Source organism: Eublepharis macularius, chromosome 4 (assembly GCF_028583425.1).
Source record: "Eublepharis macularius isolate TG4126 chromosome 4, MPM_Emac_v1.0, whole genome shotgun sequence".
NCBI lineage: Eukaryota > Metazoa > Chordata > Lepidosauria > Squamata > Eublepharidae > Eublepharis > Eublepharis macularius.
The window spans coordinates 141603343-141891700 of NC_072793.1; the positions used below are offsets into that span (position 1 = coordinate 141603343).

Here is a 288358-nt window from a genome sequence, read left to right on the forward strand (position 1 = left end):
AAAAGGAACAGGGGAAGTAAATTTGGTGACCAATGAACAAATAAATCCTGTGAGCTTCCTGGCTCTTCTTTGACCCCCAATCTGCTTATTTGTGTTATGTAGGCTGATTTAGTGTGGTTGCTGGATATTAAAGAGCTTTGTGTGTGAGAAGCTTGCTCATTTTCCTTGCTCTCTCTCCAAATCTCCATAACAGCTACAGTTGCTAACAGTCACTCCCCCGCCATGAATCAGTCTTTGCTCATGTTCCTGTCTGCTATCACTTTCTGCCATTGCTAATGCTCCTTCTCATTCACTCCTCATTTTAACACAAAGTTACACCAAAAATCACTATTTAAAAATTATGTATGTGCTGATGCTGGCCCTAGGTATGAGTAACCACCTCAGACAGCTGCCGTTTCACATATCCTATGATCCTGTGCTTCTTCATTCAAAAGTTACAGTGACTTCAGTAGGACTTTTTCCCAAGTAAATATAGGTACAGTTGCAACCATTTTTTCTAGATTACAGATTATTTATTTAGAACATCTTGATGATATCATAGAAACAGCATAAAATCACCAAAACTAACAAACCAAAGAAAGCCAAGCCATTAAAAAATGGGCATCTTGCCTGGGTGAAAATTTCATCAGATATTTTCAGTGCAATCCTAAAAGGAGTTACTTGAGTCTAAATCCATTGAAATCAATGAGATTAGACTGGAGTAATTCCTTTTAGGATTGCTCTGTTAGTTAAGTTGATTTGTGACCCAAATCTTTTGAAAAGCAAGCTGAGAGATATGGCTATGAATCAGCACTCTATGTGAGCAATTGGAAGAGAAATTAAGGGACACACTGCTACAAAGAGAAACTACTGCAGCCAGGAAGAGAAATTCCTTGCTGGAGATAATAAACTTGGTAGACTTCAATCATTCCAGCAGGTTAGCTGTGTTAGTCTATTTCAGCAACAGAATAAAACAGAAATCCAGTGGCACCTTAGAGACTGACGACATTTGTTCCAGCATGAAATTTCAAGAAGTGAGCACTTGACTCACAAAAGCTCAGGCTAGAATAAATGTTGTTAGTCTTCAAGGCGCCAACAGATTTGTTTTATTTTGGTAGACAGGCCGTCATAGATAGGAAGTGAGCAGAAATGTAATTCAGTGTTTGAGGGTTTTTTAAAAAAGCATCCCAGGAATGCAGCGTACAATGCATTTGTACGTCGAGTAAAGATTCTGTTTTGTTTTACAAATATTCTTGGAATAAAAGTTTTAGATGTTAAATAGAAAGTTTATAGAAAGTAAACAGAAAATTAAATAGAAAGAATATGTATTTCTCATTATGTTGGCATTTCAAGGTCTTCTGTTTCCTCTTTCTTGCGCTTTCTGATGGACTCCAAGAGCTAAGCAAGAACAAGTAATGCCCTCTATCTTGCCAGAAACAAAGAGCATTGAGTTGTTCCAGTCTAACCCTGCTTTAGGACACAGCACTTTTGAAAATGTCTTTCCTTCTGATCCCTTTTGAAAAACTGGATCACTTACCCTTTTGCACACACACTGTATCACATAAAACAGTCAAACATCAACAGCTGCATTCTCCTTTAAAAATTTCATTTTCATGTTTTAGCCTCCATCCCGGTCCTGTCTTTAATCTTCACACTGCATGTACTTTGCTTGCCTCTGGATATTTTTATTCACAGTCAGTTACACAGAATGAGCACTAGAGAGCAACAGCAATTCAATTAATTTCACACTCTCTGCAGGGAGCCAAAGGATTTTAAACCTTGCACGTTGCAGGTGATCTGTAACAGTCTTTTCTCAGCGTCTTTGCCAAAAACATTACATCGATATGTATATATTTATTTCCTGTCAACCTCATGGTGAGGTGACAAAAGAAGTCAAAAAGCTTATGACTGCAGAACTGGGAAAAAGCAGCATTACTACAAATAGAACCTACTGTTTGGCCTGCAGTGAGATTTACACACACCAATAACAAACTATGCTGGTAAAAACTGGAATTGGATGCTCAGATCATGGGGCCTTTTCCATCTGTGCCAAGATTATTGATGTTCTCAGACTGAATATGTGAACTATTGTATTAACAGTTGACTATTAACCCAGATAACTGGCAACCCTGTAAAAAGCCGTGAGGTTTTGCTATTGTATAAGAAGCTAATTGCTACAATGCTGTTATAATTTTTTTAACTGCAAGAGTGGACCAACAAAATAGAATTTGCTAATGAAATCATTTTTCGTATAACAATATAGCAAAGGTAAATTCCAAAGACATAAAAGGCAAACCATGTTGCAGACGACTCACTTCTTATCCCTGCGCGTGCGCAAAATGCAGGGATAAGAAGTGAATGGGGACAAAACAGTTTTCCTTCCCACCATGCTGGCTGCAGGAAAGCCCGGGGCCATGGTGCCAGGCCTTCCCGCTACTTCAGGGTTTCTCAGCTGGGCAGGGAGAAGGTGGACGAACCACCACTTTCTCCCTGACCAGCTGATCTGCAGGCAAGGGGAGCTGGCGGAGCCCACCCACCTGCCCACCATTCAGCTGAGCAGTTGATCTGCGGGCAAGGGAGGTGGCAGTGGAGCCTGTCTGCCTGTCTGCCGCTGAGCTGGGCAGGGAGATGGCATGTTCAGCTCAGCTGGGCAGGGAGAAGATGTGTTCTTTCCCCGCACAACCTTCCCACCACCTCCACTGGCTGAAGGGCTGCGCCATGCCTCCCTGCAAGCTCCATGGCCCTCAGAGGCCTGCCTGCGGAGACAGCAGGCAGACACAACATGGGGGGCTCCCTCCCTGTGCGGCCTTCCTGCTGCCTCCACTGGCTGTGGGACCGGCTGGCACGGCCCTCCCAAAGTCCCACAGCTAGAGCATCACAGTGGACCACAGTCCTTTCCCATTAAAAATATGCCCTCATATTCCAATAGTAAAGCAATATCTAAAATGTATAAGTTGTTATTGAAGTGGTTTACAGAAGATGAAACAGTCAAGGTGCAAATGGTAAAGTGGGCCATAAATTGTAATAAGGAAATAGCGATGGAAGCATTGGAACAACTACGGAAAAATACCTTAAAAATATCAACTTGTACCAGTATTAAAGAGAACGGTTATAAAATGTTGTATAGATGGTACTTAACACCGAAAAAATTAGCCATCGCTAACAAACAGTTATCGAATAAATGTTGGAAATGTAAGGAGCATAAAGGTTCTCTATTTCATATGTGGTGGACTTGCCAAAACGCTAGAGACTTCTGGTCTAGAATATGTGCTGAAATGTCTTTGATATTACAATACAATGTCCCTAAAAATCCAGAAATGTTATTACTATCTTTACATTTAGAAGATGTTAATAGAAATGATAAGATATTGTTATATTATATGATAGTAGCAGCAAGAATTTTATATGCTCAATATTGGAAAAAAGAAGTACCGAATATTGAAGAATGGACAAGGAAGCTGTTGTACATGGCCGAAATGGACAAATTAACTAGAAATCTGAAAGAGCAAGATCCAGGAATTTTTCTGGAAGACTGGAAGAAGTTCAAGAAATATTTGGAAAAGAAATGCGATGTTAAAGGACAATTGTGGTCTTTGGAGGGATTTTAAATTTTATTAAGTGGGAATATATATAAGATCTCTACCATGGGTAATATAATAGTGAAATAATAATCTCTATGAATAAACGGGGGGTTCGAGTGTTGTTGGAAGTCAAAAGAGAAAAGGGGGAGGGGAGGGGTGGGGTTATATATTTAGAAAGGTTTAATTTGGATAAGTTGTATGTATTAACCAACTATTTTATATCCAATAAAATCTATTTTTTAAAAAAATATGCCCTCATATTCCATTCTATTACACTTCTAATCCCTTCATAAAAATGTCCTCATGAAAATTTCTGTTTTTTGCGTTCCGTGGAATGATGGCAGCATGGGAGCATTGCTGACTTCTTCAGGCAGGGACACGTTCACAATTTACTGGCCTCACAGATGCCCATCATGGACAGGATAAAATTTTATACACGCTGCATAGTCATCTACATCTGTTGGCGGCACTCATTCTGTTAATGTATGCTGTAAATTTACTGGATTGAACTACAGTTCCCAGGTGAGAACGAGTGAAGTATTTGCAAGCCGGTTTAGAACACTTGATTAATTTAAACATGCTCAACTTTGGGAGCAGGCAGGCAAAATGAACAAGGCTGGATAAAAGGAGGCAAGCATTTCAGCTTCATCCATTCCAGCCCAGTAAGTTCCAGTTAACCAAGGAAAGCTGCCTATTGTGAGGTGATTGTTGTTCTCTGTGACAGGTTTGCAATACAATTTAGAATACTTTTGTCAAGCCTGGCCGCACCTGCCTCACTGCCCTGTCGTTTCTCTGTGCTGCCTTCCACCCCCAGGGGGGAGTTGGTCTTCCTCCCTCGGCCTCAGAGTTGTGGTGGGGAGGGAGTTACTTCAGCCTCTTCCTCCTACTACCAGGTTGTATGTGCTCTCTTTCCCTCTCTCTTGCTCTCTAGCAACGCCAACCAACCTCTCATCTCCGGCCTCATGGGGAGGAAACCCTTTTATCCCCTTCCCAGTTCTCTCCCCCCTTTCCCTTTCCCAATCACCCTCCGTCTCTAGCTTGTCTGTCTCCCTTCCCCCTGCTGCCCCCTGCATGATGGGCTTTCTGGCCTGTCCCTCCCCTCTGGTTGGCCTTTCTCTCTGGAATGAGCCCACCTCCTGAGTTGGGCTCGGTGTGCCGAGATTACACCGCCACCCTTCACTCTTGTTCCTGCTGCCAGACGCTGGCTGGGTCTCGCTCTGCCCATCCTTGCCGCTGCTGTGTGCTGGGTGTTCCTTCTCTCAGCCTCTTCCCAGCTCCTGTTGCTGCCAAGGAAGGCTCTTCCTGTGTGTCGGCGTCTTCCTCCCACTCCTCCTCCGCGGCTTCTGCTGAGCTCCGACCTCTGCTTGCTGCCTCTACTTGAGTAAACGGTTCAGCTGCATTGGGGAGGGGTGGGCCTGGGCTGAGTCCGGCGGAGAGGGCAGCGCTGGACAACTTTCTTTTCAAATTTTCAAAAAACTGAACATCTTGGAGTGCTCATATATGCTGTTTGTAAATTGGAATCAAATTGTGGTGCAAATAGAGGAGTTTGTTCTGTTACTATTTACTATATACTATTTACTGTTCCAAAACATCTATACAATATTGAATTTCAAACAGCTGCACCTATGAAGAAAGCTTTCAGACTTTCACATTTCTTGGTTCCTGGGGCAGGATAATGGTGGCAGAAGGGGTAGGAATCAGGATATTATTTTGGGTTTGCTCTTAAAGTAATTATTCCTTAGACAGCTACATAATTTAAGAGATTTATTGTCACTGCTGTCCTTTGAACAATGTACCCCTGCAACTCATTGGCTGAGCACTTTGTTCTATTGATATATTACTCAAAGGATGGCAACATCTGGGATGCACAAGCATAGCAATTTAGAGTAATAACTTTACACAGGAGCAAAGGTGTTGTTTGTTGAAATAATCTGAAGTGGGCCAGTATTCACTCCTGACAGTTCATCCTATATAAATACTCAGATTCTATATTAAAAAGAGACATTTCTAGCCCACCTTTCATTAATTTAAAATCTTTTCTACCAACAAAATTAAGCAAAGAAGACCTAGAGGCCATCCATGCTGTGTGAAGAAAAAGCAATGAATCACTCATAAATCAAGAGCCTGACTGTATCAATTTTCCAAGACCTCATAACGTGTGCTAATATAACACTATCTCTCTCTCTCTCACACACACACACACTCACACACACACATATTAATATACACATGTAAATTAAGTATATTTCCAGTCTGTGGACTTGGATACCTATTGTGTTTTATCACAGTGTGGAAGTACCACAGTTAGGAAATGCCACCATTATCAAAAGAGAAGTGCCTTATTTCTTGTAAAGGGATTACAAGCTTTCCTCTCAGTGTGTATTAATGCAAACACAGAAATCAATGGAAAAAGAAAACATGCACCTGGAGAAAAAAAACATCTTTTCATGTACTAAAAGTATGGATTCTGCTCTACATACTGTATGAGCCTGAGTTGGATAGCCCAGATGAGCCTGATCTCATTAGATCTCAGAAGCTAAGCAGGGTTGGCCTTGGTTAGTAATTGGATGGGAGACCTCCAGTGAAGACCGGGGTTGCAAAGGTAGGGAATGGCAAACCACCTCTTGCCATGAAAACTCTGCCAGGGGTTACCATATGTTAGCTATGACTTGAGGGCACTCTCTACCACCACTACATATTGTATAGTTTTCCCAGAGAAAAGGCAAGTTAGTCAGTTCCAGTCCATTCAAGACCAGCACATTTACAGTGCAATCCTGAATAGAGTTAGACCACTTACTTCAATTGACCTAGAAAGGTATAACTTTTCTTAGGATTATGCTGTTATTTTCCTATCAGCACTAAATGGATATATGGATTCCAGAAAAACAGATACTCTCCTACTGCTATTTGCAAGCATGGGGGGAGCTATGAACTACATACAATTATGAAATCAGTAGAAATTATTTGTGTGTAAAGGTTACAGTTAGCTTCGCTAGGCCTTTCCAATTGTGAAGCTGACATCCTTGAAATAGATTGCTAACTTGACAGGGGAAATGTATGTTGTCCTTTTTAATAAAGTCTTTGTGTGTGGAAATAAGCAGTTGAAACTTTTCATGGCATGAAGGTTAATAACATCACTTGATTTCTGCAGATGAAACTGATACTAAAGGGACAGCTAAAGGAACCACTTTAAAAGTTGGAAACCCTACCTTTAAGGACTGGTGTGACAGTTGCTAAGGAAGCAAACTCCCGACAATTCTGTATCCAAGTTGAGCCCCTTGTATCGTGCCAAAATGTAGTGTTTAGTCGAACATTACTAGCTGAAGCAACGCTGCTCACAAAAATTATTTCTGTAGTTTCAAGGGATGCACACCTTTTGCAATGTAGAATTATCAACTTTTGATAAAGATAAGTTGTTTTTTTCTAGGAGACATGCTACATTTGGCACAAGGAATGCTTAGCTATTCAAAGAAGCAAGCCCCCTCCCCATGATAAACACTGAACCCCAGGAGGCTTAGGAATGCATACCTCCAGGCCACTATTTGAAATACACATCATCTATTTTTGCTCTGTTCCTCACACAATCTTCTGTAATACTAGAAAGAATTCATAACCCATGACAGATACGCTCAGCTACTTCAAGACTGGAAGAGCAGGCCATTCATAGTCACCTCTTTGTTGCCCCTCAACAGTGCTTCAACAACTTTAATAAGATAATGTGTCGCTATTATCATCCAACTGGTATAAGTCAAACAACTTTCAGCAATTACTTCAGCAGCCAAACTAACACTCAGTTTCCCCATAACTCTCCAAGTGGAACAGTTTACACATCGTTAATTCCTAAGAAAAGAACTGACTTACTTTTCCCCCCACAAAGCAGAAGAACATATGCTGATAAATGGGAACTATTTAGCAACCAAGGTATTACTGCTATAGCTGAGAGAGGAATAATGGGAGTACCAGTCAGGCTACTGAATTAATGATACCTAAAATTAGCTTAATTAATTAGTTTAGTTACTAGAGTAATTTAGTTAGCAGATTAATTAATGTTCATAAAGAAAGTGATTTGAAGACTACAGCTTTAGTTTGCCTAAAGGACTTCCATTACTGGATCAAATCCAAAACTACTATCTACGCATTTTATTAACCTTTTATTTAGAGAAAATACAGGTCTATGCTGCTTCTTTGTGTATAGGGTTACCAACAGGGCTGGAGAAAAATGTCTAGTACCTTTAATAGAAGCTTAATATGTGGAAATGGGCAGCTGAAGCTCTTCATGGCATAGAAGTAGATAACATTATCTGAAAAATAAGATCCCGTTAAGCCTCTATCCAAGGGACAGGGCATCTTTTCTCCAGACACTTGTGTGCCTGACAGATGTCATATATTGGGTTTGATCCAATCAGCTTTTTTGTTGGTGAAAAAGAAAGAATGTTTCTCTTTGACCATCCAAAAAAACCTATGCTGGTGATTATGAGACAGGGACATATGATGGAGGCTGAAGTTAGGAGCGTTAAGTGAGATTCAGTTTAAAAGCTGGCTGGGTCCAACCTACATATTTGTTTGCATCATTATAGTATAGATTTTTTTTAAAAAACTGTCATCTTAGTTTTTCTAAAATTATAGGATCACTGTTTATTAAATGAATAGCTTCTCTTCCTCCAGCAGTGCATGGCAGCTGTTTTAACCTTCTACAGTGACACTTATTTAAGTAAATCCCTAACCGGATGAATCCATACCTGCTTTCACAGCTGATCCTGATCCTATCCATCCATCACAAGGGTCCGCAGTCAATCAAAGCCTGAGCCAAAGAGATGCCTCATTCATTCATATAGTTATAACCAGAGATGGACATGAACCAGGAAAATTCTGAACTGTGTGGTTTGTGGTTCATCGCATTTCACAAACCACGAACCCTCACGAACTTGCCCCAGTTTGTGAACTCATTTGTTTGGTTCATGAAAACATCACTTCCAGGCCATCAGAAGTTCTGCAGAGAGCCGGTCCCCCTCCCCCCGCCATTGCCTAGGAAACTGATTGATTGGCACCAGGCCATCTGCAATGAGAAACCAAAATACAAACCAAACAAACCAAGCTAAAATTCATCATGATTCATGGGAAATGAGCTCCCACCAACTGCTGGTTCACAAACCACCAACTGTCCCAGTTCATGACGAACTTTGGTTCGTATTTCAATTCATGCCTGCCTCTAGTTATAACAAATCTAAATGGAACAAGCAATGTTGATAATAGTCACATATTTTAAAATTTGTCTGGTAAGCTGGCACCTGGCAGTCTTAGAATTTAAGAAGATCAGGCTGAAGAGGCAGAATGAAGAGAGAATGACTCAGCAGATATGTAAGTGACAGGAATACTTTCCAGTCATCAGAGTCACACACAGATAATGCTTTGCCTTCTATGAACATTGCACTGATAGATCTGACTTTCCAAAATGTCACATATACCAGTGCACCACCAGCTTGAGGAGGGCAGGGATATGATTCTTTCAAAGCAGTGGCTCTTTGCTGCTATTCCATTCTCTCTAGTGCTGTGCCTGTTAGGCATGGAAACAAAGAAAGACAAGGGGATTATGTAGAGTGTCTTTTGCGTTCTGTCTGTTAGAAATTCAAGCCTGTAAGCTGCATTGAGTGATGGGAAAGATGGGGTGAAAATATTTTAATAAATATACCATGAAATAGACCACACCTTAGACTTAATATTTTGCACTGAGCCTTTAAAAGAAAACCTTGTTTCAACATTGGAGGTTTGGCCTGAACCATGGTCAGACCATCATCTGCTGAAGGCAAAAGTGAATATAGCCCCAATCACCCACAAAACTGAGAGTCCGGTTAAAATGATTCGCCCACAAAGGCTCATGGACCCCCCCTAGATTCCAAAATGCCTTGGGGGATTTTAGAATGCCAGACACATGCCCATGGTAGCTGCTGTAGAAGTGTGGAACACAAAGCTCCTTGAAGCTATTGACACCATTGCTCCTTATTAACCGCTCCAGCCCTTGGGACGGATGCCAGCCCCATGGTTTACCACAGAGCTGGCTGACTTAAAGTGGGTTGGAAGGCGTCTAGAAAGGTGCTGGTGAAAAACTCAGATGGAAGCAGATAGAACATACTACAGAACCCACTGGAGGACCTATGAAGCAGAAATAAAAGCGGCAAAGAAACGTTATTTTTCAGCAACTATTGCATCGGCTAGTTCACGACCATCCCAATTGTTTAAGATATCTAGAGGCCTCCTAATCCCTAAAGCTGAACAGATAATTAGCTGCAAGGCCTTTGCTAAGTTTTTCGCTGATAAAATAGCTGATCTAGATGCTAGCTGCAATGCAAACGATATTGAAGAAATACTTAATACACCATCCAGTTTACATTTGGACTGCTTTGAACCAATCACAATGACAGATCTTAACAGAATCTTGATGTCTATGAAAGCCACTACTTGTGTGCTCTATCCTTGCCCATCCTGGCTGTTAACATCAAGTAAGGACCACATAAGTTAACCACTGAGGTCTATTGCAAATCAATCACTAACTCAGGGCAGCTTTCCCCGGCAGCTCAAACAGGCAGTTATCCATCCGCTACTTTAAAAACCATCCCTAGACAAAAATGATGTGGCCAATTATTGCCCAGTCTCTAATCTGCCCTTTCTGGGCAAAGTGATTGAGACAGCAGTAGCTGACCAACTCCAGACCTTCTTGGATAACTCTAGCACTCTGGACCCTTTCCAGTCAGGTTTCAGACCAGGGCATGGGACAGAGACAGCACTAGTAGCACTAGTGGATGATCGTCTGAATACAGACAAATGCCATGCCTCCTTATTGCTTCTATTGGATCTATCTGCAGCCTTTGATACAGTAGACCATGCCATCCTGTTGAAGCATTTAGAAATAGGGCATCCAAGAACTGGTTTAAATCATTTCTCTTGGAGCGGACTCAAAGGGTTGCTGTTGGAGATCAGCTATCTCCAGAATAGGAACTATGTTGCGGGGTTTTGCAGGGCGCAATTTTATCTCCCATGTTATACAACCTCTATGTAAAGCCTTTAGGAGATCTCATTCACAGCTATGGAGTTGGATGTCATCATTATGCAGATGACACCCAACTTTATATCTCGCTATCCAGGTCCCCACAGGATGCAGTAGAAATCTTAGATTGCTGCCTGACAGCCGTGGTGAAATGGTTGAAAAACAACAAATTGAAATTGAACCCAGACAAGACTAAAGTGATGCTTGTTGGGAAGCCAGAGATCTTGAAGGACATTGTACTCCCCACTTTTGATGGAGTTTGTCTGACCCTTACAGACTCAGCTAAGAGCCTAGGGGTTATACTGGATCCAGCATTATTACTAGAAAAACAAGTTAAGGCAGTGACAAAAAATGCTTTCTACAACCTCACTCTAGCCTGGATGATGGTTTCTTATTTTGACATGGCTGACCTGGTCACTTGGATCCATGCTATGGTAACATCAAGCCTTGACTAATGTAATGGTCTATACATAGGTCTTCCATCTAAGTTAACTAGGAGGCTCCAATTAGTGCAAAATGCTGCAGCTCGACTGTTATCAGGAACGAACAGGAGCATGAACATCACTCCCATCCTACAGTTGCTCCATTGGCTACCCATCAGTTACCGTGCTCAGTTCAAGGTATTAGTTATTACATAGAAAGTTCTTCACGGCTTTAGTCTGGCATACCTACAGGACCGCCTCCCTCCCTATGTTCCTCCACAGCAGCTTTGCTCATCTGAACAGGGTCTCCTGTAGGTGCCAGGTTGTGCATGGGTGAAGTCAGCAGCAGACCGTACATGGGCTTTCTCTGTGGTGGCCCCTATTCTGTTGAATGACCTGCCTGAGGAAGTCTGAAGAACCCCCACTCTCCTGCCTTTCCGCAAACTATGCAAAACTGCATTATTCAAAAAGGCTTTTTATTCCAATGGGAGGGCTGTATTGTAGGGATGGGGTCTCAGGTGCTTTGTTAATGAGTTAGGGACCACAGACTTCATCCCTATATTGCCTAACATATTATCTGTTGCTTTAAATATGTACTCCTATATACCACCTGTTCTCCATGTTGTCTAATGTTAGTCCTAGAATTTATGTTCTGCTTCAGATCTATCTGTCCCCTTCTGTTGCCATTTTCCACCAGTGTGTGAAGACTTTTTTTTTAATTTGGTGTTTCCTCAATGATCCCTCACTTGTGGCCAATGATTTAAATGTTTTAATTGTTGTTTTTATGTCTTTGAATGTTTTTAGCTCTGGTTTAATTATTTTAATAATGTTTTGTTATTTTGTTGGGTTTAATTGTTTAAAAATGTGGTTTATTATGTTAGCTGCTTCAGTGGCCTTTATGAGGGCAGAGAGGCAGATATAAGTTTTGTTGAATAAATAAATAGATAAATAAATAAATAAAATTTCTTTGTGCCATTCCCCCCCCCCAATTACATTTACAAAATATTCAGTGTTATTTTTGGCAATTGTGTATAACTGGTGACAATATCAAACTGCTGGCTCTGTGGCACGATCAGCCTAAACGGAGAAAAGCATGGCTGGGCCAGAGTTGATGTGGTATTACCATTTATTATACTATTGATCAGGCAACATCCACTCCTACCCTAGAAGGATAAAAGGCAGCTGAGAGTGTCTGACAGCGCCTCAGCAGAGTCTATGGAAATGGTTGCTATAGAGCTCTGATAAGCTTTCCAACCAACTAAGGTTGGGAATCAGGACCAATCGTGTAGATAGAGATTCCAAGCCAGAAAAGCCTGGTCCTCCTTCATTGTATCCCAGAACAGAGGTTTAAACAACTTATTTCAGAATACATGATGGATGAAGGGCTCTTCCAGTATGACCTGTGAGGTTTTTTTGACACATTACTCATGAGTATAGGATCAGTGATTTACAGTTACTTACCTGACAGACATGGCTGGTAATGATTGCAAATCCATGCTGACTTCAAATCAGCAATAGAGGGAGATCAGAGAAGCAGCCCTATTCCATTCTAAAGTGCCAGATAAACCCTCTTCTTTAAAGTGCTAGTGTGAAGGTATCCTTTAAAATGGACACAGGTTGCAGTATGATTCTTATGAGTCAAACCTCATTTGAGCCATTACGGCAGGAGGTGAAAGCACCTTTATTGTAGCCTAGTATGATTAAATTAAGAACATATACAGGAGAACACTTAAATTGCTAGGTGATGTTGAGGTCACTGTGTCCTACAAAGGTAAAGTAAAACTCTTACCACTGGTAGTAGTTTCAGGCAGTGCCCCCAAATTACTAGGGAAGTGATGGTTAGCTGATTTAGGTTTAAACTTTGATAAACATTTTCAGGTTTTCAACCTGGAGAAGGGATTTTTCTTGGAAGATGTTGTATCTATGCACTAAGAGGTTTTCCAGGAAGAATTAGGTTCTATGAAAGGTATGGTGGCAAGAATATATATAAAACCAAACAGTATGCCTCATTATCTTAAACCTGTATCAGTTTCTTTTACAATGAGACAAAAACTAGAAATGGAATTGGAAAGATTATTAAAAGCATATATTATAGAGTCTGTAAACTTTTCAGAATGGGCAGTTCCAATTGGATTTGTTTAAAACCGGATGGCTCAGTGCATATGTGGGGAGATTACAAACGGACTGTTAACAGGGTAGAACATCTGGAACAATACCCTATTCCCAAAACAGAGATCTTTTTACAGCATTTATAGGAGATCAGTTGTTTAAAAAAATAGATATGAGTTGTGCCTATCAACAACTTCTAGATGAAGACTCGAAGGAATATGCACAAAAGTCTCTTCAGGTATCATCGCTTACCTTTCGGAGTCTCTTCTGCCTCGGTGATCTTTCTTTCCTTTTTTTTTTAATAAAATTTTTATTGGATTAGAATCATTTAATTTCACATTACAATCAATTCCCCCATTTCTCAATTTCTAACCCCCTCCCTTTCCCCCCTTTTTATAGACTTCCAACAGTTTTCCAACCCTTTGTCCCTTTTCCCTTACTCATTTTAAATTCATCTAACAAACATATACTTTCCCTTTATTCTAAGCAATAATTCTTTAACTATTTTTGATACTCTATATACTATCTTTTAGTCCCTTCTTCCATATTAGACAAACAATTTGTCCCATTTTTCATAATTTCAAATATTTCTATAAACCTTAAACCATATAGACCATACATTCATATAAGTCAACCAATTTAACTTATACTCTATATGTTACTTTTTCTGCATATCTTATCTTCATTCTATTTTAGTTATATTTAATTATGTTATTATCTTTATTCTATTTTGATTATACATCTATATAACTATCATCAAAAATTATCAATTATCAATCCATTTGACCCATATATATCTTCAGATATACTTATTCATTTTAGTACATTATACAATTTTTACCAAAAGTGATATTAATTAATCAGTCCTTATAGTTAATTATTTTCTATCAATATTCTATATATTATTCTATATATAATAATCTAACAAAGTAGCTGCTTAGAAATTCTCATTTGCCTCTCCACCCCCCGGTAAAGTCACCCTCCTCTACATTTTGTTATGTTTCAATAGTTCTCAAACTGCCACAGTTCTCCTCCCACCTCCCATTTCTTCACAAAATGTTGTTTCAGCTTCTCCCAGTCTGTGTTGAAATGTCCTGGGTCAAGGTTTCTCAATTTTCTTGTCATTTTGTCCATTTCCGCCATATACAGCAATTTGTAAATCCAATCCTCAATAGTTGGCACTTCTTGTACTTTCCATTTTTGCGCATACAAAAGTCTAGCCGCTGCTGTCATGTAAAATAACAATGTCCTGTGTTGAGCTGGAATGTCCTCCATTCCCAAGTTCAGTAGCAGGAGTTCTGGGTTCTTATTAATTTGAAATTGTAAAATCTCACTTATTACTCTTATTATTTCTCCCCAGTACTGCCTCGCTACCTCACAGGTCCACCACATATGATACAGGGAGCCCTCATGTTTTTTACATTTCCAGCATTTGTTAGAAGTGTTCAAATTCCCTAGCACAATCTTCTTTGGTGTCATGTACCAACGATAGATCATTTTGTAAATGTTCTCTTTAATATTAGTACACGTCGTAATCTTCATTGTGTTCTTCCACAAGTATTCCCATGCCTCCATTGTTATTTCTTTGTTGAAATTTATGGCCCACTTCACCATTTGTACTTTAACTATTTCATCTTCAGTATACCATTTCAACAGTACTTGATATACCTTAGAAATTTCCTTCTTGTCCTCTTTTAGAAGTATCTGCTCTAGTTCCGAATTCTCTATTTTTATGCCTCCCTTTGCACAATCCGAATTGTAGAGATCTCTGATCTGTCTATACTGAAACCAGTCATAGTTTGGTGAAACCTCGTCCTGTGTCTTTATTTTAAGTTTAGAAGATTCTATTCGGGTTATCTCCTTATACGTTAAACACTGTTGCTCAGTATCGACAGCTCTCGGATCTATTACCTCATATGGAACCACCCACAGGGGGGTTCCTTCTTGTAAATAATCTCTGTACTTCTTCCAAGTTACATATAGGCTTTTCCGTATGTAATGATGCAAGAACATAGAGTCCGCTTTTACTTTATCATACCATAGGTATGCATGCCATCCAAATATTTTTTTATATCCCTCTAGGGCCAATAATTTCTTGTTCTTCAGCATCATCCAGTCTTTCAACCACACTAGGCAGATTGCCTCATAGTAAAGTCTTAGATTGGGCAGTTGCATTCCACCTCTTTCTTTTGCATCTTGTAAAACTTTCATTTTCACTCGAGGCTTCTTGCCTGCCCAAACAAAATCCGATATTCTCCTCTGCCATTTTTCGAACTGCTTAGAGTCTCGAATAATTGGTATTGTCTGTAGCAAAAACGTTACTCTTGGTAACACATTCATCTTAACTGCTGCAATCCTTCCCAACCACGACAAATTCAGTCTATTCCATTTAATCAAATCTTGCTCTATCTGAGTCCATAATTTTTCATAATTATTTTTGAATAGATCTATGTTCTTTGCAGTCAGTTCAATTCCCAGATATTTCACCTTACTTGTTACTTCACAGTCTGTTATTTCCATTAACAATTGTTGTTTTTGCTTAGTCATATTTTTACATAATATCTTTGACTTCTTTTTATTAATATAAAACCCTGCCAAATCTCCAAACTCCTTAATCTTCTCTATCACTTTTGGCATGTTCTCCATTGGGTCTTCTACAATTAACATTATATCGTCCGCAAATGCTCTGACTTTATAAGAAAAGTCCTTTATTTTTATTCCACGAATTTCTTCATCTTGTCGTATTTGTATCATCAGAATCTCCAATACCAGAATAAATAATAGCGGGGACAACGGGCAACCTTGTCTTGTTCCTTTACTTATAATCAGTTTTTTAGTAGCCTCGTCATTCACCACAATTGCTGCATTCTGGTCTCTATAGATTTCTTTAATTGCTCTTATGAATCTTTCTCCCATTTGTAGCTTTTCCATAGTGGCAAACATAAAGTCCCAGTTCAAATTGTCAAACGCTTTTTCAGCATCAACAAAGAAGAAACCAACCTCTTTATCACAACGCTTATCATAATATTCAATAGCATTGATCACTGTCCTTAGGTTATCTCTGATTTGTCTATCTGGCAAAAAGCCTGCTTGTTCCTCCTCAATAACTTCCGAAAGCCATCCCTTCACTCTCTCCGCCAGTATCTTCGCAAAGATTTTATAGTCATTATTAAGTAACGATATAGGTCTATAGTTTTTCACATTAGTCAAATCTTGGCCCTCTTTGGGGATCAATGATATGTTAGCTTCATTCCAGGTATCTGGAATCCGTTGATCCTTTAAGACTTCATTGATCACCTCTTTTAGGAATGGTGCCAGTTCATTGGCCATTACCTTGTAAAGTTTAGCAGTAAGTCCATCTGGCCCTGGCGCCTTTCCCAGATTTGTTGACTGTATTGCCTTTCTTATTTCCTCATCCGTTACTTCATTATTCAATCTGTCTCTCCAAGCTTCCGAGATTACTGGGAGCTTCATTTTCTCCAAGTATGTCGCTATTGATTCTTTGTTAACCTCTTTCTTATTATACAATTTAGCATAAAATTTATAGAAGGCTCTACTAATGGCTGTCTGTTCCAAATACGTTTTATTATCTTCACAAATTTTATTTATTGTTTTCTTTTCCTTTCTCTTTTTCAGTTGCCATGCCAAATATTTCCCAGGTTTGTTTGCACCTTCAAACGCTTTTTGATTCAATCTTTTAAGATTCCACTCCAGTTCTTTGTTATTCATTGCTGTCAGCTGTTCTTGAAGTATTTTAATGTCCTGATAAATTTTCTTTTTCCCTGGTCTCTTCTTTAACTGTATTTCTTTGGCTTTTATTTTCTCCATAATCTCCTGTCTCTTCTCCTCTTTCTTTTTTCTAGCTCTTCCATTTAAGTCCATTAGTATACCCCTAATTACCACCTTGTAGGTGTCCCAAACCTTGTTGGTTGGTACTTCTTTATTCATGTTGTATTGTATGAAGAACTTTGTCTCTCTTCTCAGCATCTCCATGTTCTCTCCCTCTTGTAACAAGTCCTCATTTATTCTCCATCCTTTCCTTTTGCTCCTTCTCCCCAATTTCCACATAATTGGATTGTGGTCCGAGCCTACCATCGGCATTATTTCCACCTCCTTAGTCCATAATGCTAAGTCTCTTGAGGCCCAGATCATGTCAATTCTCGATAATGTAGAATGTCATGCGGAGAAGAACATGAATTGTCTACTTTTAGGGTTTTGTCTTCTCCATACATCTTCTAAGGTTTGCCTCGGTGATCTTTCAAAGGACCATAGAAGGATAACTTCAAGGGATTCCTCATGTAGCTGTCTACTTGCATGACATATTAATCATGGTGATCACAACATGTGAACATTTACAAAATTTGGCAGAAGTTTTAAACATGCAAAGGGGGCAGGATTGCACCTTATGAGAAGCAAGTGTTTTTGAAGCTGAAGGTAATACATTTAGGATATAAAGTGGATGCTCAAGGACTATACTCTGTGATGGACAAAATCCAAACAATTTGGAATGCTCCTAGATCAAATAATGTTTCTGAGCTAAAAGCTTACTTAGGATTGCTTAATTATTACCCTCTGACAATTACCCTCTGCCAGACCTTCTGCTGCAACCCTGACTCTGGGGTGAGTTCCGCATCCTTTCCGCCCGCTGGTCTCCGAGGAGCACCCAAAAAATACCTTGAGGGTTAAAAGTCTTCAAAATAATAGAAACAGCACCTATACCTTTAAGAAATGAATTCCCTCTTCAATTTACATTGAGTAGATTGCAAGGCAACCCCAGCAATATTGCCAGCCTTCAAGCCCTGGTTTATGTCAGTAAAACACAAGGGGGAGGGCCATTTTCAAGGGTATTTTGACCTTGTAGGGAGGACTCATCAGGGCCTGGCCTGGCAGCAACCACTTGAAAATTTGCATGCCTCACAACTTGTATGCCTCACCTAAGACTGGCTGCTTGCTACTGTTCAACAGCAGCCACCCCACAAAAGCCAGTTTGGAGTACCGGTTAGAGTTTCAGACCAGGATCTGGGAGGCCTAGGTTTGAATCAACACCTTTACCACAGAAGCTCAGTTGGTGACCTTGGGTCCATTACACATTTTCAGCCTAAACTACCTCACAGGGTTGTTGTGAGGATAAAATAGAAGAGAGTAGAATGATGTAAGCTGTTTTGGGTCCTAATTGTGGAGAAAGGCAAGACAAAAGAAAATAAATAATTTATATTACTAAAGGTGGGGGACAGATAAAAGATATGTCAGTTGGTGGGAAAGAAGGACAGAAGGAAACAGGGAAAGGCTGCCAGGAGGGAAAGAGGAAATAGTGTGGGGAAAAGATACATGGGGAAAGTGAGGTGCCCCTGCAACCTTTGCAGGATTCCCACCATGCATCTGGGCCAGTTCCTGCAGCCAATATTGCATAACTGTGCCATAATCTTCCCTGGTAGAGGCTGCCAGGGAGTGAGAGGAACTGAAGACAGGATGGTAGATCAAAGTTGGCTGGTGGGAAAGAGAGAAGGGAGCAGGAAAAGAAGAGAGGCTGTGGAAGCTTTCAGGGAAAAGAAAGAGGAAATAATAGAGAGGGGAATTTGAGATGCCCCCCTGTAAGTCCTTGTGAATCCCCTGCTTCTAAAATATAGTCAAGGAAAATGAAGTGTGGAACAAAATGAGTAGATCTAATGAACATCTATAGCATCTATAAAGAGTGATGTGATGATAAGTGTTAACAAGTTGGTGAGCCCTGACTTACATGAGCTTATGCTGGAATACATTTTGTTAATCTTTAAAGATGCAACTGGACTCCTGTTTCATTTTATTTCAACTACTTTAATTCACAGTAAAGTCTTGCTTCAACATACAATCACATTGTATTGTACACCTACCTTGTGAGGACATCTTTCTATAAATTGGTATCCAATTAAAATGCAGGATAATGGAGGGATAAAATTCTCCTTACTAGAGACACATTTTTGCAAAATAAATATTTCAGAATGACATGATGTGAATTTGACTGTCTGGGATGGATTACAGAGTCCACCATTGTGCAAATTTGGTTGACAAAGGAAGGTTTAATTTCATATAAGAAAACTGAATGATCTTGATGCTCAATGACTGATATGGAATGTATTTCACTGTGTTTCAGTATGAGTTGGATCTAGCCAGGGATCATTTCATAGAAAAAGAGCTGCAGGAACACATTAGCATAACTCAGCATAACTCATTTGCATATGCCATGCCCCTTGACATCACCAAAAGTGTGTCATTAGCATAACTGATTTGCATATGCCCCACCCATAACATCACCTATCCTGGCTATTTTGGACCCAATCCTGGCCAGGGCCAAAATTGTGCCCAAAATGGCAAAAAGGGCCTGAAAATGGCCGAAAAGGGGCCCCAAATGGTCAGTACTGGGCTGCTGCTGAGCAGCAGAGTGATCCACCACCCATCAGAGGCCCGATCCTGGCTGTTTCGGGGCCAATCCTGGCTGTTTTGGGTATGATCCTGGCCATTTTGGGCCTGAATTGGGCCATTTCGGCCCCAATCCAGGCTGAAATGGGCCCAAAATGGCCAAAAATCAGGTGGGCGGGGCCACCTGTCATGTGACCTCAAAATGAGCCCTGGATCTAGCCCAGAAAGAAGAGAATGTAAGAGAATCTCTTCCATTATATTTTTTCACCACAAGTTATCATACCTTCCTAGTTGCAAAGGACAGCTATCATACAATGGCTAGAAACATCCAAGAGACCAATTCTTCACAGAAATAGAATATAATCATGCAATTAAAATGAGCAATTCATCTATCTGACAACACACATACGGTTGGAATTGAATATGTAACATTCATGCTCCAAAGCAATGAAGTCTTCTGCATGTTCTATCAGCAATGGCATGTGTTTTACTGCAAATCTTCTTAGGCAATAATATTTTATCAGTGATCTATTTTTCTGTCCCTAAAGCCCTATTTTCCCAATATTAATTATTTCTTGCAAAACATACAGCGTTATTTGCTTCTAAGAACAATTGTAATTTGAAATAAGAACTTAAAATAGGGTCACTAACCTCCAAGGGGGGGGGGGGTCTGAAGAGCTCCCAGAATTACAACTGATATCCAGATTACAGAGATCAGTTCCCCTGGAGAAAAATGGCTGCTTTGGAGGTGGACTCTATGGCTTTATAACCCACTGAGGCCCTTTCCCTCCCCGAAACTTCCTTTCCCCATGATCCATCCCTAAATCCAGGAATTCCTCAACCTGGAGTCAGCAACACTAATTTAAAAGCAAAATAAATCTTGTATTATTCAGGTATATGAATAACCAAGTCATATCTTTAAAGGTTCTGAAGTAACAGAGAGAACATTTTGTATTGCAATGTAGAAAAGCCAAAATCCAAGTAACACTGAAAATTCTGTTGCCTCCCCACTCCCCAGTTGGTGCTATTTTACATGCAACCACTTTAGTGCAACTCGGAGTCCAGGAAAAGGGAGTGAGAGGTGCCCTGATAATTTTTTTCCCTCTCAAAATGTATTCCCTCGAGTTGGTATTCTTCTGGCAATTGAAAAGATAAGGGGGAATTGAGAGCACTCGAGCACAGACAGGAATCCCAGGGAAGATTCAGGGATCAAAGTCTTCCCTGACAAAGAAAGATGTGAAAAATAATGATCATGCACCTGAGACTCTCATCTCAGTCTCACCAGAGAAGAAGCAGGTGGGGACTAGCTGGAAGGCTTTTCCATTGTGGAGCCATGCATGGGGAATGTTCTCCTGAAAGAGGTCTACTAGGCCCCTTTGCAATTGGTATTTTTAGGTACCAAATCAAAGTGTTTTGGTTTTCTTCTGCATCTGGCCGATGTTGAATTATTCTAGCTGTTTTGTAGGTCTGTGATTGAACTTGTAGTGATTATTTGATTGCTTTATATTTGACCATTAGCTCCTTTAGACCTCTTTTAATTCTGAAGAGAAAGGAACAGATATTTTAACAAATAAAACATATTTTAGGGGGATAATATAGAGTGAACATCCCTCTGTTCAAATTAATTTCCAGTTGCAAGCAACACTTCCAGCCACACCAAGCATTCTGGAGAAGTGGCAGATGAAGGTCCTAAATTCTAAACAAACAGTGGCCAAGGCTTGTCAAATCTTGGGGGTGGGGGGAGAGAGAACCTTATGATAACCAGATGTCTGGTGGAATCAAGGAATAATAAGCCTAGCTACTTTTATCTGGTAAACTAGCCCTTGATGAGAGCCACAAGGAATCTCTCTATGCTTGTGTCCTATTTTTAATTCAGATTTATTTACCAGTTATGGCTCTCAAACAACACTCTTGTCAGATGCCTTTTCTCCTGGAACTTTGCCCAGAGTCATGGAATTGCTCTCTTCAGAGAAGTTCCAGTGGGACTGCAGCCTTTGTTTCTAACTTGTACCGACAATGCTCTTGGGTAAGCAAAAAGAATGAGAGAAATCTTAACACTTGAGCAATATTGCAGGATAATACACTCGCATGCCTGCCACAGAATTTATAGTGATATGCTTATCATTTTAATTGGGATTCTTTTTAATTACCACATCTTAATAAATTCAGACAAATTATTGTATGACCACCAGAATTATTATACAACTTTCCAAATGTAATTGAATAGGAAACATTAAGTAATTGCTTTAAAGGCGATCCAAGGCTCGTTGCAAAGTTAAGTAGTTATCAAAAGCATTGTAGTAGCATATATAATTCTCATTCCAAGACCAGATTAAGTTTACAATCTATGCACACTTACTTGGGTATAATTCCCCCCCCCCCGCCCCCGCAACAGTTTTCTCATGCAAAAACTGCAAAGGGAATTATTTTGCCAACTTTCCTGCTTCTCATGGAGTATATGTGCACCTTCCAAGGCAGCCATTTTTTCCCAGGAGAACTGATCTCTACTGCCTAAAGATTTAATTCCGGGAGTTCTCCAATCACCACTTGGAGTAACCCTACTCTGGTACAAGCCCTTTCCTATAGTTCTTACTTAAACCAAGCAGGAAATGACACCCCTTCCATTTAAAAAGTACAGCAGTCCTAGGATGTGCTTAAATCCTCTGATACGGTTTAGGCCATTCAGTGCTAAATGTTCAGCTGCCATCTATCTTGAGCAGAGACTGCCGGTGATGAAAATTACATGCTACATCCAGACAAAGGTACTTACAAATTGGAGTATTAAATCACAATCCACATTAGAGGAACATGAATTTCCTTGGTCTTCATTGGATTAGAACAGATCATATGGAACTAATCTAATGTGGTGTGTGGATATCACATTAGTTCTGCATTTGTCATAGAGTTTATGCAAAGCTTTAAATTGTAATAGAAATAACAAACCTGGCATTCCTGTCCAAATCCATAAAAACACATTTACCTTTAAAGCCTTATGAAGGAATGCTGCAAATTTCACCATGAATGTGGTCAACCGTCAGACTTGACATGTCAGATGGAGTCATTCAGGTGTGAGCCGATCAATCAACCTGATCATTTCATGCCAAACAACTATAAATCCTGCCAAACAGGTTTGCGCTAGGTGTTGCAAAACTGTGCATGTGCAAAGTTGCCTTTTAGTCAAACCAATCGACAGACTTTACAGTCACAATTTAGACAAACACTGAAGGGGAGGACTTTATTAAAACAAAGCGTTTATTCATTGATAATATTTGCAACTGATTTAATTGTCTATTTAAATAATTGCCTGCTGAACAGAGCAGATATGCAGCAAGAGCAATATGTGTGGATGTGGGGGGGGCGGGGTAAATGTGGCTGACTTTGAGGACAGCTTGTTCCCTTGCTGTGATCATCTCGCCATTTCCAGAGGAGGTGCATATTGCTCCCTGCATCTTGTAATTCCAGAGAACGTAGGCTGCTCTTTTTTCCAAATGGAATTCAGTTAAAACATGTTGATAAAGCAATTTGATGTTCTTGTTGACTGTTTTCTGGTTCATTTTAGTGTCGTTTTTCATCTGTTACTTTAATTTGAATGCTGGTCTACTGTAAGTTACTGGAACTATGTATAACTTGGGCGACACACATTTGGAAAGAAAACCAGAAGTGTGTCCAAAATAAGCACCATTCTGCCACTAAAGTAAGTTACAGAGCTTGTGTGATTGGAAAGGCTGTATTTCTGACTCATAACCTGGAGCCAGAGAATTCACTAGTTTGTTCAAACCAATACTTGAAAGATGGTTGAATTTCCTGAGGTGAAATCATACTTAGGACGCCAGCTGCGAGCCTCTGCATCTCCCACCATGATTTCTAGGAGACTGTATATGAAGAAATGCCATTTAGAGAGCAATCCTAAACAGGCCCACTGAGAAACCTAAATAAATCTATTCCACAGGATTTAAGATTGCACTGTGTTGTTAGGTAGGATGTTAAAACTAGGCATGATGAGAAATCTAACATGGGCATCATCACCAGTGAGATTCTGGTCAGATCACCTCCATGATTGCTGTCAAATTTTGTCTTGAACAATTAGATGCCTGTGCAGCCGCTGCTTTTGCTAGAGGCCCAGGTCATTGCGGCTCACAGCTGCTTTTACCCAGACTACGAGCCAAAACACACGAGAAGAAATACCTAGGTTCAGCATGTGTTCTCTTACCTCTTCTTGATTGCGGGATGATGGCCAGGTCATTAAAGTGACCAACTTGTAAAACATGAAGATAAGTTTTAGGTGGATAGCTGTGCTGGTCTGCAGTAGAACAGCAAGATTTGATGGCTGTTGTGGATTTTCCGGGCTGTATAGCCGTGGTCTTGGCCAAGACCACGGCTATACAGCCCGGAAAATCCACAACAACCATCGTTCTCCAGCCATGAAAGCCTTCGACAATATAGCAAGATTTGAGTTCAGTGGCACCTTGGAGACCAACAAGATTTTCAGAGTGTAAAATTTTGAAAGTCTGAGCTCCCTGAAGGTGAGTCCAGGTGCCACTAGACTCAAAACCTGTTGTAAAACGTGAACATGTATAGACAGCTGCATCTGTTTCAGCAAAATTCATTTCATAACCAATCTAAATTAAGTGGCTGCAGTTTTAATCCAGGCCCACCAGGTGGCATTAAATGAACCTATGTGAAAGAAATATACATCTCAAGCACGAAAGTCTTGAGTGTCTCGAAAAGCTTAATACCATTTTCTGTGCATCGTGTGATATTGCAGAGCAATACCTTTTTAGAAGTGCAATGCAATCTGATTGATGTAGTTGTCTCAGTGCACCTGAGCAGTGCTTTTGGCAGCTTGTTGATGAGAGAGTTTCAAGGGCAATATTGGAGCCAAGTAGCATCTTAAGGACTAACAAGATTTCCACAGTAATAGCTTTCAAGAGTCAAGGGAGCTTTGACTCTTAAAAGCTTATACTGTTGAAATCTTGTTGGCCTCTACCGTGCTACAGGACTTGAATCTTGCATAAAGGGACTCGGATAGTTAGCGCAGAGTTTAGAATAAATAAATTTCTTAATGGAAGTATAGTACATGTCTCAAGGAGAGCTGTTCTTAAGGCTTTTAAATACATGGTCAGCAACTTGAGAGAAGAAAAAAGCAAGCAGTCTAATGAGTCTAATTAGCCTGTCTAATGCAACATTTGTGATAGAAGCAGCAGTAGCAGGAAAAACACAGCAAGCTAAAAAGGCAGTTGCAGCATGTTAAGGTTTAACTTAACATGCTAAAACCCCTCCTTCCTGCACTGACAGTGCAGTCCTAAGCAGAATTACACTCACTGACTTCAACAATTCAACTCTGCTGAAGCTTGCATTGTAAATTTGATGAAACGGATATTTGTCATAGCAAGGTAGTTAGAAAAATGTGTTTATTTAGAAGCTAAGTATTGTTCTTAAATAATTAGCCTGTATGGACTTGTAATAGATAATGAGGTTTTTTAGGTTCATCTGAACAAATATTTAGTTTTCTTACATTGGTCATTGTATGCTCTTGTTTTCATTATGCTCCCTCCGTTAGGCTTGGCAGTCCCCTGGTGGGGAATCTCCCGCTCCCAGCCTCCTCTCACCTGGTTGGTGGGAGGAAGAAAGGTGCAGGAATGCGGGGGTGAAGCGCACTCCCACGTGCTCCAGAGCGCCCCCACATGTTCCTGTGTTGCGCCAGGAATTACGTCATTCCTGGTGTGATGCAAAATAATGGGTTGTGTAGGGGGGGGCTGAGTGAAAATTGGACCCCAATTCAGTGTCAGTACCCCCCTCCACGTGACTCAGCCCCACCATCCACTGGTTTTGACTCCCAGGGACCTGGAAACCCTATATACTTGCTATACTGCAAGCATGTAGGATGGTGCTTGGTAGTCAGGCCAAGTCAATGGGTCAGCATTGAAAGGACATTCTCTCTCCCACCTGTTCTGGTGCTGAAGACACTTAGATGTGTATGAGGTGCAGTTTCTCAGAACTCTCTGGACAATGTACTCAGAAATGTACTAAGAAAATCAAACACTTTGGGGATTACATTTCCCAGAGTATCTTGGGACATCTGATGTTTCAGGAAAAGAGATTCTCTTCCTGTTTTTTGCCTGACCAGGCCAATAGCAGTGATCCCAGACTAAGTGGAAAAATAGCAAATAAGGGGGAGGAAGAAAAGTTTGGCTCAGTCTTACCTTTCCTCCTTCCCTCTAGTCGAACTCTGCTTTAGGTTTGCAACACTGATCATTAATGATGAAAGGGCCCACAAGGACGCGCAGGGGGAAAGAATGTGAAAAACCTACACGATCTTCCTCTCCACGATTCTCTCAACTCTCAGGACTGGAGCAAATTCAGTTCGCCTTTTTAAAATGTAGATGATTCTCAACTACTTCCAATATTCTCTTCCTCTTGAAACATGTTCAGTCCTTAGAAGAATAGTTGGGGGGGGGGGGGGTTGGCGGTTGTTGTTGATAATTTACCCAATCACATTTTTTTGCATACCTGGGGAATATGTAGACACCAAAGCTTTGTATGTAGGTAGCAGAATCTTGCTGTTATCATTATAAGTACAGGGGCCAGCTAGTTTAGTATTAAATACATCAATTAACAAATATTGTTTTCACAATCAGGACAATCTGTATGAACTGAAAGTTTTAAAAGAGTGATGCTTTCTAACATGTTCTTTGTGTTAATTTGATATTAACTGAAAGGTTTTAGAAAAGAAGGCTATGCATCACACATTGGGTTCGATCCAATGGACCATTTCCACTGATTGGAGGGAATTCCATCACTGGAATATGACCTCCTCACCTCCCTCTGAAATGCTAACCCGAGGGACACAGAACCGCACCCCCCCCCCAGGAAATTGGTGAAAATTGTTCCCCTTCCATCAGCAGAAATTTTCCTTTATATCCAATCAAAGAAATTAAATGGGCACAAAAGTGACAAAGATTTTAGTACTGAAAAGATTAAGCAGAAACAACATACATTCCTTCTTGTTCAAACGAATTTGTCATTTAAGCTCACAAGATGAAAGTTTAACACATTGCTAGTGTTGAAGACAGTGCAGCAAAAGAGTTCCTTTCATTTCTACCACATATAAATAAAGCAGTCATTATATGAAAAAACAAAAGCTTTAATCCATCTATTAGGAACAGTTGAAATTGTTTAATCGGTTTACATTAATATTGATCCATCATTTACAGTGCTATAGACCAGACACAAATTATTGCTGTGGCCAACAGCAAGTGAAAAGATCAACAACAGCATGGTACTAAGCATCCAGAACAGGAGGCAGTAACTCATTCATTTTTTCAAGATACAGAGGCCTCTTACACCATCAATTTCCTTTTTCACCAGTGCATTTCATGTCCAAAAATATGGTAAGTGCATTACTTTGTGCTTTGCATTTTTTTCCTCATATACTTTCCTAAAGGCTTTATAGGCATCAGAGTTAATATTGCTTTATATATCTATCTATTTCAAAGTAGTAAGGAAGAAGTTTATGGCACTAATGTATCTTGAATGGTTTTGGCAAAAGTGAAAATTGCTGGGTACTCCATGTACCTGGTCAGCTGTCTCTTGACTCTCCCCAAAATTTTTAGCATTTTGGGTATTGTGCACTCTTCGTAGTCTGAAGACGTGTTGGAGCAACCATATTTCTTGGCTCCCTGATGCCTCCCCCACGTAAATGTGCTATCCGTGGCCCTTTGGTTCCAAATACAAATAATAAATAAACATCATCATCCAAGCCCTGCAGTTTCCCCTTCTTATATAGGACTAGAAGAATTTTGTGTAGAAGATATGCAAACTCCACAATTAAAATGGCTCTGGTACAAAAGGAACCCAAACCAAAAACAGCACCCCCCACAACAAAGTGCAGTGGATGGTGGCATGGTGTGTCAAGGAAGTTTAATTTATACTAAACCATACAACAGGAAAAGCATATGATACGAGTTGATAGAAACCGTACATATCTTCAAAAAGAAATCCAAATCCACAGTGCAGTCTTGAGCAGAGGCACACCATTCTAAGTCCACGGACTATAATGGACTTTGAAAGTCAAACTGCTTAAGTTTGAACTGTAAGTGGATCATCTAGGCATGTGTGTTGGGTAGTGCTCCATGCTGTAGCAGAAGTATATTTTCAGTGAGGGATCAGTTTTATGGTGCCCAAATTAGTATGACAAAATGCTGCAGGACTGAACACCACCGAGCAGATTTTCCTAGCCAAACTGCCTCGTGGGATTCAGTTTTGTCTCATAATTTGAGCTGTGTCTATGCTGAAATTCTGAAAACAAAGAGAAACCAGCAGCTAATTGTTTAGGAGTTCCTGCCCTGAGGGAGGGGCTGCAGCTCAGTGGTAGAGTATCAGGTGCCAAGTACAATCCCCAGCATCTTCAGTTAAAAAGGATCAGGTCGTCTGTGATGTGAAAGATCTCGGACTGAGATCCAGGAGAGCCGCTGCCAGTCAAGAGTAGACAATACTGACTTAGATAGACCCAAAGTCTAATCCCCTTGAAGGCAGCTTCATCTGCTCTTGTGATTTCCCCTCTTCAGTTTTCTGCAGAGATCCTGGGAGGGGGAGGGGGGTGCTCCCACAATTAGCGGTGTGCACTGAGAGAAAGGAGTGTAATGAGACTTTTAGTGGTTTCAAGGATATTTCACAAAATGAAACTGTACATCTTTAAGACTTGACTGTTTTGTCCCATTCTGCTCATCGTTCTGATGACTGTCAGCTGCCCAGGTGTCCTCAAATCAGCATAGTTAGCACAAAAAGAGAGTCAAAGACTTCACTTCAAGAACACTACAGGGGTAGAATGGCCATTCAGAGGCTCTTCTTTTATGACACAAACACTACAGTACCTAACTGCTACAATAATCTCCTCCGCTCCCCTACTCTTATACTTCAGTCAGTGCTAGTTCATGAAGACTGCAGCTATATTTAAGGCACTTCATTCCGAACAAGACATGCTTCCCTGTCCTTTGCAAGTCAATTGGTGGCAGCTATGAAGGAAGCCAATCATTTCCTGAACTGGCAAGACCATACAGCCACTGTATAAAATATTTAGGCATAAGAATAATAATACACATATCACTATTGTTATTGCATAGGACTATGCCGGAGAAGATAATGTATACAACATGCTCTTACGACAACACTGTTGCAAGTTAAAGCCTTAACAATGTTAGGATCAAGTAACAGTTACCTGCAAATACAGTCAATTTTCTTTCAATCTTGATGCTGAAAACAATCTTACAAGAGCACTAAGGAGGAGATTGTAACCATTTCCCCAAGCATATTACTATTTGTCCTGTACTGCTAAAAATAAATACGTTCAACCCAGGGATTCTTCTTTTCCTGCTGAGTTTTATACAAAGCTTCATTTGTTAACTAGACTAACGTTACACTATTGCTTTAAAGATCCATGTCAAAACATTTCCTCCACATGAGGGAGTAATTTACAAAATCGTCACAATGCCACTCTTGAAAAGACAAGAATCTACACAAAATCTTACTCTGAAGTGTGTACAAATTAATGCAACTCCTCAGAAAAAAAAATCAACCACTCACAAGTGGGACTCAAAATGTCAAAAAAAAAGTTATAAGTACAGTGTCTTCTTACAAATAAAATACAAACGCATTCTTAATGAAAAATAAAACAACTGAAAAATTCATGCAAATCAGGTAACTGTACAATACAATTAAAAAAATTAAAAAACTCAATTGTTTATGCTCAATTGATGGAAAATACTGAATTTTTAAGAGTCTTGAATTAGTGACACATAAATAAAAGATTTCTTGTCATAATCATGTGATTTAAAAAAATGAACAATTTAGAAGGAAGCCTTTTCACTGGATGGCCCTTCCCTTCCTTTAAATTTCACCATAACATATTTTCTGGGTTTCTCCTTCATTTCCACTCTGTACCTTAATTAAGGTCATCATGAATTAATTAGCTATATAAGTGAAGATTTTCATAACATGAATATATATATATATTCCATATATATTCTATTTAATGCTTTGGGATAGATTTAAGTGGGTTAACAGGTATTCTATATTTGAAAGGAGGCACTATTAAAGAAACACAAAAATAGTTTACAAAGCTTATTCTTTCTCTCTCTCTTTTTGGTTTCTTTACATTCTTTTACAATTCATTTCCAAGTCAATGGGCTTCATTACAGATGTACCGAAGTGTCATCTTTAGTGGGTCATGGACATGTGGATTTGTATCTCACTATTGCTTTCAAGTAGACATGACTCACTTGGAATTCTTGATGAGTCTGGATCATAAATGCAGTACACTATTTTGGAAGCATTGGTAGTTTTGAAATAGAACAATATACAAGTCTCTCTCAAACATTAAAAAAGTCACATACACTGGGCTATCTGAAATTTATATTAAAAGAAAGTTATTAAGAAAACAGATCAAATTACTTAATCTACCAATCAAGCAATGGAATTCACAAAAAGCCTTTCTAATGATACCCACTAACAAGCGTGGTCAGTGTCTTCCATGCTCACGCTGCTCCGTCGGCTACTTGCTTTCGAAGCCCCAGGAGATACTGATGAAAGAAGCGGATCAGTGACTCCAACAGGAGAGAGAGTATCATCCATCAAGATGTCTTCCAGTTTGGATCCGAGTTTTGTAGGAACAGTGTAAGTGCCAGCAGCAGCCTCAGCTGTATTTGCTAGGCTATCATTGAAAGTGATGGTGCCATCAGTTAAGTCAAGAGTGGTTGTGCAAGACAGGTCTGGATGATTCCTAAGAATCTCTTGGCTGCAGTTATCAAGGACAGGCTCTTGTTTGATAATCCTGTTTACCATCTCTGGTGAGCAAAGGCCTGTAGATGGGACAATGGAAAGTCCATGTGCTCGAGCTTGCATCTCAAGTTCCTATTATAAAGAAACAAATGAGAAATGCATGAAAAAGAGTGACAATTCTGGAAATTCAACAACTCCTCACTTTCTGGCAGCCTCTCACATTTCATCACCCTAAATGAATGTAACTTTCAATCCACTGCTTTACTGGGATAGGTGAAGCATTTTGTACTGGTCAATGCTATTTGCCAGAGTTATATGCTATATTCTGTGTGAATCACCTGAGAGTGTCTTAACTACTAATACTAATTGCAGAAGAGCCAGTGGGCCTCTCCGTTATCTATTGAAAATATGTACTTTCACTTTTCCAGCAAGTGTCCTTGCAGGAGAGCTGCTAGCAGCACATATTGTATCTTTTCCCAGAGACTGGGATATTTTGCTTTGTACTTCATGTAGTCTAAACTAATCTGTTCCCATGCAACCTCTTTGAGGGTTTCGCGCCAGAATGTCAATGGACCCCAAAGGGCGGGAAGTTTCCCTATAACTAGTTATGCCTTTGTTTGAATTGTCACTTCTGCCAATTGCCACCTTTGGGTGAACACCTGTATTGTATGGATCTCAATAAAGCTACTTCAACTGGAACACCTGCATGTTAACTGTGGAGAGCTTGAGCGACCTAACTACCAGGGACTGACACAAGTATAAAATTAAGTGTTTTAGGGAGTTGCCACCTGACTTCCCCAAATGTAAAAATCCAGGTAAAGTTGAAGGTTCCTGTTTAAGCAAAGATTTCAGGAATGTTGTGGGAAGTTCAACAAATTCCCATAAAACATCCACACATATGAAAAACTAGGCCTACTCTTATTGATGGTTGAAATTTTCTTCTTTATGTTACTTTAAAATAATGTTGTTTTTTATTGAAATCTTGAAATGTAACAAAATGGGATTATTCCATTTGGTAATACTACATATTACTTTGCTGATCTCTTCTTCCAGAACTATTTGATAGATGTATTCTGGCTCCCCAAGCACACAAGATGTCCCCCTGTTCTAGAAAACTCTGCAGTGAAGAGAGGTCTCTGAGAACTATTTTCTGGGAGTGTGTAATGAACAAGGAATAGGTAACCTTTGGACTTAAGGCTATTTTGATCTCTTTGTAAGTCTTTAAAATTTCTTGCTTCAGTTATCTGATGTACAATCTGTAGGAGGAACGGTAGAAAGCCACAAAAGTTTGCAGGAACATATATGACCAAAGCTCTGGCTGAGTGCAAGTGTTACTTACTTTCTAGGGGTGTGCAAAGGCACCCTGGTTCGTGTTTTCCGAATCTGGCAAACCCGAATCGAGAAGCCGATTCGGATATAGCAGAAACCCGAATCGCCCAGCCGATTCGGGTATGCCGATTCGGGTTGATTCGGGTTAGCTTTTTCAATGGGAAAAAGCCTCCCCCAGGCTTCTCTGAAGCCTGGGGGAGGCATTTTCCCACCGAATCAACCCAAAATTGGTGGGGTCCTTCCTCTAACTCCCCTCTAACAACCCCCCAAGTTTCAGACCGATTGGACTTTGGGGGGCCATGTTATGGCCGCCCAAACCAGGTCCCCCTATCCTTGCTTAAAAAAGGGCATAGCTTTAGGTTGCTGCTGCTGATCTTCATTCATTTTTTCCTATGGGGAAAAAATGAAGAGGCAGGCTTCCTTTGCCAGGGGTGGCATTTCGCATACAAAATGCCCCCCAACCCTCAGGGGCCCTTCTCCCACCTTTCCTGTCAAGTGTTTTTGACAGGAATTGTGCTTTTGTGATTCTCTGATGTTAAGTGAGAGTTGTGTTATTTTTCTGTGTGGGGGACTGCTGGTGTAATGTGTCATAATGCTTTGCCTACTTGTACTTTGAAAGGGAGAAAATAATTTTTAAAAAACTTTATTTTGTGTTGTTCGTGTTTTATTCTTTGTTGTGCAGTTGGTTCCCATCATAGGGAACAATGGGGCTGGCCGGCCAGCCATCTCTGTAGGTGGTGGGAGAATTTGAGGGAGGGTGTCTGTGGTTCAGGTGCTCTTTCACAGGGACCAGCTGGCACTCAGAAGTGTGCCCACCATTGTGGCACCCCTGGGCTGTGCAGAATTGCCCAGAGAAAGAGAGTTTAGAAGTTCCCAGCATAGGGAACAAAGGGAGAGGGCTGGACTTTGCCAGCCTGTTCCTGGGGTTATGGGTGTGGGGCTGCTGGGGGTGGATTTGGGTCTGTGAGGGGCTAATGTGGGGATTTGGGTCTGTGTGTGGCAGCTGGGGGGGAATTGGGTTTGTGTGGGGCTGTAGGGGGCTGAGAGCACCTACTTGGGGAGGCCATGAAATGCCCCCCCAAGTGGGAGCTGTCTGAGCCTTGGTGGGGGGTGGGAGTAGAGGTGGGAGAAGGGCCCCTGAGGGTTGGGGGGCATTTTGCATGCAAAATGCCACCCCTGGCAAGAGAAGCCTCCCCCAGCTGTAAGTAGTAGAGAAAAGAGCACCTACTTGGGGAGGCCATGAAATGCCCCCCCAAGTGGGAGCAGGCTGAGCCTTGGTGGGGGGTGGGAGTAGAGGTGGAAGAAGGGCCCCTGAGGGTTGGGGGGCATTTTGCATGCGAAATGCCACCCCTGGCAAAGGAAGCCTGCCTCTTCATTTTTTCCCCATAGGAAATAATAAAGAAGATTAGCAGCAGCAAGCTAAAAAGACGCTCACTTTTCCCTTTCTTAGGCGAGGATGGGGGGGACCTGGTTTGGGGGGCCATAACATGGCCCCCCCAAAGTCCAAATGGTCCGAAACTTGGGGGGTTGTTAGAGAGGAGTTAGAGGAAGGTCCCCACCAATTTTGGCTTGATTCGGTGGGAAAATGCCTCCCCTAGGCGTCCGGGAAGACGGAGGCATGAAAAACCCGAATCAACCCAAATCAACCCGAATCGATTCGGGTTATGGCGATTTGGAAAACCCGAATCGATTCGGGTTTCCCCGAATCAACCCGAATCGGGGTGATTCAGGTTTTTTTCAGGTTTTCAAAACCCGAACTGCACACCCCTATTACTTTATTAAAGTTTTGCTTATTTTACTTTGTGAATTAGGTACAACTATGGTTTGTTGGTATTGTATTAACCTGGTCCCAGCTTAAACCAATGTGCATGTGTAAGTACTCCTTCCTGTCCAACAGAGGAAAAAAACCTGAAACATTACCTGATATTCTCCTGCCACCCCTCTAAGGAGCACTGGAGTGACATTTGCTACAGAAAATTGTACCTAACACTGGCCCATAAGAACAGAAACGAATCCTTCACTTAAGCTATGGTCCTCCCATAAGCCACAGTTCTATGCATGGAAAAATGGTTTAATGACACTTTCTGGGAATATAAAATCTTCATCTCTTCATTTATGCAATCACAGATGAGGCAGAAAAGAAATTCTATCAATTATTAACACAAAGATAGCATTATTTCCTTTCCATAAACAAGGCACCTGCTTCAAAACTTGTCTGATTTATTAAATTCTTGTAAGACAATCAAAAAGAGTCCAGTAGCACTCTTTTTGATTTTGCTACTACAGACTAACACGGCTAACTCCTCTGGATCTATGACCATTGTAAGACAATGTGTTTTGTTGGGGACACTCATTTCCATCTCATATTGAAGAAGTCTATTACTAGATTTAGACCATTACATTCCATGGCTTTGATTTGCAACAACTTTATAAAGAAACTGGATTGAGATCTTCTATTTTATGAAATCTGTGGAATGTAATTGCTAACAAACAAAAACCCAACAGCATTTGGAGTTTGCTGGAATTTTGTTTCAACCTCCATATCATCTACAGAATTTTGTCATACTATCCAATTATAGAGGTTTCTGGAAAATAATCTAATACACACAAGACTTTGTTCCTATGAGTTTAATAATTGCCCTGACTTAACTAAAAGCTGAATCTAGAAAATACTCAATATCCTCCTTCATCTAGATACCATATAAGAGGACTATCACTTAAGTTTGGCCTCCATTGTAGATCTTCACATTAAGGACTTTCAGAAGAGCCAAAGAAATGCCCTATCCTTTTGGAAACCACTTTTTGGATAATGTTTCAGATCACTGATGCTGGTGCAATCAATAGCTATCAAGTTCAGAATACGAATTTCTAAAGCTCATGGTACTCAGATATATAGTGAACTAGATCCTGCCAGCCCATTTAAATTACCAAAAAAGGAAACATTTGGGCTTGTAGGACCCATGGAACAAAAGTCATATGGGATGAGAACTATGGTGAGGAGAGAAATTGGGATAAAAGAAAAGCTAGGAAGATTGAACCCTATTAATTGAACATTATTTCCTTGAAGGTTCTTGTAGGGTGTGGAGTGCAAAATGCACTGTATTGAAATCTGAAATCCTGAGAATAAAGCATTGTTCAGACAGAACTAAGCAAATATGACCAAAGGATTAACATCTAGTTAACAGAGACTTTGACAGTATTTTTTCTACTTAATATAAGCAGAAGGTGTCAAGAAAATAATGGTGGGAAGAGAAAAACACAGTAGCAAACCTTACAGAATCCTGGAACTGGGTCTGACAAGTTCCAGGACTACACAGCTTCTTTGGCCCTTAAGATTCTGGAGTGCTCCTAGTTTATGCACCATTCTATAGACCTTTACAGGGTAACTCTTTCCGGACATATATCTGAACTATTCTTTCAGTCCTGGTTATAGACTACACATTGATTTGAACTTAACATACACCTTCTGTATCTGCAGAAACTTTTTTATATTCAAGTCAGCTGAGAACTCTTGAGGCAGAAGAAAACTAACCTGTATTCTGAGCAAAAGGTGCCTGTTGGCATGTTCTAGTTTCTTTTGTCTGTTTTCTAGTTCTTTTGTACGCTGCTGTTCTCTTTGGAGCTTACGGATATAGTCCACAGAGGCTTTTAATATAGTTCCCTTATTCCAGCGCATGTCCCTGCAAGATTAATACAAATCATTCCATGGGTTTAAAAAAAAATATTTGGTAGGATCCATTTGTAATACCATGACTAAATTTAAATACCTCTTTTTGTTTTTTAATGAAACACAACACTAGGGGGAGCAGCTGGTTAACTTATTTCTTGGTAGCTTACAAAAGAAACTGAGAATCTTCTCAGTCTCTCACGTGGCACCATTTCTAAATACTGAAAACAGCCAGATTCTTGAGTTCTGCTTAGTAGTGTTCAGTTTCTTCTATCCTGTTGATGAAACTAGCCTCTGTAAAGTCCCAATAACTTCCAAAGCAATCTACTCACTGATTTTAAAAAGGGAGGGATCTCCCTCAAATGCCAGCCTTCTGTCTCTTGCTGTTCCCTACTCACCTGTCCAGGATTAGAAGACTCTCTGGCCCCCAGCCTTATTTTTTCCCCCAAGGGAAGCTCAGGCAAGAGGACAGACAGCAGGAGCAGCCTCCACCGGGAACCAAGGTTCTTCCCCGGTTGCAGGACAGGCAGCGTCAGCATCAGGAGAAGAACTACCCAGTGGTGAGGGCCCAGCAAAGAGCAGGCAGCTGAGGGCAGCAACAGGCAGCCCTGCAGACTCATGCACCAGGATGGCTGCAGCACCAGGGGAGGGGCCAGCTGGCACAGAAAGTCAGGCAGAGGATGGGCAGGGTGCAATGGTGGATGGCCTGCCTAGACTCCATGCTGTAGGAATCAGGGCTGTAAACCCCCCTCCTCCCAATTTCTGAGACTACGGGGGAGATCCTTCAAGGAAGGAGACACCCTGGGGGGCAAGGCCACCCCAGGCACCGCCCCTCTGAGGTGAAGCCTGACATTACTCCATAGTGAATATCTCATTTCATGACATTATGCACTCCACTCCCTTGCTCAGCCATTGACATAAACTGGGTGCAAAGATTTACTCAGCATCATACTGACATGATGCAGGGCAACTGATATTAAATGTGAGAGTGAAGAACTCAACCTGAGGATATGATTTTTGATGATTTTATCGTATCTCCCATATCGCACCCTCTGTGTTCCAGTGATATGCATTGTCCACCTCCGACCACATGCTACTCTTTTTAAAATAAATAAATAAATGGAAACAATATTATGGACCCTTACTTCACTCTTTCCTTGCATCCATGAGGAATGCAAATCTCAGTCTTGGATCCTACAGAACAGTTCTGCTGATGGAATGGATTTTCATCAGCAGTAAAGACCTTTGTTGCATGCTCTGAAGTGCGACTCCTGAATGACAGGGGAACCCTAGGAATAGCACTGAAGGAATCAGCAAAAACTGTATCTTTACCTTTGCAAAAGGACCTCCATTGGATCCAAGACTATTTACTTATTTAGAAAACGCATATATCATCTCTCCAGAGACCTAGCAGGAATCATGCAGTATGTTGTAGAATGAGGCCAAATTTTTTATTATTGGAGGGGGGGGGGAAGTATAGTTGAAGATTTCACAATGTAATAGGCTTATCCTACATCTTATACTGCATGAATATTCCAAAGCCAAAAAGGAATATTGACTCATTTCATGAAGAAATTTACCCACATGTAATAATTTACTGTTGATGTGACAGTACTTACGGGTCATTTGATTTGGGTATCAACGTGCCCAGTTCTTTTATACGATCATTAATATTGAATCGTCTTCTTCGTTCAACTTTTAAGAAATCAATACAAATTAATAATCAGAAAACATAAATGTCACAAAACTCTGGCAAATTCAAAACATCCTGCTATGACTATTTAACTTTTTTCATAGCTGATGTGTATTAGTTTGTTTACAAACACCCCTCCCCCGCAATGTTTGGCACAGCCACAGAAAAAACAAACAAACATGGGCATCGGGTAGAGGAGACTCTTTTCTGTGTTGTCTCTTTGAATTGTCACATTTCATTACAAAACAAGAACAATCAAAAAACAGAACCGCACCATTCATTTGCAAGTAATACTCCCCCTGGAAGCCAGTAGGAAGTTCTGCCTATTACTTACATAATTCTAACCCCTCCCTCCAATAATATGAAGAATACTAAAAGATATCCATTAGACCTTACAGATAAATTAACACAAATTTGCTTGTTTGTCATGACTTGTTTTTTAATCCATAACACTAAATAGACAAGACAGATCTTGTTGTGTTTTGACAAGATACCTATGTGTGTCCCCTACACAGCCGCCTTTTAATGATCTGAATTATTAAATATAGTCTATTCAAAAATAGCCACACCGAATTCTGGTTTGGCATATCTCTCAGTGAGTGGGAGAAATGTCCTAATTTTACTGACATGAATTGAGTGTGACCTAGGTTTATTTTGTGTAAGGCTAATCTTATGTAAGGTCACTAATCTTTTGGAGTCCTATGATAACACAAAAGGAACAAAATTTCAGTCAAGTAACAGTAGTCATAAATTAACAAAAAACAGCATGATCTAAGAGAATAAACGGGTTACCCATTCCTTCAAAAAGTACTGTACATTTGTTTTTATTTAACGGGAACAGTAGTATCCAGTTTTTGAGACTTGCTTTTGAAAATCTTTCCCCCCAAAAAGCCTTAAAGAAGGTGTGCTTTTTTTGTGACACCGTTTTCAAAAGTTGTTGAGAATACAAACCATTAGATATTCACCTGATCAAGCATTACTTGCTTGCAGCATTACTGCAAGAGACTGCAGCTATTCCTTCAGGCACAAGTTCATCAGATTTGAAGGAGGATTGTGAAGTAAAACTCTGTCTACAGAATCAAATCTCTGGCTGCTGTCAAGTCTCAGGGCCAAGCTACAAGTGACAAATGACACTTGAACAGCAAGTGGATTGATTGGAGGGCAAGTGAACAGGGAGAAATACACTTGCTGTTCAAGTGTCATTTGTCACTTGTAGCTTGGCCCTCAGTTAAACACAGAAGTAGAAAAAAGAAACTTACTCAAATTGTGGTTATCTTTCTTTTGTCTCTCTTTGGCCAATGCTCTTGCCTCAGACTCTGTGGGAAATACACATGCTGTGCATGTTAATGAAGTAATTAGAATTAAGGAAATGTAAGAAAGGTAATAAATATCAGCCAACTTAAAACACCTACAATCTCTGGGTCATGGTATTTCACAGCACACTTAATGAACAGCAGCTCCTAAATATCTGCTGTGAAGAACCTTTGGGGTGGGGGTGGGGGTGGGGAGGCAGATGTTTCAAGGTAGCATGTAAGTGCTATTCCAGGCTGCATGATTATCAAAGTTGAAGCCTAAACTTTTAAGAGTTAAAGATAGGTAATTTATGGTTCTAGTGTCATCCCCGTTATCTGGAATAGTTTTCTTTAAGGATCAATTCAAACATTCAGGAAAAAAAAGTGCTTAATACTGTACCATTCCTGAATGCATGTTTGAACAGAAGGCTAGTATGTCAGAAAGAATTCTAGCATGACTTCCCAAATGATACAAGGAACAACAGCCTATTAACTCAACTATATAAGGGCTTAAAACGAGCCATCTGACACCCAGAAGCTGGTTTCTATATAATCTGTGAAATCTACTTCTTAACAAGTTTTAAGGTGTTTGCAGATATCGCCTTCCCCAGAAATGGAAACCTGCAAATTCCAAAATAAAAATCGCAAGTATCTTTTTGAAACTGTAAGTTTATGAGGGGCAAACTGAGAAACCATTGATGGGACCTCCAGGCTAGCCATAATCATCACCATGTTTGACTGAAAACAGTGTGTTGCTATATTGATGACCCACAGAGAACAACTCTTAAGACAGCTATCCTAAGAACACTTTCCCACTTTCTTGGGAGCAAGCCCTGTTGAATAAATGATTACTTTTTTCTGAGTATACCTATTGAGGTTTGCTCATGAAAACTACATAGGGATTATAACTAATAAATAAGTACACCCAAGTGGGTAACCATTTTAAATTAAAATCTATACTCTCAGCATCAGTTAATCTAGTATATTTTTATCCGACCTTTCTTCCAAAGACTGTTCCAAGGTCAGCTAACAAGGTCTGAGCAGAGATTTGAACCAGGGCTTCCCAGCCCTAGTCTGAAACCATGCTGACCCTCTACTTAAATTCTATGACCAGATGCCATGAAAAAGCCACACTTTATGCATGAGATGAATGCATATTTCCACCATATTTAATTATGCTTACACCTAGGAAAGAGGATTGCAGTCAATTCTACTTTGGGGCATTGTGTCTGACCCATTCTCTTGGTTTATGCGATACATTCTTTGTTTTATTTGCACCTTGGACATGGAGGGAACAGGTCAATAGTTTTCATCTGCAAGCTTGTAGAGACTGGGCTGTTTGCCATGCTTACAAACTAATCCCAAGGTCAGCTCACCAGTTTCGCTAACTTCAGTTAAGGTAAATGCACTTGGTGAACTCATTGGTGGTAGAAATTGCAGCATCCCTAAAACAATTCAGTGCATCTGATGAAGTGAGCTCTGGCTCATGAAAGCTTATGCAGAATACATTTTGTTAGTCTTTAATGACTGCTAGATTCCTGGAATCTGGAATTATACAGAATTTATATACCTGTTAGTGTAATCCTATACAGAATTACTGCAGCTTCACTCTTTGCTAGGCCTGCCAACCTCCAGTAGGAGCCTGGGGCTCTCCAGACTGCGCGGGTCAGGAGGAAATTACAGCTTTGGAGGGTAGACTGTACAGCATCACATCACATCTCTGCTGAGCGATACAAATTCCACCCTACATCTAGGCACGTCCCCAAATCTCTAGAAATCTGCCAAGGTGGGTTTGTCATGTGCATACTACACACGCCATGTGCGCACACAGAGTAAACACCTCATGGCTGAAGCAGTGGCATGCATGCATTGTAGCAGCACATACTGTAACTGTGCAAGGCATAATTAAGCACAAATATCAGGCGAATATATGGTGGGGGGAAAATGCGTGTGGCTTTTTTTCAAGCACGACCTAGCTCCTAAAAATAGTATTCCTTAAAATACTGTTCTTGTTTACCTGTAAGTTCCCTTTTTATATTCGGAAGGTTAGCAGGACAAGAATTGCTAATGTTGAGTCCTGGAGGAGGCATACCTTGATTGCCATAGAGGTCTACCAGATTCCCAGAGACAGGTAGCTGCGAAAGGATGAAAAAGAAGATGGACCATTTCCTACATTCCAACCAGAATCACTTGATGCATCAAGCACCATTATGTTGATATCACTTCACACTTGCAAATGCAGTTCCATGAAAAAAAGCACACATTATTCATGGATATAAATTACAGGTAGATGTGTTGAAAGTAGTATAACTGAGAAAGAATTCAGGAGTGCAATACTTTTTAAAAAATAAAGACCAAGTAAATTGTCATAAAGTAGTAAGTAAATGTATTATTTCCCTAGATACTTTCATTAACATACTGCAAAAATCACACAAGGCAGAAAAGAGCATTTCAGGGCATGGTGGGAAAATCCCATTTGGAACAGAGGATGTCAGACGAAGACAAACAGGGTGCAGAGGTCAGGATCTCTCTCTTAAGTTGCCTTCTAATACTGGTGGTATTCAGAGTTTACTACCTGAGCACGAGGAGGTTTCTTTTAGTAACCTGACTATTAGCCAATGATGGACCTTTCCTCCATGAATCTTAGCCTCTTTTATACCCATCCAGTTTGAAGACGTTGATGTGTATTTGTTTATTTTTAAAAAGTGATCATTCCTCTTACATACTCTCAGATTCTTTCCATTCACTTTCCGTGGGTTGTAATCACTGTTTCAATATTCGTTTCCCTCCACTCCTCTTTCCCCTATTGAAGCTTGGGTACGTAGGTCTTATGCCAACCGCATTGGCCCCGAAACTGCCGCAGAGATCTTTGCCGACCTGTCACAGGGTGGGACCTCAAGGGTCGTGAGGGGGCCCGTCGCGTAGAGCCCCCCCTCGCCCGAGATCAACGCGCCCTGAGGTCTTGAGCGTTCTTTGCCTGCTCTCCGCCTGAGAGCAGTCGGCCGCGGGCTATTTTGCCCCCGCCGGCCGGTTAAAACGGCAGTCCGGTCAGCTCCGCAGTTGGAGCTGCGTCAGACCTCCATGAATCCCAAACCGGATCACTATCTTCTGATACGGGACAGATTGTTAAAAGTAAAGAAGATTAAAAGTAGATTTTAAAACTGCAACAGGCTAATTATAACGAGGAGAAGACTCGGCAAGAGTCGAAACAGAAAAAAGACTAAGTTTAAAGAAGTTATTAAAGAATTTGGACTATTGTTTTGAATACTTGCGGTTATGGAGCTGTGAGAAAATCCTGCCATCGCGAGAGCTACTGCGGGAAGTCGGGAGACAGGAAGTACGTAATAACAATAGAGTTGCTGGAGAGAAGCGGCCCCTGCCGGAGGGCAGGAAGAAGGGAATCGCCATCTTTGAAAGGGGAAAAGCCGCGGCTTCAGCGGAAGAGGAAGTAAGCCATTTTGGATTACAAAAACCATAGAAGAACCATAGAGAAAAGACGCCCGACATTTTGGATTTTCTAAAAGTTTTTTCTTTGCAAAAAGACTGGGACATTTAAATTAAAAATTAAAAAGACGCTTAATTTCACGCCACGGAGTTAAGGAAGAGGGCGGACTCGTGGGAGCGAGCCAAGGCAAGCCCCACGATGTCGAAAAAAGAGTGGCAATCGGCAATAGAGAACTTAGACAAAAAACTCTTAGAAGTGATTAAAGAACTTAAGGACATGAAACCAGAGCTGATCAAAGAGGTCAAACAGACAGTGAAAAGTGAGCTGTCAGAAGTAAAGAAAGGTATGGAAATAATGCAAAATGAATTGCAAGGAACACAGCAGAGAGTTAAAGTAGTAGAAGGCGCGGTGGAGAATTTAGCTGACACGCAACAAACAGAGATGAGGCTGATGAGGGGGAGAATGGCGGTTGCAGAAAGCAAACACATGGAGAAGCAGCTAAGATTTCGCGGTTTGCCGGAAGTGGAAGGAAAAACAGCGCAAGAACAGATGACGGAGGTGTTAGCTGAATACCTGGGGAAGGAGGAGGAGGAAGTTGTGGCTATCCTGGACGTGGTATATCGTGTAAATTCAAGAATTGCGACCCAGAGGAAACTACCAAGAGATGTGATTGTGCAATTTACGACCCGAAATATGAAAGAGAAGATTGTGACTAAACAGTTTCAAGATCCATTGGAGATTGACGGCAAGACGATTATCATTATGAAGGAAATACCCAGATCGGTGTTATTGGACCGGAAAAAATATAAGGCGCTAATTCAGATTTTGAAGGACATGAAAATCAGGTACAGATGGGAACTACCAGAAGGAGTGTCCTTTGAATTTGGAGGGGCCAAAAGACGCATCAGATTGGAACGAGAGATGGAGCGATTTATAAGAGACAATGAAAAGGACTTACCAGCAACAAGATTATGAGTATGGAGTGTAAAGTTATATCTTGGAATGTAAATGGACTTAACTCACCGAATAAGAGAAAAAGCATCTTTCACTGGCTATTAAAACAAAAATGTGATATTGTTTGTTTGCAAGAGACCCATATTCGAAAACAAGATGTAAAGTATTTAAAATCAAAAAAATTGGGCAATGATTTTGCAGCGGCCTCCAATAAGAAAAAAAGAGGAGTAGTGCTTTATATTAAAGAGGAGCTGCAGCCAAAGTTTGTAATGAAAGATATGGAAGCCAGATTTATAGCAGTGGAATGTGTATGGAATTTAAAGAGAGTGCTGGTAGTTGGAATTTATGCACCTAATGGAGCAAAAGAAAGCTTCTTTGAGGACTTAAGGAAGCAACTAGATGAACTTTCATATGATCAGATAATACTTGCTGGAGACTTCAATGGAGTGACAAATCTGGATTTAGACAAAAAATCATCAACTGCACAAAAGAAAAGAGGATTGCTACCAAAGTTGTTTTTTGAACTGATACAACAGGAAACCTTAGAAGATGTATGGAGAAGACTAAACCCGAAAAGCAGACAATTTACGTTCTACTCCGCAAGACACTTTACACTATCGAGAACTGATATGATCTGGGCCTCAAAAGACTTAGCGTTATGGACTAAGGAAGTGGAAATAATGCCGATGGTAGGCTCGGATCATAATCCAATTATGTGGAAATTGGGGAGAAGGAGCAAAAGGAAAGGATGGAGAATAAATGAGGACTTACTTCAAGAGGGAGAGAATATGGAGATGCTGAAAAGAGAGACAAAATTCTTCATACAATACAACATGAATAAAGAAGTACCAACCAACAAGGTTTGGGACACCTACAAGGCGGTAATTAGGGGCATACTAATGGATTTAAATGGAAGAGCCAGAAAAAAGAAAGAGGAGAAGAGACAGGAGATTATGGAAAAAATAAAAGCCAAAGAAATACAGTTAAAGAAGAGACCAGGGAAAAAGAAAATTTACCAGGACATTAAAATATTACAAGAACAGCTGACAGCAATGAATAATAAAGAATTGGAGTGGAATCTCAAAAGACTGAATCAAAAAGGGTTTGAAGGTGCAAACAAACCTGGGAAATATTTGGCATGGCAATTGAAAAAGAGAAAGGAAAAGAAAATAATAAACAAAATATGTGAAGATAACAAATCGTATTTGGAACAGACATCCATTAGTAGAGCCTTCTATAAATTTTATGCTAAATTGTATAATAAGAAAGAGGTGAATAAAGAATCAATAGCGACATATTTGGAGAAAATGAAGCTCCCAGTAATCTCGGAAGCGTGGAGAGATAGACTGAACAATGAAGTAACGGATGAGGAAATAAAAATGGCAATACAATCAACAAATTTGGGAAAGGCACCAGGGCCAGATGGACTTACAGCTAAATTTTATAAGACAATGGCCAACGAACTGGTACCATTCCTAAAAGAAGTGATCAATGGAGTATTAAAGGATCAACGGATTCCAGATACCTGGAAGGAAGCCAACATTTCACTGATCCCCAAAGAGGGCCAAGATCTAACTAATGTGAAAAACTACAGGCCTATATCCTTACTTAACAATGATTATAAAATCTTTGCGAAGATACTGGCAGAGAGAGTGAAGGGGTGGCTTTCGGAAATTATTGAGGAGGAACAAGCAGGTTTTTTACCTGGTAGACAAATCAGAGACAATTTAAGGACAGTGATCAATGCTATTGAGTATTATGATAAGCGTTGTGACAAAGAGGTTGGTTTCTTCTTTGTTGATGCAGAAAAAGCGTTTGACAATTTGAACTGGGACTTTATGTTTGCCACTATGGAAAAGCTACAAATGGGAGAAAAATTCATAAGAGCAGTTAAAGAAATCTACAGAGACCAGAATGCAGCAATTGTGGTGAACGATGAGACTACCAAGAAACTGACTATAAGTAAAGGAACAAGACAAGGTTGCCCGTTGTCTCCGCTGTTATTCATTTTGGTACTGGAGATACTGATGATACAAATACGACAAGATGAAGAAATCCGCGGAATAAAAATAAAGGACTTTTCTTATAAAGTTAGAGCATTTGCGGACGACATAATGTTAATTGTGGAAGATCCAATGGAGAATATGCCAAAAGTGATAGAGAAGATCAAAGAGTTCGGAGATTTGGCAGGGTTTTATATTAACAAAAAGAAGTCAAAGATATTATGTAAAAATATGACTAAGCAAAAACAACAACTGTTAATGGAAATAACGGACTGTGAAGTAACAACCAAGGTGAAATATTTGGGAATTGAACTGACTGCAAAGAATATAGATCTATTCAAAAACAACTATGAAAAATTATGGACTCAGATTGAGCAAGATCTGATCAAATGGAATAGATTGAATTTGTCATGGTTGGGAAGGATTGCAGCAGTTAAGATGAATGTGTTACCAAGAGTAATGTTTTTGTTACAGACAATACCAATTATCCGAGACTCTAAGCAGTTTGAAAAATGGCAGAGGAAAATATCAGACTTTGTTTGGGCAGGCAAGAAGCCTCGAGTGAAAATGAAAGTTTTACAAGATGCAAAGCAAAGAGGCGGAATGCAACTGCCCAATCTAAGACTTTACTATGACGCAATTTGCCTAGTGTGGCTGAAAGATTGGATGACGTTGAAGAATAAGAAATTATTGGCCCTAGAGGGATATAAAAAAATATTCGGATGGCATGCATACCTATGGTACGACAAAGTAAAAGTGAACTCTATGTTCCTACATCATTACATACGGAAAAGCCTATATGCAACCTGGAAGAAGTATAGAGACTTCCTACAAGAAGGAACCCCCATGTGGGTAGTTCCGTATGAAGTAATAGATCCGAGAGCTGTCTATACTGAGCAACAGTGTTTAACATATAAGGAGATAACCCAAATAGAATCTTCCAAACTTAAAATAAAGACACAGGACGAGTTATCACCCAACTATGATTGGTTCCAGTATAGGCAGATCAGAGATCTCTACAATTCGGATTGTGCAAAGGGAGGCATAAGAACAGAGAATTCGGAACTAGAGCAGACACTTTTAAAAGAGGATAAGAAGGAAATTTCCAAGGTATACCAAGTACTGTTGAAATGGTATACTGAAGATGAAATAGTTAAAGTACAAATGGTGAAGTGGGCCATAAACTTTAATAAAGAAATAACAATGGAGGCATGGGAACACTTGTGGAAAAACACAATGAAGATTACAACGTGTACTAATATTAAAGAGAACATTTACAAAATGATCTATCGTTGGTACATGACACCAAAGAAGATTGCGCTAGGGAATCTGAACACTTCTAATAAATGCTGGAAATGTAAAAAACATGAGGGCTCTTTGTACCATATGTGGTGGACGTGTGAGGTAGCCAGGCAGTACTGGGGAGAAATAATAAAAGTAATAAGTGAGATTCTACAATTTCAAATTAATAAGAACCCAGAACTCCTGCTACTGAACCTGGGAATGGAGAACATTCCAGCCCAATATAGAACACTGTTATTTTACATGACAGCAGCGGCCAGACTTCTGTATGCGCAAAAATGGAAAGTACAAGAAGTGCCAACTATTGAGGATTGGACTTACAAATTGCTGTATATGGCCGAAATGGACAAAATGACAAGAAAACTGAGAAATCTGGACCCAGGACAGTTCAACACAGACTGGGAGAAGCTGAGGCAATATGTGCTGAAGAAATGGGAGGTGGGAAGAGAACTGTGGCAGTTTGAGAACTACTGAAGTATGACAAAATGTAGAGGGGGGTGACTTTACCGGAGGGTAGAGAGAGAAATGAAAATGTCTAAGCAGCTATTTTGTTAGAGTGTTATATATAGAAAAATATATAGAAAATGGATAGAAAATAATTAACTATAAGGACCGACTAATTAACATTGTTTCTGGTATAAACGTGTAACATGTTAAACTGAATGAGCCTACCTGAAGAAATATATGGATCAAATTGATTGATAACTTTTGAGGATAGTTATACAAGGCAATATACGGAATATAAGTTAAATTGGTTGACTTATACAAATGCATGGGTTATATGGTTTATATGGTATATGGTTTATAGAAATATTTGAAACCAGGAAACTGAAATTATGTTAAAAAGGGACAAATTGTTTGTCTAATATGGAAGAAGGGACTCAAAGATAAGGTATAGAGTATTAAAAATTAGTTAAAGAATTATTGCTTAGATCAAAGGGAAAGTATATGTTTGTTAGATAGATGAATTTAAAATGAGTAAGAGAAAAGGGACAAAGGGTTGGAAAACTGTTGGAAGTCAAAAGAAAAGGGGGGAAAGGGAGGGGGTTAGAAATTGGGAAACAGGAATTGATTGTAATGTGAAATTATATTATTCTAATTCCAATAAAAAATTTTATTAGAAAAAAAAAACATACTCTCAGATTCTGAAAGCAAGAAATTAGTATTTGGCAATGTGTATTTGTCATTGTGTAGCTAAACTAGATCAAACATCTTTCACTTGTGAGTTGTGAGTGACCCTTTCCCGGAAGGGAAAGATCCACTGCAAAAATTTACAGCATCATATTTAATGCTTCTCATGGAAACAGCCTGAAGATACTTGAATATTAATTGAGCAATGCTACTAGTGTAATGAACAAGGCCTAAACCTTTGCAATCGGACAAGATAATTGTTGTTTGCTCTGAAGAACTCTTTATAGGTTCCAGGCTGGGTTTTTTAAAAAAATATATACCTTTGTTAAAAATCTCATCACTTCAAATTTTAAGAATGAGAATGAAAAAAGTATTTTATAGCAAGAGAGGCATTGCTCTTCCAAAATAAGTTAGTGCAGCATGAAATTAAATCAGGATATTTTTTAAAAAGGAGATCACAGTTGGCTGCTTGTCTCAAGTGGATAAACTTTCTGAGTCTTAACATTACTTTACAGTACGGTAAAGTACTGTAACAGAACCTTTCTAACAGAACCTTTCTAACAGAACCAGTTTGGTGCAGTGGTTAAGAGAAGTTGGACTCTAATCTGGAGAACTGGGTTTGATTCCACACTCCTCCGTTTGAAGCTAGTTGGGTGACTTTGGGTCAGTCACAGCTCTCTCAGAGCTCTCTCAGCTCCACTCACCTCACAGGGTTATTGTTGTGGGGATAATAATAACAAACCGCTTCTGAGTGGGTGTTAAGTTGTCTTGAAGGGAGGTATATAAATCGATTGTTATTTTTACTGATGCGACCAGTCTCCTCAGCACGATACCACAGCAAGCATAATGTTGTTAAGAGAAATTCTCTTAAATCCTCTTTATCTAATTTATCTCTGAAATCCCACAAACCATTTCTTTTCCTCTTTTAGGGAATTTGGAGTCTGTTTTGAAGCAAAAGAAATCTGAAGAGAGGAAGGACAAGGTTCTGCAACATTTCAGAAATGTAGTCTGTAGATGCTTAGAGGCAAGCAATGTCTTCCCAAACCTTCCTATACTCCTGTTAGAGCACCAGCTTGTGGGATGTAACATCAAAAAACCTGCAAGAGGTGAAGTTACAAAAGGGCTCATAGAGGACCACTATGTGGTGTACCAGAAAACTACAAAGAGAAATTAAATATAAATTCATCTTTTAAAAGAGAAAAAAGACAATAAGAGGAATCAATTGCCATGTCTAAAAAGGTGAATTTTGAAAAAAAGAAATTCTACTCCCCACAAAATTCTAAGCAAGGAAGCTAGACTTACATTTTGTCAGAATAGGGAAAGTGGAGGAAACTTGTAGCCAGGGGTACAGGGCTGCAGGCTTGCCCATGGGCCTGTCTCAGCACTGGCCAGCTCCACCCACTGCCTCACTACAGCAACCCATGACTGGGCACCTGGCTAGAACATGGGAACCAGCCAGAAGCCCCTTGATGCGTGGTGGTGTTGTAATAGGCGGGATATCCTGCTCCCAAGGCTTTCCACACACTGCCGGGTGGTAGGAATGGCAGCAACAGGGGGGAAAGGAAGTCCACCTACCCCTCTCTCACCCTGCCCTGCACTGCAAACTGGCCCCTGGGTAAGTCTGGGAGCCCTACTTGTCAGAGGTGGAAAAGTGGAGAAAACTCAGTGTTACCCAGCCATTATGAGACGTACTCAACCTGTTCAGCAGCCCAATTGTATTTCCTCCCATATCTCTCAAAACCAGGCTACCAAAATAACAGGTCAAGAAAAGCACACAGATTGTCAGAACAGCCAAGGGTGTAGACTGTCAGAAGGATGTGAGCTCAGAGGGAGGGAGAGAAATGGACCTCATGAGTACACAGAGACTAATGGCAAGAAATCATATTTCATTGGACCAGAAACATGCAACAATCATATACAATCATTTGCTTCTCTTAAGCTGGGTGAAATTAATATTGATGCTAAAGTAAGAATATATGTCAGAGACTCAAACAGTAAAAGAAATTCTACTGCCAAGCATAGGGTATTCTGAAAAACAGATTCTAATTTTTAAAAAACCTTCCCACCCCTAAAATCTCAACAGAAATCTAAGTACCGTGTTTGCCATTTGTAGAGCAGGATCCATTAAACCAAAGATTTCTTCATTATAACTGGATTCCAAACTGATTATGTCATCAATTACATCATCCATCTGTAAATGAAAGTAAAGCATGAAAGAAATAAGTCAGGTCAAACCATTCTAGTAGCCTTTTTCAATTATTACATTTGGGGGTATCCAACTGTGTACCAGGAGTATTCTTGATATAGTCTAAGTATGGCACCACATGTATTCAGAGCTGACTATTAGTACAGTGCCCTATTAAATCTGAATAGTATTTTCAGAGCTGAAAATACACAGAGTGCCCTATTCAGACAAAATGTTGACTGTACGTATCAGGAGGAGCACAGGTAGCAGGCAATCTTGGTACATACGGTTGGTTACCCTCAAACATAATGCATGCAAATGAACACATATATAGAAAGGACAATATGCCCAGACCTTCAGCCATTCCTACAGCAACCTAGTGAAATTAAGCATTACATAATTTAAGGGGGGCAGATTCAGTAAGAGCAGCGGCACTGTCAAATATGGCGGTTTCAAGAACACACGTACTGTTTTGTACTGTGATTTGGTGGATTGCCCCTGTACTAGGAATTACATCCCATGTCTTCATCTCTGCTATACCAATCCCCATTCCTACGCCTTCAGGTCTGTTTGTGCCCACTCCTCTCATACCCAGTTCTTCACAGCAGTAATAGAAGTGTGGGAAGAATCTCTCACCTCATGGGAAAGATGTAGAATGAAAGCAAGCAGATGAGCAGGGCACTAGAATCCGGCACTACAATTACCAGTGATTGGTGTGATAAAACAATGCATATCACCACAATTGCCCCAGCATGTTTCCGCTATAGATTTATACCAGTTTCAAGCTAATTTAGTTGCCAATCAAGGAACTCTGATGAGCAGATCTGCGAATAGGTTGGGCATTGCTAACCTAGAATTATCAAGGCTCTCTCAAAACTACAATTTCCATAATTTGGGGGAAATCGGAATCGTGAAAATTGGAATGTAGATAAGTCCTCACTGAAGCCTCAGAGGCTACTAGTTTGTATTGAATATGCCACGAACAAGACAGGGGGAAGAAGTGCTTTCCCACAGATGGAATTTTATCAGAGGAAAACAGAGCTTTACATTTTTGAGACCTAGCACTTCAGGTTGGTGAATGGCACTGACTTTGCTGACATATGAAAAACTGTTATTCTCAGCCTATTACACTGAAGAACAAAAACCTATTCAGGTAAGTTTCAGTCAAGTTAGTCATAACTCAGAGCCAAACTACAAGTGACGTCTTACACAGGTTGGACACTAGTCGGCTTCCCTCAAGTTTTGATGGGAAATGTAGGCATCCTGGTCTTGCAGCTGTAATGGAGAGCCAAGCTGTAAAACCAGGGCGCCTACATTTCCCATCAAAACTTGAGGGAAGCCAACTAGTGTCCAACCTGTGTAAGACGTCACTTGTAGTTTGGCTCTCAGTTACCTGAATCCAGAAGCTTCACCTTCATATGAGAATTCCATTGTACATGTGGAGTGCCATGTGTTTAGTGCATATTCCAAACATACCATGGAAGTCTCCACTAACAAATAACCAATCATATGTGGAACTGTTAGCAAGGTACTCTTCAGGATTTGTGTATTTAAGCCCTAGTCTTTAAACATCTGACACCTCCAGCCTTCCTCAGACATCTCCATAGTTTTTTTTTACCCCACTGCTTGTCTTTTCATCCATTGCTTGTCTTTTCACACCTATTTCCCCTGCACATCTGTAGAAAAGATGCTAGATTTTAAGTCTACACTTAGTTAACATGTAGTTTTCAGGTATACGTTTAAACACATTATGCATGAAACAGCCTGGAGAATATTCCAGAAATAAAGCATGATATCTGTGTTCACCGTAGTATATCTTGCTAAAATTAATATCAAGAACGTTTACTTCTGTGCGAGCCAGTACCTGCATGCATGAGGCTCGAGAATGTGTATTCATATTCAGTGCCTGGCATTCAGTCTCCACCCTGCTGGTTTGCTCTTCAAATTTATAAAAGCCCTGTAAATATATAAAAAATATGAAATTGGATCAGCAAAAAAGTAGTTAAGAGTCCTTGTTCGCAGTTAGACTTCTTCTCACACTGAGAGGGCAGTGTATAGATGAAATATCACAAACCCTCCTTGCATGAATTCTACAAGCACACGGCACTGCTTTACCCAAGACAGAATGGATGCCAACTGGACAAGAACCTGGAAAATTAACAGGTGGTGGGTCATAGTGGCCTGCTGACCCATGGCCCCCTCCTCACCCCGGAGATGCATAACTTAAAACAGTGAGGCTCCCAGGAAGCTCCTGATTCATCCTGTCAATACCTCACTTTGCTTCCCCCACTTATCCACTCTAATCAAGCAACAACTAATTTATTCAGCAAACCTGGTTGCTTTTCCCATCTGGTGCTAAAAGGGTAATCAAGCTCCTTTCACACCTATAGTCCACCTTAGGAAGCCTCTCCCAACTCTATTGTTTACCTCCGGAGACAGCCATCAAGTCATTGCTTTGGGGGCAAAAATGTCAGCTTGCCCAAGGGAACATTTTGCCCTATAACTGGGGTTCCTGGCCATGTGCTTTGTGTGTTTTGGGACCCATCTACACACACCCAAATTCGTTTGGGCCTTCTTTTCCCTCTTCTCTCCATGAAACGCTGATCATTTTGCTGCCTCTGCAGACCTCTGCTCTTCGAAACTAGTAACTATCATCCTCTCTGAAACGGCTTTCTCCCTTTTTTCTCCCTGATTTTCTTAGTTAACCTTGTATGTGTGCTGTATTTGAGTTATTCCCCTTTTCATTTCTCTTTAATAAAATAAACAAACACCTTTCCAGTTGAACATCTGCCTAATTTAGCTGAGAGTTGTCTAAGGGAATAATCCCCGCAAACACTGGTGGAGATTCCTCAAGCAGTTAAGGAGACCTCCTATTTGGGTAACAGCCTTAGACTGAACCTTTGTCATACATGTATTGATTAATGACAAAGCTAGCAACACTTTTAACTTTCTAGCTAAGGAATTTGTGTCAGACTAAAAACATTTACCAACTTTTGAGGGAGATGAAGGGATTATTTTTCCTTCATTTTTGAAACAGGCTATGCAGATATATTCTAGTTGGACAGGAATACACAAATGCTCCATTGAGTATGAAAAGCACACTTTTTGGTGCTATTCTCCTTTAAAATTTATGTAAGCAGAGACTCAGTTTAGACCTGATCACTGACTGTACTTGTTTCAAAATGGTCTGCATTACAACATACACACACACACACGCAACCCCCCCCCCCAAATCTTCAGAGCCAGTGAGGTATTTTTTAAAAAAACCTGACATATATGTTCTTAAGTACAACATACTTGACTGAAAAGCAGTTCAAAGAATGCCAGTTTCAAGATTGACATTACTGCTTCTTCAAGCAGTGGGTTCATGAATGACCATCTTCTACACAGCAACAGCTTTGCAAACCAAGTGCAACACAGCGCTAAATAGTTATAAATTGACTGATTTGCACAGTCACCAAAGGTTACTAGTAAAGCCATTAATGTTGATTTCATGTTCTGTATTCACTTTAAATTTACTTTTCCCCAGTTTCTCCTTATGGTGGTCACTGATTTCTTATTTAACATAACAAGTGTATATATGGCTTTAATAACAACCAAAAAAATCTCTTTACCTAACAGTTGCTCAGTCTCACAATGCCCACCACCCTATATATATATCTATAGATATGGATATATGGGCCATGTCTGAAATGAAGTAACTCTTCCATCGCCATCTGAGGAGAAGTTTTTATTGTATGTAGTGTTTTAAATTTTATTGTAATGTTTTATCTGCCTTTATGTGTTTTTATGTAAATTAAAATGTTGTGCTCTGCCCTGAGCCCGCTCGGTGGGGAGGGCGGACTAAATAAATAAATAAATAAATAAATGAGAGTTTTACTTATATACCCAGGGGAGCTGAATTAGCTCTCAGTTTCCAGGAAAGAGATATTGAGGTTCTGTGGGAAAAGGCCAAGAAAGAGCCAAATCCCATGCGGAGGATTTTCGGAAATGAACTGAGAATAAAATATCAGCTATGCAACAACATCTGGAATACTGTGAATAGTTCTGATCTCCCTATCTCAGAAAGGATAGCCTAGAACCAGAAAAAGTGCTGAAAGAGGCCAAGAGACTGAAGTATTTTTTCTATGAAGAAATGGCAAAGTATTTGGAGCTTCTTCAAAAGGGACAACTAAGGATGGGTTTATAAGATTACGCATAGTCCAGAGAGAGATGGTATTCTTTTTTCCATTTCTCATAATTTTAAAACTCAGGATTATCCATTGAAGCTGACTGGCAGTACATCAAAGACAACAAAAGTACTTCTTCACGCCATGCATAATTATCTGACGGATTTGCGGCCACAAAAAATGGTGATAGCCTCTGGCTTACATGGCTTTGAAAGACGATTAGACAAATTCCTGTAGGATAAGTCTATTAGAAGCTCTATCAGCCAGGAGAGCGAAATGAAACCTCTATGTTCAGAGGCAGTATACCTCTGAATGGTATTTGCTAAAGGCCAACAAGAGAAGACCTGTTGCTTTCATGCCTTTCTTGTGGTCTTCCCCAAGGCATCTGTCTGGACACTGTGAGAAAGTGGATGCTGGCATTGCTCAAGTAGATCATGCAACTGGGGTCTGACTACTCTTGGGAGTCCATGTTCTTTACGCTTTTCAAAATGGCAATGGCAAAATGTCATGGTGTGGTGAGATAACCAATGCCTCACAACTCCACACTAAATCAGGGTAATAATATTACCCTGGAAAAGTTAGAGCAAAAAACAAAACAAAAGGGGTTTTGTACTCTAAAAGGTCAGCTGTATACTCCTCCAGAGTATATAAGAACAGAGCACTAAAAAAAAGAGAGAGAACTAAATAATTTCACTAAAAGAGTATACAGATTTTTTGAAAAACAATGCATATTTCTAATATTAAAATGGATGGCTGCAGTCATCCCCCCCTGCCCCCCGCATGAGCTATATAAGCTGTTAAGTTTGTAAGCGCAAAAGTCTATGCCATAAGTGAATGGATAACTGGACAATGGACAATAAAATGATACTACATAAAACACAGAAGGTGACACAGAATGTCACCTTTGGTCTTACCTCCTTTTCACAGTTGGAGTTCAGAGTAAGCATGGCCATTGGGCTATTCGGTGCACTGCTTCCTGTGCCTGGTGGCATAACATGATCACCTGGCTGATTTGGGCATGGTAAACTCAGAGCTTGGTTTGTGTGCTTGTTGGCTAATGTGGTGGAAAGGTACTGCTTGACTTGCTGGCGTTGCGCTTGTTGGATGTGGTACTTGGTAGGATTTTCCAGGTGAGTCTGAACCTGCAAATGCATAATGAAAAAGTAGTAGCAAGCTATTAGTTTTCCTGCATCCAACACTTCTATGTACTCAGATTTCTCTATAGTTTTAACAATTTATGTCAGAATTGAATTTTTTTTAGTTGATAAATCTCTGTCAATCACACAACATACACATGAATGCGTCAAATTGACTATTTGGAAGTTCTGACAAAAGGTAACACATAAATCAGTCCTGATTTTAAAAAGCAGCACCATTTATCATAAAAGTCAGAGTGAATGCTACAAATGATAAAAAGAGAGCTTAAGTTATTAAAAATCATAGCCAAAACTAAGTGAAGAAACATTTCCCCATAAAATCTTTGAACATTGGATGATATCTGCATAATTGATATGAAAGTCTGCTTAAAGAATGACACGGCAAAAGGTGGACAAAAAATGCAAGAAATACTTAAAATTATCAACTGATCACATTACAATCTAAAACCCAAAATGCAATGTAAGAAAGCTTAAAATTTAAATGATCACATCCAGCAAGAATATATTTATGCTCAGCAGCTCAATTTGATTCAACCAATTAGCTTGGCTTTTATAACAAAGCGAAGCTGTACCTTACAAACAGAATTCTTGTTCCTTTAATAACTAAGCTGCATTTAAGTAGCTCCTCTTTTTAATGGTACAAAGGAAGAGAGACTATGTAATATCATGGGACTGTAATACTACACACAGTTACACAGGCATAGCCCTGCTAAAGTCAATGGGTTTAGGGATTTGTAATGAAACACAGTATCATAGCCATACAATAAAAAAAAATTTTTTTAAAGACATACTGCAATACGTGGCAAGTGAGGGCAAGAAAACTCACCTGGTAATGATTATATTCAAGCATTTCCAGCATGGCATTTATATATTCCAAGCAATGCCTGAGAATCAGTTTGGCAGCTGTTATTTTCTGCTATTCCAGTTCAAAGGCTCATGCATAGAAGCACTATAAACAAGTTATCCTCAAAATGGCACAAGAAACTTGGATATAATGGCTCTGGTTTCTAATAAGCTAAACTAATTAGTTATGCATGTAGAAACAAACAGAAGGCACTTTTTTGGGAAGCTATGCAAGTTTAGCCTGAAAATTTGGGTATTAATTTTTTTCATGGTTTTGACGTCATGCTTTTTCATAAACATAAAAGGGCTTTTGAAAGTGATGGGTTATCAAAGTCAGATTGATGGTTTGCTTAAGGCCAATTCACTATTCAGCTTTCGTTCCAGTCATACTAGAAGACAATGGGATTTTTCTTCAGCAGTACGATTACTTGTTTTATGTCCACTGCTCAGATAACGTTGCAGAAACAAAAATGCGACACAAGTTTGTTCACCATGCACACTCCTACTGGTGAATGCTGCAACCTCTTGATAAAATGGCCCTGGTCTTCGCCGGACTTCAAGATTCTCACAATGGCTTGTTATGTTCAAAGCATGGCTTTGCATTGTTTTCTGAACAGAAGAGTAATTGTTTGCTATGTAAACAGTTTCACCTTACTACAACCAAGGATGACTGGACCATTGCCATAACTATAGTTTGTCATTGACCTCATATGGATTTTGGGCTACCCAAATAAAAGAGGCCCTGCATGTATGTTGCAGTGTAGCCTTATTCTTAAAAGGCTTGGAAACCAGTCCATCAACTATCTTTCCTTTGGACAAACCTCAACCAGGTCTTCAGTAAGAGCTAAGCCAATTTATAGATCCTCATTGTCATATTTTATCACTGCTGTTGTGTAGCTGTGTAGTTCCAGGCAACATTAACTAAAAACTCTTGATCACTTGGGTCTAACAGAAAACAGTCATTGGATTTCAATACTAAATCTACATTCTGTATATATAGCAACATTGATATCCTTGGGTCAAATAAGCAACCCCTAAGATAATCAAGTACATAGAGAATATTTGTAATGTTGGATAACTTAACCCTTTGTCAAAGTATTTTTGTCATAAGATAAAGGAAACATCATGCACAATGACTGGGAAAGCTAGTGTGTTTGTACTTTTGGTGGGGAAAACATTAGCACTAAGACAGTCATCTTTCATTTTCTGGTCTGGCCAACCTTCATGAGATCTTTGTGCTGCACCAACACATATTACAAGAAGTTCTTTAGTACAATTAGTTGCATAGTATTCAGCTATTTATCTGAAATATTTATATTCCACTCTTCCAATAGAGATAGGTTGGTTGACAACAAAGTATAAAATCAAGACAAAGGCATTACAAAAAATATTAAACTAAAAACAAACTCAGCATTTTAAGTATAATATACAAATTGCGCAAAATTCATCAGTATATATAAGCCGCTATTAGTATTCCATTTGCTGAACCATTTTGTTTCCATTTTGTTTAATGGGTTTTCTTTTTAAATAAGCCATTAATCTCATCATACAGAGCATATCGTAAAATGAAAATTCCTGTATTTTTTTAAAAAAAGGTTAGGATCAAATCCAGATGTAATTTTTTTTATTTCTAATCACAGAAGACAATAGAGAAATAGTGGCTGTTAATTTATAGTATCACCAACTCTGCATCAATGAGATAATTGTCCCTGCTATATTTGTCTCTAATTTTTCTTTAATAATATCCATACATGGAATGTTGACATAACTTTCCTCTATATAATTAGTGAACAATCCTCTCTTAAGGATATGAATTTAACTAAGACAATCTAAGTGCATGATAATAAACCCATATATTGGGAAGGCCTAAACTGCCATCATTCACTGGTTTTGTACAGTAGTTAATCTTATTCTTGGATTCGTTTTATTCCAAATAAAGCTATTTAATAAAGTTTGTAATTCTTGCAATATCTTAACTTGGATTCATATTGGAACACTAGTGAACAAGTAAATAGTCTTTGGGAGTATAGATAGTTTTATAACATTAATTCTGATGAGAAATGAGATATCTAATTTTTACCAAACTGCTATGTTTGCTTTCATCTCAGAAATCAACAAGATAGAATTATATTTAAGATCACTGTAGATATATAGATTCCTACATATTTGATGGGAGAGGAGGAATCTTAATTTGGCTACACAGGGAGCACAAATTTATATCTTCTTTCCCAATTTTAAAGAGTAATCTGTAGCCATAAACTAATCCCTATTCTTCTTTTGTTTATTTTAATCTCATATCAGAATCTAAAGGGATTTTTTTTTAAAAAACCCTAATCTTTGCACAGATTCACTTTATAATGATAATGCTTTTATTTTTTGCCACCACTTGAATCTGTTCTAATTGTTTAACATTCAAGCAAATAATTCATTTGCTAATGCAAATAGCAGGGCTGGCATAGGACAACCCTTGTGAAGAAAAGGGCCAATATAAAATAGCTCCATCAAGCAGGTAAAATAATCAGCAAAGCTGTAGTTTTGCACATTCCAACAAATATTTGTTCTCCATCTTTTAAAAGGCTTTTTCAGCATTCAGAAAGACAAAGGGAACCTGTATGTCTTCTGTTTTAATATACTCCACTAAATTCAATGCTTTCCTAATATTATCTGTTAATTGACAATTTTGAAAAAAACTCCTGTTTGATCTTGCAAGTTAAATCAAGATGACAAAATAGTTGTTAAAATTTTGTAGCAATACTTTAACAGATGAATACATCTATAGCTAGTTAAATTGTGGATCCTTTCCAGGTTTAGGGATGACAATACATCTACTTTCTGTCCAGTATCGTGAGCATTGTTTTGCCCTATAAACATAATTTATTACTCTTAGCAAATTCAGTTCTAACAGTTAACATTTCATTTCATCAGTCCAAACATATCCCCAAAGGACGAGGACCTGCACGAGGTTGAGATGCTTGGGGAAAAGGAAGGTGTATAAATATTCTAATTAAACAAAACTTTCCAGAGTCTCCATATTTTATAAGCTTTCAGGGTAACTAGATGGGAAAGGATTTTGAGGAGGTCATTGAAAAGTAATGGAACAGTCACTAAAACAGCCCAGTTTTTGCTCAAGGCCAGTAAGTATGGTTGCCACCTACAGGTTGGGAAATTCCCGGAGATTTGGGGAGAGCAACTTTTGGGGAGGTGGGAGACTTCAGCAGGGTATAATGCTATAAAGTCCACCCTCCAAAATGACCATCTTCAGGGGAACTGATCTCTGTAGTCTGGGTCAGTTGTAATTCTGAAAGATCTCCAGGCCTTATCTGGAGGTTGGAAACACTACTGGCAGGACTGCCTATGAGGAGGGGATGCTTAGATTCTATTTTGATTTATTTATTTAACATAATTGATATCCCTCCCTTATGTCCTCACAATATGGCTACAAAATTAAAACACACACTAGAATCACATTATAATCATATTATAAAACCATTAAAATAAAAAAAACACTTCATTAAAATAGTTAAAACCAGAGTTTTAAAAACATTCAGAGACCTAAAAACAACAATTTAAACATTTTAAACAATTAAAACCTTGGGTATGGGGGGGTTTCCTTAGGGTTTACCAAAAGAAACAATAAATGTTTAGTAAAGGACCTTGAATTGAAATAAATTGCGAGCCAGCGTAGACGGGCCAAGACTGTAGTGATGAAGTCCCCATGACCCACTCCAGTCAACACCTTGGCTGCAACATTCTGCACCAACTGAAGTTCATAAACACTTTTCAACAACAACCCCGTATACACTGCATTGCAGTGATGTAATCTAGATGGAACAGGGCATGCAAAACGGTGGCCAGATATTTTCTACCCAGGAAAGGCCATAGCGGGCTAACCAGTCAAAGCTGGTAAGACATTCCTGGCTATAGCTGCCACCTGCTTATCTAACAGTATTATCTGCTTATCTATCCATCCATCCATCCATCCATCCATCCATCCATCCATCCATCCATCCATCCATCCATCCAATTTGTAGCCCGTTCTCCCCGCAAGCAGACTCAGAGTATGTCACATTAATTTAAAATACAGAAATAAACAATTAAAATTGGTAGCATAAAAAGAGCAGTTGCAGTAGTAGGCCTGGGTCCAAGAGTATCCCCAAACTACAGACCTGTTCCTTCAAGGAGAGTGCAACCCAATCCAGAACAGGTGGCACCTTAAATCCCAAGCCAGACCTTCAATGGTACTTCCATCTTGTCAAGGTTAAACTTCAGTTTATTAGCCTGCATTTACTCCAAAACTGCCTCTAGGCACCAACTTAGTGCATCTACAGCCTCTTTGGGATCAGCTGGAAACATTAGATAGAACCATCATCTGTATATTGCTGAAAAACCCACCCAAATCTCCTGATGACCTCACCCATCACTGACTCACACTGTGTAATCCACCTGGAGTCTCAGAAAGACAGATTATAAATAATCTAAATACCCTGACCTGGATAATCCAGGCAAGCCTGATCTCATCAGAAGCTAAACAGGGTCACCCTTGGTTAGGAGACCTCCAACGAAGACCAGGGTTGCAGAGGCAGGCAATGGCAAACCACCTCTGTTAGTTTCTTGCCATGAAAACCCCACCAGGGGTCGCCATAAATCAACTCTGACTAGAGAGCACTCTCCACCACACAAATAATGTAAATAAATATAAATAGCATAGGGTATAAGATGGAAATTTGCTGGAGCCTACAGATCAACGGCCAAGAGGCTGAGCAGCAGTCCCCTAGCATCAACTTTTGAAAACTACCCTCCTGGTAGGACCAGAACCACCATATAATGGTGCCTCCTAATTCCAACTTGGAAAGGCATTCAGAAGGATGCGGAACAGTCGCAGGTTTTCCTGAAGGATTCTTCTATCCTGGACCCATTCCAGTCCAGTTTCCATGAAGGCCACAGGATGGCAACGGTATTGGTCACCTCACAGATGATATTCCTAGACACCTGGATCAAGGCAGGTCGGCACTACTGGTATTGTTAGATCTCTCAGCACCATTTGACACGGTTGACTATGAATTGTTGACCCACTGCCTTGCCAATGTGGGGGTTCGAGGGACAGCCTTAAAGTGGCGTCTCCTTTTTCCACGGTCGGGGACAGAGGGTGGCGCTTGGGGAGAAGTTATAGACACACCATTTATTGGTATGCGGCATCTCACAAGGGGCAATACTCTCCCCTCCGCTGTTCAATCTTTGTCAACAGTATGTAGATAACTCCCAGTTGTATCTGTTGATGGACAGCTGACCTGACTCTGCCCCATATGTCCTAATTAGAGCTTTGGAGGCCTCCTTTGGATGGGTGAAGCAGAGTCAACTGAAGTTGAATCCCACAGAGACAGAGGTCCTGTACTTAAGTCGTGGGTTATTGAGGTCGGGAATCCAGCTTCCGGCCTTTGACGGGGCACCACTTGTGCCCATAACATCAGTCAGGAGTCTGGAGGTGACATAGGATATCTCCTTACAAATGGTGGCCCAGGTCATGGCAGTTGCTCAGTCTGCTTTTTTCCATCTTTGGTAGGCCAGGCAGTTTGCTCTCTACCTTTCGACCCATGACTTAATGACAGTGATCCATGCAACGTTCACCTCCAGGTTAGACTACTGTAACTCGCTCTATGTTGGGCTTCCCTTGGGTCTGACGTGGAAATTACAGAGGGTCCAGAACACTGGTGCACATGTCCTCATGGGTACACCGTACCGGGCACATATTGTAGCAGTTACACTGGCTCCCTGTGAAGTTCTGGATCAGGTTCAAGGTTTTGGTTTTGACCTATAAAGCCCTTAATGGACTAGGACCAGCATACCTGTGGGACCACCTGTCTCCATACGTACCCTGTAGAGCACTTAGATGAGCAGATAAAAATCTATTGGTGGTCTCTCGCCCCAAAGAGACTCGACTGGCCTCAACCAGGGCCAGGGCCTTTTTGGTCCTGGCCCCAACCTGGTGGAACACTTTGTCTGTCAATACTTGGGCCTGCCGAGATCTTTTATCCTTTTGGTGGGCCTGCAAGATAAAGATGTTCCACCAGGCATATGGTTGAAGCCAGCCTGGTATCCATCTGATAAGCCTCCCCACTGGTATCCTGTTAAGGGGAGGGGGGGTTGCATAGTTACTTCACACACACATCCTCTCATGAGAAGATCTAACCAGAACAGCTGAAACTCCCTCCTCGGCATGGTTTTTGGCAAGGATGAACATAATGAGCTGCAATTTGGGGGACACTGTAATTTGATGTGGTTTTATTGATTTTATTGCTGAAAATTTATATTTATAATTACTGTTTTATCCTTCTTGTGACCCACCCTGAGCCTCCTTGCGGGGGAGGGCTGGCTACAAGCCGAATAAATAAATAAGATTCTGAGCCACTTCTGCTGGGAGCAGGGGGATGCAAAAAAGTGCATTGTATTTACCAAATGCTTTCCTCTGTCTTGGTGGGTAGTTTGATCAAAATTAGACCAGGTAATTTCATTGCTCTAAAATATTGAATAAAGTGCTCAACTAAAAATAGCACGAAATAATGCAAACAAAGCCAGAATACACAAAGATATTATCAGCACATGTTAGATACTTCAGCAAGCACAGCACATATTTAGTAGAATGCTGCTAATGTATTCACAAACTTACAAACATCCACTGATGAAGAGAGGCTCTCTCTCGCAAGCTCTCCAGGGTCCTTACTGAAAATGCACAGCTCCTGAAGTTGTCAAAACTGTATGTTGTTAAGGGTAGCTCTTAGAGGGAAACAGAAGCTCTTAGAGGGAAACAGAATCATGAGGAGAAGAGCCTCTTGTATGAAAGGGGAGGCCCTTTGCACAGAAGAAGTGCCACTGCTAGTGGCGCAGATCCACAAGATCCCACCCTGTTCTTCATATTCAAATGTACACAGGCTGAGTTCATGAGTTTTAGTCAATGAAATGATTACAAGTTAAGAAATCAAGTGATTGAAAGACAATGAGAAGACATATTTGGCTGCCCATCAGTTACCAAGTTCAATTTAAGGTTCTGGCTGTGACAATACAAAGCCCTTCATGGTCCTTACAGGGCCCAACGGCGTCAACTGCGCTATGGCCATTTCCACACACGTTGAATAATGCACTTTCAATACACTTTAGCAATCCTTTGGAAGTGGATTTTTTGTTCTACACATGGAAAAGCTGTTCCAAATGTTCACTAAAGAGTATTGAAAGTGGATTATCCAACGTGTGTGGAAGCAGCCTATCTCTGGCTCTTACAGCTGCTCATCCTCCAACGTGATATATGCCCTCACGTGCCAACAATGTCCATCTGCTCTGTACATTGGACAAACCAGCCAACCTCTGCACAAAAGAATAAATGGACACAAATCTGACATTAAAAATGGCAACATCCAGAAACCAGTGGGAGAACACTTCATTCTACCAGGACATTCCATCAAGGACTTAAATGTAACTGTAGTTCAACAGAAACCTTTCAAAACCAGAATCCAACGGGAAGCTGCTGAATTGGAATTCATATGTAAATTTGACTCAGTCAGGCTTGGATTGAATAAGGACTATGAATGGTTATCTCATTATCAGAAGTAACTGATTTCATTATCAGAAGCAAACTGATCCCATTATCAGAAGCTACTGATTGCGTCTACTCCCCCTCCCCTCTCCACCTATATATCTGACCAGTTTCTTCTTATCCTCCATGCATCTGACGAAGAGAATTGTGATTCTCGAAAGCTTATGCTACAGTAAAGTTGGTTAGTCTTAAAGGTGCTACTGGGCTCTTTTCTATTTTGCTACTACAGGCTAACACGGTTAACTCCTCTGGATCTATCTTCATGGTCTTGGACTCTCATATCTGCAAGACTGCCTCTCCTCCTATGCTCCGCCATAGCACTTTTGCTTGTCTGACCAGAGCTTTTTGCAGATGCCACAGAATCAAGAATAGGCAAAATCAACTACCTGTAAATAAGCATTCTCTGTTTTGACCCCACCCTGTGTAATGGTTTGCCTGAGGAAGTAAGGAAGGCTCCCGCACATCTGTTATTCACAAACTATGTTAAACAGAATTGTTCAAGAGTATAGTTTTGTAAAGGTAATAGGGCTATATTATGATGGAATGGTTCAGGAAGGTGGGGTAATATAGGGAACAGGACTGTTGACTAATGTATATAGTACGTATTATTTGTTTTCTATATGCATTATCATCATTTTCTATTCATGTGATACCATTTTCTCCATTGTTCAATGTACCATGTCTAATTAGGTTTGCCAGTTCCAGGTTGGGAAATCCTGGAGATCTGCAGATGAAGCCTAGAGAGGTTAGGGTATAACTCCAGAGCCCAGCCTCCAAAGCAGTCTGTAGTCTGGAGATCAGTTATAATTCTGGGAGCTGTTCAGGCCCCACTTGGAGGCTGGTAATCCTATGTCTAATATTTATGCTTTGTTTTCAGACTTCTATAACCCTGGCTTATTACATCACCTATTAGATGTCTCATGCTTTAAACTGTATTGTTACACTTTGTAATCTACCTTGGAGCTCAGTAAGAAAGAAGAAGAACATGCCATCAAGTCACAACCGAGAGCAGTCAGTTTTGTGTATAGCTCTGCTTGTTACTGGGGCAGAGTGGTTTAACTGTACCTCTGGGAAAGGACAGAGTTCTGATGACTGCCTCTGTTGATGAGCTGCTCTTGTACCCTTTAGTAGGACTCTTGGGAAAGGGCAGGCTAGTGTGGGTAGAATCCTTTGTTTCTGAGAGGATCTAACCTGGTGGTTAGTCAGTAAAAGCCTGTTTGTACTTGAAAATATTAAAGAAATTAAGCCATAACTAGCTTAAATTTATAAGCCTCAGCCAGGTTTCTCCTCTGAATGTTGGATGACCTGTTATTTAAAAAAAAACAACCTGTACATAAATAAATCTTCTTTGCTATTTTTATAAAGCTTCTGCTTCAGTGATCTCTGAGTTCTTCCTACTCATCACAAAACCTACCTTACGGCAGTGAACCCAAAGCCTTTATATTTACTCCCATAAGAACATGTAGCAACTGAGGGGAAGATTTACATTTCAAAGCAAACCTAGTTCCCAAAATTATAGGTGGCTGTGTGGGTTCTCTCAGTTGGAAGAAAAGGTCTTTCACAGTTTGCCATCGCTTTCCTCTGCATAGCAACCCAAGTCTTCCTTGGCGGTCTCCCATCCAAGTATTAACCATGGCCAACCCTGCTTAATTTCTAAGTCCTGACAAGCTTGGACAAAGCTGGACTATTCAGGCCGCTTCTATAAATACTATAAATAGAATGCATGCAGGCAGGCATGCAAACATAAATAAGTAAGCAAGCTAGCAAAAGAAACAACCAACCAAACTAAAGCAAATATCCAAATAAACAGAAACTTTTAAAACTTGGACCGTTTCCAGATGGCTTACCTTCACCCGGGACATCGCGCCTCGTTGCGGGGAAAATGCGAAATATCGCGTTTCCTCGCGCAAAACTCGTGCGAGGAAACGCGATATTTCGCATTTTCCCCGCAACGAGGCGTGACGTCCCGGGTGAAGGTAAGCCATCTGGAAACGGCCCTGGTAGCTAAAAGTAAAAAAGCTAAGTGCCTGGTGAAGAGATATAGGGATGGGGTCACACACACAAGAACTTTGAAGGAAGGGCTCTATTTTAGGTGACCACTCACTGCACCTGTGAAAGTGGCTCCATGCAGAAAAGGCTCTCTGCTGAAGATCTGAGCTGGCGGAGGGAAGTTCTTATGTGAGTAAAGCTGACCTTTAAGTATCAGCACACTTTGAACTGGGCTCATAATAGCCAGCACTTTGAAGTGGGCTCCGAAGTGAATAGGTTTGTACATTGTCGCCAGATTTATATAGAATAACAAGTGCTGGACTATTTTGTATTAGTTAAAGTTTCTTAACTGCACATCCCCACATAAACCTCATTATAATTGTTCAATCTGGATGTGATCAAAGCATGATACAGAAGAGATCTGCACCTTCACCTGTAATCATGGATTTAATAGTACCCCAAGCAACAAACTTGTTCATTCATGGGAAGTACAATCCTCTCCTGAACAGGATGTCACTTTAATTCACAGTATTATCATCCAGCAGCATTTCAAGTATCTGGCTCTCATCCAACTCATTACCACATATAGACACTGGAATTGGAGCATCCACCAACTTTTAATGATTCAGCTGAAAAGGTGAAATAAGAGTTGGGTTTCATCAGTGTATTAATGACACCGCCCTCCAGAATCCTTGGAAACCTCTCCCAGTATAAACATTATCAGCACAAGGGACAAGACGGAGACTTGCAGGATTCTGCAATAATTATTATCATTCTACAAAGCAATCACTTATATTTAGTTTTGTGCAGGTTCTGTCATTTTTTTTCCCAGGGGGAACACAGTTCCAGCAGTTCCCCAAAGAGGTCACATGTCAGGTGGCCCCGCCTACCTCTCAGCCATTTTGGGCCTGTTTTAGCCTGGATTGGGGCTGAAATGGCCCAGATCGGGCCTCTGATGGGTGGTGGATCACTCTCCCACTCAGCAGCGGCCCGATCCTGACCATTTCGGGCCCTTTTCTGGCCATTTTCAGCCCCTTTTTGCCATTTTGGGCCCAATTTCAGCCCTGAATGGCCAGGATTGGGTCCAAAACATCCAGGATAGGTGATGTCAGGGGCTGTGGCATATGCAAGTCAGTTATGCTAATGACACACTTCCGGTGATGGCAAGGGGTGTGACATATGCTAATGCTAATGAGTTCCTCCAGCTCTTTTTCTACGAAATGACCCCTGAAAACAAGTAACCAGGAGGATGTAATACAAAACTTGCAGTAAAATTATACCTGGTGTCTTTGGGAAATACTTCAATAAAAGTATGTTAAAAATAATTGGAAGCAGCTCCTTTTTAAGAACACAAATGATTAAGTGTGCTTGCATGCCATTTATTCAGAGCCTAGAGCTTGAATGGTGTTAGTGAGGAAATTAGTTTTTAAACAATTCTTTAAATTTATTTTTTTAAAGTTTTCTAGTGCTGGATACACAGCCTTATTTATAACTAATCCCTATATCTTCAAATTAGCATGTGATGCGCTGCCTCTACTTTGTATCCCCTCCCAAAATAGATGACCCCATTAAAAAAATTAAGATAAATGTTATATACACTAACACAGAAAAATCTTGTTATTAAGGCCTAATCAAGTCTCTTATAAGTCAGTCAGTGAGCAGCAGCATGCATCTGCAGAAGAACATACCAGACATCAAGTGAGACAGATGTTCTTCAAAGGGGAGGACGTTTATAAAAATGAACTTTTGTTCCTAGATTATTGCCCTAGGAACTTGGGATTTATAATTATAATAAAATCAAATACTTTTTTAGCCTTTCCTTTCGTTTCAATGGAACGTTTGTTTTTAAATGTCATGGGATATTTAAAAAAAGGTTAAAAACTATCATTTTAACAATGAATGATGCCAAACAACAAGCCACCCCAACAGGAAAGTACTACATGAGCTATGCGGGGCCTTTAAGGTTATTTCTACTGAAAACCAGTTCAGTTGAAGGGGGGGAAAGTTGTCCAGAAACAGGAAGCCAGGTTTGAACCACATTAAAGCGAATCCTATGCATGTTTAATGGATTTAAGTCCCATTTTTCCCACGGAAATTATTTCTAAATAAACTCATCAAATCTCTGAAGCTAATAGGGTTGGCCTTCGTTAGTAATTGGATGGGAAACCTCCAATGAAGACCAGGGTTACAAAAGTAGGCAATGGCAAACCACCTCTGTTAGACTCTTGACTTGAAAACCCTGTAGAGGGAGGGGGTCTCCCATTAGACAGCTATGATTTGATGGCACTTTCCACCAACACCAAGCATGTATAAGGACTGCAGCCTTTTGCAAAACTTAATAAAAAAGTGATCATGTGAGGAATGGGTCCCTATGGTGATAGGGTCCCTAGAATTTTATCCTCTTAGTGCACACTTAGGGCTGCGAGACCTGAAGACATACAACATTAGTAATTTTTCTTTCATCAACATCTCAGTGGGGCAGAATAGGGCTTGTTTAAAACTGCCAAATGGAAAAGAGAGAAAATTATATGAAGGCATTGCTTCTGCAGCAGCTGGAATAAATTATCTGACTTCTGTTCTGCCTTTTAAAAGTAGTCAAAGTAACTCACCCAAAATATAACAAAAGCAAACTTGAAAACAATTCCTGAGTATCATGAAAAGGACCTCAGCAAACCCTGTGTAGTGTAGCGGTTAAAGCATCAGGCTAGAATCTGGGAGGCCCAGATTCGAATCCCCACTCTGTCATCAAGCTCACTGGGTGACCTTGGGCCAGTCACACACTCTCAGCCTAACCTACCTCATAGGGTTGTTGTGAGGATAAACTGGAGGAGAATGACTTAAGCCACTTTAGGTCCCCACTGAGGAGAAAGATGGGTAAAATAATGAGATAAATAAATAAATGGCATCTCATTAGTTATCTATTCAAATGCCCTTTGGAATTTTAAAAAAAGTTTTCAGAGTTCTCCAATGGGCTATTCCTACCCGCTGAAGCTATGTATAACAAACGAGCCTGCAAAAGTAAGTGTACAGTAGCTGAATTTCCAAAGCAGCATGGAAGTCAAAAACACAAGCAAGAAATAAGCAAATTTGAAACAATATCTATGGTTTGCCAAGATCTTTGCCCTGTTCAGAATTGCCTTGTATATACACTTCAAGAAAATATTGCACAGGCTAAGTGTAAATTAGAAGAATTTAGATAGCTACAGGATGGTCCATTATCCCGGCCACTGAACAGACAGGCTTCAAGAATCAAGTGGGTTTACCATATACCATATATCTGGAATATATCCCTATACCAGAAAGCTCTTTGATTGCTTTTAGCACCACACATCTAATTGAAAATGCTTCCTTCTAAACTTTGGACTATTATTTCTTTATTCTGTTAACCAATCACCACCTGTTTTTATCCCTATCAGGTTTCAGAAATGTATTTCTGCATTTAACATACAACCCCAGTGCTGTGGTACATTTTTTTTCAGTCAGTCAATACCTTTTATTGAATGTCAATAAAAGGTATTGACTGACTAGCTGTGGTACATATAAACCACTGAGACGCAACTCTGAGTGGAAAAACAGCCAGAAAGAAATTAGGTGCTCCTGATTTCTCCATTCTAACCTCCTCCCCCAACCTGCTTTCCTCTTCAAAAAAAATGGTATGAAGAGCCCAGATAAACATGTTAGGGATTAAAATGTTAAAGTTTATTTTCATTTCATACAGCATCAAACCCATTTCAGTTTGGCTTCAGGCTGCAATTTGAAACAGAGACTGCACTAGGCACCTTGGTTGGCGACCTTTAACGAGAACTAAACAGGGGGAGTGCTAGTCCTGCTGGATCTCTAGTGGCCTTTGATACCATCAACCACGGTATCCTTCTGAGTCACCCCTATCCTGGGAATAAGGGACACCATGTTGCAATGGTTAAAGTCCTACTTGGATGATCAGAAGGTGGTCCTGAGGGACTCCTGCTCTACCCTATGGAGTGCCACAGGACTCAAATTTATCCCCCAAGTTATTTAAAATTTACATGAAGCCACTGGGAGAGATCATCAGGAGGTTTGGGCTCCTGATGTAACCAATATATAGATGATACTCTGCTCTACATTTCTTTTCCATCTAATTCCAAGGACGCTGTTGATGTTCTGAACTGGTGCTTGGAGTCAGTAGTGGGCTGGATGAGGGTGAATCAGCTGAAACTTAATTCTGACAAGACACAGGTTCTTTGGTGAGAAGAAGGGCTGACCAGGAAAGTGATATTTCCCCTGTCTTGGTCAGGGTTACACTCTCCCTGAAAATTTTTTGTAGTTAAGGAGTGCTTGCTTAACAGAGTGCCCTCACCCACTCTCCATTATTTCTTATTGGGAAACTATTTAGGGGCGATCCAAGGGGCTGGGGGAGTTTGTCTTTGTATTTTTCCCCATAGGAAACAATGGAGTGGCTGGGGGCACCTTCTTTGGGGGGCCACAGAATTGGCCCCCAGGGTTCAAGCTTCCTGAAACGTTGGGGTATTTAGAGGACATTCAGGAGTAGGTTCCCTTTAAGTTTGGTAACGTTTATTGAAAAAATGACTTCCCTGAGCGAATCAAATCAATTTGGTAAAAAATGATTTGGTATTCAGGATTTTGATTCAGAATAGCCAAATTCCACCGAATCAGCCCAAATTTGGTATTGCAAACTGAGTTCTAAACCTAACTGCACATCCCTGCTCCTGTCTGTCCCATCAGTCAAAGAAGTTCAGTTAGTGGGTACGCAGGAGAGGGCCTTTTCAGTGGCAGTCCCATAATTGCGGACCATTCTCCCCAGGGAGGTGTGCCTGGCCCCCTCGCTCTTTAGGAGTCTGACAAAGAGAACTGTGGTTCTCGAAAGCTTATGCTACAGTAAAGTTGGTTAGTCTTGAAGGTGCTACTGGACTCGTTTCTGTTTTGCTACTGCAGATTAACACGGCTAACTCCTCTGGATCTACTCTCTAGGAGGCAGCTGAAAACTGATTTATTTAGGGCAGCTTTATAATGTATTTAGCTGCGTTTTAACTTTTTAATTACTGTTTTTTGATATTTTACATTGTAGGCCAGCTTTAGCACCTTTGGAGGAAAGGCAGCTAATAAATGTTTTTAAATAAATAAATATTCAACAAGTGAAAGTATCCGTTCTGGTTAGAAAACCTGTCAATACTTGGCAGCAGCAGCAGGTTGTGGCATTTATATTTAAGTTGTAACTAGGGGTGTGTGCTTCGGGTTTCCGATTCGGGTAAGTTACCTGAATCGGACCTGATCCGTAAAGATTAGGGATATTCGAATCGGGGCCAGCCTTCCCCACCATCCTGCAGGCTCAGGCGGCAGTGCCACGGCGCAGCGGCAGAGGAGCTGAATGCTTCGGAAAGCTTTGATTAGGGATTTCCGAATTGGGGCCAGCATGCTAGCCCCGGCTTGCCACTTAGGAATTAAGGTATTTCCGGATTTTCCCCCCGGGAAACCCGAAGCAACCTGGCCCTGCACACCCCTAGTTGTAACCCAGGTCTATAGCAAGTATTCTCTTGCTATAACATGCCAGGGAAGTGGTTCAGTTGTGGAGCACTTGTCCTGCATACAGGTTCAGTCCCTAGCATCTCCAGTTAAAAGGATGAAGTAGTAGCAGATGTGGAAGGCAGTTACCTAAGACTGTAGAGAGTCACTGCCAGTCAAAATGGACAATATGTACCTTGACAGACCAATGTTCTCACTCAGTATAATGCAGCTTCATGTGTAACTAACTGTAATCCCTTGAAACACCTAATTTTAGTGTTAAATCTCTCTGCCACTTTGAAAAAGGGTATTTCAACATTGCCTTCCTCCTAGCTGCTATCCCTTTTCATTCTAGTTTCCTAAATCAATGTTATTATAAGAAAACCAAGGACAAAGCTTATTTTTCTACATCAAAACCAAAATCCAAAGAATCTCTAGAACTAGTGTGATGCTCTGAAAGGATCTGCCAGAACTGTAAAAGAGCAAACAAACAAAGGTATTTGTATTTTGTATAGTTCAATCAGGACAGCCAGCATAAATGCTACTTGGGGATGGAATAAAGTTAAAAACTGTTTAGGATCAGGTGGATGATTGTAGCTGAAACATTTCATGTGAATTTGAATAATTAAGAAAAACATGTTCAAAAGTCACCATTATTGCTTTTTTTTTGCCAGTAGTGATCATAATACAAAGGAACACTTGTTTTATAAGTATGTCCATGTTTTCATGCTACATGCTTTTGCAGTGAATGTTAAGTGCCACAGGAACAATCTGACAAAGAATGGGAGATTTTGTTAATTCAGAACAGTTTTGTGCCACTTAAATGCCTTTAGCTATTAGACGTCAAAGTGGATAATAAAAATAAAGCAAGACGAAATCTATACTTTGTCGCCCACAGCCTGTAATAGCTTTTATGTCAACATCAATATGGAGAAGGTTGAATAAGCAGTAACACACACAAAAAAAAACAATTTATAGGATTTCTTTTTATCGCACTATTAACATAATCATTAAAGACTGCTTTTTAAAAAATCACTGTGTGTCATAGTGAAGATGTAGGCTGCTTTCCTACTGAATTGCTTGAGATTTTTTTGTTTTGTTTCCTGCTCAAATGATCTGTGATATTATTTATGTGCATATTGAACTCACTGAATTATAATACAAGTTTTGAATACATCACTGAACTTGATGATAAAGCATTAAGTACAGGATTATCCCAGTCACCTTCATGGAAACTGAGCTGATCTGTTTTGATTGCGACATTTATAACAGCCTCAGATAAAAATCTGTATTATGGAGATACAGTAAACAAATAAAAAACATTACTTCGTGCATAAATTAAAAATAGAATCTGTCCTTTGAGAATACCACCATTTTGTTGTTAAAACATCTAAAACGTTTCTTTTTTTTAAAAAAAAACTGCAAACACACAGACTCTGTGCAAAAGCAGTTTACACATAATTCTTGACTGTATATTCGATGGCAAGAGTGCATGTAACCTTTTTTCTAGGTTCAGAACAACACTTTTTTATAGTTAAATCAAAAAGAGTCCAGTAGCACCTTTAAGACTAAGTTGGTTAGTCTTAAAGGTGCTACTGGACTCTTTTTGATTTTGCTACTACAGACTAACACGGCTAACTCCTCCGCATTTTATAGTTAAAACACTCAACTCTGTGAATCAAGCATATTGTCTTTATTAGTATAGATGAAATGACACTTTATCAGTACTGTTAGTTAATTAATGGTACCAAGATGCTAGGAAGAAAACATAAGTCTACCAAAGAGGATTAGAACGTGCAAAACAAAAAGCAGAAAAACACAAGAGTAAAACAAAAACAAAAACTCACCCTGGATAAAAATAAGTAGAAATATCTGAAACAGTACAAAAATGCAACTCATAACTAATGTCACAACCTTACCATTGCCCAGATTTTATATATGATTCAGCAGCACAGGAGTTTAATGTGGGTACAATATATTTAAAATAAATCTAACATGGAAAATGAACCAACCTCATTTGGGAATTTCTAGTTTGCTTGGTAACTCTGGTAAATGTTGGGGCACCTTTTGTCAAGTAATAGAACAAATAATCCACAGACCTATTTCATTTATACCTCACCTTTCTCCCCAAGGGCAACCCAAAGCAACTTACGCACTTCTCCTCTCCTCCGCTTTTTGGCCCAAGAGAGATTCGAACCTAGGTCTCCAAGATCCTAGTCCAACTACAGCAGCATACCTGCTCTTCACAGAAGACTGAATATCATTTAATAGTTAACACCTTTCTATACTTGTCTGTTTTACTTCTATTGCTCCTTAGAAATCAACCCCCCTCAAAAGCTATTTGAATCCCCATGAGATCTTGACGTTCATTGTAGCATCTTAATTCAAGGTTAAGTAACCTCTTGTGTCCTACAAAACAGAGCTGGCTCTTTATTTCAGAGCCTGCTCAATTGAGCAGGGTAATTTTCTACCACTGACAGACTAACTTTTCGGCGCTGCACATATCATGAGCCAATATTTAAGAATAATATGTGCACTAGTGATGTAGCAACACTTTTACTACAATGAAGGCTCAGTGAAAAACATATCCTTAGCATCCTAATGAACTAAAAAAATACTCATGAAAGGGTTTGAAAAAGAGTTAAATGGGAGGACCTATATGTTATAATACAGACCTAATTGGGACTCTTATTCTTGCACTTCCAAGTAGTTCGGTCAAATCTACCTTGCAGGGTTATGAGAATATAATGGAGGAGAAATGAAGCATGCACTTAAAGAGGGAGCTTCGAGAAAGGAAGAGATAAAATACAGAGAGGTTCTGGTTTGACAGTAGCCCAACAGAAAAGAATCCTGACTGTTCTGCAATGGCAGACCAATGAATTATTAGGCTTTAAACCAGATTTTTTTCTTCCACATAGGCAAATGAGACAGTCTAGCATGGATCCCAGGTTGCCATGCTGTCAGCACAAGAAACACTTAAGTGGGAGGAAATCCTCATTACACGCTTGCTTGTGTGACTCTGAATATAAACCAAGTTAAATACCAACATTAAACTCCAGAATGACACATTTGGGCATATTTCTCATGGTGAGTTCCATTGGTTTGAATTTTAAGTCAAGCAGTTTATACTAACACAAAGGAAGTACTGATACATGCATAAATGGTTGAAATTTCATTTAAAATAGTGCCTTATTTTAGCCAGGAGTAACAAACTCAAACTAGAACAAACACAGCATGAGGAACTAGAATCCACAATCACATCCAAGGGGCTAAATCAGCGGAATCAATACGTTCCAGGGTATTGTGAACATGCAATCAAAATGCAGTATCTTCTGCTGTCACCTAAATGTTGCACCAAAAGAAAACTACATGTGTTGACCAAGGTGGACTATAAATAACATAAACAATAAAAAGTGTGTGCTCAATTACTAAAAGTAAAAATTAATTTAATTTAAATTAAGCAAATTAGATGGCAAATATTGGTTATTTAAAGCAAAAGATGGTAACGTTTGACATTTAGATATTACTTCCTAATAACTAAAGGTTTAAATAAATACAGGCACCGTTAATGCTAATCACAGTTATTTATCTGTCCAGTCAAAGATTGGTTTTAGATATTTCCCATATAATGCTAACAACATAAAAATGCCTACATTTATCTGATGCGTTTTGGTCAATTACTCTGAGCGAAGTCACCACGTCCACCCTCCGTGGCAGCAGACAACCCATCCTTAGCCTGTCTGTATGCCCATACCACTCAAGGAATTCACCTCAGGCTTGAGCTCCTGATAATACATGATTGTGGTATAAAAATAATGGCTCCAAAATGTGAATCTTAATTATGTCATAAATTAGAATAAGTATGTTTTTCCTAACTGAGACAGACTAACATGGCTAACTCCACTGGATCTAGGAGAAGGAAAAAATGTTTCAGATGGGAAATTAGTTTATTCTAAGAAAAATTAAAAATCCAGTCTATGAAGCACTTCCCTCATGGCTGCTAGGGACCTTAATGAATGGCTAGGCTATTCTAGAATGCCAAGAAATTCTTCTAAAAGGTTGACCAGCCCACCATTAAATCTACAACGAACATCTCATGTAAAACATTCCATATCTAATCAATTTAAGGAGACACCTCATAAGTTTACTGCACAAGTACCATCTAAAGATTTTCTACTCTTTGGGAGTTGGGGCATCTGGGACCATCTTTTTCTGGAATTGTCTTTTTTTTTTAAGATATCAGGGGATCACTGCTTTAAGACTGTAGAATCCACTGATGTCCAGAAAACATCAGCAGCAGATGAACTAGATATGCTTACAAACATTGAGTACATTGCCCTAAGGCAGGAGGCAGGATAAACCCATCTCATTGAAATGTTGGTTTGTTTAAATCACACAGGAGCCTTCCTTGCTGATGTCAATGTATTCCATTTTTTCAAGCCAGGGCACACATTTTGAACAAGTCAGTAACAAAAAGGTTGCTGTAAGGAGGAAGAGCTTCCAGCTGCTGGGCTTTAAAAGAAAACAGACAACAGATTTAGGGTTCTGCAAGGTCTTCAAGCCCATATGAACTTTGTCAAAGTACAAAGAATCATTCTTAAGTCTCTAACTGGCACAGCTGCCTTATCCACCAGCGGCATTATCCCCTAAACCCGCAAACACATTATTTTTTTAAAAGCTTGAACTCCAATAACACAATCAGCTAAATATCTCTTGGTGTAAATAGAGTTCAGGAGTTGCAAAAGTTGAAGCTTAAGGGTGGGGGCTCCTACAAAGAATGCCCCCACCCTTAAGCACCTCATGTGCCTGAGAGCCCTTATGCATGAATACTGGCAAGAGTCTTTCATGAACTTATGTACACTAATGTGCAGCATATTTGAAATGTGAAAAGTGCCCACAAATGACCAGTTAAATATAAGAAGGAAACACAAAATTTAAACTTTGGAGTTTGTTACCAGCTCAGTCAAGATATACCTGGCTAGTCATGGAACTATCAACAAGCAAGTCATAGCAAAGGAGGGGAAGATGAGGAGATCAAGCCATACTGGAACATGATAGAAACTACACCCGCCATAAAGAGGAGATGGACACAGAAATGGACAAAGCAACTTGTGTGCATGTACATATACACAAACAATCATCACATATTTTGAATATTTTTGAAGTAACGTATACAATAAAATAGTATCAAATACCACATGTAAAAAAGTATACCATGTTTCAAGATAAAAACATTGGTGAATCATAGATAAATGAGCCAAGGGTAGAAAAAAGTACAGAATGCAAAGCCACTTACGTACAGCTATAATTCAATGAACAATTCCTAACACAGGTCAGATTGCTTTGTCAGAGGAAACTGACATAACATACCTATGGTCGATTAACATTTTGGAGTCCCCCATACTTTGGCTGAAATCACTAAGATTTCCCCTCCTTTGAACCATGGGACTTCATTCCCAGGCCTGATTTTCATCACCTGCTCCTGGACTGGACTTGCACCCATCTTTTCTTTTCAGGATCAGGCTCTTATGTTTTCTTTCTCCACTTTATTTCCCCAAAATGCCACTGGCTTGCCTAACAGGTTTCCCCCCACAACAGCTCCTACGTAGGCAGGCTTATGTAAAGGTTTGTTCACTGCAGGTCTCATTTTGAGGGGGAATGCACCAGAATGCTGTTCCAGCGGAACCTCTGAAAAGACATCACGTGGGTGGTGGCCCCGCCCACGTGATTCCTTTTCCTCCCCCCAGCAGGCGGCGGCGGCAGCAGCAGCACCACCACCCCATCACCACTCGGAGCAGGCCCCGTGGCCAGCCGCCACCGCTGAGGCCTGCGTGGCCCATCCTCCCAGCCTGCAGGCTGGTCAAGGCGGCACGCGGCTGGCGGCAGCCTCTGAAGCAGGCCCCGCAACACAAAATCTGTGTTTTGCTGGCATCACTTCCGGCGATGTAAAGGGGTGTTGCCTATGCTAATGAGTTATGCTAATAAATTATGCTAATGAGTTCCTGCCACTCTTTTTCTACAAAATGACCCCTAGTTCATTGTATTGTCTCATTTTGCTATTCTTGCCTTTCCATTTTCCCATTCTTCATCTTGTTAAAGAAATAAATATCTTATTTAAGAGCTATTTTTCTCCCTCATTCTTTCAGAGTGCTGCCCTGAATTGAGACTATAGGCAGAAGATCACACTGTTAATTGCCCAGCTGATGTGTGTTGGGTCTTGCATGTATTAGGACCCAGCACACATCACACATTCTTTTGGTGTGCTGCCCTGAACTGACACTCTAGTATACAAAGGCAGAAGATCCCACAGTTAAGTGCCCAGATGATGCCTGTTGGGTTGGGTTTTACACTTGCAAAGGATGCTTTTCATGTTATAACCCTTGCCCAGGTCCTTTTTTGGGTAACAAAGTGGCTCCCACCCCATTCCTTGTTTCAGGAAAGTGGGCAATGCCTCAGTTCAGTGGGGACTATGGCTGGCAGTTTGTTCTCACCCTGAAAAGCTGCTGCCAGAGGAACAGAAAAGCTGTGAGCCTCCCTGAGCTGCAAGCCTCATATGTTGGATGGAACTAAATGTGAATGTTTGGGTTGATGAAAATTGCAAATATAACTCCCTGCATTCCACCTAATGAGTACCACTGATCCAGCCATTTGTGTGGCCATGTTTCTCCTTTCGACAACTTAAGAGATATGAATCCCTTTATAGGGGTGTCATCTGAAGAGTCCCTGTTGATCATGCCAGAGTTACTATGGGCCACCAACTAGCAACTCTCAGAAACTAACAACCCAATCCTAAATGTATCTCTTTAGAAATAATTTCCTTACTGTGGAACTTATTTCCTAATAAATATGAGGATTAATAGCTTAAGCTATTTCGAAAAATAGTTCCTTTACATCTAGCCCTTTGCTAGGCCATTATTTCAACTTCTGCCTAAAATTCCAAATTTAGTTCAATAACTTATGAGTTCTTACATAATCAGCTTTCACAGCTTATTCCTTCCAAAAACATTTTTTAACGGAAATAATAAATGGGCTTTCTGAAATGGGTTTCAGAAAAAAGTAGGCATGCAGAACAGCGAGCAGCTTTGGAGGGCTTTAGGGGTCTAGCAGACAAAATCCAGATAAATATTTCTGCACCTTTATTTATAGTTCATCCATCTCAAGGTGACTGCAAGAGCTATCAAAGTGCAGAAACAAACACAACAATTGTGAAAGAGCCCTTGCATGTTCAGTGACTATCAAACAAACAGACACTGAAGTACAACACAACAGATTCTTAGCGTTCTTATACATTAGAGTTCTTATACATTAAATCAACACTGTAAGAAGAATGTTTGCAACGCTCGGAAGCTCTCATGCCATCTACGGACTGCTTTGGGAAACACTTACTGTCTTGTTCCATGACGGAACTTTATGCTGTGCAGAAACATGCTGCAAGAACGAACAGAAGCACTAGACCAGCAAGTCCAAGACCTCATTTCAAAGCCTATCATAAGCAAAGCATGGCATGCACACACATACACACACACATACACACACAACACAACACAACACACTGCACAGCCACAGAACAGTCTGAATCCCTATCAGGCTTTTCTCTCTTCTCTTTCTCTCTATGCACCCCTTCTTCTCAGTTCCTCCCTTTCTTCCTTGACAAAGGAAGCAATCACTTAGAGGTTTTTAAAAAAAGTTTCTGGTGTTAAGGGCTTTACCATTTCTGTTCCTACAACTCTATCATTATACATTATATACCCCCATTTTATGGAATCAGAGCAGAGACTGTGAGAGCCTATGACTGCAAGTTTCTGAGAACAGAGTGGAAATGAGCACAACTAGAATCTCATATGGAGGAGGAGAGAACACCATAAGTCACTCCAGGCCCCCACTGGGGAGAAAAGTGGGGTATAAATACCCAAATAAATAAACTCACACATGCTTCAGCGATACCTGTGCTTGGTATTCTATTGCCATGGTAACTCATCAGCAAAACCATCTCTTGGATACAATCTAACAGTCTTGATAATCTCAAGGCTTTATTGCAGAAGTAGGCAGCACTGGCAAGGCCAAATCACTATCAGCCCCCCTCCCCCAGTATAATTGCAGATCCTAACAGCTGGAATAGCTTATACATTTTTTTCTGCATTAGATGCCAGTATATAGCACCTCTGATGACTTCTGAAAAACCAAGGCAAAAATGCCAAGATTCCTGGTTCTGAATACAAAAGCGACTACACGTCCCATGTAAAATTGAGAATTTCAAATACACTCATGTATTTGCTATACTAATACCATGGTAAACAAATCTTTTGGTGCAGCACACACCAATAATAAATTTACAGAATCATACAAATTTGTCAGATTTACACACAGAGATGAACATTTTGAAGAATATCCCTTTTGTGGTTGGAGCAGGTAGCAGCAACTTTAAATAAAACTAAAATAATAAACCTAAATTGGATCAATATATCTAACATTACTCTATTCCTTATAAGCCTGCCATTGAAAATCAAGCCAGACAAGATATCAAGTACAGTATCTTTGTAAAAGGCATTAACTCAGTTCAGATGTTGCAGACAAACCATGGTTTGGTCATTGGGATCATACTACAATTTCATACACCTGTGCCTTCTCTCTCCCTCTTCCTCTTGTGTGGGTTTATTTTTCAGTTGCTGGCTCACAGTATAGGGAGAGTTAAGATATGTTTGATGCTCCATATGTGAGTCTTGGGCACACTCATCCAAGCTATCATATAGTGGCATACTACCTGCAAATTACTTATTGCTTAGTTTTCAGCAAAACACGGATTGTCACGGCATCAAAACAATAACAACCACTAGGGTTTAAAAGCAACAATTGTTTGCTGGATTTGGACAGCTGCCATAAACCAGAAAGTAGAGGAAATTCCCTGTGGGGATAATGAATGTATGAATGTACAACACTCTCCTATGCCATAACTATCTGAACTGAGCCACTATGTTTTCGAGATGCTGAGATGTGAAAACCCACCATGTGGACATATTTACTTACAAATAATTTCCACTAAAATAAGTGCAGACTCATTTAAATAAGTAGTCTGCCTCAAACATATGCATATTTGAAGCAACAAGTGAATATGTCATTTCTCCTTCATACTTCAGCTTCCTGAATAAGTAGCTGCTGCTGCTGCTGCTCCTCCTCCTGCAGTTTCTCAGAACTTGCTAGCCTTTTACAATCCTTTTCTAAGTCATCTGCTTACTCACTATCTCCTGTCCCCCTCACAATATGTCATGATTGTGCTCCACAAGTAGCCCCCTCCTCTGATCCATGGAGTGACAAATATAGTTTGAATTGACTCGTATTAGCTACTGGCTGTCTAAATTGGTGCCCCATGTGATTATTTATGTTTGAAAGTTTGTGTTGTTAACAAATATAGAGCAGCAGTAATATAGAGGGGCCTTGCCAGATATATAAAAGTAGCTGTAACATGCATTTTATTTCTAAAGCTTTAGTGCACACAAGGCTAAAGTAAGAAAGAGAGGAGAAACCATTACTTAAGTGTTGTGTTACATTCCGTCAAACTATAATTAAATTAATACAAAATGACATACCATCAGTTAGTGCACTGCTAGGATTTTACTCTTCTTAGTCCATTCAGAGTGTGGAAGAAAAAAAAACACGCAGAGAGCCAGCTAATTATCTAAGAGAACCACAAGAGGAAAAGTTTGATTTGAAACCTCAGACACAGGGGCTGGATGGAGGCAACCACACTGGCTTACAAACACTTTCTTTAAAAGAGAAGCTATGCTGTCGAAATGCAACAATTGTGAAAAACCCAGATTTATTAGGAAATGAGCCCAAAATAGAAGAGGGAGGGCTAATTACAAGCATTCCTTGTTGAATTACCTAGTGGTGTGTAGTAAATCTCTGTGTCTTTCCCTTGATCCCCCCCCTTCCCAATCTACCCACTTATTTATTTCTCAGGAGGTTAAAGGACACCGGGCTAATTAAGGGACCGGCTGAATGACAGGCAGAATCATTCAAGGTAAAGGCCAGGGTTTCACACATTTTCTGCATCTCTGCCTGGTACAATTTAATCTATTTTGGGTTTCTTAGGTTTTTTTTTTAAAACATAACCACTCAAGGGGGAGGGGGCAGTGCTAATCTTGTCCCAGCCGTGCAGGCTGAAATTGCCATGCAGTAACGGGTAAAATGCTACGTATTTTCAATTTAGTGAATAAGAAATTCCTTAAGTCTCTCCTGAATGGCAAGAATGTCTCAAGCTTGTCACTTTCAATCCAGTCACTCCACAGGTTAAGCTCCAACAAATTACATACACCAAATTGGCTATTTTAATAGAATTAAAATAAAAAGATGTGCAGGTGGATGATATCAAATAATACTTGGGTCAATTATACACTGAATACAGCATTGTCAAGAAAGAGGCACAGTCTTTGACCTTGCACAAGCATAGAACCCATTTCATCAGACACATGAAGTAAAATCTCAGTCAGTGGAATATATACACAGCAGAGGGAAAGGGGGAAACTGTGAAGAGAGATAAAAGATATGCAAGAGATATATCTGCAACATTTTATTCTGTATGATTTGGAATTACATAACAGTGACCACTCACAACACCTGCAACTATTTTTTTTTACTTCATTTATACTCCACCTTTCTCCTCAATAGGGACCCAAAGCAGCTTACATCACTTTTCCTCTCCTCCGTTTTTTCCTCACAGCAAACCCTGTGAGGTAGGTTAAGGTGAGAGTGTGTGACTGGCCCAAAGTAACCAGGGTGCTTCAATGGCAGAGTGGGGAATTGAACCTGGGTCGCCCAGATCCTGGCCCGTCCCTCTAACTACTACACCACAGCAGCTCTCATTATCTAGTGATAATTATGTTAAGCAATTAAACATATTACAGCAGCTAAGAAACATGGCTGCTTTAAATTGCTTGATGTAACTAAGTCATCACTAATTATAACTATGTTCACTGTACTTAACCTTGCAGCCTTTTTAGTTAATTTATTTAAAATATTTATATGCCTGGATTTCTACTGAGTATCTCAGGACCCAAACTCACTCTTCTGGGTTTTTTTTGGCTTTTTAACCTACTCTTCATAACTTTTTCCCTTTCCCCTTGTTTTATATATAGTTCACTGAGTGAGGTTTCACTTCATACATCTAGGTTAAGTAGTACCACAAGAATCCTTTTTGTTTTTTGCTCTGACCCTACTTGAATGCATGCAAACAATAAACTGTGACCTGCCTAATGTTAAGCCTTGTCTCCGTTTTATATTAACTCTTGCAGGGGAGCAGAGATCCTACATAAACATCTCTTTCCCACATCCCCATCGGTTAGACACATCAGTTAGACACAAGCTTTATCTGAGTTAAAAGAAGGAGTGACACAAGTTCATCACAGCTCCATCACAACCATTAATGGATTTCTCAGTTCCGGCCCAAAGCCCTTTACTTGAGCTCTCCAGGCTTATATAATGTGACCCTGAGTTTGTTCCCAAAAAGAGATTTTTGTTGTTGTTGATCTTATTGCAGAAATGACTGTTCTACCACTGTGACAGAACCTGCTAGGGTTCTCACTTATGACTTCTTATTAATTTATTTATTTATAGCCCATCTGTTTCACTGAGATCCAAGGTGGATTACACAGTGCAAGCGAAACTATAATCAACAGATAGGACATTCATTGAGCAAAGTACAATAATGAACTACAGTTAGGACCTTCAATGAAAGATATAATAGGGTATGGTAGCAGAAAATTTGAAAAACAAGCATACAGCCAAGTAGCAGAAATGAAATCTTTCTGAAACAAAGCAACGTGCAATGTAGAAACTCCTTATTAGGTGCATGTCAACATCAGCCAACAGTACAGCAGACAGTACCCAGCAGAGTAGCGATAGTTCCTTCCCCCATAAATGCAGCTCTTTGAACTACTTTTTACAACACAGCCGTATAATCTGGGTAGAAAACCCTCCTGAATAATTCAGTTTTGCATAGTTTGCAGAAAGCCAGGAGAGAAGGAGTTTGCTGACCTCCTCAGGCAGGCCATTCCATAAGGTGGGGGCTACCACAGAGAAAGCACATGTGTGAGCAGCTGTTGATTTTGCCCAGCTGCATGTTGATAACTGTAGAAGTCCCTGTCCAGATGGGAGAAGCTGCCATGGTGGAACATAGGGGGAAAGGTGGTCACACAGATATGAGGGGCCAAGGTCATGAAGGGCTTTAAATGTGATGGTCAAGGCCTTGAATTGAGCCCCGTAAATAATGGAATGACAGCGATATGCATGCCCTGTCTAGCTCCTGAGAGTAAACAAGCTACAGTGTTCTTCACCATCTGGAGTATCTGAGTCAGCTTTGAGGAGAGACTTATGTAGAGTGCATTACAGTAGTCCTATCTTGATGTTGCCACACTGTGAATCTAGGTGACCAGATCAGCCAGGTTAAAGTAGGGGAGTCATCTTCCAGACTAATCTGAGTTGTGAGAAGGCCTTTTTAGCAGCTACATTTACTTGCTTTTCTAGCAGCACTGCTGGATCTAATATAACCTCTAGGCTCTTAACTGAGAGCCGAACCACACGATACGAATTACAATCGAACGACACGAAAACTTACTTACATGTGTTCCAACGTTGTTTTCAACTACACGCGCCAGGACTGCAGAACCTCCATCGAACCTGTGTTCGCGGTAGCATGGGTTTTCTCTGCGTACCTCCAAGATATCCCATCATGCATCTCCACTTTGCACAGATAGGAAGTGGAAGATATAGGAAATGAGGACACTCTGCATTGCCGTCTTACTGATCGTGACCGTGTACAAGTGCTGTTGTGGCTACACTGGAGCAGAAAATTTTGAATGCATGCCTGGACCAGGACATGTGCTCATCGATAGAATGCTGGACACGGGCATTTGGGGTAAGACAGGACTCCTGACACTCGCTCGGTCTCGTGTAATTCATATCGTGTCGTTCGACTCTCAGACAATCAGGGTCAACTGAACCCCATCAAAAGTCAAAAGTACAATGTCCATCAAGATCTCTGCTTTTCCAACCAGTATCACTTCCATCTTGTCTGGGTTCAATTTGAATTTGTTTACTTTCAGCCATTTGACAGCTGTCACGCAGCGACTCAGTACGTCTACTGCATCTTCAGGGGATTTGAATACCAAGATATGGAGCTGGGTATTATCTGCATATTGATGGCATCCAATTCTATAGCTATGAATGAGTTCTCCTAGGCTTTACACAGAGGCTGAATAACATGGGGGATAAGATTGTGCCTTGTGGAACCCCACACAACTTTGTAGCTAATGCTTGGAAGAGGTATAGTCAAACCAAATATATTTACATAAAATGGAGCTCTTGTATAGCCTGTATCTATTGAAGGATTCCTCAGAGTCATTGATATTATTGCTTAAGGTAATTCAAACTAGCAGAAGGAAGGAAGAGGAGAAAAGAAACAGGCCTTGCAGTGACACTGGACTATGGATCTGCTTTGATTAGTTTCTAATTTACTCCATCAGTTAAATTCTGGCTTCCTCCCCATCCTAGTAATAAAGCTTGAAAAAACTTCTTCTCTTTGTTTAAATCTTGAGGTGGATCTGTTCCTGAAAGCTAGGTCATCTCCTGTTTTCTGGAAATAAATCAGGTGTAGGAACCAAAAGTAAAGAAAAAGAACAGCACTAGGATATCTCAGATGTGAGGGGTGAGTATATTTATAATACTATATCACAGAAATAATATTTTCAAAAGTTAAGTTACTAGATCTTCCACTACTGAAAAAGACCTGCAAACTGGACCTTAAAATGATCAAGCTAATCAATTTGGGTTTTCCATTTAAAAGTCAAAACCAGTACAAAACAACTGGGAAAAAGCTATGTTCTTGGCATAGCACTGCTAGTTGTACAACATTGTTCTCTGTAAATACTCTGGCTGGCATAGTACACCCTTATTAACATACCTTTCCATAATCCCTGCATGTGTTTTTTAAAAGGAAAAAAACACAAGAATTCACATACTTAGATTCTTGGCGTGATGTAACCACCTCTGTAATTGGCTAACATCAGGTCTTTCCTACCAGAGGTACCAAAAGCTGATAGACATGTTATTTGCTTTTTTGTGTGATTTAAGACAAGACACAACTCTTCTTGTTAATCGCCTTTCAAAAGACAGCAGTGTTATGTAGTGGTTAGAGTGTCAAGCTATGATCTGGGAGACCCAGGTGTGAATCTATACACAACCATGGAAGCCTGCTGGGTAACCATGACATTCTGTTATAGAAGACAGAGCAAGAGAGGCTGAAGGGGGATGCTACCCTTTCCTAACTCTTTTGAGAACTCTGACCATGGAGAATATGAGCTTGCAACTTTGCTCAGGATCCAAGCCCCAATTTAGCCTTCATCCTCTAGTGGGCTAATCAGTAGGGGTGTGCATAATGGAAAAAATGAGTTGAAAATACACACAGAACTTGCTGGTTGGGCTCATTAAAGCAGTTTCCAGAACACTGAACCAAATCTGGGAAACTAAATTGTAATGAGTCCCTCCTGCCTAAAAGTTTGTGTGTTTCGTTCTGAACCTTCCAGCAACAGGCAGACACTGGGCTCACCTCACAGGGCAGCAGCTTTTTTTCCTGAACAGCGCCACTCAGATCCCAAGGGGAGGGAGACCTTATGTTATTAATTAACTCTGTTGGCAGGAAGAGGCAATGAGACCAATGTATGTGACTGCATTTCCCCACCTCACTCCTCATAGCTCCCTGGGAAATGGCATTTCTGCCTCCCTGCCAATCACGTCCTTGCAAGGGGAGACCCCTCCCCTCCTATCAGCTTTAGAAACATTTGGAAGGGAAACTTCAATCATAGGTGCAGAGAAGTTAGCCGTGTTAGTCTGTGGTAGCAAAATCAAAAAGAGTCCAGTAGCACCTTTAAGACTAACCAATTTTATTTTAGCATAAGCTTTCGAGAATCAAGTTCTGTTCGTCTCTGTATCAGGCATCTGACGAAGAGAACTTGATTCTCGAAAGCTTATGCTAAAATAAAATTGGTTAGTCTTAAAGGTGCTACTGGACTCTTTTTGATTTTTCAATCATAGGCTGTCATTTGAAAGACAGTTCCCAGGGAGTGAGCACTACTGAATAACATGGGACTTACATCTGAGTAGACTTATTTAGGATTGCTTCCATAGTCTTTCAGGGGCCTTTCGTTTTCTGCATCAAATGGCAAATGTGTACCTACACCCCCTTTCAAAAACAATCCTGCCTGCCCCCACAGCAAAAGGCAACTTATGAGGAAAATTGTATCTGTTTGGGCAGGAGAGGGGGAATTCAGCCAATCATTCTGCCTGCCTCCCTACACAGGCGATGGAGAAGACTGGCAACAAGAATGCTCCATTTTGCAGCAGGATGCTGAGTACCAAAAGGAAAGATTTGGATTCACCTTTCATTGTGGAAACAAAACCACAAAACAAGAAAACATGAAACCAACAGGCAACAGCAGAATGCAAAAGTATAAGTTACTGGCACTACAGAAAAAGAAAAAAATGGACATTAAGCAGAATTGTTTTTAATATTGCTGCATTGCACTGCTTGGTATGTTCTCCTATTTGAGAATGCCCTACTCCCACTGTGCCACCTGCAGACTCTCACCTTCTAAGAGTCTGTTGTTGTGTGTGTTATTGCATTTAAAGAAAAACTCAGTGGATTAATGGTTTAAATTAGGAAGGGGACTAATGATTGATACTGTTTTTGGTTAAGCGTGAAAACAGCTGCCCCAGGGCCTTGTTTCCCCAATCCCTGTTGAAAAGAACAGTGTTCTTTTGCACATGTGAGTCCAACACATGCACAATGGACAGAAACTCATGAAAACAAAAAACGAAAAAGCAAACCTAGAACAAACTAGAACAAACTAGTAATGAAATGGAATTATTCTGGAACTCCTTTGGAACCAAAACTGAAACTTTCTTGGTGCACACCCCTACTAAACAGCCTCATAATTTTCAGATTTACAAAGCATTTTAACTTTACAAAGGAAGAGAGTATACTCTAAATCTCTCAACAATTACAGCATCATTGATTTATTTTTGGTGATGCTGAGGATGCAGTATTTTGAAGTAATGCCTTACTGGATTTAACCAAGGTGAATAGTAGTCCCGTATTCTTTGATCAGAATGAGCAGTCGACCAGGTGATGCACGTCGCTAGGCAGGCTCTTGAGCAAGTTGCCTCGGGCAGCAGGGTTGGTTGGTGGAAACTTCCAATCCCACTCACTGCCAATCAGGTTCCCAACTACTACTCACTTGACTGCTGCACCCAGTGGTGGTGGAGAGTGCCCTCAAGTCATAGATGACTTATGGTGACCCCCTAGTGGGGTTTTCATGGCAACAAACAGAGGTGGTTTGCCATTGCCTGCCTCTGCAACTCTGGTCTTCGTTGGAAGTCTCCCATCCAATTACTAATCAAGGCCAACCCTGCTTAGCATCCGAGATCTGACAAGATCAGGCTCACCTGGGCTATTCAGGCCATGCTGCCCCCAGTTTGGTACCAAAAAAGATAACCTTCCCTTCCTCCTTGTTCCCTCAGGCATCTTTAAAAGCAATGTGCCACGATGTGCAAGGTAGTTACTGAACTCTTGTGAGATTCTTTCTTCTCACAAAAGTGTGTCATCTATTTTTGGGTACCTGTAGTAGGACAACTAATATCATTGCCAAAATCTTATGAAAGGAAATAACATTTCAGAAGTTCAGAAAGCTTCCAGCTCCTTCATGGGGTGGGGTAACAGTGAGGGGGGTGGACAGCGTTTACTACCGCCACTGCCTCAGGCCAGTGGACTGTTATCCATCTAGTGCTTGGTCTTTGTCTGCGACAAGTACGTTATGAGCTTACTTTATAGTGGTGTCATATCATACATTACAAAGAAGAACTGCTTGTTAAATCAAGCCTTCAGAACTCCTCGTTTGGGGTTATATCTGAACCATCCCTTGAATGCAATGTTACATTCATGTGGGCTGGAAAAAAATCCAAAGAGATTCATTTGTGCTACTATTTAATTCGTAGATTTTAGGAATGGGGTCCCTATATTCCCAGTGAATATGGTCACAACAAGTCTCATGACATGTAGACATATATAGATATTATTAAAAGATGAAAGAAGGTTGATAATAAAGTAATTGATCATAAAGAAATTGTTGTTTCCTTGAGTTCCAACAAGACATTTGAAGGTCCAATACCTTCATTTGATCTATCAAAGTCAATACAGTCCACTCCATTAGCAGAGAGTCTCCAGGTAGAAGTCTTTCACATCACTTACTATCTGGTCTTTTTTAATTCAAGATGCCAAGGACTGAAACTGGTCGAGCAAATGCTCTACCACAGCCCTACCTCTGGTGTGGCCAATACCTATGAAAGCCAGGTTCTGTCATGCTCTTCCCTACTATCTGGACAATAGTCTCCAACAATACACTAGTTTGACTCCACTCTCATTGTGTGGAAAGGGATCCTATGTTCATCTCATTGCTTCTGCTGTGCAGCAAAACACTCACCTCAACCAGTGTCAGCTACGGTAAATCACCTAATAAATCACCCATCGCTAAAGTGTTGTTTGACATAACAAACACTGAGAGTTCTATATTCTTCTTGTGTTACAAAAAAATTGCCTTAACCCTCCAAGTTTGCTTTTGAACATGCAATAGTTTGTACTTACAATTACGGTACAGATGGTAATTGGGCTTTTCAAAAAATGCAGACCACCCATGAAGAGTGTCAGGAAGGACAGAAATTACACTTTAAAAAAAAAATCCTACATTACAAGCACAGCACTCCTGCTTTTATATAGCCAATAATTTTCAGTTGGATTCACAAAAGAAGTCTTCTCTCAACAGTTTTCAATGCCATATACAATGGAAAAATAAAAATATATAACCAACAGCTTTGTATGTTTGCTGGTTTAACACCTTCAAAGGTCAAATAAAGCAGACGATTTTTAGAAAGCTGGTTCCTTTTGTACACTTTTATACCTTAGATTTCTCTGTAACACATTCACAAAATTTACATTCATGAGCTCTGTAAAATTTCAGTATCAATGAACGAACTTGACAATGCATAAATACAGATTGTTTCTGAGAGAAGAAACTACACAGAGAACAACAGTAACATTTAAATGATCAGGTGGCAGAACAGGACATGATATCAAGCTGCTGCACTGTTATTTACCTCACAACTGACAAACGTAATTCTGGGTGTGCTTTTCCCATTTTCAGCTCTCAGACACTGGCTAAATAAAGTTCACTCACAACACTGAAAAAACAAATTTTCTCACTCTGCCTGTAATTCAAAACAAAGGAAGAACCTGACCAGTTCCTCTGTATTCTTGACATTTATTCCTATTGTAATCCCAGAGTTCTGACTGACAACCAAACTTCCTTGAAATGGTGTTACAGATACAGATACAGGTGTTAAATCCAAATGAGATCATGGCTAAACACAAATTCATCTAACAGGAAAAAAAACCCTCCTAAATTTGCTTGAAACAAAGGGTACATTTCAGTAGCTGCAGGGATTTTTGTTTTTATGATGCTTGCCCACCCATCCCAAGGTCTTTTATGATGTTTGATGTTTTTATGATGTTTAATTTTATAAGCCACCTTGGAGAGGTGTCACAGAATTCTTCCAAATAAATAAATTAATTTGGAGGGCGAGGTGCAGAGATTCACCTGTGCTCAAACGTATCGGTGGGTAGGTGACAATTCCTGAACTGCTGCATGCCAAGAGATGAACATGCACACCACACTTACTGAGGGCCTTGTGCTCCATTTATGCCTATGTGGAGGTAGTAACCAGAATAAAACTGTGTTACAGAATGAAGAGAGAAGACCTTGGGATGGGTGGGCAAGCATCAGACTCAGCTGGTGCTACATCTTAATGCTAAATGGTGTGTTTCTGCCCTTATTATGGAGAAGGTTGAATGGACTTAGAAAAATTTTTTAAGTGCACAGCACCCCCTATAGGCCCTCTGTGTTGCTTTCAATTTGAAGCCCATGTCTTCTTCTTCCCACCTCAAGTGTGCAAATGAACTCATGGCTTTCCTGTGGGGATGGCAGTTAGGCCTTTCCAATTCATGTCTGCCTTCTGCACCTGGAATGAAGGTAGTCAAAATGCTCTGCCATTTTCCCTAACTCTCACAGCATCCTTTGCCAAAGAAAGTAATAAAAGAAATTCAAGTAGACGTTGAATATTGTCAGAGAATCGTTGGCATTAATGTTTGGCCACCAACATGAAAGCACACTTGTGCGTTGGCTGAAGGGTACCACTAACCCCCAATCACTTAAGGGAAAAAATAGATTTATACGTTGCAGGTGCAACGGCAAGAGGATAAAAATTACTACAAGTTGCAATTTCTTTCAAAGTGTTACAACCTTTGTTTGCAGTTCTCGTCTTAATTAGCAAAAACAACAGGGCTGTTTAGCTGCAACTGGTCTTACTCAGCGTTAGTGAAACCAAAAAAGCCTCTATTTCTATCTGCTACGGATAAGGTCCTCCCCAATAATTAGGAAGCTAGACTTGCAAGGAACACAAAAGCTACAAAAAGAAATGAAGTCATTTGTGCAAAAAAGGATTACAAATGGCAAAGTGCACAAGACCGTATTCCAGATTAAGGCTTTCTGAAACAATCCTTTGTATAGAATCTTTACTGAGTTTTTGAACAAGCCCATTCACCCATTTTAAAAAAACAAATCCATTTGCGTCCACAGAATAAAAAAATACAAGAGTTTCGAGAAGTGTTCATTATGTCTGAAACAAGGAGACAGTTTTCCAAATGTCAGTGTTTCATATCCAATCTGCAAAATAATATTTTTTTCTACAAGCACATCTTTGACCCAGAGAGGTAAGGCTTACTTGGAAAAAGAAACTCAAGGTAGGGGAAAGTGGATATGTATAGCATAACTAAACTGAATTATTGTGACATGAAACATTTTTAAATTTGTGCTCAGAAAAAAATTCCCAAAGAATTCTGGTATACATGCTGGAAAGCTGACGTACCTTAAGGACTTCCATTGGTACCTGAGTAGCAGGAGGAAGACTTGTGGGGTGGCTGACGTTGATGGCTGGTGTCTGACTGACAGCCACTCTCTGTTGCATGAACTGGGCTGCTTGCTGCTTCTGTTGCTGCTCTCGACGCTCTTGTTCTTGCATCTGCTCACGCATGAGCTGCTGGCGTAGCAAAATCCGTGATGTCATACTGGAGGAGCTTAACGGGGGCTTCGATGCTCCGGGGTGCTCAGAACTGCTGCAGAAAACACCAGAGGAGTCAGAAAGTTGCATCACTCATCAACTTCACTGAAGTTTGAAAGAGTTATACTAAAACAAGTGTGCATACAAGGGGAAACTGACAAACATGGAACGTGGTGGCAAAGGTATGGACTAATAGTGATGGAAAATGGGCCACTGCAGTCAAAATAAAATTGTGATGAAATGGACTTTGTGTTTAGAGGAGCTAGTTAAATACTATTAATCCTGCTAATAATAATTAATAATCAAGCAGTTTGAATGTTACTCTTAAAATCCATTATATTATTACAGTTCTACTTTATAGAAGAGTAGGAAATCTGATTCTTCCCCCTTTGATCCAAGATACCTTCTCCTGCTGGTTTGCTTGCACTATTACTTATTTATCCACCCGTTCTCCAAGGACCTCACAGAAGCACAATTCTCAACTGTGTCTTCAAAACAACCTTGTGAAGTAGGTTACACAGAGACCAAGGTACAGTGTGAGTGGCCTGTCATTCTCCTATAGTCTGAGTGGCACAAAAGGCACTTGAACCTGAACATCCCTAGTTTGGCACTCTAACCAAACACTGCATTGGCTCATTGACATGGAACTGATAACCATAATCATATATGATTTTTCAAAAGTTGCAAGTACTCTGACTGACTTCACAGATTTGTTTGACGTGTAGGTATTAACAAGAAATTACACAATGTTTCAAAGAAAATTTGGAAGGTTTAGTATAATGGCTTCCACAGGGGAGGAAAAGGCAGTCTTTCTTTCAAGATGTGCTGTTTTTTAGGCTCTGTGAAAGGAAATATAATCTAGGAAACTCTAAAGCAAACTCTAGTCCCTGGAGGAAATAGGCTTTATAGAGAATGGCTAATATCAAGCAGCATATTTTTCTCTTCAGATTTTACTTAGACTCGTATATCAATATGAGAACAATATGACATTGGCATTCTCTCCATGAAGCAAACTGTACGCTGCAGCTAGTTGTACTGACCTTTTACATTATGAGGTAATAATAGCAATAATTTAATACCACAGACTGATTGCCTAGGCTTGGATCTAAAGAACTTCAAGTGAAACTCCACTCCTGAAATGGATCTCTCTCACCTCCCTCTGTGTTACCCAAAAGGCAGCAGTATGTAATGCAGTGAAGGGAGCTGCAGTCTGACTGAGGAATCTTCCCTTATGCAAGTAGAAATACCTTCTACTTGTTTAAGGGCTCCTCTGGATACAGCCCAACATCTTAAAGCAATAAAGTTGACTGACAATGCAATGCAAGCAGAGTTACACAACACAACCTGCAAAGTCCAGTGGGCTTCAGAAAGGTTAGGAGTGTACTATGCTTAGTAGTGAACTGTATGTATAGTAGCTGAGCAAATCTTGTCATGTGACTTTTGAACACTGAACTCAAAAAATGATCTGGTCATGTTATATTTGTTGGACTAAGAAAAATGAAAATTAAAACAGATTTTTAAAAGCCGCTAAAGGCATCCCTTTTCATTGTCCTCAATAGCAACACAGTTTTCTCAACCACAGCAGTAAGATTAAGGATTTCTGTAGCAAAAAACCTAAACCTTCACAAGTCTAACAAGAGTTCCACAATGAAAACACAGCATGCTTTTGTGAAGAAAGGAGATGAGAGGTGCTAACATTCAACAGACAAATTGGATCCTGTTTGAGAAATCTAATAAATATGAACATATTGCTGGAATGTCTTACTAGAAACCATGCCCCACAACTATGACAGAACAGCAAAAAAAACCATCTCTGTCCAGAAGCTCTTGAGACTCGCATCTTAGTCATATATCTGCAGTAATTGTTTTTCTTTCTTTCTTTCTTTCTTTCTTTCTTTCTTTCTTTCTTTCTTTCTTTCTTTCTTTCTTTCTTTCTTTCTTTCTTTCTTTCTTTCTTTCTTTCTTTCAATAATCCACATCTTGAAAGGTGAGTATTTGGGGGAAGGGGGTCAAACTCAATTTTTTTTAGCGCACTAGCTGTTTTCGCACATTTTTCTTTTTTAAAAAAAGAGTTGGAGGTAGGGATAGAGAACGATGTCTTGCTCTTTCAGGCCTGTCAGGTTGAAGCATTCTCAGGGAGACTGATCCTTTTGATAAAACAAGAGAAAACTTTTGTGTTGAAACGAATGCAGCTGTGGAGTAATCGCACTAATTAGCTGCCCAAAAGAAGTCACTGACTGTGATACTTGGAGAGAAAAAGGAAGACTTTCAGTTAATGATGAAGCAGTATCACATCCTACCACCCATCCCAGGTTTTAATGGAAAAGAAAAGTCTGTACCTTAATAAAATAGCTACTGATTATCACCACAAAATGGAAAAGCATATGTAGCAAACCCCACAACCAAAAGTCCTTCTTAGTTTGCTGAGATGAGGGGGAGGGGAAATGTACTTTTTGGTCTCACAAAAGTGCAAGAAATTAGACCAGGGCTGGGGAGGGGGGCGGGATTTAGATTTTTGACAGTATCTCCAAATGAGATTACACATCCAGTCGCAGAGATACGCTGACAGGATTGAAAGAGCGTGTTCATCATGCAACTTTAAATTTCTGTCCCATTACAGGGCCATACTGCCTGTAGTGCACTATGAATTAGTATTATCATCATGATTAGAGTTTCTTGAGTGTCGCACAAGACAGTGACATCACTTCTGGGTTCCTAACTGGAAGTGATGTATTGGCTGTGCCGTTTCCAGCCCCCTTCCATTCCCCCAGCCACTTAAATGAGCACTGGTGAGGGGTTAGTGACATGGAGTATGGGCAGCAGTTCCCCTGCTGGCACCAGTCATCTGGCAACTACATTAGGTTGAGAGGTAATGACTAGCCAAAATTACCCAGTAACTTTCATGGCTAGTACTGTAGCCACTGACCACATGGCAGAGATATCTACATATTATACAAAGACCCAGATACCATTATGCCTACGTTTCAATGAATACTCTACTATTTGTGGTCATTTCACTAATTTAATAGGAATTCAAATGATGTTAACATGATCATTTTATACTATTCTGATTCGGTTAACAAAAACTGTATCAGTGTAATTAGATTCATGGTTCACAGTCTTATGTTTAATACCATTTATTTAAAAGGTAATAAAGTAAAAATTTCCACCAACAACTTGCATGACTTTATTGAATGCCCTATGGATACTTTTAAGATTATCTTAGTCTAAGAGTTGCAACTTGTACAAAATATGAGCAATATGCACAGCCCTGCAGTTTGCAACTTGATGTCATAACTACACTATCAAGTTTTTAGTGTATGTACTCGTCATTTCCAAACATGGAGGATGAATACATGACAGATAGTCCTGCTACTTAAACGGCTTTTAGAACAGAGCAATTAAAAGACCTCTTATTTCCATTCAACTGCAACCAGCCTTAAGCAATTTGGTGCAATCGCAAAACTGTTTTATCCCCATTTTTCATGCATGCCACATTACTTCATGACTTACTGGGGAGCTGTGTTGAGGACTACAACACAGCTCCAACAGTTTACATCAACTACATTGTTGTGTGTGAATTAGTACTTCCTGTAGAAAATGCATGAAGTTTGTTATCCATGTAGTAATGCACGCATCTATCTGGGAATCCTAAATGGGCCAGAGTGTGCAGAGATGGACACATCACTGAAAGTTACATATTTGCAAAGGTGAACTCTGCAATTTATATGCTTCATGTGTCAAGTGTTCAGCTGTACTTAGCTACTGCAGAATACTATGGCTTGCAGTTTGCAGTGAGTGGGGCTACAGAATTGTGTTGCATTGATGCTCAAGAGCCCGAAGAAGTATCTGGACAATTTTCAAGCTTCTGGTTTGATCTCTAAAAATCCTCAAAGAACTGAGTCTTAACATCATCAAGAGGCTGTTTTCCCCATTTTATCTCACTGCTATCTTTCGTATGTATGGGGGTGCCCTGTTCATAATACAACAGTTATTTCTTTGTTTAAGCATTCTGCACACATCAAGACATTCTCAAAGGTTGCCACAGAGGTTTGCTCTCTCTTTGGAGTGTCACCTGAGCTCAAGCAACCTTCAGAAGAATTATGCAATCTTGTTATTAGGTTGGCATTTTTCAGTAGTCAATGCAGACGGAGCCTCAGGTTTGAGATTTTATCTAGTTTAATTTCCCTGTTCACAGTACCTCAAGATGGCTTCCAAAAAAGTTCTGTCACTTAACCAAACATGTAAACATCTTATGCAGCTTCATGAGAGAGAAGATAAGCATTCTAGGTATGTATCTATTAGACGTATTCATTTTAAGGTAACATGAGTGTTCTATGACACTCTAGCAAATACGTACTTTTCCTCCCACACACCATCCATTACAAAAACAAATCTGAGGACTAGAAGGATGGGGCAGCAGGGGGAAGAGGCAATTAAGCTGATTATAAAATGTTCCTCTCATCTTTATTAGTAAAAGCCAAAACCAGTTTGGGAATAACTGGAGATAATCACAACGTTGCTTTTATTCATGCACATAATGTGCAGCATTATGTGACTACTCTCACACAGCTCCCTTCATTAGGTGAGAATTCCATCAAGTTGAAAAACATTATGTTCCTGTTTCATTTTCCAGTTGCTGCCAATTTTCCCTCCAGCCCTTCTCTACCCACCCACAAAAAATTAATTTTAGGTTAAAGCATTCCTGGTTCAACCCTTGCCTTCTTTGGCAAGTAAGACAAGAGCTCCATAAATTATGTCTGCACACTCTAATGAAACCTGCACACGCACGCAGTATGACTCTTCTGGCCAAAAATCAGAGTTTTGAACTTTGAAATTCTTACAACAATGATAGGAATGCCGTCTCCATTAAGCAGAGATCCTTTGGCCAAAATTAGCAAGAAGAAATAGCAATAGCAATAAACGGTTCCTTAGGAAACTGGGAGAGTTCAATCTTTAATCACATCTCTCCTGACAATCAAGTTCTGTGACCCAAACAACAAAATTAATAACTTTCTGACCCAGACATTAAGGCCTAGCTGTAATCATATTTGGCCACAGCACCCACTACTGGTTACACAGTTAAACCTCCCAAATAGGAATCTTTAAAAAATAACACTGCATTATGTGGGCGAAAACAGTTAAAGCCCTTATTTAGTTGGATTTTAGGGATGGGAGAGGAAGTATTATTCTAGACTGGGTGCTCCTATTTCTTTCTACCTGGGCTTCCCATACTAAAACAACACTCTAGTTTATTGTACCACACCAATAAATCTGGCACAATTATAATTATTTTTTGCTAAGCAGATTTTAAATGACACTCCTTTAAACCAGCTCCTCCATACACATCACTAACATTACTGTTATTTTGAGACAGCACTCAATAATCCTAATTAGGGTTTCCAGCCCACCATGGGATTTCCTGGCCCAGATATTGCCCCCCCCCCGCCACATGCTTGCTTGACCAGCAGGGGGGAAATGTATCAGGAAAGGAAGGGGTGCAGGTCGGTAGACACATGTATGCCCATGTTCCCTGGTGATTATGTTATTTATTGTGTGACCTAGAAGTGACAGGTCATGCCAGACCGCCTTTAAATATCCAGCCTAAAAAAGTGTGCCTTTGTAATATTGCATTTCATTTTCAAAGCCATCCAAATACTGTTCTGAATCAACATTCCAAATGCCAAGGCTAAGATTTATTCTCTCCTCCCCGCCCTCCCCCCCCCCGGCCACCTTTTAAATATCTATTTGGCTTAACACACTATAGAGGTATCTATTGTTACTTCTTCTGTACTAAAGCATTACATGCATTTGGAATGTGGAGGGATGAAAGGATTATTCTGCAATGTGCTCTTTTAGAATATCCAGCCAACTCAGAATTAATCTTCCAGCTCCCATTTGAGTTCCCCAAACTATTGCCACTGTTTTGTCAAATAAGCAACAGAAGAACAAGGAAGGCTTATGGCTGAACTACAGAGGCATTTGGGAAAAACCTGATCGGAGCAATAAAAGAACATCAGCAGAAACTGTTGCTGAAATATTACTCTCTACATGGAAAGATGGAGGATAAAGCTAAAGAAAGTGATGCTGCACCACTAACAGATACCAAATGATGAAAATGAGAAAGCTCCCACAGCTTTCTCAGCAACCAAATAATCTTCAGCCTAGTTGCAATTTAACAATCTGTCAAATGTGGCTTTGTTTTCACAGAAATATTTGGCCATTACTGTTTTTCTGAAGATAGAAAAGGATGCTTTAAAAAGAGATCTCAGGTACTAGCAAGAAGCAGGTTTTGATTGAGACGTTAGAACAACCTGAAGTCTTAAGTGCCTGGGTGTGGGGGGGACTACTACAAAGCAGACTAAAGATCTTCTGACAAAGGTGCTGCCTAAGAGGTAATAAAAGTTATACTTAAACCCTTCTGCTTAATACAAAGTTAAATAAGAAGGTGAAATATTCACAATTGGAGTCCCCCAGCATTTTAATAAATTTTTGGAATTAGTGAAAACATCAAACTGTTCCTTAAGGAAAATATGCAAAAATGGAAAACCATGTTAATGGTTTATGGTGAAGAAATTGGAGTAGTTTGTATCAAAAGAGGTATATTCATATAGAATTAGATAACATTCTGCATGTGTAAGTAAAAGAAATGACTCAGAAAGAACATATCAAGAGAGTGTGAAAAATTCTGAAGTCAAAATTAAATGGTGGAAATACAAGCAAGTCTATAAATACATCGGCAGTTCCAGTGAACAGATATCCAGCTGGAATAATAGATTGGACACAACGTGATTTAGAAAAATTGGACTGAAAAACGCAAAAACTAATGAACATGCATCAATCTTTACACTCAAAAAGTGATGTTGACAGGCTATATCTTCCATGAAAAATTGGTAGAAGAGGACTGTTACAAGTACATGGAAGAAGAAAATAGAGGCCTGAATGATTACATCAGTAGAAGTACAGAAAAATTACTTCAGGCTGTGAAAACAGAAAACATATTAAAAACAACCGAAACAAAAGCTGAATACAAGAAGAAACAGGTTGAGAATAGATTAAATGGCTGGAAGAACAAACCCTTACATGAGCAACATCTAAAAAAAATATTGAAGGAAAAACTGACAACAGCCTAACTTGGGCATGGTTGAAGATGGGTACAATCAAGAAAGAAACTGAAGGTCTGATCTTCGCAGCACAAGAACAAGCATTGCAAACAAATGTTATGAAAGCCAAAATTCAGAAAATCAGTGAAAATCCAAAATGTCAACTTTGCCAGGAAAAAGATGAAACGGTGTCCCACCTTATCTCTTAATGCAGAAAAATTGCACAGACGGACTACAAAGCTAGACATGACATGGTCGCAAAGCTGATTCATTGATCATTGTGTAAAAAGTATAACTTGCCAGTATCAAAGAATTCATGGGACTATCAGGTGGAAAAGGTGCTAGAAAATGAACAAGTCAAGATCTTGTGGGATTTCAGAATTCAAACTGATCAGCACCTTGAACATAATACACTAGACATAACAGTCGTGGAAAATCGAGAAGTCTGGATAATCAACATTGCAATTCCTGGGGATGCCACAGTCGAAGAAAAAGAACAAGAAAAAATGATTAAATATAGAGATCTGGCAACAGAAACCACCCAACTGTGGAAGAAGAATGCAACAGTAGTCCCCATTGTCATTGGGGCACATGGAACCATCTCGAAAAACTTGGCAATTCATATGGAAAAACTGCAGCTTTCTGACATAACGCTTACAGAACTCAAAAGACAGCACTACTTGGAACAGCGTACATATTACTCCAATATCTGGTTGATACTTAGGTCTCCGGTAGAAACCTGCATCAGCTTAGCAAGGCCAATCAATAATAACATGTGACCTCTGCTTATTGTTGATTGTTTCAGATAATTCAAATAACCACAACAATAACAACAATATTCAATTTATATATCGCCCTTCAGGATGACTTAACACCCACTCAGAACGGTTTACAAAGTATATCATTATTATCACGACAACAACAAACACCCTGTGAGGTGGGTGGGGCTGAGAGAGCTCCAAGAAGCTGTGACTGACCCAAGGTCACCCAGCCGGCTTCAAGTGGAGGAGTGAGGAATCAAACCCAGCTCTCCAGAATAGAGTCCCGTGCTTTTAACCACTACACCAAACTGGCTTTAAAGTATGAATTGCAGATGCAGGACACCCTGCTTTGGACTGGGGCTATGGGGCAAAGGAAAATTGTTTCACCCTTACCACACAGGTTTATGAGTTGTCTTCAGCCCTTGAAAGCAGGAGAGACAGGCAAAGATAACAGCTACAGTGGGATGGCAGTTTCAGTAAAAAATAAAAACCTGCACAAGTAGAAAGGTTAAATTCCTCTTTCAAACTGTGACTTTCTGAACCAGGGTGAAATCTGCATTTTAGAATGCTGGAAAAATCCGATCCTGGTTTTACCATCATCTTGTCTGGTTTGGTGTGTGATATGAATATGCACATAGCTAATCCAGAGAAAGCTAAGTTTGTTTACCAAACTCCACTGGAAATTATTGTGATTGAAGCACCCTATTACTAGATTGAATTAATATGGGGTCAGTTTTCATATTACTTTTTGATTTACATAATACCCCAGTGCAGGGAAGGGATCCATAAATGAACAAGGGCAGGTAAACAACACATTACATGGAGCGCCATGATTCTTCTGTCCCTGGAGTTTTTAAAGGGTTTGTTGTTTCACACATTCTCCAAAAAGTGTCATGCTTGCAAATTGCAATTCTAGCAGAGGAGCTGTGAGCTCGAAACCTTCTCCCCACACACCTACTTTATCTCTCTGTGTGTGAGGAGGAGTCACTACATGTTTTGTCCCTGATCAGATGGAATGCAAAGTCTCCTTGATTCATACACAGAACACTCCTGAATATCCAACGGCATTTTACTTTTGAACATATTCAGATTATAATTCCTTGAGTATTTCTCATTGGAGGAAGATAGGACATTCTGAAGCACACTCCTATTTCATCTGGACCCATACCATTTGCGGCAATTCCTTTCTTATTATGCTGTAGCCTCACTGAGAACAGCAGGATACTTTCCATATCAATGGGCGATGGGTTGCAGGTACCTGATGCATTAAAAGCTTGCATCACAGTTTGCTAACTTGCATTGAAATGAAAAGCTTTGAAATGAAGACAATACCCTCTTTCATTCCTTTGAGAAGCAGAACATTTGTACTTTTCCTTCATTCATGCAGGGAGTTTTTTGGAAAGTGAGTTTCCACACCTATTTCATAAAGATTACTTGTGATGTGTTCTCTGTGTTATTATCCGCACAGGACATGAGACTTATACCTGCGACGAATGAGCAAATATATATTGTGTATCAACACTAATGTACAATACTGGATAAACCACTCCATATTAGAAATATATCAAGGAAAACAAACGACAACAGCAGAAAAGCAATTTAATTAAGTCAGTGATCCCAGACCACCACACACCCAATCTTTGTCTGTCTGTGTGTGTATTGTAACACTTTCTACTTCGTTCCTAAACTTAATTGATTGCAGGTTGTTCTGGCACTTGATTCAGCAATCTTTATAGGCTGGCATGATTTAAACTACTAACAAAAAAATCCTGCACATATACTTTGGCATTCAACTTTGTCCTTTTCTGCCAAGGGCAGAACAATAAACCTGGCAACATTATTTTCAAATAGCAATCTATCGAGATAGGCACACTCAACTGATATAGATAGGGCTACAAAGGCTCCAGGGCAACAAAGCGGGTAACACTGAGGGGCAATTCAAAACAATCTCAATCAATGAATTCAGATGCCCAAGAATGTCTCAATAGTTATGGGTAGGATGTGCACCAAATTTTTTTTCAATAGATCTGATTTTTTTCTGAATCTTAGAAAGTAAATATTAATCATATACTACCACAAAAGGTTTCAGTAGCTCTCTAAAGCTGCATGCACAGTGGCATGGTCCACTCACATAGCAGAATAAAGTAGCAGAAATCTGAATTGATTCTCTAATTTGGTTTGCAAAAATTTGGTATTTGCAAAAAATGTGGCCATTGTTTTCTATGGGAAAATCACTCTGGGAGATATCTGGAGGGCTGGAGGGTTCATTTTTCACCCAAACTATACCAAATTTGGAGAAAACCTACTTGTGACTGTCATCTAAAGATCCTCCAATTTTCATGAAGATTGGACCCTGGGGGCCAATGTTAAGGACCCCCAAAGAAGGTGCCCCCATCCACTATTATTCCCGATGGGGAAAAATATCTGGGCGCTACCTGGGGGGGCCAGGAGTGGAATTTTTCAAGTAAACTCCACCAAATTTTCAGGGGACCTACTCCTGACTTTCCTTTAACAATTTGGGAATATTGGACCCCGAGGACCAATTCTATGAGCCCCTGAACAAAGTACCTCCAGCCACTCCATTGTTTCCTATGGGGAAAAAGTCAAAGCTGATCCCCGTTGCACAATCATACCGGGGCAAGGCTAATGTGGCCAAGGCACACTTCCAAATGCAAGCTGAGCTCATCCCAGAGAAGGCCCAATAGAACTAAACTAAAGCACGGGAATGGAATTCCCCAGAACCACAATGAAGGAAGGGGACCAGCACTACATCAGAGAATCACATCCCTTCTACTCAAACTAAACTATAGCAAAGGATACTGTTGCAATTAGCCCAACAGAAGCAAACTGAAGTAAGGGAATGCCTTGTGCTTGTGGGTGGGTACTGCTTGGTTCTGCTCTGTGGTGTTTCCCCAGTGGTTAAACCCAGTGTCTGTCTGCTGTAAACGACACTGGTTCTTTCCTTTTGCTGTGGAGTACCAAGGGAGTCTGTAGTGAAACACACATTAGATATTAGTAGGGCAAACTTTAATAAACTTAGAGATACAATGAGAGTTATTCCATGGACAAGGACACTGAAAGAGAAAGAAGCAAGTGAAGGGTGGACTCTCTTAAAAGAAAAACTCCGCCAGGCTCAAGTCATCATCATCATTCCAGTAAGAAGGAAATGAGATGGGTGATATAAGAAGCCAGTGGGGATGAACTTAGAGCTCTGTGACGAGCTAAGGAAGAAAAAGGAGAAATGGAGGGCAGGAAGGAAATTCATCTAAAGAACAGTATCTAGGGGTAGCAAGGCACTGTACGGGAGCTGTCAGAGAGGTCAAAGCTCAGAATGAGCTGAGACTGGTCAGGGAGGCTCACCACAACAAAAAGACATTCTTCAGATATATGAGGAGCAAATGGAAGGTTAAGGGGGTGATACCCCCACTGCTGGATGAAAATGGAGAAACTATGAAAGAGGACAGAGAGAAGGCAGAAAGCCTCAATGCCTATTTTGCCTCAGTTCTCTCCCTGATAGAGAAAACAGGCCTGCCTAGGGAAGGCATGGCATCAGGGCTGCTGGGTGATATGGGCAGAGAAGTTGCTGAAAAGCACCTAGCTGCACTGGTGCCGGATGGGGAACACACCAGAGACCTTAAGAACGTTACAAAGAGCTTGCAGATCCTTTGTCGATCATCTTCCAGGCCTCCTGGAGGACAGGTGATGTGCTGAAAGACTGGAGGAGGGAAAATGTTATTCCTTTCTTCAAGAAAAGGAAAAAGGACACTCCAGGGAACTACAGACCAATCAGCCTGACCTCTGACCCAGGGAAGATACTGAAGCTGTTAAAGGCATCAGTCTTCAAGCATCCGGTGAACAACATGGTGATATGAGGAACTCAGCATGGATTTGTCCCCAACAGATCCTGCCAGACCAACCTCATCTCCTTCTATCACTGAGTGACAGGCTTACTGGATCATGGGAATGCTGTCAATGTAGTTTATCTAGATTTCAGTAAAACTTTTTGCAAGGTTCTTCATGATGGGTAAACGGGAGGCCTGTGGACTGGACTCTAGGATGGTTAGGTGGTTAGGGAACTGGTTGGATAATCACACTCAAAGAGCATCACATCTGATATAGATCACATCGGTTCTGGGCTCAGTACTTTTTCAACCAGATGAGGTTGTGAAGGGATTACTAATTAAATTTGCAGATGACACCAAATTTGGAGGAGTAGCAAACACCCATGAAGATATAGAATTCAACGAGATCTGGAGTGGACACACTGAAAAAATGGGCAGAGTTGAATAAGATGCAATTTAACAAGGATAAGTGCTGGGTTCTGCACCTGGATAACAAAAATGCAAAACATGTATACTAGATGAGGGATACACTTCTGGGTAGCAGTAAGTGCGAACAAGATCTTGGGATATGGGTGGATGCTAGATATAAGAAGTCAGTGTGATGCGGCAGCAAAAAAGGAGAATGCAATCTTGGGGTGTATCAGCAACAGCATAACATCCAAATCATAACATGTTATTGTCCCACTATATACCACGTTGGTTAGGCCCCACCTGGAGTATTGTGTGCAGTTCTGGTAGTCTCACTTTTAAAAGGATATGGACAAATGGAAAGGGCGCAAAGGACAGCAACTAGGATCAAACCCTACAAGGAAAGACTGAGGAACTTGGGAATGTTCAGTTTGGAGAAGGTTGAGAGGAGACTTAATTGCTCTTTTTAAGTATTTAAAAGACTGTCACTTAGGGGAGAGAAGGGTGCAGTTCCTGTTGGCAGCAGAGGATAGGACTCATAATAATGGATTTAAACTACAAGAGGAAAGGTACTGGTTGCATATTAGGAAAAACTCCTTCATACTAAGAGTAATTCAACAGCAGATTTGTCTTCCCAGGCATGTAGTGGGATCCCCCTCATTGGCAGTCTTCAAGGAGCAGCTGGACGAATACTTGTCAGGAATAGTTCTGCCAGGTAGTTTTCAATTTCACTATGGGCCAAGCTACAAGTGACGAATGATACTTGAACTGCAAGTGTATTTCTCCCTGTTCACTTGCCCTCCACTCAATCCACTTGCTGTTCAAGTGTCATTCGTCACTTGTAGCTTGGCCCTACATGAGTCCAGAACTGCATGAGTTAAAGCTTTATTGATAACCGACTAGTTCATCTATCCATTACAGGGTCATTGCTAGGAATGAAATTCTGCGCCAAGCCACAAGCCTATATTGAAATCTAGGTACAGCCCAGTTCCCTCCCCTGTAGCTACGGTGTGTGTAATACAAAAGCAAAGCAAAGCAACTGCGAAGGAAAGCAGAGAGGATATTTTAGAAAGTTCAGAAGTTCCAAGGTTATGTATCCATAACAATGGTTCCTCTTCCCAGGCTGAGCACTGGAGGTAGGTAAGTAAGTTGGAAACAACTAAGCTCAGCTGCAGCTGTCTCTGACCTAAGAGCACAATGTCCATTAGAGTCCAGTCCTTGGCCTAGGCCTTTACTCAGCAATCCAGGGGTTTGTTACACCCCTGAAGTATAGTGGGGATACTAAGACCCTGACACTTTAGGTTCTTCCTACATTGGACAGGGAGTTGGACTAGATGGTCTGTAAGACCCCTTCCAACTCTATGATTCTATGATTCTGACCAGCAGAGGAGAAAGGAGGGGAGAGGCAGGCTGGGAGCCACTGGAGCACAAAGCAAAATGGAGTATGCATGCACTCCTGACTGAGGCCCCAAATACTAACTACAATTGGAAACTGAAAACTATGGGGTCTCAGCAGGTTCAAATCAGACTCAGATACAGCAAAGTTGCTATATTTCTGGCTGATTCGGGCTCTGCTGAGACCCTGTAGCTTCCGGTTTTCAACTGGAAGTGACATCATCAGGGTCTCAAGAGCACAGGTGTGAGGAGACTAGATCTGGGCCACTCGTTTGCCTGACCCCCATTCCCTGCTTTCAAGGTAAGAGGGGGCTGTCAACTCTACAAGACAGGGAGAAAAGGGGGGGACAGGGAGCCTTGACATATTACACAGTCTGCAGGCCCTTGCCTGATCCTAGTTTAGAGAGTAAATATTAATCATATACTACCACAAAAGGTTTCAGTAGCTCTCTAAAGCTGTATGCACAATGGCATGGTCCACTCACATAGTAGAATAAAGTAGCAGAAATCTGAGGGGGTAGAAAGTGCTGTATCAGGCAGCAGGGGTATGGATAAATTTATTGTGCCTCTATACATAAAATATTCACAGCAAGAAGTAGGATGAACTAGGAATGTTCTCATTCACTCCATCCTTCCCGGTGAGCTTTTTTCTCTTATGTTTCAGGATTTATTTTTTTTACTTGAGGAAAACATTCTGGCATCTACCACACCTCTGTCCAAGCTAATTCAGCTCCACCTACTGCCTTCCTTTCCTACACATTTTACAGGAAAGTTCCATCTGTGGATTTAGTATTCTTTATTTATTTCATTACTTTCAATTTTTATTCCGCCCTCCCTGCACAGGCAGGCTCAGGGCAGATTAGGGCACATGTGTACAGCAGGCTAATATAAGCTTCGGCCAAGTGTTTAATCCCCAGTGAAAAGTAACATGGAGGCCCAGTTTAAATGTGCAATTCATCTCAACACATTTGGCCTAGAAATTCCTAGTTTGCGGGCAGCCCATTTGCATCCAGCATTAGCAAAAAAGTGGTATAGTTATCCAGGTAGTAATGTTGCATGCTCTTATAGATGCTAAAAGCATTTAAATGAAACAGCGGCCGTGCAGAATGCTTACACAGATGTGCTTTATGGCCAACATTTAAATTGTGCCTCAACCATAATTAGGCAAAGGGGGTTACCAAACAATGTAAGGTGTATATATAAGATGTGAGCCACCTTGGCATAGTGGTAAAAGAGTCAGACTAGGATCTGAGATACATAGATTCAAATCCCCACTCTGCTATGGAAGCTCGCTGGGTGGCCTTGGGCCAGTCACACACTCTAAGCCTAACCTACCTCACAGGATTATAGTGAGGTTAACATGGAGAGAATGTAAGCTGCTTTGGGTCCCACTATATGCGTGGGGAAAGCAGGGTATAAATTAAGTAAGTAAGTAAGTAAGTAAGTAAGTAAGTAAGTAAGTAAGTAAGTAAGTGAATAAATAAATAAATAAACAAACAAACAAACAAACAAATAAGATGCAGGAAATCTGGTTACACATTTTACAGGAAAGTTCCATCTGTGGATTTAGTATTCTTTATTTATTTCATTACTTTCAATTTTTATTCCGCCCTCCCTGCACAGGCAGGCTCAGGGCAGATTACATCAAGTAAAAACATGCATATAAAACTTTATATCTTAAAACTATTTTAAAAAACAACAACAGCACAACAGTACTATGTAAGATTAAAAATATACAAGATAGCAGCATTCAGCGAAACGGAGGCAATCAAACTACCACTTAAACAGTCATTTAAAAACTGGACGGTGGATGCCTCTGGGTGGGAGGGGTCCAATCTTCCCTTCTCTTTCTGGCACAATGCTTTCACATTTTACTTTACTATTTGACTTTACTCTGAATTTCCTCTCTTAAGGAATTCTACTATGAACTATGGTACCCATTATGTATTCAAGAACTGATTCCAAAGGAGGATTTGGCCACTAACATGCACATGCTAATAACCTTCCAATTGGACCACTGTAATTAGCTCTGTTTGGGGTTGTCCTTGAAGGCTATTTAGAAGGTGCAGTTGGCTGAGAACCTAGCAGCCTAACTTATTTCTGTGGTTTCTGCAGGGAGTACATAATACAGATCTTGTATGTGCTTACATTTCTGATCAATAAGAGTTTATGGCCTTGGCCAAAGATACTTGAAGGAATGGCTGTTCTTATATGAATCACCTCTGCATTAAAGGTCTGTCAAGGTTTGGTTGTCCCACCTACTATTACATTAGTGGCTACTGCTCAATAAAGAGCTTCACGGTGTCCACTCATCTTTGTAACCAATTTCCTGTTGTGATTTGCTGGAGATAGAACCTTTCAGACTTTTGAACACTTGTTTATTGATCTATGCCTTTGGCAATTAGGGTAATTTATGTTTGGCTGGATACGATTTAATTATGTATGTAAATTAACCAGTGGATTACAATTAATTCTTTTATGTACCTTACTTCAATAACATTGTTTATTGAAAGGCAAATGGTAATTTTTTTCAAACATTTCTCCTCACAGAAATAATTTCCATTCAGAGAAGGACCCCTTCTGTGAATGGAAGGCTAAATCTAGGGGCCTTAAATAGGTGTTTCTGGAGCTTTACTTGCTATTACTTGGAGCTTTACTTGCTATTAAATTTTACCCATACTATTTCATAATGCAGAAAAAATAGTTTTAAATAACTACTTTAACAAAACAAGAGACCACAGCCTGTTCTGAAGCACATAAATGTATCCTGCAACACTAAGGGTTCCCTGATAACCTTTTGGTTTTGGTTTTGTTCCTTGCACATTCTATGCTTTGAACGCTGGAAGACTGAGGGCCAAGCTACACATGACGAATGACACTTGAACGGCAAGTGGATTGAGTGGAGGGCAAGTGAACAGGGAGAAATACACTTGCTGTTCAAGTGTCATTCGTCATGTGTAGCTTGGCCCTTAGTGATCAACATTCACATACTACACGTTGTTTCATTTTTAAAAATTCTATAACCTGAGGAGTTGTCCCCCATTTGGTATTGTTCCATTTTTTCTACCCTTCTTTTCTTAAAACACACCTTCACAAGCTGCTGAACAATAATGCTTTTCCTAATCTAATGAGAGTCCCTCTCATGACCCAAGAACATTTGCTAAATAATTATTAAGCTCTGGAGGTGCTTTTTGCATAAGTTGCTATTCAGTAAAATGCCTGCAAGTTGATTTGCTTGAATGCTTGTTCACTTGTGGCGGGGTGTGTGTGTGTGTGCTTTCAGCTAGTTGGAAAACTTTTACCAAACAATGACTTAGAGATTTAACAGAGAATCTTTAAAATATTTCACTCAAGGCTAGAAAAAAATACATCACACTTCTAGAAGCCAATCTATTATAGGCCTGGAAGAAAAGGTAAACTTCCTACTTATCACCTAGCAATACGTCAGCAACAAGGGCTGCATTTTTGCCCTGCTATTTCTTGCATTGGCTGAAGTTTCTGTCTCCTTCCTTGGCTTACAGAACATCTGTTTATGCACACAACCTTTATGATGGGGCCTAAGAATCGAGCCTTCCTCCAAGCCAAACCTCAAAACAAAAGATGAGATTGCCATTTCTGTTAACGTATCATCACAAATTTAATTCTGTCCGTTAGTGCAAGGCAGTACTCATGAAAAAAATCTTAAAGTGAGAACCACTAAACGATACCTCAGATTAGAATACAGGTATATTATTCTGCAGTTTGCCTCAGCTATAAAACACAATTCCTTAAAGTGATAGCACACTTTCCAATACCACAAATTCTAAACAAACAGATTGGCATTTAAAAATCCACAACACATTTCAATCCAATGTGTTTGCTCACACTCCTGAAGTCTTGTTACTGTAACAACAGAAAAACCACTAAAAAAGATATGCCATTTATCTATTTTCCACATTTAAGTTACTATCTTTATCTCAGCCCTGCAGGCACAGCTGCTGTACCTTTTAGATAGCAATGAAACTAAAGCAGCACAGTATGTTTAAAGTCTCAGAATATGCCTGTATAAAGGATGGTTATATTTTAAAACAATCACTGAACAGGACGCTCTCCCTCCCCTCAAAGGAAGTGTCACTTACAGATAGAGGCTTTCAAAGGAGCAAGGCATGAATATCGGACTTCTAAGTGCTTCCATCCTTCTCCTTCCTGTTTAAGGTGCTCTGCAAAGCCCTTGGAGAAGAGTCAAAGTCAAACCAAGTCCTGGCACTGGATGTGTCACTAGGGGAGGCTCTTGATAAGGGCCTTGGCAACTCCAATCCAGACGGAGCTCAGTGCTTCAGTGGTGCCCTAGTGTCTCTGCATTAGCAGACCTGTTTAATCCAGCACCTACCTGAATATGTGAAAGAAAACACTACATTTATGTGGAGGTAGTGGAGGATTGTAGAGATGAGAAGGCAACCAATTGGATTTTTAAGGTATTTCTTTAAAAATCTCAAACTGCTTTATCACGCTCTTCTTAGCAATGGCAAGTATTTTGCTATCAGATTCCCAGAACTGTGAAAACATGCATAAATTAAAAGGCATAGGTGTGTGGGGGGGGGGGGGTTGAAACACAGCATCTAGAATTAGTTGAAGAGAAGTGAAACTTTCAAATTCACTTCTCTCATGAACCAATCAAATCTCTAATTTTGCACTAGTTTCCATTTCTTTGCACTTAATTTATCAAGTGTACCAATTTTTCAACATTATATACACATGCAATATATACTTCTATATAAACAGTACATTAAATGTATGTATAAATACCCTTTTAGTTGCCTATAAAAACATTGGACATGAATGCACGATAAAATAAAGCTACAAAATCAGCATCAATAAACAAAAACCAAAAACACTTACAAACTGTAAAATGACATGAAATACTAAATACTCATTTACTAGCTATGAAAAAGGGATTTGTATGCATTGAACTGACATCTTAGGCTACACCCCTTTTCTTCATATTTTACCTTAAAGGATGCAGGAGATAAATGGATAGACTGACTGGCACATTAATATATGTAAGCACTGGTTCTGACTTGTGCACATTTTGATGAATGCATACCCAGATTGATACCTGTGCAGTTTTCACACACAAAGATACTAGGTTTTGTTACAACTACAACAGGACTGAAATGAAAGCACATTAAATGTAGGGTTATCCATGCTCAGTTAAGCATTAACACGTCTTACCCACTATTTTGTGGATACTCTCTGAACAGTTAGTGAGTAGATTTCTCTCCCAGTTTTTTACTGCACCCTTATGTGAATTCTCATAATGTTATATTAATCTATACCCTATAGTGTGGAGTAATGATTCTGGAGCCTTCTTACAATCATTAACATGGATCTGAATAACAAGTCCCCTCTTGGAAGGCTCTTTTATAGAATGAGGGAAGTTTATCCTTTTACCTCTCCCTCACCACTTTGTGTGGGCAACTCCTGTTAAGGGAAACTTGTGTATTGAGGGCAGAAAGCAGTATGGAGCTCATTGATATGTCTAGATCTTCTGTTCTGGCACCATTTGCAGATAACAACAACCTCAAATTACTACGTAAAGAGGGTTTTTTTTAAAAAAAAAAGTGGACATGACTTTCCCATATTATCACTGGGGGGGGGGGGGTTGATAAAACACAACAAAGCAAGCAGGACAAAAACTGAAATAAAACATCCAAAAGGTAAAACACAGCACAGTATTACCTTAGGAGTTGAAGGCCTGCCCCCCTCCCTCGACTATTTATTTTATCTAGGTAAGTAAACCAAAGAAATACTGCTTTCACTTCTACAGCCAAGGATGATTTTGCTACTATGTATATTTAAATTATTAGCTATGTTAAACAACAACTAATTTAATTAGGGCTTGTTCATGCTAGTCTTTACATTGCAGAAAAATTCTTCAGTTGCAACTGCCTTGTTTTTGGTCACCTGAGGAATGTGAAACAAATTCGGAACTAAGGACTTGTTCATTTGTTTTCTTCCCATAGCTCCGTATTCCCAGAAGAGGGCTGAATCAGGGCAGATTTCCTGAAAGGGTTTAATCCTTTCCTAAGCTCCATCTCTTCTACAGAAATTCCATTCCCTCAACCCAAGCTGCTAATGGCTTCATACAGTAACTTTGTTTTTCCTCACTAGAGTTAACAGGAATTTCTAATTAGGGGAACAGCACTGAGAGTAAAGAGTTTGCCCTCATCCCAGTGTCACACAACCAAGTACAATGCAAGTCCTCTCACAGCTTCTTTTACTGTTAACAGTATGGGGATATCTGATCACAGGCCTAAAAGCCAGTTTGAAGTGGTGGTTAGAGTGTCAGACTAGGATCTGGGAGATCGAATCTTCACTCTCCCGAAGAAGTTTCCTGGGTGACCTTAGAGTATGGGATTGGCCCACTCCTCCACTTGAAGCCAGCTGGGTGACCTTGGGTCAGTCACAACTCTTCCAAAGCTCTCTCAGCCCCACCCACCTCACAAGGTGATTATTGTTGTGGGGATAATAACGGCATACATTGTAAACTGCTCTGAGTGGGCATTAAGTTGTCTTGAAGGGCAGTATATAAATCGAATGATGTTGTTGTTGCTGCTATTGTTAAGATGAAGCACAAGTGGAGGAACACTCAAAGTGAACGTGATTTGAGTACATTATTGTGCCTACTCTGTGGCGGTGATGGTGGCAAAATGACCTCTGAACAATGCCAATCAGTGGAGCTTTTCCAGTTTGTGAAGGGGATCTTAGCCCAGGCTCCTGAAAATGTAGGCCAGAAAAACATAAAGGCCTGCAGCAATGCTTTTGCAATACATTTTGTAGATAAAATTGCTCTCATTTGCTTTGAGTTAGATTCTACACTTGGTGCAGTTTAATCTCCTAGTTGTACGGATAACTTTCAATGCAGCAATTTTCATAGTATTAGGGATATGTGGATTACTCCTGTCTTCTATGACAGGAGTTGTCAATATCAGACAAGGTTAAAGAAAAACTTTTGGAAGGTGTGGCCTTAAGAATTACACTGGCTGTTATTAACATTTTTGCCTGGCTGTGTTATTAAATGAAAAAGATTTTAAGTATGGTATACATTTGGTCATTTTAAAATTGTCTGTTGTAGCATTTAGTGTGGCATTGCTCAAGATCTAATGGCAAAATGAGCTGTATCAGTAAAGTATCATTAAAGCAAAGTACTGATAACTTTCCATTAGTGAGGGCTCATGAAGTGGAGAAAGCGGCTCAGAAGTGTATGGTTCACCGTGTCTAGACTTGACCATTGCCCTTCATGGCTGTTGGTATCAAGCTGGGCTGGGTTGGTCGAATGGGCCCAAGAGGTAATAAATGCCACCCTCCTGGAAGCTGTATTTCTGACTACCTTGAAAGAGGTGGTTGTGCAACCCCTGCTGAAGAATAACTTCAGAAGAACCTGGACTACCACTGTTCAGTAGCTAACATTCTATGTTTGGGCAAGGTCCTTGAGCGTGTGGTGGCCACACAGCTTTAAGTGGTCTTGGAGAAGATGCAGTCCTTCTAAGGAAGAGCTTTTCAGCTTGGGGTACTACTGATGGATCCTGGCCTACAGTTGGAGGCCCAAATCATCTCTGTGGTGAACACAGTGCCTTTTATCAGCTTTAGCTTATACAACAACTATGGCCATTCCTTGAAAAGTGTGATCTGGTCACAGTGATCCATGCTCTGATTACAGCCAGGTCATAAATCTGTAATGCTCTTTACATGGGGCAGTTTTAATGGTCTAGAAACTTCAGCTCAGTAAAATGCAGCAGCCAGGCTACTATCAGGAAATAACTTAATGAATAGACTAGGGCTGCCAGGTCTCCCACTCAGGCAGGAGTAGGATTGCCAATCTCCAGGAATTACAACTATCTCCAGGAATTACATCTAGACTACAGATATCAGTTCTCCCCTGGAGAAAATGGCAGCTTTGGAGTGGACATCAGTATCACAGTTAGGCTCCCTTCATTCACCAAACTTTGTCCTCCCCAGACACCATCCCTAAATCTCCAAGAATTTCTAGGCAACCCTAGACAGGAGACTTCACACCAAGCAGTTCTGGTTCCCTGCAACTACTTGGTATGGTGGCAGGGGGAAAATGGGGGAGGTGGAAATTACCACCAGTTCAACTGCATGATATCACTTCTGGTGTATATCCGGAAGTGACATCATCATATCCAGGTGATACTCTAGGATTCCACTGAAACTTTATAGTTTCAGTGAAATCCTACAGCATCACCCTAACATGATGACATCACTTCCAGGTACATGTTGGAAGTGATGTCCTATCTTTGGAGTGGTTGCAATTTGTATGTCTCCTTTCTTCCATTGCCTCCTGCCAGTTGCCAACACAGGGCTGGCAATCTTAAAAAAGACACAGCTATGGGAGGAAGCTGCTGGTTTAGTATTAGCAGCAATGCTGTTCCAGTTCTAAGCAAAAGCTTGGATTGTACCCTCACACCAGTACAGGACTTTGACATTTGATTCTGTGAATGACATTTATTTCCCCAACATGAGTTTGGCAGCATTTTTTTTGTAAAAGTTGAAAAACCAATTCTACATCATTAGAGCGATGTTTTAAAACCAGCTTCATAGCTTGTCTTATTCATAACCCTTCTGATGCGTCATTTGGGCATCTATGCTCATGTTAGACAAGATTCTTAAAGCAGCATCAGAACCAGCACAACAATGCCCTCTAGGCTGAACAGTCACTTCCTACAAAAGCTCTCTTCTTTCCCCATGATCTAAGTACAAACTGTAATTTAATCAAAGCAATCCACAATGGATGCACAATCATGCTAGCTCCAGTGGGTAGTGGGTTGCAAAATAAATATTACCACAGTCACACTGTTGATCAGTGCTAAGTATGGACAATAAATATTCTTTGGCACAGTTTATTAAAAAGACATTACTGATTTCAAAAATGTTTTCTACTCATCTTTCCAATGAGTCAGAGCATAACAATCTACATAGAGTGTTTTGATTTATTTGTTCTTTAAAAAGAGAGGCATAGCTGAAACAATTCACATACAGCAGTAATGAAAAGCCCTTTTGTAGCTAACACACTAGAGAAATTGTTCCCCCTTATATAAAGATTGCTCCTGTAGCTTTGCCAAAGTCATGGCGAATTTGCGTTAGTTGCTACGTAAATCCCCAAGAGGACCGTTTTAACTTGCACACCTGACCTTTTGAGAAGAAGGGCATTGTGGAAGCACCATTCCATCTTGCTAATGGGTGCTTTTTGTGCTATTTGCATAACTTTTTCTAACTGTTTTTATGAATATAATATTTGGAATATTTATATTAAAGGAAAAGGTCTTTAAAAAGAATAACAACATAATAATAACATTCAATTTATATACCGCTCTTCAGGACAATGACAATCACCTTGTGAGGCTGAGAGCTCTGAGAAACTGACTGACCCAAGGTCACCCAGTTGGCTTCAAGCGGAGGAGTGAGGAATCAAATCTGGTTCTCCAGATGACACTCCTGCAGCTCTTAACCACTACACAAAACTGGCTCTACATCTCTACACCAAAAGCAATACCTTTTAAAGGTCAAAGCACTTTATTAAATTCTTTTGAACCATTTCTGAATAATGACTCTCTGTACTGGGAATGTATGTTTCTCATGTGATTTACGAGATAAAGTTTTCATGTCAGTATCAGACACCACCAGGAACATCCAATTGGTGGAACTCAGTTCTCACACTTGATTTTCCTGGAGGCATCCGCTGCTGATACAGGTACTTTACATCGTTTCATTTGGAACCTCCTGAGGAAAAGTACTCCGTGTTGGACCACACATGCTGAGAGGTTAGACGTGTTGCCCAGCAGAGCTCACCTTGATCTACATTCTCAGTTGCACATGAGTCAAGCCCCTTGCCAGATTGCTTTCATTGTGTTGTCAAATGTCAGACTTTAACACCATCCATAGCAGCTTTGGGCTTCCACAAAAGGCATATGGGCTACAGGGTCATGGCTAAGCAGTGCCTTGTTAACTAAGTTAACATTTGTGTTGCAGTTTGTGGCTACTTTTGTACCTATCCTGTCTGCAAACTAAACTGTCTTGATCATCACCTAAGGGGCACACTTCCCTCACGCGCATGGTCAGGTCATCATAGGCACAGAATCATTCACACTTTCCTGTGCCTGCAGTCAGATGCATCCTTCGAATGGCCTCTGTGGACTTATCAACTGCTTTTGTGGCTACACAGTGAGCAGCAACTATTAGGATCACTAGAACTGATTGCAAAGAGTTTAACTACATTAATGGATGGATGGACAATGCATGTTTGTTCAAACAAGTTAGACAATATGGCAGAGGAAGTGCAGCCAAAGTAACATGCAATAACATGCATTTACAGTTGTCTTCCCCCACCCCTGCAACTGGACGCATTTGAGCAATTCAGATGTGACCAAGTAGAATATCAAACTTTCTATACCCATCTGCTCTTTCTGTGAGCAGGATGCAAGTAGGAACGTGGTGTGACTGAGTATCCGTGCATGTTACTTGCCCACTAAAGAAAGACATCAAGAAGAAGCAGTAAGCATACAGATAAGATAAACACATACAGTAATCCTTTTTTGAACAGATGACTCTGCTCTAAGTATAAGGGAGTAGGAGACACACCAACCCAGCATGTGTGTGCATACATAGGCTTTGCCTGAGATCAGGAATGTCCAAGAAGCTACATTAGTAGCATCTTACAGACTAATACAACTTACTTCACCATAAACTTTCCTGTGCCAGAACTCACTTTTTTTTTCTGAGCCCCCATTCTGCTGTCCCAAAAGTGGAAAAGCTGGCTAGATCCAGCGTAGAATTCTAAACACAGACTAAGCATAGTCTCGAAGCAAAAAGTTTTTTAATATGACATGCAGCTTTGTTATCCTCATATCCAAACTCAAATTTAGAATAGAAAGATACACTGTGTGGTTCCCTGATTGCTTCCCCCGTCTTTTTTCACCCAGCAAAGCAAATGTGGAAGACAGAGCTCACTTCATCAAATGTATGATGTATACATCCATTAGGACAATGCATTTACACTAACAATGGAAAGGCAGGAAGTGTGGGTTAGGGTTGTGCGCCTCCAGGGGGGCCTGTAGCTCTCCTAGAATTACATCTAATCTCTAGACTACATTGATTATGTTCCCTGGAGGAAATGATACCTTCGGAGTGTGCACTTCATAGCATCACATCCCCACTGAACTCCTCCCCTCCCCTGCCAAACGCCATCCTGCCCAGACGCCATCCCTAAATCTTTAAGAATTTCCCCAGAATTAGCAACCCTAAGTGGGGGAGATGTTACAAAGAGAGAGGGGGTAGCTTGAATCTGTTCCAGTTGAAAGAGTAATTTAATCTACACAGAGTGGGTGAGGACCACTCCCTGTTGTTGATAGATTGCAAAACAGGATTAACTAGGTATGACGTTCATTCATCCTTAGACAGCAGAAATGGCACCAGATGTGTTTTAAAATTCAAAAATAACTAACAAGTTTATTTTTTTTTAGAAGGGAAAGGTCAGGTGAAATCAGGCTTTGAAAATTTATGAGGTAATTCAACAAATATATCTCTGAGGTAAAATCAGAACATGCACAGATTTCAATTCTTATGCTCTCCGCTGATACTTAAATGTTTATGCTTTGAAGTTTTTCTTCCGTTAGTTTTTCCCAAATGCTCTAATATACTTTCTTTTAGAGCTGAACTACAAGACAAATTATACATGTAAAACAAGTGATTGCATTTACAGGTGTTTCCCCCATTACTTTCCTGTTCACTCAACACTTCAGACACACAGCAGTTGATCCCGTGTACTAACTAGCACGGGTTTCCTCCCTGTTCCTCTGAGATGAGGGATGGTATCTCTTGATGCACCTTCACTTTGTGCATGCTCAAATCTTCCTCGGCAATACAAAGAAAATTTGGTAAAATTCGGCCACTGTTTCCAGTGGGAAACGTGATTTGGGGTTCTCCAGGGGCCTAGGGGGGCACTTTTGGACAAAATTTTACCAAATTTGCTAATGATCCCCCAAGTTTCATGAAGATTGGACTTCAGGGGGGTATTTTTGGCCCCCAAATGAAAGTGCTCCTAGCCACCTCCAATCTCCATTATTTCCTATGGGGAAAACTATGGGAGCTATCCAGGGGGGTCATTGATTCAACTCACTGATTATGACCATGGACACTCACAAATGCAGCTACCCACAGACTGAAGTAACAGGACACATGCATAGGCTGAAGTTACAGGATAGGTCCTTCTTACATGCCAGAGTAATGCTGATCGCCACCTTGGGGTCAGGAAGCAATTTTCCACAGGCCAGTTTGGCTAGGGGTCCTGGATGTGTTTTGCCATCTTCTAGGCATGGAGCAGGGGTCAGTGGAGCAGCTGGCGGGTAGTTGTGAATTTCCTGCATTGTTCAGTGAGTTGGACTAGATCACCCTAGAGGTCCCTTCCAACCCTATGATTCTATGATTCTGTGTGTTCAGTTTGGGGGGAAGTGAACACAGGGACGTTGGAGCACACATACTTCAAAACTCATGTTTAAACTCACATAAGTCGTCTCGTATAGTTTAGCTGTTAGTGTTCTCTGTCACTTTTGGTGTAAGGAATGCTTGTACCCACTTTCTAGTACCCCAGTTCCCTTATCTCCAAACACCAGTGCTTTCCTTCAGTTGTTAACTGAATATGAAGATCTCCATAGGTAGTTTCCAACCACATCTGACCATGGCACTCTCCAGAGTGATCTCCCTGTTTGACTAGGTAGGGAAAATCTCGCTCCTTAGACGATCTATTCCCTTCCTTTGGCCCGTTTGAGAGTCTGCACCTACTTGCCAAACCTCCTTGCTATCTTTCCCCAGTTCTCCTGTCAGTGTTAGAACTGCTGTCTCTGTTAGGACTCCGCCTGCCAACATTTCACACTGGATTCCACTCTGCTAGCACTGAAAAAAGACCCTCCTCTTTTCAGTTCATGCTACCCAATCAGATGCCTTGGAGTAGCCTGTCACTCAAATCTCTCTGATTCTATGTGAGGGATTCACCCTTAAGAGTTGCGCAGCTGTGCATACAGCACTTCCAGGCTTTTTAAGACATGCCGTCTGTCACACTAGGGTTGCCAGCCATCAGTTTTACCACAGAGGATCTGGCCGTTCCTAAAGCAGATTGATGTCACTTTCGTTTTTTTGCAATCTCCCCCCCCCCCTTTTTACTGGTTGCTAGGGCAGCAAACAGGAGCCAGGGACAGGAGCTCTCCCACATGCAGTGGGAACCTGGTAGCCCTAGGACAAATTGAAAATCTAATTTAGGAAAATGCAGAATGAAACATGGTTAGCAGATCCAATTAGAGGTATAGAGGTATAGCTGCACTACTTAACATCTTCAGAATGGGCCATGCAAGATATTGATATCTATAGTGAGAATTCTGAAGTCCTTGTTAAGAATAGTCTTGAGTTTATTAATGTATTCTAATTCAACAGTTTTATATTGCATTCTCTCTTTGAAGTTTTTTTTCAAGTTTTGATCAGCAAAAGAATGCCCTTAAAGATTAAAATGTTCAGTCACTAGTTTCTGAATACTGTGGTTTTAAATGTAAAATTAGTGTCCATTGATTCTTTTGTCTAGCAACTGACCAACATACAGAGTAGAAGGCCACTGTTGGCACATGATGGCATAAGGCTATGTTGGTAGGCGAGCAAGTGAGCGAACCCAAGATGGTATAGCTAAAGGTACGTCCTGTGATTATGTTAAGTATATATGAGGACTAAGTTAGCATCTAGCTTTATTGCAGGGTCTGGTTGTTGAGTTTGTTTCTGTGTTAGGTTGTACATTATAAGAACCCATAGAAGTTTATGCTGGAATAAATTCTGTTAGTCTCTAAAGTGCCACTGAACTTCTTTTTTTATTTAGATACTACACAAATACAGTTTATATGCAGGTGTTTCATAGTCCATTGTGAACAAGGGCAGTGAGTGCATGGTCACACTCCATCCTGCTCCCTCCTTACACACAGTAGCCTATTCACATGTTATAATGAACACACATCCCTACTGCCTGGATGTGCGTAGATTTGCTTGAATGCCTATGCACGTTCACTTAATAAATGAAACTGGAGACTAGTATCTGGATATATGTGGGGTTTGCATTCAGTTGTATGTTCACTGACATGAGAATTACTCAACACACAAAGATCAAGTGCGCTCTGTACACAGACTGTATGTGTGTTCACTGTAACTTGTAAACAGGGCTACTAGCGTGTCCCTATGTGAGTAATGTGTATAGTGATAATGTAAGTGAGGTTACGTTACCGTCTTGAGAAAAAGATACTCCTCTTCCTTAAAGATACTCCTCTTCCTTTTTGATTAAACAGAATGTTCCTGAATAACTCTGAAGTGGGAAGCTACGGAATATTGACCATATTCCATTCTGTGAATTAATCAGATGAGGGGATCAAAAAATACGAAAGAATCAGGATGCTGCCTTATGCTTTCACAAATATTAAAAAGTTAAGATTCAGAATTCTCAAGACATAAAACAAAGGAGAGAAGGCTGAATTCCTCCCTTATACTTTTATAATAAATATAGGCTGAATTCCTCCCTTATACTCAAAAGTTCTTCCAAGTATTAGATAGGACACCTCCTCTGATGTGTTCATTAAAATAACAAGACTTTCTAATATTATAGTGGCTTGCTGGCTGGGAATCCAGCATATTAGCCTACCCAAGAGATTCAAAACTCTTGCAAGGGAGAAAAAATACCTCCAATGTCACCCTTTGCGCCTTTTTCATTTTATAAATAACTTGGAAGTCCAGTTTTCTGCAAGAGCATTACTAACAGCATTGTACATAAACTGTGTTTTGGCTGATGCTGCCTTTTCTTTCAACTCACTGCAGTAAAAAAATACACCTCTCACAGGTGTGTGAGAGATAATGAATAAACAAACAGGATACAGAACAGTATAGATCTATTAACTTAGGTGACACCTGAGTATGAGAAGTTTCATAGTATACTGAATAGCCGGCAGAAGCGAGGGCTTCTAGTTTTTTTACACCAAGCACTTTAAGGTTTGTACAGCTATATTTACTATTTTAAAACTGCAGTGTTACCTATTCAAGTCTTGATTTTGAAAAACATTTAATTTCTCCCTAGGTATTTTTTAAAAAAAAACACCGACGAAACATTTACATTCTTGATGTTATGCATAATGGCCAATATTGTTTCAATGTTCTATATTTTTACACACACACACACCTTCCTTAAAGGAGCTCAGGAAGTACAGGGCTCCTCATGGCTATATTTACCTATTTCCTTAAAGACACATCACCTGAGATAGGTCACTTGGCTGAATATTAGAATTAGTCCACTCATCAATATGTTTTATATGACACTTTCAACTCTCTCATAGCAGTACGGATCCAATTATGCTATTTATACAGCTATTAATACAGCATCCAGGTCTACAGGAGATTTCTGTTCTAATAAGTACTTTTATTTAAATATTTGTATCCCACTTTTCTCCCAAAATGTACTCCAAACAGTTTACAACAGTAAAAAAACATACAATTTAAATGAATAAATCAATGAATAGACTACAAATTACATCTTGGGCCTTTCCTCAGTTCAATGGCTGGATCATCCGAAGGCACAGGCTATGAGCCTTGGGCTATGAGCCCTGGGCTCCTGGCTCTTGAGTATTTCTAGCCAGATCTATATTTTAAACCTGCAGCAGGAGGGGGAAAAGCAAATGCTCAACAAGATGTTTCAGATGGCAAAGGTATTTCCCTCCCCAAAGGACACTCTAAAGTTTAGAACTACTTCATATACAGTGAAAGTCATTATGTTGGAAATAACACTGTCTCTAAATTGCCGCTGGGCTCCTGTTTTATTTCGCTGCTGAAGACTAACAGGGCATTTGAAATTTACATTCTTTTTGGGATCTACAGCAAGATCTGCTGGTGTAGTCATGTCTACTTTTCAGGCCTCAGAGAATGAATCAGCATGAATGGTTAGGACCTAGTCCAAAATATGCTTTAATATTGCAAGTGTACATTTAAAAAGAAAATGAGAATCTGACCTGAGTAACATGGCAAATGAACAAAAATGAACACACAGAGACAGAGATATCGGAATTCTTCATCACTAACTGAATGGATGGAGACATTCTCATTGTATATGGGCGCATATTTCTCAAAGCAACAACAACAACATTCCTAAGGTCACATCCCCTGGAAACAAAGTGGGAACTTACCACATGTAACCATCAGGCATCAAATGAAGAGTCACAGATTATGCTTAGACGGATTATAAAGTGAGTTGAGACTGTCACTACAATTTTTTTTAACAAATTTAAAAAAGAAGGAAAAGACAACTGAGGATGACATATTACATAAAGAGATACTTTTTTCCAACCTCTAGAATATTGTAATTTCTCTTTCTAAAGTAAAAAAGATAACATAAATTCATGATGGCCTTAGAACCATGGTTACATGCACTGCCATGGGGTGTAAAACATTAACCACTTTTTGCATCCATGGTGATTGCTTACACAGGTCCACTAATCCACTGACTTTTAACTTTGTATTGCGCTGTACTGACGGCAAAGGCCTTTGCCAGATTGTAATAACATTCGATTTATATACCGCCCTTCAGGACAACTTAACACCTACTCAGAGCGGTTTACAAAGTATGTTATTATTATCCCCACAATAATCACCCTGTAAGGTGGGTAGGGTTAGGAGAGCTCTGGAAGAGCTCACTAACAGCCAAGTTGTTATCAATTTATTCCAGACTTTTAAAAAAACTGTTTAAAATTAGTGTACATATTCTCGAAAATTTCCCTATAGATATGCACTTATGTTGGATTGAATTCAGTGCTGATTTTCCACTGGTAAAAGGGCGCAATCTCTCAGCAGTGGAAGATTGTGTGTCATTCTGGCTGATTCACTCTTCCACAGCAAACCCTCCACATCATATCTGTCAGTGTTTCTGGGATATCCTGAACCTGAACCCACTACATATGATTTATGTGACCTAGGGATGCCAGACCCCCACACCCCACCCCCACTTACCTGGCCAGCAGGGGGAGCGTGTTTCCCTGCAGTGGTGCAGCCGCCTGGAGTGGGCTTGTTTGGGCCCAGATCAGACCCGGATTGGGGCTGCTGTGGAGCGCTCCTGCCCTCCACAGTGGCCCAAAACACGCCCATTTTGGCCCAGATTGGACTCGTTTCGGGCCTGTTTTGAGCCGCAGCAGAGCGCAGGAGGACTCCTGTACACCGCAGCAGCTCAAAACGGGCCCGATCCACACCAAAACGAGCCCAAAACAAATCTGATCTGGGCCAAAACGGGCGCATTATGGGCCGCTGCGGCAGGCAGGAGTGCTCCCGCGCTCCACAGCATCCCCAGTCCAGGCCCCTGCAGAGCGTTGGCATGCTCCTAGGGGCCGCGTGATGACATCACTTCCCGGAAGTGACATCATCACACTTGTGGGCACGTACACAAAACACACATGCACCCCCACCCCTGCAGGTAAGTGCCAGGCCCCAATCCCCCACCGGGAGGTGGAGGGGGCCTGGCAACCCTAATGTGACCACGTTGGGTTTTCAAACAAGAGAATAACAAGGTGGTTTGCCATCACTGGCCTCTGCATAACAACCATTGTCTTCTTTAGAGGTCTCCCATCTAATTACTAACGAAGGTAGTCCCTGCTTAGCTTTCAAGATCCAACGAGACTGGGCTTGCCTGGACTATCCAGGTCAGGTCACCACAGCTTGTCACAGTGAATTCATGTCTTTCAAGTCCCATGATCATGCTTTTTTCTACCTGCTCAAATGAGCACTAATAAATCAAGCACCACTTCCACCAGTCATCAGAAAACAAAAAATAATCAGAATATAGACAATGTTATACAGCTTATGTTGTTGATGCTTACAGAATGCATGACACCAATATCCATCATTACTTCAGAAGCCAGCACCAAACTATACTTAACACCTAGTATTGATTCAGTATTTGATAAGCATTTGGGTGGTTCTGTTAGTCTAGAGGGTGTCATGCTTGGACAAGTATTAACTGAAACTCAAACACTTGGAAGCACTGGATGTTGCACCACTTGTAAAAGAAGCTAGTGTATAAATAGATGTTAATTTCTATTCAAATCAAGCTTGTTGAAGTCTAAGATTTTCTAGACAGATAATCTACACAAAGAAATTGATAATGGATCAATATTGAATATCTCACTCTTATCTTATAAAACTTATTAGCTATGCCACCGCAATTGTTTTTCTATATTAGTTTCTGCTAGCTGTGTAATTAGCCACTCTCCCATGGTAAGAAGTGAAAAGGCAACTGTTCTGTCCTTCTCTGACCCTCTCTCAAAGTTAGCTACAGAGTCCTCTGCTATTGCCTCAGTTAGTCTACTAGCCCCTTTAAAGCCTGGTTTGTCATTCAGTACATGACAAGAGTGGGAATAGAACACAGGGGATTGCAGTGGGTGGGGATAACAGCTAATGCATCCACAACATAAACACTTGTATAAAAAGTACATCAGTATTAGCAGTGATTGTAAGTAGGCAACATGTCTGCTGGAAGAGGGAGCCAGCAGATAGTCTTGATTCCTCCATGAAGCCTATCACCCTTGTCAGAATGGTAATATCGCAAAACAAATAAGTAAAATGGCTCATTAACAGAACTAAGTATACATTTGACAGGTTTCTTTTAAAACTGTAAAGCAGCAGGTCTCAAAATTCAACAACCTGAAGAGCTCCATTTTGAACTTAAAAATTTCACCAAAGCCCTCGCTTCCTCCCTCATCCATACATACCAGACTCCAGACAGCCCCTTTCCAAAGTGACATGTTTTCCATTGATTTATTCAGAAGTCCTCTGTGCTGCCTTTCAGCGAACCTGCTCGCATCAGCTTACAAAATAAACTATGACAAAACATCAAATACCAGAAAATCATCAAAAGTTAAGAAAATTATTAAACGCACAGCATAAAACCCTACTCAGAGCATAACAGCCTAAAGCATTACTCTGCTTAAAACCGCTTCTCTGAAAAACCATGTTGGGACTAGAAGCCAATTCTAGACGGTCTCAAGGTGGTTTAAAAGTATGCTAAAATAAAACACTTTCAACAAATGGGTTGAGTCTATAGCCTACTAAAGACCGTCACATCATATTCACATAACTGGAAAGACGCGGTGATCCTTACTTTTGATGGGGTTCAGTTGACCCTGCAGACTCCTTCAAGAGCCTAGAGGTTATACTGGATCCAGAAATACTGCTAGAAGAACAAGCTAACACAGCTGCAAAAATGCATCCTACAAACTCAATTGAGCTTAGATCTGGCCACCTGGATCCATGCCATGGTAACATTGAGACTTTACTGTAATTCACTCTACATAGGTCTCCTTTCTAAGACAACTCAGAGACTCCAACAAGGTGCAGAACACCACAGCTCAATTATTATCTGGGGCTAGGCAGAGCGCACATTCTGCACTCCATTCATTACCCATCAGTTACCAGGCTCAATTCAAGTTATTGGCTTCATGGCTTTGGTCTCTCATCTATGGAACTGTCTCTTTCCCTATGTTCCACCATGGCAGCTTTGCTCATCTGAACAGGGCCTTCTGCATGTGTCACTCTACAAATGGGCAAAATCAACAGGTGTCCACACATACATATTCTCTGTGGTGTCCATGCCCCCACTGTATAGAACGGCATGCCTGAAGGGATCAGGAAAGTGCCTACACTCCTACCTTACCGCAAACAGGGCAAAACCAATTTATTCAGGAGAGCTTTCTTACAAAAGTAACAGGGCTGTGCTGGAAGGAAATGGCTGAGAGAGATGTGTTGGTAACTGCAGTCTATACTACTGTGTACTATTTGACACTGTAAATATGCTCCTGCTGGATAGCTTTGTGCTGTTTTATGTTTGTTTCAACATTATTTTTGTTTTTGTTGTTCTTCAGCTCTGCATTAGATTTCTGCTAGTTTTCACATTTCTGCTATTCTATCCTATTGTATCATTTATTGAATGGCTCAGCCAATGTTCGTATTGACTTATACTGTGTAATCTGCCTAAATTACACAGGTGCACTATAAATAACATAAATAACATAAATGAGTAAAATTCATTGTAATGTTGGATAACACCTATTTTTTCTATGAGTAAAGCTTGTTATCATCACAACAAACTTTTATTTGATTCCAGCTGTTATAATATTCCCCAGCCCACTCCAGCTTTTGGTTAACATAAAATGGTCCAAGTTGGAGAAGATGGGCAAAAGTCTTATAAGGGCTGCCATAGTATGTCATTGGATCTGCTATGTTTTCCTTTTCAATGCATCTGTCCAACCTTTGAGTAGTCTTACATCTGCATGTACATAAACGTAAGCGTTGGACTGGCTTGGAAAATTGGTAATGGGAAGTGCCATCAAGTAACAGCTGCCTTATGGCGATCTCATAAAGTTTCAAAGCAAGAGGTGCTGAGAAATGTTTTGCCATTGCCTGCCTCTGCATAATGACCCTGAACTTCCTTAGAGGTCTCCGTTCCAAGTACTAATCAGGGCCAACTCTGCTTAGCTTTTGAGAACTGATGAGATCAGGCTGTCCTGGGCCATTCGGGCAAGTGCATAAGAATATTACAGCACTAAAATTACTTGTGAAAATGTTTGTGTGCAATAAGTTGGGTGCAACAGTCAATATATTTCCAGACCTACGTCTCTCCCAAAGCGAAGATGACTCTGCATTTACAAACTCAAGTCACACCTAAATTAACTTCCTCCCTGTCAAAAGTTATCTCTTTCCTACACAAGTATAAAATGTCTCCAAGTAAGTTGGACCATTGCTTCATCGGTAGGATTGCCAGGTGGTGGGTTAGCTATTTCTGGGAGTGGGTTAGCTAATGGTGCTCAAGTGGCAGGGAAAGGGCCCTTCCAGGCTTCCCTGAGCAGCAGGGAAAAGACCCTTTAAACTTCAGCTGGACAGTGGGGGAACTCGCCCCCCCCCCGGTGTCAGGCTATAGCAGACAGATCCCTGTCCCACTGCGGCAAGAATCCAGGCTCTTGGTTAAATGGTTTTATTCAGAAATCAAATCATTTCCATAGATATGTCCATAGGATTACTCTGAAGCAAGGTATGCTACTAAGCAGTAAGGATCAGGTTGACAGCAATAACAATACAAGAGAAAACCATTCTACTTAAAGACAATCACTCCTCTCCCCACTCCCACCAGCGAGTATACTTTTGGCAGGAACTATTCCTGAGAAATTCTCGCATATTTCAATTATCAAGCCTAGACCATGAGAAAGCAGGAGATCAAAATCACTTCACTAACAGAATAAACACTCCTCTCATCCACACATACACAGATTAACTTAGGCTTTTCCACACACACTCACTGACAGAATCTTTGAACTAGACTTTCTCATTGAACTAGACAGACAGAACACTTTTCCTCAGCACTCAGAGCCAAGCTACAAGTGACGCCTTACACAGGTTGGACACTTGTCAGCTTCCCTTAAGTTTTGATGGGAAATGTAGGCATCCTGGTTTTACAGCTTGGCTCTCCATTACAGCTGCAAGACCAGGATGCCTACATTTCCCATCAAAACTTGAGGGAAGCTGACAAGTGTTCAACCTGTGTCAGGCGTCACTTGTTGTTTGGCTCTTAGAATAAAAACTGAAGTTCCCTTCTTCCCCATCCAATCACAGTTGCCATCTAATCACAGCATACTTCGCTCATCCCATCCAGCCCCCCTCCTTCTTACTTCAGAGGCCCGAATTTAAAACCACAGTAACAAAATATTTAACACTCCCATATTAACCAGCAGAAACAAAACACGAACTATTTATATGGCAAAACATTTCATATAAATTCCTACAGGCTAGTTCAGATAAGCAGAAAAAATGCAAAAGAGAAGGAACAGAGACTGATCAAATACTAGGAAAGTTGAATGTGAGACTGACAGTCACAAAAGGCATTGCAGTTGTAGATCATGGACAAATCTAGGGGGGGGGGGGGGGAGATGTAGCCAATTTATACTTGAGAAACAGATGACAGGTGTTGCCAGCCACCCATAACTTGTCCAACCTGAAGAGTAGCAATACTACAACAAGAACAAAAAAAGGAATCTTGTGGTACCTTTAAGGGACTTACAGATTTGTTGACACTTTTGTGGGGTAGAATGTATTTCATCAGATGAAGTGATGATGATGATGGTGATGATGATGCTTCAACAATCAATCTTTAAAGGGCCTAATAACCCCCCCCCCCCCACACACACACACACACACCTATTAAAACGTATCTGATCTTTTGCAGTCAAGGAAGCCAATTCATCTCAAAACCAGCACAACTTGACATCTTGGCTGTTGCCTTCACCTGTGGAATTGCTAAACCATCCCCTGACTGATCATATTCCAACTTTTCACCTAACCCCTTGCCTTCCAGAAGGTAGAGAGGCAATATTCTTTGAACTAAAAAACAAACAAACCATAATCCTCAAAGTAATCTTTGCAGCCAAATGAAAAAGGATTATTGTTATGCCTCAAGTGCTGATTTAAAGAATGAGTAGATATTGGAAGAAGCATCTAGATTTCTGGGGCTCTTGCCCTAGGAACTCTGTTACCCCATATGTCAATTTTTCCTTTATTTTATTATTTAGATATTTATACCCTGATTTTCTCCCCAAAGGGGACTTATAGCAGCTTACCATGTTATCTCCTCCTCTATTTTATCCCCACAATACACCTGTGAGGTAGGTTAGGTTGTGAGTGGCTGGCATACCCAAGCCTACTCTGTGAGCTTCCATGGCAAAGCAGGAATTCAGACCTGAGTCTGCCAGATCCTAACCCAACACTCGAAACCACTTCATAACACTGGCTTGCATGTGCACGATGCACTTGCGTTAGTACCTTAAGACAACCTTACAAACACTGCCATGTGTAGCTCTCCTTTTTCTTTTGCTACCTCAAGAATGTATTACTGTCATAGTTTGTTATACAGATAGAACCAAATGGGAAGCATGTACTTTAAAAAATATCAGAAGTAATGATTGTTCTTGTGGTTTGTAAGGCATATCTCCCTGTCAACAAGACCCTGAGTTCGACCAAGGTCCTACATAGGGTTCCCATGTCCCCTTACCCTTCTGGCAGGAGAGCAGGTACTTGGCACTCACCTTCTCTGAGTCCTTCGCTCCTGCATGATGACATCACTTCTGGAGACATCACTTCCAGGCGATGTCATCACATAGCCGCAGGAGCACTATTGAGATGGCGTGATGACATCACTTCTGAGAAGTGACATCATCATGCTGCCCTAGAATTGCACTTGGGAGGCGCATTCCTGCACCTCCCCCACACACACACCAGCCAGGTGAGTGGTAGCAGGGGAAAGGTGAAAGCAGAGCATACCCTGCTACCACCGAGGAACTGGTAACCCTAGTCCTACATTATCACAATTATTAACAGCCCTGCCCTGAAAGCAAGGAAAATACACACAGAATGTTGAGCAGGTGGATTAAGCTGTCATCAGAACATCTCTTAGTTGTGAATTAACATTCAAATGTTTAGGAATCTTTCTTCAAGAGTTCTCATTTGTATTTGACATCCTGTTCAAACATGTACCATTGCCAAAATTAACATTATGCAATTAAAATGTATGCCTCAGAGAAAAATAAGGACATTAAAATTCTGCAGGATAGACTCCTGTTTCTAGAGGGTGGAGATCTGTTTGTTCAGTTTGTGGCAGGCCAGGCCATTATAAACTGTTTTTAGGATAGTCAGGATTGAGGAGCTGGAAAGGTTATTATTTTCTAAAGGAGAATATAGAGACAGAGAAGGGGCCTTCCCTTCCTAATCACACCGGGAATGACATCACTCCTGGCGCAACAAGGAAGAGCTCCAGAGTGCATGTGCACAAAGCACACACACAAGGCAAACTCCTCCTATGTGCCCCATGGACCCCCTCCATTGACCCTCCAGGGGTTGTGCTCCAGGGGGCCTGGCAACCAGAATAAGATATAAAGAGGGTTCTTCCTCTAGCAGCAGAACTGCAAAATCCACATCAGTAATCAAAACCATTGAATTATCGCATCCCTAATGTTCACCGCCAATATTGTGCCAATATTGCGTTCCAATGAATAAAGATGCTAATTAACAAAGTCCATTTGTTTTGTTGAAAAAATTAAGAACAGGACCTCCCAGATTGTTTTCAAACACCATTTCTTTTTGCAAAAGGCAGGATCTTATTTTAAAGCTGTATGGGGCAATTCAGGCTGCTTCATCCAGACCTTCAACTATACTAGTGCCCCAAAATTCATTTCATTCAGTCACTGAATTTTTTTTTAACCAAACCTCGGAAGCTTCCATTTTTGTTGCTTTAATTTTTCCATATAGCAACATATATATACATTGGTTTTTAGATAAGCGACACTGGTCTGGCTTACTAATCACTAAGTAACAAGTATATCAATCCTATTTCTACCTTAAAATCAGGCACAGGTTTGTCCACTACCCACTGTAGCAATAATCAGGCTCAGTTACTAAAAACAACCCAAACATCTAACAAAAGGAGGGAAAAAACATTTAGTGTTGGGTCAGAAGAACCTGTTCCTCTAACGCTTTCTTCTGGTGTAAGGAGACTTCCACCACAGAACAGAGCCTTTGGCCTCATCCCTTATCAGTTATTTGAATTTCCTTTCAGTGACAGAATTCTTATGGAATCATGCAAAGTAATCATGTAGCAAATCCAGATCCCCGTTCTGACTCTTAAAATAGACAGCTTCAGTACAAGAATTACATCCCTTTCCCACACAACTTCCATAAACGATGCAATCAATCAAAACATGGGTTAAAAAGTTCCCTCCAATCCACAGGAGGGAAGAGCCAACAAAACACGGCATACAGGGATATCAAGAAGCAGCAGGTTTCAAAGAATCACCCACACAGTAGCCTTCCCTAACTTACCCTCAAAATCCATTCTTTATTATTTGACCTGGCAAGTAAGCATGCACTTTCAACTTGCTGTTCTCTGTCTGTGACGGCCCAATTCCAGCACTGCACAGAAAGCTCTTACTAAGCACCGGCTTCCAGAAACTGTCTGCTCTTACTCCTACCATCCACCTCTTAACCTCTGCTACTATATTAGAGAACTTCTGCAAAATGATGAGTAATGCATGGTGCTTTACCAAAAAAAAAAAAAAACCCTCCAAAAACTCAGCAACAGTAATAGTCCTGACTGTGTTCCTTCTATTAGGGCTAAGATGTTCTTTAGTTTTTGCAATATGAAGTATCTACAATGAAGGGACAGCCTTCTGCATTCTATCAAATTCACTTTGCTATTTTTTTTTGAGACAGGTTGAAATTTTTAGATTTTAGAAGCAAAACTCAAAGATGCAAAGGTCAACTGCTTTCAATAGTTTTTGCTACCTGCATAACAAACGCAGTTTCCTACGAAGTTTGCCAATACAGCGTTAAGCCCTTACTTCAAAGGCAGCAATGTTTATGCACCTATTACCTAAATGCATCCTATGAAGGTTGTTGACGGAAACGCAGCATTGCTGAACAAGTCAGGCACAAGCTAGCCAAAGATAAACATTTTAGGTACCATAGATTTCAACAGAAGAAGTCTGCACGTGCTTAAATTTCTTTCACTGAAATAAATGGGGTTGAAACTTTGAACTTTGAATTGTACTCACCTTATTTTTGATGAACTGGACTTAGTCTAAAAGCCCTCTGCAGAAGTATTACTAATGTTTGTTGTAACATAGATTAATATTTCCTGTTGAAACATGTATTTGGCTGATAGCCTTAAGCTTTGGCACAGGCACCTGTTTAAGTCTTTTGGCAGAACTATGAAATATCCCCCTCCCTAAGACCTTCAAATTGCCTTTTTAGATTCCATTGAGTCTGGAAGTTTGTTCCAAGGCCATTTTAGAGGAGAGGTCCTACCTGTATACACAAAACTATGTCCATTGTTCCCTAAATCTGATCACAAACCAAACACAGGATGTGACTTTAGGAAAAGTTATTCCACTGCACAACTGCTTATGGGAAAGACACCACAGAATATTGACTCCCTAATCATTACGGCATTGTATGTGTGCAAAGTCAGGGATAAACATGAGAATGTAAGAACACATCGCAACTGAGTGACCAAAGCTCTCTTCGCACAACAGCAGAAAATGAATGATTCATGCACTCTAACAGACTTTTCAGTAAATGCATTCTGACCAGCCACTTACAATAATTTGCAGCACAGCAATAAATACGGCTCACAATTCTGTAATGCAAATGCTTGCCCAGGGTGTTAGTGCAGCTGCCTTCTTGCTCGAAGGGAACTTTCCACCTTTTGTTAATAGCATGTGCTTAATCCAAAATTTAATCAGTGCCAGAACGCACCAGTTGTGTTCAGAGTTAAGGAATATATGAAGCTGTCTTGTTCTCTAAGCATATACAGTGAATAGGGCTGCCAGTCCCCTGGTGGGGGTGGGAGATTCCCCGCTCCCAGCCTCTGCCCCCCTGCCACCACTCACCTAGGAGGCAAGAAGCCTCCCAGGCCAGCTCGCATCGGGTGACTCCCTATGGGTGTAATGACATCACTTACGGAAGTGATGTCATCACATCTGGCAGCAGGCATGCTCCCGCCCTTCACAGGGGCCAATATTGGTCAAAATTGGCCCCTGTGAAGGGTGGGAGTATGCCTGCCTCTGAGCACGATAATGTCACTTTTGGAAGTGACATCATTGCACTTTCTTGGAGTGCGCGCAAGAAGATCACACAGATCCTCCCTCCCACTGGGAAGTTAAGGGAACTTGGCAACCCTAACAGGGAATCTTCCTCTCAGCACCACGTAGCCAGAGCATATCCCTACAGTCTTATAATTAAATAAAATAGATTATCTAAGATAAATAGCATGGCTACATATACATTGCATATACCCAAGCTCCCTTTTTACAAAATAATTAAGGCTCTGCCATCAAAAATTCATTACACTCCCACATGAAATATATCCATTTTTAAATATTCTAAATTCTCCACATCTGAACACTATTTCTGATATGCAGCAGCAGTTAGAAACCTCCTAATCTGACAGTTATTTTGGGGTCTCACGATCTGATTTCATTTTCCTAGCCAGCAGGAAGAAGATATGAGGCAGGGACATCTCCCAGCCAGATCAATTAAGCCCATATATACACAACACACGCACAATGCAAATAATGACAAATGATCATCTTTCTATTCAAGAGAGAAGTACTGAGTCAGGCTCTGCTATATAATCTTTTAGAATTCTATCCCAATTTGATCAGAAAGGGAGTCAGGCATAAAAACACGTTTCCCATTGAAACCAAATGGAAATAATTATGATTGATATCCTAATATGCTCAGAATTTTAAAATAACAAATGGCCTTTCTGCACCCCCTTAAAATTAAGCTATGCGTGGGTTTCAGGGGCGTAATATATAGAGATTTCATACATATATGACAAAGAGAACCCAGAATCTTCTCATCCAACAATTCAAAATGTCAGGGTGGAGGGGGGGAATCACATGACCTAACTGCCTCTGTTTTAACCAAGTGGTAAGGCCATATCTTTTATTAAAGAGCTAAACAAAATGTTCTCAGACATACTTCCAAAGACACACATAGCTTATTTGCCTGGGAAGGATTATATCACAATTTGAGGAAGAAAAAATTCTATGACTATTGATATGTTCTCACAGTTTCCACACTTAATACATTTGGAGTGTGTGAAATAAAAGGAAAAAACTAGGAGAGAACAGTGCCTTTAGCCTACACGCACAGGGACAGTGTAATTAAATAGGTTGTTATTAAGATGGGAAGCCTAGTGGTAGGTATGGAGGGGGGGGGATGAGCACTCTGCCCAGGGATCCCAAAACCTGGAACCGGTCCTGAATGGGGCGGCCTAGTGGCATCTATGCCATGATACCAATCCCGAGAAAACCCAGACATGATGTTGGGTAGCTCTAGCAATTGCCAGAAACTACGGTAAAGTCATAGAATTTCCAGAGATTCCTAGAACTACCCATCATTTCCAGGTTTTCCTTGGAATTCACATAGTGGTACAAACAACAGCAACTTTTTTTTCTTTTGCCACTGCTTATAGTAGCCCTGGAAGTCCTGTCCTCACTACATTATGTGGTAGTGAGTTCCACAAGTTGATTAGGCATTGTGTGATGAACTTTCTTTTATTTACCCCCAGTCTACTGCCCATCAATTTCATTGGATGTCTTTGAATTCTGTTATTTTAATATAAAAATTTTCCTGGTCTTTGTTTTATTTTTCATGCATAGTATGTTTCCACACCATACAGAATTATCAAAGAGGCCACTGTAATAGACAAGGCTTCCTCTAAATGATCTGAGGCGCTGAAATTTAATGGTCCTCAGAATTCTGTTTCATAGATATGTAGCCCCATTCGCAGAGCTACTAGGGTCCTTTAAGGACAGAAGATGGAGAATGACCATTAAATCCGTTTTTGTTCATGGTACAAACTACAGTCTTTATTCCAGTGAAAATTGCACAGCACCAATTTAAATCACGAGTCACAAGTACAAACTATATTTTTAAATCAAGTCAGTAACAAAATGGAAATTTGTAAACCTCTCGGTCACACACACATTGTGCTTGCAACCACTGAGAACAATAAAATACAACTATACCCTGAGTTTCCTCCAAATCAAAAATTCCATGACTTGGATTCTATAAACTCACTATGACACATATAAATTAAGCTTTGAATAATATTTATATAGTATTTATACTACTGTGTTAACACTGCAGATATAGTTGTTTTAATGGTTACATTTCCTTGTGTTTATATTGATATATCTCATGCCCAATGAACAAGTGTTTTTGGCATTACATGATGATTACGATTTTATTTATAACAAACTCTTAACATTTCAATTCTCACTCAAGTTCACATAGTTAAGGCTATCAACAAAAAAGAATACAGAAGTATAAAACAAATTTTTAAAATATTAAAACAAAATCTGCTTTAAAAATCCCTGAACCACCCAATGCTAAATAAAATTAAATTATAGCAGCTTATCACACAAATCAAATAGAAAAATGGTATGCTGATTCTACAGGAAACTTTTAGAAAACAGAGGCCCTGATCCAACTGTAGTCATGGGCATCAAATCATGCTGGATAGCAGGAAACACACAGCCAGTCAGTTCAGTGGAGAATAAGCTGCATTTTCTATTGACCTTTATTTGCAAATGGAATGTACATTTAGCTATGCACACAAAAGCCTGCTTTAACATTTGCATCATCCTTGCTACATCAGGGCAAGAGAAAAGTGTAATTGATTACATTTCCCGACTCCACTCTCAGCAAAGAGGAGCTCTTTGCAAAAAGAAGCAGCAACACAGACAGAAAGCCCCTTCTCTTTTGCAACTGGAGTGCAAAAAGCATTTTAACTGCATGTCATCGTAGCTTAAGCAATTTGCCTATTGTCCAGCTGCAGAGCTTTCAGGACATCAGAAATCCCCTTCATCCTTCCAGCATGACTAAGTCCAAAGATGTCTGTTCTCTGTTTAAAACCAAAGTTGGTAACTTAGGTGAAACAGGCAGGTGTCATGTCAATACAAGATCTGGTGCATGAAAGACAGGTACCCCAGTGCATCCTTGATGATACCATACCCACAAGAAAGGTTTAATCCACACTAAATTTTCTGTCAGCGGAATTGAAATTCCCTGCCTCCCTGTTCCCACTGAAGCACACTGATCTCCACAAAATGCAACTCTTAGGAGAGGGGATCACCACCACAAAACAGCATAGAGGGGTATGCGCAGTGAGAAGGGGGAAATCAGTAGAAATTTTCAATTTGCTGCAGATCTAACTTAAACTGCCCTATTCCCATTGACTTCCATATTGAAATAAAGAGCATAGTTTAGGTTCTTTGAAAGAAGATTAATTTATTCAATTATTTCTTAGTGGTGCCAACCACTCAAGGTGCCTTCAAATTAGAGTTGTCAACTCACTTTGGGGGAATCCTGGAGATTTAGGGGTGGTGCCTGGGAAGGGAAGAGTGTGGTGAGGAGACAGAACTCAACAGGGCTGTTCCAAAGATCAGTCAGGTGTAGCTAGGGTTGCCATCCCACCGCCCGGGGTGGGGGATCCCCCAATCCCACCCTTTCCCCCCCGCAGCTACTTACCTGACCAGCAGAGGGGCGCGCTCCCTGGAGCACCCCCTCCCCGGGTGGCGCGGCACGCCCCCGGGTGCAGCACATGCTCCCACGCCGCGAGAGCGGGCGGTGGCAGCATCAGCAGCAAAGAGCAGGTGACGGTGGCAAGAGCAGGCCGCTCTTGCTACTGCCGCCGCCGCCGCCCCTGTGCAGCCCGCGCCAGCAGGAACAAGGGGCGCAGCAGTGGTGGCGGCGGTGAGAGAGCGAGCTGCGGTGGCCACGGCCTGCTCTCTCACCATGGCCATCGCTGCCCCTGTGTAGCCTGCGCTGGCAGGGACAAGGGCCGCGGTGGCGGCGGCAAAAGCGAACTGTGGTGGCCATGGCCCGCTCTCTCACCGTGGCCACGGCTGCCCCTCTGCAGCCCACGCTGCCAGGGACAAGGGGTGCAGCGGTGGTGGCAGCGAGAGAGCAAGCTGCAGTGGCTGCGGCGAGAGAGCAAACTGCAGTGGCCATGCCTCGCTCTTTCGCCGCCGCTGCCGCCGCCCCTGTGCAGCACGCGCTGGCAGGGACAAGGGGCACAGCGGTGGTGGCGGTGAGAGAGAGCTGCCTGTTCTCTCTGCCCCTCCCCAGCGCACGTGACATCGACATGTAGGGCGCCCTTTGGCCCTGCGTGATGACATCACTCCCGCATACGTGGTCGCAACATCAAAAGCAGCGACAGGGTAGGAGCTAGTGTCCCAGTCTCCCGCTGGGAGACTTGAGGGACCTGGCAACCCTAGATGTAGCCACAGTGATCCATCCCTTAGTTACATCTAGATTGGAATATAACAATGTGCTCTACTTAAGGCTACCCATGAAGAGCATTTGGAAGCTGCAGCCCATGCAGAATGCTGTGGCTAGACTGCTTGTTGGGGCCAGCTATCAGGAGTATGTGACTCTATTACAGCAATTACATGGATACTAATCTACTCCCAAGCATAATTCAAAATGTGGGTTTTGGCCTTTAAAGCCCTTCATGGCTTGGGACCAGGTTATCTGAAGGACCATCTTCTCCCATATGTTCCTGCCTGGGAACTAAGATCACATGGCAAGGCCCTCCAGACTGTCCCATCAGCTAAAGAAGCTCACTTGGTAAGTAAACGAGAGAGGACCTTTTTGATGGCCCTCCCATGAAAATAGAACAGCACCCCAGTGTGGTACACCTGGCCCCCTCACCACCTATCTTCAGGAAGCAGCTGAAGACATTTTTATTTAGGACTGCTTGTAATTAACTTTGATTCTGTATTTTATTGGCAGCTCTAAACTGTTTTTAAACTTTTAAAATTCATTTTAAAATTTAAGATGGAAAGGCACCTTATAAATATTTTAAATAAACAAAGAAACAAAGTGTCATTTCCTTGATAACTCCAGCAGTGGTCAACATAAGTCACCTATGATTTGAGAGCAGTTTCCATCATCACCACCAAAAGCAGGAAACAGCAAACTACCTTGGTTCGTCTCTTGCCTTGAAAATTCTATGGGGTCACCATGTTGGCTGAGACTCAATGGTACTTTAAACACACTCACATGCAAGCACACAAATTAGGTGTTCAATATTTTAGAACACACTATGTACAACAGAAGTTTAATGTTATGCCATTTTCAAAACAGATCAAAAGCAATTGCACTACAGTATATCCAGTACTGATTCATTACCTACTCAGTTTATTAGTCATACTGTCATTACAAGACAAATGTGGAAAGAGTTTGCTTCTAAAAAAAGGAACAGTTCACAGTGTAAGTGCAACCAGATTAAACACAACTCAAATTAACCGAAGAAAAAGGAGGGGCACTAACAACAGTACAATCCTCAACTGTTATACTCTTCTAAGTCCATTGAACTCAGTAGGCTTAGAAGGGTATAAACCTGTTTAGGACTGCACTGTAAATTGCATTTTAACTGTGTTAATATAAACTACACAAGAGATTAATGGAATTTTGTAAAGACCAAATAGGAGCCAGGGATGGCCCAGGACTGAATCTGGACCACAGATGAAGACGGATTTGACTCTTGCCTTGATAGGAATTGTCCCCTGCTGTTAGTTGCAGGGAGAAAGCAATGAGTGCAGGCTTGGGGTGGTGCGCATTTCTATTGAGGAACCATGAGAAGGTTTAACTTTTCATAGTAATACAACCTTATCTAGGCTCCTCATACTGCTTTCTAATCCTGAAAAAATCCTGTTAGGAGATCCTGTCGCAGGTCTGCATAACACACAGCAACAACTAACAGCTGACCGACACATTGCATTTACTGTGTATTAAGCTGAAAGCAGCCAACCTGCCACGGTTTGGTAACCACAAAGTGTTTGACAACTCCCTATTTTGCAGAGCCAGAGAGTAATAATAGGAGATCTATCAAATCTCCAGTAGGTAGATATACATGGACAGTGAACCTTGTTCATCATGGAAGCTGGTTTTTTCAGATCCTGTTATCATCAAATAAAACACATAAACCAACTGTAGCTGGTATTTGTTTTTTTAAGACAGATTCTTCGACACTAAGAGCCAAACTACACTAAACAAATTACACACATCCGACATGTGAACGCACTTACACGTGTTTCCATATTATTTTCCTGCTCACTCGTACACCGCGATCACACTGCACTCAATCTGCACTTGATCCTGTGCTTGGATTGGCATGCGTTTCTGGCCCATACCTCCCAGATGAGAGATGGTATCCCATGATGCATCTTCTCTTTGCACATGCTCAAACTTTCCTCTGTAGCTTTTCTGAGAGGGAGACTTGTTTACTCGATTGGATGTATCGGGGGGGGGGGGGCCTCGCCGGATATCCTGGGGGGGGGGGGCTAAAAAACTGGAGTTCCACACTTCTGCTGGGAAGGGGGGGATCTGTGCAAAGGGGGGTGGGCAATCCCCACTTTGGGAGCCGAGGCAGCATTTCTTGCTGTCAGCCAGAATTAACTCTTTCCTGCTGGTTTTTCCTCAGCCACCTCTGATCCCCATTATTTCCTATGGGGAAAACTATGAAGGCTATCCAGAGGGATGGGGGTGGCATTTTGCAAAATAAATCTACAAAATTTTCAGGGGACCTACTGCTAACTCTCCTCTAAAGACCTGCCAAGTTTCAGAGAAATTGGACCTTAGGGAGCCATTTTATTCCTACTGCAGGGGAAAAACTGACAGCAACTGGAGCAACGCATAGATCATGCCTTCCCCAGGGTCCAATCTCCCTGAAACTTGGGGGTCTTTAGAGGACAGTTAGGAGTAGGTCCCATGCAAATTCTTTGGATTTTGCTTGCAAAATGCCACACCAGCTCCCTAGATAGCTCCCCTAATTTTGTCCACAGGGAATAATAGAGATTAAAGGTGGCTGGGGGCTCCTTCTTTGGGGGCCCATAAAATGGCTCTCTGAAGTCCAATAGTCATGAAACTTGGGGAGTCTTTAGAGAACAGCTAGTAGTAGCCCCCTCCCAGCAAATTTGGTAAAGTTTGGTCCTAAAATGCCCCCAAACTCCCAGAAAGCCACAAATCACATTTCCTATTGGAAACAATGGCCAAATTTTTACCAAATTTGCTCTGTATTGCTGAGGTGAACTGGAGAATGAGTACCCCCCCCCCCACTCTGTCCTTTTCAGATTCAAGTATCAGGCATGTTTCTGAACTTTTGCTCAGATGCTTAATCACATTGCCATGATCTTTCTTCCCACCTCCTTATCCTGACCAAAGACGCTACATGAAGAGGAGGAGGAGGAAGTTAAGGGGAAAGGAGGGTGCGGAAAGGAGGAATAGGGAGGCAGCATCAACTAGAAAATGGGAGAATTTAAAACATGCCAGATTAAAAGCAAAATAGTTTGAGTGTAAGATGGATCTAAGGGCAAAAAGAGGAAAGAGGGAAGTGGAAGCCGGTCAAAATCGACACTCTGTAATGGTGACTCGCTGATTATGACCATGGACTCTTGCAACCCCGACTACACCAGTTACCCAACACGTGCCTGGACTAGGGCTACAAGATACGTGTTTACTCAGGGTAAAATGGACACGGGCAGGTAGGAACAGACATGATTCTAGACACTCGCATAGCCTCATGTAATTCATCTCATCTAGTTCAGCTCTAAATCTTGTAGCAGGAATCTACCACTACCACCCCCGCCAATAAGAATTTCAAACATTTTTGCTGTCAAGTCATAGCTGAATTATGGTGACCTCATGGACTTTTCAAGGCAAGAGATGTTCAGAGGTGGTTTGCTATTGCCTGTCTCTGCATAGCGACCTGGTTTTCTTTGGTGGTCTCTAATTCAAGTACTAACCAGGGCCAACCCCACCTAGCTGCTAAGATCTGACAAGATTGAGCTAACCTCTGCTATCCTGGTTAGGGCAATTTCAAACCACTCTGCAAACATGAGAGGCAAAAAATTTAAAATAAAAGCTCAAATTCTGACAAGCCCCCATGCTACAAAAATGACACTGACAGAAGAGGGACAAAAACAGTTCCTGTTATCTAATGTTTACACTGACCTCAGTGATCCTTCTGCCTTGGGTATTATACAATGTAGAAAGGTTGCTTTATGAATTTTAAAAATAAAGTCTTCAGAATTCCAGATCTGCACAATCATGCACTCATAATAAGGCAGTAAGTGTTTATTTCCTGTTTCTCAGGCTGTCTTGAACCTAATTGTTTTCTACTCTCAATTCACAGTGCTGATTTTGCAATGCTGGTTCTCGTAAAGTAGGATTTAATAGCCAGACAGATGCTTCAGCAGAAGATTTGGAGGCATTTCCAGTCTTAATTTTTCTGATGATTTCTGCCCCATGTAAACATTAATATTTCATCTATCAAAAGATGTAACAAAAAGTTTTACGTGGTTAACTTAAAAATTAGAAAAAATGAACCATACAGTGACTTACGGTACAAATATACATAGAATTATTCTACATAGGATTGCCCTGTAAAGCTTTGATCCTGAGTACAGCATTTTAAGTGGGAGTAAGAACTGATTCAAACCACTTCAGGCAGCATTCAGGAAGAGCCCCCGTGGCACAGAGTGGAAAGCTGCAGTACTGCTGCCCAAGCTCTGCTCAAGACCTGAGTTCAATCCTGGCAGAAGCTGGGTTCAGGTAGCCAGCTCAAGGTTGACTCAGCCTTCCATTCTTCTGATGTCGGTAAAATGAGTACCTAGGTTCCTGGGGGTAAAGTGGAGATGACTGGGGATGGCAATGGCAAACCACCCCGTAAAAAGTCTGCAAAGAAAATGACGTGATATGACATCCCCCCCATGGGTCAGTAATGACTCGGTGCTTGCACAGGGGATCTTCACCTTAGGAAGAGCTGCATTTCTGAATGTGGACGGTGGGGCACAACCATAAACCACATCAAAATCACACAATATTATTTCCCTCATAGAGGAAGGTAAATAAAAACAACCCTATTGCAGGACTAAGGCAGTTTAATGTCAATTGCATGCAAAAATATGTGCCTAAGATCAACTATGAAGGGTAACTGTCCATTAGGACTGCCAGACCCCCGGTGGGGGCGGGGGATTCCCCGCCCCCACCTACCTGGCCAGCGGGGGGGGGGCGCACCCCTGCGGAGCTGCACACCCCTGCGCACAGCAGCAGCCAGGATCAGGCCTGTTTTGGCCTGGATCAGGGCCCCTGTGGAGCGCAGGAGCATTCCTGTGCTCCACAAGGGCCCACAATGGACCCAATCCACGCCAAAACGGGCGCGGATCGGGCCCGTTGTGGGCCCCTGCAGAGCGCAGTAATGCTCCCATGCCCCACAGGGGCCTTAAACGAGCCCGATCCGTGCCATAATGGACCCGATCCATGCCAAAATTGGCGCGGATTGGGCCCGTTTTGGCGTGGATTGGGCCCGTTGTGGGCCCCTGCAGAGCACAGGAACGCTCCTGAGCTCCGCAGGGGCCCACAACAGGCCCGATCCGCCCCCAAATGGGCTGTGTGGTGATGTCACACGCGCACACACACACCCTCAGGTAAGAGCCAGGCCCCAATCTCCCGCTGGGAGATCGAGGGGGCCTGGCAACCCTACTGTTCATAGACTTCCTCTTCAACATAATACACAAAAGGCAGCCCATTCTTTTCCTCAAACCTATGTACAGTCTTGGGGAAAACGGTGGTATTTAACGCAGGGTGTTCATAGAACCTTGTCTTTCCCCTGTGAAGTCACTGTCCAAACTAACCTTACCAACAATAGGTCAAACTATTGTAGTTCGATTGTCTCCACTACAAATATGGCTATGGAGAAATCACTTGTTACAAGCCAAAGCACTATATTTGCAGCTTTGCGTACGTACTTAGGCCTTAACAATATCCCTCTAGGACTTCTCTCCCAGCAGGATCCATTAGATATGTAACTGTGAGTAGAATAGTTGAGTAGAATGATATATGCCTATGAAAACACAGGAAGCTGCCTTATACAGAGTTAGGACATTGATCTATCAAAATCAGTACTAGCTATGTAACCCTTATGAGTTAACAGGTTAGCCAAGTAGGGCCAAGTCAGTAGCTAGAGCCAGGCAGCTGAGGAAGAAACTGGTTGCTGGGGAGCTTGATAACAATTAATGTGCTCTTATCACCTTGAATAAGGTAATCAGAAACGTTGAATGTGAACAATATGACTAAAATTGGTGTATGCGTGTTGTGTTTTTTTAGTGTTATTTCTGGGATTGTATTGTTCTTGCAGAGCTGTAATTCCCCAAGAAGAAGACAGCAGCCTTGGTTCCAGTTGCTTCGTAACTGGAAGGATTGTGGCAAAGGACTCTGTCACTTGATGGGATCCGACAAGTTGAACTTGCTTACTTTGAGTGTTTTTCAAAGACATTGTTGGCTGAAAGTTCCTGTTTTTGTAGCACTTTTGAGTTTGGTTAAAGAAAGGAAAAAATAGCTGTCCTGTTCTAATTGTTAAAAGGTTTGGTGAAAAAGAAAAAAAATTCTTAACTTAAAATTGTGTGAAAGTTTCCTTTCTAAATTAGCCCCACGGAACCCATACAATAGAGATTACATCTACCCTGACTGGCAGTGACTCTTCAGTATCTCAGGATGAGGTATTTCATTTTGTCTACTACACAGGGCTTTTTTTCTGGGAAAAGAGGTGGTGGAACTCAGTGGGTTGCCCTCAGAGAAAATGGTCACATGGCTGGTGGCCCCACCCCCTGATCTCCAGACAGAGGGGAGTTGAGATTGCCCTCTGCGCCGCTGAGCAGCGCAGAGGGCAATCTCAACTCCCCTCTGTCTGGAGATCAGGGGGCGGGGCCACCAGCTATGTGACCATTTTCAAGAGGTTCCAGAACTCCATTCGCCCGCGTTCCAGCTGAAAAAAAGCCCTGCTACTACATGATGCTTTTAACTGGACTGGAAATGCCAGAGACTGAACCTGGGACCTTCTGCATGCAAAGAAGCTATGACCAAGCCATGGCCCCTTTAAAAAGTCTCAGGGAAAATAGCTACCATCTAGAGGATTTAAAACTTCAAGTATGTCTAGCAACCCTAGTTTGCTCACCTCTAAAACACAATTATGAAAAAAAAATGGCTTACGTTGCAAGAATGCATGAGAAGAATTGCCCTGGGGAAAAAACATGACATATTTAATAACAACGTAGGTTAAAAAATTCCAATAATTATGTCTATGAAAAAAGTTGAGGACTAGCAGATAACCTAGCCCGTGCCAGCGTCTATTTATCTAAAAACTAGTGGCAAATAAGATCTGTGGATATAAAATGTAGATATGCCAAAAGGGGGAAAATTCCATCAATGAGGAAGCATGAAACAAAGTCTGAACAACACAGAAATTGCAGGAAGAATGTGCTATGTGGGTGGGTAGGAAAAAAGGATGTGAAGTTTAAACGGAAGAATTTTGCAAATTAAGTGAGCAATACTTGATGGTAAAGATTTTAAATCGTCATTTACTTTGTCATTGTTGCCATACATCAGAATGGTATCCATAAAAATGACAAAGCCTTCAGAAGTAAACATATTGGGTAAGAAATTTCCTCCAGAACTCAATGGCCCTGGAATTACAGTTGCCTGCATTAGGACATATTTTTGAAGCAGCCCTACAATTTTAAGTAATTAAGGGAGGAGATACAAAGATGTTGGGATAGCATCCAATCAAATGAGATGCAAAACAAAACCCACACAAGGAAGCCATGTTAGATCTGTTGCAGACCAAAGTAATGAAGAGACTTGGAGCATCTTAGTCTCCAACACATTTATTCCACCATAAGAGAAATCAAAAGGAAAGTCAAGCCACGGCTTGGGATGCTGAAAGATCAACATGGAAATGCAGTATCTGATCATGACAAAATAAAGGAAAGATGGAAACAATACGCTGAACTATACAAAAGAGATGGAAGGATGAAGATACTTTTGATGAAGAATCTTTTGATGAAGAACCAGAAATCCTAGAAAGTGAAGTAAAAGCTGCACTCAAAGCAATTGAGAGAAACAAAGCACCTGGACTCAGAGTAGATGGAATACCAATAGAGCTATTTCAAGACACAGAAATGTAGTCCATCAGAATCTTAATAAGAATATGTCAACAAATATGGAAAACAAAACCATGGCCAACAGACTGGAAACACTCAGTCTATATTCCAATCTCCAAAAAAGGGGATGCCAAGGAATGCAGCAACTATCAGACAATCGTGTTAACTTCCCAGGCAAGCAAAGTGATGCTCAAAATTATACAGCAAAGACTCTTACCATATATGGAATGAGAAATGCCAGATGTTCAAGCTGGATTCAGAAAAAGAAGAAGCACTAGAGATCACATTGCAAATTGACGATGGCTAATGGAACATACCAGGGAATTTCAGAAGAAAATCAGCTGTGTTTTATAGATTACAGCAAAGCTTTTGACTGTGTGGATCATGAAAAGCTATGGAGAGTCTTAAAAGAAATGGGGGTACCACAACATCTGATTGTTTTGATGCACAACCTGTACTCTGGACAAGAGGCTACTGTCAGAACAGAATATGGGGAAACAGAATGGTTTCCAATTGGCAAGGGTGTCAGACAAGGATGCATATTATCTCCCTACCTGTTCAACCTCTATGCAGAGTATATCATAAGGAAAGCTGGATTCGATCTAGAAGAAGGTGGAGTGAAAATTGGTGGGAGGAACATTAACAATTTGAGATATGCAGATGACACCACACTACTAGCAGAAAATAGAGAAGACTTGAAACAACTACTGACGAAGGTTAAAGGGAAAAGCGCCAAAGGACTACAACTGAACATCAAGAAGACAAAAGTAATGACTACCGAGGAATTACAAATTTTAAAGTTGACAATGAAGAAATTGAAGTTGTTCAAGATTTTCTATTCCTTGGCTCAATCATCAACCAACAGGGGGACTGCAATGAAGAAATCAGAAGAAGACTGAGACTTGGAACTGCAGCTGTGAGCTTGGTTCTGTGGGAACCAAGATCAAGATAATCCAAACTATGGTATTCCTCATTGCCATGTATGGATGTGAAAGTTGGATGGTAAAGAAAGCTGACAGGAGGAAAATTGATTCATTTAAATGTGGTGCTGGAGGAGAGTTTTGCAGATACCATGGACAGCCAAAAAAATAAATAAGTGGGTACTAGATCAAATCAAGCCTGAATTCTCCTTAAAAGCTAAAATGACAAGACTAAAGTTATCGTACTTTGGTCACATCATGAGAAGACAAGATTCTCTGGAAAAGTCAATAATGCTAGGAAAAGTGGAAGGCAGCAGGAAAAGAGGAAGACCTTGAAACCACCATGAAACTGGCTGAAATTGAGAATCCTATTAAGAAGCAAAGGGTTTTCCGTAAACTGCCTACCATTCAAATGTTGTATTCTTCTATTATTGCAGAATAATCAAAGAACTGCCTTGCTGGCTCAGCTACAGATGGCCTACCTAGTATAGTTGGCCATTAGGCATGTTCCCTGAAGAGTTCACAATCCCTCTCCTCTACTCTGCCCACAACATCAGGTATTCAGAAGTACACTGCCTCAGGACCTAGAAAGCTACTGGACTATACCTTTGCTAAAACAATAATAACAATAGAAGCCTATCAGAGATGCAAAATGCTGCAATTTTGCATCTTCTGTGAGGGAAGCTCATTCACAGTGATTCTCCCTTGTGAAAATGTGAGGCAGCCCCTAAAGGAAACCAGATGTTTAAATCAGTGGGCATAAACAGAAGTAGTTCTCCATAAGATCGACAGACTTCTGGAATAGAGATGTGGGTCTTTATTGTTCAGGAGGACATAAAAGCTGCAGGAAAGAAAAACCCCAGACATAAGGAAGCAGGTGAACTGGAAAGAAAAGGTGGCAGCAGGAAAAGTTCAGAGAAATGATACAAGCCAGAAGCACATATGTAAATTTGTTTGGCAAGAGCTGGAAAGCAGTATTTATAGATCACTAAAGTCAGCAGGAACTAATGACAGAAGAAAGACATGAATGGAAGTTAGCTAAAGAGAACAGGACAGTGAGAAAATAGTCTTCCAAGTCCAAGATGTAGGATGTCAGAGGCAAAAGCAAAGAAATTAAACAGTGACCAGTTCCCAAGGCTGCAACCATAAAAGCCAGCGTGGTGTAGTGGTTAGGGACGGGTATAGGACTAGGATCTGGGAGATCCAGGTTTGAAACCCTGTTCTGTCATAGACGCTTACTGGGTGACCTTGGGCCAGTCATACACTCTTAGCCAAACCTACCTCACAGGGTTGTTGTTAAGATAAAATGGAGAAAAGGAGAACAATGTAAGCTGTTTTGGGTTCTCACTGGGGAGACAGGCAGGGTATAAATGAAGTAAAATAAAATTTAAAAAACAAAAAAAATAAAAAATGGCATCTTTCAGCAATGGAACATAACATCAAGATCTATGCAGATTAATGATCTATGTCTTTTTAACCTACAGAAGTACGCACTATAATGAACAGGATTCCCATCTTTCATTGAAACCAACCAGAACTCATGGTGGTGGGGGGGGGGAGAAATTATGCTGCAGAAATTCTCAACAATGGAAAAATAGTGTTTAGAGAGGCCAAACGAGAAGGTTATAGAAAAGCAGATGGTTGAAACTAATCTGAATTCTCTGCTTGCTTTTTCAATTGACAAAGTCGGCCCAGGAGGCCAGATCAGTGTTGACAAACAAGCACTCTCTTGCTAGTCTAATTTTAGCCCCTCTTTCCTCAAACTCCATGTAAATTTAACAGCCCAATACTAACACCAGCATCCAGATTTTACGACACTGTGCTTGTTTGCTGCATTAGTAAGGCAAAATATTTTATTCTAAAAAAAAATCCTACAATTATTTCCATGTCAGGCTCTGCCATTATTTATTTACATTATTTATTTACATTCTGCCTTTCTCCCTGAAAGTCAACTCAGATTACACAGCACAAATCAATACAATCAACAGGATGGGATACCCAATAATGCAATAAGGTTTGGATTGCAGAAATCCCAAACCAAGCACAGCTGTTGCACAAATTAATATAAGAACTACCCCGCTGTGGACAGGCCCAGCTCACCAATGAAGGGTTGATTGCCTAGGGCACCAAAAGGGCAAGGCACACCAGGGTTAGCAGGATGGCAACCATGAGCAGTGGCCCCAGCCCCAGTGCTGCCACCTGAATACATGCTCACTAGAGCCTGCTCAGTTAGCTTGTCCTCCTGGCTCAACCCCACCTCTACCCCACCCCCTTGAAGAAGGGAGGGAGGGAGGAGAAGGATGAAGAGGCCACCAGCTCTGCTGCCATTGGACTTGACACCCAACCAGCTCACAGAGTGGTGGTGGCTTCTCCCTGCCAATCCATGTGTGGCAGCTCAGGGCACCTGGTTAACAGCTGCCCTTAGGTTATGGTGCCCAGAACTGGTATCCAGGAAAAGACTGCCTCTGAACTTGGAGGTTCCTTTTGCTGTCATGGCTCTTGATCAGCTGTTTCTCTAATCAAGATTGCTATTCTGAGCTTCTACCAGAAGAGACGTGTACCTACTCACCAGCACCCAACTGCTGCAAAACTGATTCAGTTTGCAACAGAATACAATGTTTGTATACTGCAGACCAGCATGCACAGAACAAACAGTTTGATTCAATATCAAAAAGTTTAAAATGATGCCTCAATAGCATAATAATGTAAATAAAATGTACTTTTCAACTAATTTATTCATTTAAAAGCTTTCTATGTCACCCAAATTGGGTCTACAAAGCGGTGAACATCAAAACATTTCAACATTTTAAAAATGATGAGCATAAAGTATATATAAAACAATTCAAACACCCAAACCAGGGAGGAAGACCAATAACTGTTACTGGGGACATGCCAAACAAAACAAATAAGGCTTTACCTGGGAGAAAACACAATAGAGGGAGACAGACAACTCTTTTCAGCAGCTTGTACTCCATTACTGAACTTCAACGTAATAAATCCTGTGTTTATTTTTGAATTTGGGCCTGAGCCAGGATGCTTCAGCTCTTTCCACATATCCCCCAACATTTTAAAATAAATACAAACATAACCTCACTCACCTCACCAATGTGTACTTTTTACACATATATTGAATTACACTGAGATTCAAGACTCGAGGGAACACATTGACAAGTCATTTGAGGATAAGGCAGGGAGCAGGCCCTAGTTCGTGTCTGTGTGTGTATTTTGAGAGGGAAGATGCGAGATTCACAACAGTTGCCCAGCCAATAAGCCAAGTGCAATGGCATCTGATGAAGAAAGCTTTGACTCTCCAAAGCATATGCCCTGAAAATCTTGTTGGTCTTTACAGTGCTACTGGATTCAAACCTTGCCGAAAAGCGCCATGCAGTATCTATCTTTCTTTACAAATGAAAGCAGATTTAAAACTACAAAGTATACAGCACAACAGGTGATTTGGTATCAGAAAGCATCACCATACAAGCCATCTCTAAGCCAACTGTCCATCTGGCAACATCACTCAACACAGCAGCTGCTGCCATATATACTTTGACTGCAGAGTCCTCCAGCTTCTCTGAAGAATAATCCTGTTGAAGACTAATTATTCTGTCAATCTACATGGGTTTACACAACTCCTTTAGGCATATTGTACACTTCAGTTTGGGGGGCATTTTTTCTCCTCACTCTTCATACTATCTTACACACTGCTTTAAAAAAACACTGCAGAAAATTTCAGATGTTATTGGGAACCCATCAACAGCACATAGAACATCCCAATACACTTAGTCACCATGTTTGTTTATTTATTAACTTCCTTTACACCTGGCCTTCCTCCCATGTTGTATGAAATACAAACACATATGTCATGCGTGTACCACTCTGGTATTGAGCACTAAATATTTCAGGTTTTGCATTCATACATACCAAGGCTGTACACAGCTTGGTAAAAAGTTGCCCCTATCCATGCAATATGATGAGTGCATGTATGAGGAGGATAACAGGTAGAGCACACTCCTCCCAATACTCATGGTTGGTAGTATTCCAGTATGTAGGCCTGTAAAATCTTAAAAGGGGCTCTTGATCAAGCAGGAATCAGCCCATGTTGGTGGGAGGGCGGCTATTATGTAACGCTCTTGTTTTTAAGATTTACAACGAAATCACAGCCAAGGAAACGGTTTTATTTACGCAGCTTCCAACTAGGGATAGAGCAATAAACAGCTAAAAAATAGTAATCCCGTAATTTATTGAAATAGCAGAGGAAGAAACACTGAAATAAGAAAAAGACAGCAGTTCAATTAGGGTTGCCAACTCCAGGTTGGGAAATTCCTGGAGATTTGGAGGTGAAGCCTTGGGGAGGGCAAGGTTTGGGGAGAAGAGGGACCTCAATGGGTTATTATAATGCCATACAGTTTACCCACCAAAGAAGCCAATTTCAGCTGCAGTAGAACTAATTTCTGTAGTCTGAAGATCACCAGGCCCCACTTGGAAGTTGATGGCCCTAAGTTCAAGTAATATTACTTAGTCTAACTTTTAAAAAATCTCCTTCAGGGCCATGATGACAGAACATGGCCATAGCAAACTGACTAAAACACAATATTCCTGAACCTCAAAGTCCTATAATTTTAAAGACGTGTTCAGTTTGTTGTGCATGTTCTCTCAAAAGATTAATTTGTGTAAGAACAGATGCAACTGGAGGTGAAACTAAGGATTTTGCTTGCAGAGAAAATGCAATATTTACAGACCTCGGGAAATCCCCACTAAAAGCTAAGCTTGAGCTCTTCGTCCTTCTCACAGGATAGGAATGCAACAGCACTGACACTTCACATGCTGAGACTGCACAAATGGTAGCAACAAGAATCACAAAGTAATAATTGGGTTTGCAGATGTTAAGTTTCAAGAAGCTCTATTCAGCCTGGTGCACTGTGGTTTCAAGTTGCCTGGGAAAGACTTGTTCCACGTTGTACATGGTGGAGGCAGAATCTCAAGTGGCACCTCTTACTGATCTGCTACTGTCTGGGCTAAAGCCTATGAGCCTAAAGATCTTGTATCTTTCATAATACTCAAGAGGGGTATCTCCCAGACTTCACATGGAGAGCAGAAAATTGGATAAAAGTGACTAACAATTCTGCTTGTAAGGTACAAAATGCTGTATTTTCACCATTTAAACAGAATAAGGGATTTTACTGACACAAAGCAACAAAGTATAGTCAATATTATTTAACAGATGCTCAACCATTAGTGCAGTGGGGACTAATTTCCTAATTTGATTTAATCAAGAAAAATAATGAATCTCCTTGACCATACAGGCATTTGTCCTTAATCTAAAAAGCAAAATGAAGTAGATTACCTGAAACTCTGGTAAAAGAAGCCACACTTGTAAAATATGGCAGCCTGCAACAATCAAAGTTCTGGTCAATTTATTACCAAGGAAATTCTCCATGAGCAAAGCTGTCCAACTTGTGACTGTACTAAAACCGCTGGCAACCCTACACCAATGAATAAAGGTTAATGCACAAAGCCATTTTATACCACATGGTACAGGAAAACAAAATTATGATCTTTACAATTAAATATTTAAACAGTGCTGTGTTCTCCAAGGATTTTGACTGTGCTCAAAGATATAGCCTCCTGAGACGAGCCTCCGGAGACAAACCATCTATTAAGATGTTAAGTGGCAAGGTGCTCTGACTGGGATGGCCCAGGCTAGCCCAATCTTGTCACCTCTCAGAAGCTAAGCAGGGTTGGTCCTAGTTAGTAGTTGGATGGGAGACTACCAAGGAAGTCCAGGCTTGCTATGCAGAGGCAAAAAGGGAAAATGCCTGTATGGTCAAGGAGATTCATTATTTTTCTTGATTAAATCAAATTAGGAAATGCCTTTTCCCCATAAAGCTCATGAGGAGCTCCATCAGGGGACTTTTATTTTAACAGTTTATAATTTTTATAAGCAACTTGGTTTGTAGAAAATGTTGCACCCTTGGCTTTCAAAAAACAAGGGCAGAACTAGAAATCTAACATTTAGTTGTTTATATATATTACCTAATGCTAAAATAGATCAAGATGGGTAGCTGTGTTAATCTGTCTGTAGAAGTATAAAAGAGCAAAAGTCCAGTAGCGCCTATAAGACTAACAAAATTTGTGGTAGGGTACGAGCTTTCGCGAGTCACAGCTCACGAAAAGAAGTGAGCTGTGACTCATGAAAGCTCATATCCTGTTACAAATGTTGTTAGTCTTATAGGTGCTGCTATAATCCTAAAATGTTAACAGTTTTTATCTACCCTAAAAACCAGAACATCTACCAAATATTTAAAGGAAGATGATAAAAGTACTGGAAGTCTCACATTGCAGTCAATATTTAAGGACAAGTTGCCACTACATTCACTGCTTAATTTCTGCCACAGGCTTTTTCTCAGGCTTTCTTGATTCTTAGCTCTGACTTGACCCTCTTAGCCATCTCACCTGGCTTAGATTACCACATCAGTTCTCCTGCCTTGTCTCAGCCCTTGCATTGGCACAACTGTTTTATTCTTCTGGATTTAAGCCACCAAATGTTTTGAGCACTCAGCCAAGGCAGAGGTAGTCCTTCACCCCTTTCACACACACAAAGACCAGCCCCTCGCACAAGAATTCCTGTCTGTCCAAAGTACTTTCATGCTGTGGCACAGGTTTGGCCTCCAGAGATCCATGCACTCACTGGTCAGAGGAGTCTATTTAAACATTCTGGCACATACTCGTTCAGACACTTACCCAGCTGGCAGTTCTCCCCCACATGGTGGTGAAATGGGCACATGGCTATCCCCTCCTGTGCACTAGCAAATTACCATGTGCTGTGAGTCGCCAATGTGGATACCAACATACATGTCACGGGACTCCTTGGGCAAAGACTTCTTCCTCGTCTAAAAATATCAATGTTGTGATTGTTCAGGCAAAAAAAAAAGAGAGAGCAGGATCCAGGTTGCACAGACAACGTAAGGCATGCAGGCTGACTTCAGAAATTCTGGTGCACATGAAAGCCAGCTGATCCAATCCTGATCCTCACTGCGCATCCTCATTTCCCCCAAAATGCCATTGGAGCAGGGCTTCTTCTGGATTCTTCCTCTTCTTCAGCAGCAGCCAGTTTCACCTCAGCACCACTGACAAAACCCTTGCTCACGCTGAAATCACCTCCCATCAGGTCTCTCCCTTTTCTTTGAAGCTGTAACTCACGACAGGTTCTCAGCAGCTATATCCCTTTTCTTAATTAACCCTAACCTGGGCAAGTCTCCTGAACATTCAACTTAATACAAAAACAAGCCTGACATTTCCAGTACAAAGAGGTATCAAGCAACTTTTGAATTTTTTTTTAACCAAAAGTTGTAAGCAGTTACCCTATCTCCAACATTTTCCCACTCCAACTGCTTTCAAGGTGAGAGATTCATTCAGTCATGCCAGTGCCTGTCGAGAGACTACCACACACCTGGCTATCTTCTCTCATTTCTATTTCCTGTTTATTACTAAACTACTGAGAGGCAATGTATGCACTAGGGGAAGGCTATCTTTACAGTTCCTCCCCAGCTTAGACCTCTAGAACCTTCCCCAGACCATCACAGTGAATCACCTAGAACTTAGCTTCATGACCAGTCCCACCTTTGCCTCCAGCTACTACCACCATTTAGATGCTGATCCTGCCTCAGCTATCACCTCCAGGAAGACTGAATGTTGCAACCAAATTCCTGAAGAAGCAACATAAAGAAGTCACCATTCTGGTGTAGTACTCATTACCAATTCAAAAACCAAAACAAGTGTCTGCTTTGGAGAAGAGAGGACAAGTTGTTCTCGGACGAAAGAGATCATAATCTTGGATGGTATGAAAACTAATTTAATTCCATATAATTTAGTAGTGCCAAATCCATCCACACAGATATACTGCCCAACTGAATTAGTCAATACTAAGTCTTTGGTTCATATTTTCCATATATTGTAGACTTGATTAGATAAGATTTCCATTACAGTCTATCTTTAAAAGCTCTGTCTGGAAGACTGACACACTTCCCCTTTATATGGCAAGCTATATTTGTCCCCACCATCCAGATGCAAACTGGATTGAGTAACAGTATAGAACAGCCTTGATGAGACAGACTTTCTAACAAGGGAATTTCCCAATAAATCAATACCTATCAAATACTAAGAAGTAAAATTATGCACCACTTTCAGAATAGAAATGAGGCTTCCTCATCTCTCCAGTTCTTAAGTGTAATTATGAATGGAACTCTTTGCTAAAGTCATGCATTCTTGGCACAACATTTTCTCATGTAAAGACTAAGAAAATCAGAGAAGTACAGCATGTCCTAGGAAAGTCAACTAATACACAAAGGCATAATCCCATTTCTTCAGCAATTGTAAACATTTCTTCAAAACTGTATTAAAATACAGATTCATATTTAAAAAGAAACGAGCACGCTTTACCAACACTTAGCAATATTATACAGTGATTAACCAGAAGTTGAAAGTGTCTGACTGCAGAATGTGTCAACCTTGAACGTGTCCGATTAAGGGTAGGGGGATGCAAACGTGCTAGCACTCACTGCTTTCTCTCAGCTGTCACCCGTCTCCCAATTTCAGTTTCAAAAGCATATTGTTAAAAGGAAACAAAATAAACATTTTATATTTTGAGCTGAGATACTCCTTTGGCGTCTATGTTCCTTATCACAGTGCAATTTGGTGTCTGTCAATAGCTGCTGAACTGTCCAAATCTGAATTAATTCACACACGTGTTTCCACATGGCTTCATAAGAACTGTCCTTATAAAAATGCTTTTTCAAAATATTGCACAGCTAAAAAAGAGATGGCTAGGTGGTTGCTGCAATGTGTACTACACACGGTATCCATGATTTCAATTAAAATCAAAGGTGAGAAATCTTGCGATCAGTTCTTGCCAGTTTGCCAGATGCTTGTGACTGAGCAACGCAAACCGCAAGCAATGTATCCGCTGTGTTTATTTACTTCATTTATAGCCTTCCTTTCTCCACAATGGGGACTCAAAGCAGTTTACACTGTTCTCTTCTGTTTTATCCTCACAACAATCCTGTGAGTTGGGTTAGCCTGAGTGTGCGTGACTGGCCCTACATCAGCCAGCAAGCTTCCATGAAAAAATGGGGATTCAAACCTGATCTGACTATGCAGGCACAAAGAAAGGATAAACGGCAAATAATTATGTGCTCGACAAGTCGGTCGTTTTAATAGCCTGATCATGAACAGGTGATATGTTCCTTTTCTCCCACTACACAAGTGCAGCAGCAGCTGCAAAGCGCAGCACAACTCAGCTTATTTACTAAGGTACAGCCCAGTTGTGAGACTCTAAAGCACAAGCAGCTACTGTGCAGGCATAAAGCTGATTGGTACAGCCTTCAAAACATCAAAAACACCATCATGATAATCCAGCAATGAGGTTCAACATGCATGTAAATGAGAAGTTCGATCAAAGTAATTTCAGTAGGCAGCCATGTTCACACTGAAGCTTATCAACAGGCAAACGACGTAATTTGAAGAATACATGCCAAGAGGATTATCATGCAGTGTTATATGACATTGACCATTGCAAAACATGAGATTTAGATCTCATAGCGAGAGAGAAAACACTGAAAATATGTATGTAGAGGAGCAATGCACAATGTAGCACTTCCAGTCACCTGCTCAGTTCAGATATCACATGAAAACATGGTTTAATTAAACTACCAATAATTACCGTAATCACAGACCATGAACCATTCAACTAAATATGGTCAGTTAGTGTGCATCAACCCCAGATCTGAAACCATAGCTTAAAGTTGGTTTACTAACACAGTCAGTCTTAACTGTTTTGTGTGACATTTCAGCACAGAAGTAGGGGGTCTGTGATTTAGCATACACCACTGTTCAATCATAATGATTCTCTCGCAGACCATGATAACCCAATCACAATGGTTTTCTCCAAAAGCCAAGGAAAAAAGCTGCCGCAAACAGCTGCGACTTCAGGAGTGCATGCTTTCTGCTGCCATGTTGGTTCTGCTGAGATTCTCTGGTTCTGTTGGGCTTTGTCAGTTCTTTTGCAGAGGCTTTGGGATAGTGGTTGCTCTTTTGTGTATTTGGCATTAGCTTCTCTGCCCTGGAGAAAGCACTGAATTTTTTCCCGCGTAGGAAAGAATGGAGAGTGACTGGGAGCACCCTGTTCAGGGGCCTGTGGAACTGGACCCTTGACCCAATTGTCTTGAAACTTGGGGGAGGGCAGCCAGCCATCACTTCATTGCAATTTTGGTGCAATTTGCTTGAAAAATGACCCCCACCATCCCCATGTTTAGAGTCTCTCATAGGAACCAAATAGAATCAGATTCCCCACGAAAAAAACAGATCTAAATACTAAATTGGTATTTTTGTAACCAAATATCGGGGGTGCAGGGGGGAACAATATTTCTGGCCTTCCTGATATGCAAATTCAAAAAATATTGATTTTTTTTTAAGTGCACATCCCTAACAGGATCCTGGTCTAATCCTGGCTTGTTCTCGTACTGTAATGCTGGTAAAGACACCTGGCGGGTCCCTGCCAGAGACAGGGGAAAGACTGGATGTGATGAAACTAGTGTTTCTCAAGGCAAACCAGAAGCAGGATGATCATCTGTGTCTAATGCTGTTGTCACACACAAGCCATAAAACAAACCACGGTTTGGGGTATGTCTGAACCAAGCCACTACATGTATGTAGGGGGCTTTAATGAACTGTGCTCATCTCATGGTTTCTATTACACTCTCTCACAAACACAGTCATACAAGTACTAATGTCTTTAAACCGTGTACTATGCTCTGGCTACGGAATTTGAAGACAGCACTAAATATAAAGGAACTACCTTGCTTGGAGTGAGAATAATGGCTCACCTAGCGCAGTATTCTTAAGCCCTGTTCACATTTACAGGGAACACAAGTACAGCTTGCATGTACATACGTACAACTGTTTGTAAAAAAAAAGCAAATGCGCATCCATTTTACAAATGAAATCAGGAATCGGTACATGGATAAATGTGCTGTTTCAATCGCAGTTTCAGCTAATACACGCATCGAATGTAACATGAGAATTACTCAACCCATGTACAAAGAAAAATCAAGTGTACAATCCTACGTGGATTGTAGAGGCATTCACTCGAACATTTGAACAAGGTTTTAGTAAGTCTTGAAGGCGCTTGCTCCATGATTCCAGAAAGACATCTACTCCAGGCTTCGCCGGGACAAACTTCAAAACAAATAAATGCCTCTCTTTTATTCTCCTATATTAATGAACAAGCAGGATCTGTGGTACTGTACAAAGCACCTGAGGCACTTCAATTATGAACAGGAAGTCCACACTGAGGATGTGCGGCTTGACACAATTTTAATATTATTGCTTTAATCAAAGCAAGAGAACAGCATGTCCCATAAAACAGAAACGTGGGATTAAATGCCACAATTTTGTTGTGGTTGTATTCTGGTTCTTTCTTACTCACACACCCAGCTATGAATCAGACCGAGCTGCTGAATATGTACACTGAGTGAGATCCCATGTAGTTAAAGAAGTTCTAGCTGCAAATGTACACTCATAGGAACAGGTATTATATAGGGGGGAAAGTACACCCGGGGGGGGGGGAGGCTATCAGAAAGAGTTTTACAACTTTCTTTTGACCAGTGAGTCTCAGAGCCAGATTTTGCATTAACAGGATAGACAGTGATGAGGGACAAAGCATGTACACCTAACGTTGCAGAATCAGTGAGCATCAGACAGCACACGTCAGGGTCAGGATGTGTGCTTTATTCCTGTACTGTGAGATGTAGCTCATAGAGCTCACACAATTGGGAGAACAACTTCATCCACATTAACTCCCCAAGCTTCATACCACATAAATGCAGATTAATGCTAATTAGATGCCAAATGTTACAAAGTTGGCAAACTTTGATTTATACCAGGCTTATTGTTTCACAATATAAAACACTTCAGTGAGGACCATGGCTGATTGATCTATCCTTGGCTGTGACAGCAAAAAGTGTCGCCAGTCACACACCAGACCTTCAGAAAATAATCCCAATGGGCCTGGGATAGTTTGGGGAATGATTAAAGGTGGCAACATTTTTCACCCACTTTGCCACTTCATAAGCCTCTTAAATCCTCTTGCCAATGCATTGCTTTTCCTTAAAAGGGGGGGGGGTTGGATCCCATCCAAAAACTTCGCCTATGGCAGGAGGCCTCCCCTTGTTGTCTGCTGCTATTCCAAGCAGTGGTGGAAGACTTTTTAAAAAAGTATTGTTGTATGTGTCATGATGTCACTTCTGGTTTTCTCCAGAAGTGATGTCATAGCAAACACAACATTGTATGACCCCCATGTCCCTGTTGCTTATATTCATTCCTGCTGGTTGCCACAGCCTAGCAACCTTAACAGATCTCCCCACAACGGCTTTGGATTTGAAAAATGAACACAGGAAAAATATCACAGAATTCCATTTAATGTGTAGTTTTGAGCTTACAAAGAATTGTCCTTAGGAAATTGAAGTCATGGACTAGTTTCAAGCTTTCCCTTCACCCCAAACCTGTAGTGTCAGAACAACTCAATGAACACCTCGCAACCCTTGTAGGGTAGGACCGTGGCATGGATCCAGCCACATTCCCTGCATAAAATGCAGAGTTGTCCCTAGGAAATGGGGCCATTTGGGGCATATGGCTTAAATCCTTCTCTCTTAGGAATTCCTCTTCCCGTTTTTGTACATTTTTTTCTACTGATACAAACTTCTTGTGATCAGAACCTTAATGCTATTTCTGTGATTTTTTTTTAAAATGTCATGTTTGAGGGCAATTCTAGCCATAAGACTATATGCTTCTATGCTTCTTGATCGTCCTCCTCCTTTTCTGAGGTGTTCACTTCAGATGCGGCAAACGGATAGTGGCATGAATCCAATCGTCCATGTATACACATGGAGTTTTCCTGTGATCATCTCTGTTCATGTAGTCTCCTCTAGTCCCTGGAAAGATCATTCCTGGATCAAAAGGCCTGTGTGGAAGAATAGCTGCATGAGTCCATGGAGGAGTGAAAAGGGACAACGAGATTAAATCAACCTCAGAAGAGTTGTGCTTGTGGTAAAGGAATAAGGAGCAATTTTAATCCCTTGTCTGTCTTACTCCAGCTCCCCCAACCCTATTACTATTACTCCACAGTCCTGGGGAATTATTTTATGAAAGAGAGTGGGAAGGAGTTGCTGGAACAGAGACTAATTCAGGGAAACCCCTTGTCTTCTGGTACCTCTTTTTGTTGGGGGGGGGGAATCACTATCCCTTCGGGGACAGTGTTCTTAGTGTGAATTGTGAATCTTGAGGGTTCAGCTGCCATCCTTTCCCTCATTACTTGGTCTTAGTAATGCGTGAACGTAATAATAATAATAATAATAACAACAACAACATTCAATTTATATACCACCCTTCAGGACAACTTAACGCCCACTCAGCAGTTTACAAAATGTGTTATTATTATCCTCATGACAATCACTGTGAGATGGGTGGGGCTGAGAGAGCTACGAAAGACCTGTGACAGACCCTAGGTCACCCAGCTGGCTTCAAGTGGAGGAGTGAGGAATCAAATCCGGCTCTCCAGATTAGAGCCGTGCTGCTCTTAACCACTACAACGAACTGGAACAGCACGAACATGTGCTATACAGCCTTCTATTTCACATGCTAAACCTGTTGCAAGGTAACTGTTAAAATAGGGGGGAAGACCCATTAAATGCTAAAAATAGAAGCAGCAAAATAAATATTTATAACAGGCAATAGTTGATATAGATATTAAAATTATAGGATTAAAAAAATTAAAGGGAAGAAAATACTCAACAGAAACCCTGCCTAAGTAGATATGATCTTGCACTGATAATAGGCTCTAGGCAGTACACTGCTGAGAGAATATTTATTGATATCAAACATTGTAACCCCTTTCTTTGTGGTCCAAGATGGCTTACAATTGTAGATTAAAAACATTTACGGTTAAAACCAGAATAAAACAAGCCCCAAACCCCTCACTCCCCTCCCCTTAAAGGATGCCTGCCAGTCAAACACCCTCAAAAGCCCTGGCAAAGAACAGGTCTCGCAGTGCCTCCTGAAGATTTCCAAAGGGGGTGGCTCCTCTCATCTCTTCAGGGAGCCCACTCCACAGGGCAGGTGCCACAATGGAAAAGTCCCAAGCTCTGATCAGTGCCAAGTGGGCCACCCTTAAAGGCTGGATTTCCACCAAGGAGAAGAGTAGATAGTAGCATATGGGAATAGGTATGTGGCAGGTGGTAGCATATAGGAGTCGGCAATCCTTAGGTTGCCAGTCCATGTCTAGCAGCCAACAGGAACATGAAGAGGGGGGTGCCGGTGGCATGATGTCACTGTCAGGGAAGTGACATCTCTCCTAGAAACATCAAAAACTCTATGGTAGCTTTACAGAGTTGTCCTGTTTGGAGGAAGCCTGCTTGTTGTCTAAATAAACAGAAATCCTGTAAAAATAGCTATCACTATGATCACCTGTCACTTGCTAAGTAACATTGAATTTTTCCAGATGTAACACCAGGGACATATATATGGCTTAATGCAGCTCTGTCTCACAGACAATGAAATCAAGCACTAAACCATGCCAATCAAACAGGGAGGTAGCTCTGGAGATGGAAGAGATGGGTGTGGTTGGAAACTGCCCTCAGAGATCTTCAGATTCAGTTTTTAAAAATGAAGGAAAGCACTGATGTTTGAAGAAAGGGTATGGGGTACTAGAAAGTGAGTACCAGCATTCTCAAACCCAAAAGTGACAAGAGAATACTAAAAGAAAATGTACCAGAGTGTTTGGGGTAAACACACAAACAAAAGCCTCTAAACATAAGAATCTAAGTATCTATGAAGAGCATAAGAACTAAAGTCTGTGAATGTACTGATTTTACCTCAGAGATTTCTATGTTGAATTATCTCAGAAATTTTCAAACCCTGATTTCACCTGACCTTTCCTCTCTAAAATAAACAGTTAGTTACTTTTGAATTTTAAAAATGCCTCTGGTGCCATTTCTGCTGTTTAAGAACAAAGAAGAGGGAAAGAGGAGAGAACGCCATAACATGCCTCATTTGGCATTCAGCTTATCCAACTATGATAAGGCAAAATAAATTTAACTGGAACATGGTGCACCAATACTTAAAATATACCTGCAAGGTTCTGATGCTGCAAGGACACAAAGTGCACTATCAATGGGATCATCAAGCGATTGTTCAATGATGCTATCTATGCACTAATTAAGAATATATATGTGTGTGTAATCAGTCACTGAACACAGGCTTAAACACACACAAAAATACATCTGTGTTTCTCCCTTGTGTTTTTATCTTAAAATGCATAACTTTACAAAATTCTTGTTAATACAAACCTAAATTGCTGAAGAAAATGGTACAGGTACAAGTGATCAAGCGCAAAATGAGAAAAAGGAAAAGAAGTTTACACTAGAAGCTTTTACACCAGAGCAGCCAATAAGAGAAAGGATTAAAATGAAGGTGAAATGGGCACCAAGGGTAGCTAAGTGCACGCTAGAAACAAAAGAAACTATCAAAATAGTTAGTGCCTGCAAAAGAGGAAGAGTTCAGGATGAAAAGCAAAGGCTGCTATTCCTCAACTAGCCAGTAAGTGTCGCTGTTTAACAGGACAGAAGATAGAGGCTGAATCAAAAAGAGTCCAGTAGCACCTTTAAGACTAACCAATTTTATTATAGCATAAGCTTTCGAGAATCAAGTTCTCTTCATCAGATGCCTGATCAAAACTGGTTCTCGAAAGCTTATGCTATAATAAAATTGGTTAGTCTTAAAGGTGCTACTGGACTCTTTTTGATTTTGCTACTACAGACTAACACGGCTAACTCCTCAAGATAGAGGCTGAAATTTCATTTTATAAAATGAAATTTTAAAACGGAGCCACATACATTTTACAGTTCTTTCCTGTGGCAGCTACCATATATTGAGGAGGAGTCTTATCTGTCTGCTCATATTTCCAGGCCAGATTAAAAACAAGAGGAACTGTAGATAGAACAGAACAAGCAGAATTATTATGGACAGAGAAGCTTTATGAAATTTTAATTTCAGAGAAGACTGCCTGCAAATTTATCGCACAAAAGCAGAAAAAGCAAAATCCAGACTTTCCTATAGTTGCAAGTGCTGAAACTAACAGCAAAGTGGTGCAGTATCATCTTTGCTGCGCTAGCTACACCACCCTCAGCTATCTAAAGGTCTTTGTCTCCTGCTCTCCCTTGCTGCCTCATACCGGGAACTACTTCCCAGAGTGCTGGTATGTGATGCCACCTCTCTCACTTCCTTCAAATTTCTCCTCAAATCCCACCATTTCCATGGAGGGCTATTCCACTGATACGCCAATAAAGGTGTCAACTAATTGAGTGATAGAAATAATTGGCAGAGATTTTCCGCGGGATCCAAACCAACAGAAATAATTACACTAGGAAACTGGCCTTCTTTGCCGTAACAGTGCAGCCCAGTTTCCTTAATACAGTTCCAGCCAAAACCTTGGAAACATCATATTGCAAAGGCCAAGTGGCTTGAGTCCAGTATGGTTCCCAAAGGAATGTGTCGGTATTTTGTGATTTCCATTAGAGATTTGGTTTGTAGAAGTTAGGTAGACGTTAGGTAGAAGTTAGGTAGACGGTGACCCCAAATAAGCCTGGTCCTACATTGTCAAATACTTTTATTGGTTGACTCCAGCACTTTGAATACTGCTCAGAAACAAACTAGTAGCTCTCAAGTACTGGGGAGAGGTGTTATTTTCTATCTTTGCTGCCTTCCTGGTGATCACATCACTAATTAACTTATCCATGTTGTTCCTTCACTGATGCCAATGGCTTAAGTCAAGAGCAGAAAACAGGCTGGAGGAGAATCCCAGTGGCACAAGTGGTATCTTGCAACTTGTATGAAAATGCGAGAAGCCCAAACAGAGGAAAAATACCTTTTCCGCCAACCCAACAGCGGCTCATAAAATATTAGTTTAGCTCATTTGCAACTGATATTTGTCTTTTGTTTTTTAATACTGGGAGATCATGTGGTGGTTTTAAACCACATCGACTGCAGTCACTCCAGAGCTTCACCGAAGAGCTATCAGTGCAAAGTCATCCATGATCGGCAGAAAGAGACAATATTTTTGTTTCCTGTTTTGCCAGTCCTCATGGCAACAGTCAGAAATACCCTCCAATAACCCAGGCACATGTCAACAAGCTTTGTTACATCCCCAGAACAAATGTTTGGCATAACAGTTATTTCACAAGCCTCCAGAATGACTGCACAATCTGGCAGCATCAAGTCTATTTCTCTTTATTTCAAAACCTAATGCTGGAGCCACAGGAGATCTCTCTCCCCACTCCCCCCCCCCCCCCCGTCTGAAACTTTAACAGGTCTAAATTTAGAGCATGGCTTGGATCACAGCTCTATTTTCTCCTTTTCTGACACTGCACAAATGAAAACGAAGGCAGCCAAGCAACCATGAGCTCAGAGGTAGCCCAGCCTGCTGGAAAGAGACTTGTGGAATAGGTTGCTTGGAGGGTGTTACTTGAGGGCTGGCATTTTTTCCCCGTATGTTTAATTTTACAGGGACCCCATCTGGGAGTCTGTTAAAAATCTCCCTGACTCAATTCATCACATGCTGCGAAGGAGTGGGCGGGAATGAGTATTTGCCAGTGAGGACAGGGCAAGGAAGGGATTGTGGAGGGCAGAAGTAGAGCGTTAACGCTCTGCACAACCACGTCTCTTTATTGACTGAATGCCTAGATCTCAAAAGCAGATGTATTATGATGGATAAATGTATGATTTTTTTAAAAATTATAACCATTGCTTCTTTCATTAATTGGTCCTCAAAAAACATATATTGTGCTCCTCTCCTTCATTTTATCCTCACAACAACCCTAGTCTGACAGTGTGTGACTGGCCCAAGCTCTCCCAGCAAGCTTCCAAGAGTGTTATTCAGACCTTGGTCTCCCAAACCATAGTTCAACACTCTAACCAAAACATCACAATAGCCTACAATACCACCCCTCCATGTAGAATATGGCCCCATTTAATTCCAAGATAGGAACTACAAAGACATATTTTGCCCTGATTTTAATAGTTTATTTAAAAAATTAGAATTATAAAACGGTGGCGGGGGTATACTGCTCTAACTTCTAGGAACTGGCTGATTTAAACAAGCTAGGGTGGAATCGCTTAGTGGAGAGTTCATAGGAGAGGTTTGTTTTGCTGAGGTATTGGATAAGATTTTCTCAGTTCGAAACACCTTGTATCAGGCAATGTGACGTTATGAATATGGGGGAAATTTAAATTGTTCAGCAGGACTGTGTCTTTCAAACTGAACTATAATCAGTTCCTCTGATGTTCAATAGGTTGGAATTAAATTCCTTTTGGAAGAATTATTAATCTGAAGCATTTAACATCTTGGTAGACTGGAAATCAGCTCACCTCAAGGTCGGCAAAGCAAGAAAATGGTTGAATAGCAGCTGCACATTGAATTACAGAAATAAATGAATGTTCACACCATTATCCCCATCTGCTGGGCTATATGAAACTACACTTTCGAGCTAATGAAATTGCATTGATCAGTCCCACACAGACATAAGTTGTAACACATCTCCAGCTACCTTCTCAAACAATTAAGCAGCACTAGGGTCAATGGGAAAAGAACAGGTTCAGTAGTAGAGTATCTCCTTGGTACTCAGAAGATCTCAAGTTCAATTCCTGGCATAACCAGTTAAAGGACTAATTAGCTGTTGGTAGGAAAGACTTGAGACCACAAAGAGCTGTTGCCATCCAGAGTAGACAGCAGCTATCCTTTGGAGAACAATGGTCTCATTCAGTAGAAGGCAGCTTTATGTATTCAAGATGTTTGCCAAGGAAGCCCAACATGGCCCAAACACATAACCATGAACAGGATAAATTGGCTAGGCTCCAATATGATGAAGACTAGACTCCAAGTAAGACTGCAATTCTTAGAAGCCATCAACTTTAAAAAAAAAAAAAATGAGCCCTAGAGGGATATAAAAAAATATTTGGATGGCACGCATATTTATGGCATGACAAAGTAAAGGTCAACTCGATGTTCCTGCATCACTTTGTTCGGAGAAGTCTATACATAATCTGGAAGAAGTACAGAATTTATCTACAAGAAGGAACCCCTTTGTGGGTGGTTCCATATGAGGTGATAGACCCGAGAGCTGTTGATAATGAACAACAATGTTTAACGTATAAAGAAATAACTAAAACTGAAGCATCCAAACTTAGAATAAAGACACAAGAGGAACTATCACCTAACTACGATTGGTTCCAGTATAGACAGATCAGAGACTTATATAATTCGGACTCTGTAAAGGGAGGTATACGAATAGAGAATTCGGAACTAGAGCAGACCCTTCTTAAAGAAGATAAGAAAAGAATATCCAAGGTATACCAAGTACTGTTGAAGTGGTATACCGAGGATGAGATAGTTAAAACACAAATGGTGAAATGGGCTATAAACTTTAATAAAGAAATAACAATGGAGGCATGGGAATACTTGTGGAAAACTACAATGAAGACAACGACATGTATTAATATCAAAGAGAACATTTACAAAATGATCTATCGTTGGTACATAACACCAAAGAAGATTGCGCTAGGGAATTTGAATACTTCTAATAAATGCTGGAAATGTAAGAAGCATGAGGGCTCCCTCTATCATATGTGGTGGTCGTGTGAGGTAGCCAGGCAGTACTGGGGGGAAATAATAAGAGAAATGAGTGAAATTTTACAATTTCAAATTAATAAGAACCCAGAACTCCTGCTACTGAACTTGGGAATGGAGGGAATTCCAGCCCAACACAGGACGTTGATATTTTATATGACAGCAGCAGCTAGACTTTTGTATGCGCAAAAATGGAAAGTACAAGAAGTGCCAACTATTGAAGATTGGACTTACAAATTGCTGTATATGGCTGAAATGGACAAGATGACAAGAAAACTGAGAGATCTGGACTCAGGGCAGTTCAACACAGACTGGGAGAAGCTGAAACAATACCTGGAGAAGAAATGGGAGGTGGGAGGAAAACTGTGGCAGTTTGAGAACTACTGAAGTATTGAAGTAGAGGGGGGAGACTTTACCGGGGGGAGAAGAGATAAATGTGAATTAATAAGCAGTCAGATTAATAGATTGACATATATATAGATATATATAGGTTAACAAACAGAACATAGAGAAAATAATTAATTATAAGGACTAAATATAAGGAGCGATTAACTAACAATATTTTCTTTTTTTCTGATAAGTTTTGTACCAAACTGAATGTCTGAAGATATAGATGGGTCAAATTGATTGACTACGTGAGGAGAGATATATAGAACTATTATAAAAAGATAGAATGAGTAATATATATAGAGAATAAGTCAAATTGTTTGATATAAACGAATGTATGATCTATATGGTTTATGATATATAGAAATATCTGAAATTGAAAAATTGGGATAAATTGTTTATCTAAGATGGAAACAAAGACTTACAGTTTGGGCATATAATGTTAAAAATAGTTAAGGATGTACTGCTTAGAATAATGGAGAATATATATTTGTTTTAGATAGAGGAAGCTAATAAAAGTAAAGGAAAGGGGACAAAGGGTTGGAAAGCTGTTGGAAGTCAACAAAAAGGGGGGGGAAAGGGAGGGGGTTAGAGATGAAAAAATTGGGGAAAATTGAATGTAAATAATGGATTCTAACCCAATAAAAATTTTTCAAAAAAAAAAAAAACTTTAAAAAAAAATGTTTCCTAAGAGGGACGTTAGCCTGACCCTAAACTATTAGCAAGGGGAAAGGAAAAGAATGGCAGTGAGGGAAACATGAACAGTTTGATAACCTGAGCCTGAGGTGAAGGCAGGTCGTGGAATCCCCGGGCTGCCCGGCATTCCCAGAGCACCATGAATGAAACAGACAGGCCTGGCCCAGCAACGAAAGGCAGGATAAGGTTCAGTATCTCTTACACACCTCTCATGTACTACAATTATTAACCTGCTCTTCTGCCCAATGTTGCCCTGCCCCCAAAATCAGTTCATGGATTTTTATCATCTATGCAAAGACATTGCAAGATGAAACAAAGATTATTATAGCCCATCCCTTCCTACTAACACCCCTCCCCCCATATTATCAAATCAAAACCCCCTTGATCTGCTATTTTGCAGAGTCATTTAATGGGGAAAGGAGCCATATTGAATGATAGGTTTTTGACCGTTTCTTTCATTGTGAGTTGCCTCCCTTAACAACTAAAACATATCTGATGTCAATATAGCTTTCTGTTTTGTAAAGAATTAATGAGACTGCTGCTCTAGTCTACTTTCTGCGGAAAGGAAACAGGAAGATGAAGCATATTCTAGAGCTAGATTATTTAAAAAATAAAAGGCAATTTGTACAATGGAACCAGCACATTAAGATAGTCACATAGCGCTTCCAAACATGGGACAATTTTAAGGTAGTAGAGCATACTGAAAAGACACTCCCAAAGTGGCTATGTGACAGATCCTACTTGGATAAATAGGTCTTTTTTCTGCCCTGTAAAGTGGTATAAAACTAAAGAGCAGATGTGCTCAAGAACCATGTTTCAGTAACCAGTAATAAGGCAAAAAAAAGTTGTAGATACACGTTGGGGGGCAGTTTTCTATGCAGAACGATGTAGCTTTCTGTGTTCCCTTTCTAAAAATGGCAGATATGCTTATTATTACTCTGGCTTCATAATAATGAGGGATAAAATACGACATTCGGGTCAAAACATAGAAAGCATTAGGGCTTTTTTCAGGGAGAACGCAGTGGAATGGAGTTCCGGCACCTCTTGAAAATACTTGGCAATGGTGCTTGAAAATAATACTGTTTCAAAGAAACCCGTGTTTCTTCCTCTTTTCCCTCTTGAGAGTTCCACCACCTCTTTTCCCAGAAAAAAAAACCTGGAAAGCATAATAATAAATCTTCTAATACTTAGGAAAACGGGAACAGAAGAGAATGTCTCTCATCAAAGCCAAAAAAAGTGCAAGATAGAATCATAAGCAGTAGCTAAAAATACCTTGAACTCAAGACTTCAGTAAGTAATAATAAATCTCCCCCTGGATATAAAAACTCATATTAAGTGACAATGTTGGCATGAGACCCCTAGCCAAATGCCAAAAGCAAAATAAACAGTCATAATTACTGCAAATGTAATCACTAATGTCAGTCTCCAGAGGGGTCAATGTGTCCATCTAACACCCCCTCCCCAACAGGGTTTCTGTTTTCCCCCAGCAGGCAGAGGACTATAGGATTTCCATCACCTCAAGATACCCCACTTTAAACTGGCTCTTAAGGGACATCCCGACAGCCAGTCCAGGGAGGATGGATTGCAGAGCGACTATATATCAGTTTCCAAATCCTTGGACAGACTTTTGCAAGTGCTGTTTCAATCATTTCTTTAATTTATGGCAGGAGAACAGAATGTGAAACAGGTTGGCAAAGGCCTGCCAACACATTCGGGCTATTTGCTATGATTCAATAGCCCAGTTTCCAGGCGTTCTATGTTCAAGATCCAAATATAAGAAACTATTTTAAAGCCAATTTAGAAAAAATCTTGAAGCACAAAAGTGTCAAGGTTTGGTTAGTGAAATCTATACCATACCACAATGCAATTGTAGACACTCTGGAAACTGCTTTCCACTCCAGCACTTCCCATAGACAACAAGAGGCTCCCACGGCAGCATGTTTCACCCAAGCAACATAGTTTATGATGTTGCAGCCTTGCCTTAATTCTATTCTGTGTCGTCTCTTGTTAACACTAGGCTAAGGATTTGGGTTTTTTTAACACCACCCTCCCCAAAAAAGCAGCGGTCATAGGACTGGTTATAAAGGTTGAAAAAACAAATCCGATATAGATAATGCAAAGAAGCTACCTGAAGGTAAAGACAGTAGCCAGGTCAGCAGCAGGACAAAGAGTGAAATCCTAAAGACACTTTCCTGGAAGTAAGCCCCATTTAATAACATGGGACTTATTTCTGAGTATGCCTGCTTAGGATTGCTCCCAAAGAAAACCCACTAAGGATCACGGACGATTCAGCAGGAACCAATAACCCTTTGGGTAGCAAAGCAGGCTACTTTTTGTCATCCAAAGTTAATATTATTATTACTGATTGTGATAGATTTTCTGTATCTCCTTTTGACCTTTTTAAGGAGCAAAAGGACCAGATTGGAGAAGAGAGCCAATATGGTATTGTGGCTGGAGTGACTAGGGATCTGAGAGACCCAGGTTCAAATCCCCACACTGCTACAGAAGCTTGCTAGGGGATCTTGGGCAAGTCACACACTCTCTGCCTAACCTACCTCAGGGGGTTGTTGTGATGATAAAGTGGAAGAGAGGAGACCAATGTAAGCCATTTTGGATCCCATGAGGGAAGAGAGGGAGGGCATAAAGGAAGCCAATAAATAAAGATACCTGTAACATCCCAGGAGCCCACAGGACATAGAAAACACCCCCAGTCTCGCCACCCAGGAGTTATTTATGTCCAGTGATATGAAGCAAGCCAAGCCCCTTCTCTGACTTTTTCCTACAAGAGTAGAGGTCTCCAGTGTGGTTAGGACCCTCAGCAACCCCAAACAAGCCCCTAGTTTTCTGTTGTCAGGGTTTTCAAAGGGGAGGAGAATACCACTTTACTCACATATCTATTTTCTAGTAACAAAGCCTGTTGTGGGGAAAAAATACAACGGATTCTAGAAAGGGGAGGGTGGGCAAGCGGGCATTGCCTCCTCCTCCTCCATGACTGATCACGGCCGGGTGAAGGGGGGGCAGGCATTGCCACCTGCTCCATTTCTGATCCCAGCTGGGTGAAGGGGGGCGGGCATTGTCACCTGCTCCGCTCCTGATCCCAGATGTGTGAAGATGGGGGATAAGCATCACCCCCTGCTCTGCGCCTAATCCTAGCTGGGTAATAGTGGTAGGCGGGCATTGCCACCTGCTCCGCACCTGATCCCAGTCTGGGCTTCCCGCCATGGAGTGCTCTCTGGAGGGACTGGCTGCCTCGCCTGGTCTTCCCTCCATGGCAGCGCTCTCTGGTGGCGCACCAGGGTAGGATGTAAGTTGTCTGGCACACGCTTAGCCTTTTATATAGTAGGATATGCATGCATACACACAAACACAGATCAGGCACATTGATCTCTGAATCAACTAGCATGGTGTAATAGCTACAGTGTCAGACTAGGATCTGGAAGATCCCAGTTTAAATCCCACCACTGTGTCATGATCTCACTGGCAGAACTTAGCCCAGTCATTCTCTCCCAGCCTGACCAACCTTTCCATCGTGAGAAACACACTGGGAAGCTGTTTGCCACCTTCAGCTCCTAGAGGAGTGGGGGATAAAAGTGAATAGATAAACAATACAATAAAATAAGGGAAACTTCTAGCACATCAGCATTTTTAAAAATTATTTTATTAATTTTCCAAACAAAAAAAGGAAGAAAAAACAACCATCTGAACACTGATGGAAGCTATATGACCAACTTCCAGGTAGGTCAGAAGAAGTCTTCCATCAGAAACTCATTTACATGTCAAGAGATCTCTTGGATCAGTACAGTATAATTATCTTTGTCCCACTATTTTGAAACAATTTTAATTCAAATTTATTGCTCTGGGAACAAAACCCTACATAGAGTGATATAATGTTCTAGATATTTTGGCACTGAAACCAGTCTTTACAGTTAGCAAAATATATACACTAGGGGCAGGGGGGTTGACAATAACAGCAACATGGTAGTTTTGGGCATCTAAATACACTGAGACAGTTATGACAGCTCAGCTTTAAGGAGACAATTTGCTGCAATATAAAATACATTTTAATTTGAAGTAGTCCCCAGTGAACCTGAGACCCCTTACTTCTGAGGAAACATTGTTAAGGCCCGCTCATACAATCAACAGGACCAGTTGTGACAAATCTTTTCCTGCATTTTGGTTGCTGGCAGGAGAGAGGTTTGAATGCAACCCCACCCACCCCCCAAAGAAAGTTCCCTGGGTCATACAAACTCAGCACATCAATAAGAAAAGTGCTAATACTTCTTCCTCACATGTTAGCTTTCCATGGGAAAGAGATTTTTAAAAATGGGACAATATTCACAGTTTAGCTCCACTGTCCAAAGTTGTAAAGCCCCCTCCTCCCCCCTTGACTGCAGTGGTTTGTAAGTACAGAGCAAGTTTCTACAATAAGCTTTTGAAGAAATGGTCCTTCAAGACATTAACAAGAAGTCCACAAGAGTTGGTCATGGTTCTTAAAAAGCTAACCCTATTAAAATATTTCTAATTCTGTGATACAGATTTTATTTATTTATGATACAATTGTATTTATTAAGAAAATTTATCTTACACAGTTCTATATTCTTTATCCTCGTAGGTGGTTTAATACAGGTGTCGTTACTTAAACTGAACTCCTTCATCCACAGCGATTTTGCATTTTTCACAGATGGCTTTTGTGTCCTTTTATCTGTCCGGCCCTACAGCAAATAGCAATCTGGGCTCTCAGCTAATGAGCATCTGAGGATGCGCACACAGCTTGGCTGACTAGCAGTGCCACTTGCTGTTCCTCACCTTTCAGGTTCAGAGTTATCAAAAGTCAGATTTGAGAAAGGGACATGGCTCGGTGGCAGCATGGCAGAACATATGCCAAGTTCAATCCTTGGCACGTCCAGTTAAAAGATCAGGTGGAAGTCAAAATGAAAGAACTAAAGAGCCACTGCCAGTTAGACTAGACAATGCCAACCTTGACAGGCCAATGGCTCAGTATAAGACAATGTCATGCATTCAAAGACTTCACAATTCAACTCAACAGTAATCCAGTAGATCAAAGAGGTACAGAAGGAACCTATAAGATAAGGCATTCCAAAAGGGTCAAGAATCTGAGCAAGCCATTCAGAGGAATATCGGGCCTCCATTTCAGAGGGCCTGAACATTTTTATCCATGGCTCAACAAAATATATTTCTATGTTTGAAAACGGCATACTAACCGACTTGCATTTATTTCCAAATCAAATCAAATTGTGCAAAACTGATTTGTGTCAATGTAATGGAGTGTGCAAACCACCGCTGCTAGTCTCTTGCCATGAAAACCCCACCAGGGGTCACCATAAGTCAGGTACGACTTGAGGGCACTCTCCACCATAATGGTGTGTACATGCTGCTAAAGGTTTCTCCTTTATTTTTGAGTACTCTGCACCATACCCTGTTAGACCTAATCTCTGTCACTCACGGGACATTAGATTTTATGCCCCAAACTAGCAGTTGATGCACTCTAATAAGAAAAGGCAGACTAATTACTACAGTAGGTTTGTAAGTGAGAGTCTAAAGTGGTATAAAGGTTGCACAGAAAGCAGGAGCTGCCAAGTTAACATCCCTCTGATAGCTGAGGGGGATGCCTGAAGCACACACATTTTTATTACATTGAACAGTATACCCAACTTTATAAAAAAAAAAATGAGATTTCATCCTTTCCTTTTGCTATCAAATATCAGCAAAACTAATTTTAAAAAACAGACAGAAAGCCATAGTCTTTTCACACAGCCAGCAATTGGTTGGATTTGAGATAAGGGTGACAGTTAGTTGGGGTTTTCTCTGATTTTATGTAAGCCTCCAAACCTTATAGTTCTAAGGACATTAGGAAAACTGGAAGGCCTCATTATGCCCAGTTTTTATGTAATCTTCCAACAATTTAGCCAATGAGGGGATGCCACAAAACTGACTAATGAAGAACAGCTATCGTTTGTTTCTAAACTGGCCAGAGTTCAGTGGAATAAATCTACCTAATGTTGAGTAATCCCTCTAAATTAGTATGTACTTGTCTGTGCAATCATGTGGCATTTTCTTCTCTGCAAGTAACTTCCCTGCTACATTTGCTAACAGTTTATGACAAACTGTGGTCTGGATTGTTTGTATGACTTTGTCTGGGGCAGGGGAAGACACTGCTCTAGAGACGCTCTAGCCTTGCAGGGAGAAATGGGAAGTTAGATTTGTAGACCTGCTGTGGCACTGTGGTTAAGTGGCTGGGGTTGCACTGCTGGTTTGAATCACAGTACTGCTATGAGCTCAGTAGGTGGCCTGGGATAAGCCACTCCTCTCAGCCTCTTAGGGCCAAGCTACAAGTGACGCCTGACACAGGTTGGACACTTATCAGCTTCCCTCAAGTTTTGACGGGAAATGTAGGTGTCCTGGTCTTGCAGCTTGGCTCTCTGACTGCTGTCCAATGGACTTTTCAACTGTCACTTGTCCAACATTCCGCCAAGCTGCCTACATTTCCCATCAAAACTTGAGGGAAGCTGACAAGTGTCCAACCTGTGTCATTCGTCACTTGTAGTTTGGCCCTCAGTGGGGATAAAGCTTTGTTCACCACACTGATTGGGGCACTAATCTGTCCAAAAGAGTGGTATATAAATGCAGTTATTATTACTGTTGCTGTTAGCCTTCTCTTCTCTGCAATTTAGAGAGTTGACACCCAAAGTATAAGAATGATTTTTCTAACACTAAATAGGATGGTTACAACATGCCAATCTTTATACACAGACTCTGCAGCTAGTAACATGGATGTATGCCTATTGCCACAAGGTTAAAGATTTTGCTTTACTTCTACAGAACAATATTCCAGGTGATGCAACAGACTTTAAGACATAGTATTGGGGATGTGCATGCACTGTAGAGTGCTACGGGCATGGGGGTATTCTAAAACAAAAACAGGGTTGACGCTTTCTGGCCTTCCCGGGCTGAGGGACTGTGTAAGAATGCTCTTGAATCCAAAGCTCTGTGACTCAGCCTGCCAGCATAAAGTACCAGAAGCCCTACAAATACTGCCTGGGTCAAGATGGTAAGTAGGGAGAGGCTCAGGTTCTACGATGATCGTGCCGGCTCACCTGCACAGCAGCTGAGAGACTAATCTACACGCACACAGTCCTGCCTAATACAGCCTACAAATGGTACCAGCTCCCTCTTTTTAAAAAGCTTGAGCTCCATTTGGCAACAAAGGTTCCAGGTGTTTGTTATCACAACACAGGGGAAACCCACTGGAAAATAAGATGCAGCTACAACCACCCACCTTATGTTATGCATAGGCAGGCATGTATTGTGGCACTATACACGTGTGATTAACAGCAACAATGGCATAGCTGCACCTTTTGTTATGCTTTGCATGCTCCAGTTCTGCCACACGGCCAAAAAGGGTAACATTCTAGACAGGCCAGCAAAATTCTGACAGGATGAGGCATCTATTTGTAGTAAAGGCAGTCCTTCAGGATTGGTAAGGGCCTGTTTTCAGATTTGCTCTGGTTAATTTGTTTATTTATAGCCCGCCTACCTTACTGAGACTGAAGGTTGCTTACAGAATATAAAATAGGGCAATCAAACACCGTAAAACAATGCAATAGGAGGAGGATTACAGGATTAGAAAATAATGCAAACAACAAAACTTATCAGGCTTAAGCAATGCAGACAGTGGAATTACAGAGGCAGAAGACAATGCAATAAAAACAAAATGATATATACAATACTCATGGCAATAGACTACAATTCTGTTCCATTATAAAGGCATCCCTTCTGAAATGTTCCTTTCTGCTACTGTTCCTATCCCTTCTCTTCAGCACAATGACTTATTTGCTATTATCCCTCTCCTCCTTTCCCATCAGCCAGAGTTACATAAAGCCCCCTACTGTTTGGGCTGACCCGATGATGACCTACCCATTCCAAGATCTCTCCTGCAACCAGACTCTCCAACATAGGAGTTAACGGTATAGGATTACAAACAAACAAAACCAGGAGAGCAATTTCTTCCTAAATTCTCTAGTAAACAGCTCATCTAAAACCTCTTAAAGATTTCAGTGGGCTATTGAGGCTGTGGCTGGTTGGTTGAGACAAAGTCGGCTGAAATTGAATCCCACGAAGACGGAGGTCCTGTATGTGGGTCGTGGGGAGATGGCTTTGGGACCCCGGCTTCCTGATGGGGCAGCACTTACACTGGCCCCGAGAGTTAGGAGCCTGGGGGTGATTCTGGATTCCTCCCTGAAGATGGAGGACCAGATCACTGCAGTTGCCAGGTCTTCCTTTTATTATCTTCGGCAGGCCAGGCAGCTTGCCCCTTATTTGTCTCCCCGTGACTTGACTACAGTGGTCCAAGCAATGGTCACCTCTAGGTTGGATTACTGTAACGCGCTCTACGCTGGGCTTCCCATGGGCCTGATCCGGCGGTTACAGCTGGTACAGAATGCAGCAGCGCGGGTCATTGCTGGAGCACCGGTGTGGGAGCATATTACACCGGCGCTACGCCAGCTGCATTGGCTGCCAGTGGAGTACCGAATCAGGTTCAAGGTTTTGGTGTTAACCTACAAAGCCCTACGCGGACTGGGACCAACGTATCTGAGGGACCGTCTGTCACCATATGAGCCCCGGAGGACTCTCCACTCTGGTGGAAAACATCTTTTAAGTGTCCCTGGCCCTAGGGAGGCCTGCCTGGCGTCGACCAGGGCCAGGGCCTTTTCAGTCCTAGCCCGACCTGGTGGAATGCTCTGCCTTGCGAGACAAGGGCCCGGCAAGATTTGCTTGTATTTTGCCGGGCCTGTAAGACAGAGCTGTTCCGCCAGGCATATGGCTGATGCCAGGCAGTGCCCCCCCCCCCGTGAAGGGGGGGTTAAACCATCGCCCCTATGCGAACACAGAGGCATGTATGAACCACTATGCAGGATGAACTGTAATATTTAATGTTTTTAAATGTTTTTAAATGTATTATTGAATGTTTTTAAATGTTTTTAATGGTGTTTGTATTTGTTATCCACCCTGAGCCTGCGAAAGCGGGGAGGGCGGAATATAAATATAATAAATAAAATTAAATTAAAATTAAATAGTGCTCAGAGATAGTCTTAAGTAGAGATGGGCACGAACCGCATTATGAACTTTAAAAAACCCACAAAATTGGTGATCGTGTGATCGCGATCCAGTGGTTTGTGATTGTCCACGGCCAACGAACCAGCGTTCAGGAGAGGCCTGGTTTGGTGCATTTGGCCGCGGTTCGGGAAGGCAGACACTCAGGCGCCAGCAATCAATTGCTAGCCTTTGGGGAGAGAGACGAGAGTATAATTCAGCTTGGATTTTTGTGGGAGTTTCTTGGGGGCCTTGGATTGGAGAGGGTATAACTCCACGATCCCTTTTGCAATCTTGTCCAAACTTGGGTGGTGGCTGTAGGAGAGCCTGCAAAACACTCCCCGGGAATATGGGCTCTCTAAGTGCCACGGGGGCCGTTCCGCGCCCCACAAACTGTGAACCACAAACCAGTTCGCCAACGGAAAATGGCCGTTGTGGTTCGCAACTTCGGGATCGTCATCGGCACCGAACCACGAACCACTGGTTCATTAAATTTTTTTGGTTCATGCCCATGTCTAGTCTTAAGTACAGGAAGCCATGCCAGCCCCCACGTTGGGTGGGGTCCCCGTGCTTCCAGGAGAGTCCTCAAGCTTTAACCTTAGGCCCTACCAAGCTCAGATTCTACATTCTGACTGCATGCTAACATAACAGAGCCAGCAGCTATTTTGTGTCTGAGTCATGGTTGCCAACCTCCAGGTGGTGGCTGGAGAACTCCCAGAATTAAAATTCATCTGCAGACAATACGGATCAGTTCTCCTGGAGAAGTGGCCCCTTCGGAGGGTGGATTCTACAGCATTATACCCTGCTGAGGTCCCTCCTGTCCTAAACCCCTCCTTCTTCAGATCCCACCCTTGAAATCTCCAGGAATTTCACAACCTGGTGCTGGCAACCCTAGTGAGCAGTTGAATAGGAGTAACCATGGTATTCATAGCCACCAATGAACTTCAGGGCTGCATGAGTATTTGGCCTTGGGTCTTTCAGATTTAAACTCATTGCCACAAGTTTTCTGAGGGACAATCAAACTGCTGTCATCATTCTTCTGCTTTCTACTTAATTAAGCAGCATTTCTATTCTAAGAAGTCTTTTTCTTTTGCATTTCTTGTGTTATTAATTCACATAACCTACCTCACAAGATTATAATTACAATTCCCAGTTTACAGTGGGAAACTTTCAACTGGCTTGCCTAAGGCCATCCACTGACAACTTCTACTAGTGCAGCAGCTGCTCCAGGTTTGTGTTGGCACAATGGTAATGCTATGCCAGCGTAAATCCACTATGCTGGCATAATGTTGTATTCAACCACAGAGCGGAATTTACTACTGGTAATTCTGTTTCCCTGCTTGGCAGATGTATCTCCAGAATAAGATCACCTGGCTAGATCTGACAGTGTTTCTGAGTAGAACAAAATGTGCTTTTATAATCACTGCTTCAGTGCTGCCTTTAAAAAAAATTATTCATAACCTTAACTTACTGGTTTAAGTTTATATAATGATGCAAAGGTGTTGATGAGAATATTTTGGTTCTTTGATGAGCAAGTGCTAACTTGTTGGTTAATGCCTTTCTATAGAGTAGTTGAAATTCCTTGAGCATAACAGAAGTATAGCCTTTGGCATTCTGTGTATCACTTATCTAGACACTATTCCTTATGAGAGTTCTCTGTGATCTTGAAGAAGAGTTTTAATCAACAATGTTTTTGTGCCTTTATCTTGTTATATTCCTCTAGGAATGAGAGACAGACTATTAATCTAAGCATGGAAGTTGCTTGTAAAGTTATGGGTTACACAAGGCCTGGTGAAAACCACCATGGGGCCCCTAGACAAAGATACCCTTCAGGCCCACCCCACACCACCAGCTTAAACTTTATCACATGCCTTGACAGCCTCCAGAGGCCCCTAGGGTAACCCGGAACCTAGACTTTTGTCCCCCAATCTCCCCTCTTAGCAGGATATAGAGGAGGTCTTTGAGTTCCTGCTGGCACAGATAATAAGCGTGGTGGTTTTGTGTTGAATAGAAACCAATACAAATTACAAAAAACAAGGAAATGTTGGAGAAACTCTGTCTTATGAACCTGCACATCCTCAAAGGGTGCCCCTGCCTTCTGAAATTAAGTGAGTGGCAACCAGGGAAAGGGCCTTCTCAGTCACAGCAACAAAACTTCAGAGCTCTATCCCCATAGGGACTCACCTGTCCCCTCCTCTTGCCATCTTCTGCCAGCAGGTGAAGACTTTGTTTTGCCTGGCCTTCCCTCACTGATCCTTCTTTCCTGCCCTGTGTTTTAATTGTTGCTTTTAGGTATGTGTATTTCATTGTATTGTATGTTATTTTAATTTGGTTTTGTTATGTTTTTCTTTGGCTTTCATGACTTTTAAGACATGTTTTTACTTATGTTTTTAATCTGTTAGCTACTTTGGTGGCCCTGATTAAGGCAAAAAAAGTGGGGTAAAAATTCTATAGATAAATAAATAACAATAATGTTCTGCTTGTTTTTCAGAACTGCATATTACTCATTTAATAGTGCCAACAACAACAACAACTGCACTTACGTACCACTCTTCTAAACAGATTAGGGTCCTGCTCAAAGAGGTGAATCAAGTCACATTAAAAGCAGCCACATATCAGCCAGGTTCAGACTGTTGTGAATTCTGAAGATTCCACAGAGATAGGCGAAGAAACCTGAAGGGAGTCGATAGTGATGGTGGCACTGAATGAGGCCTTTTTAGGTAAGGGTGGGATTTGGCCAGGTTCTAAGATGAACTTGGGCCCCATGTAAAATGAAAGCATAAGTTAAGGTTTTTGAACCTCTCATCCTTCAGTAAGAAGCTACCCTTCCGTAACATAGGGGCAAAGAAGAGTAATTTGGAAGTCTCGGGGGAGGGGGTACAGACTTGAATCTCAGAATGCAGAGAAGATTTCCATAGTCTAACTGGGCATTATTGTTGAGAGCTTGGCACTGCTAGGGGTGGTCTTAGTGATTTGGGGCCCTGGGCAAGGGATGCCCCCCACTTCCTTTATTGGCACCCAAATAACTCTGAACAAGAATCCAGGAAGTCCCCAAATGAACATATTGCACTCCTGAAGTTCAGTAGATGGTGGAAGCTGCAGCAGCACAAAGCAGCCCTTTTGCACAAAAATCTTGCCTGCAGCATATAACTCAAACTCACTTTTTTGTGTCCCCCCCCCCCCGCTTCGTGGGGTTGTTGCCCTGTCAATTCACTTGCACCCCCATTTTTTCTTTACTCTGTCTCTTAAAAAAGTTACTGTAACTTCTCAACGAACTTTCTCTTGTGGGGTTTCCTAAGTCAAACAGTGCACAGATCTGCCCAACCCTTAAAACAGACCCAAGTTAAAGCACCAGATTTCCTTTTTCACCTGTGACACCCCCCAGGACAAGAAATTGACACAGGTAAAATGAGTGAGAAAAGAAAACCTGGTTGCTTCTGCTAAGTTAAGGGATATATACATGATATATGCACAGGGATTCCACTGTGGGATTGGAAAGCATGTCTGGTCAGGGGAGGAGGGGGGTTAAGAAGAGAAATAGTGTTTTCCGCTTTGATAATGATTTGAGAAGGGTAGCAGGGTTAAGTCTATTGCAGAAAAATTAAAAGAATTATGCTTATGCTGGAATAAGATGTTAGTTTACAAGATACCACCGGACTTCTGTTTACTTTTTTTGCCTACTCGTTTCTGCCAACAGTATTTCTCTCAATACACACATAGTTCTGAGCCATGAGTAAGTTCTCCTCCGCTGTTACTAATACAAATCCATATGTGCAGAATCTCCTGGTCCTTGTTCCCTCTCATTGTGCAATGGGGAAGGGGAAAATTGCCTTTCCAGGGAGGGACTGTAGTGGAGAGTTGAAGCGAGAGTTGTATGCTGGACCCCCCTCCAGTCCCCCACTCTGAGGCAGATTTTCCCACCAAAATCCAAGTTTGACTACGTTGGCTGAGCATCTGCAAGTAGCGTATCTCTATTTGTGGTTTTAAAGTTCGTTTTGTGTCCCATCCTGATAGGTAAAGGTAGTCCCCCTGTGTAAGCACCGAGTCATTACTGACCCATGGGGGGACGTCATATCACAACGTTTTCTTTGCAGACTTTTTACAGGGTGGTTTGCCATTGCCATCCCCAGTCATCTCCACTTTACCCCCAGGAACCTGGGTACTCATTTTACCAACCTCAGAAGGATGGAAGGCGGAGTCAACCTTGAGCCGGTTACCTGAACCTGGCTTCTGCCAGGATTGAACTCAGATCATGAGCAGAGCTTGGGCTGCAGTACTGCAGCTTACCACTCTGTGCCATGGGACTCCCACCCACCCTGATAAGCAATTACAATTTTGGCTTTTTAGTCCAGCCCAGAAACTTGATGAGGGAGAAAGCAGGAGACCTCTTTCTCTGTGTTGGAAATGGCACTGGAGACTGTATAACGTTCAAAGAAAACAACAACTTTATTGACAGGCAGGGATGGAATAAGGGCAGTCAGGGAATGAAAGTACTGAGGTAAAACTTGTTGGTAAAATAGAATATTTTTAAAGTAACAGGCAAAACAGTTTTCTTGAAGCTTAATTTCTATATGTTCTTAATCCTTAACAGTGAGAGGGAAATCAAAAAGAGTCCAGTAGCACCTTTAAGACTAACCAATTTTATTGTAGCATAAGCTTTCAAGAATCACAGTTCTCTTCGTCAGATGCATGGAGGGCCAACAGAAACTGGTCAAATATAGAGGAGGAGGGGGGAGTGGGGGAGGAGAGGGGAGATGCAAACAACTCCTTTGATATGGAGATGCAAACAGCTCCTTTTGATGTGGGGATCAGTTTGCTTCTGTAAAGGTTCAAAGGAGTTTTCCGTGTTAGTATGTAGTAGCAAAATCAAAAAGAGTCCAGCAGCACCTCCAAGACCAACCAATTCCACTGCAGCACAAGCCCTCGAGAACCACAGCCCTCCCCGCCAGATGCATCTGACAAAGAGAACTGTGGTCCCTGAAAGCCCACGCCAGGTGCCACTGGACTCTCCCCAACCCCGCCTATGTAAAGGAAATCAGTTACCAGTGATAATGAGATAACCATTCATAGTCCCTATTCAGTCCCAGCTTGACAGAGTCAAATTTACATATGAATTCCAATTCAACAGCTTTGCTTTGGATTTTGTTTTTGAAAGGTTTCTGTTGAACTACAGTGACCTTTAAGTCTTTGATGGAATGTCCTGGTAGATTGAAGTGTTCTCCCACTGGTTTCTGGATGTTTCCATTTCTAATGTCAGATTTGTGTCCATTTATTCTTTTGCGTAGAGGTTGGCTGGTTTGTCCAATGTACAGAGCAGAAGGACATTGTTGCACATGAGGGCATATATCAGATTGGAGGATGAGCAGCTGTAAGAGCCAGAGACAGTGTAGTTGATGCCATTGGGTCCTGTAATTGTATTCCCTGGGTAGATATAGGGGCAGAGCTGGCATCTGGGTCTGTTGCAGGGCCTGGTACCTGTGCTGGTGACTCTGCTGGCTGATTCATGATTGTAAGTGAGAAGTTGAACCTTTACAGAAGCAAACTGATCCCCACATCAAAAGGAGCTGTTTGCATCTCCATATCAAAGGAGTTGTTTGCATCTCCCCTCTCCTCCCCCACTCCCCTCTCCTCCTCTATATTTGACCAGTTTCTGTTGGCCCTCCATGTATCTGACGAAGAGAACTGTGATTCTTGAAAGCTTATGCTACAATAAAATTGGTTAGTCTTAAAGGTGCTACTGGACTCTTTTTGATTTCACTACTACAGACTAACACGGCTAACTCCTCTGGAACAGTGAGAGGGGGTTTGTTTAATACTTTTGTTTAATACTCTGGTTTTGTTTAATACTCTGCCCCTGCACACATTATTTCCAAACAGGTAAATCCAGGGTATGCTATGAGCAGGAGCTAATAAGATACACCATATAAACAGCTCTGAACCAGCCATGCCACATGGTTTCACACAAACACCCACCCACCCACCCACCCAAAAAACCCCAAAAACCCACAGTGCTGCTGCAGTCAGCATGATCTGGGATAAAATTCCTTCTCTGTTCCAAATATGGCGATCAGAAGATCCCAAAGCTAACTATACTCAAGGTCTTCTCATGATAATATTATAATCATAATCATAAAAGCAAGTAATTATATTACAAGAGGGGATTTAAAATTTGTTTGTTCAGCCTGCCACCTGACATCAGCAGCCTAAGTTCTAAAAGCCATAAAGCCAAATTCAGTTTTTTTAAAAGCTAAATATACAATTCTAATGAAGCCTTCTGTCCTCTAGTTAGTACCTGACCTATAGCTTCTTTTTCAAAAACAACCCCACACACCCAGTTAGGATTTCATGACAGACTAACTGCAGGTGTACCTGTGAGCAACCCACTTCCTCTGGCCTGGTCTGAGCAGTTGTCGGCTATAGTTCAAAGTACGACTGAAGTGTCAAAAACCCAGAATGCCCACTTAACAGTAACCTCAGGTAGTAGGGGTGGGAGAGGACCCTACCTGTATGTTTAAAGACAATTTGCCAGTCAAACGAGACAATAATCAACTTGATAGATCATTGTTGCAAGCAGGGCTGATTCCATAATTTGGAGGTGCCGGGCAGACTGTACCAAGGGCCTGCCTCATGCCTTCCTTTCCACCTCAACACCTGCACGCTCCCCACCTGTCTGTGCATCCTTCTTCCACTTGCAAGCCCTCCCACTGCTGATCAGTTGCCTGCACAACCTGCACACCATTTCCCTAACAGCACTGGCCATTCTTTGCAACTGTGAGTGCTTCTGCCTTTGTCACCAGGAGTGCCACAACTGTGTGCCTCCGCCCCCCATCCCCCACAAGTCCTGGGTGCTGGCAGCTGCCTCACCTTACGGTATGCTCACACTGGCCCTGGGTGCAACTCAGTATAAATGAACTTCATATGAGTAGCCATGTCCTCTACACATCTCAGAATTTCACTTTTTAAGTAGACAGTGGTAACATTCAATATAGATGCAGGTAAGAGTGAGGTACAAGGCCTCTTGGGAAGGGACAATCAATTCATGCCAGTTTAGAAGCAGGATGAATGCCTTGTTTAAAACACCTTGGCATTATGCCCCAACCTTGACATACACTCTGCCCAGCCAGCCAGATTCAAGTCTCTTTTGTTATCAGCCAGACTGAGCTACTTTCATTTAGCCAAGTTTCTAGCAATAGAAGAAACCAGTAAGCTCGAGTAGAATTAAGTCTGTCTCTACTCATCATATGTCCCCACAGGTATGCTCTTTTTGTCAGGATTCTCATCTTCCCTTCTCAGCTAAAAATATTTTCATTGGAGAAAAAAAAATATTTCCAAGAAAAGTCGATGAAATGTTCAAGGTGCTTCTACCAGTCCAGAACATAGTTTCAGACTTGGGCTAATTATTATTATTTATTCATTTATAGTCTGCCTTTCTCACTGAGATCCAAGGAGGATTAGTGAGATACAATATAATCAACAGGAGGATATTCATTGAGCAAGTACCATAATGAACAACAGTTAGGATATTCACTGAACAGATACTATAGCGTATGGGAGCAGGAAATTTTAAAACAAGCATAAAGTTGAGCACAGAGATGAAATCTTCTGAAACAATCCATAACTAATTTACATGGCATGTTAATTAACATTGAAATTCCCTAGTGGTGCTTATCTGCATCAGCAGGCAGTACCCAATAGCATAGCATATAGTCCACATCCCTACCAAACATCTCTGAGCTATTGCTTATGTCATAACCCTATAATCTGGGTAGAAAAATCCTCCTGAATAATTCAGTTTTGCGTAGTTTACAGAAAGCCAGCAGAGTGGGAGCTTTCCTGACCTCCTCAGGCAGACCATTCCATAAGGTGAGGGCCACCACAGAGAAAGCACATGTATGGGCAGCTGCTGATTTTGCCCAACTGCAGAGCAGTATCTGCAGAAGGCCCTGTCCAGATGAGTGAAGCTGCAATGGAGGAAATAGGGGGAGAGGCAGTCACACAGATGTGAGAGGCCAAAGCCATAAAGAGCTTTGAATGTGATAGTAATGACCTTGAATTGAACTCGGCAACTGATGGGAAGCCAATGGAGTGCCTGCAAAGCAGGTTATATGTGACATCCATATACTTTAGAAGAAACCCTGCTCTGAAAATTAAGTAGGACAGAACAAAAACATGACCTATTAGCAAAAATGGAATAATTAAAATTATCCAAATGGTTTTTATTCTACAGAAACCACAAAGTAAGCATCTTGCAGAACACGATATTCCTAAAAATGCAAGCTCAAAGTGTAAGTGCTGAGTCCACTGGATTTTTGTTCTCACAGAAACAGCAAAGCAATCAAGGCAATCTTGCCATTCGGCAATAGACCTTCAGGCTGCCACGCAGGCTGCTGAACTGTCAGTTCAAGGCAGCCGCTGCTACTCCAAACAGTCCAAACCCTTCTCACATCACTAGCTACTATAGACTTCCAATCAGTTGACAGCAGTATGGAAACGGATGCATGGGCTACAATCCTGTATAACTCTCCACACAAAAAAGGGGGGGGGGGACACACAAAAAGTAGCTTTTTGTTGTGCAGAGCTAACTTATGTGTCTTTAATTGTAAACATTATGCTCCATCAACATTCTGTTTGCAAAATTGCATGGTACTTGTGTTGAGGGGCACATTTAACTAATAGTTTCAGATAAGTAGCCATAATGGTCTGCAGCAGAACAACAAGATCAACACCATTAAAGAGGGGGGGGGGTATTAGAGGATCGATCCAATGCCTCTTAATTAATTAACAGGATTTGAGCCCAGTGGCATCCTAGAGTCCAACAAGGTTTTCAGGGTATAAGCTTCTGTCAAAGCTCTCTTCTTCAGGTATCTGAAGAGTTAGAGCTCCGTTTAGGTATCTGAAGAAGGGAGGTTTGACTCTCAAAAGCTTACATTATGAAAATCTTGTTTGTCTCTAGGGTGCCACTGGATTCCCATTTGGAATACACCATGTATGAGAACCATATGGTCGAATGGGTCTAGGATAAGACAAATATGTACTTGTCTCTCTCTTAATACTGTTCTTGGTAGGTATGCTTGAAGAGGTGCTTATATGCATCTTTTAGTAAAAGGAAAACTACAACTGATAATTCTGCAGAAATGCACTTTTTACATCCTACAGTTCTTGCAGAAGTGAAAAATAAATAGTTTTCCCTTTCCCAGCCATTAGACGTATTTGATCCGAACATATTCTGTTGCCCTTCAGAGATAAAAGGCACCTTCATTCCCTGTATTTATGACTAGCTGAAGACATCAGTGTCTACTATGGGACGACAAACTCAGACTTCTAGACATTATAACATCCTGGAACGTCAACATATTACACACAGAGCAAAAGCAGGGATACGTCAAACTTTTTTTTTAAATAAAAAAATAAGATTTCTATTTGGGGAAAAGTAAGAGTTTTAATAATATCTGTATGATGGCAATGAGGTCAGCAGGCTTGGATGCACATAGCTATATCAAATTCTCATTTTATTGTAATCCGCTCTGAGCTCATTTGCAGGGAGAGCAGACTATAAATTCAATAAAATAAATAAATAAAAATCTTATGCCAATCCTATTGCTTGCCATTCAGATTGCCCAAATAAGTATAATCTACTAGAATTACCATGTTGAGTCCCAAGAGAAAGCCAATACCTTTAAGGAAGAAAACAGCTGGAATAGAGGAGGCTCACAATCTTGCCCTTCTGCACCCAACTGACTCAATTCTTGCTGCCTTCCATCTACTGACCCACACTGTTGTTAAGCTGCTTTTAAAAAACAACAACACTAGAAACAATGAAATATAATTACACAAAAAAAAATCAAATAAGTCAGGCCAGTAACCAAATCAACAAACCGTAGCATAGCTAAAATCTATAAAAAGAAATAAATAAAACATGTTTGGGGTTTAATTAAAAACTAGGCTAAATAAAAACTTTTCGCCTGGTATTCGCCGGGCTTCCCACCAAGAGTAGGAGACAAGAACTTCTGAGAAGGTAAAAAACCTCAAAAACCTAGCACTCTGGCAGCAGGAGAAACATTAAAAGGTAACATCAGCTGCATCACTTCTGAAGAAAACCTGGCATGACATAGGGTAGCTCTAAGAATCTCTGCAGTTCTAGAAATTCCTAAAGTTATCCTACGGCACTTCCGGTTTTTCCCTGGAAGTGATGTAGCAACAAAGCTGTTGATGTCCCCCACGCATGTCCCCACTCCAAACCCTCCCATCTTCCTATCAACCAGGTAATGAGCAGGCAGTCCTACCATTGCTCCAGTCCCAGAATGTGCAAAGTTTAAGACTGCTATCCTGAGAACTCTCCTGGGAGTAAGCCTTACTGAGTAGACCCGATTAGGATTTATTGTCAAAGGCTTTCACGGCCGGAGAACGATGGTTGTTGTGGGTTTTCCGGGCTGTACTGCCGTGGTCTTGGCATTGTAGTTCCTGATGTTTTGCCAGCAGCTGTGGCTGGCATGCCAGCCACAGCTGCTGGCGAAACGTCAGGAACTACAATGCCAAGACCACGGCAATACAGCCCAGAAAACCCACAACAACCACCGATTAGGATTGCTCCATAAAAGACAGAGACAATACTTTTAATTAGTGGCTAGTGGTTCTGGTGTACTCATGGCATATTTATGGAAGAATGTTTTTATTTACTGTGGCATTTTATTTACTGTGGCAGAGGGGAGTTCAAAAGAGGAGCCAGCTTCTCTTTTTGGCAATTATTAATAATAAATAAAAACAATTAGTTTAACCAAGTTGAGGAATGCTACCTGCTATGTTGTTTTAAATACTGTGTTTAGCTCATCTGGTTTGATAGTCTATTTTAGTGCTACTATAGCTGCTATTTTTAGTTTATCGATCAATAGATTATTAGGGATTATGTGATTTTATTTACGGGGATTGCCTTGGGAGACTTATTGTTATAAAGTGGTATAAACGTAATTTAAATTATCAGGTTGCCTTTTCTGGCTAGGAACTCTGCCTTTAAAAGCTAAGCATTCACAATTGCCATTTTTCCCCATTAAAGAGAATAAAGTAAACTGCAGGAATAAACGTAAGCAGGTTTACTCAGAAGTAAGTCTCATTGGAGCTTACGTTTGTCTCTCTCTTTAGTACGTGTTAGTATATGCAGCAGTCAAAGACATGGCCAGGGTAAACCCAATACTTCTAATATATGAAGGATCCCTGCAATCATAAACTATCTTTTTATGCATTTTTATATTCATTCAGTGTACATTTTAAATACATCTCCTTCCAAAAGTACAGATAGTCACTAGGGGTGCCAACAGGCCAGAAGAAGAGTATCCTGCCCCTTTAATAATAATTAAAGCATACTGTTTTAACAGAGGCTTAATGGATAGAAATGGGCACTTGAAGCTTTCATGGCATAGAGGTGAATAACATTACCTGGTACATAACGTCTCATTAAGCTTCTATTAAAACCACAGTACATGATTTTTCTCCAGGCAGTTGGGAACCATATTAGCCACAACAATGAAGCTTTTGGTATTAACTGTTTTAAAAATAGCTCTGATCCCCAAATCTATAAAGCTACAGATCAGTTGGGGTGTAATTCCCTTATCACTGCAACAAGTAGTTACAGTCCTTGAGCAACTGATTTAAGTTTACAATTCAATTGCTGTCATAACTTCCACAACAGTGAGGAATCAAACAGGAAGTCATTACCAAGTTTCAGTGCAATCCTCAGATGACTAATGCTCTTGTCAACCACAGGCTCAGAATGAAGTTTCGCACATTAATTACACATCTATTTTTAACTAAAGACCATGTGGGGCCTACAGTGCCCTCCCAATCACCCTCATCCCCATCCTGGTAACATTTGGAGCCCAGCAAAACAAATTCCACCTACTCCAGGATCCCGTACATCTCCATGTTATGTCAGTCAAGGCATGCCTCAATTAATTACTCACAAACAGTATCTCTATCTCAGTATCTTCATCAGCCTATCCTTCCGTGTTGGCTCCCCAAAGAGATATGAATCAGTCTTCTGGAGAGGCCCATTTTATTTAGTGAGTGTGCCTGTGGGTGTGGCTAAGATAATCAGACAACTCTCCTTCCTATTTTTGGCTCTTGGAGCTATAGGTAACACTTTATCATACACCTACATTTTCACCCTTAAATATCTCAGTGTACCTCACCTCCCTGAAGTAGGCAACAGACTAGAAGAGCTCATGACAGAGAAACAGGTTACTCTAGCATACCGCATGTGGCACGGTCTTGGTCAATTCTGCCCACAACAAAATGGCACTTCTGAAACTTCATTTTCCTGCCGTGAATGAGAACCAAGGATTTAAGACTGTGTCCCAAAAGACTTTCAAATAATTCTCCTCTCTCTCTACTTAAGCAATAATTTAACAAACAAAAATAAAGTTTCTTGTAATTTCAGGTATTAATGAATTTATATTGTAGAGTTTTGTCTACCACCACTTAAGGAGAGATTATAACTAATAGATAGGACTCCATCCACATGCAAAGTGAACAGTACACCTAGTACCCACCCAGTACTTGGAAGCAGTTACATAATCACTTCTCTACTAAGATGATATCATGCCTCTTTGCAACACTTTGCAGATGTGCAGAATGGATATGCTGAATCTACTCAGGACTCGATAATTAGCATGTAACAAGAATCGATGAGATTCATGCACAGCCCACGTTTTCCACTGAGACTGAAGGTAGATTACAAAAGATAGAAAACAGATATCTAATAAGAAACACAAACAAACACATCTAAAGCATGGGATATCATTAGAGTTGCCAGGTCCACTTGTCCTCTCGACGGGAGGTGGGGGACCCAGCACCTACCTGCCCTGTTGTCTGTTCTGTTGTCTCTCCAGGAAGTGACATCATTGTGCAGGCTGTGGCTGCCCCCAGAAGCGTTCCTGTGCTCCGCGGTAGGGGGGAATCAGGCCTGATTTGGCTTGAATCGGGTCGGAATCAGGCTGGATTTGAGTCGATTTGGCCTGATTCGGGCCACTGTGGAGTGCGATCCAGGCCAATTTGGGCCCAATCTGGACTGATTCGGGCCTGAATCGGCCCAGATCGGGACCGGGACCAGAACAGGCACTGCAGAGCACAGGAGTGCTCTCACTTTTTGCAGCGGCCCAATCTAACCCGATTTGGGCCTGATCCGGTCCTCGGGAGTGTGCCACACTGCCCGGGAGCATGGCCCCAGGAAGCCCGTGCCTCCCCCACCAGGGCCGAGGATGGAGGGTGGGAGCTGGGGATCCCCTGCTCCCAATGGGGAACTGGCAGCCCTACATACCATAATGCAGAAAGTAAGTTACAAAGGTAGAAGACAATGCAGTAAGAGCTACAGAACACAATTTGCTCAAACAGTAGAAAGTAGAAAGGCACTAGGACTCAGATTACCTTGCATAGCAAGCAGAACAGTTAGATCTGTTCTTATGCTGACACAGAACTCCTCCACTATACAGGCAACTACCAAATGTGGAAGAGGGTCACTGCGAACAGGCAGTAATTATTATTTGAACTTTATTACAGATCTCAAGACTGTGGGGAAAGAGTAACCTACAAAAGCATACTGGCATATCTAGAAATCCACACAGCATTCAATACAGACACATCTCCAAATTATGTGACATACTCTTATGACAGTAGAATAGAAAGTAATTACTTTTTTTAAAAAAATAATCCAGCAAGGGCTCCCACAATTCTGGAAACCTCAACTCATGAGTCCCAAGATCTGGAATTCTGGAGACATAACAACCCTATTCAGTCAGCACAAGTGCTGGATTAAAAAAGATTATAAAAGATGTGAAACTTTACAACAGAAGACAGATGTAGTCACAGATAATACTAAAAAATGTAAACAGCCTGCTAAAGTAAAATGCAATTCTGCAGGGAGGAAAGGTCTTGAAAATACTGGCCAGTGGTCTTTGTTTGTTTGTTTGTTTACTTATGTCATTTACAGTCCACCTTTCTCACTGAGACTCAAGGCGGATTACACAATACGAGATTAGTACAATCAGTCTCAGGTGCATTTCAATACAGTATTAAGGACATTTCCATAAACAATGCCATAGGGTAAATACATACAAGTTTAAAAGAATCCAATACAGAGTAGAAAAAATATTGAAGCAGAACATAATCAATTCTAGGACTAACATGAGACAACATGGAGCACTGATGGTACATGGGACTACATATTTAAAGCAGCAGATAATATGTAAGACAATATAGTGACGAAATCTATGGTCCCTAACTCATTAGCGAAGCATCTGAGACCCCATCCCTACAATACAGCCCTCCCACTTGAGTAAAAAGCCTTTTTCAATAGTTCGGTTTTGCATCATTTACAAAAACCAGGAGAGTGGGGGCTATTCTGACTCCCTCAGGCAGGTCATTCCACAGAGTAGGGGCCACCACAGAGAAAGCCTGTGTACGGGCTGCTGCTGACTTCACCCATGTGTAGCCTGGCAACTGCAGGAGACCCTGTTCAGATGAGTGAAGCTGCCATGCAGGAACATAGGGAGGGAGGCAGTCCCCTAGGTATGCCAGACCAAGACGTGAAGAACTTTCTATGTAATAACTAATATCTTGAACTGAGCATGGTAACTGATGGGTAGCCAATGGAGAGACTGGAGTGATGTTCATGCTTCTGCTTGCTCCTGATAACAGTCGAGCTGCAGCATTTTGCACTAATTGAAGCCTCCTAGTTAACTTAGATGGGAGACCTATGTAGAGAGCATTACAGTAGTCAAGCCTTGATGTTACCATAGCATGGACTGAAGTGGCCAGGTCAGCCATGTCAAGATAAAAAGCCATCTTCCAGGCTAGAGTGAGGTTGTAGAATGCATTTTTGCCAACAGGACCAAGAACAAACAATCCCCAAATCAGTTTCTTAAATCATTATGGCAAATTTGCTTTCTACAGAATATAGATATCCAAATAAAAGTAGTTGCAACATCTGAAGGGAATTACCGTAAAGACTATTGTGTTCCTTCTGATCTCTCTTGAATAGAAATCTGAAAATTAGCAAGTCACAAACAGCTCTTTGGGGACTCTCTTTTTATACATTGGTTGCTTCCTCACACGTTGGATAATCCACTTTCAATACTCTTTAGTGAACATTTGGAACTGCTTTTCCATGTGTAGAACAGAAAATCCACTTCCAAAGGATTGCTAAAGTGCATGGAAAGTGCATTATTCAATGTGTGTGGAAATGGCTATTATAACATTTTGCTTGCATTCGAGTAAATGTCTCAGAGCTAAGCTACAAGAGACGAATTACACAAGGAGGAGCACATGCAGGGAGTTGCAATGTTGGCTGGGAAGCTGAGTTTTAAAAGAGATCGGAAGGCTTTGTCAATTTCCCCTCTCTACAGAGCCAGGGAGATCTGCTCAGGTTTATTTCCTCTTCACCTCTTAGAAGGGGAGGTGAAACTGACAGACCCTTCCAAAGCAAAGAGGAAATTAACAAAGTCTTCCAATCTCTTTTAAAACTCAGCTTCCGGGCTAACATTGCAACTCCCTTCATGTGCTCCTCCTCGTGTAATTCGTCTTTTGTAGCTTGGCTCTCTTGTCTCTCATTATCCTGAAATTCCAGCATCGGGTTTGCAACTTGATTTTTTATGGCTACCTGATCTGCCATATTAAATCTATTTGATTTTGTTCTCTATGTACATGGTTGGTTGAACTTGATTTCTCCTTCAATTTGATGGCAGATGAAAGAATAAAGAAAGTAACTTTACAAAGCCAAACAAGGCAGGCTGATGCAGGCTCCAGTATTCTCACTTCCTGATTGGCATTGGACCACCTGATTTCCAGGGCAAATTATTTAACAGCTTGATTTTCATAAGGCTACTTCTCTTGTTTCCAGCATGGAAGAAGTTCCTACATCTCCTTTTCCTGTTTTTCTCTCTTCAGATGGGCTTGCTATTCTGCCCTTCATTGTTGGTTCTGGATTTTTCCCTGTTGCATTTCCAGCTTCCCCTGCCAACAGTAAAATCATATCAACCACTATTCCAATGTGGTTGGTCATCTTTTTGATAATCAGAGCTGATCTAACTTTGGCTGATACCTCAGTAACAGTACAATGTGTTTTACAGCTCAAAACAATGCCTCCATCTAAAAATATTCTAATGATACTTATTTCACCCTTGTCTTTGGGAACTCTTTAGACCTCTATTGCAAGTCACTTGACAGTACGTCTTAAAAAGTGAAGCTTGTATGCGCACCAGTAAGTTAAGCATTATTAATCAAAAGTGTGCATGATCACACATGAAGCCTGATGGCTCAGCGCACATCTGAACTCAGCCCTAGTCCAACCATTGCACCACACTAGCTCTCATAGGAATGAGTTTCACCTGTACCACAATGTGCATATTGGGCTGGATTCCACCATGCAACTGTGGAAGAGAAGTTTTATTTATCTGTTTAGAACATTTATATATGAACTCTCGCAGGAGACCTGCTCATGGTGGCTTACAGCTACTTATAGTTACTTAATATAACTGTGTTTGCACAAGAGCTACCGGTATGATCAAGTACTATATTTTTTTTGTTTTTGACTGGTGCTGTGATGTAAAAAAAAAAATCAAAACACTATTGGAAGCAGTCAATAGAATTTGAAGGTGTTATATGATTTGACTGGATGTCATTTTGGGGAGTGGAGTTGCTAAAATATACTTTGTACTATGCCTTATGGAAGTGGAAATGTAAGATGGGATACTGTCAAGTTGACTGAGCACAAGGGCTACTTGCAAATGCAGTTCCCTGACTTAATTGGAGGCAGGATTGCAGCATGGGGTGAGGAAAAGGCAATGGGGCTCCTTGTCTCTCCCACCTCCCTTTTGCCTTGTCTGGCCAATGTAGCGGGCGGGTCCTCAACAGTGGGAAGCATCCCACAGCAGCAAAATGAAGGCAGCTGGCCATTCCTGCACAGCACTCTGCCACCCTCTCAGTGGTGGCCATATTGGCTAGGCAAGGTGAGGAGTAAAGTGACAGGGACAAAGGGCCTCGTGGCAGCCTCTTCACCCCTATCTCCTTCCAGCAGCCATTTGCTGACACCCGCCCTCCAGCCCTTATTTGCCTGTTCATAACCTATGCTACTTTGCTTTACCCCATCACAACTTTGGGGGCTGTGATGATTTTTGGGCATTGAGCCAGATCCATCATGGGGGAGAACAGGCTGGTTGACCATCTTCCCCCATTATCAGAGGTTCCCTTAAGGGAACTGGGGGGAAACCAAGCAGGGAAGTGCCCTGCATGGGGACCATCATACTGCTTCACTCCCAGGTGGCAGGGAACCACCAAGGCAGTGCCCAGGGGAAGCATGTCACCTGCCACTCTACAGTTGGTCCCCAACAAGCTGGCTGGGGGATGATGCCATTGGATGGCAGGTGGTTCATTTGATGCAGTGATCCATGCCCTAAGGTGCACCAATGCTCCAATGGCTGTAATCAATAAAGTAACGGTCAGTTTTATCCCAGCAAAGCTTGTGTGTATCTCCTTTACCCTGAGCCAAAGCCTCACACTTTGCCCATGCAGCAGCAATCACTTTGTATTTTCACTTGTACAAGAATTCTTGTGTGAGCAGAATTTTTCCATAGGATCAAACCCATTCTCTCTGGACTTCTTCTCCCAGTCACAGGCTAATACTAAAATGGCAAAAAGTAACAGCAGGACATTTTATCCAAGTGCTCTCCAAGTTGGAACCCAATATAGATCAAAATCACATTTTCTTTCCTTCATGTACAGCAGCGGAACAGAGGCTAAGATATACATGGCACTTTCTGAGGAGTAAGCCCCATTGAATAACATGGGACTTACTTCTAAGTAGACCTGCTTAGATTATTTTTCCCAGTGTTTTGGTTTCAACAAAGTTGGAAACTATCAGCAACGACCAAGTATTCTGTATTCTAAACACAGATGGCACTCAGAAAAGTGCCCTCAGCCAAATTAAACAGTTAATCTCATATTTAATGATGTACGAAGCAGCCTAAACTACACTTCAACTGAAAATGAATTAGCCTCCAACTTTGTTCAAAACAGATCAGTTTAAACTTGAGTTCTGTAAGGACACATTCAGCCTAGTTGGAAGCTGAAAGTTTGTTCATTCTAGTCAATAGCTAGAAAATACTAGGTTTGCAAAGTTCAGTTACAAACAAAGGACTGGCTTAACATTTATTCCCCAGTTACAACATGATGGGGGCAGGGACTGCAACAACTGCCCCTTTCTACCAATCTACTCAGGCAAAAGACATATGTTCAAATAGTGTTAAATATGGTTCTACATCCAACAGATCTCCAAAAAAGAATCCTATGCAGCAGTAAGTAAAAAGTATGCCAAACAGGGAAGATTCTCTCATGTTTTGGATAAGCACTGTCTCTTCTACATCCGGGGTCCAGACGCACAGGTACCAAACTGATAGCACAATCTACCATAAAGGCCTCTACTTTTAAAGAAAGCAACAATAAGTCTCAGCGCAAGGGCTGGGCATGCAATTTTGGCTCACAAACCAGCTCAGTATCTTCTAACTTTTGTTCATACTGGTTTTATAGTACTATCAGAGGATACTATACTAGTTTTTTATTTAGGATAGCAATAAACAGCACCTAATTGCCAATGATGCAACCCAGTTTTACTGCTTTATTACTGTGGTGGCAGAAAGCAGCTGTGATCTACAGTGAATCAGGATTTGTAATAAAGGGTATTACAAACCTAAGGCAACTTTGACACAGTGGATTTTTTCTGCCAGCTAAAGACATTTACACTATAGTTCGAATATCAGCATACTCCCACATATCCCCCAGAGATTTTTTAATCATCAATTTTAACACATTCTGTAATATTCTGGAAAACGGTAATGGAAACCAACACACTTCTTGGGCTGTATTGTATGCCTAGATACTGGAAAAAATGAACGTATACACATAGTGAACCTTCACATGATTATAATTAAAGGGAACACGTGCAGTGAATGCAATTCCCATTACAAATAGCATTAAATGAAGCAATCGTCTCCACAAGCCTCTTTGTTGACTCACACTGGAAATGGTAATTGACATGTGGCAGCCGTACACTTCTTTACCTCAACAATGCGGACAAAATCTGTGGACAACAGGGGCAAGTGGATCTAGGAAAGATTTTTTAAACAATTCACTCCTTCTGAGGGACATTTGGGGAAAAAAATTAACTGAACACAAAATGGAATTTAAATGGCTATGTCAGAAGCACATACTCTACGGATGCCAGGCATTATTATGAAGCAACAACCCAACAATTTAAGCTATTAAACTGATTAGTGATAATTAAACATTAAACAGTGGATGATGATTAAACTCCTGTGGTATTCACCAGCAGAAATGAGCCTATTGTAAACTCCTACACCTTGTTCTTAATATAGAGTGCCTCCTCTTATCCTGTCCACTGTATGGTTATGTACGCTTCAGTCTTTACTGACACCATCTATAGAAAATAGGGTTGCCAACCTCCAGGTAGTGGCTAGAGATTTCCTGGAAGGACAAATTATCTCCAAGCAACAGAGATCAGTTCCCCTGGAGAATATGGCTGCCTTAGTAGGTGGGCTATATGGCACTACAGCCCGTTGAGGTCCCTCTCCTCCCCCAACCCTCTGGTTATAGACCTTTCTAGTGCCGTAATCTGACCAGATGGTTCCTGAAACACTGCTCAAGGGCATGCCTCATTTCAATGAGACTGGAGAAGAAACTGCGCTTAGGGGATCCAACAACTGAAAACCTGTATGAGTCCTTAATCCCATGGATTTCACTGGAAACTGTTATCACCAAACAGGACCTCTGGTTACATCTATAGTTGTGATTTTTTTTAAAGAAAGACCCTGGATTAGACAGGCCAGGATCTGTACCTTTGTTTCCAGAGTATCTCGAAACACTATGTAGCCTGTATCTTTCCTTCGCTAGACATACAGCCAGCTGAAGTTTGCATATGCAAGCATGTTACTGAAGAACAATGTTCTTCCAGTTTATTCTCTCTCCTCCTACGCCACAAATACAGAAGAGAATGAATGGAAGCTGTAACAGCTAAAATGTTATTAAAATTAACCTGTAAATAGTCTGAGAAATATTTTGGTAGAAGACCAGATGATTTCCTTATTCTGGGAAAATTCAGTTATTAAGTGAGAACTGCAGAATCAAAACAGTCCTAAGGTGACATCAAGTCTAAGGAAAGTGGCAATAGAATTCAAATGCTAGTAAGGCATCCAGGCTGAAGTAGTTTGCCACACAGACACCACAATTTGCATTGCCGAACGGGGGGAGGGGGGGGGGAGAAATGGGGAGGCGTGACAAAAAAAAAACCAGGTTTGTGCAATGAAACCGTTAGCACAAATGACTTGCCAAGAGGCATAGGCTTCCTCATAACTGTGCTGCTCATGAACTGGTCTCAGTAGCCGTAGTCAATAGATAGGCCGCCATGTCTCTATCACTTATCAACGTTCTTCTAGAACTCCATAGATCTTTAGAACATAAATGGATGAACTTTACTCATTCAGAGAACAGACACCATAAACTTATATATAAGTTTAAGAATCTGGTCAATATGGACTTCCCCACAGAAAAACTCAAAACTGACATGGGGAAGTGAAACATTTCTTACTTACACAAAGGCTATTATGGATATCAGTAACCTAACAGGCTATCGCCTGCTTGTTAATATGGCACAAATCCATCCACAAATCCTTCCACCTTGAAGTGTTTCAGACTCTATGCTCTTAAATATCTGCAAATCCTCTATATCCATGCAGAATTGCCAACTGAAGGGCCATATGAGAAGCACACACTAATTTTTTTTACTAATAGGTGCAGCCATTCTACCCACTCTAATAACTGTTCATGTGAGAAGTTTTATTTTTTGAACTGGAAGAGGGAATTCTCAGAAGATGCGATCTTTCTAAATCACAGACCTTGTGATTTTTCTAACCCGTAGGAGGGAACATAACCTTTCTGAAGTTCCTTCTTCTGATGTCATAGCGCTCACATGAGTAGCCTATTCATGTGAGCAGTTATACTTTGGCAGGAAAGCCAGAAGCAGTAACAACTGCACCAGTTCATACAGATTATTTGCAGGTGCATGCTGAAATAAGGAGAGCCAATACCATTAGATGGTAGGATTCAAGGGCAAATTATATTTATTTTACATCAGTCAAAAGTTCTGCAGAGCCCATGGACAAACCCATTCCATATCTAGCCATAGTGTGGGTGATTGGTGGTATGCAGAAGAGTAAAGCCTTCTCTGTCAATGCAACCTTGGCTTTAAGGGCAGGACCACTCTGGCTTCAAGGTCTGAGCCATCAAGTGCTCAAAGGAGGCATATCAATTTCCTTTCCCCCCAGCTGTAAGGTCTACGGGTTAAAGATAAAAGCGTCCCTTCATGGGGTTCCTATCCCTGCTCCACAAAGTCACTAATGCCCCAGGCTTTTGGTCTGAAAATTTCCCCTTCACTCTCCAAACTGATGCCTCAGGAAGCTCACCCAGGCTTTACTGTGTTCCAGTCAACCCAGTGCCACAGATGGGGCAGAATGGAAGACTTAAATGCCCTTTCTTTGCCCCGTCCACCCAGTGCAGCACAGAGGGCATACCACATGAGGCTGGCTAGCTCCCTCCTTCTACTGTTTCTAACAAAACCCGCCCATTCCCCCTACACACCTCAGCTGAGGGAGGAAGACTCCGGAGCAGCATTTTCACATCTGAAAAGCCTCCCTTTGGCAGTCATCTGGCATAGCTAAGTTGCTATGCACCAAATCACAATGCGGCATGAACCACTCTTGAGGTAGCTTCTCATTCCTCACTCTTTGTGAACAAAACTTATTGCCACAATAGCAGAAGGTAGCAGTGCCACTGTATGAAGATAAACCTCCTGCCTCAACGGTTCTACCCTCTCATCTTGCTCTACCCATCCTTACTGGTTGCACCTAGGGAAAAGGGAAGCACAGCCCATCGATACTAGAATCTTACTTGCAGACTGAAAATGGTTCTCATGAGCTACTGGGTAGGAGACACAAAACAAAAAGGAAGTCCAGGTGCACTGAAGGATGTGAGTGCCATTCTGCCCTGTTGCTTAACCACCAACATTTATGGTTTGCAGGCACGTGGGATGACAATCGAGGGATTGTCATTATGGGAAGAACCCTGGAAATCCTTGGGTTGACGTGCTCCCTCTCAAACCTGACTTGGAATTTAGTCATTTCTGCATTCGTAACCAGCCACAGTTGCATACTAGTCACCATTTCTAAGTCACATGTGTGGGGAGGAAGGAGGGAGCCCTTGGGCATAAGGCCTGTTCACAGAGCAAATGGAGAGGTCCAGTGGCACCTTAAAGACTAAGAACATTTATTCCAGCATAAGCAAGAGCTCTCCTCTTCAGATGCTGTGGAACTTGGCACCATATCTAGAGGGAGCCACAAAGTCAGCCTAATATGCAAGAGGTGCTCTCTCTTTAAACCATCCTCCTGCTATCAACGATATCTAAGTACAAGGATGTGCTTTAGTTATAAGAAGGTTGTTATGTCTTAGTCCAAGACATTGTTTTCTGAAATTTCGTTTCTGTTCCTCTAAGACACATTTTGTTACACTGAGGCTCTGTTCCTCAATATAAGCACATGTGACCTGTTCTAAATAAAGGATATTTTCCACTTCTTGCACAACTGGAGCAGATATAAACAGGCTGAACAAATGGCAGTGCAGAACTACACAAGAGTTTGCAACATTTGAAGATCCTGTACGTGGAAAAAAAATCACAGTAATTTGAAAAATGCTGTTACTTAAAGTAAGCAGATGAATAGACCACTGAGAACCCTGATGTAATTGAAGCAAATTTAATCACAGTATATTAGTTTTAATTATTACCATGGTGAAGCATTTCCAAAACAGCCCAGTTGCAGAGCTGGTCTCTGCTACAAAATAAGCTTCATTTATCTTTCAGCTTTTCTCTTAGAGATCTCACCCCATCTACAAAATAGAAAAGAGTCCAGTAGCACCTTTAAGACTAACCAACTTTACTGTAGCATAAGCTTTCGAGAACCACAGTTTTCTTCGTCAGATGCCCCATCTACATAGATACCCCATCTACACAGCGCCTTCTGGAGTATGAACTGTTTCCAACATTACTTTTTAAATACAGAGACTGGAATCATTATAACCATATACATCAGGTTTTCTAAAAAAAAATAGCCCAATCTATCAGCAAGTCTCCTTAGCCACTGACTACACTTGAGTGATGTAATGGAATTTTTACAAGCATTCTGACTGGCAGGATAAAACTGTCAGCAGCTTATCACTGATACAGAGCACAGCTTCTGGGACAGCAGAGAATGTCAGATTTTAGAGTAGGCAAGCCCTCGAAAACACAAACGTGTAGCAAAACAATCTTTGGAGCACTCAATGCTGAGCACAGAGGTTTCAACACCTGAGTGGGGCTACGCGACTGGACTGCTGCAAGTCAGCTCGTGCTCTCAAAGAAAGCCCCATTCTCTAGCAGCCATGCCAGTGTTAACTATTTGCCATCTGATTCTGGAGGCAGAAAGAAACAAATTTCTTTCTTCTTCTTCAAATGCTCTTCTACCATTAAGACTGAAAGCTGTCATTTTCAAGAGTAAAATTACTAAGGAACTGATATATTCCTGTGTTCAATGGCTGGGCTAGAGATTGGGAGTCAGGATTTGGTGGAGGGAATGAGGAACTAAGGAAGATAAAATAAATGTGTTTCAGGATGACCATCAACTAATCCAGACACCATGATATTGAGGCTGAGGTACATTTAGGCAACATCCCAGGGACCACAATTGGTATATTATTTGCCCTCTCAGCATCTTCCATCTTTCCCAAGTTAGATTCTCAACACAGGACAGAGAAAGCTCTTGCTTCAGAATAATGGCATGCTCTCTCTTAACAGGACATGAACTCTGCTCTCCAAAACTTTAGTTCACAACTAGAAAACCCTTGCTGTTATTACCCCCACCTGACAGCATATGACTCCTTCCAGGTTCAGCCTTACCCGATGATGAGCACACAACCCTAATCTTCATCTCTTCCTTACAAGAATCATGGTGGCAAGCAGCAAGATGTTGCATTGTGAAAGCTGTGCCTAAAGAACTATTCATCACTTATTCTGACAAAAGGATGCTTCTAATTACCATCAACAAGAAGTTCTTGCTCAAGATCTTGTCCATCAATATCCACATAGAGAGACAAACAGTGCCACTGGCATTAGTGGGCTTAGAAGGGGGCATCTCTGCTTAGAACAACACTGTAAAATATGTCACCATATGAACAGAGACATTCAACACAAAAATCCAATTGGGTGAAAGGTACGAATACCAAGAAGTGCTCTTCTGAAGTTACTAAGTAAGAATCATAATCTGGAGTCTTCTGGGTCTGTCCAATCAAGATTCAATTCCCCCTCTCCCCACTGCCCACTAATTCCTTGTCCACATCTCAGCCTCTGAAATACCATCCTCTTTTTTATTTAAAATCAGTAGCTTTTTTCTCCTCCTTATTGTCCTTCATCATAAATCTATCATCTACTCATCCAGTTGTCAATTTCTCCATTAATTTGTGGATCTTCAGCTTTTGTCTCTCTGTTGCCAGGGCAGTCTTGCACAATCTTTCTATAATTTTGTAATTTAGAACTGGCTGGCCACTCACTGCCCTAAGATAAGCCTTTCCAAACCCCCCTCTTCTTCCAAACTTTCTAGCATACTTTTTCTTCTGTCCCCCAGGTATGCAAAATAAAGACTGCCTTTACATTCAATTTCAACAATTCCACCTGCAACTTCTTTTAAACCCATCCTCTGCAGTACAATACCATACAACTTTGACCCATGTTTGTTGCAAAATTAAATTACAAAAAGCACACTTATTGGGCTCTGGCTCACTTGAAATCTTCATTCTCAGAGCTCATGAATATTTACCACACAATCCTATCTTCCACTTGAACTGGGTGAGAAAGACAGGATGCCATATAAGTTCCCTAGTAGTGCCAGATCTCAAAAATATGCTAGTACTGGAGGATCTTCGGTGACGGTATACACTGGCAGAGCTCTACTGCTGTCATAATTCTGTCGACACAGGCTTCAGAATTGGCGGGCACTGATGCATGGCATAGAATTTAGGATATTAAGACCACAGCTCCCTCAGACCACAGTACAAACCCAAAAAGAGACACTGCAAATGAAAATTCTCCACTGTGTCCAATTGAAAAGCAAAAATTACTGTTTCTCCATCTCCTCCCACTCCACCTTCACGGCACTGTCAAACATAAGATTCTGATTATGTTGCACCGCTTTTATGCCAACATTAGCAGAGGCCTACACAGGTTACCTTTAGGCTTCCTGTCGCCACTTGTCATGGTAAATTGCCTTTCTTTAGTCTTTCACCTGTATATGCTACTTTACTCATTTTGTAGAAAGTGTGAAGTTCTCTCTCACTGAAAACCAGATTAGACTGATATCCACCCAGACATGAAGCCGGCACTCTCTCTTAGCCTAGCCTATCTCACAGGGTTGTTCTGAGGATAGAGTGCAACAGGGTAGAATAGTGTATGCTACTGTGAATTCCTTGAAAAAAAAGGGAGGAGCAAAGAATGTGTTACTATGCTGACCCCCTGATTTTCACAGCAGGCACAATAGCAGTATGATTGTGACAGAGTTTTAATATCCCCATTTGTTTTGCTCCTTGTTATGTTTCCTCAGCTTTCTATCCAGGTTCCTCATATACTAATTTCAGCCTCTCTAATCTTATTATATTCCAAGACTCAGACATTCACCATATTGTGACTCTGCCATTTATACAGTACTTAGTTTTCTTACTGTTAGGCCCAGCCTAATGAAAAATCCATTTATTTACTAAGCTTCTACTCCTGAAAAACATAGACGTGTTCTTCTACAGAAACATTGGTGTACTGTTTTTCACAGGATGGCCTACATAGCTTTTTTAAACACAGACACACAGCACAACTATTGGGGAACATACACAATAGACCCTAGTTAACAATTGTCGAATTAAGTTAGTATTTGCATAGAATCGGATGTAAGCAATGTTTTCGATATAATTGAAGAACATGATTTGTAATTGTTTTCACTGTCAAATTAGAGAAATACTTCAAAAGACTAAGTAAAGACAAACAAGACAGAGTAAATTGGCTTGCCTTGAAATCAGATACAGAGACTGCTGACAAAATGAAAAATATGCCCCAAAGAATTATTATTTTCTGCAACTCTGTACCATAAGCACTCTACCCTTGTTATTTCATGTAGAAATATACACAGTGTTCAAATCACTTTTTGGATGTCAACACAGGAAAAGAAAGTTTTTCAAACTTAACAAGCTGAAGTCATGTTTATAGGGCAAACAGACAGAGATTTGGGGCAGTCAACTTACAGCTTGGATGCTACATCAGTTCTGCAAAACCCCAGCCTCTGCTCCAGTGGAATAGTTAGAATTTTTGATCTCTGAAGCCAGACACATTACTGGCCCTCGGCTTTGTATGCGAAGAAAGGGTGGGAAGAGCAAATAAATATAGACCCAATTTTGAAATGATGTAATTGTACACCTAATTTGTGCTTCCCTCTCTGTCTGGAACCCATCAAATTTCAGTAAAAAATCTCTTAACGTAAGAGGTGCCCCCTATTGGATCAGACCGGTGATCCATCTAGTCCACAATTCTGTTTTTCCACAGAGCCAGCCAATCATGCTAGAAAGCTCAACAAAGTGAGGAAAAGGCCTTCCCTGATGTTAGCACTGGTATTGAGAGGTTCACCACCTCTGGATATGGAGGTTCAAGGCTAGTACCCACTGATGGAGCTTTCCTGCCTGCAGCTGCCCCAGTGAAGTGGACTCACCAGAATTCCAGGCCTCAGCCCAACAGTCCAGCCTATCCTATGAGTGCTATGTTGTTGCGCACCTCTTCTTTCCTTGCCTTCTCTTCTCCAATGGAAAGCACAGTTTCCATTTGAGAAGTGTTCTCCTTTCCAAAACATGGAAAACATACTTGGAAAATATCACAATCTTCAAAAGGGAAAAGGGTATCAAGAATGTATGAAGCACACGAGATATTAAACATATTACAGTGCACCTTGAGACTGACTAATGTAGATCTAGCAACATAATATACAATAGGAAACAACGCAGCAGGAGCTTGACAGATCTGGCCATGATTTTTAATTTCTGAAGCAATTGCCAGTCACATGGCCAGAAAGAAATGCCAGGGGAAAAAACATTTAAATTTAGCTTATCTTCTCTCATACATGCATAGAACCTCTGAAACATGAAACAAATGATGCCCTACAGATATAGTACCGCATTTGTACATTTTCAGGTAGGTTACCAAACAAAAGAATAAAACACTCATAACATGTAACATAATTATAACTTCTATATTTCTCCCCAACAAGACAGGCCTGATTTAAACATATCCCATCCATAAGTGGAATGGGGAAGGCTAGGGACACAGGATTCTATTTGTTGCACCAACCATAGTAAAAACCCTTTGTGACAGTATTGCCTTTAGAGTGAGCAAGAAAAAGACTCAGAGACATAGCCCTGAATTTCTATTAGTGAACAGAGAACCAGCATCAGCCGTCACTCTGAATGGAAGTGGATAAATACTCCCACATCTCTATGGTAGAAAGCATATTTCTTAACATTGGCAGTTGGTGTGGGGCCCTCGTTCATTTTAATAGCAGAAGAGCTACTCGGGGTTGAACTGGGACTATCAACATTCAATTAGAACAAGAAACTAACCACATATTTGTCTTGTCAGCTCCTAGAATGTATTTATTTCTAAAATGTGTATCCCACCTTTCTGCCACCAAGGCAGCTAACAATTGAAAACAGCATATTATAAAAACAGATAAGCAACACAATTTAAACCCAAAGTAAAATGCCTGTGTAGAAACATGGAAACATCAATTAAACTTGGGACAGGGATGGGTGTCAGTGAGGGAATGCCGGATGAAACAAAGAAAATGTCTTCACCCACTGGTGGCAGATAGTAATGGAAAGGGACAGACAAATATCCTTGGAGAGGATGTTCCATAATCTTGGCATCACAACCAAGGCAGCCCTCTCTCATGTTGCCACCCATCTAACATCAGATGGCAGGAGCACCTGAAACAGGGCCTCGAAAGATGCATTCAGTAACATATATCATTATATCAAATCTTCAACATGGCCTCATCTGTGGATACTTAAATCTGGAGAATGGACCCAAGGACAGACAAAAACAGATCTTCCTACAAACATGAGGAAAACCCCCAGGTTTTCAGAAAAATATGAAATCTTTAAAAAAAGAGATTGGATGGCTAATTCCCTTCCCAACAATAGAAGCCTGTAGCTTTAAGAAACAATTACCCCAGTGGCTGTTGCTAGGCAACCACAACAGTATTGCCAGCCTTCCAAGCCTCAGTTTCTGTCAGCAAAAGGCAAGGGGAACGGCCCCATTCCCAGGGCTGTTTTAGCCTTTGAGGGAGAATACAAGGAGTCAGGCATGGTAGCAACCACCTGGACAGTTGCTAACATTTGATCTGCATGTCTCACCCAGGCCTGGCTGCCTGCTACTGTTCAACAGCAGCCACCTCACAAAGCCAGTGTGGTACAGTGGTTAGACTTTCAGACAAGGATCTGGGAGACGCAGGTTTGAATTGCTACTCTGCCATGGAAGCTCCCTGCGTGATCCAGTTACACATTCTCAAACTGACCTACCTCACAGGGCTGTTGTGAGAATAAATTAGAGGAAAGATGAATGATGGAAGCTGCTCTGAGTCCCCATTGTGGAGAATGGCTGGTATAAACAAAGTAAATAATATAGTTGAAGATGCGGGAGGTGGGGGGAGAGATAAAAGGTTGTTCCGTGGGTGGGAAGGAGAAAAGAAAGAATGGAAAGGTGAAGGTATAAGGATTGCCACAAGGAGCAAAAAAGGAAATAGTGTGGGGAGGGGGACACAGAATGTCCTGAGCAGCCGGGCCTGGTGGCCAGCACCCTGTAGCAACAGATAACAAGCAGAGTTGTTCCAGAGAGAGGATGCCAGGGGGAGGGAAGAAGGGAAAGCTGAAGACAGGGGGACCAATATAGGTAAGTTGGGGGTGGGGAGAGCAGGAAGCTAGAACCGGGAACAAGCTATGGGGCCTTTCAGGGAAGTGAAAGAGAAAATAGTGGGGAAGAAAAAAACAAGATGCCCCTCTAGCAGGTTTATACACTATCCTAAATCTGAATTTGGATTTGCAATCAAATAATTTGAATGGACAGATACTTCTCTTTTTTATCCCAACCTTGCTCCAAGATGCTCAGTCTCACACATATTTGTCCCGTTCTCCATTTTATCATCACAACAACCATGCAAGAAAGTGATTGGGCCAAAGGTCACCCAGTGGGCTTCTTGGGAACTCCTAGGTCCTACTCCAACACACTAACCATTCTGCCATGCTGGCTCTTGAGAGTTTCAATATCTTCTATCTGCCAGAGGGAATTTCTAAGAGTGCTTTCAGGCTACAGGCTAGTAGGTTGTTAGCTAGCATTGAAAGTGCACAGTATATTATCCGACATTAACAGCATTCACACATAAAGCGTCAGAGCCCTTGCTGAGCTTCTCGGTCCCATTTCTCCAGCTTGCTGCTCTAATATAACACAGGCTAGCCTATCTGAACCATTTCAGATCCTTCCCTGTCAACAAAAACCAGTGTATTCTTCAATATGACCACTCTTGGGGAAGGCACGGAACAATTCAACATTACAGAAACCCTGTGATCCAAAATACGACCAGCCAGCCCAGCATGTTCACCGAACAAAAAGATGAACAGTTCTTTCTCTGCTCCACCCCTCTTCATACACATTTAACTATTAGTGGAAGTCCGTAACTCCCAGCCAAGGCCAAATAATGCCTCTGGTGAGAATAGCCAACAATACCCTTTACATAATAGCAGCCACCAGGACTTGGTCCCTCCTCCCTCGCCTAAACAGTAACACACACAAAACAAAACTGCTATTATGGCAGAAGCCACTGACTAAATGGCTGCCTTTATTGCTTCAACTGCAAAGGATGTTTCCTTTCAATATATTCTTTAAAACTTTTACAAACAGCCTGATTCAGCAGTATACAAAGTAAACAACCAACACATGGCTGCTGTTTTTTTTTTCTCCTTCTTCTTCTGTAACATTCCCCTCTTCTCTCCCACTCCCTTTCAAAGGGCCACTTGGTTGGACAAATAAATAATCCACCTTTGTGGGAGAGCTAATACCACGAGATAGGACGCTCTCCACTTTGCCAGGCACACTTCTGGTACCTAAAAACGAATTTGCAAAGCTTTCTCTGCTCTGTCACAGTGCAGATATGTACCAACCCATCTATACACAGTGCCAGTGTAATCAATAAGGCACATGCAAGCCCGGAGCCAAGTAGATAACATTGGGGACATTTTTCACTGGTCAGCAAAAGACTGGACCACCACCACCCCTCCGAAAAAAGTATGGGGCATAGTAGCAAAGGAAAAGGGGTTCCCTTGACACCAGAAGCCTCTTTGGACCAGCAGAACTTGGGGGGGGGCGCTAAAATGGGAAGTTCTAGGGGGGGGGGTACCGATGAACAGAACTGGAAGAAGGAAAAAAGAGGAAAGAAATGTGAGAGGGGGGTTGGGGAGTGGAGTAGAAAATACATAGAGGGAGAGAAAATGAGAATTAAAGTAAGGGCTGATCTGAGAAAAGTCGCAGATGAAAAAAAATAAGCAAAAACAAGGGAAAGCCGGGGAAAGCAGGTAATGGACAGAAGAGGGGGCGGGCCGAAGAGTCCCTTCCGCGGATCAACCAACTGACGAGAAGAACTCCACGGGACGAGGAGAGCGCCCAAGAGGCGCGCAAGGCGCAGCGATCCCATCCACCATCCCAAGACAGGTGGCAGCAGCGCGGCTTCCACTCCGTATTCGCAGAAGGCGGGCAGGGGGGCACTTATCCCAAGCGGGAAGGAGCGCCTGGGGAGAAGGAGGGCGAGGGCAAGGGCGGCGCGGCTGTGGCCCTCACCTGTTTTTCAGGGGCTGGCTTTTCAGCTCATAGTAGGTCTTGGGCTCCTCGTGGAACTCTTCTCCCACCTCAAAGTCCGGCACGATTCCCGATTCCGCCTGCATGTCCCTCTCTCCGTCCCCCGCCGGGTACGAGAGGGAAGCGGGAGGGGGGAAACAGCACCACTCGCCCAGCACTGCACGCACTCGCTTTGCGCCCAAGACTTGTGCAGCCGCTACTGCCGCCACCCCCGTAGCCTTGGCTTGACTTGCTGGCTCGCCTGTGTTTGCCTACTGCCAGCTCGTCGGTGCCCTCCTCTCGCGCACACCCTCCTCTTGGAGCAGCTTGGGAGTCGTAGTTCGCAGAGGCCGGCTCTCCTGCACCCTGCGTCACTGGTGCACTACGACTCCCACAGAACTGCGTGTCCATGACGCGCAGCAGTGGGCGGGGAGAGGCGGCCGCGTGCGTCCTGTCAATGTCAGCGGGAGCCCCTCGCCAAGGGTACAGCGGCGCAGCCCCAAATCCTGGGCACAGCCCCAAATCCAGCTTTCGGACCGGGGCGCTGCCTTCGTGGGCAGCCCGAGACCAAGAAATCCTTCCTGGTGGTGTTCTGGAGACTGCCTTTTGCACATGGTCAGAGTCACTCTCGCTATTCCCGCTATTCCCATTCTAAACCCATTTATTTCAAGGGCTTAGAGGGGGGTAACTCTGCTTAGGTTTTCACTGTAAATTACCTTTTTAAAAATCCCAAATGTGTGAAAGCTGGTGATGAAGCCACAGGGCTTCACATGCTCAGAAACATTGGGGTTGTTGTTTTTTCTATATCATCCTCATTGAAAGCAGGTTCCAAGGCTAAACTGCTGGCACTCCATGAATTATAAGAACAATAACAATAGCAGCATTTGTAAAATGCTTTCATTATTAAGATTTACATACATGATTATTTCAGATAATCTACAATACCCATCCTACCCTCTGCCTGGATTATAAAGTTTCCTTCCTTTTTCCACTCCTGGTATCTGACAAAGGGAACTTTGATTCTTGAAGGCTCATACATTGGAAATCTAGTTGGTCTTTAAGGTGTTCTTGGACTCAGATCACACGTTGTTGTAATCCTGATTGTTTCTTTTTTAGCTGTGGTAGTCTGCTGTAGAACAGTAGGATTTGAGTCCAGTTGTACCTTAGAGACCAACCAGATTTTCAAGGTGTAAGCTTTCAAGAGAGTCTGAAGAAAGGAGCTTTGACTCTTGAAAGCTTACACCTAAAAAATCTTGTCAGTCTCTAAGGTGCTACTGGATTTAAATCCTATGTTTCTTTTCTATAATCCTCGCAACAGCCATGTAAGGTAGGCCCATGTTACCAAACGGAATACTCAGCCTGAAAAAACTGGAGGGCTTGTTGATGGCTACTCAGTCTATTAGCAACTATATTACATCGACTGTAGTTAAGACTTGCTGTAGTAAAAATGCCCTGAACTCTAAAATATTTGATAATGGCTCCTTTTCTGAACAGCACAAGTTTCAAAAAAGCTTATTAAGGCTTTCTTATGTCTGTCTTTTCCAGGCTCAGTTTTAGAAAGCTGACCAACCCAAGAACCGAAGGGCTCTCCATTTCCATCAATGTGAAGTTATAGGTGATTCCTTCCTGACAGAACTTACTGGCTTGAAGCTTAATTTCAGTTGCTGAAAATAGATTTATTATTATTATTATTATTATTATTATTATTATTATTATTATTATTATTATTTTACACTTCTAGACTGCCCTCCCCATCAGACAGGCTCAGGGTGGTGTCACAACATAACGATTTTTACATAAAGATTAAAAACAATAAAAAACATTATAAAAACATTAAAACATTCCTTATACAATTAAAATTGGCAGATATAAATATTAAAATACATCATTTTAGACGCAGGGCTTGGCTCATATGCATCATGCCCTGCGTCACACTTATGAGCTCCTGCATGGGTGGTGGATGGTCTTCAGTGGTATGGCCAGCGAGAGGACAGCCCAGCCCCCACCAAATGCCCGGCGGAACATCTCCATCTTGCAGGCCCGGTGGAAAGATAACAAATCCTGCCGGGCCCTAGTTTCCTCAGACAGATCTCAAGCTTCTACAAACATTCAATACTTTGATATGTTCAATAGATCACACGATCACTCCTTTTGTTGTTGTTGTTTTGGGTTAATTTATATATATATAATAATCACATATTTAGTCACTGACAAGGATTTAAATCCCTCACTTCATGCATAAACAAAACCCTCCTTTGCATCCACCTCCTCAGTACTTATCACCATTTCCCAGGTAATAATTTACCACAATTTACATGTAATCACTTACTAAGTAAACTGGTTGTGTGTCATCCTGTTGGCAGATTACTAGAATTTTATCACATCTCTCCTTTCTTCAAAGAGTGGTAAAAGCCTTGAGCCTTTTCGTGAATTTTAAAAAGATTTTAAAAACAAATTAAAATCATTCTTGTGTCACTTAGGCTAATTGTGTTCACTCAGCCACAATTTTCCACCTGGCAATGGCAATCATCAACCATACAGCACTGTTGTATAATAAAAAATAATAAATAATAATAAAAACTACAGAGCCCTTGTTAGGTTCAAAAGTGCTACATAAATGCATATAAAAACCACTTCCTAATATTCCATCACAGTGAGACACAGTATCCAGGCCAGGACTACGCAGCCAGATGCAGGTCTGAGAATCAGATGCTGAGGTTACTGGCAATTGTCAAGGACATGGCACAGCTTTAGCCTTCCAAGTATATCTTTTTACCTTGTTCCATATAAGTGAATGGATGCACCTAAACGTTGCCTGTTTTGTACAGGAAGAAAAAGGTGAGAACATAAAAGCCCTGTTGGAACTAATTCAGAATCCCTAGAAGGAATTTGTCCAGCCTTTTTCCAAAGCCACCTATGACAGAAATAACCTATGACAGTACTGACAGCAGTATCATCTCTGGTGGCAGTGAGTTCCACAAGTAAACTGTGCATTTTGTATGAAGGCGATGGGTTGCCTTCACCACTAAGAGAAAAAGGTATCTCCATTAGGGTTTGTGATTGCACCATGTGGTCTTCTCCAGTATTATGAGACATTGACATAACAATGCTGTGCTGTCACAATATATAATGATGGGTAATGATTCAGTGTTTAGCAGCTTGCAAGTCCATGGTTAACAGACACATTATGACAGTGTTTGGCACAGTCTTGAGATTGATTTGTGAGCAAATTATCTTTCCTGAGCTTCTGGTCTTTGTGCTTGCGACTGATATCCTGACTCCTCCAAAGTGAATAGCAATTGAATGAGCAAAGCATTAAAGGAATCCCTAAAACAGTAACACAGATAGAACAAAATGCATAACCCACCCATACCCCCAAAAGGATGCCGCCATGCTCGCCTCTGTCATAACAGGTACTTCCTTTTAAAGAGTTTGTTTAGATTTTATATGATGGTTTATTTATTATCATATCATTTATGAAATGGTGGATAGAGGAGTTGGAGGAGGAATGCAACGGATGGGTTCGCCAGAATGCTTACACTGGGGCAGTGCCTCCCATTACCTCCTACTGTCTTATATGGTAACACAGAGGCAGAACCCGGGAAGAGAACCAACAAAAGTGACTCATGCTTGGTCTCCCTTGTTGTCCCTGCTTCTACGCTTGCATGGGAAGAAGAGCCCGTGGGTGGCATGTTGCAAACCACTCTTCTCATGTGACAGCATAGGAGGGGAAAGAAGCACAAGGGCAATCATGCTTTTTTAGTTTCCCATTTTTATGCAACAGATAAACAGAGATGTGTCGTGCGGTGTAAGATCAAAGGGCTTTCAGAAATCGAGCAAGGCAGGGCCTTCTCCTACCACTTTCCTCTGCAAAGTTCGAAGCTTTTTCCATTTTAGTGACTTCCTTCAACTGTAGGATCTCTTCCCTTGGCAGAACAGCCACGTCCACTGACTCCTTGGGAAGAAGTCTGCAGATTTCATTTAGGATACAAACCACGAGGTCCAAGTGTGTTCTCCAATGGCAAAAAGCTTTCCATTTTGGCAAAGGCTGTACCACAGCAGTAGCGACTGCCTGTTTTCCAAATCACTGACCCCCTTTGCTGAATCTCCTTTGAATCCCTTCTGATTCGTCTCCAGTTAAAAGTAGTTCAGGTAGCAGATGCTGGGAAAGGCTTTCTCTGCCTGAAACGTTGGAGAACTGCTACCCATCAGAGTAAACAGAAGTAGATGATCAAATATCTCACTCAGTATAAGGCAGATTTATAAATGCTAATCTACAGTCCAAGAAGGAAATTGTTGTTCCTCCATGATAAAACTATGGTGACTGGTAGTAACCACCTCATCTTTCTTTACAAATGTGATTGCTAACAACTGGTCTTTACTTTGTTAAATTGAGGCATTATACTCATACACCTCCATTCTTACTTCTAGTACTTCTCTGAGTTCTTGGGGAACTTCTAGTTCTTCCATGAGTTCTTGTGCAGTTAATTGCTCTGAAACTCACTAAACAGTCCTTCACGCAAACCTGTTTTATGTTGAATCAGACTATTGGTCCATCAAGGTCAGTATTGTCTATCTTGAGTGGCAGCAGCTCCCCATGGTCTCAGCTGGAGGTCTTTCACATCACCTTTCAACCGGAGATGTCAGGACCTGAACCTGAGGCTTTTAACGTACAAAGCATCTGCCACTGAGCCATAGCCCTTCCCCGTGTCTTTATGCCCTTCTTCTCTGAATGTATTCAGGCTGTCCAAGCATTCTCTTGTGTACTCTCTTGTAGTCCTGAGGTTCATTCTTGGCTTTAGTGATAATTGGATCCCTTACCAAGACGTTTTTACCTAGATCTGAAATATTTTTGCAGTCTTTTGAGAGCCAACAGAGTAATAATTTTTTCATTTTGATGGCAAAATTTGACCTTCAAATTCTAGAACTGAAGGTGAATTTGTTAAATTAATGAAACAAATATAATATTTACTAAACATCATATTGAGCTAATGCCATTAGCAGTTAAAGTGCTGGACTAGGGGAGACCTGGGTTTGAACAACAGGGTTGTTGTGAGGATAAAATGGGGAAAAGAAGAAGGATGTGAGCAGCTTTGAGTTCCTACTGGGGAGAAAAGCGGGGCAGAAATGGAGTAAATAATAATAAATTATATTACACCTCATTTTTTCCCCAGAATTGCCAAATATTGTTTATGCATGTTAGCTATCTTACAGTACAATCCTAAGTAAGTCTACTTAGAAACCTACTGAATTGTACGTAGTGACTTAGGCCCAGGAAATTGTTCTAGGGATCCCATCATCTATCAGATGTTGACTTCCAAAACAATGGCATCCTGCACAAAGAAAATTAGTATTGTAAGGATAGGCTAGATAGATTCTTCTCCCTTAGATCTAGTTTTCTATGTGGAAAGATATTTTTATATGAAAAAAAAATTCATTCGGTGACACTGAGAGATCTCTGTCTTTTGGTGCTACACCTCTGAAGATGCCAGCCACAGCTGCTGGCGAAACGTCAGGAACTACAATGCCAAGACCACGGCAATACAGCCCAGAAAACCCACAACAACCATTATTCATTCGTGTGACTCTCCCCTGAAGTGATGCATCCAGACAGAAGTTTACCACCTCAGTGATAACTAAACCATAATTTTACCATGGAAACCTCAGGAGCAAATATCACTGACATAAGGTATTCTTTGTCAAGTGATATCCCCCCTGGTTATGTGGTAGGACTTATTGTTTTATTTAACTCAGCATTCAAAGTAGCTTGTTAAAGTGATTCCAACATCTTTGCGACAGAAGAAAATACATTTGATTTTTATTGGCATTAAACATAATTATTGACTCACTGTCAAACATTTCAGATCCCAAATATCTGTGGTTTCTTGTAACCATCAGTAATCAGCAAATATTTTACAGCGGACAGGTCAGTTTATAAGTTAGTTAGACCGGATTACTTTTTAACTTGAGGCCAGTAGGCAGACTCATTCTCACTACATCATCTTATTAATTGTGAGGATCCTCCCTCACTGGCACCCTCTCCTGATGGCCTGCCATCCTACCAACTCTCCAGGCAGGTGTCCTCCGGCCTCAGATGGGCAGGGAAGGGGGTTGCACCAACGTGTTCCTTCTCCTGCCCTGGGAGTAGCAGCACGCTCCAGCTGTCTCTCCCTGCAAAATCCTCCTCGGCCTTCACAGGAACCTGAATTTAAAGGCCTCCCCTGGCCCCACCTCCCTGGCTCTGGCCCCAATCATCACCCCATCTCCCTGACTGGCCCTGCTCCCAGCCTATCTGATAGGAGGGCTGGGTAGACTCTGCAGCCTCCTGGCCCCACCCACTCCATCCCCACCTAGGGTGTGGCATTTGGTCTGCTCTCTGCCTGGCTCGCCCCTGCTGCTTCTGAACCTTCCCCAGTGGCTCCCTTGGCATCTTGGGGCCTGCGCCTGCCTGCCTTGTGCTGATGGCAACCTCCTGTGAGCCTGGATGAAGTGGAGCCATCTGGGCAACTGCAGGAGACGGGTGAGTCTGCTGAGTGGCTGCAGGCTGTTCCCCAGAGTTGTGCCTGGGCGTCGGCTGCAACTGGCCTAAGGGTGGGAGAGGCCTGGAGGCCTGTAGGGGCTCCTGCAACTGAGGTACTGCCAGAGGCTGTGCTGCAGGACCTAAAGGGGGCGCCTGCTGCTGCAGGGCTGGTGGTGAGGGTGGACAAAAGGCCGGCATCGCCGGACATTAATTATGTGTGACAAGCTCTGAGTAAGTGCTGTTACATAAAATATAACATTATGCTGACCATGCAAGTCTTTTACAGGAGGGTTACAGGTTGGAGCAAATGCTTCGGAGTTGGGTACTAGACCCACATACTTGAGTGCAGAACATGTTTCATGTTTCCTGCCCCAATACTCTTTCAGTTATGGGTGAATGAGAGTATGTCATTTGCTCAGGAAATATCATTGTACAGCAGACTATGCTTGACCAATGTGGAACAAACTATTCTCAGACACCATACTTTCTGAAGTGGAAAGGGGCCATGCGATATAGGGTATTATTATGTGAAGTGCTGCATGCATAGAAGGTGACATATCATTTTTGTAAAACTAACACACAAATTTCCCTTTGTGGCACGAGAAGTGGCACCTGACAAGCTTCAGGTGCAATCCTAAACAGCTCTACCCTTCTAAGCCTATTGCCTTTAATGAGTTTAGAAGGATGTAACTTGGCTTAATTAGGTAAATGCAGGGAAAGTGACTGAGCAGGTGTAGAAATAGCTTGGAGAGGGCAGGAAAGAGTTTCACATATAAGATCTTTTCTGTACCACACTCAAAGGAGCTGCTGGTAGTGTACTTGCTGTCCTCTAACACAAGCTTGAATACATGAAACTGCCGTGGACGGAGTCAGTCCCTCGGTCCCTCGAGTTCAGTATTGCCTACTCTGACTGTCAATACCTCACCACATTCTCAGGTGGAGATCTTTTGTATCACCTACTATCTCATCCTTGTAGATGGAGAAGCCAAGGATTGAACCTGGGGCAGGTGCTCTACCACTGAACCAGAGTCCCCCTCTTTGTGTATTATGTTAACCACTGTGGCATAGACTGCCTCTCTCTGTTATATTTCAAGATATATTTGCTATCTAGGGAAAATTTAATGCATGAAGCTCCTTTAATTCTATAGTCTTATCCACAACAACATCCTTGGAATAAATATGCATAGCATCAGGCTGTAAGTCCTAAGATTTTGTCTGTTCTGTTGACAGCTTTAACTGGATAATAATAATGTAGGGATTGGGATCTTACTGTGAACCGTGATGAACCAAATAGCCAACTTCACACCACCCTGCTCCCAATATAGCATAAACTATCCAGTGCTATTCTCGGAGCTGTAAAGTTTCATGCTGACGTGACAGGTGATAGCTCACAGATACCTCATTATGGAAAATAAAGGATGCTTGTTCCCAAATGAATAGACTATTCCCTAAGCAGAATGCAAAGGGGGGATTAGTGAGGCAGTCTTAGCATGTACCCACACACACTGATATCTGTACTCCTCACAATTGTAACAAGTTTTCATTACCCAGAATGATCCCATTTTTTATGGGATCATTGAATGGTTTCGTTGCTCGCTCGCTCGCTTGTTTTGGTGGCTTTTCAATGGCGGGCTAAATCCAAAGTCCTGCTTTTGTTCTATGGAAAGGATGCTAAACATACATACACAAACACACATGAAAATTTCTTGTTGGGCAAGCAGCGTTCCCTGCTTCTGAAAGAGACCAGTAAAGTCTCAGACTATATGAAGCTTCATCACTGCACTGGAGCCCCTGCATTGTGACCGGACTGTAGCATCTTCCTCAAGCTTAAAATGTTCAACTTTTCCAAGCTTACCTCCCAAAGTCCTCCAAGTACCCTCAATTCTCCGAAGTACCTCCAAGCTTACCTCCTAACAATATGTGAAGCTCCATAACTACCCTGGAGCTCCCCACATTGTGACTGTAGGAACTTTCTTGAGCTCAAAATGTTCAAGGTTACCTCCCAAATTTGGGCTCATCTCTATGCAACACATGTATTCTGCCAATGAGCTGTGGGGTTATGGATTCTACAAGGGAAGGACGTTAGCCTTGTACTGGAATAATGCTTTGCAACTTCATGTTGCACAGAAGTTCTGCTGAAATGAAATTGTTAAACTGCGATTTTCAGGTTATCTCTAAATAAATCTAAGAATGCCATCTGAACTATTCAGTATGAAGCATAAGTTTGCCTACAAACATAGCTGAAGTGATAATAAAATCTTCACAATGCTGATGTGCTCCATTATAGAAACTCCGCTTGCGCTGCTTCAATTGTCGTCATAATGTCACGCAAGGCAGCTGGTACAAAAACAAGATGCAGGCTTTCTTTCTTTTGCTTTCTGACAAGTCTGATTTTTTTTTTTAATTTCATTTCTCATTCCAGGGACAGCACAAGGTGTGCACTGTATCTTCAAACCAGTAGCAGATTTTGATTGCCTGCCTGCCTGGGAGGGACACACCTGGCAAATCAGCTTTAAAAAAAGAAAAATACTGCTATTGCTGAGTCACGTAAAACACTTCCTTCCTTGCAGCAGGTGTTGTTTGCTTAATGCCGTCGTATTTAGCTTTTCAAGTGGAAGGCAAGATGCGATGGATGCCACAAACGAGTTAGAAACAAAAAACAGACTACCAAAAAGAAGCTTCCATGGAAGGCAAGCACTGACCATCTCTACGATGTTCCCTTGTCCTTAAACCACAGAAATGGCACCAGAGGCATTTTTCAAACTCAATAATAACTAAGGATTTTATTTACATTTATGGGAAAAGGTTAGGTGAAGTAGGAGTTCAAGCTTTTTGAGGTAAAATTCAATATATATACATTTAGATCACTAAGGTAACCTTCAGAACATGCACAGATTTAAGTTTTTAGGCTCTTCACTGTTACTTAAGGCTTCTGGTGTTAGGCTTTGTTTCCCTGGTTTCTTCCCCCAAGCACTTGAGTATACTTTCTTTTTAGTATTCTCCTTCACTTCTGGGGTTAGGAAAGCCGGTACCCTATTTTTAGTACCCCAAGCCCCCTCTCTGCACACACCAGTGCTTTCCTTCAGTCCTCAACTGAATCTGGAAGTCTCCTCAGGCAGTTATCCTCACACCCCACCAGGGGATTTCTCCTTTCTCTGGAGCTGTCTCCCTGTTTCAACTGGGAAGGGACAATCTCCTCTCCCTTAGAAGATCTACCTCTTTCTTTTTGGCCTGTTCGGGAGTCTGCATTTACTACCCAACTTCTTGCCAACTTTCCCAGTTCTCCTGCCGGTGTTGAAAAGTGCTTTCCTTGGTACATTTCGCACTCGGTTTTTAGAGCGCGTTTGTACCTGTTCCACATCCCATGTTTGCAAGGTTTTCACACTTAAAAGCAGTCATGGGATGCAGTCCCGCTTTTTGTCCGCTGTATCCCCGATTTTTCCCCCTGCGGACATACCCCGATGTTTTTTTAAGTTCGCTGCCGACTGGCAGCTGGCCCGCATTTTGCTAATGTGAACACTTTTGCCTCCTTTTTGCTTCTCTCCCCCCCCTCTCCTTTTCCCTGGGAGATGATTGGTTTGTGCAGAATTAACCACTCCCACCCTCCTCAGCTCTCTGAACTCCTTGTCCACCATTTTTTTTAGTAAAGCGAGCTGAGGGTCATAAGGCTGCTTCTTCGTTGGTTTCCTTCCTCCCGGTATGCATGCTGTTTTATTTTTTTTCAAAAGCCAGGAATGATTCCTAAGCTTGCTGCTAATTCCCTGCTAGCTTTAAAATCAAGGAAAGTGTTAAATAGCTGCTTTCTCCTTCCTCCCTTAGGGTATGCACACACATTCTTTTTTTTTTTTAAAGACAAGAATGGGTTGCAACGTTGTAATGTTCCTGCACTTTCTTCCTGGCTTTAAAAGCCAGGAAAGGATTAAATGGCTGCTTTTCCCTCCCTCCCAGGCATGTTTCAGACTTTGCCAAAGAGGGGGGAAAAACCCAAGCATTTTGCACAGCCCTTTGGAAACAAGCCTCTGCTTCCTGGGAGGAGATTAATCGGGAGCATTTTAACCCTTTCCTGGCTTGATTTAAAAAAATGAGAGTGGTACATGTTTTCCCCCAGAACTCTGCCACCAATTGCCTCTCCGGTGGGCAGGGGACAGCCCAATCAGCAAAAAGGGGGGAAGGGTTCCAACATTGCAACGTTACTACGCATGCTGAATTTTTTTTTAAAAAGTGTGACGTGAATTGCAAGGCCCCAAAAGCCCAAAATTGCACCGAGGTTTTGAAATGAAGCACAGACACCAAATCGAAATTGCAGTGGACAGTGTGAAATGAACAGGTGCAATGCCGAAGCCACTGCGATCGGGGTGAATGCTCATAAATGGCGGTTTAAACCGTAAGTGCGAAAAGGGTCCTTGAGGACTCCATCTCTCAGCTCCTTCACACACTCTGATATCTCTCTCTGCCAGGACTCAAAACCCTCCTCTCATCTCAGCTACCTAATCAGAAGTGACCTTGGACCAGTCACATACTCAGTCTAACCTACCTCACAGGGCTGTTATGAGGATAAAATGGAGGAGAAGAAAATGATGTAAGCTGCTTTGGGTCCCCATTAGGGAAGAAAGGTGAGGTATAAATTAAATAAAAATAAAATAAATAAATTTAAACAATCACCTAGGTTGCATGTCAGGCCTCCCAGTTCCACAAGTCCAATGGATCTTCCATATGGCTGCTAGCCAGATCTCCCAATGCAGTCAGAAAACCATTCATATCCATTCTTTTCCAGAGGCCATCATAATTGGTTCTCCACCCCTTAGGAAGCCTATCCACACAAACAGTTTAAAATAGTCTCTTACAACTGTCACTTCAAAGGGGCTTCCCCATGTCAACTGGAAAACATGAGCTGTGGTTCACAAAAGCTCATACCGTACCACTAATTTTGTTAGTCTTATAGGTGCTACTGGAATGTTGCTCTTTTCCACTGCTACAGACAGACTAACACGGCTACCCATCTAGAAAACATAATGTTACAGTATTTTATCCAGGGTTCTAAAGTGTAAATTCAGTATTTCATTTAGCAAAATTATATAAAATAATGTTTACCCAAACATACCACTGCTCCAATACCCCCTGTTTGTAATAATTATGTCTGGTATATTACTGTATTTGGAACTTCTGATCACAGCAATGTAATCTTTCATCAACTCCCTTAACCACCCAGTGAAAAGGCTACAAACCTTCCTTTCCTTTCAGGTTCCAAACTAGAAAAAAATCACCCATCCCTTTATACAACAATGTGCTCTATGTTAAACTGACCTTCCAAACTATTTGAAGGTCACAGCTAATGCAGAAGGTGATGATTCAGTAAAAGATGTATTAGTGAGAGCACACTGTGCCACTTCAGAACATGCCCACAGTAAGACTTTTCAGCGAAATTCAAACTGCTTATTTTGATATGTAAAAACATGGGAGGGACCAGTTTTTTTGACCAGCTATTTCTTCTGTTCGCTGAAGTAGCCATCTTGTGTTCTACTTCAGGTGTCCTCATCCTCTGACAGAAGGCTAAGTCACCTGTGAAACTGCCTTATACCAGTCATATCATCTGCTTCATCTAAGCATAGACGAAGGTCATGCTCTTTGTTACTCCTGTTGGGATTATCTGCAGCCTTTAAAACAGTGAGACATACCATCTTGTTAAGCTGCTTGGAAGCAGAAGTCGGTATTAGGGGACGTGTGTAAAATTGGTTGAAATCATACCTCATGATCGAACTAAAAGGGTTGTTGTCGGAGAGCAATCTATTTGGAATTGGGGGATGTGGCTTGCTCCCCACTATTACCCCACCTCTCACTCCTCACCACTCTCTATCCCAGCTCCTCCTTCTGTAATTTCTCCACCACAGGGCTTCTTGGAATGATTCCTTTTTGACACATCTGAGCTCTGACTCAGGGAGACTCCTACATGTTGTTAGTGAGCATAGTGCTACCGGAACTCTGTTTGATTTTGCTATGATATACTGACACAGCCACCCCTCTGCTGTCCCTCCCCATGCCCTTCCCACTCATGCACTCTGATGATTGCTGAGTGCAACGTACATAGAGAAAGCTTGGGTGTGATCCGAGGGGGAACATGTAAGCTGTTTCAATGAGGCAAGTTTCTCGGTCTCACACTTCCCCTCAGCATGGCTGGCATCTGATAAGCCAGACAGCTTGATGGGCCATCAGCACAGGTGTCTCAGGGCAGAAGGGGCACTGGCACAACAGTGTCACTTCAGGAAATGACATTGTTGCACTCCACCAGAAGCATGTCAGGTGCATGCTTTCCTGGGTTGCCTGATGGTGGTGGGCGATCTCCAGGGGTCTTCCCACCCCTACCAATCATCAGTGATCCACAGGCCATGGGACAAATACCCAAGAAACTGCCCACCACCGGCAGGAAACTGGGAAGCCTAGCTGGCGGTGATGGATGGCAGTATGTAGGCCTTGCAAAGGGGGACATATTGTCTCCTCCCCCCATAGAACATCCATATGGAAAAGTTGGAAGGGGAACAGATAATTAACCAGAAAGTCATTGATCGAACTAAGATACAGAATAGAATGAGGAGGAGTAAGAAAGTAGCATTCCAAGACAGCGAGACTAACTATTCAATGGCATCAATACACAGCAATTTACTTGTGGAAATACAATATAAAACTATCACTATGCATAATCCTGGTGTTCAGTTGTATTACTTAAACTAAATACCCAAATAAAGTTACTTTTATCCAGCCTGTGTCTGTCTAATGTGGCCAGTCCAGAGAAACCAGCCCCAAAATAAGAGATAGGTGATGGGTTGCCCAGAATGCCCCCAAAGAACAGTGGAATAAACGGGAAAGGATTTCTTGAAATAAAAGGGACCCATAGACATATGAGGTTACTATGGGAAAGGCCAATTTGCTTGTGAGGTTGGTTGTGAGATCTTTGGGCATTGTCCTATAAATTAGAGTCATTGCTTATGGAGAGTGAAACAAAAGAGCCTTGATGAAAAATCTCCTGGAACATTCAGACAGGCTACTTCCTCTTGAAAGTATAGAAAGAAATTCCTGCCTTGATTGAGAGGCCCTGCCTTTAAGATCAAACTGGATTGATTTCATCCAAGTCTCCAGCTTCTGAAGCCCAGAGGACCTTGGGGTGCAAAAGGTCTTGGAGGAAGGGGCTATCACACAATACAAGTCAAGAGAGTGGATCCAAAGACTTAGCCAGGCTGAGAAAAGGCTTGAGAGGGGCAGGTATGAAGATCTAGTGGAGCCATCTGATTACTCAGGCTTAGGACTTCCACTGGCAACTGTCCTTGCCACAGCCACTCCAAGTGGTGGTGGGAGATTTTTTTAAAAAATGGCATCCTGTGCACTGCTAAATCACTTCAGAAAACCCCTGTAGATTTTCTGGGTTTTTTTTACCATCGAGTATTTGGTGATTCCTAGAGCTACCTTACACCGCTTCTGGTTTTTCCCCAGAAGCGACATACAATGCACAGGACATTGGGGGGGGGGGCATGCCCCTACTTTCCACTTGTTGTCTCTGGCACAGCCTGGCAACTCTAATCAGGCTGTCTTGACTTTCTTTGGATTACAGCCAAGCAACAAGTCCCTCCCACACAATCAACTCCAATGAAGAAAGATGTGTGTTGTGGACTCTTTTCTCTCAGCATCATGAGAGGCAGCTATTGTGTTTGCCTTTGAAGGGGGAGGAGCTAGAACATAGTCAATAAGCAGCCATAACTATATCTGTAAAGCTCAGTCTGGGAAAAAATAGACCCACTGTGTGAAGGAGACTTCTTTAGCTACATTCCAAAGACATTTCCTTCCATCCTTTTATTAGGACTAGCTCTAGCCTTCTTGCCATAATAGTGGGACTGCCACTAGCAGTCAGTGGCCACTGTAGAAACAGAGATGTTGGGAAAGATGTTGTCCAAGGGATGTAGGAGATAAGCAAAGGCAAACAATAAGATTTCTGGAGTGAAACCGAGAAGTAGAGTATAGTGAGGAAACACATTGCTTTAGATGATTAGATGTTGCAAAGAGATGAGATTACATCTTCTATGTGCCATTTCTAAATTCAGCAGCAAGTATCATTAGGCCTACATCATCCATGCACAACGACAGGAGATTTGGAGTCTGATTGTAGCAGCCAGGATTATGCTGGTATGGCAGCCCACTGGGTGAAGATTGGAGCTCAGGAGCCACCTTTATTATGTACCTAGCTCATATATTTACAATGCAATCCCGTGCAGAGTTACTCCTTAGTACATTCTTGTATTTCCCATTGAAATTAATGAAACTTAAAAATGATTTGATTTGGTTGGATTATCTGTTAAGACTCTAATTATCAAAGTGCATTCGAAGGTTTCCAATCCGAAACAGAGCCTGAAATTCCCTGTTCAGTTTTTGACTGGAAATACCCAAACTGAAACTAAAAAGGGAATTTTGGGCATAGTTTTGGATCAGAAATATCCAAATGCACACCTCTAAACACATTTATTCCACTGAAATTGTTGCTTACTTCTGTATAAACTTGATCTGTAAGAATTAGAATAATCAGAGTATCACTGGGCTTTTTTGAGGGGACACCAGTTACATTTTTGATATTTGTTCACATGATTACTTGAAGATTATAACATCCTTTGAAAAGTCAACTGTTTAAAAAGAACTTTGTAAGAGCGCTCAGCATGCCAAAAAAGAAGACTTTATTCTCATGGTGGGATTTTGAAGGGTAGGGGGAATATAAGGAATTGTTTGGAGCCATGAAGAGAATCAGAATCAGAGATTGGCTGAGAAACTACTAGGTAAATTATTAAGAATATCAAGAATTATCAAGACTCCATTAGGTAACTCCACCACTGGATACATTATTAAAATGCTAAACAATGCGTCTTTTCATCTACCAAATGGAAGATTTTCTTCCTTTGATGTCATTGCTGAATAAATCCTTACAGTACATTACAGCAAACTTCACACTTGTGTAAATAACAGTAACATCTTAAGCAGAGTTACACCCTTGCAAGTCCATTGATGTCAATAGGCTTAGAAGGTGGTAGCTCTGTTTCGGATGGCACTGTGAGGATCTTGTGTTTGTTCGTTTGTTTGTTATTATTATTATTGTTATTATTATTTTGCTGATGGTTTAGCTCCCCTGTTGCCTGCAAGGCTTCTAATTGGTTGAAATGAAGGCAAGTATTCTGCTGCTTTGAATATTCTCATGAGCATGTTTTTGGTCAGGAATGTGCCTCTGGCCAGCTTGCCTTAAATTCAGCATTTTAAAAGTTAAAATTCAAACAGAAACCTAGCTGGAAAAATATGTCTTGGGAAGTTCTCTTGTAGATGGTTTCAACAAAGTGACATCAGCATAGAACTGAAATCTTACAATGTACCCACTGTTACATAATTACCTTCCACAATTGATGTAAGTAGTAATTAAAGAAATAGGAATGGAGGAATAGTCAGTGCTGCCATTCACAAAATAAATTGACTTCTCTCTCTCTCTCTCTCTCTCTCTCTCACACACACACACACACACACACACACACACACACACACACACACACACATTCCAGTGCTTTCATCACACAGACATGATATGCCAGGAAGCTGGACTTGAAACTAGAGATGGCACAAACTGGGAAAATTCCAAACCGTGCACTTCATGGTTCATTGCGTTTCATGAACCACAAACCACGAACTTTCACAAACTTGCCCCGGTTCATGAACCGGTGCGTTCGGTTCGTGAAAACGTTACTTCCATGTCAGAAGAAGGTCTGCAGACAGCCCATTCCCCTCGTTGCCTAGGATTGATTGGAGCCAGGCTGTCTGTAGTGATAAACAAAAATATGAACCAAATGAACTGGGCTAAAATATGTCACGATTCATAAGAAATGAGCTCCCACAAACAACTGGTTTGCAAACCACAAACTGGCCCGGTTCATGACGAACTTCAGTTCATATTTTGGTTCATGCCCACCTCTACTTGAAACCTTTCCTGTAGAAATGAATGGAAGATGTATGAAACCAATTATCTCACAGGGATTTTGTAGAAGTTCTTGGTGGATCACACATTACAGTCAACTCATTATGGAACAGTCAAGAAGCTATGTCACTGCTTGGAATTTACTGCAGACTCAAAGCCAGTTTTGAATGGTATGAATAAACTATCCCACCACCAGATTTCTTAGGTTGAAATTATTGATTCTTGTACAGAATAAGGAAGCCCAGAAGCATGACAGAAGCTTATGATAGAAAGTCATGATTAGACATGGGCACGAACCAAAAAAAAATTAACGAATCCGCAGTTCATGGTTTGGTGCCAACGACGATCCCGAGGTTGCGAACTGCAACGAACATTTTCCATTGCCAAACCGGTTTGTGGTTCACGGTTCATGGGGCTCAGAATGGCCCCCGTTGCACTTAGAGAGCCCATATTCCCGGGGAGTGTTTTGCAGGCTCTCCTACAGCCATCACCCAAGTTTGGACAAGATTGCAAAAGGGATCTTGGAGTTATACCCTCTCCAATCCAAGGCCCCCAGGAAACTCCCACAAAAATCCAAGCTCAATTATACACTCTGTCTCTCTCCCCAAAGGCTAGCAAGTGGCAAGCAAGAACTCTGACCCACTCCACTGCTCGCTGAAAGTGAAAACCAGCCTGGGAGCCCATGACTATTTATAAGCACAGGTCCCATTGAGCAACGCAGGAGGTCTGTGTTTGGCCATCAGAGCTGCCTATCAGGGTTTGCAGGGATGAGATTGGAGTGCCCATGGCTACAGAACACCCCCTTCCCCCTCCCTCCCCTGGGTGTCTTCTCCCAACTTGTAACCGCTTTGCAGCTCTGTGGTTGGAAGGAAGACCTATCGATCAAAGGTAAGCTGGGCTTCTATTCGGATTTCCAGGGCGACAGAAGGAGCGCAGACAGAGTTCAGGCATTCCCCCGGCTCCGTTGCCAGGGGAATTAATTGCTGGTGCCTGACTGTCTGGCTTCCCGAACAGCAGCTGAACGCTCTGAACCAGGCTTCTTCTGAACGCAGGTTCGTTGGACGAGGAGAATCATGAACCACCAGATCGCGATCGCGCGATCGCCAATTTCGTGGGTTTTTGAAGTTCGTAATGCAGTTTGTGCCCATCTCTAGTCATGATTCTGCCAACTCTGGCAAATAATTCCCACAATACCTTTCTTCAGCTCCACCACCCTAAGCTCTTCCTCATGCCCCACCCAACTGCTTCTTGTTAAATCGTGCCTCATCAACATTGACATAGTAAAGAGTACAGAAAAAGTATTATAAAGTTAATAAAAAGTTAAAATTTGGAGAAGAGGGCATCTGTCTCCTAGTGGCGTCTGGCAGAAAGAACTAGGAGTAGGGTTTATAGGACTGTGGCTGCAATGGTTGCAGTTTGGGCCTCCAGGCCCAGATAATATGTAATATTGGTCAGTCATAGGAGGCTGAGGTGACTTCTTTGGAGAACTTGAAGGGTCTTTTAAAACTCCATTATAACAACAGAAAATACAAGCTACATTTTTCAGAGGCAGTATACCTCTGAATACTACATGCACGTTTACTGGCAACCCCTGGGAATTTTTTGGAGTAGGGCAGGGGTGATGTCATGTCGGAGTTGGGAAATTCTTAGAACATAGCAGTGACATTGTGATGTCACTTCCAGGTACATAACTGGAAGTGACATCTCAGTGTCACTGCATCACCACTTGTTTCTTTATTTTGTTCCTGTTGATCTCAGTAGAACAGGAGCAAAAGCCCAGTGCAGCGAGAGGCCTCCTGTTTGCTCTACAGGAAAAACCTTACATGTAAGATTTATGAGCTTCTGAAGACATCTGACTAAGCATCATTTTCCAGCATGACAGGCGAGCTGCACACTGAAGCTCAGTTGTTAAAAATCGCCTTATTGTTTATGCCTGTTCTGGCCCATTCCAGCTTGTTCCGGCTTTTACCCTGTCCTGGAACTTTCTAAGACGGAGAGCCTGCCAAATCAGAAGATCGAAGTTAGGCATCTACAAAGGTAAGGATGGATGATCTGCATTTTTACCCATATTTTTTTTGGGTCTCCTTGATTGCTTTGGTACCATACTTAAAAACAAGAATGTGAACATTTTTTCTCTTTTCTTTAATAAATGTTTTTTAAATTCTTAAAATGCTGGTAGCTGTTCTTTATACCACATCGTCTCTCACTACTCAACCATGCTATCTAAAGCAGGTGCCATGAGAAAGGAGTGGTCTCTTGGCAATTGGCTGACTCCCACCCTAGTGGTGTACAAGTACAGTAAACAATCCTGGCAGTAACCAGGTGCTGGGCAGCAGGAGGCAGGGCAGAAGGCAGGGCTCAGAGTAGCAAGCCTGCACAGGGAGTAGGGATTAGAGATGGGCATGATCCGCATTACGATCGAAAAAAACCCACGATAATGGCAATCACGCGATTGGGACCCGGCAGATCGTGCTTGGGCACTGCCAACAATCCAGCGGTCAGGAGGGGGGCTGGATCGGGGCTTGATTGGGGCGATCGTGCTTGGATCGGGAAGCCAGACAGGTGCCAGCAATCTATTGCCCTGGCAACGGAGCCAGGGGAATGCCTGAGCTGTGTTTGCCCTCCTTCTGTCACCCTGGAAACCCGAATGGAAGCCCAGCTTGCCTTGATCAGCAGGGCTTCCTTCCAACCACAGAGCAGCAAAGCAGTCACCAGCTGGGAGAAGACACCCAAGGGAGGGAGGGGGAAGGGGGTGTTCTATAGCCATGGGCACTCCAATCTCATTCCTGCAAACCCTGATAGGCAGCTCTGACGGCCAAACACAGACAGCCAAACACAAACACAGATGCCGCCGGAATCAGCCACCGTTCCTGTATCGCTGGGAACAGCGGGGTGCCCCTCCGCTTTTGCCTCCACAATCCACGATCTACGATCCATGATCCACGGATTGGAAATGGGAGATGATCGGTGTTGGAAGTCAATAAAAGGGGGGGAAAGGGAGGGGGTTAGAAATGAAAAATTGGGGATAATTGAATGTAATGTAAAAATAATGGATTCTAACCCAATAAAAATTTTTTCAAAAAAAAAAAAGGAAATGGGAGATGATCGGTGTGGATCGTTAATTCGGGATCGTCGCCAGCGCCGATCCAAGATCAGCTTGATCGGTATTTTTTTTTTTGCATTGTGCCCACCTCTAGTAGGGATCCTTGGCCAATTCCAACTAAGCTCAAGTTAGGGTTGCCAGGTCCCCTTGCCCTCCTGGTGCGGGGTGGGGACCTGGAACTTACCTTGAGATCTGTGGCCAATTTGGGCTGCTGTGAAGCACAGAAGCATGCCCCCTGCTGGCTGCAATGACATCACTTCTGGAAGTGAAATCATCATGCGTGGTGGGAGTGTGCCCGCTGTATGCTGACCAGGAAGGTTTTTGCTTCCCAGGCCCATTCCCTGGGCCTTCCCCCCCCCCACTGGTCGGGTGAGTTGTGGTGGGAGGTAGAGGCTGGGAGTGGTGGATCTCCCACCCCCACCAGGGGACCTGGCAGTCCTAGGCCAAATGGTGGCAGTGGACACAAGGGAGAAAGAGCAAAATCTGCTCTGAGGATTGGGGGGGCACCACATAGGTGGCATGGACCAGGTAGAACTTGGACTGCCACTAGTTACCCCTAGACACCCCAGAAAAAGGGGCAGTGTTCACAGGTCAGCAGGACTGTTCCGCCACACCCTCTCTTAGTGCATGTCACACAGCCCCAGTCTGAATGGTCCCCTATGAGACTGAGAGTTCCAAGCTCAGACATCACAGCACATTTCTAATCCCCAAGACCAAGGTGGACATGAGGAAAGTGTAATATAGTTAGGCCCACAGGCTTGACTGGATTAATCTTCTGTTTATTGACTCTATCCACTCTATTAACTTTTCTAGGCATTTGTTCAGGACTTAGCTGTTAGGCAGCAATAGAACTGGGTATTTATTGTTTCTATTACAATGGAACAGTCTGTTCCCCCATCTGATATTTGTGTGTATTGGTTTAGTCTCATGGGGTGGAGTCTCTACTCTTTAGTTGTTTTTTAGTTTGAATTGTAGACTACAAGAGCTTGCTTGTCCTGTAAGCAGTTGCTACCATCCTCTATTTGCTTAATAAATGGGTGTTGTTTTGAACCTAAGAGCAGGAACCTGAGTGAGTACCCTACTCCTGATTTGTAAGCAAAAGGAAACATCAGAACCAGTTTGGTGTAGCGGTTAAGAGCACAGGACTCTAATCTGGAGAAATGGGTTTGATGCCTCACTCCTCCACTTGAAGCTAGCTGGGTGACCTTGGATCAGTCACAGCTTCTAGCTCTCTCAGCTCCACCCACCTCACAGTGTGTTTTGTTGTGGGGATAATAATAGCATACTTTGTAAACCGCTTTGAGTGGGTGTTAAGTCAACCTGAAGGGTGGTATATAAATCAAATATTATCATCATTATCATCATCATCGCCATCATCATCATCACAGGTATCATTAGTGTGCTAGTGGTACGCCATATCATCTTCCAGTTGCTGACACACCAGCAGCTGCAGTCCATTAAGATGTGCCACTCTCCTCTACACACTACTCCCCCCACTCACACAACCATATGAATACCCAGTGCTCTAGATATTTGTGGGGCCATGTTAGGAGCAAACCAAGGGAAACACAGTTTACACATTGGTATCAATGCTTGTTTGGAGCCCTCAAATCCTCCTTCATATATACATAGAATTTGCAGGCAGCATGAATAGCCCAGACTAGCCTGAGTTTGTTCAGAACTTGGAAGCTAAGCAGGATCAGCCATGGTTAGTACTTTAATGGGAGACCACTAAGCTCTGGGCAGCTATGCAGAGGAAATCAGTGGCAAAGCTCCAAGGAAGACCAGGGCAACTGTGCAGAAGAAGATAATGGTAAACCACCCATGTTCATTTTTTGTCTTGAACACCCCATATGAGGTTGCCATGAATCAGTTGTGACTGGATAGTACTAAATTATTTATTATTATATGTAATTTATTTGTTTTTATCCTATAAATAATTTTCAGCGCTAATTGATTTTTGGCTTTTAAAACAGATGTTGGCTCAATTATTTACTAACATTGGTCCTTAAGATGGCTGTTCAGTGCACCATGCCACATAAGGATATGAAAATGAACAGATCTCTCACGAAGCAAACATACCTTGTCAGAATACATGAACTGTTCATCTGATTAGTTTATCTGCTGTTAGATTTTTGTTTAAAAATCAGAATGTGCCAACTAGAGACGGGCATGAACCGCATTATGAACTTCAAAAACCCACGAAATTGGCGATCGCGCGATCGCGATCCGGCAGTTCGTGATTGTCTTCATCCAACGAACCTGCATTCGGAAGAACCCTGGTTCGGTGCGTTCAGCTGCGGTTCAGGAAGCCAGACAGTCAGGCGTCAGCAATCAATTCCCCTGGAAACGGAACCGGGGGAATGCCTGAACTCTGTCTGCGCTCCTTCTGTCGCCCTGGAAACCCGAATGGAAGCCCAGCTTACCTTTGATCGGCAGGTCTTCCTTCCAACCACGGAGCTGCAAAGCGGTTACAAATTGGGAGAAGACACCCAGGGGAGGGAGGGGGAAGGGGGTGTTCTGTAGCCATGGGCACTCCAATCTCATCCCTGCAAACCCTGATAGGCAGCTCTGATGGCCAAACACAGACCTCCTGCGTTGCTCAATGGGACCTGTGCTTATAAATAGTCGTGAGCTCCCAGGCTGGTTTTCACTTTCAGCGAGCAGTGGAGTGGGACCGAGCTCTTGCTTGCCACTTGCTAGCTTTTGGGGAGAGAGACAAGAGTATAATTGAGCTTGGATTTTTGTGGGAGTTTCCTGGGGGCCTTGGATTGGAGAGGGTATAACTCCAAGATCCCTTTTGCAATCTTGTCCAAACTTGGGTAATGGCTGTAGGAGACCTTGCAAAACACTCCCCGGGAACAAGGGCTCTCTAAGTGCCAAGGGGGCCTTTCTGCGCCCCATGAACCGGGAATCGGTTTGGCAACAGAAAATGTTTGTTGCCGTTTGCGACTTCGGGATCGTCGTCAGCACCGAACCACGAACCGCAGAGTCATTAAATTTCTTTGGTTCGTGCCCATGTCTAGTGCCAACTATTCAGATAGAAGCTTCTAAAATTCTAAAATTATTTCTAGAAGGGAGAATAAGACTTTCCTATGAATAGTACAGCTCTGAAAATTCAGATCTTCTCCCCAGAACTAGAAATGCCGTGCTGTGGCCCCACAAGGAATCAATGAAGGGCAAAACACTTTAGAAACACTCCCCCCACCACAAACCCTCCAGAATTCTACACACAGGTAAGTTCCACATAAAAACCTGCAAAGAAGAACAACTGCCCAGAGCATGCTATGATCGGAGGCTTCCTGGAGGCTGCAGTCTAGGAGATGCCTCTTTATCATGCCTACATTCCTTCACATTTCTCTAAAACTAGTCCTAGTACATTGCAGATTACATGTCTCCTCATATTGATTGTTATTGACCAGCCCTGTGTTATTAGATGTCTTTATTATGGACTGTGAGAAAGCTGAACTAAAAATACAGAAAATAAATAAATATGCACCTCCCCAATCCCCACTGAAGTAAGCAGGACTACATCTGAAGCCTTCAGGAATTGACTGCATGGCTCCCCCTACAGACCACAGGACAAATTTCCTCTAGATCAAACGTCTTTTTCTAGTGGTTACCCGTGGCAATACAAAATAAAGAATTTGTTTTGCCTTCTCAGCAGGAAAGCTGATTGCCCAATATCAAGTCAGCAGCAGTCAGAAGAATAAAATTTATTCTTATCACCCTTCAGAGTTCTATTCTCAAACATTCTATTCATAGCTTTCACTTTAAACAAAATCTCTGTGTCATCCTCCTAACATCAACAACACTTGGATCTAAATTTGTACCTGAAAATTCCATTACATGGGTGAGATGTAAGACATTGCTTCTCCACTCCCACCCCCACCCAACTCATCAGTAATTTGTGAGGTAGAAACCACAAATTAGAATTTTTATTATGGGAGGGGAGGATGTCTTAGAATTATTTATATGAAGTGTAATTTCTTATATACCAACAACAGCAAAGATGAGGGAGCGACAAACATTTCGGTTCATGAGAAAAAATGAATGTCTACAAATTGGCCATTGTTAATGACCAAATTTCCATTGGAAATCAGAGGTAGCCGTTTAACTTAAGGCCAAAGTTGGGGAACTGTGATCACATGCCCCAACATGTAGTTTAGCTGCAAAGTTGGGCTTCATACACAATAGAGCCATTGGGGTTTAAGTCTCCCCACCCATGCAGTTCCTCTAATTGAAAATTCCCCACACACCCAGGATGTTTCAAACCCTGGAAGAGAAAATAAAAGGCACAACAGGGGCAGTTGTCTTTTTTTTTCCATAGTAAAGCTTAAAGCAGCTGGATGAGGGGCATTTCCAACTGGGGGAACTAGCATGGAGGCAAAAGTTAACTCTCTCTTCCTCAGCACTGTGGCCCCACAGTCCACATCCTCCTTCTTCCCCATGGTCTGGTTTAATTAATGAGCAACTGTGTATGTAGTCTGGCCCCAAACAGTACAGTTCAGAAACTGTTTCCCTGAAATGGCTGTGAGAGAAAAGAACCTCACTGAGTTCAAGAGAAATCTGAATACACTGATGAAATTTTGTTCTTGTATTTACTCTCAGTTCTGGCCTCCTTAGATCACAAGCTCATATGTATATTCCATCTTGAATCTTCTCCCATTCTACAGCCCTATGGTGATAAGTTAAGGGGCTTGGAGCCAAGTCCTGCTCAATGATTCCTCAACAAAAATGGATTCTTATGTGACAGAAATGCAAAGAGGACAGGATACACAAGTACCATATACTGCCAGTGCCCCTGCATTTCCTCCTCATCTTAAACAGAGCATTCTCATCTTCCTCACACAGGACACAGGCATGGTCCCTCAAAGTGAATCTACCTTGTAAATCCCCAAGGTGAAAGGGAGGCAAAGCTTTTTTGGAGACATGGAGGGAAAGGCTGTGGAAGACACCTGAGCTTCCTGGTAATTATTCATCATGTTGTTCCTAAAGTACTTCTCAGTAGATGGTTTACCTTTTAATGAAGATCAGTCAGCCATCGTTTCAATTAATGACTTTCTCACAGCCTTCCCTTTAGCCTGTTTTAAATATTTCTTGCCTCTTGAACAGTAATTCTTTCAGCCAGTCTAGGTCTTTCCCATTGGATTATTATTATGAATAGAATGTTTTTCTGTTGCCAGTTATATTTCAAAAGAATTAGTTCTGCACAGTTTTAATGTATAGATTTTCTCAGCTTGAATCTTTGCATTTGTAAATAGGCCCAATCCATTTCTGTATTGTAGGTTGCCGTAGCCATTAATTGCTGTGTGTGTGTGTGGGGGGGGTCTTGTGTCCCTTGCCTGTGGGGGGCTGGTTATTCAATTCAAAGGTGACTTCATAGAGACCCATATTAGATACTACATTGTATGACCCTCTTCCCCTACCACCTTGCTCTTGGTAAATGGCATTCCCTTTTCAGGGTTGCCAACTCCAGGTTGGGAAATTCCTGGAGATTTGGGGGTGTGGCCTGGAGAGGTTGAGTTTGAGTAGTGGAGGGACCTCAGTGGGTTATAATGCCATATATTCCATCCCCAAAAGCAGTCATTTTGTCCAGGGAAGTGACCTCCATATGACCTTGAGTATGGCTACCCACCCAACACCAGGTTGGGGAATTCCTGGAGATTTGGGGGCTATGCCTGGATAGGGAGGGGCTTTGGCAGGGGGAGGGACCTTAAAATGGCATAATGCCATAGAGTCTACCCTTCAAGGCAGCTATTTTTTCTCCAGGGGAACTGATCTCTGTATTCTGAAAATTACTGTAACTCCAGGAGATCTCCAGACCTGATCTGGAGGTTGGCAACTCTATATGCATCAGCATCCTCCTATTTCCTCCACCCCCCCCCCTTTCCATCTTCTGTTTTCCATCATCATCAAATGACACACAAATATTGCAGCTAGGAACACATAGTGGTATTTAACTCACACTATTACACAACAATGTGGGAGGGGGGTTGTAATTTCTATTTTACAACTAAGGTACAAGAAAAAGAAATCTTAAACTAGAAAAGATGAAAAAGAGAATGAAAAAATGAAAATTAAAGGATGAGGAAAAGGATCACCACTAGACATGGGCACGATCCAAAAAAAATACCGATTAAGCCGTTCGTGGATCCGGGCCGCTGCCGAACCCAGGCCACTGATTCTAACCGATCAAGTCCTGTTTCCAGTCCGGAATCGGGAAGGCCAAAGCGGGAGGGCGCCCCGCTGTTTCCAGCAATATAGGAATGGTGGTTGGTGGCAGCGGCCGCCAGGCCCGGTGGGCAAGGGGAGGCGGCGATGAGCCGCCTCCCTTCAGGGAGGGAGGGACATTCACACACACACACACACACACGCATGCACACACACAAACTTAGACTAGAGGGGGAAAGTTTTTAACCCGGCAACAAGCCGTCTCCCCTCAGGGAGGGGACATTCCCAGGGCCAGATCTACTGTTGCCAGCGCCCAGGGCAACCGTAGTCAGGCTCTTGCACGCGTGCGCGCACTCCTGGGTCGCCCCCCCACCCATGCAGCCAGCCGGCTGTCCCGGTGCGCTGCGGAGCTGGCAGCAGCGCGAGTGGCTCGGCGGCTGCCCGCGCCGTTCACCTGCCCTGCAAGACAAGGTCCGGCCGGCTTGCTCGCGTGCCCCTTGTCCTGGGGAAAGGCAAACGGCGCAGGCAGCCTCCCAGCCTCCCACGCTGCCTTTTGCCTTTCCCCAGGACAAGGGGCGGCTGGCTTGCCCACGCGCCCCTTGTCCTGGGGAAAGATGAATGGAGCAGGCAGCCTCCCAACCACCCGCACTGCCTTTTACCTTTCCCCAGGACAAGGGGTGGCTGGCTTGCCCACACGCCCCTTGTCCTGGGGAAAGACGAACGGCACGGGCGGCCTCCCAGCCTCCCACGCTGCCTTTTGCCTTTCCTTTGTGCCCATGGCTTCAGAACACCCCCTTCCCCTTCCCTCCCCTGGGTTGCTGCTCCGTGGTTGGAAGGAAGCCTGCTAATCAAGGAAAGCTGGGCTTCCATTCGTGTTTCGCGGGCGACAGAAGGAGGGCAAACACAGCTCATTCCCCTAGCTCTGTTGCCCCGGGAATAAATTAGTGGCGCCAAAGTGTCTGCAATTCCGAACAGAAACCGATATATCCTATCAAGTCCCGAACAAGCAAACCCCCGACTGCTGGATTGGTTGCCATGGACAGAACCGATTAGCTGAGTCACGATGGCGCAGACGCCAAAATCGGGGTTTTTTAAAAATCATAATTCAGATCATGCCCATGTCTAATCACCACTAATTTAAGTGCTTCTGTCCTATGTATTGTCCTCTCTCTTAAGGTACTTTAATAGCTTCTTTAAATGCATATATTTTGGACATATTTTAAAATATTTATTGATGCTATAAACCAACACTAAACACACACACCCTGCGGGGAGGTTGCACAAAAGAAGGAATAAGCAAACTCTGCAAAGAAGCAAAATGTCAGCTTCTCTTTTTGCTGGCATGACTGCCCTATATCCCCATTTTGTTGATTCATGGAGATGGAAGAGCACAGAAAATAACAGCACACCAACCGACTTAAAGACTCTAGCCCATCTGGCAGTTACGATCTATGCAAATTGGAAACACCCCCAGGCCAAGCAACATACACTGAAGCCAATTTGTTAGCTATTGACGAAGCCTGCAATTTCTCCCTCGAGTTTTATTTTTGAATCCCATAAGCAGTTCTAATGTGATTTCTATTTCTTTGCAGTCTTTCTTGATTTACTAATTTTGCTTTATAGCAGAATTGCCAACCTTTCTATGTAAGACCTCCTCTGCCATTTTTTATCCTTACTATACATTTTGAACTCCAGACTGACAAGCAGAAAGCTAGCAAGTTAAGATTTTCCTGTTGTTTAGATCAGTAGGTTTCTGCCTAAGCAAAACCAGGCTCTGCCTTTGAATCCCAGCCTGCAACAGGGGACCCAGTTTAAGTGATTTATTTCACCTATGCCTCTTTCTCCTTTCCTTTCTAAGATGATGAGATATCAAGAAGGACAGAACTCTAATTTTAACAGCTGTGCAGAAGAGGGACTTTGTGGGCGGGGGGGGGGGGGTGCACCTTGCCAGGCACCAACAAGGAGGGGCATTGCACCTGCTGAAATCATTGGTCATCTTCTGTTTTCCCCCCTCAAGCTAAACAGCAACATACAAAAAACGTTGGTCTTGTTTCTGTGGCCACTCATGGATTTCTATCAGCTGGATATCAGTCATGAAATAAAGTAATGGAAAGACATTACCTGCTTGGGTTCTGCCAGTAGAAATTTTGGCAACCTTAGATCTACCCAGTAAAGCTTTTCTTTGGCATTGAGAGTATGCTGATCAAAATGCCAGACAGTCAAAGGTATTTGCCAAATTAAGCATAAAGAAGATCAAGTAGAAGTCAGCATCTCTGTAATAAAGTAATACCTTTTTTAAAAAAAAGAAAGGAAACTACTTAGAAATGCAACAAAATATGCAGGTTATGACCTTTAAAGACCATGTCTCTGAAGAACCATCTCCTCCCATATGTTCCTGTCATTGATCAGCCGCATTGATCTATGAATCCCGTTCCATTTCAGCCCTCTGAGGCATCTAGGCATTCATCAGTTGTCCCAAGTCTTCGGCCTGGCAACAAGCTGCTCTCCCAAGTACACTTGACTCTGAGGGGTTTTCTTGCCTGTCAGGTATTTCTGCTGCTACCAGTCAGTCAGGTAGAGTATTACCCACTAAGATGACCAGCATTCCCAGTACTCTGTCCACAATGCCATTTTAAAGGTCCACCTAGGCCCGCATCTCCAGTCATATAGCTACTGGTTACCATGGGACAGCTTACTGACCTTGCACACTCCAAGGGAAATAGCAGTCTAGCAATCAAATGCTTTCCTTCCCCTGGTACCCATATTTGAATGGTAGAGGTCTATGTAGTATCGAGAACAACTGCTATCATTTAAAATAGAAACGGATTTATTGAAAAGGAAAGTCCACTCACATACTCTACACAACAATGGATCAAGCAAGGAATACAAAGAAAAGGTGCCAACATGCAGTCCTTAGTCCCTCAGCCCTATGCTTGGCCTAGCTGGTCTTTTTCTAAGGTAGGCTCTTTAAACTTAGAAGGTAAAGTGTTTAAAAACCTTCCCACGACTTTGAAGTATTTGTCTGGGCCGCCTGCCCTTTGTTAGCTCCATGTCCCAACGGTGGCCATCAAGATGGAGCCCTGGTGTGACACCTGGAGTGACAGCTCCTTCCTTCATTGAAATCAGCCCAAATGCACTTTGCCAAAATGGAAACTAGAAAATGGACCTCATTCCCTTTCTGTCCAGAGAATATATTACCTCCCTCTTTCCACCTCCTTTCTTCCTGTTCTTCCCAGGAAGATATACTATCTGGCATTTGGCATCCCCAAGTCTCTGTTCCCCTCCAAGGTGCCACATCCCTGCCAGGACATGAGAGGGCCCTTGGATTGTTCCTGCTAGCTAGAAGCATTTACATAACCAGGCCTTAAGCACTGGGTGCTTGGGAGAGCCATCAACAGGATGGGGGTGCTTGAGAGCAATTAAGATCTCTGGTTTCCTGTTTTTGTGCTGACAGAAAAACCCGTTAAAATGAATGGAGTTTTTATAGCCCCCACAATGGAATGCATTTCTCCACTACTGGTTGTTCCCCCACTTAGGGTAGTCTGCCTTGTACCAACCAGAGCCTGGACCTTTTCCACATTGTGGAATCAGCTCCCCGAAGATGGCAGTGGATTGCTCTCATGGGGGAACTTTAGGAGATTTTCAGGAGGTACTGCAAATCTTTTTGGTTTATTTTTGATAGGGTTTGAACATTTGGCATCTTGGGAGGGAGGGTTGAAGACATTTGGCTTTATTTGGCTTTAATCCTTAATGTTTTATTTATTTGATTACAGAATCTATACAATACATTTCTGTGGTCATCAGAGCCACCAAATTGGCCAACAGATAAAAAATATACATAATAAATGCACATCTTGAAACCCATTAAACTCAAAAACAAATCATTAAAACAATTAAAACCCTAAAATACACATATAAAAACATAAGCCAGTTTGGTGTAGTGGTTAAGAACGCAGGACTCTAATCTGGAGAGCAGAGTTTGATTCCCCATTCCTCCACTTGAAGCCAGCTGGGTGACCTCGGGTCAGTCACAGGTCTTCCAGAGCTCTCTCAGCCCCACCCACCTCACAGGGTGTTTTGTTGTGGGGATAATAATAACATACTTTGTAAACCGCTCTGAGTGGGCATTAAGTTGTCCTGAAGGGCAGTATATAAATTGAATGTTGTTGTTGTTATTGTTATTGTTATTGTTATTATAAAAACAACAATTAAAATGTAGGACAGGAAGGAGGAATCACTGAGGGAATGCCAGATTAAAAGGGGGGGGGGACATTCTTCACTCACTGGTGGAAGATGATAAGAGAAGGTAACAGACGAGTCTCCCTAGGGAGAGAGTGCCAGAGTCACAAGAAGGTCCTCTCCCAAGTAGTCATCTTCCCAATCTTAGAAGACAGGGGCAACCAAAACAAAGTCTCAGAAGATGATTGTAGTGGACAGGAAAGTTTGTAAGTGGTCCTTCAGGTATGCTGGTCCTAAGCCATATAGGGCTTTAAGGGTGGAAATTGTCAGAATTCATCCCGGGTGCTGCTGTGCCAGACGCAGGGGTGCCTGACTCTGGCTCTGGAGTATTGTCAGGGATACTGCAGGGTCCTGCTTTGTGGAAGGAGGGGAGGTATACCTCACCCTTACTCAGTCCACTCGCAGGCCCGCTAACCTGACCTGACCCCACCCCTGCTTCCTCTTCTCTCCTTCCACTCCTTCCTTTCCCTCCTTGCTCACTCATACTCCTCCTTGCCAGCCAACCAACCAACAACAACTCCCACTCCACTCCTATACAATCCACCACAATCTCGCTCCCAAGTCAGCCTTTATAGAGTTTCCTCCAACTTCCCCTGCCCTTCCTCCCAGGGCAGGGCTGGATGTGTGCCTCCTTTCTCTCTTCCCTTCCTTTCTTGCAGGGCGGGGCTGGATGTATCCCAGCTGGGGCTTTCTTCAGGTGTGCTTCCTTTCTTTCTTCCCTTCTCCCTTATTCTTTCCTGCAAGACAGGGCTGGCAGGGCCCTTCCAGATGATGTGGCACGGCCTTCTCTGTCTCTACTCACGAGGTGCCACGCCAGTCTCCTGGGGTTCAGCTGGCTTTCCTTGGTGGCTGTTGCTGCTGGTTCCTCCTAGGGCTTTTGCAGGGGCTTCCAGGGGCAGGTGTGAGGGCCTCTTGCCCTTTGGGGTGGCATTAGGTAGCATGCAGAGGGTTTCTCCCTCTGACTCCTTTTTCCCTTTCCTCGCTGCTGTCTGGAGCTGAACCCCCTCTCTGGGGTTTCCTGGGCCTGCAGTCAGGGTTCTGTTGGCCTTCAGGTAAGGGGTCTGTAGCAAGTCTGGGGTGCTTGGGGCACTCAACCCCGGACAGAAATCAGCACCTTGAATTGTGCCCAAAAACAGATTGTGAGCCAGTGTAGACTGGCCAAACTGGAATGATACAGTCCCTTTGACCTAGTCCAGTCAACATTTTGACTGCAGCATTTTCACCTAGTCCAGTCAACATTTTGCAGCATTGACTGCAGAAGTTTTTGAACACTTTTCAAGGGCAGCCTCGCATAGTGTTGCAGAGATCTAATATAGATGGCTAATCTATTTAATAGCTACTTGTAAGCCATCTTACATCAAAAGGAAATGTGGGATATAAAAGTTTAAATAAATAAGGACATAATATGAGTTGTCCATGGTGTATTTTTGTACAAATCATGCAAACCAGCTACTGCAGAGAACCTTAAAAAATTAGTAGGCCTATATGCATAACTTGCATATGGGACTACTAATTTTTTAAGGTATGCATAAATTGCACATACTGGTTGGATTTTTTAAAAAGTGAAAGCATAGATCTCCCTTTTGATCTGGAGAATGCAAATCTTTTCAAGAACCCAATTGTATACATTGGCAGGCAGATTCCAGATAGGTAGCAATGTTACTCTGGTACAAATAAAGTAAGAAAGAGTTCCATGTCACCGTAAAGATTCTCAAATTTATTATGGCATAAACTTTCATGAGCTAAAGCCCATTTTGTTAAATGTGTGGAGCATTAGCATGCAGGGTTCTTGAGCATGGTCGTTATTTATGATCATTCTTCATTGACTGCTATGCATCCCTCATCCCATTTTGAGTCACGTGAATCATTTCTACTGCCTGGGTAACAAAATAAGGTCTAAGACCTGGCAACAACAAAGAAGGCCTATTTTATGTTTAGAAGCAGCTTGATTACAACTGCGTGGTGCAATCTAATAGGGGGTTGATCAAACTATGAACAAAGTGGAGAGAGTGAATAAAGATGGTTTCCTCATCTACATCCCTCCTCAAGATCTTTTATACTAGTAGAACTGGTGGTCAGCCAATTAAGTAATTTCACAATAGGTTCAGAGAAAAAAAGGAAATATTTATTTATTTAAATTTTGTATATGTCACTTTTCTCCCGATAAACAGGACTAAAAGTCAAGAATAGATAGTCATGGAGCCGATTGACTGATTATGGGACAGACCGAATTTAATGCATGCACACTTCAGTGCACACAATTTAAGTCTTCCACTGAAATCTACAGGCGTGTGATGTGAGTGGATGGTGCCTGCCTATTACTTGAAAATTTGAGGTGCAAGTAGGTGATTGTAATTTGGCACATCAGCAGCAGATGGCAGTGCAGGGCAAAAATTGACCCTGTTGTGCTTGTATTTCTGAGGAAGGGTTGTTTTCCCAGTTACTGAGGGAAGTTTCATAGTGAGTAGTTCTTGTAGAAGTTAGTCATCAAAAGAAGGATAACAGTCCTTATCGTTAAAACGATTCATGTTGCAAGATTAATTATACAGTTAGTTTGTGTGGTATAATTCATTTCATCCAGAAAAACTGCATGGAATCCAATTTTTTGCCTGTTTTTCTTCTATGAGGGTGTCCTCATACCGTAGTCCAATAGAAACAGGATAGGAGAACTCCCAGCCCTCAGTGATTTGCTCATTAATCACGAGTAGGTAGGTGCTTAGAAGTTTTTTTTCATTGTCCACAATCGGAATAACCAAAAGATGTGTCATTTGACAGTGTTTCACATGTTCCGGGAGTGTCTTAGCAAAATCCATAGTGCTACAGGGTTAATTACACCATGCTTCCGGAAATGTGTCCTCAAAAGCTTCTGATTCAAGCAGGAAGTGTTACCCAAAATGGGAGGTCTCCTTGTGAGTTGGGGGAATTAGCGTTCAAGGTGACACAGCGGAAGGGGGTAACCGAGATACCCCTCCACCAACATATACCAGGATTGTTCCCTTTGAGAATTCTCTGAATGAACCAGGCAGGTGCTCAACAGGAATGGTTTTTATTAAAGGAGCAGTAAAGGAGCAATTTCACAGAATACACAATACACAGCATACATACAGAGATAACTAGAAAATTAGGGTGGAAGATGGAGAGAAGTTCAGGGTAGGGCCATATTTACTAATCTAGGAGAGATAGAGAACTTCCATAGAGGCAGCAGTGTGAACAGCCAGTGCTTTGCGGCAAGAAGGAGGAGGCTCAGACACACAGCTGAGGGTGTGCATATGGATCCATGGCTGGGGACAGTCTAATTACAAAGCAAAACATATTCTGGGGCAGAATTACATCTTCTGGTCCTGAAACAGTACCTTGATGGCTTGTCTGGAGGTGAAACAATAAAATGGGAAAAGCTTAATTATTCATATCTGGGAGGAACGAGAGGTGAGAAGGGTGCTTGATGTCCTGCGATTGCAGGATGGTAAGGGGTTATCAGGTCCCTGAATAGCCTAGACTAGAAAAAGGGGATGAGGAAGGTACAGAAGGGTGTTGATGAGATAAAGAAGGAACTCTTGGAAGACCTCTTTGTTTCACTTAAGTGCTTCTCCAGGGCATGGAGGGGCAGTTAGTCAATCTGACACGCCTCCTGGTAGTTTTCCAACTCCAGCCAGGACTGGTATCTGTTCTACCTGACCAGGCAGTGTGTTGTGCTTAAGGCACATGAGGAAAAGGGGTTTATGATATTCCATATTCATAAACTTCCCTTTCAGTAAGGAGAAGGGGTATGAATGCTCACAGAAGCTTCAGTCAAAAGCACACTAATTAGGGTAACTAAGCTCTAGCTCCAAGAATTATAACTGCTCTCCAGACTACAGAGATCACTTCCTTGGAAAAAACAGTCGCTTTGAAGGGTGAGAGGATGGACCCCACTAAGGTCCATCCTCTTGCCAAACCCTGCCCTCCACAGACTTCACCACCAAATCTCTGGAGATTTCCCACCAAGAGCTGGCAAACCTACACACCTTTTGAGTTTCTGTTGTTGTTGCAGATAGGTAGGATTAATTATGATGCCCCTTACAGTTTTAGCCAGATGTAGAATCACCCTCCACCACTGGAACTTTCAAGGTGAAAAATAGGCATACTTTAGTCAGAATTAAATGCCACTGATCTAAATGGAAGAATGAAGCATGTTTTTTGATCTCTTCCATTTAAATCAATGGAATTTTAAAATGTTTCATTTTCCTCTGGCTCTTGGCCATTATTTATAATGGTTGTCCAGCCAAATGCTTTTTCATGTCATCATTTTACTGATATTGGCTGGATATTCTGTTTATTTCTTTAATCTATTTTTTATTTCCCATGTGTGATCAGCAGAAAACTACTTGGATGCCCATCACTGGTGGCACCATTTGGACTCATCTGCAGCAGAGGAATAGAGCAAATCCCCACCTGGTAGTGTTGACTGAGAAAGAACCATTTAGGACTGATATCCTCCTTTGCTGAAAATCCAGTGTACTGGCATGCATCATCATTTTTATATTGAATATTTGGTAAATCAATGTTGACAATAAACTTAATTTAGCAACAAGCTTATTCAAGGAAAAATAATATACCAAAAGTGGGAAAGCACCTTTATTTGACAAGGAACCAAGCCAATGATAAACTTGGCCAGGGAACATAAAAGATAAAAAGGCCATTTGTTTTTCCTTGAGAACTTAATTGAGTTTCCCACAAAATTCATTCAGAGCAGATGTGAACATAACTATATATGGAAGCATTCAAGAAGATGTTAGAAAGTTACCATAATATCCCATCCCGATCCATATAAAAGGTGAGTAAAAAGAATGACTTTATTAGGAGGTACTAAAAAAAGAGCATACAAGGTTGAGATTTCTGCATGTTAAGGGGGTCTCCAAAATATGCAGGGAAATTTTTTTTGTAAAAAAGCAACCCTCCCCCCAAATGACCTGATGCTGGAGTAAGTATAAGTATTTATATTGCCATGGTCCAAGACCATGGCAATACAGCCCGGAAAACCCACAACAGCCATCGTTCTCCGGCCGTGAAAGCCTTCGACAATACATTATAAGCATTTACCTCAAAATATCAAGAACAGTTCAGAATCACTGGAGGGGAGGGGGAAATTGGCCTGCTCAAGCCCCTAAAAACTTATCTTGAGGGGAGGGGGTTTGAGAAAAAAAACTCACCTTACTACACAATTCTGTGTGGTCCTCCAGCTTGAACAATTATACCTAACAGACAGGGGCTGAGGCCTGTCTGTTAGGTAAAATCATGCTATAAGACAGACATGTTTATTCAATGATTTTACTCCATTTATACCCTTCCTGTGTCCCCAGTGGGGACTCAAAGTGGCTTACATCTTTCTTCTCCCCTCCATTTTATCCTCATGACAACTCTTCTGGAATTACAACTGATCTCCAGGCTACAGTGTTCAGTTCCCCTGGAGAAAATGGCTGTTTTGGAAATTGGACTCTATGGCGTTATACCCTGCTGAGGTCTGTCCCCTAACCTTAACCCAAACCCCACAGTCCCAAGGATCCACCCCAAATCTGCAGGAATTTTTCAAACCAGAGTTGGCACCCTATGAAGATCAGGTGTAATTCCAGGACATCTCCAAGATCCAACTGGAGGTTGGCAAACCTAGTGGTGTGTCTGTTGACTGATGCTTCCTGCTCAAATTAGAAGCCATTGGGGGACATTCGGCAACCTTACAGAGATGTGTAAAAAAATGTTGTGGTGTTCATTTTTAATTTTTCTTTAATATTTTATTGTTTTCATTCATTATGTTTTATTCATTTCATTCATTACCTCTGTTTGGATTCCCTTTTCTATTTGATTTGAATTGGATGACATTTTTGACTGTAAGTTTTGTCTTCAGCACAGTTGGAGATGAAATTCCCAAAGATTACACCCTGGCTGTTCCTGCTAAATGTCAGGCAATTAAGAGAAAATGCCCTATTCTGTTGTCCGTTAAAATTCTCACTTGCAAAGCAAGTACAGGGAGCTGTGAATTGGTATATGAGTTTTTCCTGCTTTCCTTGGATTTTCAGATGAGGATGGCTGGGGGTGTCTATTTTAACACAAAAACAAAGCACATGGAAGAAGAAAACTAACACCTTCTAAGCTCCACATTTTTGTGGAAGAGGAAAGCATTTTCCTGCAAGGGATCTCTGCTGAGGGAGAGGTAGGAAAGTCCCTGTTTATGCAGTGCTGCTCAGTGTGCGCTGCCTAGGATCCAAGCCATTGTTCTCCTTCACCCAGTGATATCTCATGACATCACTGGTCTCTCTTGCATTGCCTCTGTGTGTGCATGCATATGTGTACACACACACACATAATATCCAGCTTTGGATATTGCACACATATAAGTAGTATCCCTCCCTCCATCTTTTCTCTCCAGTGGGGAGACAGATTGACTTACAATTTATTTATTTACTTATTTATTTGTCATTTATAATCTACCTTTCTCACTGAGGCTCAAGGCAGAGATTAGTGTGAGATTAGTAGAGTCAGTATCAAGGACATTTCAATTAGCAATGCTATAGGGTATAAAATGCAAATTTGCAAAGACATAGCATCAGCAGAAATCCAATCCAGAGCTGAAAAAATGTTGAAACACAGTATAAGCAGTTGTAAAACTGACACATTTAACAACATAGAATTACCCAGTAGGATCATGCTTAAAGCAACAGATTGTACGTAGTAGCACATACTTAAAGCAATAGTACATAAGACAATGGAGAGTAGTGAACTCTGTGGTCCCTATCTCTTTACAGAAGCATCTCTTTGAGACTACCTTCTTATCATACAGCCCTCCTATCTGAGTAAAAAGCCCTCCTGAATAGAGATGGGTAGGATCCGCATTACAATAGAAAAAACCCACGATAATGGCGATCGTGCGATCACGATCTGGCGGATTGTGATCGGCCACGGCCAACGATCCAGCAATCGGGAGAGGCCTGGATCGGGGCGTTCGGGCTTGGATCAGGGATCCAGACACTCAGGGGCCAGCGATCTATTTCCCTGGCAACAGAGCCAGGGGAATGCCTGAGCTCTGTTTGCCCTCCTTATGTCGCCCTAGAAACCCGAATGGAAGCCCAGCTTTCCTTGATCAGCAGGGCTTCCTTCCAACCACAGAGCAGCAAAGCAGTCACAAGTTGGGAGAAGACACCCAGAGGAGGGAGGGGGTGTAGCCATGGGCACTCCAATCTCATCCTTGCAAAACCCAATAGGCAGCTCTGATGGCCAAACACAGACACCTGAGGGGAGGTGGCTCATTGCCGCCTCCCCGTGCCCGCCAGGCCCAGTGGCCGCCATCATCACCCACCTCCCCACATAATACCAGCGTGCCCCGCTTTGACCTCCACGATCCACGATCCATGATGCACGGCTCGGGAACGGGAGATGATCAGTGCGGGTCATTAATTCAGGATCGTCGTCAGTGCCGATCCACAATCCGCTGGATTGTTAAAATTTTTTGGATCATGCCCATCTATACTCCTGATAATTCAATTTTGCATCGCCTACAGAAAGCCAGGAGAGCAGGAGCTTTCCTGACCTCTTCAGTTAGACTGTTCTATAGGGTGGGAGTCACCACCACAAAGAATGCACATATGTGGGCAGCTGCTGATTTTGCCCATGCTCTGGGTGGCACCTGCAGGAGACCCTGTTAAGATGAGCAAAGCAGCCATGGAGGAATATAGGGAGAGAAGCAGTCCTGCAGGTATGCTGGATGAAGTCCACTAAGAGCTTTGTATGTGATGGCCAATACCTTGAGTTGAGCCCAATAACTGATAAGTAGCCAATGAAGGGACTGCAGAATGGGAGTAATATTCATGCTCCCGATTGCTCCTGATAATAAAGCATTCTGATAATACAGCTACAGCATTCTGCACCAACTAGAGTCTCCTAGTTGACTTAGATGGGGAGGCCTATGTATAGTGCATTACAATAGTCAAGTCTTGATGTTACCATAGCATGAATCCAGAGGGCCAGATCAGCCATGTCAAGGTAGGAGACTATCATCCGGGCTAGAGTGAGGATGTAGAAAGCATATTTTGCAGCCGCCTTAACTTGCTTTCTAGCAGTAGCACTAGATCCAGTATAACCCCTAGGCTTTTAACTGAGTGCAAGGGTCAGATAAACTCCATCAAAAGTGGGGAGTGTGATGTCTTTCAAGATCTCTGTCTTCTCAATGAGCATCACTTTCATCTTGTCTGTGTTCAGTTTCAGTTTGTTCACATTCAGCCATTTGACCACAGTTGTTAGGCAGTGACTCAAGATTTCTATTGCATCCTGTGGTGATTTGGATAGTGAGATATAGGCCATTTCCACACTACTTACCATCATCTGAAATGCCGTGGAACGTTGCGAAAAAAACGCAGAAGATAGCATCTTCTCACGTGAGTTTTGCATGATGTCGCACAAAACTTGAGTGAGAAAACGCTATCTTCCGCGTTATTTTTGTGACATTCCACGGCGTTCCGGATGAAGGTAAGTAGTGTGGAAACAGCCAGAGTGTTTGGTATCATCTGCATATTTTTTTTGAAAGTTTTTTTTATTTTTTAATTACTAGTACTACAAAAAGGAAAAAGTGGGAACAGGGAGAAGGGGAAGAAACAACACATAACAACACAAACACTACATCTACAAGTAATGCATTCCCTTCATACTGCAATTATTTAACATTAGAACTTTGTAACATGCTGTTAGATTGGTAGATCTTATAAAATACAAACTACAATCAGGATTAGGTCTTCTTCCCCCCTCTGGGTCTCGGTCGCAATTCTCTCTGAACAGCTACAGTCACTGTGCTCGTTCCCTCCTCCCCTCCCCCTTCAGGCTTGAAATCCTCTTCTTCTTGCTGGAACTCTTGATGTTTACACACAAAGTCCCTTAGCTGGTCTTCCAATGTTATCTTGTGAGCTTGATCTTTATAGCTAAACCAGATACCTTCCAGAAATAACCATTTGTATTTTATTTCACATTTCCTCAGAAGAGCTGCAAACCTTTTATATTTAAATCTTCTTTTCCAAGCTAAAAATGGAACGTCCTTCAATATCTTAACCTTATTGCCCAGAAAGTCCAAGTCCGCATTGTATGAATTATATAGGATGGTGTCCCGAATCTTCTTAGATGAAAAGTCAATAATAATCTCGCGAGGCAGCTGACGCTTCATTACATATTTTGAAGTAGCCTGACGGACTTCCAAAATGGCGCTTTTTAACTCTTCTTTAGTTGCCTTCGCGGGTATCGCCAAAAGTTCCGACGCCAGATCCTTTAAATTCTCATTTTCCTCCTCCTTCACATTCTGGAGACGCAATATTGTCTGAGCACGATCCACTTGCAACCCGATCAGTTGGTTCTCCAACAGCTTTAATTCTTTGTTTGTTGCCCTCATGAGTGCTGCGTTTTCCCGAGCAGACTTTTCCGCCCCCACCGCTGCTTCCTTAATGGTTTTCACTTCACTCTCAATTAAGCCAACCCTTTGATCAGTTTCGTTTAACTTGTCAACAAAGGGCTTTATGGCTTCGACGACCGACTGCTTTACTAGCTCCTCAAGAGACTCTCCTTTCCCCTGCAAAGCAGCTGAGATGGATTTGCACATAGCGGGGCTCTGCTTTTTTGTTGCCATCTTGGGGGGGGGAATCCGCCAGCCAAGTTTCGAAAGTGAGGGGGAAGAAATCCGAGCCTTCTTAGCTTCAAATCCCACCAATCCTTCATATACGCTTGTAGTAACAGAAGGGATTCGCTACTTACAGGTTTTCACCTTAAATCTGCTTTTTGCCGTTCTCCATGGCCCGGCGGCACGCGATGTGCTGCGCAAGTCTGCCGGCCTCCATAGCAGCAAACGGGCAATTTACCCCCCGCATCGACTTTGGGGGGTTCTTCCCGTCGCGCTCCGGACCCTGACACCCTTACTGGGAGTCTTGGGGGCTAACCTTCGCAGGTCAGCCGCCCGGTCAGGCTGCTCGGGCGCTTCCTCCCGGACCTGCGGAGAGGAGCGTCCGACATGGCCGAGAAAACGAAACCAAATCGGTATCATCTGCATATTGATGGCATCCCACTCCATAGCTGCAAATGAGTTTTCCTAAAGGCTTTACATAGAGGTTGAATAACATGGGAGATAAGATTGTGCCTCTCCACTCTCCTGTTTTTATCTTTGCAATGACTCGGTGAAGTAGCTTAGGCTGAGAGACAGTAACTCATCCAAGGTCACCCAGGAAGTGGCAGAGTGGGGATTTGAACCTGGGTCTCTCAGATCCAAGTCCCACAGACGTTCTGCTATACAACATTGTATGTCTTTGCTTTTTCCCATCATAGAGGGGGAATTTTCAGCCTCTACTTGTGTTGTCCTGTCTGCATGTCAGGTAGGCTGCCTCTTAGCCAAGGGTGGGAGCAATGGCTCTGCCTCTATTCCCTTCTGCACCAAATGTACAAAGCAGGTTGATCTGCCTCTCAAGGCAGTTGTGTCTCAGCCTCTGCCTCTGCCTCCTCTCGCCAGTTTGCGCAGACATTTCTGCCTGGCAATTACGTTACATATTTGCCCCTGTTTTTTTCTTTGAAGGGAACGTGTACTACTGTTGCAGGCAGCCTCAGCTCCTGCCTTTATGCTTCAACTGGGCTATGCCAACAATCTCTTCATATCAGGTGTGGCCTGAGATGATAAAATAAATTACAAAGAAAAGACTCTTGTTTATACAAAATCAAGTCCTCTCAAAGTAACTGCAATGGTGAAATGTATCATTGCCAACCTCCAGGTGGGGTGTAGAGATCTCCCAGAATTACAACTGATCTTCAGACTGCAGAGATCTGTTTCCCTGGAGAAAATTATTGCTTTGGAGGGTGGACTCTGTGGCATTATACCCCACTGAGGTCCCTTCCCTCCCCAAAACCCTCCCTCTCCACGTTCTACCCTGATATTTCCTGGAATTTCCCAACCTGGATTTGGCAACCCTTGTGTAACAATTGGCAGAAAGTGGAAATGCTGTGCATTGAAATATCAGTTTGGGTGAAGATTTACTCTAACACACCTAATTCCCCTGGAATTTAAGAGTGAGTGTCAGAAAAAAATGCACAAGTGTCACATAAAATGATTGCTTCAAAGTCATGGGATGGAACTGACAGCTGTTGAGATTGTTAGCTAACATCTGGCGCTCTATGCTTTGAACCTACTAACTTAAGAGTATATTTTGAAAGTTGTTGCTTTAAAAGTCTCCCATAAAAGCAATAAATTAGAGTGTAATTCTGGCAGTGATTTCTTAGTTAATTTTGGTGTGAGATTTTTTTATTTTTTGGCATGGCAACTAAAGTTACAAGATGCCATCAATGAAAATAAGTATGAAGTTATGCCAAAGCTCACAATTAAAATTTCTATGAGACCTTCAATTTAAACACTACTGAAACCCTTTATTATCACAGACAGTTTGGAGATCTCATTGAAATGAGATGTTCTGTTGCCAAATTGGGGCTCAACTTTGCCAGGAATTTTTAAATGGCTAGTTACATGGATAAAATTGTATGCCAGAACCATTTTCCAGTATACGATATATAGCAGGAACAAAACAAGAATAGTTAAATTGCAGTTTAACTTTCTGATAGAAAAAAGTTAGTTGAATACTAACACTCGCAAATGTAGTTTCTAACATAACAGAGCACATATGTAATGTTGCCAGCTCGGGCCTAGGACATTTCTCAAGATTTAGTGGTTATACCTGGAGAGGGGGGAATTTACGGGGGAGAGGGAACTCAGTGGGGTATAATGCAATAGAGTCCAACCTCCAAAGCTACCATTTTCTCCAGAGGAAACTGTCTCTGTAAGTTTTGTGATTATTTGTAACTCTGAGAGAACTTTAGGCCCCATCTGGGGAATGCTAACACTACACATACTAGTTCTAAACGAATATTGTAACACACTGTACATGGGTTTCTCCCTGAAGACAACTCACACACTCAAGCTGGTACAGAATGTCTCTGCTCAATTACTATCAAGAGTTGTTCCAGTGGCTACCAATTACTTTCCAGGTTCAATTCATCTACAAAACCCTTCATGTCCTTGGACCCATGAATCTGAACAATTGCCTATCCATATATATATATGCCAAAATAGCTCCTGGGGAGGGGGGGCAGTGATGTTGGCTACATTGTGACTTCGCTTCCAGCTAGTTCTAGGAATCATCAGAAACTCTATGTCACTTCAGGTTTTACCTGGAAGTGACATCACAACATAGCCAACATTACTCATTTTCCCATTTCTCTGCCCTCAACACCCCACAACCTTCCTGCTGGCTGCTAAGCTCAGCCTGACAACCCTAGGAAGGAACCTGTATGTGCACACTTTCTATGCACTTAGGCTCCATGTTCACAGAGAACATGGGAACAGAGCCCATGCATTCATGCCCATATGCTTAATATCATATGTAGAGGGCTCAGAAGGAAGTGAGGGATGGATTGCTGACTAAGCTAGTCCTCCCTTCAGCAGTGCAATTGTTCCTTCTACAAACCGGAAAACCACAGGATCTACTTGTTCCAAAGCTAAAGCTTCTCAGGACTACAGTTTTTGTTCTATGGGTATGGCACATAGAGAGGGACCAGGACTAAACATGCTGTCCTTGACTCCTTACCCACACCTCTGGACAGCTGCCAGTGCAGATGTGCCTATCTATACAAACATACGTATGCACTACTTTGTTCCCCTCAGAAACATTCCCAATCATGGGAATGAAGCTTACACACATACAGCACTACACAGGGCTGGTGCCAGAGGTTCTGGAGCCCAAGGCGGCATGCGCACGCTGTGCGCATGCGCGCACGCCACGGACTGCGTGATGACATCATCGTAGATGTCATCACGCACCGCAGGGGGGCTGGGCAGCTCGTGGAGCCCCAAGCACAGAAGCTTCAAGCTGCTGCTGGGGCAGCGCGCGGATGCTGCTCCATGCGCCGCCCCAGCAACAGCTCACGGCTTCTGTGCCTGGCTGGGGCAGAGGAGCGCGCAGCGGAGCTGGCATGACTGGGCTGCAGCTACTGCTGCAGCCAGCCAGCCAGCCCCGTGCTGCCGCCGCCACATGCCCCAGCCGAGCGCAGAAGCTGCGAGCCACTGCTGGGGCGGCACGCGGAGGCTGCTCTGTGCGCCACCCCAGCAACAGCTCACGGCTTCTGCGACTGGCTGGGGTGGAGGAGCACGCAGCAGAGCTGCGACTGGGCTGCAGCTACTGCTGCAGCCAGCCAGCCCCGTGCCGCCACTGCCACACACCCCAGCTGGGCGCACAAGCCGCGAGCCGCTGCTGGGGCGGCACCCGGAGGCTGTACCCGGCTGGGGTGTGTGGCGGTGGCGGCAGCAGCATGGAACTGGCTGGCTGGCTGCAGCAGTAGCTGCAGCCCAGTCATGCCAGCTTCGCTGCGCGCGCCTCCGCCCCCGACACCCCCTCCGGCGCCCCGCCAATGCCCGCGCGCCCGAGGCCACCGCCTACCTGGCCTCCATGGGCGCGCTGGCCCTGGCACTACAGTGGAGAATACAGATAGCCAGGACTGGATTCAGGACCCTTGATTGAAATGCACTCATTTTAATGTGCTCCCTACAGTCACATGGAGACTGCAGGGAGCTGCTTCTTTTTTTTAAAAAAGGAGAGCCCAAACTGACTCAGAAAGGTGCCATGGGAGAAGAAAAGACTCCCCAACACAGTTCTCTTGCACAAAAATTGTGCATGGGAGGAGGAGTTATTTTGCCAATTTTGCAGATCCATGTGGAGAATCTGTGTCACAGACTTTATTGTGAATTTTATTGAAAGCCACATTGAGCCCTGCTTCTCAGGAAAAGGTGGCATAGAAGCATTTTAAAATAAATTAAAATAAATAAACTCAGGAGAGGCAGACTACCAGGGGGGATGGGACCCCTCTTCTAAACAAAGTAGAACTAGACAAGAAAGCATTTTACAGTGTAGCTTATTGATTAGTTTTTACGCATTGCAAAACTTCCCAAAGACTGTTTCATACATAGATGCTCAGCAGATAGTTAGCAGACATGCAACAGTTATCTAACCATTACAATGGCTATTTATTTATTTTGCAGCATTTATATTCCTCCTTTTTGCCCTCACAGTTGTCAACAAAGCTGCTAACAAATTAGAACATACATAATACCTTCACATCTTAAAACCATTAATACCAACCAAGAACAACACATCATTAAAGCAATTAAAACTACAATTTAAAAAACATACAAAGTAATATGGGCCAGGAGGGAGGATCACTGAGGAAACACCAAAAAAAAAAACTCCTCCCACTGGCAGATTATAGATTTGAAAGATAAGATAGGAAGTTCAAGGAATTCAGTATTTCCAGTAATGGCAAATTACTCTTTAAAATAAGAAAGTGAGCATTCTGTTAATACATCTATGAGGTCCAGGCTGCAATCATTGGAAGATCTCCAACCTGACTTTACAATCGAAGATGTGGAGGTATTTTACCACTGAGAACAGCTATAGATATACTTGAGCTCATAAAAATTTATGATTACACTTATCACTGCATTGTACTGGCAAAACCCATTGATGTTTGCTTTCTAATGCTCTTCTGGTACAGAGATGAGTTTATGAGGGCTACTTTAAAATAAAAGAGCCAGCACAACATTCAGAAAAAGAGATCATGCATGAGCATCAAAGCGTAATGGAGCCTTTGGTGGGGGGGACCTGAATAGACCTGCAAAGATGGAATCTTCAAAGATGAAATAATCAGAAGATACCTGTATTTTGGTTAAACTGAGTCTGAATTTGTGGCTTTCCAACTCTTAGCAATTATAAAAGGTTACCTAATAGGGTAACCCGTTGAAAAATTGTAGCCACACAGAACAGCAGAAGCAAGAAAAAGGAAACATTTAGGCCATTTCCACACAGGTCATGTGCCCTGGGTTCAATGCTGTTGAGAGGCAGTTTTTTTTCCTGCTTCCACACAGCAGAATGGTACATCTGTATACCTCCCTGGATTTCACTTGCTTTTCTCTAATCGTTTCCCAACCTGCTTTGCTGCAAAGTTTTAGGAAAGATTGCAGCAAAGCCTGGATAGCTGCCATGTGGGTGGAAAAGTTCAAATTTTCCCAGTCTCACCCACACTGGAGCCATTTCCCCTGTGCCTGTTACTGTGGCAGCCATTTCCTTCCCTTCCTCCAAAAGCGTTTTGTTTGTTTGTTTTTTTAAATCAGTAATTGAATATCATTAAAATGATATAACAATCTGCACACCAGGGTGTCTGAATCCTCAGCTTTCATTTTTAAAAAGAGTACATTGCTAGCCCCTTCCATTGAGGAGATATAAGGGGAATGGAGTATCTCAACAACTTAAGGGGCTAGAACTCGTAACACATTAAAAAACCGAAATTTTGGAATTCAGAGAAGTGGATTCACATATTGTTATAATGTTATAACAATATAATGATATTCAACTGCTGATTTAAAGAGTTCAAAAACTGTTTAAAGAGTGATTATTTGTGTATACACACACTATAAAGTCCAGATTAGAGGTGGGCACGAACTGAAATACGAACTGAAGTTTGTCACAAACCAGGTTGGTTCATGGGAGATCATTTCTCATGAACCATGACAAATTTTAGCCTGGTTCATTTGGTTCATATTTTGGTTCGTCACTGCAGACAGCCTGGCACTGATCAATCAGTTTCTTAGGTAACAAGAGGGATGGGCTCTCTGCAGACCTTCTGGTGACCCAGAAGTGATGTTTTTATGAAACGAACGAGTTCATGAAAGGTCGTGGTTCGTGGTTCGTGGTTACGTGACGAACCATGAACTGCATGGTTCAGAATTTTCCCAGTTCATGCCTATCTCTAGTCCAGATATTATCCTTTTCCTAGTTTGTGAAAAAGTGACAATAGTCCTAAGCATTCAGTTGGCTCACCCAGAGGAGTTTCTTATAGACAATGTCAAATGCCTTGTAGGTTTAGCATTCCAATAGGTATCTCTGTCAGCCACCGTAAGAACTATTGTTGGGTCAGTTACACAAAGTAATAGGTATAGGATTTGTGGATGATGCTCTGTTTAGTACAAATATTGTCCCAAACCCTAAGCATATAAAAAGCAGATTGCTGTTAATAAACCATGAAGAGTTTGCCTGCAGTTATACATCAGTTGCCTGCAATTGGTCCCCCTGCTCAAACATGTCCTGATAGTTAGTCTCTGCTTAAAGCAGGAGGCCTGGTACCTGAAAAATGTTTTGTTAATGCATTACTAGGGCATTACTACACACAGCCAACATGATTGTGCAAGGTATTTTTTTTGACAATTCTGTTGAGCTAAATCATAGCAGGAATATGTAAAATGAATACTCTATCGATAAACATATGAGAGAGTTTCTTAGATGTCTGATGGCTTCAACATTCATCTGCACATATCATCAGGGAACATTGCTTGAGATTTTTTAAAACTCCAATGGACAGCCCAAACAATCCACTGTTTTCCCAAGGCACTATAATTTGATAATATTATGTTTTGTCACATACATCTACAAAATCTTTCATCTGTGACATGTAGCTATTATGGTGTGTTTTCCCTACACCATCACAGTGAAAATCTATGGCTTGGATCCTATGAGATTGTGATCATGGTGGAACTTGTAGAGAGGAACTTTCTAGCCCCCTTCCACTGCAACTTCATGGGCCCCTAGAAATTCTGATCCTGGAGATCAAGGGACCGTCATAAACAGCATAATGGATGAAGTGGGAGTCTGTCATTAGCCAAAGTGATTGCCAAAAAAGTGTCTACTTCCTCTGCAATGGATGCAGTTAGCCAGAATCCAGTGTTCAGTTGTGGCTGAGTAGGTGGAGTGGAAAATAGTGCTCTGATCAATTATTTTTCTCTTCTATTGAGAGAATAGTGCTGTGATCAGTTATTTTTCTCTTCTATTGGCTAGATCCACACATCATTGGACCATAAAATATCATGGCTCTAGCTTAATCCTTCATCTCCTGGATTTTCCTGTATAGACAAGACAGTCAGGAGGTTAATGGTTATGATAGGCAACAGCAGCATAATATCCAGTGATATGTAGATAATATAACCTTACACTACACTACATGTCTGCCTTTATGATATTACACCAGTATAGGAGATGGAACTCTGGGCTGAAAAAAGTTAAACAGATCTTTTCGAGGATCCTTTTGCTTCCAGTTCACTTCTGGAAGTGATGGCATCACGCCCAGTAGCGGGCATGCTCCTACCCTTCACAGGGCCCAATTTGGGCTAATTTTGGCCCCTGTGAAGAGAGAGAGCATGCCCACCAGGTGAGATGATGTTACTCCCATAAGTAATGTCAATGTGCCCATGAAGAGTGCACCTGCTGTGTGCTGGCTCAGGAATTTTCTTGCTTCCTCGGTCCGTTCCCTGGGGTCTTTTCTCCCTGTTGGCCAGGAGAGTGGTGGCAGGAGGCAGAAGCTGGGAGTGGGGGATCCTCTGCCCTGAACAGGGGATTGGCAACCTTATCTAAGATCCAGCTTTGCTGTGCAGAGAGACTTAGGGCAACAAATAAAATCCTCGCATTGGTGTATCATAAAGATACATTATCTGATATCAACATGGTACTGGACTGATGCCACACCAGTATAACTGTGACACCAGCACAGCTAGCTTGGTATAGTGGTTCAAGTGCTGGACTAGGATGTGGGAGACCAGGTTCAAATCCTCACTCTGCCATAGAAGCTTGCTGGAATGGACTTTCTCCTAACCTATCTCACAGGATCGTTTTGAGGGTAAAATGGATGAGAAGAGACTGATACATGCTGCCCTGAGCTCCATAGAGGAAATGCTGGGTAAAAGTTTATTTAATAAATAGAAATTAACATGATACTAGTGCAACTGTGCTAGGATAGGGGGCTGGAACGGAGTGATGTAGAGTGTGTCATGGGAGGAGCAGGGATTAGACAGGGTCCTAAGATCTGTTTAACTTTTTTCAGCCCAGAGTTCCATCTCCTATACTGGTGTAATATCATAAAGGCAGACATGTAGTGTAGTGTAAGGTTATATTATCTACATATCACTGGATATTATGCTGCTGTTGCCTATCATAACCATTAACCTTCATCTGCACATATCATCAGGGAACATTGCTTGAGATTTTTTAAAACTCCAATAGACAGCCCAAACAATCCACTGTTTTCCCAAGGCACTATAATTTGATAATATTATGTTTTGTCACATACATCTACAAAATCTTTCATCTGTGACATGTAGCTATTATGGTGTGTTTTCCCTACACCATCACAGTGAAAATCTATGGCTTGGATCCTATGAGATCGTGATCATGGTGGAACTTGTAGAGAGGAACTTTCTAGCCCCCTTCCACTGCAACTTCATGGGCCCCTAGAAATTCTGATCCTGGAGATCAAGGGACCGTCATAAACAGCATAATGGATGAAGTGGGAGTCTGTCATTAGCCAAAGTGATTGCCAAAAAAGTGTCTACTTCCTCTGCAATGGATGCAGTTAGCCAGAATCCAGTGTTCAGTTGTGGCTGAGTAGGTGGAGTGGAAAATAGTGCTCTGATCAATTATTTTTCTCTTCTATTGAGAGAATAGTGCTGTGATCAGTTATTTTTCTCTTCTATTGGCTAGATCCACACATCATTGGACCGTAAAATATCATGGCTCTAGCTTAATCCTTCATCTCCTGGATTTTCCTGTATAGACAAGACAGTCAGGAGGTTAATGTGGTCACAAAAGAGGCTATGTCTCTGCCAGTTTCCAGACAACTGTGTGGGGAAATAAGGCCTTATCTGTGCCATGAAGTCTTCTGCAGGCAAAGGAGGTCTCTAACCATGGTTTTTTTTCTGGGAAAAGAGGTGATGGAACTAGGGTTGCCAGGCCCCCTTGATCTCCCAGCGGGAGATTGGGGCCTGGCTCTTACCTGAGGGGAGGATGCGCGCTCGGAGCACGCACATGCGCGCTCCTGCAAACGTGATGATGTCACTTAGCGACGTCACCACACAACCTGGTTGGGTGCGGATCAGGCCCGCTGTGGGCCCCTGCGGAGCGCAGGAGTGTTTCTGCGCTCTGCAGGGGCCCACAACGGGCCCAACCCATGCCAAAACAGGCCCAATCCACACCCATTTTGGCTCGGATCGGGTCCGTTTTGGCACGGATTGCACCCGTTTAAGACCCGTGGAGCATGGGAGCATTCCTGCGCTCCACAGGGGCCCACAACGTGCCCGTTTTGGTGTGGATCGGGCCCGTTCTGGCATGGATTGGGTCCGTTGTGGATTGGGTCCGCTTCGCGGCACAGAGGGCAATCTAAACTCCCCTCTGTCTGGAGATCAGGGGGCGGGGCTGCCAGCCATGTGACCATTTTCAAGAGGTTCCGGAACTCCGTTCCCCCACGTTTCCCCTGAAAAAAAGCCCCGCCTTTAAGTAATGCAGTAAATATTGGCACAGAGAACTTTTTTTCCCACCAACTATTTCCTTCTTCTTGTTGACTGGGATCATGCTGCCAGTCAGGAATCACACGGATGATGCTACACCACTACAATCAAATGTAAGTAGCTGGGAAAAGCTCGAATCAGTTCAGAGTAATGTCAATTCTTGGTCCTACTCCTTACCTCGAAAAACTGTTTCTTCTGTCCACAGCCTCTTCCCCCTCAAAGTTGTTGAAAGTGGATACTTTCTGAAAGGAACACCCACCCTTCCACATCTGGGCTCACCTCATCTGCATCCAAGATATTTATAGGCAGGTGCAGTGGTGTTCTCAGAACAAAGCAAACTCTGGGCATTACAGTAAACTGAGAAGTCCAAAACAATAAAGAATTAAAATCAATGGGGACTGCCTATTCCTCCTTATATGGCCACTGCAGAATTGTTTAGCCACACAGGCTGCTGAGATGGAAATGATTATAGAACCTATTTTATGTGTTAGAAATACTTTTTATTTGATATGCTCTGTTGCACTGCATTTTAATTACGCTTACCTTAGACAGAAGAGGAATGCTAATGATGCTTCCTGTGATCCAAGAAGGTAGGGAAAGGAAGCATGCTAACAATCTCAAAGAAAGCTCGGTCATATGCTAGATGGTTACCTGCTTGATAATTAGAAAGAAATTAAGAAATCTTTAGTTAGATCACATATATGTTACTGTGTATTTTACATTTTATGGTAGTCTGTATTTAAACATTTTTCACCTGTTTTTCTTTTACATGAATTCTGGGTATAAATTGCACACACACCCCGTGTGTGCAATACTCATTGCTAGGGCTTTGGGCATATTACTGCCTGAAAATAACATTTATCGTTCTATATCGAAACACTTGAGCGAGGAACTCTCAGCTAGCCAAAATGTGGCCAGCAAGAGGCGATTCTAAAGATATTTTCATGTCACATGATTACTAACTGCATAATAAAGATGTGGTTTGTATTTACTTAGGAAATGCCCTACCAACAGATCAGTTTTCATATATGATGTGCAGTCTGTGAACTTGCAGGACATGAGAAAGGCCAGAATTGGCCTGAATTGATTCCAGCATTCGTATTGAATTCTTCTTGTCTCGACACTCTCAGCAGTTCATGGTTATCATAGTAACCAAGGAATTGTCCCAGCATATATTATCCCCTAAGATACATACTGGATAGATATGCTAATTTCTAAACGTCATTAGCTAAATACCTAGGCACAGCTAATCTCTGTCCTGACTGAGCCAATGTCTGCGTGCTGTGGTCGAATAGACTAGAAAAACTGAACAGAAGAGGAACCAGCAGAAGATGGAAGTCACGCCACCTCAGAAATATTCTGAAGCGGACTGGCACTCTGTGATGTATAGTGGTAAGGGTTATTATCTGACCAAGTGAAGAGCTCTCAGTGCTCTTTGACTCAACCTTGCTTTTGAAAAGTGGGATGGAGCTGTTGTCAGGAGTACCTTTATTTCATCTACATCTAGTGCTTAGGTTAGGTGTAATGTTTTGCCGTGTAAATATTTTTGTGTTTTATTTCTGCTAATTAATATGGGTTTTGAATGTATGTTTGCTAGGGTTTAAGAAGGAGGCCTCTGAAGGAAGAAAGCAAGGGGCTGGATGGGTGAGTGACATCATGATGACTGGATGGTAGCTGTTCCCTAAGGGGCAGACTGAGCTGCAGTTTTAGAGAGGGGTTCTAACGGAGAGTTGTTCAGACAGAGAGGAGACAAAGGAAGAGCAAGGGGCTGGAAACTGAGAGAAGTCTGTGTGGTTTTTTTCTTGTGGATGATATTAGTGTGAGTGACATCTTAATGTGGCTAGGAACTGTGTTTAGAAAAATACAAAAAAACTGTACTTATCTTGTAATTAGGAAATGAGTTGTCTTATTGGAAACCATTATGCATTTGGAACTACCCTGAAACTGCTATGCTTATGTGCTTCTAAATAAATTCTATTTCTATTTAAATAAAACATCTGTTTTGTCTACAATACAGAATCCCTTTTTACTTCACAGCCACTCCCACGTGCTGACCATTCTGTTATTCTGTCAATTATAACTAAGCTTCCCTACACCTCATGTCAAACTGAGAATGAACTAAAGCGAGAGCCTTTGGTGGCAGCAAGGGAACAGGAAGGGAGGCGGCGTAATACATGTCATCTTCTAGACTCATTTGAAATTGCTGCACTGGCCCATGCACTTGTATCAGCCGGTCTTGACGACTGTAATGCCCTTCAAAACTACTCAGTAGTTTCCACTGATGAAGAATGCTGCTGCCTGTCTTCTTTTTGATGCTGGGTGGCAGGCTTGCTTTTATTCTACAACTTCTTTCTGCAAGAGGTGGGTCCATTATAATTTGTAAGACACTCCCCTTCCCGTTGTGCCGGCTTCGCCTTCTGCTGTGACTGCTGCCCCCTAGGGGTATCTCCCTCAGCCTCATATGGGGGTAGGGGTGGGGGTTAAGGCACCCCAACTCCACCTCCTACCCTGCTGGGCTCTGGCTCACTCGCTCTCGGCCTCTCTGTACCTTCCCAGTCGCCTCAGCCATCTCCTCCCCAGCTTCATTGGGAAGGCCCCTTTTATCCTGTTTTCCCCACCACCTCCACCAATCATGCCAACATCCCCCTCCTGTCTCTTGTTCCCTCCTCCCGCTGGAGCCCATCTTCTGTTCCCCTGATAGGTGAAGCCCTTCTCCCTGCCTGTCCACCTGCCCCCTTGGCCAATCCTGGGCCTCTCTACGGCCCTCACACCCTCACCCTGTCTCTTGCCTCCCACCCCTCTGGTGCCCTGACCGGGCCCACCCCCTCTCTCCTGGATGCGGCTGTTTCTGGTCAGGCGGGATGGCAGCCCCACAGCCCATCACCTAGCCCCACCAAGGCTCCTCTGTCGGGGAGGCAGCTGCAAGGGGTGGCTGGGCTGTGGATGCTAGCAATGGGGCCTCTCCCGCCGGCTTCTGGCTCTGCCACTGAGAGGGCAGTGGCGGCGTCCACGGCAGCAGCGGCCCGCTCGCCAGCTGATCGGCAGGACACGGTTCCTCCTGGGCCAACGTCGCCCTGCTCTGCGGCTGTGGGGCCGGGCTGATGAGCGGCTCCGGGGTCTTAGCTGGGTCCCCCAGCCAGGTAAGTGAGCCGCTGGGGTCGGGGGCTGGGCGGGTGGGCTGCTCCTGGCGGGAGGGTGCCACTGGCCGTCCCGGGGTTGAGTCCAGCCAGGACAGACATAATTCTTCAGTTGAGTCTCAAGTAGAGATGGGCACGAACCTGAATATGAACCAAAACAACCCATGAACCAGCCCAGTTCGTGGGTCGCAAACCAGCAGGAAAAGGGGCAGTTTAAATGGCCATCTCCCCGCCACTTGGAGCGGAAATGGCCATTTCCCCACTGTGGCCTTCACCACCCCAGCAGCAGAGCCAAGGTAAGTGGGGGGCTGGGGCTGGGGTTTGTGGGCTTTGGGCCATTTAAAGAGCCCTGCTGCTTGCAAGCGGCAGGAAAGGACCCTTTAAATGATCAGCTGGCAGGCAGCAGGAGGAGGATCCCCCCTGCCACTTGCCAGCTGATCGTTTAAAAGGACCTGCCACTTGCAGGCGGCGGGAAAAGGCCCTTTAAACTATCAGGTGCCCCTTTCCCTGCCGCTGCTAAGTAGCTGGAAAAGGGCATTTAAACCCTACAAACCACGAACTGGTTCGTGAACGTGCTCCAGTTCGTGAGGGTTCGGGGTTCCTGGTTCATGAAAACGCCACAAACCATGAACCCCATAGTTTGTTTTTTTTGTGGTTCGTGCCCATGTTTAGTCTCAAGCATTGCTGGTTCAACAGCTTTACAACCCAGTTAACACTAGTCCTAAAAAGCTCCCTGCAGCAAAAACTCCAGCTACCCAGTTCCAGCTTCTGCACTGAAGGTTAACTTCAGCTCAGCCTGATCATCACTGCTCACTGGAGACCCTGTGTCTTTCCCCCTGGCTGGCCAGGTAGAGAATAGAACAAAAATCTGTAATGTCTATGGTGTCATTTCTGTGTTCATAGTAGGTGGAAGCATTAACTTGTGTGGTGTGATCTTGGAGTTATTTTAACATTAAGAGGAAATGCCAAATTGGCTCCATCCATCCCATTTTTATTCTGCTGTTCGTTCTCTCCCTCTCCATTTTATTCTCTCTTCTGTTTAATGTTTCTGAATGCTTTCCTTCATGCCCTGTAGTCTTTCAGGAGATCCCACAGTAATAGAACGATAGAATAATGCCGCTGGCATTCAAATGGTTTACTTGAGTAGGAAACTCACAGGCCATCCAAAAAAAATTTTAAATTAATATTTAACTATAAAACATTCACTCTGCCATAAATTTAATATCTGTGAAGTGTTGGCTGAACACTATTAAATGTAACCGGGATGGAATGTGTAATGTAGGGCTTGCCATTCCACCATGCATTATTTAAAGTTTAATCTGCTACTCCTGTTACCTTTAGCAGGAACAGTGTATTAACTTGCTTTAGCAGTACAACATCTCCCCTCACCCACCCACCCAAAGCAAAAGAAGTCAAGATTCCTCAATCTTTCTCATAGGCCGTCTTTTAAACAGGACCTTTTTATTGTAAGAATGGAGGAAATCTATCAAGAGATGACTCTCTGGTTGACATTGATACATGCCATAATATTGTTGGATGAAAATGAAAGCTTGAACTTGAGAGCGTCAAAGAGTATTAACAAAAGATAAAGAGATAACAATTATATCCCATGCACAAAGAAGCTCAATAGATTCACAGAAAGGTTCTTTTCTGACTTTGTAACAACCACTGGGGAGGTGGAGGTTGCGCTGCTTATTAATGCAAGGGAAACTAAGAAAATGTACTGAAGGACAGGGGTGTCAGGGGAGGACGTAATGCGCCCCTTTCTTTGAGTGAGAAATTTGAGTAAGAATGTTATATTATATGTGGGCAAATCCTTCAGTTTTCTGGTACTGTTGCATTTTCCCAAGCATGTTTGGAAGCACACATTTCTCCAGTTTCAAATGGAGCTATGATAACATTCACTGACTGGTTTATCAAGATGCTTACATTTAAGACCAGGAAAAAAACACTACACATTGTGACATGTCTGTGCTGCTCCATAAAGAGGTTAGGGCTGATGGTTTAGAACTGTCACTGAAAAACAAGAGTAACATTTAGGCACAAGAACTCTGAGGAAGCAATGCGGAAATGGAGATGCAATGAGAACCTCTCTCAAGTAGACAAGAGAAGAACAAAATGAGGAAGGGAGTTGGGGTGTGCATAATGAAATTGCTAAGTGTAAGACAACGTAATTATCTTTTGAAAATATTCTAAAATGTTTGCTCTTTTTCAAACCAGTAACTATAAAGTAACTTATAATAGTGATGATATTTTTTCATTTTGTATTGTCGAAGGCTTTCACGGCCGGAGAACGATGGTTGTTGTGGGTTTTCCGGGCTGTATTGCCGTGGTCTTGGCATTGTAGTTCCTGACGTTTCGCCAGCAGCTGTGGCTGGCATCTTCAGAGGTGTAGCACCAAAAGACAGAGATCTCTCAGTGTCACAGTGTGGAAAAGATGTAGGTCATTTGTATCTACTTGAAAAATGTTATATAATTGCTGCACTTTAAAAATCCTTATAATAATCCTTGTAAAGTGTATCAAGTTTTTTTCTTTCTTGCAAACTTAAACCTTTTGTTCCCTTTCCCTTTTTCCTTCTGTATCCCTTATTGTTTAAAAAATAAAAATGTTTACAAAAAAAGAAAAGAAAGAAAATAATGGTCCTGAAGGAAAAACACACAAACTTGACTTCTGAAATAGTAATATCCTACCTGGAAATAAGCAATCATGCTAAAAATCCCCCTCTCTGAAGTCTGGATCAGAAATTATAATGAAACATTTCTTGGTGCGCCCCCCTAGTAAGGAGTGGATGACATTCAACTTTGAATTGAAGGAAGCATGATGAATATAGTAGAGGAATGGTAAGAATCCAGTTGGCAAAGAACAACTTGAGCCACCACTTCTGTTGTATGGAATGGATGTCAAATGAGGGTATTGTAGACTAACCCACTTAGTGAAAACTAATCCTGTTTTGCTTTGAAGGAACCTCATCTTCTTATATAGCTTTTCTGTATCCCCCAGACCTCCCTCTCCCAAATTCCATCCCACATTTGATGCCACTCAGTACAACTCCAAGACAGGTCAACTCATGGTAGTTATGATGATCTTCTAACTTATGTGTCACACACAGCCATTTTCAGATGACGAGGAATCAGCTAAATGGGTTCTGAGTTTTATCTAGGCACACGGTAAAGAGTTCATACCTGCCTCACCACATGTTCATAACCAGGGCTTTTTTTCAGCAGGAATACAGTGGAATGGAGTTCCGGAACCTCTTGAAAATGGTCACATGGCTGGTGGCCCCGCCCCCTGATCTCCAGACAGAGGGGAGTTTAGATTGCCCTCCGTGTTGCTGCACGGAGGGCAATCTAAACTCCCCTCTGTCTGGAGATCAGGGGGTGGGGCCACCAGCCATGTGACCATTTTCGCCGAGGGCAACCCACTGAGTTCCTCCACCACTTTTCCCAGAAAAAAAGCCCTGTTCATAACCAAAATATACCCAAAAGGCAGCCAATTTTGCCATACCCCGAATCCAACTATACTCCAAACCTTTGCATTGGCGTGGTCAACTAGGATCTGAACAAATTGTAAAGCGACTGTATAACTACATGCTTAACACTTACTGTTCATTTATCATCTCCTGTGAAAAGTTGTTTTCTAAGTCAGCTCTGTCTGTCATTATACAGATCCATTGGAAATAAATCATAAAAGATTCAGTTTGGCATTTCATATAAGATTTCAGTTTGGTAGCTGCTTGTTATTTTCAGTAAGTCTGTTTCCATATGATTATGACATGACATCCTATGCTATAGAACTAAACCAAGGGAAATCAAAATAGTAATAGGAAATGTTGTTTTTGTGCTGATCCTAAGGAGGGTATTATTCACCTGGACTGTAATAGATAATGATGAAGTACATACAGTGGTGGAAATGAAGACTGTTCATTTATCTTTAGCACCTTTGATTTGGGGAGGGGGGGGGGTTTGCGCAGGAACTGGATTCATATATGCAGTTGCAAGATCTGTGACTTTAATATCCTGGTTTCAACAAGATTTAGCTTGTCCAGACATTAGTTTGTAGGAATTGTATCAAGAAAAGGCTAAGAAAATTATGAGATTTCTTGATTTTGATTATAGAACAAGGTGAAAGGTTGGTATTTTTGAAAATTCTTCTGTGTATTCTTTAGAACGTTTTTTCGTCCAATCAAGGTAAAATACCCTTTCCTAGAACAGGTTACTTTTTAAAAACATCAGGCATAATTGGCATGTTCTATTTGCAACAGGGGTTAACTCAGATGTGAGAAAGAATGCGTTACCTCAATGGTCAAGAGGGTTATAATAATCGTAGAATCAACCCCAAGCTGTTCAACTATCACTTCTGGTTTGTGTTCACACCACAATATGGATATTTAACTGTTAGCTGTCAGTATGCGTGTCAAAACATCTCATCATGGAGAGCAAGGCAATTTATTTTAAAATTAGCCTTAGAGATGCTTTTCGTATCAAAAAGCAACACGCTGATGATATGACAAGTTTGCTCGTTTTTTTTTATTTCCATCGTCTCATTAGTCAAGAAGAGCCCATAAAATGATAGAGTGCACCCTTTGTACGTCACGTAAAATGCACCCTTCTGTAGGAAAGATTTAATTTAAATATAAAATTTGCCCTCAAGTTAGCAGGCTAGAATGAATTATAACCACTGAATGATCTGTCACTGACACAGGCAGGCTATGCAGAGACTGATGGGGCTGCAAATCTTGCCTTCCCGGCTTCGCATTATAATCTTTTATTTTGGGATGGCTTGATTTGACAAGATATGGAAGTTTGAAATGATGTTGTAAACCAAAACAGCCTTTCACAAGGCTATAAATGATTACCTTGATTGTTGCATGCATTGTGGTGAGCAACTAAAAAAAATTAGCATTGCAAACCTTTTGTTGATTAACGTATAGGAGCTCGCCTCTGTTCCCAAGCTGACAACCTGAGCTGACAGCTTCAATTCAATTAAAAGCATTGAACAAAAAAACAAGAGCAGATTTCATTAAGTGGTGTGTGGACCATTGCCTGTTTCCCATGAGACACTTTGATGGGATCACTTTGGTATCATGTCAGTGCTGGTGCTTCGAATTCTGGCCTTTGCTCTATATCAATGCATAATGCACCACACCAGGGATCAAAATAATGATCTATAGAGTCAAAGGCCTGAAATATAAAGGTGTTGCGTAGAGATATGGAATATAGCAAAATCCCTTAGATTTATCACTGTGTGGGGTGAGATTTCACAGTCATTTTTCTACAAGGGAGATGGCAGTAATGGCTACTTACAACAAGCATTCCTTATGCACACGACAGTACTATAGAATCAAAACATGCAAGTCTTGGTTCATTTAAAAATGAAGTTGTACTTTATTTTTAATAAGTTTGCTTTTCCCCAATCCATTCATTTTATGATTTTTAAAACCATTACAGCAATTAAGAAAATTAATTCTTACAGATGACTTCTTATATAAATTATGTCAATTACACTTTCAAAATAGATTAAAGGCTACCATTCCCTTATGATGATCGTTCACGTGCCTTCTAGACTTTGGCAATGGTTTGGGATTTAATTTTTATATGCCAAAAACGTTGACCATTCCAAAAGATTGGGCATGTTTTCATGGGTATCATCCATGACAGACAGTGTGGTGCGTTGATAAGATCATACTAGAACAGGGGAGATCCAAGTTAAAATCTCCACTTAGCCACAAAACTCACAGAGTATAACTGGTTGCTCCCTCTAAGCCTAACCTACCTCACAGAGATATTGTGTAGATAAGAAAAAGATGAGAGCTACTAATGCTGCCAGAGCTTCTAAGAAAAAGAGCAAGATCTAAATGTTACACAGCAACATCCCTTCCCACCCCCCCTGTGAACAATAGTTGTGTGATTTCCCCCTCTGGTCTTTAATTAAAACCTTCAAGTAGGATAAGATAGTCCCTCTGGTGCAATTTTAAAACAAAGAAGGGCCTGTCTTATCACAGATGCCTGAGGTGGGAACTCTTACAGGTGCTTAAGGCCTCTAAACCACCAGTGTCAATTGACAAAGGCATGAAATTAAATCATATCTTAACACAGAGTTGTGCCCTGCTAAAGATGAGATTGTCCACTCTGACAGCGTCAATCATTCAAAGGCATCTTTAATATAGTCAGCAGCATGTGGGAAATTAATATGGCTAAGAAGCCACACCATATCAAGGGATGCCTTTATGAGGAATTAGCAGTGAAAATGTCAATGCTGGAAATAATCCCGTGTTTAAATAGCTTTTTTAAAATAAAAAAATGAATGAAATGATAAACTTGCTGAATTCAAGTCAATGAATTGTGACAGCCAGTGCAAATGACAATGCTTAATCATTCCAGTGAACATCGAAGAAATCTGCTTTTCTTATTAGTAGGTACATGGAGTGCTTAGCAGTGGCAATTTCCACACTCTTCCCATTCTTGCCTTCTACATCAATCACATTAGCACAAACCCATCAAATGAAAAGCAAAATGCCTAGCTTTTTAAGATCTTCCAGTTTCAGACTTTTTATCCTCGCCAAATGCCACCTGGATTTTTACACCCCCAGTTTCATGCCAATGAGTAAACACCCTGGTTTGTTAGCAGTTCAGTCAATACACTGAAATCTTTGAGGAAAAGGAGAGGGGGGAGAAGAGAAGCAGAAGGGGAGTAGAAGCGTTCTGACACTGATCGTTCCAGCCACGACTGAGCAGCAGCGGCTTCAAAATAAACCTGTGGGATGTCTGCAGGGGGGGAAATCGGGGATACCGTGGACAAACATCGGTTCTGCATCCCATGACTATCTTGCAAGCGTGAAAGTCCCAAAAACATGGGAAGCAGAAAAGGTGCTGAAATGCTTTAAAGTTCCAGTGTGAAAAGGACCAGAGTATACTGGCTAAACTGGAGATTCTCTGCAGTCCCACCTGCTGCCTACTCTGCTGGCCTATTTGCAAAGAAGCCAGTAGAGAAGGTGAGTGGGCAGACTAAATGCTCTCTCACACCTTCTCTGCAGTCACATTCGCCATCGTCTCTGTGAAGAGGCCAGCCAGAAAGAGGTGCCCGTGTACCATACGGGCACATACTGGCAGGAAAAAAGGCCTAGCCTAACGTATGCAATGAAGGCAGGGATACAGGGAGAGAACGTGTATGCTGCCCTGAGCTCCTCAGAGGCAAAGCAAGTTAAAAATGTATTAAAAAGATACTAGAATCATATGGGGTTGCCAAGCCTAGACCCTAAGAGGGCTACCCTAAGGAAGAGTAGGGTTTTTCCCCATGTCTCATAAACAAAAAGAGGGTGCCTCTTAAATTCACTCATACAAGTTACAGTCATATACAGAAATAAAAGAATTGTATATAATCCTTTTTAGGGGTATTGCCTTCCATTCAGGTTCATCTTCCTTTTGTGTAAATGTAGGTACTATATACCTGAAGAGGAGCCATTCCCTCTTGTCCTAGATAAGGTCAGGGACTCAGCTCTTCAAAATGATTAAGATATGAATGCTATTGACTCAGTATGACAAGAAGTTTTAACCAATATGGAACAAAGTGAAACCTAATAGTTCAGACCTGAATTGAATGGTGTGGTATGTGAAAGAATATAATGTGAGTCATAATGTTTGCAATAGATTTTCACTTCATTCCTTTATTTTTATATTGTATATACAGTTTGATCTGTTGTATGATGTATTTTTATTCTCTTGACTGTGAACAATCAATTGAAATAACCCACTACCTTTGGACCAGCCATATTTTTATTCTCTTTTGCTTCACCTGACTCACAGTGATTGTAATAATTTTTTCTCTTTTAAATAAAAACCTATATAAAAGGAAGTGCTGTTCTTCACAAAATGTTTCTTGCTGTTGTCTCAGAAACTCGTAGTGTTTCAATTCTAATATATTTTCAGCCTATATTATCCATTATATTTAGGACACTGTTGATTCAATTATGGATCATAAGGAGGGTTTTTTAAAAAAAAATCTATTACTCCCCTTTCAATTCTATTCTGAGACAAGAGCAAAACCCCCACTTCCATAAAGCAGTCCTGCAAACATTGCCATTCATTATTTATCCCACGAATTTGAAGCACCTGACCAAAGAGGTCACACACGCATGAGGACTCCAAAATGAAAATACGTATGCAAATGCATACCCGTTACTTTGAGGTGCAAAAAGAGGTGTGTTGTACGGGAGAGGCTTTGTGACTTAATAATGACTGCAAGCACCTTTGCAGAGTAAGCAAATGATTCTTTTGTCAAAATGTGCAAACATACTAAATATTCAGTAGGCTTAGACAAAGGCATATCTGCTTGTCTAATCCCTCAAGGTGTTTGCGCATGAAAGAAAATGAACTGATTTCTGTGTGACAGAAACATGAAATGAACGCTCTCTGCTGCTTCTCACCTAAGTGGTTATTATTGAGAAGAGGTATGTATTTCTCACAGGGGCTGACTCTGGAGAATTCATATACCAAAGCTCCCCCCACCCCCGCCGACATATTAAATACTTGTTTTACTAAAGATATGAGTCTTTGTACCATAATATTGTTTTTAAAACATAGGTACACTCACCTATAGAAGTTCATTTTTTTACACAGACCTAGCATTTCTTTGGAGGAAAAAAGATGATTCCATTGAGGAGCCTCGCTGCTTATTATAAGGCCTGTCAGACAGACTGGTTTTTGAACGTCTATAGCAGGGGTGGCCAAACTGTGGCTTGGGAGCCACATGTAGCTCTTCTAGACATATCTTGTGGCTCCCAGAGGTCTCTGAGCATTGCTGTGGCCATACAGTTTATTTTAGCAGGGAAGGCAGGGGAAATAGGCAAGCTTGCAAGCTCCTCCCCTCCACCAGAGGTCGCTAGGAGAAAAAAGAGAGTGGGAAAGGAGAGCACTCAGCCACATAGCTCAGCAAGAGATCTCACGTGCAGAGGCTCCATGCACCTAACAGCAGCGGCAGCAGAAGCAAGAGGTGAGCCAGGGAGCCAGACGGCCAGCCAAGGCACGTACATGCGCCCCTCCCTTGGCCAGGCAGCAGGGGTGACAGCAGGTGGGCCTAGTGCAGAGCCAGTGTAGTTGAGCTGGACTAGAGAGGTGGCCATGGCACAAGGCCAGGAGGTTGCTGGCAGGGGGGGCAAGGCAAGTGATCCCAATGCTTCCCTCCCTTGCTGTTCAATCTAAGTTTGCAGTGTGAATCCTTTGCACAGTGGTTTTCACAGGAGGAAACCCATCTCTCCTTCCCCTGTTTGTATGAATGACTGAGTGGGGGAGGGAGAGTCTGATCTGTTTATAGAGTGAGCGGGGGGGGGAGGGGGAGAGAAAGAAATGCCTGTGGTATGTGTTGGTGGGGGTTCCTTTTCCTTCCCTTGGGGAAATGCTGGGAGGGAGCCAAGTTGGTGGCGAGGTTGCGTTTGCAGGAGCTGGGTGGGGGAAGAAACCCATCTGTGGTTTTGTGTTGCTCTCCCCAACTTTTATATCCCCACTAACGATTCCTTTTGATCTTCTTTTCTCTCCCATTTCCAAGCCTTTTCTATTCTCTTTTCCTCTCCCACCACACATGCATTTTAATATCCTCACCTTTTCAGATTGCTTTTCATTTTCAGCCTTCCTTCTCTTCCCCCCTCCTCCCGTGTTGTAGCACAGTGGTTAAGTGGTTCGGCTGTGAATCAGCACTCTACTGGTTCAAATCCCACTGATGCCATGAGTTCAGTAGATGGACTTGGGTAAGCCACTCCTCTAGCCTCAGCTCCCCAGCTGTATTGTGGGGATAAGTTGTTCAACGTTCTAGGCGGGGCACTAATCCATCTAGAAGAGTGGTATATAAGCACAGTTGTTGTTGTTGTTATTTCATTTAAGAGTAGCAAAGCAAGCGATCTAAATGCTTCCCTCCTTGGCTTCCCTTCCAAGCCTTTTTATAGTCTCTTTTCTTCTCTCACTGCACATGCATTTTTAATATCCCCACTTTTCAGACTGCTTTCTTTCATTCATTTGTTCTTTCTCTTTCTTTCTCCCCCTCCCTTTTCTTCTTTCTTTCAATGTCTTTTCCTCCCTGCTTTTCCTTTTTCCCTTCAGTCCTTCCTTCTTTCCATTTCTTTCATATTTTCAATAAAAATATTGGGGTTGCTAGGTCTGACTCAGAATTTATCTGAGACTTTGGGACCGGAACCAGGAATGGGGGTGGTGCCTAGCAAGGATGTGACATCACTTTTGTGATGTCACTTCCAGAGCAACGGTCAGGTGATGGCTCTTCCCAAGATCTACCACCTTCTGATGATGTCACTTCCAGCATACTGCACTCAAACCCCACCCCTTCCTGTAATGTCACTTTCAGGGCACTTCCCCAAACTCACTTCTTCATCTGACATCACTTCAATGCATCATGTCTTGCCGTTCTCAAACATCTGATGTTTATTCTATGTGCCTCTTACATTAAGCAAGTTTGGCCACCCCTGGTCTATAGAATGCAAAATGAAGGGTATGGCAACTTTTTTTGTCATCTTCTAAATCTAAAAAGTAACTGTTTATGTCTAAAGATATATCCACACAATCTTCCATTTTTAATTTAGAACTTCATCTAATAAAGAGCCACACAATACAGCAGGCCCTGTATTAATCATTGTTGTTAAATGTTATTAAATATTGTCAGTATTCGTGTTTCTTTCTTAGGCTGTCAGCTGCACATACACACCTTGTCATTGGAAAATCCAATTGAACCTCAGATCAAGGAGAGACAACCTGAGCATGGTGATCTGCTCAGATAGAGAGCATTCAAGGTGACCTTCAACCAAATACTTGCCTACCTACCTTGCAGGATACTTTCCAGTATAAAAAGAATACCCCCCTCCAAGCATGTCAGTTTGGAGGAAAGGCAAGATATGAATAGGATAAGCAAACATGCAGCAATACATAACATGATTTTAATTAGCCGGTGTGGCCTCCCAGTGATGAAGACTCCTTATTGCTCTGTATCGGTCTTTTTATTGAACAAATGAAGCTAAGGAATTATGATCTTGAGCTTGTTCAGTTGGTCAGGTTGCAAGTTCAGCTGTATGCCTCGCCTCTGTGCAAAAGGGAAGACATGCACAATCGTTGATAAATAGGCCAGTGGTGCACTGAATCCACATTTCTGACCTTCCTTGTCTAGAAGAGTATAAAAGATTGTATATTTGCTTTGATTAATAAAGGCTTGGGGGTTATAATTCCACACTATCTGACATCAAATCTAAACACATTCTTTTTTTTACAAGGATATAATTTATTAAACTTTGTCTGTGAAGTACTAAACCATAAAAGCCATAAACACTTAAAACCCTATCCACCAAAGCTCTCAGGTATAAAAATGGGAGAGGTCAATGATGTGCTGAGATTGCCTTTTATTAACTCTTGCCTTTTGCTTTGGAAACACCCGTAAGTGCACATGAACGTAATTTCTATCAAGAGGGAAATGAGTTGGGGGAGCAAACTGCAGAGAGCAAACTGTACATTCCACTTAATGCAGGATGTGACTCTTAGAAACCCGTACTAAAAGCAACAGTAGCAAACCACTCCATATGAGAAGTCAGGTTTTGACCCTGCATTTATTGGATCAGAATAGATGTAGAGGAGTGCCACTGCGGTATAATGGTGATGGTGTTAGACTGGAATCTGGGAGTCCCAGGTTCAGACCCCACATGACACTCAATGGGTGACTTTGGACTAAACACTCCATCTAACTTTCTTCCTCCTAGTCAGCTGGTTTGTTTTCCATGCAGAAAGTCCTAGGTTCAGTCCCGTACATCTCCAGTTAAAAGGATCAGGTACTACGTGATGTGAAAGACCTTCCACCTTAGATTCTGGACTCAAGAGCTGCTGCCAGCCAGAATAGATTTTGATAGGCTACTGGCATGATTCAATATAAGACAGCTTGATGGGATTGTCGAACTCCTTGGAAAAAGAGTAGATTAAAAATGTGATAGACAATGTGTACTTTAGTTACCTGATCAAATTTCTTATCCAGCTACTTTTCCTATATATCTACTCAAACCAGCTCCAAATTTATGGTAGAATGGTTAATTAAAATAAGAACAAACACCTGTCTCTATTTACCAAGTTGAACATTTTTTTATCTGATTTATCTAAATGTTTTTCAGAATGTTATTTGCTTGTTAAACAGTGTGAGTTCTTGGCTGCGCAAATAATGAGCCTCGTTTCTAAACACAATGCACACCTCCTTAAAATGCAAAGAAATGTGTATGCAAAAACATGTAACTCGTCTGGTGTATGTGCATGTTTTAACAAAAAATAAAAAATCATGACAGGCTCAGTGAGTTTCAGTCAAGGTTCCCTTATCCTCCAGGGTTCTTCTGCACTCTCCCCATCTTCTGCACAAAATCCAAATCCCCAAAGAGCTATATGTTGTTTCCCTGTAATGAATTATTGACCACTAACACAACTCAGCTGCTTCTTTTACAGTTTTTCAAATTTGCTGTGGTGGTGAAGCTATCATAAAAAGGATGTAGGCCCTCTCTGAAGCATAACAGTCAATTCAGACCTTCCCCTAATCATTTGAAAATGAGCACACAGTACCATCCAGCTTTGGAGTCCTTGCTTCGTGTTCCTGGGGCAAAGCTGTCTGGTCTCACAGATGTTCATTATTTGCATCCCCTGTTAATTAGCTGTCTCATTATTCATGCTAGAGCAGTGACAGAGACAGTCTGGGGTCGTCTCCCTAGGGGCATAACCAAAGGGTTTAAAGGTGCTTTGTTCATTGCCCTTCCTCCGTCTGCAATGTCCCATTCTCCATCAGAACGTTCATTTTAGTCATGCTGCCAGAGGCCAGCCCCCTGAGGGATGTTTAAAATTGTGAATACACAGGTTTTATTTTTTTCCCCTTCCAACTCAACTAAACACATGAGTGAAATGTGTTCTTGAACAACACCACTCCATGAAATTGTTCTACACATGAGATCCTTATTTTCTCTGCCATTTCCAGCCCTTCTTTCCTTGAGGACCCTGCCACAGTTTGTGGTTGCTTCTTAATCTTACTGTGTGATGACTCTTGCTGCCCTTATAAAAGATATAACTTTGATCAGGGAAGTGTGTGCGCGTGCACGCATGCATGCATGTGTGAACTGCAACATGCAAACAAATCTTCACTCTTCAGGAGCATAATAACAGCCTGTGGAAGTGTTTGTGTCATGATCATCAATGATAACAAAGGGCATTTTGCATTTGAGAATGGTCAAATACCATAAACATAAGTTAAATATATCTCATGGCTCATCAGTTGCAATACAATGGAATTAGTTAACATGTTCAGTTAAGTCATCAAGTGAGGGAACTCCTAGCAAATGTCTGCTTCACAGGGCTCAAAGCAGATCATGAGATCCATAGGGATCCCAGGCCCCATGGTGGAGGCAGGGGATCCCCTGCTCCCCCTCTCCCTACCACCATTCACCTGGCCAGTGGGGAAAGGTGGGGAAACAGGTCTCCCAGGCACACTCCCAGGATGGTGCAATGACTTCTCTCTGTCGTTGGCTGCCCCAAGATCACACACGTGCTCCTGGGCCTGCGCAATGAAGTCATTCCCCAGAGGAGAAGCAAAAGAGCAATAGAAAGGTGAGTGCTGAGTCTTCTCCTCCCACCAGGAGGTTAAGGGGACCTGGCAACCCTTTTTTTAATGCTGCATTTTCTCTTTATATAGTTGCATCACTAAGCAGAGTGACATATGAAAGGCACCTAAAGCAGGTGCTCCCAACTTTTTCGAGCCTGTGGGCACCTTTGGAATTTTGGAACACAGGTTGATGGGTGTAGCCACAAAATGGTGGCCTCTGGAGGCAAAGCCAACCACAAAATTTCACGAGTGAGGTAGTACATAACTCTAATAGTAACTTCAACATTTCAGTTAGAAGCTCTGTTTGCCTTTTTAAATGAACCTTTGGGGGAAAAAATACGAAATAATACTAAAACACAATGAAAACAGTAGAACATCAAAAATAAAGCTGCAGAAATAAATAGAACGAAAGACAGCAATTAAAATCGCACAACGTAAAACCTTCTAAAACCCGATGGCATAAAAAGAGTGGTGTTTTTATAAATAGGAATGCTAAAAACTCTGCAACAAATTAGATTTTAAGAAGCCCCAGAGAATAAAACGGCCTTTGCCTGGTGCCTGAAAGATTGTAAAGTTGTCACCAGGCAAGCCTCCATAGTGAAAGAACTCTATACAGCTTGGGTAGCTTGAAAACTTGCATGCCTTTATGTCCACAGAATTGGATCTCAGTTAGGATATATCTACTTACCTTTTCTTCATCTATCAGATATAGATTGTATCAATGATCAAATTCTGTTTGGTGACAGGAATGTGGTCCAAAGCAGCAATGTGCTTGCAAAAGTAATCAGTGCAAATTCATTTTTAAAATGAAAATGAATATTCATACCAGTAATATACATCCCACCTAACTTTTGTACAGTGTACAGAAGCAAAGAAACATGCCATTTTGTGCAACTGAAGTATTTATCACTGCTTTGCCACGAGACATTGGACAATTTGCGATTAACAATCAACTGGTTAAGCATTGCCATTTAAGTGGATGCTGGAGAGGAAAACCACAAAGCCAAGAGTGCAGTATTGCAGTCTTTTTGCAATGGCTTCTTTTGCCCCTCAGTCCCTGTTATACTCTACACCATAATGCCAAGGTACATTTGGAAGGAAACAAAGGCAGTGAAAAGGAGGACAGGGTTAACAGATAACCCACTCAGAGATCCTGCCCATCACTGCACAAACTCCCAGTGGGTGACAGAAGTTGCAGTGCTGTCTCTCATTCTGTCCTTTCCTCAATCCTTCCTACAAAAAGCACAGCCAGCAGAGGAGTGAGGTGGGAGAGCCAACCATTGTCTTGTGCTGTTGTTGTTTTGAAGCTGGTAATATAGTAGTCAGGAACACAGGTTAATAGCAGGAAGACATATAGGAGAAGTTGATTGGCATTTTGTTTTGTAAAACATTTTCTAAGATTTGAGTTGAACATCAAATCCTATTTTAGCTTGCCAGGTCTTAACCTAGAAGTTATGCATGTCATCACAAAATACTGGAAGTTTTGTCATTGGAGTTCCCAGCTCCACCTACCTCTCCTTCTTTGCTGTGCCAACTATGTCACTGGCTATGACACTCATGTTCAGCTGCTAGTAGAGTCTGGCTTGCCATTCTTCACCACTTGTCTCTTTCTTCTCTGTTTCCTCTACTCTTTCAGGCTTTCCACCTGTTCCATCTTTCTGCACTCATCCTCATCAGTTTCAGAGGTGTGTTCTTCTCTTGGCCCTTCCACCTCAGTCCCCTCCCCCCTTCTGGACACCCCACCTTCTCTTAGAGGGGTCACCTCCATGACCTACATTGGATGGAACAATGGGTTCGTCACGTGGCATCAGGAGGGGCATCAGTGATAGTGGGAACACCCTGTCCCTTTGCCCTTACATTTAGATGTGGCTCACAGTCCTCTCCCAGATGTGAGCTATAGTATGCTGGGAAAACCCCATCTACAAACCCTGAAGGACCCTCACAATCTCTAATTTGAACAAAGGATTTTGCTTCATAGTACAGCACTCCATTCAAGTTCTCGTAGGTCTTTGTGTAAAAGAGTTTATGAGGTGGGTAGCACTAACCACCTCATAAATGCTCAAGGTACAGCATTCCTTGCCAATCCCTTTCACAGTTCTTGGATTCTTAGAATGAATTTGGTAGGGACTATGGAGAACACACATTATTTTCAAGTTTTTCTTGAGTCAAACCCACAAATTATAAAAGTATTGAGCGGTCCAGCCAGTTGTCTACAGTGCAAATTTTAAAATTGTATTTTAATTAAATGAAATGTGGGTTGAGGGGGTGGGGAAAGTGAACAGTAATGCTTCCTGGATTTCAGTTCCTTAATTTAAAATACACACATCCACTACAAGCCATCATTCAAGTTTTTTTTAACGTATACTTCTTCTGTTAAGAAAGATTTTTGTGAAGATCACCGAAAGAATGTTTAGGAGTTTTCATCTTTTTCAATCCAACAAAAGGAAGTGGTACAGTATGAGACAAGTATCTTAAGCCTGAAGTTACAAGTTTAACTTTCACTTAAATACTTCTACCTCTCCTTAATAAGACCAAGGGTACAAGGGAATCTAGGAAAGAAACTGGTCACAAGCAGTTCATACAGCAATCTAGTAGGTCATGTGATGAACAAGGACAGAACATATCTAATATCCGCATATATAATATCTACTAATATAACATATCCATCAAGGAACTCAGAGCAGCATATATAACATTCTTTTATCTTCACAATAACCCTGTGAAACAATATTTGTTTATAAATACTTGATATCGGTTAATAAATATGATATGCATAGTCTCAGCGATGAATGGAATAGTGAGCTAAATTGTTCAGTTCTGCCAAAGCAATGGGACATGGTTTTAAATCTTATACCTATTCCATGGATATTAAGCTGCAATTTATTCAGCAAAAAAATTATGTTTAGGGTATATTGGACACCACAGCACCTTCTTAGTAAAGCATTGAGTACAGTGTCCGATTGTTGGTGTTGTACCTTAAAAGATGCTTCTTTTAAGCGTATACTTTGGTCATGTCCACTTATTCAGTCCTTTTGGGAGGAAGACATTACTCATGTTAATTTTGAATTAGAATTCTTATTTTTTTTAAGGATGTTAATGTACTTTTAAATAATGCCTGTCTCATGGAACCTAACCGATGGTCAATGGAACTGGACTTTTATGCCCTTACAGTCTCTAAACAACTTACACATTGGAACACTGGAGAAACCAAAGCTCATTTCCTAAACTCATTGGATTGAGGACCTTATAGCCTTATAAACATTTAAGCATATTGCAATTGAGTATGGACTTATTTTTTGATACCTGAAAACCTTTTATAGAAGCTTATGTATAGAGTTGTCACCATTTGGTTTTTGTTGATGTTGTTGTTTCATCCTTCTGTCCTTCCGTCTATCCGTCCTTCCTTCTGCTTTGCACAAATAACTATTTTATTTCAAAAAAACAACCATGTCAAGTAAGTTAGGCCAAGGGTTTTTTTTGTGTCACTGCTACTATTAACTTTCGGGAGGGCTCTCCCAAGTGTGTGTGTGGGGGAGTTAGAATTGTTTGAAATCAGTGCAATCTTATATATGAGTACCGGCACTTTTTTAAAACAGAAAAACACTGGGTTAGGCAGAGAGAGAGAGCAACTGGCCCAAGATCACCTACCAAACTTAATGGCAGAGTGGGAACAAATTCAGGTTTCCCACATCCTAATTTCTTAAACTAACAGCTATACCATACTGGAAATTCATGGATCATGTGTGAAGCTTGGTAGAACCTGGCAGATTATGGATGGAACCTGGACTTGACTGGCTTGTCAACACGGTTGACCCAACAGGATGTGATTTTACTGGTTAAACGAGTTAGATTTGAAGGGTGGTTGGAGCTACTCTTTCAAGTAGCCTTCATTCAGCCTAAGGAGCCTCCTCCATCCTTAAGTGGCTTTTTCTCCAAGGGAAGGTCCAATTATTTTGAAAGAAGGACCCTTAAACTGAAGGGGGCTTGAAATGAGAGCCAAAAGGAAAGATCGGTGTGACGGGCTGCACTTAACAGCAGGTTCTGCAGTTCAGCAAAATCACAGAGCTGGTAGGGGAAGTGTTAACTATTCCCTAGAATGGAGAACTTGAGTGACAGGCTGCTCCCTCTTCTCTGATTGGTCAGTTAGAACCAGTATGAAGGCAGTCAGTTGGTTTCTGACAAGACATTGAATCAGGGAGTCTTATAAGAAAAGTCAGGCAGGTTCACTCTAGTGCCATTTCCAAGTGCAAAAGGAATGCTCCTGTATTTCCCAGTCAAGATTCTGGGCTGGGCTAAAAGCTGAAATTGTATCTTTGTGTCAGGGTGGGACATACTGGCTTTCTAAACCACAAATATTAACACATTACTTGGAGCAGCTCAGTCAAAGCAGGGAAACTGAATTTTGGCAGGAAAATCTGCCTCACAGCGGAGAGAGTTAAAGGGGGGGGGGTCCATCATAATGGGGTATAAAGATTTTAGGAAGGAAGGAAGGAAGGGACTGCTCAGTGGAGTGGTAGGAGAGAAGTAGGATCCACCCCATTAGCTGATGGACAGCCTTAGCAGACCTTTTCCATTGTGTATTTAGTACACTAACAATGTAATCCTAGACAGAATCACACCCTTCTAAGCCCACTAACTTAAGTGGACTTAGAAAGGTATAACTCTGTAGAACTGCACTGTAAATGTTTCTATGGAGGTTCTGCCTGACTTCTTAGCACCCATTGCTTTTCTGGAAATAAATCTCAGTTAAAGCTCTCAAGGGGAATTGATCTGAGCTCACTGCTATATCTATACTACAACAGGTAGGTTTCAATGGCTTTGTTTATTGATGGCAAGTGCATTGTTGCAGAGCTGTATTTTCTTCATTGCAATTAGAGGATGGACTCTCACTCAATAAGTGCTTTGTAGAGTGTCTATATAATGAACGCAGAACTCCCCGCCACGAGCCTGAAAGGCAAAGGACTAGACCAGCTTCACAAATGCCTCTATGGAACTGAAAGAACAGAGGGGAGGAAAAAGAATTCTTTGTCGGGGTAAAGCGCCTCTAAATCCTATATAGAACCAGGACAGTTCATCATTCTGTTAGCAGTAGCCTTTAAAAGAGCTGATCTAAAGAGGATGGCTGAAGGTAACATTTTTAATTATCTGATTATTTTGTACTGAAATTGAAGTAGTATAGTGGTGAACCAAATGAAAGGAAGATCAGTCCCTTTCGAACATCACGAAGGGGTAGAGCTTCAGGGCCAATGATGAAGCACTTCAGCAGCTCTCTAGACTAAGGATCGGCTATTTCTTGCAAATAAAGAGCCAAACCATGTCAAAATTCAGAGCAAGAGATCAACAAAGAGCCAGGATAAGAGAATCCATTAATGTAACTTAAACTATGCCACTTAACATTACTGATAATTGAAATGCTGATTAATTATCCATAAAGTTTCCAAAGTTCAAGCATGGGTTCTTGCGAGACCTTTTTAAAGAACTGGCACACATGAGATTTCACAGTCAGTAATAAAGAGACAGGGAACCCTCTGTGCCATTGTTTTAGTGCACAGGTACGAATCGGTATGTGGAACAAACTTGGATTACTAACAACTGTTTACCCCTCTCATTTCAGTAAAGCATCTCTAAGAAGTCTTTGGTCCTATAAAGATCTTTGCCTGCCATTCCCTTCACATATTGGTTATCCTAGCATCCCACCCACCTCTCCAAGGCACCTTAACTTAAAGATTTTGTTTTGCTTTGTAAAGAGACCATAATGGGCTTTGGAGCCATAAGTTGCCAGTCCCTAGTCTAGACACTGCTGGTGCACTACCTGGCTAAGTAGCCCCTGGCCCATGGCAATAGCCTTGATCTGGATCCTGTTCCTTATATTGCTGGTAAGGTTGCCAATCTCCAGGTGGAGCCTGGAGACCTCCCAGAATTACAACTTGTCTCCAGTCCAAACTATACAGATCAGTTCTCCAAGAGAAAACTGCTGCTTTGGAGAGTTATGGCATTATATCCCACTGAGGTCCCTCCAATCCCCAAACTCCACTCTGGGTTGCAGGTGACTGGGAGTAGGCAGGACAAACAAAACCAAAGGAAACATTTCACACAAGGAACAAAGGCAACTCAGAATCAGCTTCAAAAAAAATATCAAGGTAAAAGCGATCAGAACCGGGGGCGGGGGGAACGGGGAAAACAATAACAAAAACAAAGAGAAAAAATGCATGCAGAAATCAGGGGATAAACTGAAGTTGCGTGGGCCCAGAGCTGATGAAAAAATCATGTGCAGATAAACCCATTGTATCTCTTATACCAAACTGGCAATACTATATAAAATATCATTTTAGAGTAAGTCTAGAGTGATCCAAAGCCCACTTCTTAGGAAGAAAATCACTGAGACTTACTTCTGAGTAAATGTGCTTTGGACTGCACTTGGCATGTGGTTATTCTCATTATTTCTCCTTTCTTTCTTCCAGATTGCTTTCTACAGCAGTTAACTTTCTGCAACAAAATGATGATTCTTGAAGCTATGTGTCTTTTCTAGCTGTTAGTTTTATCAAAGGTGATTTTGCTTCATGGAAAATAACAACCATTTTCTGCACCATAATATTATGTATTTTTAAAATTAAACTATCAAGAAGGCAGCTCATGAAATGTGTTTTACGCTATTTGCTATGACAGTGGAACTTTAAATTAAGAGTTTTAATCTTCTAAAGACTATATTGAATTTCAAGCTGAAGGCAATAGCAGCATGTATTATTTAAAATAATGAGGCACAATGACAAAGCTGTACAAGAGAACAGAACCTTAAAAGTCAACAAGCAAAGGAAGTTGCTATTGGGAAATGCTTGCTGAGGCTTGATAGATATAAGCAAAGTGCTGCTGGAGCTGACAAAATGACCATCTAGCTCGACATATTTCCTAAAGTGGACAACCAGGTCATAAGCAGGTCATGATTCCTACCTTGTTGCGTAACCTTCAGTAACTGGCATTCAGAGGCACGCTTTGGACAAGAAGCTTCCATTCAGCTGTTGTGAATGCAACACCTTGTAACCTACACCTAAGAATATATCACAAGGTATCCAGATTCTTTCAGATTCCAGATGAGGCAGACCACATACATTAATGGTGAGATTTGGGGATTAAACCAGTTTTAAGCATAACAATATAGTGTTCTAGTAATAGCATATAAAGTGCTTGTGTGAATGTTATATCATCTCAACCATGAATGTGAGTGGCATCCACTGAGAGGTGATGGCCACTGGCTTAGAAGGATTGCCAAGGGGATCAGACAGATTTGTGGAGGATAGGTCCATCATTACCCATGAAAGCAGAATGAGACCTCAGGGTTCAGAGGTAGAATGCCTCTGTTTGATTGATGTTGTGGAGCAGTCCGTATGGGTGACTGAGCCCCACTTGGGGTCTTCCTTGTGATATCTGACTAGGAACTGCTGGAAACAGGATGCTGGACCAGAACATTGATGTGAGCCACCATGACTCCTCTTATGTTCTTAAAAGATATACTAATAGCCTACTGTTGAGTTCAGTGGCAGAGGGCAAAACCAAGCTGGGCTTTCTCAGGGATGGCAAAAAGCGGCAGACACCCACAATTATGTCTCATCTTACTCCTTGCATGGTTGGAGCAGGTTGAGTCAGGCAGCCTCTGAGGTTTTCAGACACTTTTCATCAAGGTTCCCCACTTCTAACTATTCCAGGTTTCAAGAGGCCAAGCATCCAGCATCATCCAGTGATTGGCAGAAGGTAGAGAGTATACAGAGAGCCAATGTGGTATCAGGACAAGAATGCTGGAGTAGGATCTGGGTGAGCTGAGATCTAATTGCCACTTGCACATAAAGCTTATAGGGAGACTTTGGGCCAGTCACAATCTCCCAGCAGAACCTACCTCACAATATTGTTGTGAGGATAAAATGGGGAAAGAAGAGCCATGTTTGTTACAGTGAGCTCCTTGGCAGAAGGGTTGGGTAAAAGGCACTAGACAGGCAACATCCATCTTTTATAGGAACACTTCTCTAGTGAGGTATGTCAAAGATCATTTGCAACACATTCTTGAAATGGGCAACCACAAACAGCCAGTGAAAACAAATTTTGCAATCCTAGCTAGCACACCACTCTCAGTTCCTTTGGACATCTCCTATTTTTGTCGTGTATATTTTGCTTTGCTCCCTGCATGATCATTTGGTTAACCTACGGTTTTCTAAAATTTCCAGACAGTTCATGTGGAGAATGAACTTCTGAGGTCCAGCTGGTTTTAACCACAGTTAGCAAATCTCCTCTTGCTCCATGATATCCTCCACTCTAGCACAAGGGCTAAATGGAAAATTTCCACTCCAACTATACCTATCTTTAAAGGGCCCCTTTGGTTTTATGGCTTTTCTACTCTAGCTAGCTTTCTGCATGGAAGGGGGGTGTCTGTCTCGGAAATCTTTAGTTCTGGGGAACCACCCATTATACATGATGAATACCCATTGAGGAACCTTCTTCAATCTGTCCTGAACCTACTGTCAATCAGTTTCATTTGGTGTCTGCCAGTTTTAGCTTCAGGTGGGTAGCATGTTGGTCTGCAGTAGAACAATAAGATCTGAGTCCGGTAGCACCTTAAAGACCAACAAGAGTTTCAGGGTATACACTTTTGACTTTAGTATCATGAGAAAGAGGACAAAGAAATTCACTTTCTTCATTTTGTCTATAATTTTATAAACCTCATGTCAACCTTTAGTCTTCCTCTAGACTAAAAAGCCGGAGACAAACATACTGCAGCATTTCTTAAAATCTGAAAGCAAAACTACCACTTTTTGCAAACAGATGTTCAGAGTACAATCTTGTGAATCTCTGTCAGTCCAATTTCTATAGGTGCAATTCTATTGGAAATATACCTGTCTTTATTCAAGAGGACTTCCAAGTAAAAAGATTGCAGGCTGAGGTTACTTGCAAAAAAAGAGGCAAGCATTTGTCCCTCTACAGGTAACCTTCAGTGTTTTATATTTTACCACTATCTGTAATCCTTTCTTCAATATTGCCAAGCATACCAAAATATTTTCACAGGAACTTTTTTATTTGATAGTAATATAGCTATAAAACAGATAAAGAGTATTTATCTCAGCAGCTATAAATTTTGGCTGACCTTTAGAAACCATTTAGAGAAAGCACTCATTCCTCCCTTTGACTTTGATTTAAGATTATTTGTGGAAGGCAAATGGATGCATGCACAACACAGAGATATCTGCCAATACAATTACCCTAGTCTAAAGTGGTAGCAAACAAAACTACACTAGCCATTTCTCTGCTTAGATAGCTATTTTAGAACTGAAGGGAATATATCATCAGATCTTCTTTTTATGAAAAGGAAAAGCCAAATAAGAGATCTGTTTCACAGGTACAACACTGACCCTCCCCCAAATTTTTGCACTACATAGAGAAGAATGTGAAACAGTTATAAATAGGAGTGGCTCATACAGTGAAGCAGTTGGCCGGTCCAGCCAGCAACTAGCAGGAGACTGGGAGAGAGACATGGGAACAATTATCCCAGTTGACATGATTTCCAGGAAAACCCAGGAAATGTCATCATGCCTCTCAAGGAATCATCATAAACTCTATGGTTAAACCCAAGAGTTTTTGGTGATTCGTACAGAAGACTGATGTCTCTTCCAGGATTTCTCCAGAAATGACATCATGCCATTGGCCCAATGAGCATTTTTAAATGTCATTTTTCAGGAAACAATAGTTAGGGGTGGGCGATGCTCTACCTCCACCAAGGGACTGGTAACTTCATGGAGCAGTCAGCAATAAGTATGTTGCTGCTGAGTGCAACCTGGCAGCAGGGAGGGAGCCCCATGACCTTTTTTAGAGAACATTGTTTTGAAGCAATGAGGTTGAAATTTTACTTGGCACATTTTATCTCCTCCAATGACTCAAGACAGCATACATTGTTCTCTGATCCTCCGTTTTATCTTCACAATAATCCTGTAAGGAAGGTCAGGCTAAGAGAAAGAATGAATGGCCCAAGGTAATCCAGAAAGCTTCGTTACAATGTGGGAATTAAGATTGCCAACAGCCTGGAGAAAATATGTCCTGCTTCTTTAACATATGCTTAAAATGAGATTTTATTTGCCAGGTGATTTTATTTACCTCCATGAAATGAAAAGATTCAAGTGCCTATTTCCATATATTAAGCCTCTATTAAGGGGTAGAGGTGTTTGTAGTTGTTGTGCTGTGCAACATACTGTGGTACTTTATTCTTAAATGGTGTATTAAATAATAATTAAACAATATATTGTTAAATAATTAAATAATAATGTACAGATAATTAAATAATTGAAACTACATGAAAAAGTACTGACTCTTAGGAGAAGACAGAGTATTTGAATGCCATTTCCTATTGAGGAGACCTAGAAATATGCCTATGAAAAAGCTGATTCTACAAGAGCAAGAGGAAGGTAGATGGGAAGAACAATACAGAGCCCTGTTCTACTACATATCATGACGGCAGTGAAATGATAATCTTTTATTTGCTTGTAAGTGTCCTGGGTGATGGTTATTGTTTCCTCAGTGGTAGCTAATGTCTAGTTAGGGTTATTTAATTGGCAATTTGCTTGTAGGGTGAGGTATTAGACTGGAGTTTTCTACCTTTGGGCGTGCATGGCAGAAAAATAACTGGTTTTGCAGTCTAAAAATAGGCAGAGAGAATAAATAATGTAAATAAATAAAAATAAATAATAAAATAAAAGTGTTGTGAGTTTAACTGGCCCAAGAATGGAGAGAATGCAACCGATGGTTAGCCTTATAAGGGATGAGATGCAGGATTAGCAGTTGTGCTGCCTGCTTCTAGAGTTTGCGTGCTTCCATGATGCATGTATATTTCTGCATAAACTGATACTTGACAGGTTTCTTACCTTTTCAGTCCTGTCTCTTATTATAGGAAATAATAATAACAACAACAACATTATCTCATCATGACTCAGGAAGAAACCTACCAATGCTAGTTAAAATGCTGTTTGGAGAGGATGACGTAAGTAAGTAGACACAGACCTTTTCATTTGTACGGTTCATTGTTTATGGAATACATTGTATTAGTGTTAACATTTATGTTACAGGCAATAGAGGAATGGCTTGACAAAGCAATACACCACGAAATGGGCTGTCTAAATTGCTAGCACACCTGTTGCCAACAGCCCGGGAACTTCCTTATCGACCTTCTGGCTCCTGTCGGACCCTCTTCGCCCTTCATTGGCAGGTTTCCCTGCAAGAAAGAAGAAACAACCCATTGGAACTGCACATTTTGAAAGATGAACTTTGTATTTATATGCATGTTATTATACATGTGTTGTATGGACTGTATTCCATGCATTGGGGCTACATGAGTGCAGATGGATAGTCTCTAGTATTTTTGGAGTATATATATTTGAATACTTACCTTGCACTTTTTGCACTCACTGCATTGGCACTTTCATTAAAATTGCATTATTGTTATTATCTATCAGGTTTCTGTAGACTGTTTGGTCCTTGTTTGGCAGCCTTTAAACTATCAGCTGGCAGGCAGTGAGGGGGGATCCCCCCGCCACCTGCCAGCTGACAGTTTAAAGGGACCTGCCGTTTGCAAGCAGCAGGAAATGTTTAAATGGCCATTTAAACTGCCCCTTTAATACAATCCAAATGAACCAGTAGACCTGTTCATTCCACAAACCACTGGAAAAGAGCTTCCACGAACCACTGGTTCGCAAATCACGAACTGGCCTGGTTCGTGGTTTTTTTCGGGTCGTAATTCAATTCGTGCCCATCTCTAGTAATTATATCCATCTACTATAGCAATAAATGTGCTGAATATATACTGACTAAACCAGAGTTACAACTGTGGCAAAGTGGCTTCTAAGCATAGAAACAAATAGGACCATTGTTTTAGAGGTGCACAACTTAATGAAGTTGCAAGGTGCCAAGAAAGTTGAATCAGAGATTCCAGCAGTGGGGCCTGAACTACTTAAACTCAGGCTGGAAGATGGATTGCTAGGATGTTCTCCATGCTATGGCAGATGGCCTCAGGGGGTATTATAGCACAGATCAGGTGCTGTAAAGGGCCAATGAACTGGCTTGGATCCTAACTAAGCTGCTCTTGGACTATCTGTTCCTGCTTGATCATAAGTGTAGCTTCAAGTCACTTTCTCTGACAGTGATTTTGCTGTCCTATAAACTTATCTAAATAATAAAGTTTTGCCTAGATTGGAGCGTACAGCAAGACTACTGTAGTCTTAAGTAAAGCTGGGCTTTTTAGGCCATGAGCCAAGAGCCAAAAATTGACATATTGGTATCTTTATGTTTTTATGTAAGATGTATATAGCTATGAATTATATTTTGATGTGATAACCCAATTTGATGCGTAGCTTAAGCTTTTTATGATGTCATCGAGATGGCTGAAGCCAATTTTTCCAATCTTTGCTAATTTAAGCTATAACTCGTAAACCAAGTGACCAATTCCAATTCTGAAAGAACAGTTGGAAAGCTAATAAATTCCCTACAAATAACTAATATTAATAATGTGTCTATCCATTATCATTTTGATATAAGTCATACATTACAAAAAAGTAATTTTTATACTATTTTATAAGGATTACACATAAGGCACTTTGCCTGATCCAGATAGTCACCTGAAGTATATTAGACAATTGTAGCTTATTCTTTTGCCTTTCCAATGAGCTATAGCATGAAGAAATTCATTTTGATATGCCACATGTACATGAGAACAGATTCACATTGTATGTGATTTTTAACCAGCCTAACTGGATAACAGGTAATTTTGTGTTACTATAAAGAAACATCTTTTAATTTTGTGAGTTCAGCAGATGTTCAACATGCATATGTTTTTATTTTCAAATCTTACATTATTTCACAACTGTTAATGTTTAATATATTTCACAGTATTTTAAAAGTTCATAAACACTGAAACCATCTTCTGAGTCCTCAAAATCAACTGCAAAGTCCACACTGTTTTTTCTCCTGATTGCTACATGTCTGTAATTTACACATAACAGTGCAACAAGTCGATAGGAAAGGTATGAGCAGCTTGCAGCTGATAGGACTGCGCACACTTACATGATAACATCTCCAAGCTGCAAATGGTGCAGGTAATTCATGCATCCAATCGATAATAAAATTTGCCATCTCTGTCTGTCACTCATCCATAATCTTATGGGATAGGAACATTTAGCTGGTTTTGCAAACTGTCTCTCCAAATTCCTGCCTGGAAGTTGGCTGTAAGTGTCTAGATGAACAGGCAGTCTTTGCATGGTGGAAACATGAAACTTCCATTGCAGGAGCATTTATTGTACACAGCCAATATTGTCTTGCTACAATGGTCTAATATACTGTAGACAACTATATGTCATATGCCATAAACTTTATTTTTATAAGTGAGAAAAATTATTTTTTTATTAACATCTTATATCACAAAACAAGTAATAGATAGGCGAAAGATTTATATGATTCGAAGAGAAACCAGAGTATAAACAAGTAATAGATAGAGGCAATGTTAGTCTTAGTTATTTGTAGTGGAATTTATTAGCTTTCCAGCAGTTTAAGCTATCAATCAGAATGGGATATCACATCGAAACATAGTACATAGCCATACACCTTTCAGAAAAACATAAAGGAGTTCTGCCACTATGGTTTCCATTCCCCAGTGGGGGTGGGAGATCCCCCACTCCCAGCCTTTGCCCCCTCACCACTTACCTGGCCAGCGGGGTAAGGAAAAGTGTGGAAAACTATGTACTCATTGTCGCACTGGGAATGATGTCATTCCTGGAACAACAACGAAGGCTTTGGAGTATGCATCCACTGAGCATGCTCACACAGTAAATTCCTCCTGCATGTGCCCCCATGACCGCCCCCCCCATCCCCTGGTTTGGACCCCAGGGGACTTGGCAAACCTATATGTCAATTACCTTATAAAAAGTAGAAAATTGACTTTTTTTTTGATTTATGTCTTCAAATGGTAATGGATATAGACATTATTAGTAGGGGAATTTATTAGCTTTCCAACTGTGCTGTCAAATTTGGAATTGGTTGTTTGGTTCAGAAGTTATAGCTCAAATTAGCAAAGGTAGGAAAAATGGCTTTGGCCTCCACAATGACATCATAAAAAGTTTAATTAACCAATCAGAAGGGGTTATCACATCAAAACCCAGATATACACATTCCAAAAATACATAAAGAAGTTTTGCCACCTTACCTGATATTGACATCTGGTCTGGCCCACGGATTATTTCTCATCCAAGATCTGTGTGGATGGCCTCTTTAAAAGCAGTCTGGTACAGTGTTACCTTCTAGTTTTCACTTGCTAGATTGACAAGATAATGAGACCTGGGAAACTTGAGATCTATCATTTTGTGACTGAATACCACAATAAATTCCTGTGCTGCAAACCTGCCATTTATCTGTAACTATTTTTTCCCCACAAAACGTCCAAGACATAGTTTTGTCTCCCATTTGAGTGAAAGGATAAATTACTAAGATTATGTGCTAGACTCCCGCTGATAACCACTGAGTGGTAGCCTCCAAACGCTGTTCATTGAGTGAGCCAAAGATGGCCCTATTGTTACAGAACATTAATACTGGTGATATAATTGCACAGTTCTGGTAATGCACTATGCTTGTAAAAGTAAGTCTATTTGTTAGGGATGGCAATTAGGGTGGGCTCAGGGGCATGTCCTTCCTCCATGGTTCAAATCTCCTCAGCAGCTGTTATATTATTTGGCCAGCTAAGAGGCTAGACTTATTAACAATTAAATGGGCATTTGTAGTACGTGTTCATACCAAACGTAGAACAGCAGGAGTTGAGTCCAGTGGCACCTTAGAGACCAACAAGGTAAGTTTTTGAAAGTCAGAGCTCCCTTTTTCAAATACCAAACATACAAATTCTCAATTACACCGCCATCTTAGGCTGTGGCAGCTACAAGAACAAAGTTTTTCTTGGTGGTGCTAAAGATCAAGACATGTCAAATTCTGTGCATCATGATGCACACATTCACATACCCGTCATGGGTCTATTTATTTACTTTTTTCATTTATACCCGATCTTCTCCTTGGTGAGGACCAGATTGAGCTTACATTCTTCTCTTAATCTCCCATTTATCCTCATAACAACCCTGTGTGGTAGTTTGTGATGGGAGTGTGTGACTGGCCCAATGTCACACTGTGAGATTCCATGGCAGAGAAAGGATCCAAACCTGGGTCTCTTGGATCCTAGTCCAACACTAACCACTACACCACACTGTGAGTTAAACTCACAGCAGCAAATGTATATATGTTTTTATTGCCAGTTTATTTTTGTTTTTGTTTTTCCAATTTGTATTTTAGATTTGTAGGTATTTCTTTTTTATAAATTGTCTAGAGAGCTGTATATATCTTCACAACAGCCCTTAGGTGAAAAGAGTGACTAGGCTAAGGTTACATGGCAAACTAGATCTGAAGCCATATACTAGCCAAAGATCCAGAGGAGTTAGCCGTGTTAGTCTGTAGTAGCAAAATCAAAAAGAGTCCAGTAGCACCTTTAAGACTAACCAATTTTATTGTAGCATAAGCTTTCGAGAATCAAGTTCTCTTCGTCAGATGCATGATCCAGTTTGGATCATGCATCTGATGAAGAGAACTTGATTCTCGAAAGCTTATGCTACAATAAAATTGGTTAGTCTTAAAGGTGCTACTGGACTCTTTTTGATTTTGCTACTACAGACTAACACGGCTAACTCCTTTGGATATATCAGAAGGGGACAGGATGCAATTAGCGGGGAGACAACCAAAACATTCCTTTGCTAGTAAACGTAAACATCTCCTTTTGGTGTGGAGTCAGTTTGCCGTGTTAGTTTGCAGCAGTAAAAGCATCCCATTCCCATGTAGTATATACTAGCCAGTCACTCTAACCACTACCCCACTTAGAAAGTTTCAAATCCTCTGCAGTGTACTACTGCATAGCAACTATCAGTATTGTCGAATACTAAATACCATTACATTTCAACTGGTCTACTCAGAAGCCTTCTCAGGTTTATTCAGTGGGGATTATTCCCTGGAAAGTATTCTTAGGATTGTACTGTAAGGGCTGCAAAATGTTAATTATCAGTTATCTAGTAGTGAAACAAAATATCACTGAATATCAAATACGGATATATTCAGAAAATAGTTGCGCCTCTATGGAATAGGAGGGAAAGGACCTCAAATGGGGAGGGGCTGTGGCTCAGGGCCTCTGCTTTGCATGCAGAAGGGGTTCCATCCCTAGCACCTCCTGTTAAAAGGACAAGGCAGTAGGTGATATGAAAGACCTCTACCCAAAACTCTGGAGAGCCACAGCCAATTTGAATAGACGATACTGACCTTGGTGGACTGATGGTCTGATTCAGGGGTTTTTTTCTGGGAAAAGAGGTGGTGGAGCTCTCAAGAGGGAAATGAGGAAGAAACACATGGGATTCTTTGAAATAATAGTATTTTCAAGCAATATTGCTGAGTATTTTCAAGAGGTGCCGGAACTCCGTTCTACCGCGTTCCCCCTGAAAAAAAGCCCTGGTCTGATTTAATATAAGACAGCTTCATGTGTGTTCCCACTTTTGCATAGGAGTATTTTTGGAGTAATTTAAAACTGTCCAAATATGGGCAAGCAGATAGGGAAGCTTATGAAAAAGAGAAAGGGCTAAAAAGGCTGACTGTAATTCCTGAAGGAAGATTAGTGAAGACTGATCCCTAAGCATTTGTAATCAAGGTGAAAGATTCCAAAGAAGTCTGGGGCAGGTTGGGGGTGGGGGAGTAGGAGCCATGCTTAGATCTGCCCCTGTTCTGAAATGACAAATCATTCTCTGTAAAAGACAGCAGAGTGTGCCAGTTGAAGTTTTGGCTGATGCTGGCATACACTTGTCATCTCTCCCAAGCAGTAACCATGGAAAGGAAGAAAACTCTTCTGTGCTTAAATTATGACTGTGTGGAGTTGTCAACAGATTGTCAGGATCTACCTATATGTACCCTGCCCACATGGATACAAACCCCCACAGAGTTAAGCACAGAGAAGACCTTGTGGAATCTCTGATTAAAGCAATGGTAAAACATTAATAAAGATGAGAGGTGAATATGGGCAAGGGGAGTGGAATACATACACAGGTAAGGAGGGATGGGTTAGAATATCAGACTAGGGCCCAGGTTCAGCTCTGCTGTGAAGCTTGTTGGGGGACCTTGGGCCAGTCGTTGCCATACAGACTAACCTACCTCACAGGGTTGTTGTAAAGATAAAATGAGGAAGAGAGAGCCATGCATCTCACTCTAGGTTTCTTGCAGATAGGGAGGGTTAAAATGTATTGGACAGAT

General features: G+C 41.7%; 1 protein-coding gene across 5 annotated transcripts; it reads right to left on the reverse strand.

Moving 5' to 3' along the window:
* Positions 1–26652: 26652 nt before the first annotated feature.
* Positions 26653–205070, reverse strand: MITF (melanocyte inducing transcription factor). Of its 5 annotated transcripts, none has more exons than XM_054976922.1 (10): positions 204838–205070; positions 90574–90820; positions 54390–54617; positions 51171–51263; positions 49217–49312; positions 40379–40421; positions 38254–38310; positions 36921–36996; positions 35167–35314; positions 26653–30437 (listed from the first exon to the last, which is right to left on the reverse strand). In XM_054976922.1, exons 1-10 carry the CDS (start codon positions 204939–204941, stop codon positions 30033–30035), a joined length of 1497 nt encoding a protein of 498 aa, XP_054832897.1. In that variant the 5' UTR covers positions 204942–205070; the 3' UTR covers positions 26653–30032. The 5 variants fall into 5 exon arrangements, with proteins under 5 accessions (XP_054832897.1, XP_054832895.1, XP_054832893.1 ...); XM_054976920.1 differs by having other exon boundaries at positions 38254–38328; XM_054976918.1 differs by having other exon boundaries at positions 40304–40421.
* Positions 205071–288358: the final 83288 nt, after the last annotated feature.

Excerpts from the sequence above, each read along its gene's own strand:
- MITF (XM_054976917.1), bottom strand. The coding sequence starts at position 204,941 with ATGCAGGCGGAATCGGGAATCGTGCCGGACTTTGAGGTGGGAGAAGAG. Across the intron at positions 54,618-90,573 it reads TACCAATGGAAGTCCTTAAG|GTTCAGACTCACCTGGAAAA; the intron begins GTACGTCAGCTT and ends ATGCATTTGCAG. Across the intron at positions 51,264-54,389 it reads ACTCCAACTGTGAAAAGGAG|GGCTTTTATAAATTTGAAGA; the intron begins GTAAGACCAAAG and ends ATATATTTACAG.